Source organism: Hyperolius riggenbachi, chromosome 8, assembly GCF_040937935.1.
Source record: "Hyperolius riggenbachi isolate aHypRig1 chromosome 8, aHypRig1.pri, whole genome shotgun sequence".
NCBI classification, from domain to species: domain Eukaryota; kingdom Metazoa; phylum Chordata; class Amphibia; order Anura; family Hyperoliidae; genus Hyperolius; species Hyperolius riggenbachi.
In genome coordinates this window covers 157,862,616-158,150,973 of record NC_090653.1, presented here as the reverse complement: position 1 = coordinate 158,150,973, position 288,358 = coordinate 157,862,616, and the positions used below count along the sequence as shown (strand labels likewise).

The 288,358-nt window shown below is 43.7% G+C and overlaps 4 protein-coding genes across 7 annotated transcripts in view; 2 read left to right on the top strand and 2 right to left on the bottom strand.

Moving 5' to 3' along the window:
* The first annotated feature begins 80,149 nt into the window (after window positions 1-80,149).
* LOC137528360 (cis-aconitate decarboxylase-like) lies at window positions 80,150-90,917 on the top strand. Its single transcript, XM_068249651.1, has 6 exons — window positions 80,150-80,213; window positions 81,406-81,460; window positions 83,530-83,717; window positions 86,343-86,447; window positions 86,529-86,734; window positions 89,579-90,917. Exons 1-6 carry the CDS (start codon window positions 80,193-80,195, stop codon window positions 90,498-90,500), a joined length of 1,497 nt encoding a protein of 498 aa, XP_068105752.1. The 5' UTR covers window positions 80,150-80,192; the 3' UTR covers window positions 90,501-90,917.
* A 27,336-nt stretch (window positions 90,918-118,253) lies between these two features.
* Window positions 118,254-235,641, bottom strand: ATP7A (ATPase copper transporting alpha). 4 transcript variants are annotated; one of them, XM_068247597.1, is made up of 24 exons: window positions 235,518-235,641; window positions 235,136-235,241; window positions 200,690-200,816; window positions 188,800-189,283; window positions 180,247-180,987; window positions 178,762-178,965; window positions 177,406-177,569; window positions 168,983-169,144; window positions 168,266-168,342; window positions 167,084-167,303; window positions 164,231-164,464; window positions 163,861-163,952; window positions 160,690-160,817; window positions 155,766-155,920; window positions 154,239-154,373; window positions 147,157-147,351; window positions 145,193-145,375; window positions 142,673-142,880; window positions 137,736-137,885; window positions 132,717-132,859; window positions 128,764-128,967; window positions 125,645-125,762; window positions 124,733-124,835; window positions 118,254-121,306 (listed from the first exon to the last, which is right to left on the bottom strand). In XM_068247597.1, the coding sequence occupies exons 3-24, from the start codon at window positions 200,801-200,803 to the stop codon at window positions 121,030-121,032; spliced, it is 4,491 nt and encodes a 1,496-aa protein (XP_068103698.1). In that variant the 5' UTR covers window positions 200,804-200,816; window positions 235,136-235,241; window positions 235,518-235,641; the 3' UTR covers window positions 118,254-121,029. The 4 variants fall into 4 exon arrangements, with proteins under 4 accessions (XP_068103698.1, XP_068103697.1, XP_068103699.1 ...); XM_068247596.1 differs by lacking the exon at window positions 235,136-235,241; XM_068247598.1 differs by lacking the exon at window positions 235,136-235,241 and having other exon boundaries at window positions 137,736-137,882.
* Window positions 213,170-218,818, top strand: LOC137527414 (uncharacterized abhydrolase domain-containing protein DDB_G0269086-like). Its single transcript, XM_068247926.1, has 4 exons — window positions 213,170-213,173; window positions 215,511-215,867; window positions 215,952-216,151; window positions 218,303-218,818. Exons 1-4 carry the CDS (start codon window positions 213,170-213,172, stop codon window positions 218,816-218,818), a joined length of 1,077 nt encoding a protein of 358 aa, XP_068104027.1.
* Window positions 235,642-287,811: 52,170 nt separating the features above from the next.
* COX7B (cytochrome c oxidase subunit 7B) overlaps window positions 287,812-288,358 on the bottom strand; it is a 10,758-nt gene continuing 10,211 nt past the window's right edge. The window contains exon 3 of the mRNA XM_068249649.1: window positions 287,812-288,036. Coding sequence (XP_068105750.1) covers window positions 287,959-288,036 — 78 coding nt within the window. The 3' untranslated portion in view covers window positions 287,812-287,958. The remainder of the gene's footprint in view (window positions 288,037-288,358) is intronic.

The following is a 288,358-nucleotide window of genomic DNA, read 5'->3' as shown; positions in this document are numbered from 1 at the left end:
CTCAATGACCAATTTTGTGAGCTTTTGGGTTCCTGGCATCAAAATTGTGTGAATGGAAGCAGTTTATCCAAAAAAAGCAAATCTGATTGGCTGTTTGTGGCTCAACCCCTTTAGTGAATTTGAACCCCAGTCACTTGATGACCGACTGTAGCAGGTTTGAGGCCTCTGTCATTAACAGTGTAAGAATGACAGCAGTTTCAATATTCCCCTTGAAAATCAATAGGTGAATTTTGATTGGCTCTTGTAGGCTCCACCTACTTTTCCGAATATTAATCCTAGTCCTCCAGTGACCAACTGTGTCAAGTTTGAGAACCCTGCCATTAATAGTGTAAGAATAGCTGCAATTTATATTTTCCCATGTAAAAAGTTAGTTGTTTTTGGCTCTGCCCACTATTTCTAATCTTGACATACAGTCACTCAATGACCAAGTTTATGAGCTGTGGGGTCTTTGGCATCAATAAGTTGCATTTTACCATTGAAATTAAACAAATCTGATTGGCTGTTTTGGCCCACTCCCTTTTCAGAATTTAAACCCCAGTCTCCCAGTGACTGACTGTACCAGATTTGATGCCTCTGCCATTAAGAATGTATGAATAGGAGCAATGTAAATATTCCCCTTGAAAATCAAAAGGTTAATTTTGATTGGCTGCTGTAGGCTCCACCCACTTTCCTGAATATTAGTCCCAGTCACCCAGTGGCCAACTGTGTCAAGTTTGAGAACCCTGTCAATAGCAGAATGGCTAAAATCAATCTAAAAAATCAAATTGGCTGTTTGTGGCTCCACCCACTTTAGTGAATTTGGACCCCAGTCACCCAATAACTGACTGTATCAGGTTTGAGAACTCTGCCATTAACAGTGTAAGAATGGTAGCAATGTAAATGTTCCCCCTTGAAAATCAATAGGTAAATTTTGATTGGCTGTTTTTAGGCTCCACCCACAGTTCTGAATATTAATCCCAGTCACCCAGTGGCCAATTGGGTCAAGTTTGGGAACCCTGCCATGTAAAAAATTAAGATGTTGGCGCCGCACACTATTTCTAACCTTGACATACAGTCACTCAATTATCAAGTGTATCAGCTTTGGGGTCCTTGGTATCAATACTTTGTATATTTCCATTGAAAAATAAACAAATCTGATTGGCTGTTTGTGGCTCCGCCCCCTTTCTGAATTTGAACCCTAATCACCCAGTGACCAACTGTACCAGGTTTGAGGCATCTGCTATTAACAGTATAAGAATGGTAGCAGCTTAAATATTCCCTTTGAAAACCGAAAAGTGAATTCTGATTGGCTGTTGTAGGCTCCATCTACCTTCCAAATTCTTAATCTCATTCACCCAGTGACCAACTGTGCAAAGTTTGAGAACACTGCCATTAACGGTGTAAGAATGGCTACAGTTTATATTTTCCTAGTGAAATTTGTTTTTGGCTCCGCCCACTTTTTGTAACCTGGACACACAGTCACTCAATGACCAAGTTTGTGAGCTTTCAGGTTCCTGGCATCAAAAATGTGTGAATGGAAGCAGTTTATCCACCAAGGAAATCTGATTGGCTCTTTGTGGCCCCGCCCCTTTTGTGAAATTTGACCCCAGTCACCCAAAGACCGACTATAGCAAGTTTGAAGCCTCTGCCATTAACAGTTGTAAGAATGGCAGCAGTTTAAATATTCCCCTTGAAAATCAATAGGTGAATTTTGATTGGCTGTTGTAGGCTCCACCCACTTTCTTGAATCTTAATCGCATTCACCCAGTGACCAACTGTGGCAAGTTTGAGAACCCTACGATTAACAGTCTAAGAATAGTCGCAGTTTACATTTTCCCATTTAAAATGAATGGCTGAAATTTGATTGGCTGTTTTATGCTCCGCCCACTTTTCATGGATTTGTAACCTCGGTCACCAAGTGACCAACTGTGCTAAGTGTGGGGACTCTGGCTTGTTTACTGCGAGAATGGCAGCCTTTTACATTTTTTCCATTGACTTGAATGGGTGAAATCTGATTGGCTGTTTGTAGCTCCGCCCACGCGTGCAGGGGGGCCGCGAGACCCCCAGAACACATCATCCCAGGTAGTAAGGGATCTGCATACCAAGTTTCGTTCAAATCGGTCAAGCCGTTTTTGCGTGATCGCGGCACATACATACACACACACATACATACACACATCCGATTTTATATATATAGATAGTTAAAAGGTAGTGCACTTACAAGTTGACAAATTCTATGCGCATATATAAAAGATCTTTCCCGGGCTCGTTCTAGCGTCTCCTCGCTCTGCTTGCGAGCCCAGGAAAGATCTTTTATATATGCACATAGAATTTGTCATAGAATAGACTTGCCATAGAAATCCCTCAGTTTGCACTTATCCCAAGTGCAGAGTTCCAGAAAGGAGATCCTATATTAGGGCAGCCATGCTTTTTTCTCAGCCATATAAAAGACACCTCACAATAAAACTGAAGTATTGTGTGCAACACCAGACTACACTACACTAATTTGTGCAGGGGACATCCAGGTTGCCACAATCAATTTTTTTACTAACATCTTACCTACTTCCTTTAGTACTCTACTTTAATTGTTCTCAATAACGCAAATTTGATAGCATGCAGAGGCACACACACACGACATGTTTCAGGTGGAGCCACATGAGGAAGGGCTCCGCCCGAAACATGTCATGTGTGTGCCTCTGCATGCTATCAAGTACAGTTTTCAACTGAAGCCATTTGTGTGCCGTTTTCATTTGCGTTATTGTACCAAGTTGTGCAGGAGTGATGTACCTGCAGAAGGTGGGCACGGCACGGGGGTCTATTTTTACACCTGAAAGGTGGGTGACGTGTGAACTTTTGAGCTGTAATTGTTCTCCCCTGCTTCTAGAGTATAAATAGTGTTGAGTTTTTAGAAGTTCTTATCGGCGCAGGGGCGTTGCTAGCCCCAAAGATCAGTGGCATGTGCTGGGGTGCCCTGGATATCCCTAGGCAGCTTGGCATGCTGGGAGCTGTGGTGCATCAACTGATGTTATGCTGGGCACTGTGATGCCTTTATGGGGGTATGCAGGGAGCTGTGGTTCTATGAGGGCATGCTAAGAGTTGTAGTGCCTCAATGGGAGGCCCATTGGAGCATGAGAGAGGGTCCACTAGAAGGTCAGGAAATGCTATGGGGGGGCTGCCAGACAACCTGGCAGCAGGCCAGCACGCCCATCAGAAAGCCAGACCAGCCAACACAGAAGCCAGGTTACTCTGCCTAGTTATGTTTAAGTGACACTGCCTATCTATGTAATTTGCAGCATTTTTTTTTTTGTATTAATGGATTGGGGGCTTCATCTAAGATTTTGCTGAGCAGGCCTACTTAGACCACTGTTAATTTCATGTAAATTTGGCTCCACCCATGGCCACACCCATTTTCCATCTGGAGTGCCAAAAAGTGCACCGGATCTCTAAGGATCCTAGTAACGCCCCTGTAATCTGCATATTCCATTCCAAAATTATCCAGCCCCCTCCATAGTTTTTTAATTACTGGGCAACTCCACCACATATGCAGTGTATCACTCATCTCTTTACTACATCTCTAACATAGCCCTGAATCACCCATTTTACACAAAAATCTCCCCTCAGGTCCCCATTATCGCAGGCATCAATGAGATGCCTGCATCACTTCCGATGTAACACATTACTTCCTATTTCTGTACTTATAGTACGCTAATAGAAAATAATGAGCAAGGACATCTTGTGGCCAAATAGTAAAATTACACCTACATACATTAGGGAATGTATTTTTTTAATATGTATGTCAAAAGGGTATACAACTGTAAAATTATGGACTTGTAAATAGCGATGGACATAAAACTGAAAAAATGCACCTTTATTTCCAAATAAAATATTGTCCCCGTGCATTGTACTAGGGATATAATTTAAACGTTGCAATAACCGGGACAAATGGACAAATGAAATGTGTGGCTTTTATCCACAGTAGAACGTTTTATTTTAAAACTATAGTGGGCGAAACTTCAGAAATAATGAAATTTTTCCATTTTTTCTTATTATTCCCATTAGAATGCATTTAGGATAAAATAATACCTAGCATAATTTACCATCCAAAGAAAGCCTAATTGGTGGCGAAAAAAACAAGGTATAGATAATTTTGTTGTGATAAGTAGCGATAAAGTTATTGGGGAATGAATGGGAGAAGCGCTGAAATGTGAAAATTGCTCTTTTCCATAAGGTGAAAACAAACCGAGGGCTGAAATGGTTAATGACAATCAAGCTAATAAGGGAATATAAGCAGTCTACTGAAGCAAAGCAATGAATAGAATACGGCAATACGCTTTCATTAACGGGACTCTGAGCACCTCTCATGGGCATGCCTTTAAGCCAGACGACTTCCAACAAAGTTGTGCTATGACCCCTCTGGAGGAGCCTCTTGCAATGGCCATGCGTGTCACTTCCTCTTCCTGCTTCATTCAGTGATGCACTTCTCTAACAGAGAAGGCAGGGTGACCCGGAAGTTATAACATAGCCAAGATGGCAGCCGCGATTTTTAAATTGAAATCGAATGAAAACTATTTGGTGTAGAACAGCGATTCAGGCATCAAATGAAAGAGGAGAGCACAAGCTACAGAAAGGTATGCATTTAAAAATGTGGACAAACATGTCATTTGTGGGGTGTGTTTACTGTCCTCGCATTTTGGGGGGTGCTAAATTGTAAGCACCCCTGTAAAGCCTAAAGGTGCTCATTGGACTTCGGACCCCTTAGCGCAGTTAGGCTGCAAAAAAGTGCCACACTTGTGGTATTGCCGTACTCAGGAGAAGTAGTATAATGTGTTTTGGGGTGTATTTTTACACATACCGATGCTGGGTGGGAGAAATATCTCTGTAAATGACAATTTTTTAATTTTTTTACACACAATTGTCCATTTACAGAGAGATTTCTTCCACTCAGCATGGGTATATGTAAAAATACACCCCAAAACACATTATACTACTTCTCCTGAGTACGGCGATACCACATGTGTGGCACTTTTTGGCACCCTAACTGCGCTAAGGGGCCCAAAGTCCAATGAGTACCTTTAGGATTTCACAGGTCATTTTGCGACATTTGGTTTCAAGGAGTATGGTGAGTTCATAGAAGATTTTATTTTTTGTCACAAGTTAGCGGAAAATGACACTTTGTGAAAAAAAACAATAAAAATCATTTTCCGCTAACTTGTGACAAAAAATAAAATCTTCTATGAACTCGCCATACTACTAACGGAATACCGGGATCGGTTGAAAAGGGCGCCCGAGCTGCCTGTATGAAAAGGGCGCCGCCATAGACATCAATGTTATTTCTGGAAATATGGGCTACAAGGTGTAGAAAAGGGCGCCCGAGTTTTGATATAGGCTACAAGTGGGCTCCCCTTTGTAGCCCATATTTTTTCGGCTACAAGGTTTTCGGCTACAAGCGGCCTCCCCTTTGTAGCCCATATTTTTTTCGGCTACAGTAAGGTGCCCCTCTGTAGCCCATATTATTGACTTTTTATTGTAGCCAAAGTTTTTATATGGGCTACAAGCACTGTAAGCCGAATTATTTCATTCCCCCACTATCCATGGCGGCCTGGTGGGGGAATAGTAATTAACACATCCCGGAGTTTTTTTCTAGCCGAAGTTTGTATATGGGCTACAAGCGCTGGAAGCCGAATTATTTCATTCCCCCACTATCCATGGCGGCCTGGAGGGGGAATAGTAATTAACACATCCCGGAGTTTTTTTGTAGCCGAAGTTTTTATATGGGCTACACCTGGCGCCTTTTTTTTGTAGCCGAAGTTTTTATATGGGCTACACCAAGCGTCATTTTTTGTAGCCGAAGTTTATATGGGCTACACCAGGCGCCTTTTTTGTAGCCGAAGTTGGTATATATATGGGCTCCACCAGGCGCCCTTTTTTACCGGCGCCCTTTTCATGTAGACCCCGGAATACCTTGGGGTGTCTTCTTTCTAAAATGGAGTAATTTATGGGGTTCCTATACTGTCCTGGCATTTTAGGGGCCCTAAACCGTGAGGAGTAGTCTTGAAACAAAATTTCTCAAAATGACCTGTGAAATCCTAAAGGTACTCATTGGACTTTGGGCCCTTTAGCGCAGTTAGGGTGCAAAAAAGTGCCACACATGTGGTATCGCCGTACTCGGGAGAAGTAGTACAATGTGTTTTGGGGTGTATTTTTACACATACCCATGCTGGGTGGGAGAAATAACTCTGTAAATGGACAATTGTGTGTAAAAAAATCAAAAGATTGTCATTTACAGAGGTATTTCTCCCATCCACCATGGGTATGTGTAAAAATACACCCCAAAACACATTATACTACTTCTCCCGAGTACGGCAATACCACATGTGTGGCACTTTTTTGCACCCTAACTGCGCTAAAGGGGCCCAAAGTCCGATGAGTACCTTTAGGATTTCACAGGTCATTTTGAGAAATTTCGTTTCAAGACTACTCCTCACGGTTTAGGGTCCCTAAAATGCCAGGGCAGTATAGGAACCCCACAAATGACCCCATTTTAGAAAGAAGACAGCCCAAGGTATTCCGTTAGGAGTATGGTGAGTTCATAGAAGATTTTATTTTTTGTCACAAGTTAGCGGAAAATGACACTTTGTGAAAAAAAACAATAAAAATCAATTTCCGCTAACTTGTGACAAAAAACAAAATCTTCTATGAACTCGCCATACTACTAGCAGAATACCTTGGGGTGTCTTCTTTCTAAAATGGAGTCATTTGTGGGGTTCCTATACTGCCCTGGCATTTTAGGGGCCCTAAACCGTGAGGAGTAGTCTTGAAACGAAATTTCTCAAAATGACCTGTGAAATCCTAAAGGTACTCATTGGACTTTGGGCCCCTTAGCGCAGTTAGGGTGCAAAAAAGTGCCACACATGTGGTATTGCCGTACTCGGGAGAAGCAGTATAATGTGTTTTGGGGTGTATTTTTACACATACCCATGCTGGGTGGGAGAGCCACCAACTTATGTGACTGGGCCTCAGAACTTTAGTATACAGCATTATGCCTGTAGGATACAGCAATATGCCTGCCAATAGAGATGACTCTGTGTGGCATTAAAGCATCATCATAGGCCCAAATCACATATAAACCAGGGGTGTCCACACTCAGGGGAAATTCAAACATGCCGTCTTATATCGCCAACCCAGGACAGATCAGCAATATCAAGCATGGAAACCGATCCTTCTTCCGACTTTTATGCTTACCCGTTTTTTTGGTTTTCAAGCTCAATTCTCCTCCACCTGGGACAATGTGCGAAAGACCACTGAGTGTGTGCCTACTCCTATGTCTGGAGTTCCCTAGGTTCTAATAGTGTACCTGCTCGTGGTACCTCTCAAAGCACTCCCCTACGCATAGGCCAGGCTGGTCAGGACAGCGGGGACAATAAAAACTGGTGTCATTCCTTCTTCCAGTCCTGCTGCAGACACGACAACGTTTTCTTCAAATGCGTTGACCTGGGGCACACGGAATCTGATTGGCGTAATGCCTACCATGCAGTCGGCTAGTTGCATCTGGGGGGGGGGGGGGCCCTGGCACCTCCTGGATACAGGATGTCCAGAATGATCTGTTCCTGAAATTGAAGGACAGATTCAGTTCTCCCAGCCTTACTGTAGAGAACAAAGCTGTTATAAACTGTCAATTGAATCAGATAAAAAGACACTTTCTTATACCAGCGTCTTGTTTTCCGGGTAATTAAATAGGGCGCTAACCTCTGGTCATTGAAGTCCACCCCTCCCATGTTGACATTATATTCGTGGACGACAAGGGGCTTTTCAATGACCTTAGTTGCCCGTTGAATTTGGACTGTCGTGTCTGTGTGAATGGTGGACAGAAAGTAAACGTCCCTCTTGTCCCTCCATTTCACTGCGAGCAGGTCTTCAGTACGCAAGGCGGCCCTCTGCCCCCGTTCAAGTCTGGTGGTAACGAGCCGTTGGGGGAAGCCCGGCGACTAGGCCGCGCAGTGCCACAGCATCGGATTCCTTCTAACTTTAAGTGCTGAAAGAGGGCCACACTTGTGTAATAATTGTCCACAAAAAGATGGTACCCCTTCTGGAACAAGGGTGACACCAAGTCCCACACAACCTTTCCACTGCTCCCCAGGTAGTCAGGGCATCCGACCGGCTCAAATTTTGAGTCTTTTCCCTCATAGACCCTAAAACGACATGTATAGCCTGTGGCCCTTTCACAGAGCTTATACAGTTTCACCCCATACCGGGCGCGCTTGCTTGGGATGTACTGTTTGATGCCAAGGCGCCCGGTAAAGCGTAAGAGGGACTCGTCTACGCAGATGTGCTGTTCAGGGATATAAGCATCTGCAAATGTTGATGACAGGTGGTCTATGAGGGGCCGAATTTTGTGGAGCCGGTCATAAGCAGGGTGGCCCCTTTCATGACAGGTTTTGTCGTCGTTGAAGTGCAGGAAGCGCAGGATGGACTCAAATCGTGTTCTGGACATGGCAGCAGGGTACAAGGGAACATGATGTACTGGGTTCGTAGACCAATACGACCGCAATACATTCTGTTTCATTAGTCCCAAGTGAAGGATAAGGGCCAAAAAGATTTTAATGTCGGAAACTTGGACTGGTTTCCACCCGAAAGGCTGGGCATACATGCTCTCCGGGTGCTCGGTGATGAATTGTGTGGCTTTACGGTTGGTCTCAACCACAATTAAGTCCAAGAGAACCTGGGTGATGAACAGCTGCAAAAAGTCTAGGGCCGTTCCTAGATGAGCTGTCGCCACCTGGACTCCAGACTGGGCGGTGAAAGGGGGCACTACGGGTGCGGCGGAATCAGGGGATTGCCAATCTGGTTGTGCCAGCACCTCTGGGAGTCTATGGGTACTACGGGCCCGTCTTCTTCTTGGTGGCTGCGACGGGGGTACTACTGCACTTGCCACCGTACCAGTTTCAACTTCCATGCTGACGCTCACCACTTCGCCAGGGTCTACAGAAGTACTGGTACCAAGTCCAGGAGATGCTGCGCTGCTGGTGCCTGCCTCACCAAGAAAAGTATCATCAGCGCTAGCACCACCCTGCTGCCCTTGAGGCGGATCCTGCGCCACCTGCGGTCTAACGACATGGGGTCTGGTACGCCTGGCTCTAGCCGGGACCAAAGCCTCGTCATCACTTTCGGTCAGGGAACCACTGCTTTCTACAGGTTCAAATTCGGACCCGGAAGATTCGACGGATGATTCTTCCCAAAAGAACTCATCCGACTGGTCCATGTACCTGTATACCTCGTCATCGGAAAGCCCCCTTCTTGCCATTGTGGATTGCTAAATTTATGGGGTTTTCCTCCGAGACTACCCAGAAAAAAAGAGCACCTACCTAGCAAAAAGGGAGTATTTGAGAGGTATTGGGGTTGGTGGGAAGTGGGGTCTCAGGGGCAATCAAACAATCACGGGACAATGAAATACAATTACAGCACAATCGACTCCAATCACAGCACAAGCAAATCTGATGCACTCGGAAGGTGGTGGTTGGAGGTGGTGGGGGGGAGGGTGGGGTTGGGTGTGGTGGGGGGGGAGGGTGGGGTTGGGTGTGGTGGGGGGGGAGGGTGGGGTTGGGTGTGGTGGGGGGAGGGTGGGGTTGGGTGTGGTGGGGGGGAGGGTGGGGTTGGGTGTGGCGGGAAGTGGGGTCTCAGAGGCAATCAAACAATCACGGGACAATTGAAGCCGATCACGGGACAATCAAATACAATCGCAGCACAATCGAATACAAGCGCAGCACAATCAAATCTGATGCACTCGGAAGGTGATGGGGGGTGGTGGTGGGGTGGGGGTCGGTGGGAAGTGGGGTCTCAGAGGCAATCAAACAATCACGGGACAATCGAAGCCGATCACGGGACAATCAAATACAATCGCAGCACAATCGAATACAAGCGCAACACAATCAAATCTGATGCACTCGGAAGGTGATAGGGGGTGGGGGTTGGTGGGAAGTGGGGTCTCAGAGGCAATCAAACAATCACGGGACAATCGAAGCAGATCACGGGACAATCAAATACAATCGCAGCACAATCGAATACAAGCGCAGCACAATCGATACAATCACAGCACAGTCAAATACAATGCACTTGGACGGTGATTGGGGGGGGGGGGTCTGAGAGCGATTTGAGGGGGTGGGGGGTTGATCAGGAGCCTGCACGGGGCAGACTGAGTCCTGATCTGATGAGAGGCAGACACAGAGGGTTTACTGATCACAGATCAGTTAGTGATTGCTGGGGAGGACAGATGTAAACAAAGAGCAGGGGATGTAATCAGGAGGGGGGTATGAGGGCAATCGAGGGCCTGGGCAGGTGATCGGTTACCCCCGCGGGGCAGTTAGGGTCTGCTGTGATGGGTGGGGGTGCTAAGGGGTGATGGACAGGTGATAGACAGGTGATCAGAGGGGGATCAGAGGGGGATCAGGGGGTAAGGTAGCTGTATACAGTTGTATACAGTATACAGGGGGGCAGTCTGGGATGGGGTCTGGGGGTGATCTAAAGGTAGGGGGGGGAATCAGGGGTGACTAGGAGGCAGTTAGGGACCTAAACTAAGGGGCAGAGTCGCTAGTTAGTGGCAGGTGGGGGGGGGGGTTACAGGGGTGCCAGGGTGCTGGGCAGGGGTCTGCTGGGGTGATCAGGGGGGGTAGGAAGGCTGGGGTGGGTGATCAGGGAGGCTGAGGGCAAAAAATACAGTGTATATGTTATACTCACAAGTGCTTCCTCCTCGCTGGTGGTCTCTGCAACAATGAGACCACGAGGCGAGGAGGAAGCACGTATAAGGCACTTTGTTTACCTAACAAAGTGCCTTATACTTTCTGATTGGCTCCAATCGCGGATTCCTCCGCTCGCCGGCGCTGCTAAGTGGCCGGCGAGCAGAGGAAAAATGCCGGGCTTCCAACTCCCGGTGGAGGATCGCATCACGGATGACGCGATCGCTCCGCCCATGCCCATACAAGGACCGCCGCATTTTGTCAATACGGCGGTCCTTGCGGCGCCCACTTCCCGGCCGCCATTTGTCAATACGGCGGTCGGGAAGTGGTTAAAGGCATACCCATGAGAGGTGCTTAGAAGTCCCTTTAATCAAATGTGCTTGCCAGTGTAATGTTGGTTTCCAACCCTATGTAGCTTTTGTAGCTGGTTAGGTCACTCTGGAGTGACCATGTTACCCCCAAAGCAGGGAGAGCAATACACACAAGACCACATTTCCCAGCATTACAGTTGAAAACACATGTTTGAAGGTTGTGGCAAATGGTGGTGACGGAGGCAGTGACAAGTGGAGCATAGGAACAGTTTCTTTAGCAGTAAAGTTCACGGTCAATCTCACATATATTCAGTTTGATGTAGAAGGGATGGCAGTTACTAGGAAGAATCTAATGTCAGACACTGTGCTGTCTCAATGCAGAAGGGATGGTAGGACTAGGAAGGATCTAATGCAGGGGTGAGCCTGGGGTGCCTGGCACCTGGGTGCAAGATTTTCTCTGGCGCCTATGGGAGTGGTTAAATTAACCGCGCCCAACCACATAACCACACCCATGTCCTGCCTAATCACACCCATGTCCCCCGTTTAGGTAGTGAGTGACAGGGACCCCCGTTTAGGCAGTGAGACACAGGGACCCCAGTTTAGGTAGTGAGTGACAGGAACCCCAGTTTAGGTAGTGAGTGACAGGGACCCCCTTTAGGTAGCGAGTGACAGGGACCCCCTTTAGGTAGTGAGTGACAGGGACCCCTTTAGGTAGTGAGTGACAGGGACCCCCCTTAGGTAGTGAGTGACAGGGACCCCGACGCACCCGCTCTATATGCGGAAGTGATGTCACTTCCGCATATCAGTGCGGTGTGCTAGGTCCTAGCGCCCGCACTATTGGTCGCCGCCTGATCAAGGTCTGACGTGCTAGAGGGAGAGGGAGAGGGGAGCGGCGGCTAGAGTGGGGGAGCGGCGGCCAGAGGGGGTGAGTGGTGGCCGGGCGGCGCCTCTCAGGGAGAGGTGCCTGGGTGAACTGCACCCGCAGCACCCGCCCAGGCGTGGCCCTGATCTAATGTCATTCACTGTGCTGGCACAACCTGTTGTAGACTAATAGGTCACAAAATGGGGTATTTCAAAATACAACTTTCTAAATGCGAGCCAATGCAGCTGTTTTGCTGTTTTACTACTATTAAACAAGTTTCGAAATGCAATTTTAATTAGTTAGTTGTGATTTCACATTAACTCCACAGGTGCTTTCAGAATTAAACAACTTATGTTCTAGCTGCATATATATATATAGTTTTAGATATCTTGTATTATGTTAACAAAACAAATAATGTCAATGAATAGATAAATGCAAAAATCCCCAGTGGTAAAAAATAAATCTCTTATAATCTCTACTGCAAAGGTGTCAAGCACAGGATTTAGCCCATCTCACCATTTTATGTGGCTCTCAAAAGCTTTAAGTATGTATGATTACAAGCTGTAAAAGAACAGCACACAGCATTTTTTATGATGCCAGCATGAGCCCCACTGCTCCACATATACTGGGAACTTTCCTGATACACACACACACACACACACACACACACACACACACACACACACACACACACACACACACACACACACACACACACACACACACACACACACACACACACACACACACACACACACACACACACACACACACACACACACACACACACACACACACACACAGAGCAGGATCATCCACCAGGTAACCTAGGCGGGTGCCTGGGGCCAAGTGGGTATCAAGGGGCCCACCTGCCACCTTCTTTGACCGCTTTTTACATCAGCCTACCAAAAGCACCACAATGGGGCCCCAAATCTACTATAGTGCCTAGGGCCCCATTACATCTTAATCCATCTCGTTCTGAATAAACCCTAATGAGTAATGTTCTGGGTACATCCTCCGGTGAAGGGCTTTCCATAAAGGAATGTGTTAGTACTGGGGGACATGATGCTGTGAATTAATGAGAGATATCTCATTGTAGGCTTATCTCTGCCCAGAAATACAATACTTTCCCCAGCCCAGCACACAGGATGTTTTTGCATCCACTCCAGCTTCCTTGAACACTTCTGAGATTACAAACGAAGGAATATCCTGCTGCACCAGATGATTGGGTAAAGCAGAAAAATCTTTATTCTTTAATCCAACATCATAGCATACAGATAAAGGCTCACGCGTATCGGAGCAAGAATGGCTCCTTAAAGAGGAACTTCAGCCTAAACAAACATACTGTCATTAAGTTACATTAGTTATGTTAATTAAAATAGATAGGTAATATAATCTCTTACCCATACCCACACTGTTTTAAAAGATCGGGTAAATGTTTGATTTCATGAGAGCAGCCATATTTTTGGTTGAAAGGAGGTGACAGGGAGCATGAGACACAGACAGTTCCAACTGTCCTGTCTCCTGAGAACCTCCCAGTTGCTAGGCAACGTGAATAACAACACAGGAAATCCCATCATGCTTTGCTCAGCATCAGGGGAAAAAAAGCCCGGGCAGTTTTCTTTGATGGGTGGAGCTTAGCTAAAAATTCAGCTAAAAATGATGCTTTGGTAAGAAAAACAAAGTTCTGATGCTGTGAAACTGTTAAAGAAACACCAAGCCTTTTCAGTTCTGCTGAGTAGATTTTTAGTCCGGATGTTCACTTTAACGATAATCTTAATCTATGATTAAGGAGCTATTCTTGCTCCGATATGCGTGAGCTTTTATCTGTATGCTATGATGTTGGATTATCATCTGATGCAGCAGGGTATCATCTGGTGCAGCAGGGTATTCCTTCGTTTGCAATTGGACTTTGGCATTGATTTCCCTGCTCCCATTTGCCTGGTGAGTGTGAGTGTAGCAGCCTTTTTCTTGTTTTCTTCCACTTCTGAGATAAGTCATTAACTGGACACTGAAAAGGAAGCATAAAGTGGCTTTTCAAGTTTTGCTGATGACTTACGTCATTGATGCCTTTATTCTTGTGAAAAGGATGTGAAGTCCAAGAACTATAAGTAGTATATGACTGATGTGTCACTGTCTGTTTATACGTCAGAGATTGTAGCATTTTTAACAATATCAGGTTGCATCAGTTGGAGGAAGTTTACTTACCCCCTTTGGTTAATTCACCTGTACGCAGGAGTGATGCCACTACAACCAGATTTTCAAGATAGGAATTGCTTGGGAACATTACCTTTTTTCATAGACCGTAGTACAACTACTCATTAGAGTGTACTCTGATGAAAGACAATGGCCCAACCTGAGTGATGCCACTAAAACCAGATTTTCAAGAAAATGATTCCTGGAAACATCAATTTCTTCCATAAACTGAGTAAAAGCTAATGAGAGGCTATACTACAAATTAAAGACCAATGTCCCACCTATCTTCTCTAGCAATCAGTGGCTGAAGCTGTAGAAGTGATAAAATACTGTCAGGCTTTACGCAGTAACTAAGGACATAAACTTGCATATTAGGGCTAGCTAGGTACACATTTATATGTAGAAATCTTTGTAAATTAAAATGGAAAAGAAAAACTTCTTTTCTAAACTTGATAATTTTGTTGAAGTTCAATTGCTGTTTTCTAGAAGTACCAGAAGATTGCTATCCTGAACAAATATACAACTGATGGACAAAGCCCAATGGAGAGTGTTTTGATGTAGAAGAAGCTTAAGTTTAAGCCACGACATATGTTTATTGAATAGTGTTGCTCGGATACCCCCGATCACAGATTCAAATAAATCCGGCCACGGCAGTCCTAAAATCCGGATAAGCTGTGATTGAAACCTGACTAATTCGATTCACATTTTAGCCGTGATTACCATTGGAATCCATGATCATGTTAATAGCAAAGCCCCCGTACATGCTACAATCCCCAAAATTGCATGGATTATAAAAGTGATCGGTGTCTACAACTTAAATTTTTTTTTTCAAAAAGACCTTATAGTTTGAGAAAATCTAATGCTCTATCTTGTGATCTAGAAATTGATTGAAGATCTCCGCCGGCCGTGCCACACACGCCGCCCCCGTCGAACAAGAGGACATTTGTGGATTTGTGGATTTGCAAAGCTCTGATTTTCTGTGATCACATCCTACATTAGCAAATCAGAGACCTACATATCTATCACCTGACCAACCTGATCACATGCCTCTCCATGAGTTCTTCTAGACATGGCCATCACTAATTATTAGCCCTGTTTAAGTCCCCATCAGGCGCGAAGCTAGGGGGGGGCGGGGTAGGACACGTGCCCCCGGGCGCTAGGGGGGGAGGGGAGCAGCGCAGAGAAGAGGGAGAGCTATGGGCACAGTGGGGAAGGGCGGACGTCTCCCCCCCTTCCCTCACCTTAGGGGGCTGTCCCTCGCTCGCTCTCCCCTCCAGAAGTAATGTCCGGGTGGCTGGCAGCGGCGGGCGGGACTTACCTCCATCTTGCTCCAGCGCCGGAAGTTCGGGTGCCGCAGCCGCTGCTCTGGTCTGGACCAGACCAGAGTAGCGGCAAATCCTTTCCGCGCTGCGACGAGACGCAGGCAAGTTCCGCCCGCCGCTGCCAGCCACCCGGACATTACTTCTGGAGGGGACAGCGAAGGAGGGAGAGCCCCCTAAGGTGAGGGAAGGGGGGGGGGGGAGATGGCCCCCCTTCCTCACCGCTGCTCACAGCTCTCCCTCCACTGCGCTGCTCCCCTGCTGGGGAACACACCTGACTACCTATTCTGGGCACATATACCCCCTGACTACATATACTGGGCACATATACCCCCTGACTACATATACTGGGCACATATACCCCCTGACTACATATACTGGGCACATATACCCCTGGCTACATATACTGGCCACATGTACCCCTGGCTACATATATACTGGGCACATATACCCCCTGACTACATATACTGGGCACATATACTCCCTGACTACATATACTGGGCAAATATACCCCCTGACTACATATACTGGGCACATATACCCCTGACTACATATACTAGGCACATGTACCCCTGGCTACATATACTGGGCACATGTACCCCTGGCTACATATGCTGGGCACATGTACCCCTGGCTACATATATACTGGGCACATATACCCCCTGACTACATATACTGGGCACATATACCCCCTGACTACATATGCTGGGCACATATACCCCTGACTACATATACTAGGCACATGTACCCCTGGCTACATATACTGGGCACATGTACCCCTGGCTACATATACTGGGCACATATACCCCCTGACTACATATACTGGGCACATATACCCCCTGACTACATATACTGGGCACATATACCCCTGGCTACATATACTGGGCACATGTACCCCTGGCTACATATACTGGGCACATATACCCCCTGACTACATATATTGGGCACATATACCCCCTGGCTACATATACTGGGCACATATTACCCCAGACTACATATAATGGACACATATACCCCTGACTACATATACTGGGCACATATACCCCTGGCTACATATACTGGGCACATATACCCCTGGCTACATATACTAGGCACATATACCCCTGGCTACATATATACTGGGCACATATACCCCCTGACTACATATACTGGGCACATATACCCCCTGACTACATATACTGGGCACATATACCCCTGGCTACATATACTGGGCACATGTACCCTTGGCTACATATACTGGGCACATATACCCCTGGCTACATATACTGGGCACATATACCCCTGGCTACATATATACTGGGCACATATACCCCCTGACTACATATACTGGGCACATATACCCCCTGACTACATATACTGGGCACATATACCCCTGGCTACATATACTGGGCACATGTACCCCTGGCTACATATATACTGGGCACATATACCCCCTGACTACATATACTGGGCACATATACCCCCTAACTACATATACTGGGCACATATATCCCTGACTACATATACTGGGCACATATACCCCTGGTTACATATACTGGGCACATATACCCCTGGCTACATATAAACTGGGCACATATACCCCCTGACTACATATACTGGGCACATATACCCCCTGACTACATATACTGGGCACATATACCCCTGGCTACATATACTGGGCACATATACCCCTGGCTACATATATACTGGGCACATATACCCCCTGACTACATATACTGGGCACATATACCCCCTGACTACATATACTGGGCACATATACCCCTGGCTACATATACTGGACACATATACCCCTGGCTACATATACTGGGCACATATACCCCTGGCTACATATATACTGGGCACATATACCCCCTGACTACATATACTGGGCACATATACCCCCTGACTACATATACTGGGCACATATACCCCTGGCTACATATACTGGGCACATGTACCCCTGACTACATATATACTGGGCACATATACCCCCTGACTACATATACTGGGCACATATACCCCCTAACTACATATACTGGGCACATATACCCCTGACTACATATGTTGGGCACATATACCCCTGGCTACATATACTGGGCACATGTACCCCTGACTACATATATACTGGGCACATATACCCCCTGACTACATATACTGGGCACATATACCCCCTAACTACATATACTGGGCACATATACCCCTGACTACATATGTTGGGCACATATACCCCTGGTTACATATACTGGGCACATATACCCCTGGCTACATATAAACTGGGCACATATACCCCCTGACTACATATACTGGGCACATATACCCCCTAACTACATATACTGGGCGCATATACCCCTGGCTACATATACTGGGCACATATACCCCTGGCTACATATATACTGGGCACATATACCCCTGACTACATATACTGGGCACATATACCCCCTGACTACATATACTGGGCACATATACCCCCTGACTACATATACTGGGCACATATACCCCCTGACTGCATATACTGGGCACATATACCCCCTGACTACATATACTGGGCACATATACCCCTGGCTATATATACTGGGGCACATATACCCCTGCTTACATATATACTGGGCACATATACCCCCTGACTACACATATACTGGGCACATATACCCCCTGACTACATATAATGGGCACATATACCCCTTGACTACATATACTGGGCACATATACCCCTGGCTACATATACTGGGCACATATACCCCTAGCTACATATACTGGGCACATATGCCCCTGGCTACATATACTGGGACATATACCTCTGCCTACATATACTGGGACATATACCCCTGTCTACATATACTGGGACATATACCCCTGCCTACATATACTGGGACATATACCCTTGCCTACATATACTGGGACATATACCCCTGCCTTCATATACTGGGGACATATAACCCTGCCTACATTTACTGGGCACATATACCCTTGGCTACATATACTGGGCACATATAACCCTAACTACATATACTGGGCACATATACCCTTGGCTACATATACTGGGCACATATAACCCTAACTACATATACTGGGCACATATACCCCTGGTTACATATACTGGGCACATATACCCCTGGCTACATATACTGGGCACATATACCCCTGACTACATATACTGGGCACATATACCTCTGGCTACATATACTGGGGACATATACCCCTGCCTACATATAATGGGCACATATACCCCTGGCTACATATACTGGGCATATATACCCCTGGCTACATATACTGCGCACATATACCCCTGACTACATATACTGGGCACATATACCTCTGGCTACATATACTGGGGACATATACCCCTGCCTACATATACTGGGCACATATACCCCTGGCTACCTGTTCTGTGGACATCTCTACCCCTGGCTACCTGTTCTGGGGACATCTATACCGCTGGCCACCTATTCTGGGGACATCTATACTGCTGGCCACCTATTCTGGGGACACCTATAGACCTGGGGCTACCTATTTTTGGGGAACCACTGCTGTCAGATTGAGTGTATTTTGGGGAACTGCTGCCAGGTGAGAGGTGTCTACCATATTAAGGGGGCATCTGCCTATTTATGTGAAATGCTGTCTATTTATGTGCCTCATGACTGCTGAATTTGTCTTGTTGGGGGCCTCATGGTTACTGCATTTGTCTTGTAGGGGGCCTCATGATTTGTTGGGGGCCTCAAGATCACTGAATTTGTCTTGTTGGGGGCCTCATGATTGCTCAATTTGTCTTGTTGGGGGCCTCATGATTGCTAAATTTGTCTTGTTGGGGGCCTCATGATTGCTGAGTTGGTCATGTTGGGGTCCTCATGATTGCTCAATTTGTCTTGATGGGGGGGGGGCTCATGATTGCTGAATTTATCTTGGAACATGCTGGAAGGTACATACTGAGGGAGGGTGGGTGAGCGTGAGCCTGCTAACTTCTATAATACACGGGGCAGCTGCTGCGAACAGCACCGCCGCCGCAGCTGCTTCCATGCGGCCATGCATCCGTCCGGCATCTAGGACGCCGAGGACGGAACGTCCATTCGTGCAGGGGGTCGCCGTCTCACGCGGGCGCGCACACAGACGAGACCTTTATGCGGGAAGGAAGCCCGTCAGCTGACCTGCTGGTCGGCTGACGTCAGAGGAGTCCCACGGCGCCCAGGATTGGCTGATGGAAGGGGGTGTGCCAGTGGGGTCTCATCTGCTTCTTAAGCCTCCGGGCTTCATTCACACGCTGTCTGCTGTCGTGAATACTTGCGTGTTAGCGCTTAGACCTTTAGACTAGATCCCAGGTGTTGATGCTAAGGATTTCACACCTAGTCTAGGATATTGCTAATTTGTTACTGTTTATTTGTTAGGCTAGTTCCGAGGTGTTGATGCCGAGGACTTCACACCTAGACTAGGAAATTGCTTATTGTATTGATCTCCTGTATATGACTCTTAGTTATTACTCTGACCCTGATCCTGTTTTCTGATCCTGTACTTTTGCCTATCTGTCTCCTAGTTGCCGAACCTCTGCCTGATTACCGATTACTCTCTTGTCTCACGATTCTGTATCGATATGTACCTTACTGTTGCTGAACCTCTGCCTGATTACCGTTTACTCTCCTGCCTCACGATTCTGTACCGATACTTACCTCTCTGTTACCGTACCTTGCCTGCCTGACCATTCTACTCACCGGTGGGCCCTCGCCACTGGTGAGGTGTGAGCTCCACCAGCTCCTCTGGTGAAGCGGATCTGCTAGGCTGCAGTACAGCCTTAATCACCCGCTCCTCGGGTGTTCACTTGGCTGCAGTACATTCTGAATCACCCGCTCCTCGGGAGATTCAGCCTTTTCAGTATTGTTTCTCCAGCTTGCTGGAGCTTGTACCTTAGTGCACGGTCAGTGTACTGATATACCTCACCAGCCCCTCTGGTGAGGTCTCATTAAACTATTAAAATTACGGTTGCACCAAATCACTACACACTCAGCTCCTTGTCTGCTATACTGGTATTATTGGTGATTCTGCAGATCACACATAATCAGGTATAGCGTCTGCATTATTGGTGATTCTGCAGATCACCACATAATCAGACACCTGAGCTACGACACAAGACCTGTTATGCTTGGAGGTGTATTCTCCACGGTCAGCACGCGATGCATAAGCTGACGTGAAGGGGGTACACACACCAGCACCAGGAATCAGGATATCCCCAGTTTAGTGGAGGAGAGGACTGACTCCAATAGGAGATTGTGGCGCACAGAGCCGGTGCAGATCCGAACAGCCACAAACAATACTTTCGTGATAACGTCTCAGCGCAAAGTAGCGCTGAGCGCATAAACCAGAACTGAGGAGATCAGGACAGGTAGACAGAATGAACGCTTGCTAAACTAGCCACTACTTAGTGACAGCAAGCGTCCACAACAAGACAGACTGGAATGAGGCAGCCAATGCGTTTGCAGCGATGGCGTGCCTCACAAAGACAGGACAGGATAGTCAGGAAATAGCAGGATCAAGATAGATGAACGTAACACAGACAAATATACAATAAGTATGTTTTCCTAGCGTATTACAATTACAGCTATCAAAGAAACTATTTGTAACGTCTGACTAACATATGTATATATCGGCAATGAACCGATATATGACATAAGCAGGAACACTGACTAGCACTGGAGCAATACAGGGAACAGGACTCAGAAGGATTCGCTATCTCTTTGCAGAGTTGAACGCAATCCACAAACGGTAACAGGACAGGATTTAGAAGGATTCGTTATCTCCTCGCAGAGATGAACGCAATCCACAAACAGGACCAGGAGCAGGATACTAGCTCAGCACGGGTGATCACGATACGCGCAAACTACCAAAACGTGCTGGAAGGCTGACTAACTGAACACAGGAAATAAACAGTTCGTGTACGTATATATCAGCGACACTGATGTATCAACGTAACACGAATACAAGGAAAATAACAAAATGCGCAAGTATGCGTATATATTGGCGATGAACCAATATATGACACAAGACAAGTAGAGTAACAACTTCTAGAACAAGAGCAGAACTAGGAGGACTCGCTGACCCCTTCGCAGGAGTCAGCGCAGTCCACACGGACTAGAAACGAGGTGGGGCACGAGCAGAGTAACAGACAGAATCTGAGACTATGGTAGCCCATCAAGCATTGCAGGAAGCAGTTCTTTATACTGAGGTCATCCAATGGGAGCAGACCTGCAGATTCCCACACAAGTGAATGGTAATTAATCACAGGCTGACAGCAGGAAAAGGCAGACAATGATATGCAGCCTGCAGGAAAGGGATTGCCCCTCCATTGCAGCAGACAATGTTTGTTTACACAAAAGCATATTAAACTGTCATTAACTTCAGAGTGACTGCAGATGGAATCAGCAACTAGTTTAAGTGCAAACCAAACTATGCAAGAAAATGCATGTAATGACATCAGAACGGCTTGGGTTGCAATACCACTGCAGCCAGCAGTAAACGCTGCAGACATGATCATAACATTACCCCCCCCCCCCCCCTTAAAAGCGGATACCAGACGCTTTTCAAAACTGAAATTCCCAACAAAACAATCTGACTGATAATTCATGATGACCGGGACAGCCCGGCAAGACCAAATTCCAGAATCAGTCCCCACAAGACTGGACCCATCAGAACCAGAACCTACAGAACCATGCCCATCAGCACTACAAGCCTCAGCGTGACACCCATCAGAACCATGACTTCCAGAAAAAAAAAACCAGAAACTCTCTGAGCGATACCCACCGCCTTCCAGGGACCGTCCAAAAACGCCAAAGCCTTTGCAATGCCCACCGGAACTGTCCCTACCAACACAAAACCCACCGTTGAACCAGTCCAAGGCACCAGGACAAGTTTCCTCAGAGATCTCCCAGAACACCTGGAAGCTCCAAAGAGATCCCCACAGGTCAGAACGCCCCTTAGGCTCACATGGAGAACTATCAAGAACCCCTATGGAACCCAGGGGAACTCTAGAGTCAGGGTCACAAGGACAAACATCAAGATCAGGGCTTTCAGGGACCAGAACCATCTCCGGGCATGCAGGCCAACCGGCAACATCAGAACATGTCTCCACTAGGGAAGCATGTGAGCACGCTAACACAGACACACTTGGGCCCTCTGGCATACGAAGCACATCTGGGCACACCGGCACAAGAGAGACCTCTGGGCATGTCAAGGAACTGCGAACCTCAAAGTCAGTCAAGATAGGACCGAGACCAGGACTGGGCAAAAAAAAATCATCATGACTAGACTTCACAGTTACTGGATTCTCACTAAAAAATGTAGGATCAGACTTAGATGTCTCTGATTCCAGCAAGGTTATTAACAAATCATGTTCAGGGGCATTTACAAGACAGGACAAATCTTCTGATGTATGCACCGAACTAGACAGGGTTCCCATAACTTCTTCCGGACTAGACAGAGACTCATCAAATACACTGGATTGGAGCTCATGAAGGGCTGCAAAACAAGTCAGCATTGCAGCAATCCCCACTGAACTAGGCAAAACTGAGGAACTCACTGGACAGGAAGGGGACTCTGGAACTTCTGCCACACCTGCCAGAGAACCAGAATTTTCCAGGATACAGGGCTGGGTTTCAGAAACACTCATTAACCCGGACTGAAATTCTGAGATTTCTATTATTTTTTCCAGCGAGTCAGAATTATCCATGTTACAAGGCAATACTTCTGAAACATTCAGAGGACAGGGCTGAAGTTCCCTGACTACTGTGATATCAGAGAGGGACACAACATCTTTAGCTAAATCAGACTGTGTACAGGGCAAGGTATCAAAAACGCTTGCTGACAAAGACAATGTTTCAATAGCTTCTGCTTCACTGGGCAGAGATTCATCAAGTTTTATTAGAGCAGACTGTAATTCCAAAACAGCTGCTAAACAAGTGAATACTACTGCAACACCACTGAAGTAAGCAGTGTCTCAGACTCCTCTACTAGAGGATCTGAAGTATCCAAAGTACTGGGTGAAGCATAAGACTCTGCGACCACAGCTTCACTGGACAGGATCACTGAACAGGCCATATCGCAGGGCAAAACCTTGGAAGCACCTGCTGGACAGCATAATGATTCTGTGACCTGAGCTTCATTGGGAAGATCTACTGCACAATTCATGGTACAGGGCAAATTTACTGGAACATTTTCTGAACAAGGTAATAATTCTACGATTTCAGGTTCACATAGCAGATGCTCTGAGCTATTCACGAAACTAGAGTGAGGTGTAGAGACAGGAAGATCAAGACACAATGTTTGTGCATCTGAATCACTATTCAATTGTAAAATTGGGAAATTCAGATGCTGGGGTTCTGGGGTTTCTAGACAGGATTGCTGGGACTCAGAAACTAATGTAGTGCATCTATTGGCATCTGCTGGATCAGACAGGAGTTGAACTTTATTAACACAGGTAAATTCTACAGAAGTGTTTGCAGAGGCAGGCAAAGATTTTCTAATGTCTGTTTCACTGAACAAAGACTCATGAGTACTGGCTAGGCTGGACTCAGAAGTCAGCAGGACCTCTGGGTCCTCTGCTGAGAAATTTGTGCAGGGCAAGGTTAAGGAAGTATTAGTAATTTCTGTCTTACTGGGAAGTAACACTGAGTTATCCATGGTACAGGGTGGAATTACAGGAACTTCAATTTCACACAACAGGGGCTCTGAATCACTTGCTGAAACAGCCAAAGGTGCTGAAGCAGGCGAGTCCTCAGGAACTAAGGAAGTGGAACAATCTCCAATTGACAGTGTGTCTTCCCTGGTATCAACTGATTGAATCGCATAAAAATCGTCCAAAATCATTCTCCACACATCGATCAATGGAGCCACAAAGTCATACCCACACACACCAGTCTTTATTAGGTTATAAGCCGACTTAATGCATGCATTCAATACTAATTCACTTTTTGCACTGTAAAACTGACAAAATGAACTTGCATCTTTCTTCCATTCATAGACCAGGGCTTCCATCTCTCCTTTCTCAAATGGAGGATCCCATGCATATTTAACAGCTGAGCATTCAGGTTGATCACAGTTTGCAAATGTGTTTGTGGCAGAAACATACATTGGGTTATTTAGCAGGCGATTGGCTGATTTCTTATTCCTAAGGATCTCCAATACCTGTAGCAAGTGTTGAACTGTAGTGTATGCAAATTTCCCTTGCTGCACGAATAAATTGATCTGTTCAATACTCTGTAATATATCTTCATAATCATATTCAGATAATTCATTTAAACAAGAACTTTTATTTTCCCTGGCAAGCAATGAAAGTTCATTAGTAGTTTCATAGGTCCATTTGACTCCCCTGAATGGTGACTGAATTTCATTATCTGCTAATGGCGGAGTCTCATTACAGATCTTATGCGCAGTCGCTAAGGGCAACGACTCCACTGATTGTAACGCTTTTCTTTTGGAGCGCTTACGTTTGGCTTTAGACCCTGCTGCCTTAGGTGATTTATTCAAAGCAGAAGAAAAGTTATCAGAACAATTATCTGCTTGCTGATTATTTTTGTAAGCAGTAGAAGGAGCAGCTGATTGACAAGCTGCCAGGAGCTTATCAAAAGGGCTAGGCGAATCAGTTTTGCACAGCCAGTTATGGATCACAAACGCTAGAAATTCCAGTGGTCTCTCTTTTAAATTGGTATGGTCCAAGACATCGTAGGCCCACTGGAACAATCTTCCCTTAAACAAAACATAAACTAGCTGGGGGGCCCACGTTGAAACAGGAGTAGCCTGGAGCTCGGGATTGGCCAGGAACCTGGTACATTCAGAGAAAAACTCATTTTCTGTTTCAGAATTAAGTTTCTCAAATTTCTTAAAGGAACAGGAACCATAACAAACAGTGTCATTTTTGCTGGACACCCCCCCACACACACACACAATGGGGATCGGTTCGGGGGCTACCATAATGTTACGCTTGGAGGTGTATTCTCCACGGTCAGCACGCGATGCATAAGCTGACGTGAAGGGGGTACACACACCAGCACCAGGAATCAGGATATCCCCAGTTTAGTGGAGGAGAGGACTGACTCCAATAGGAGATTGTAGCGCACAGAGCCGGTGCAGATCCGAACAGCCACAAACAATACTTTCGTGATAATGTCTCAGCACAAAGTAGCGCTGAGCGCATAAACCAGAGCTGAGGAGATCAGGACAGGTAGACAGAATGAACGCTTGCTAAACTAGCCACTACTTAGTGACAGCAAGCGTCCACAACAAGACAGACTGGAATGAGGCAGCCAATGCGTTTGCAGCGATGGCGTGCCTCACAAAGACAGGACAGGATAGTCAGGAAATAGCAGGATCAAGATAGATGAACGTAACACAGACAAATATACAATAAGTATGTTTTCCTAGCGTATTACAATTACAGCTATCAAAGAAACTATTTGTAACGTCTGACTAACATATGTATATATCGGCAATGAACCGATATATGACATAAGCAGGAACACTGACTAGCACTGGAGCAATACAGGGAACAGGACTCAGAAGGATTTGCTATCTCTTCGCAGAGATGAACGCAATCCACAAACGGTAACAGGACAGGATTCAGAAGGATTTGTTATCTCCTCGCAGAGATGAACGCAATCCACAAACAGGACCAGGAGCAGGATACTAGCTCAGCACGGGTGATCACGATACGCGCAAACTACCAAAACGTGCTGGAAGGCTGACTAACTGAACACAGGAAATAAACAGTTCGTGTACGTATTTATCAGCGACACTGATGTATCAACGTAACACGAATACAAGGAAAATAACAAAATGCGCAAGTATGCGTATATATTGGCGATGAACCAATATATGACACAGGACAAGCAGAGTAACAACTTCTAGAACAAGAGCAGAACTAGGAGGACTCGCTGACCCCTTCGCAGGAGTCAGCGCAGTCCACACGGACTAGGAACGAGGTGGGGCACGAGCAGAGTAACAGACAGAATCTGAGACTATGGTAGCCCATCAAGCATTGCAGGAAGCAGTTCTTTATACTGAGGTCATCCAATGGGAGCAGACCTGCAGATTCCCACACAAGTGAATGGTAATTAATCACAGGCTGACAGCAGGAAAAGGCAGACAATGATATGCAGCCTGCAGGAAAGGGATTGCCCCTCCATTGCAGCAGACAATGTTTGTTTACACAAAAGCATATTAAACTGTCATTAACTTCAGAGCGACTGCAGATGGAATCAGCAACTAGTTTAAGTGCAAACCAAACTATGCAAGAAAATGCATGTAATGACATCAGAACGGCTTGGGTTGCAATACCACTGCAGCCAGCAGTAAACGCTGCAGACATGATCATAACAAGACCGTTACAGAACAGCAGACCAGTAAAAGTATGGAGGCACTCTGCCAACGAGTCGACGTGTTAACCACCACCGTTAATGAACTCATTAACACGGTGAACGCTCAACAGACTCAGATTGGACAACTAACTGAGTCAGTTAACCGTTTATTGGACCCTAATACTCGAGTGTCTCCCCCTTCTGTGATCAAGCCGAGGGTGCCTCCACCTGAGAAATTCTCGGGGCATCGCTCAGATTTTAGTAATTTTAAGCATAGATGCTTATCTTATTTTGAATTGCGACCCGTTTCTTCAGGTACAGAAAGTCAGAGGGTCACTTTCATTAAAACTTTATTGTCTGGAGATTCCCAGTCCTGGGCATACAGTCTCCCTACGGGGCATGGGGCCTTGGCCTCAGTGGAGGAGTTCTTTAAGGCCATGGCCATAATTTACGACGATCCTGATTTGGCAGTGACTTCTGAAAGGAAGTTAAATTTCCCCAGGCAGGGTCAAGGTTCCGTTGATGTTTATGCTGCTGTGTTCAGGAGATAGGCAGTATCGGCCAGGTGGGGGAAGTACGCGCTCTTGGACTGTTTTTTGTCAGGATTGTCCGATGCAGTGTCTGATCTTATGCTGGGTCATCCAGAACCCAAGACTTTGGATGAGGCCATTTCATTGGCCATCAAGATTGATAGACGGGTCCGTTATCAAAAGCAAACTCGGGCTAAGCCCTCGAAAAGCTTTTCTTCTTGTACTTTCTCAGCTCCTATGCCTTCCTCTCCACCAGCTGATGAGCCAATGCAAATTGGACAGAACAAGCTCTCAGAGGTAGAGAAGAGCAGAAGGCGAGCAGAGAAGTTATGCTTTTATTGCGCCGATAAAGGGCATATGGTTGCTGCTTGCCCTAACAAGGCAGAAAACTCTATCGCCTAGGAGTAGCTGGAGGTACTACCCTAGGCAATCTTGATATACCTCTAAGTAATAAACGTGTGTTGCTTCCTTGCACTATCACTTGGGAGGGTCAGGTTCACACTACTCAGGCATTTTTAGATTCTGGGTCGGCTGGAAGTGTCATGTCTGCAAGGTTCACTAATCAATTTAGATTTCCTTTGATTCCTGTGGGGGAGCAGATTAGGATTACTGCTGTGGATGACTCTCCATTGCCACTCAACATCATTTAGACTCCTATTGTCTCCTGCCAGATTGGGGCCCTGCACAGGGAGCAAATGCAGTTTCTGGTCTTAGAAATGTCCACATCCACGGTCATTCTGGGCATGCCGTGGTTAAAAAAGCACTCCCCGGACATCGATTGGAGTACCAGGCAGTTAATAAACTGGTCTCCATACTGTCACGACCACTGTCTTAAGCAGATCCCTCTTGCAGCTAATGAAGCCCAAGGAGTTGGAACTATTGAGCAGGATATCGAACCCTCTGGGGAACAGGTTGAGTTGGATTGGGCATCAGAGCTAGGCCCTTTTCAACAGGAAATTCCTGAAGGCAAACCAGAGGGGGTTCTTTTTGTTCCTCTCCAGTTAAGATTTAAGGTCTTGGAGGCATTTCATGCCCATAAGAATGCTGGTCACCCGGGAGTGGCTCGCACCCAAGAATTATTAGGTCGGAGTGTTTGGTGGCCCTCAATCACTTCGGATTTGTAACGATCGGTGTCAGCACACAGAGAGAATCTGATTATTGGTGATCTGCAGTATCACCAAGAATACAGATATATACCTGCTAATTGATGATCTGCAGAATCACCGATAATCCAAGTATAACTAACCTCTGGACACCTATATAGTGTGAGTCTTTGGTTCAACAGTAGTGACTTTGAGTTGGACCACCCGAGGAGCAGGTGGTCTTTGGCAGTATGGGTGATACTGCCTTCTGGGAAGTGCAAAAACCTTCCAGCAGCCTGGGACCTCCAAAGGGTTGGAGCCCAGGCTGAAAGTAGGAAGGACCTGACTGAGTGACACCTGGAAGGTGGATGTCACTAGTAGGTCTGGAGACTATCTCTTAAAGGAGAGAGATAGCTCTCAAGGTCGGGCAAGCCAGGTCGGCAACAGATAATCAGACAATGCCTTGTCACGGGTGTGAGGTCCGTGGTCTCAACACCCTGGAACTAGTCTGGAGTATAATATGATGGTACACAGTATCCCTAGTCTTGGGTGTGAGGTCCGTGGTCTCGACACCCTGGAACTAGTCTGAAGTATAACACAATGATAACACAGAATCCCTAGTCTTGGGTGTGAGGTCCATGGTCTCTGAGTAAGTGAAGTGAGGAGCACCTTAGCGAAAGCGGGTGTGCCTCGACCCCGTCCCAGTGCCTCTTGGGACAAGTACAATAGAAGGAATGGATGGGTCGGCACCACCAAATAGTATAAATAGCTCTTTATTTGGTCACATAACAGCAGTGACAGACGCTGTTTCGGGCTAACCAGCCCTTTATCAAACTGCTCACCCAGCAGTTTGATAAAGGGCTGGTTAGCCCGAAACAGCGTCTGTCACTGCTGTTATGTGACCAAATAAAGAGCTATTTATACTATTTGGTGGTGCAGGTCCATGGTCTCAACACCCTGGAACTAGTCTGAAGTATAACACAATGATAACACAGAATCCCTAGTCTTGGGTGTGAGGTCCGTGGTCTCAACACCCTGGAACTAGTCTGAAGTATAACACAATGATAACACAGAATGCCTAGTCTTGGGTGTGAGGTACGTGGTCTCAACACCCTGGAACTAGTCTGAAGTATAACACAGAAGTAATCTGGCTCAGTGTGAATTCCCAGGTCCTCCTGGTTCTAACACACTGTAGGATCTGACTATGGTCTGAGTGCTTTCACGTAAGTGTTCGCAACGGCAGACAACCTGGGACTGACCAGCAGTAACTATATATAGAGCGGCGCTCTCCGGCGCCACCCATCAGTGATCAACCAATAGTCACTTGCTCTGAGGTCAGCTGACCAACCTGGTCAGCTGATCCCTCCTCGATTGTCATAAAGGTTCTGCCTCTCCGCGCGTGTATTCCTCAACCTGTGTGAACTAACAGACCCAGCCACACCAGACGCACGCTGCTGCGTGCAAACCGCCGCACTGGATGCAGAATCAGCCGCCTTGCTGCCAGTACACGCGGCGGCTTTTCCGCGTTCCATTACAGTACCCTCCCCTGAGGAATGGACTCCGGACACTTCCCACCAGGCTTTCCAGGGTGCAAGTTATGGAATTCTTTCTTCAATTCCTCTGCGTGCATACGACAATCTGGCACCCAAGTTCTCTCCTCTATGCCATATCCCTTCCAGTGAACCAGATACTGCACGGAGTTCTGCACAAGCCGTGAGTCCAGAATCTTTTCAATCTCATACTCAGGTTGGTCATCAATCAACACAGGGGGGGGGGGGGAGCGGAATCCACGTGCACTGCCGGCTTGAGTAAGGACACATGGAATGATCTCACACCTCGCATGCTGGTAGGGAGATCAATAGCATAAGTAACATCATTGATTTTTCTGGTCACTGGAAAAGGACCCACAAATCTAGGGCCCAGTTTGGGTGACAGTTGCTTTAGAGCCAAATGTTGTGTTGACACCCAGACTAAATCTCCTGGAGAAAATTACCATTCTATGGAACGTCTCTTGTCAGCCTGTTTCTTCTGGTTCTGAAAAGCCCTCCCCAAATTTCTTTTAACCATTCCCCAAATTTGCTTTAAGGACCTCGGCCAATTCTCCAGGGTTGGAAACGGAGTAGAAGCCACTGGCAATTGAGCAAACTTGGGTGACCTTCCTGTCACCACCTGAAATGGGGAAAATCCTGAAGAGGAACTTTTCAGATTGTTGTGTGCAAATTCTGCAAAGAGCAAAAATTTTACCCAGTCGGTTTGTGCATCTGCAACATAACATCTCAGAAACTGTTCCAGGGACTGATTGACTCTTTCGGTCTGGCCATTGGTCTGTGGGTGGTAGCCTGATGAAAAAGAAAGATCCATGTCTAACTGATGGCAGAATGCCCTCCAAAACTTAGATACAAATTGGACTCCCCGATCTGACACTACATTTTCCAGAATGCCATGCAGCCGGAAAATGTGCTGGATGAAGAGATCAGCCAATTCCTGGGCCGAGGGGAGTCCTTTCAGGGGGACAAAATGAGCCATCTTACTGAATCGATCGACTACCACCCAAATGACCGTCATGCCCTCAGACCTGGGGAGTTCGCCCACAAAATCCATGGAAAAATGGGTCCAAGGTTCACTCAGAACTGGTAAAGACTGCAATGTTCCAACAGGTGCCTGACGGGAGGGTTTGCTCCTAGAACACACTGCACACTCTCTCACAAACTCCTTACAGTCTGTTGCCAATGACGGCCACCAAGCACATCTAGCAAGTAGATCCTGAGTTCTGGTGGCCCCAGGATGCCCAGCATTCTTGTGGGAATGAAACAGCTGTAACAGTTGTAGGCAAAAAGGCAATGGTACAAACAGGACCCCCTAAGGCTTCCCCTCTGGAACATCCTGTTGAAATGGACTCAGAGTAACCGTCCAGTCTTTCCAGGTCTCAGTGGCTGCCAGGACCACCTTCTGAGGTAGAATGGTCTCAGGGAGGGCTGTGCTGTCTCGGGCTCAAAACACCTGGATAAGGCATCAGCCTTGATGTTCTTACTACCAGGGGTATACGTGATTACAAATCTGAATCTCGAAAAAAATAACGACCATCGGGCTTGTCGGGGGCTAAGTCTCTTAGCGTCCTCAATGTACTCTAAATTTTTGGGGTCAGTGTAAACTGTAATGGTGTGTTCCGCCCCTTCTAGCCAATAACGCCATTCCTCAAAGGCCAACTTGATGGCTAGAAGTTCCCAGTTGCCTATATCGTAGTTTTTCTCTGCGGGTGAAAACCTATGGGAAAAATAGGCACAAGAGTGGAGTTTTCCCTGCAAACCAGAACGCTGAGACAGCACAGCCCCTACCCCTACCTCTGAGGCATCAACCTCCACGATAAAGGGAAAAGTGACGTCTACATGTCTCAATATGGGTGCAGAACAGAGCAATTTCTTCAGAGTGGAGAAAGCAGCATGGGCCTCTGGGGACCAGTGGTGAGTATCTGCCCCTTTCTTGGTGAGACTGGTGAGAGGCGAGATCACCGTAGAGTACCCCTTTATGAACCTCCTGGCGAACCCCAGAAACCCCAGGAATCTCTGAAGTGCCTTCAGTCCAACAGGCTTAGGCCTCTCCAAGACAGTAGAAACCTTTCCAGGGTCCATAGAGAGGCCGGAGGTCGAGATTATGTCCCCCCGAAAGGCGACAGAGGTCACTTCGAAAATGCATTTTTCCAGTTTAGCATACAGCATATTCTGTCTCAACTTCCGTAGCACAAACCCAACATGTTTCCTATGTTCTGAGAGGTTGGATGAAAAAATCAGTATATCGTCTAAGTACACCAAGACGAATCTGCCCAACACCTCTCTGAACACCTCGCTAATCAGCTCTTGGAAGACGGCTGGGGCGTTACACAACCCGAAGGGCATCACCAGGTACTCGTAATGCCCGTCGGCTGTGTTAAAGGCCGTCTTCCATTCATCACCGTCCCTGATACGCACAAGTTTGTATGCACCCCTCAAATCCAGCTTCGAGAAAATCTTAGCATTGGTGACCTGGTTAAACAAATCGTCAATTAAAGGTAAAGGATAACACATTTTTACTGTAATCTTCCATTCATCACCGTCCCTGATACGCACAAGTTTGTATGCTCCCCTCAAATCCAGCTTCGAGAAAATCTTAGCATTGGTGACCTGGTTAAACAAATCGTCAATTAACCACTTCCCAACTGAGGGGTTTTACCCCCTGACCTCCAGAGCAATTTTCACCTTTCAGCGCTCCTTCCATTCATTCGTCTATAATTTTATCATTAATTATCGCAATGAAATGAACTATATCTTGTTTTTTCCGCCACCAATTAGGCTTTCTTTAGGTGGGACATTATGCCAAGAATAATTTTATTCTAAATGTGTTTTAATGGGAAAATAGGAAAAAATGTGGGAAAAAATTTATTATTTTTCAGTTTTTGGCCTTTATAGTTTTTAAATAATGCATGCTACTGTAATTAAAACCCATTAAATGTATATGCCTATTTATCCCGTTTATAAAACCGTTTAAATTATGTCCCTATCACAATGTTTGCCACCAATATTTTAGTTGGAAATAAAGGTGCATTTTTTTCAGTTTTGCGTCCATCCCTAATTACAAGCCCATAGTTTATAAAGTAACAGTGTTATACCCACTTGACATAAATATTTAAAAAGTTCAGTCCCTAAGGTAACTATTTATGTATTTTTTTTAAATTGTAAATTTATTTTTTTTTTAATTACAAAAACAAAAATTGGGGAGTGTGGGAGGTAAGGAGTTAATTTTTTGTGTAAAACAAGTTTATTTGTGTGTAAAAAATGGTTAGGGTGTAGTTTTACTATTTGGCCACAAGATGGCAACATTACCAATTTGTTTCATGCGACCTGCAAGCGTCCTTCCGGACGCTTGCAGGAAGTAGAAAGAGGCTGGGACTTTGTTATTTTTTCACAATGATCGCGCTGCTCAGCCGAGCGGCAGCAGATCATTGCGGGGCTTAGATCAACTAATGGGAATGGATTTTCCCGTTCGTTGATCTCTGGGCGAGCGGGCGGCGGCGTGTTTACTAGCGGCGGGCGGCGTGTTTACGAGCGGGAGCGCGGACCGCGGCGGGAGTGCGCAGAGTACGGATTTCTCCGTCCCTGGGGGTGAAAGGATGGAAAAAGGGGCGGAGAAATCCGTACGCGCGGGGGTAAAGTGGTTAAAGGTAAAGGATAACAAATTTTTACTGTAATCTTATTAAAGCCCCGATAATCAATGCATGGACGGAGGCCTTCATCCTTCTTTTTCACGAAAAAGAATCCTGCCCCTGCTGGTGACCGAGAGGGACGAATAAAACCTTTAGCTAAATTTTCTCGGATGTATTCTTGCATAGCCAATTTCTCTGGCCCAGATAAATTAGAGAGATGACCTCTAGGGGGCATACAACCAGACCTGAGATCGATGGGACAATCAAAAGGACGGTGAGGAGGAAGTTTGTCTGCTGATTTGGGACTAAACACGTCCGCGAATTCTGAATACTGGCTTGGCAAACCTTCCACCTGAATCTTGGTGTTACCCAAGGTTACTTTCGCTAAACAATGATGATGACAATGGGTAGACCAGCTTGTTAGCTGGCCTGAAGCCCAATTGATCTGCCTGAAGCCCAATTGATCTGAGGAGAGTGAAGCTGTAACCATGGCATGCCAAGAATGATCGTGGAAGTTGTCATCCACAAAACCAGAAACTGTAGACTCTCTTTGTGTAACACCCCCACCGTGACCCTTAACTCTGGGGTCTGAGACAGAGGGTAGTCACTCTGCAGAGGAGAGTCGTCCACTGCAGTGACAAGAATCTGTTGATTCAAAGGAGAAATAGGAATCCCCAATTTCTTCGCAAATTCGTAATCCATAAAATTGGCTGCTGAGCCAGAGTCTAGGAAGGCCTCAGTGGCAACTGTTTGATCTTCCCAAGAAATAGTACAAGGGAGGAGCAAACGTTTATTGTCTAGAGGTAAAGACTGCACGCCTAGGGTATTACCTCCAACTACACCTAGGCGGCAGCGTTTCCCGACTTCTTGGGACAATTCTGTACTCTGTGACCCTCCTCTGCACAGTATAGACAGAGCTGTGCTGTTTTTCTGCGATTCTGCTCCACCCGGGACAATTTTGACCGACCAATCTGCATTGGTTCTGGTGGAGGTGAAACGGGTGGAGGAGAGGCGTAGGAAACATATCTCACATTGTTCCTACTCCGAGTTTGTTTCTGGTAACGCAGACGACGATCAACCCTGACTGCTAATGAAATGGCCTCATCAATAGACTTTGGCTCAGGATGACCCAGCATTAGATCAGAGACCGCGTCTGACAACCCTGACAGAAAACAGTCCAGAAGTGCGAATGACCCCCATCTAGCTGAAACTGCCCATTTTCTGAACTCAGCTGCGTAAACTTCAACCGGATCCCTGCCCTGCCACAAAGTCTTGAGCTTCCGCTCAGCGGTAGAGGCAATGTCCGGATCATCATAATTTATAGCCATAGCTTTAAAAAATTCCTCAACCAAGGCTAGGGCCTCATGCCCTGTCGGGAGACTATATGCCCAGGTCTGGGAATCCCCTGACAGCAGAGTCTTAATGAACGTAATTCTCTGTGCCACGGTTCCCGACGAATTAGGCCTCAACACAAAGTACGATAACACTCGATTTCTAAAATTCTGTAAGTCAGATCTGTGACCAGAAAACCTTTCGGGTACAGGCATACGTAAGTCTGTACTTGGAGGAGATCGCACTGTATTCACAGCCGTCTGAAAGACTTGTACAGACCCAGACAAAGCGATGATCTGGGTCTGATGACTGTCCAGCACTCGGGTGTAATGCTCCACCGAGGTGGTGAGTGCATCAAGACAGCTGTTAAGTGCGTCCATTTGGTTTTGGTCTGCCGTTCTGTAACCATCTGTGTCAGCACACAGAGAAAATCTGATTATTGGTGATCTGCAGTATCACCAAGAATACAGATATATACCTGATTATTGATGATCTGCAGAATCACCGATAATCCAAGTATAACTAACCTCTGGACACCTATATAGTGTGAGTCTTTGGTGCAACAGTAGTGACTTTGAGTTGGACCACCCGAGAAGCAGGTGGTCTTTGGCAGTATGGGTGATACTGCCTTCTGGGAAGTGCAAAAACCTTCTAGCAGCCTAGGACCTCCAAAGGGGTGGAGCCCCAGGCTGAAAGTAGGAAGGACCTGACTGAGTGACACATGGAAGGTGGATGTCACTAGTAGGTCTGGAGACTATCTCTTAAAGGAGAGAGATAGCTCTCAAGGTCGGGCAAGCCAGGTCGGCAACAGATAATCAGACAATGCCTAGTCTTGGGTGTGAGGTCCGTGGTCTCAACACCCTGGAACTAGTCTGGAGTATAATATGATGGTACACAGTATCCCTAGTCTTGGGTGTGAGGTCCGTGGTCTCGACACCCTGGAACTAGTCTGAAGTATAACACAATGATAACACAGAATCCCTAGTCTTGGGTGTGAGGTCCGTAGTCTCAACAACCTGGAACTAGTCTGAAGTATAACACAATAACACAGAATCCCTAGTCTTGGGTGTGAGGTCCGTGGTCTCAACACCCTGGAACTAGTCTGAAGTATAACACAATGATAACACAGAATCCCTAGTCTTGGGTGTGAGGTACGTGGTCTCAACACCCTGGAACTAGTCTGAAGTATAACACAGAAGTAATCTGGCTCAGTGTGAATTCCCAGGTCCTCCTGGTTCTAACACACTGTAGGATCTGACTATGGTCTGAGTGCTTTCACGTAAGTGTTCGAACGGCAGACAACCTGAGACTGACCAGCAGTAACTATATATAGAGCGGCGCTCTCCGACGCCACCCATCAGTGATCAACCAATAGTCACTTGCTCTGAGGTCAGCTGACCAACCTGGTCAGCTGATCCCTCCTCGATTGTCATAAAGGTTCTGCCTCTCCACGGGTGCGCGTGCGTATTCCGCAACCTGTGTGAACTAACAGACCCAGCCACACCAGACGCACGCTGCTGCGTGCAAACCGCCGCACTGGACGCGGAATTAGCCGCCTTGCTGCCAGTACACGTGGCGGCTTTTCCGCGTTCCATTACAGGATTGTAAAGAATTCGTGGGAAGCTGTGCCGTTTGTGCCAGGAGCAAGGCTTCTAGACGAGCACCTGCTGGCACCTTGCAGCCTCTGCCAGTGCCCGAGGAACCTTGGACCCACGTGTCCATGGATTTTGTGGGCGAGCTGCCTCCCTCTGACGGTAAAACGGTCATTTGGGTGGTAGTCGACAGGTTTAGTAAAATGGCACACTTCATCCCCTTGAACGGACTCCCCTCTGCACAGGAATTGGCAGAGCTGTTCATTCTCCACATCTTCAGGCTGCATGGGATTCCCCAGGATGTGGTGTCAGATAGGGAAGCCCAGTTCACTTCTCGTTTCTGGAAAGCATTTTGTCATCAAATGAGGATGAAGTTATCGTTTTCCTCTGGCTACCACCCTCAGACCAATGGCCAGACCGAGAGGGTAAACCAGGCTCTTGAGCAGTTCCTCAGGTGTTATGTGGCGGATGCCCAGACCGATTGGGTCAGATTCTTGCCTTATGCCGAGTTCGCCCACAATAACTTGAGGTCTGCTTCATCAGGGTTCTCCCCATTCCAGGTTGTTACGGGGAGATCACCCAAATTTTCAGCCCTACCAGTGGTGGCGTCACCTTTTCCAGCATTAGAACACTGGTCAGAGACCTTGAGGGACATCTGGAATAAGGTGAAGCAAAATTTGAGGAAAGCCTTTTCAGTTCAAAAAAGGCAAGCCAACAAGAGACGTTCGGTGGAATGGAAGTTCGCACCGGGAGATTTAGTGTGGATTTCCACTCGACACTTGTCCCTAAGGCAACCCTCTGTCAAATTGGGTCCCAAATTCATAGGGCCCTACCCTATTTCAAAAAAGGTGAATAATGTTGTGTGTGAATAATGTGAATAATGTGTGTCGCTTCCCCCCAGTTTCAGGGGTGGTAGAATGTTCCACGTTTCGCTTTTGAAACCTGCCGTGTATGTGGATGCCACTCCCCCCCCCCCCCCCCCTTGTGGTGGTTATTGGAGAACCAGAATACGAAGTAGAAAAGATTTTGGATTCTCGGCGAGTACGTAAATCTCTACAGTATCTGGTTCACTGGCGTGGGTATGGTCCTGAAGAGAGATCCTGGGTACCACTCTCTCGCATGCATGCCGAAGAACTCAGGATGGAGTTCCATAGGTTGCATCCAGATAGGCCGGGTGGTGCGTGTTCAGAGTCCACGCCTAGAGGGGGGTACTGTAATACACGGGGCAGCTGCGGCGAACAGCACCGATTCTGTATCGATACGTACCTTCCTGTTGCTGACCATTCTACTCACCGGTGGGCCCTCGCCACTGGTGAGGTGTGAGCTCCACCAGCTCCTCTGGTGAAGCGGATCTGCTAGGCTGCAGTACAGCCTTAATCACCCGCTCCTCGGGTGTTCACTTGGCTGCAGTACATTCTGAATCACCTGCTCCTCGGGAGATTCAGCCTTTTCAGTATTGTTTCTCCAGCTTGCTGGAGCTTGTACCTTAGTGCACGGTCAGTGTACTGATATACCTCACCAGCCCCTCTGGTGAGGTCTCATTAACCAGCTGAGCGGTCTGGACGAGCTCAGCTCGTCCAACACCGCCAGCGGCTGCCGCTCAGGCCCTGCTGGGCCGATTTTGATGAAATAAAAAGCAGCACACGCAGCCGGCACTTTGCCAGCCGCGTGTGCTGCCTGATCGCCGCCGCTCTGCGGCGATTCGCCGCGAGCAGCGGCGAAAGAGGGTCCCCCCAGCCGCCTGAGCCCAGCGTAGCCGGAACAAAAAGTTCCGGCCAGCGCTAAGGGCTGGATCGGAGGCGGCTGACGTCACGACGTCGGCTGACGTCGATGACGTCACTCCGCTCGTCGCTATGGCGACGATATAAGCAAAACAAGGAAGGCCGCTCATTGCGGCCTTCCTTGTTTATTCTGGGCGCCGGAGGCGATCGGAAGATCGCCTCCGGAGCGCCCTCTAGTGGGCTTTCATGCAGCCAACTTTCAGTTGGCTGCATGAAATAGTTTTTTTTTTATTTAAAAAAAACCCTCCCGCAGCCACCCTGGCGATTTAATCAGAACGCCAGGGTGGTTAAACTATTAAAATTACGGTTGCACCAAATCACTACACACTCAGCTCCTTGTCTGCTATACTGGTATTATTGGTGATTCTGCAGATCACACATAATCAGGTATAGCGTCTGCATTATTGGTGATTCTGCAGATCACCACATAATCAGACATCTGAGCTACGACACAAGACCGTTACAACTTCCTGTTCATTTGGCTCCACCCATAACCACGCCCACATGTAACATGTGGCCATGCCCCTTTTTGGTGCGGCGCGTGCCTTCACCTTAGGGGGCGCATTAATAGTCTTTGTCCCCGGGCGCTGAAAGCCCTAGCTACGCCTCTGGTCCCCATAAGCTGTAAACTGACAAATTTGCATATTTCCCATAAAGCAAAACAAAATATATGGAAAGGAAAAGAACACAAAGAGTATATTCCAATCAAATGATAGCTGAAAATTACACCTTTATCCAAATATATACAGTAGTTTTAGATATCTTGTATTATGTTAACAAAACAAATAATGTCAATGAATAGATACATGCAAAAATCCCCAGTGGTAGAAAATGAATCCTTTATAAATCTCTAATGCAAAGGTGTCAAGCACAAAATTGTGCCCATCTCACCATTTTATGTGGCCCTCAAGAGCTTTAAGAATGTATGATTACAAGCCGTAAAAGGACAACACACAGCCTTTTTTATGATGCCAACAGGAGCCCCACTGATCCACATATGCTGGGAACTTTCCTGACACACACACACACACACACACACACACACACACACACACACACACACACACACACACACACACACACACACACACACACACACTATACACACACACTATACACACACACACACACACACACAGAGCAGGATCATCCACCAGGTAGCCTAGGTTGGTGCCTGGGGCCTAGTGGGTGTCAAGGGGCCCACCTGCCACCTTCTTTGACCTCTCTTTACGTCAGCCTACCAAAAGTACCACAATGGAGCCCCAAATCTACTATCTTGCCTAGGGCCCCATTACATCTTAATCCATCTCGTTCTGAATAAACCCTAATGAGTAATGTTCTGGGTACATCCTCCGGTGAAGGCCTTTCCATAGAGGAATGTGTTAGTACTGGGGGACATGATGCTGTGAATTAATGAGAGATAACTCATTGGGCTTGATTCACCAAGCGGTGCAAAGTGTTTGCACGCTGGTGAAAAGGCCCTTATCACGCCTAAACTCACTTTAGGCATGATAAGAAGAAACTCGCGCGAAGTTACCGCGCGTACGCGCGTACGCGCGTAAGTGCGCACGCAGCACCCGACGCTTCGCGCGAAGCTCCCATTAAACCCTATGGGACTTTGCGCGCGCGCGTACGCGCGGTAACTTCGCGCGAAGAGCAGGAAAAAGCGGTGATAACTCAGTGGTGAAAAGGTCATCACGCCTAAAGTCTTTTAGGCGTGATAACTGGGTTATCACCGCTTTGTGAATCAAGCCCACTGTAGGCTTATCTCTGCCCAGAAATACAATACTTTCCCCAGCCCAGCACACAGGATGTTTTTGCATCCACTCCAGCTTCCTTGAACACTTCTGAGATTACAAACGAAGGAATATCCTGCTGCACCAGATGATTGGGTAAAGTAGAAAAAGCTTTATTCTTTAATCCAACATCATAGCATACAGGTAATCTATGATTAAGGAGCTATTCTTGCTCCGATACACGTGAGCTTTTATCTGTATGCTATGATGTTGGATTATCATCTGGTGCAGCAGGGTATCATCTGGTGCAGCAGGGTATTCCTTCGTTTGCAATTGGACTTTGGCATTGATTTCCCTGCTCCCATTTGCCTGGTGAGTGTGAGTGTAGCAGCCTTTTTCTTGTTTTCTTCCACTTCTGAGATAAGTCATTAACTGGACACTGAAAAGGAAGCATAAAGTGGCTTTTCAAGTTTTGCAAATGACTTACGTCATTGATACCCTTATTCTTGTGAAAATAATGTTAAGTCCAAGAACTATAAGTAGTATATGACTGATGTGTCACTGTCTGTTTATACGTCAGAGATTGTAGCATTTTTAACAATGTCAGGTTGCATCAGTTGGAGGAAGTTTACTTATCCCCTTGGTTACTTCACATGTACGCAGGAGTGATGCCACTACAACCAGATTTTCAAGATAGGAATTGCTTGGAAACATTACCTTTTTCCATAAACCGTAGTACAACCACTCATTAGAGCAGGGGTGTCAAACCGGTCCTACGAGGGCCGAGGTCCTCACACATTTTTGACACAGCTCAAATTAACTGATGGGACTGAATCAGGAAAGGTGTGGTCCATCAGGTAGAACACATTCCTCTCTTTCTCTGTCCATCCTAAACACTGGCATGGATCTGGCCCTCCAGGCCTGGAGTTCGACACCTGTGCATTAGAGTGTACTCTGATGAAAGACAATGGCCCAACCTGAGTGATGCCACTAAAACCAGATTTTCAAGAAAATGATTCCTGGAAACATCAGTTTCTTCCATAAACTGAGTAAAAGCTAATGAGAGGCTATACTACAAATTAAAGACCAATGTCCCACCTATCTTCTCTAGCAATCAGTGGCTGAAGCTGTAGAAGCGATAAAATACTGTCAGGCTTTACGCAGTAACTAAGGACATAAACTTGCATATTAGGGCTAGCTAGGTACACATTTATATGTAGAAATCTTTGTAAATTAAAATGGAAAATATTAAAATGGAACTTCTTTTGTAAACTTGATAATTTTGTTGAAGTTCAATTGCTGTTTTCTAGAAGTACCAGAAGATTGCTATCCTGAACAAATATACAACTGATGGACAAAGCCCGATGGAGAGTGTTTTGATGTAGAAGAAGCTTAAGTTTAAGCCACGACATATGTTTATTGAATAGTGTTGCTCGGATACCCCCGATCACAGATTCAAATAAATCCGGCCACGGCAGTCCTAAAATCCGGATAAGCCGTGATTGGGACCCGGATTTGAAACCTGACTAATTCGACTCAGATTTTAGCCGTGATTTCCATTGGAATCCGTGATCACGTTAATAGCAAAGCCCCCGTACATGCTACAATCCCCAAAATTGCATGGATTATAAAGGTGATCGCTGTCTGCAACTTAAAATATTTTTTTCAAAAAGACCTTATAGTTTGAGAAAATTTCGAATTTAAAGTTTCAAATGAAAAAAGTATCTGTGATTAAAATCCACCAAAACCCGCCAATTTTAGCAGTTAATAGCAAAGCCCCCTTACATGGTATAAACACCACATTTGCCAGATATGTTAACAAGAATAGTGGGAACAAGAGGGGAAAAAAATTCAAAAAGACCTGATAGTTTTTGAGAAAATCGATTTTAAAGTTTCAAAGGAAAAAAGTATACATTTAAATGCATAAATGACAATTAGTTAATGAAGCAAAACCCGCCGACTTTAGCAGTTAATAGCAAAGCCCCCTTACATGCTAAAAACTTGAAATTTTAAATGTTTAAAAGAAAAGTGGAGAAAAATAATCTTTTCCTATTTTTTTAAACTTTTTTTTTTATGTTCACATGGTGGTAATTTTTTTTTTAAATGACGTGGGGACCCCCCTACTACAGGGGGGAGGGGTGGTCAAGCCTTCCCCTCCCTCCCCCCAGAGCCCTGTCCAATCCATGGAAAAAGGCCTTTTCCCCCACCTCCAGTGCCCCAGGAGGAGGTGGGGGCGACGACTCCCTGGGGGGTTTTCATGGTGACAAAACACAACGATGAGTAAAGTATTCTTAATTAACCAGAAATACTTACCTGTAACTTTAAAAAAAATTCCCACGCCAATATCCTCAGAAATGTCCCACGCCAATATGCTCTATCTTGTGATCTAGAAATTGATTGAAGATCTCCGCCGGCCGTGCTACACACGCCGCACCCAATAAAAAAAGAGGAAAAAATATCCTTTATCTTGCTTCCTTAAAGGACCAATGGAGATCAGGAGGATCCCCGTTGATCAATAAGAAACCAATGGGGAGCCTTGGTGGGAAATTTAAAGATGCTTTGGCTCTCATAGGTGCACTGGATGCCAGCATGGGTGTGGGTGACAGGTGTGGGAGGCAGGGAGGAGAGTGGGAGCTGACGGGATAGTGTCCGTATAGGTCACGCTCTCAGCTATACTTAGTATAGCTGAGAGCTGCGGCGGGGAGCGGCGTGTGTGGCGGCAGCCGGCAGAGATCTTCAATCAACCTCCGAAGATTACAAGATAGAGGATATTTTTTCCTCTTGTTCCCACTATTCTTCTTAACATATCAAATTTGGTGTTTCTACCATGTAAGGGGGTTTTGCTATTAACCGTTTAAGTCGGCGGGTTTTCAGGTGATAATCACGGATATTTTTCCTGTGATCGCAGCCGTGATCACGGGCCGAATACTTGAATACAAAAATGTTTTAATGGTATATAGCATACAGTATATGAGTCTAAAGGGAACTAATTGCCCAAATATGTTTGCACCCATTCTCTATTGATATTGTACTATGAACAATCTCAAAATCAAATGATACTGTTCATTGATCATTGATCTCTCCTCTTATTTACTTTCTATACTCTAAGGCGACACTAACCCTTCCCCCCTTTTAACACCTAACACTCCATTCATAACCTTCCCCTTCTGACTCTTAACATTGTCCTATCCTAACACTAACCACCCCCCTCACAATTATAGATAATTCGATACATAAATTGAGTAGCCATGATCACCTAGACATTAGAATTAGGTAGCCATGTGCCTCAAAATTAAAAATACAGTCACATGCTTTCAGATAAAAGAATCAAATAGTTTCATGCCTCCAGATAAATGAATCAAGAAGTCACATGTGGCCCAATAAAAATATTAAAGCGGAATGAAACCCAGCTTTTCTTTTTTGCTCTAAAAGATTAGTTACAGCATATTATATACTAACACCATTTTTTTTTACTAGAAGACCATTCAAAGGGTTAAACACAGGACTTTACAATGTTCCTTGCCAGGAAAGCTGGACACATCGGAACTGTAAATAATGTTATCTTGTGTTTATTGAATTGCATCAAGTGAGGAATGTGACACTTTCTCTGACTGTGCAGAGTCTCCTGAAAACATAAAGACAATCAGAAAGTATTTCTGCTTAAATTAAAAGATAAATAAACCTGTTATGAATAAAATGCAAAGTCAGCTCACAGAGCAATAAAAGTGTACTTTGGGAACTTGTAATTTCTAAATGAATAATAATACTTATGCACAAAATCAAATATGATAACCGTATGGCATATAAAAAGTAGGAAAACATGTTTTTTTTATATATTCTTTATTTATAAAGAAGGTATGAACAAAATACAGTACAATATTGCACATGTAGAATGATACTCTCCAAATTCATAGTATATAGGCAAATCTACAACATATAACCAAGTTGAAAATCTGGACAATGATTTAGCAAAATGAATAGTAGCTGTTCCTCCTATGGGAAATCACCAAAGGTCTTATCACATACCTGAGCTGTCATTAACTAAACCAGGATAAGCCCTTCACGTTCAGCATACGGTCCACACCAAAATTTACTTTTGAATTTCCCCTCCCCAACCCCCCCCCCCCCTTTTCCTCTGGACGTCGCTCTGGGTGCCATACACATCTGAATAGTGCTAGGACTGATGAGTGCTATAAACACGAATTTTATAAATCAAAGGGCTTATGTCCATGTTAATTCCATGATCCCATTCACCTCATGTCATGTAGATACCTCTTTAGCCTTGGAGGACCTTAATAAAGTGTTCAGAGTGTCTGAAGTATCTCCAAAATGACCAGGTTTTTTTATATCACTCATGTTTATCAAACGCGATGTAAGAGAGCTCCTCCATGCATTGTGTCTCATCAATTTCTTTTACTAATTCCTCTTTTCCTGGTACTACTTTTTGTTTCCACTTTCGTATGATGAGGCGTTTTGCAGCATTTAAAATATGGCGTACCACAGATTTCTTATATTGTTTCATGGTCCAACCATTGAGATGCAGGAGATAGAACTCAGGGATAAACGGAGTATTTCTGTCTGTGACAGCTTTTATTAGTCTTTCTACAGTTTTCCAATAACCTGCAAGCAGGGGGCAGGCCCACAAAATGTGTAGTAGCGTGCCTGTGGAATGGCCACATCTCCAGCAGGTATCAGGGGTATCCGGGTAGATTTTATTTAATTTGAGTGGGGTAAAGTACCACTGCGTTAATATTTTGTAATTCATCTCCTGCAAACCAACGGTTCTTGAAGATTTGTGCGCAAAAATGCACATTCTGGTCCTTTGATGTGGAGCGAAAGAGGTACCTAAGTCAGTCTCCCAAATATGGAGAAAAGGCAGATCTGGTATGTTCAGAGAGGCTATTATCTCGTATATTCTGGAGAGCGTTTTGCTGCTAGGGCCCTCCGCTGTGCATAGTTCCTCGAAGTCAGTTTGCTGTCTTAGCTTTGTGGGGTCTATACTATGTCTCATTAAGTAATGCCTATATTGGAAGTACTCCCACCACCTTGTGTCTGCGGCCTGCGGTTTCTGTCTACTCTCGGCTAAGGTTGCCCATTGTCCCGAGGAACACATTTCCAAAAATCTCAGTTTCCTAGAGCTTTCCCTAAACTGTCTATTGTGTCCCAGGCCGTCCTTTCCTATATTAGGATTATCAGTGAGCGGGAGTAGAGGTGAGGGGTAAGGTGCAAGGAGGCAAGAACTGTTTGCTTTATGGAAAGTGTTTAAAGTAGCATATGGCAGGGGGGGAAGTTGCCATTCTGTAGATGGTTTTTGGTATAACCAGACTAAATCTGTGAGTGAGTGGGGAGCAAGACTCTTTTCAAAATTCACCCATTGTTTAACTGCACTGTGTCTGTTCCAATCTATGATCCTAGTTAGTATGGAGGCATAGTAGTATCTTTGTACACTCGGGAGGGCCAGGCCGCCTTCACTTTTGGGGCAATATAAGACTTCTTTTCGTAAGCGAGGGGGTTTCCCCTTCCAGACATATCTATTGAAAGACTGTTGGGCTTTTTGCAAGAACGAGAGAGGAATCCTAACAGGGAGGGTCTGAAAGAGGTACAATAACCTCGGCATGATGTTCATCTTTAGCACTGCTATTCTCCCCATCCAAGAGATTTGAGGTAGGTCCCAGCGTTGTAAATCAGCTGACAATGTTGTGAGGATCTGTGGGAAATTTAGGTGGAAAACAGCCCTGAGGGAGCTTGTGATGTTTGTCCCCAGATATCTCAGTGAGGCAGGGTTCCATTTAAATGGGAAGTTTTGTTTAATTACGGTAACCTGCTCCTCTGGCAGCCAACATTAAGTGCCTCCGACTTGTCGAAGTTTATTTTGAAGAAAGACAGCTTCCCAAAGCGCCCAAACTCATTCATTAAATTTGGTAGAGAGGTGACAGGTTTTGTGAGGAAAAAGAGGAGATCGTCCGCGTAAGCGGCAATTTTGTGTTCAGCGTCTCCTACAGCAAGGCCTGAGATTGAGGGGTTATTTCTAATGTGACATAGGAAAGGCTCCAAGGCCAGTGCAAAAATGAGAGGGGACAGGGGACAGCCCTGCCTAGTGCCATTGTTAATTTGCAACGGCTCTGACAGGATGCCACTGACTTTAATTCTTGCTAAGGGTGTGGCGTATAAGGAGTCTATGCAGCGTAGCATTCTGTCGCCAAGGTTTATGTGTCTCAGAACAGCCCTTAACCAACCCCAGCCCACGCGGTCGAAGGCCTTTTCAGCGTCCGTGGACAGTAACATGCAAGGTTTCCCCTCCGACCGCAAGAGCTGGAGCAGGTCCAGGGCCCTAATGGTGTTGTCCCTGGCCTCTCTATTTGGGATAAAACCCACCTGATCCCAATTTACTAACTGGCCCATATGTTCAGCCAGTCTATTCGCTAGCACTTTTGCGAAGATTTTTAAATCTAAATTTAGTAAAGAAATCGGTCTATAGCTACCGCAGGCTGTTGGATCCTTATTTGGTTTAGCAACGACTGTTATATGGGATTCTAAGGTTTGCTGGGGGAACTTAATTGCTTCCTCTTCTGCGGCTAGGGCATTAAAAGTCTTACAGAGGTGGGAGATCAGAAACCCTTTACATTTTTTATAATATTCTGCCGTAAGGCCATCCGGCCCTGGGGCCTTCCCAGTTTTCATCTCAGCAATCACCCCCAAGATTTCTTCTTCGGAGAAAGGTTCATCTAGAGCCTGTTTCACCTCAGAGTTTAATTTAGCCATGTCAACCTGATTCAAGTATGTGTTAATCTCCTCTAGGGAGGGAGTTTTAAGATTTTCGCTGTGGGGCATTGTTAGGTTGTAGAGGTTAAGGTAGAAATCTTTGAAAGTGTGCGCTATGTCCTCACTTTTGTGATGCTTAGTGCCCTTTCTATCGATAATCTGAGCTACATATGTGCGTTGTTGCTGCCTTTTGAGCGCTCTGGCAAGTAGCCTTCCCGATTTGTTGCCATGCATATAAAAGAGATGTTGACATCTCCTAGCTGCCTGCTTGGCATTCTCTTTTAGCATAATATTGAGTTTATTTCTTGCCGTCTGGAGTTGTATCAAGATATCTCCCCCAGAGCTGTTCTTATGTTTACATTCAAGGTTGCGTATCTCCTCCAGTAGTTTCCGAATCAGCTCCTCTCGCTCTCTCTTACACTTCGCCCCCATTCCTATCAAAAAGCCCCACAACACACATTTATGCGCTTCCCAGACGATGGAGGGGGACACACCCTGGCCGTCATTGAGGTGGAAATAGTTTCGAATCTGTTCTTTCACCGCCTCTCTTACACAGTCATCCTGCAGCATGGTGACGTTTAGTCTCCAAGTAAAGGGCTTCTCCCTTTTGGATTTGCAATTAAGAACTGCGCTTACTGGTGCATGGTCCGAGTATGAAATGATGCCGATGTCTGCGGCCACATGCTCAGACAGAAGATTATGCGAAAGAAGGATGTAATCAATCCTTGTGTACACATTATGTACATTTGAATAATATGTGTAATCTCTTGCGTCCGGGTGTGTCACCCTCCATACGTCCACCAGTTGTCTCTCATGCAGTGCTTTTTTAATTCTATTTAGTTTTGCATGTGCAATTGCGGATTTGCCGTGCGAGGTATCTGCCTGTGGGTTCAGTGCCACATTCAGATCTCCTCCAATAATAACACTTCCCTCCATGAAATTCTCCAGCTCTGAGAGGAATTTCATCATAAATTTATCTTGATCCTCATTAGGGGCATAGACTGAGCCTAGAGTGTATTTTTGGTCTTTTATGAGGCCTTTCACCAGCACAAATCTACCCTGGTTATCACGTCTGACATCAATTTCAGTGAAGGGAAGTGTGCCAGCAATGAGTACTGCTGTGCCTTTAGTTTTGGAGGTTGATGAGGAGCTGAAGTACGAGATAGGGAAGTGGTTGTCCTTTAATCTGAGGTGATTACCTTCCTTGAAATGTGTCTCTAGGATCATAACTATATGTGCTTTTTGTTTCCACATATCTGTTAGTAATATTCTTCTTTTTTCAGGGATATTAAGGCCCTTTGAATTAATGGAAATAACTTTCATATGAGCCATTTTAATGTGTTTCTGTTCTGCCTTACACCCAGAGCCACGTCCAGAGGAAACCCCAACATATTAACCCCATGTAAACAAACATACAAAAAAGTAGGATCTTGTAAACAGATCCTTGTCTTCAACATGAAGAAAACTACAACATAAGCTTTCGCTACGAGTATACCACTGTCTTGCAGGGTGTACCTATGTGGGATGTGAGATACCGTGCCTCAAACGTGAGACCGGGATCTCCCTCCCCACTCGCCATTTTAACTTTATAACAGAATATACAGTTGACTCCTTTGAGAATGTGTCCTTCTGGACCTCTCCTGGACACCACCCAAGGTCCCCCGTATGAAAGAGTAGTCTGGCCTCCCTGTATCCCAAGGGACCTGTGCTCCCGGGGTTCACATTGACCACGATGGGGGTAGGCTGCCTTCTGCTGGCGCAAAGTAAGATGGGGCGGGGCATATGACTTAGAGTTCTCCCATGATGGTCTCCCCCCTCGGGTGCCCCAGATGACTATAGTGCTCAGTGTATTCACAGAGATAACAGACCATTACTGTAGACTCCATCACATGCTATAATCACAACATCTATGAGTCCACAAGCAAGAGAGTGTCCTCCCCGTGAGACGCCGACACATGAAGATATGATATTGTCTCAATAATGCCCGCTGCGCAGTGATCTAGTGTGAGGGGAAACCCATCTTAAAACATTTCAGCCTGCCCATCATCAGCGTTCGTTGTGTGTAAAGAAACCACATATATAGTCACAGTTTTGTAGGCAGATGTTCATGTAAAAACATACGAGTTAGAAAAATTTGCATTATAGAAGATCATAATATTAGCTAGAAAACAGCATATTGTAACAAAGTCAGCAGGAGGAGATTGCTTAAAATCAGGTAGGTCTTAGCAGACTGCGCTTCCTCTGACCATCAGCTCGAAAAGGTCAGGAGCCATGTGTAGATTATTTCTTGCCATATTGGCCTTGTCTGCTTCCAAGTGGCAGTCAGTTCTGAGTCTCACAGGCCTCCTGTACAAGTCCCCCCCATCCCCCCCCAAACGGAGAAGAGCCCGTTCACCCCCTTTATGACATGCACCTTTCCCGCTCTTCTTGTCCTTCAGATGCAAGTTAATGAGGTCAAGCTAGTGTATATTGAAGGGCATGAAGTAGATAGTATATCTATGTCTCCTCAGTACACACACCCAGGGGGGGGCCTAGCAAATTTTTAATAAACAAAATTCTATTTTGGGGCGAATCGCCCGGGTACTTATCTGTGGGTCCAAGAGAGTACTTCAGGATTATATCTCTTCAACTATTACACCTCCGGTTGTGGGTTACGAGATCCATTTTTCTGGCGTTTCACTCTTTGCGGTAGGCCCAGCAGCATCTTCTCGGGCTGCCACTCTGGTAGTTTCACGGTGGGAATGCTCAGCTTTTGGAAAAGCTCCAGAAGCTCCGACGGAGTTTTAAGCGAGAAGTTTTGGTCGTCCTTCTTGATGTGCAGCTGGAAGGGGAAACCCCAGTGATATATTGCTCCCTCATCTCTCAGGACCTTTAGTAGAGGTTGGAGAGCTTTTCTCTGCGCCAGTGTGCTTGGTGCCAGGTCCTGATATAGAGATACTTGACTGCCGTTGTAGTCGATGCCATTTGCCTGTCGTGCTGCTGCCATGATTGCCTCCTTAGTGCTGTAGTGATGCAGCCTGCAAATTACATCTCTAGGCGTCTCGTCTTCCGTTGGTTTGGGTCGTAGGGCCCTGTGCGCCCTATCAAATTTAATCTCCGGGGCATCTGGTTGCTCTAGCAGATTATTAAAAATGGCCGAGAGAGCTGCCCCGAGTTGCTGGGGAAGGACTTCCTCCGTGAGGCCTCGGATGCGTATATTATTTCTGCGGCTCCTGTTTTGTAGGTCTTCGAGCCCCGACCTTAGGAGCGAGTTGGTGACTGCCTGTTGTTTTTTCTCTGCCGCCGCTTCCTTAAGCTCCGTTTTCATCGCTGTTATCTCCGCTCGCATGGCGGCGGATTCCGTCTCCAGCGCCTGTATTCTCCCGCCATGCTCTTCCAATGTCTCTTGGATCCCCTACAATTCTGCGCGGGTGGCCGAGTTGATGCGGTCGGCGAGGTCGGAGAGATCCTCTTTTGTGGCGAGACTATGCAGGTAGTCTTTTATCTCGTTTAGAGATTTGGTAGTGGCAGAGTCAGTATCTGCTGGCTGCTGCGGTTGGGCCGAGGAGGAGGCAGCGGCGGCCATCTTAGCTGGTGTCTGCGTGGCCGAGTTTCTTGTCAGGAGCTGTAATACCGAAGGTTGCTTGGCTTTTGAACTTTTGTGCAGCGGTGATGTGTCCTGGGTCTTCTTAGATCTCCTGGACATCGTTTAAGTCCGCAAAATTAGGAGTGTATGTGCTGTTTTATCTCAGTTTAGGCGAGTGGAAACGGGAGCCCTCTTGAAAGACGTCTTCACGCGGGCATAGCAGGCTCCGCTCCCCGGAAAACATGTTTTTATTGAATAATATGTCAGGGTTTTATACCACTTTAAGTTGTCACAATCAACCAGATAACATAATGAAGTAGTCAGGTGCCTCAAATAAAAAAATTAAAAAGCCATGTGCGTCAAGATAAAACAATTAAGTAGCCAAGTCCGCTCTGCATACATAAATTAAGTAGCCATGTTCCCCAGATAAAAGAATTAAGTAGCCATGTGCCCATATTATATTATTATTATTATATATTATACTATCAGTATTATGTAACAAGATGTGGCCCTAGATATTAGGTAGCCATAGCTGCCCTCCAATTAGCAGTCAGTAGTCCTATGAGTCCCCCAATTAGCGGTTTTAGGTAACCCCCTAGTTTTAAGTAGGTTCTAAGTAGGGAGAGGAGAGGATGGGCTCTGTATTGCATCACAGGGAGTGGAGAGACAGTGAGAAGTGGCCCCAGTTTAGATTGTGATAGATGGGAAGGGGGTCAAAGTAGGTCACAGCTTCAGGGCTGCAGGGCTGCAGGGAGAGAGAGAAGTGGTCCTCACTTGCTTTCTGGCTATAAGTGGAGAGATTTAGGACTAACTTGCAGATAAGGTGACCCCTACACTTTTACACTGTGAGTCAGTACAATTTCTCAGGATACTTAGCCAAGTATATAGTCTGTAATTACACATGCAAAGCAACAAAGCTATAGTGGATTAGCACACACAACATGTTCATCACATCATTTCATATAAGGAAACTCTCGGTCTTTCTACATAGTGGAAATACAATGTTAATATTAATGCTACAGCAAGGCAACAATCTCTCTTAATAATTACCAGCTGTTATTAGTTTCTGCTAATCAGTGTATGACTAATAACAGAAAAGGATAAAGACATAAACTACCTACACTTCCTGACTAGCTTTAGAGGATATAACAATACAAGGGTATTCAATGCAGTGTTGGGTCAGGTAACCGTATATTAAACACTTTGGCGTCAGATATTAAGAGTTCTTCTAGTTTGTGACACAGTAACCAAGCACCTCGGGGTGACCGAAAACCACAAGGAAAGTATAGGGAACTAAAAGACACCGAAAAGTCCTCCTACTAAAAAGCAATGCTTGGTGGGGTTTGCCTGTTTCAGACTTTTGGTCCTCCTTAGCGCATGGCAGGGATTGATATGGCTCTATGGGATACTATCCCAGGGATAGGGTGTGGACCTGTAAGGCACTTACCTCTGGGATCCAGCGACGTGGCCATCTCTGCCAAGAGCGGGTCGCATCCTGACACTTTCGCATGTCGGTAGCCGTCCTCCGCTGGTGACGTGCACACTGGGGATCGCTCTGGGCATACTGGTGGGCGGATGTCTCGCTCCTCTCGGCCGCAGTATGGTCTGAGGCAGCGACAGAGGTAGTGTCAGCTGACAGGATAGTCCACTGACACTTAGGCAGGGGTTTATTTAATAAATATAAATATAATGGATGCTGACCCTGGCTGGGATTGAACCCTGGTCTCTCACATCAGAGGCGATGCCCTTAACCAGTATGCTATAGCTGACGCACAGTCAGGATGTTTTGCTGGTCAGTACTGGTTAGTCAGCTGACATGTATTGCCACCTGTGTCAGCTGATCTCTCTGTCAGCTGACATTTAAACAGGATTAAGCCCTGCGTGTGATTGGTTGTTGTGTGCATGAGGCCGGCCACTGATTGGATGCTGTCAGTATTTAAACCTTGCTGTGACAGTTGCATGTTGCCCGTGATAGCTCTAGCTTGCTGGTTGTTCTGTATACCAGCTCTTCTTATATTGGATTATCTGGATTTCGAACTCCACTTGTTTACTGGACCTCCCTTGTCTGCTGCCTGAACTGACCTGTTGTCTGGATTATCGTTATGACTGTTTGCTGCCTGGTTTGACCTCAGATACGTTCTTTGACCTCTCTTCTGCCTAGCCCTCCTGTACTGCGATATCTCTGCTTACCCGTGTATGACCCTGGACTGTTGCTGGACTTTGCTACTCTGTGTTAAGGCCTGCAAATTTATTTGCTCCCCCTGCATTCAGCTCCAATACCTTGCACACTAAAGGCCTGGGTGTAACCGAAGTCGGGTAGGTGTTGTCTTCTCACATCTCTTTCAAGCGGGGATGCGTCACGTAGGGTGAAGTGTGTGAAGGTAGATTGGGGCATTGGAGCTGATTCGTGAGTGGATATTCCTACAGGCCTGACATGACCTGTACAACACAGTAACCAAGCAGCTCGAGATGACTCAAAACCACAAGGAAAGTATAGGGAACTAAAAGAGACCAAAAAGCCCCTCTACTAAAAAGCAATGCTTAGTTTGGTTTCCTTCTTAAAACAGAAGAAATTTGCAATAATTCAGCTTTAAATGAACATCTGTGGTTACCCAAAATGCACCGCTACTGAATATGCAAATGATCTCTGTGCCCCTGAAGCCAGACTTGCATTCAAAACTGCTGGTGTATAGCAAGCCTATAGCTTTAAATTTTACAGATTGATATGACTTGATAGGGCATGGATCAGTAGAGATGGCCTGAATAGTTCGCCGGGTGGGTAGTTCACGAGAATTTCAGCTGTTCGCGTCCATGGTGGGACGCGAACACATAGCGCGTTCAACCCGCCCCCTATACTTCATCATTGGGCTAAACTTTGTGTAACGATTGTGGAATATCTCCGTGGTCAGCACACAATATGTGCGCCGACACTGCGAAAATCCTCCACAAACGTCTGAATAACAGAACCCAGCTTTGGTGCAAGGCACCTGTAGAGGGGAATTCCCACCGGCAGATGGAGCTGTGGAGTGCAGAGGAATAAACCCTCTGCACTACCACATGTCAGATAGGAATTGTACGAGGGGAAGCAATACAGGGCAAGATAGCCCCTAGTGAGAGAGAGTGAGCGCAGGGACAGAATGTATGTATGTCCACCAATCTAGTCGCCGCCTAGCGACAGTGAACACACAACAGCGAAGACCAAGTAGGAAAGCAATCGCAAGAATGGCGATTGCTAATAGCGACACAAGACTGAGTAAAGACAGAGCATAGGTGTTGAAGAAAGACACAGCAAACAATAATGAACAGAACGCCAAGGAAAATAACAAACGCACTCGCTAAACGCGGTCGCCACACGAGAAGCACAATAGCGATAAAACACGTTAATGGCGCGGTCTTCGCATGAGAAGCACAACAGAGACAAAAACGCGCCAGCCCTGACTAACAAAAGAACACAGAAAACACAAACAAACAAAAAACAGAAAACGCTTGCTAATCGGTTGCCTACCTCAGGCAACAGCAAGCGTTTGCTCCAGACCGACAGACAAACATACAACAGGAACAGGTCAGATAGGATCCACCACTCTTCTGCAAGAGCAAGTGCAATCCGTACATGGGAACAGGATTGAAAGGATCCACTGCTCTTCCGCAAGAGCGAGTGCGATCCGCACAACAAGACAGACAGAAGGAATAGCCAGCAGCAACCGCAGCCGATGCTAAACTTCAAGACAGCATACAGAGAGATCCACCGCCTCTAACTCTAGGGCAAATGCGATCCAGACAGACAGAGCGACTTTCTGTCGACCGCCGCTGGCGACAGACAATCGCAACAGAAAGACAGGTACAAGGCAATACAGATAATACGACCTCACTATGCTAGAAGGAATGCAAGTGCACTCCAAAGGAACTACTCTAAGATAGCAATCTTAACAAACCATTAGCAGCGGGCTGAGACTGCAGGTAAGTTAGCAGGAACAAACCATCATGACCAGCAGGGAATTCTGGGAGGAAATGGCATTTATATTGCAAGCCATCAAAGGAAGCAGCTAAGCAATTTGCATGACAAGTGGATGCAAATTCTTCACCAGCAGAGCAACTCTGCAACTCTCAGAGTGAAGACAGGTCTCTTTTCCAGAGACCTGCAACACTCAGACCTAAAGAATGGTCAAAAAGCTGTCTGCCTGTGCAGACAGCTAAGCAGATCATTACGGTATCCCCCCCCCCCCCCCCCTAGGGACGTATTCCAGACATCCCTCAAAACTGATATTTCCAACAAAACAGTCTGATTGAACACTCATGAAGGCCGGGGCAGCCCGACAAGGCCCAATTCCAGAGTCAATCCTCCCGAAACTGAATTCATCGGAAGCGGGACCTACTGAAACATGCCTATCAGTACTACAAGTCTCAGTGTAACACCCATCAGAACCGCGAGTGCCAGAGAAGAACCCATCGAAACTCCCCGAGCAATACCCACCACCTTCCAGGGACCGTCCAAAAATACCAAACATGCCACAATACCTATTCGAAGTGTCCCTTTCAACAGAGAAGCCACTGTTGATCCCATCCAGGGTACCAAGAAATATTTCTCTCAGAATCTCCCAGAACACTTTGAAGCTCCGCAGAGATCCCAAGAGGCCAGAACGCTCAGCAGTCTCACATGGAGAACTATCAAGAACCCCTATGGAACCCATGACAATTCCGGATTCAGGATTACCAGGACAATCATCAAGATCAGGGCTTTCAGGGACCACTTCTGGGCATGCAGGCAGGCAGGCAGGCAGGCAATATCATACCATGTCTCCACCAAGGAAGCATCTGAGCATGCTGGTAACCGAGACACACTTGGGCATTCTGGCTCACAGAGCACATTGGGGTACACTAGCACAAGAGAAACCTCAGGACATGTCGAGGAACTGCCAACCTCAGAGTCCGTCACGACAAGACCAAAACCAGGACCGGGCAGAGAATCATCACGATTAGTGGTCACAAGTACTGGTCTTTCAAAAGAAGACTTGGACTCAGACTTAGAAGTCTCTGTGACTGTAATAGTATCTAACCAGAACTCATCATTGACTACGCATGACTGGAGTTCTACAAGAGCTGCAAAAGTAGTCAGTATAACAGCAATGCCCACTGAAGCGGGCAATACCTCAGACGGCCCTGCGGGGCAGGAGGCATCTCCCAAAAGTTGTACACAAGGATTCAAGGATAACAAGGATTCTGAACTATCCATGTTACAGGGCCGAACATCAAATATATTCCGCGGACAGGGCAGATGTCCCAGAGATGGTTTTACCATACGCTGGGACTGAATTTCATCTTCATGACCAGGAGGCACAGGAATATCTAGTGGAACCAACACTGACTCCCTGAGTCTAGTTCCACTGCAGGCAGAATCCTTCATAGCAGTCAAACCAGAATGCAATTCTGAAATGGCAGAAAAACAGATGAGACTAGTTGTAATACCTAGACGAGCCTCTGGGGTCCCTGCAGGAGATTTCCTGCAAGGTAACATTGACTCATCCAGAGCAGGGCCGGAGCTACCATAGGAAAAAATGGGCAAATGCCCCAGGGCCCCAGAGCCTGTAGGGGCCCCAAAGGTGTCCCTCCCCATCTGAACTGTTGCCCCCCAGGGACTCTGCAGAGTCTGTTAAGTTGGGAGGTGATTGGGGGAGGGTCAGCAGCCAGCTCAGGGGCCCAGGAGGGAAATTTGGCTGCAACAAAGGACCTCTAATGGCGCTTTTTGGTCGGAGGGTGTCTGTTGGGGGGGCCCGCAGGCTAATTTTGCCCTAGGGCCCAATTGTTAATTGAACCGGCCCTGATCAAGAGTACAGGGTGGGAAGTCAGTACTTTCTTCAGAGCAAGAAAGGGACTCACAAATGTCAATGCGAGTGGACAACATAGATTCATTCATGGTACAGGGTAGGCTCACAGAAATATTCTCTGGACCAAGCAAAGATCCCTCAGTATCAAATTCGCACAACCAAAGCGCTGTCTCACCCTTAGACTCGGCTAACAATGTCGAATCCAAGAAGTCAGAACGCAAAATTTGCGCATCTAAGATCGTTTTTGGTTGTGAAACTGAAGCTTCTAAAGCGCAAGCTTCCGCAATCTGAGGCCCAACCTGCAAGGTGTTCAAGACAGAAACATTGGAACAATTCTCATCTGGCAACGACCTTTCAACGGTGTGAACAGAGTGAGACATAGGTTTATTTGCAGAAAAAGTAGCGACAACAACATGAGGAATTTTATCAGTCATGTTAACATTACTCTTGTAAAGCTGTGTTGGAGGGCTTGCTATCTGCACATACTGTGTTGGGGGGGATACTATGGTGTTCTACATCATTTCATGTATACTCTGGCCCCCCAGCATTCTGAAGTATGTTGACCCAGCCCTTGATTGATGACTTTGCGCTGGTACTGGGGAGGCATTTCCATAGCCATCCTGAGGGCATGAGGGAGCAACACATTTCATTGTCTATTCCTAATATATTGTTATGCAGTATATAGTTCTACCTATCTTGGATTGAGTTAACAAAACAACTAATGTCACTGAAGAGAAAAATGCAAAACTCCACAATGGTAGCAAATTATTACAATTTTTCTAATCTCTGAAGAAAAGCAGATTACTTGGCCAGCAATAAACCATAATAAAACCAGTCCAGTGGTCATATAGTCATATATTGTAGTGAAACAGTCAGCCTGTGGTGAAGCCATTTTCATGATGCTAACGGGAGCCCCACTGATATTATATACATATAAACAGTACCGTATATACTTGCATATAAGCCGACCCGCATATAAGCCAACCCCCCAACTTTTCCCTGAAAAACCAGGGAAAAATGATTGACCCCCATATAAGCCGGGGGTAGGAAATGCTGGCCGCCTTATTCCCCGAGTGTGTACCAGTATAGCTAGTAAAGTGTCCAGTATGGGTAGGTAGTGCCCCAGTATAGCTAGTATAGTGCCCAGTATAGCTAGTATAGTGCTCAGTATAGCTAGTAAAGTGCCCCAGTTTAGCTAGTATAGTGCCCAGTACAGCTAGTATAGTGCTCAGTATAGCTAGTAAAGTGCCCCAGTTTAGCTAGTATAGTGCTCAGTATAGCTAGTAAAGTGCCCCAGTTTAGCTAGTATAGTGCTCAGTATAGCTAGTATAGTGCTCAGTATAGCTAGTATAGTGCCCCAGTTTAGCTAGTATAGTGCTCAGTATAGCTAGTATAGTGCTCAGTATAGCTAGTAAAGTGCCCCGGTATAGCTAGTATAGTGCTCAGTATAGCTAGTATAGTGCCCCAGTTTAGCTAGTATAGTGCTCAGTATAGCTAGTATAGTGCTCAGTATAGCTAGTATAGTGCCCCAGTTTAGCTAGTATAGTGCTCAGTATAGCTAGTATAGTGCCCCAGTTTAGCTAGTATAGTGCTCAGTATAGCGCTCAGTATAGCTAGTATAGCGCCCCAGTTTAGCTAGTATAGCGCTCAGTATAGCTAGTAAAGTGCCCCAGTTTAGCCAGTACAGTCCCCGCTCCCCCCATGGCCGCCGCCGCTGCTATTACCTGGCTGCATCTTCTATTTCAGTCTCCGTGTCCGTGCTTGTAAACCTTCAGAGCAGCGCGCCCGGCGCTGCTACTGTGACGAGCGGCGAGCCAGGAAAGAGCGGTTCCCATAGTAACAGGAAGCCGCACTCTTTCCTGCCTCGCCACAGTAGCAGCGCCGGGCACGCTGTTCTGAATGTTTACAAGCACGGAGACTGAAATAGAAGATGCGGACAGGTAATAGCAGCGGCGGCGGCCATGGGGGGAGCGGGGGACCCGCGGACCAGCGGAGGGGGGGACCCATGGACCACCATGACTCGCATACAAGCCGAACCCCCAACTTTTGGCCCCCTTTTTGGGGGTCAAAAATTCGGCTTGTATGCGAGTATATACGGTATATTATGAACAAAACATAATAATAAGTGTTCTGGGGTGCATCCTCCTGTGAAGAGTTGTCCATAAAAGAATATGTAAGTACTCGGGGACATGATGCTGTGAGTGAATGATAGAGATCTCATTATTATTATTGTTTAGTATTTATAAAGCACTGGTATCTTCCACATCACTTTATAGTATATACAGTCTTGTCATTAACTGTCCCTTAGAGGAGCTCACAATCTAATCCCTACCAAAGTCCTATGTCCATTGTAGTCTAGGGCCAATCATTAGGGTAAAGAAAATTAACTCATCTGTTGGGATGTGGGAGGAGCTGGAGTGCCCAAAGGAAACCCACACAGACAGAACATAAAAACTACATGCAGAAAGTGACCTGAATAGTATTTAAACTGGGGACCCAGCACTATGTCACCGTGTTGCCCAGAAATACAATACCTTTCCCCAGACCAGATCACAGGATTTATCTGTAGCCATGCCTGCTTCCTGGAACACTTCTGAGATTACTCATTAACTGGACACTGAAAAGGAAGCATAAGTTGGTTTTTCAAGTTTTGCTAATTGCTTACGTCATTGATGCCTTTGTTCTTGTTAAAAAGATGTACAGTAAGTCCAACACCTACAGGCATATGAAACTCAGAAATAAGTAGTAGTACGGATGTGTCACTGTCTGCCTATACGTCACAGATTGTAGCACTTTTAACAATGTTAGGTTGCATCAGTTGGAGGAAATTTATCTACCCCTTGGTTACTTCACCTGTATGCAGAAGTGATGCCACTACAACCAGATTTTCAAGATATGATTTTCTTGGAAACATTATATTCTTCCATAAAATGTAGTATAACCACTCATTAGATTTACACCAATTAAAGACAACGGCCCCACCTGTCTCTTCTAGCAATCTTTTTTTGTTACTGTGGAAGGCTAAAGGCTGTAGATAGGGGAAGTCTGTCTTTCAGTAATTGGGCATACATGCATACTGGGGCTATCTAGGTATAAATGTAAATGTGTAAATATTTATTAATTCAAATAGAAAAGAAACTCTTCTGAACTCTGTACTAGAGAGGCATCTGTCCTGAGCAATATGTCATTCATAGACAAAGCCCAACGGAGAAGTAATTTAACGTAGCAGATGCTCACGCTGCAACTTATGTTTATATGGCCCCAAGTAAAAAAGATGGCCGGAACCTCCGATTTTTGGTTCGCGAACGCGTTCGCGAAACACCGTAAACGTTCGCGAACATGCGTACTTTCACGAACCGCAATAGACTTCAATGGGGAGGCGAACTTTGAAAACTAGAAACATTCATGCTGGCCACAAAAGTGATGGAAAAGATGTTTCAAGGGGTCTAACATCTGAGTTTTTGCATGGAGGAGTCCAAGGGAAATATCTGGATTTGAGGCAAAGCAGCGTTTTAAGGGCAGAAATCACAATGCATGCTAAATTGGAGGCCTAAAGTGCTTTAAAACATCTTGCATGTGTATACATCAATCAGGGAGTGTAATTAGAGTACTGCTTCACACTGACAGACCAAACTCACTGTGTAACGCACCACAAAAAGCTGTTTGTGTTGTGACGGCCGTGCTGGACTGGTGCGCACCATGGCGAGAGTGCAGGCCATGGAGGTTTTCAAGCCCATATGGTCGGGCTGAGGTAGCTGAATGACATAACAACAGTGAATGAGTGTCCAGCTGATCGAATTTGGTCTGTCCACAATGAAGCAATTACCTTATTAGCTATTTTCTTGGGTCAGGTGTGCCCCCAACCCCAACACACTCATATAGCCGGCGGTCATTGCTTCATTGTGATACGTAAGCCCCTTCACCGTGACAAGGTAACGATCACGAAGGAGAATTGACATACAGTATGTACATGCCTTTTGTTTGTTTTTGCAGCTGCAGTGCAGCCAGAAAAATTAGGCAGGCATGTACACACACCAGAAATATTATCATAGCGGCCGCTGCTAGCAGCGGGCTTAAAAATTCAGGAATCCGCCTGGAGTCCTGGACCCTGTTGGTGGTGGCGGAGAAGGCAGTCAAGCGGCCTGCAAGCAGAGATGCTGTGTGGGGACCGACTTAGTCTTGGGGAAGGCAGTCACACGGCATGCAGGCAGAGATGCTGTGTGTGGGGACTGACTTAGTCTTTGCAGACCAGGCATCCGTGGTCAGTTGGACCCTTGACCCAAGTCACCCAACACTGTGTGGCAGAGATGTCACCACTTGCCTTTCAACATCACGGTACAGTTTAGGTATCGCCTTTTTTGAGAAATAATTGTGGCCTGGTATCTTCCACTGCGGTGTGTGGCTTTGCTTTTGTGTGCTGCTTTTCCTCAGGTGGTCATCCCATTGCAGTTTGTGCTTTGTAATCATGTGCCTTCATAAGGTAGTTGTCCCTACGCGGGACTTGGTCTTTCTATGGCTCAATTTACGGTGGCAGAGAGTTCAGATGGCATTGCTCTCATCTGAGGCAGACACACAAAAAAATGTCCACACCGCTGAGGGCATACTATCTGCACATACTGTGTTGGAGGGATACTATGGTTTTCTACATCATTTCATCTATACTCCGGCTCCCCAGCAGTCTAGTATGTTGACCCAGCCCTTGATTGATGACTTTGCGTTGGTACTTGGGAGGCATTTCCATAGCCATCCTGAGGGCATGAGGGAGCAACACATTTTCTTGTCTATTCCTAAAATATTGTTGTACAGTATATAGTTCTACGTATCTTGGATTGAGTTAACAAAACAACTAATGTCACTGAAGAGAAAAATGCAAAACTCCACAATGGTAGCAAATTATTACAAGTTTTCTAATCTCTGAAGAAAAGCAGATTACTTGGCCAGCAATAAACCATAATAAAACCAGTCCAGTGGTCATATATTGTAGTGAAACAGTCAGCCTGTGGTGAAGCCATTTTCATGATGCTAACGGGAGCCAACCTGATATTATATACATATAAACAGTATATTATGAACAAAACATAATAATAAGTGTTCTGGGGTGCATCCTCCTGTGAAGAGTTGTCCATAAAAGAATATGTAAGTACCCGGGGACATGATGCTGTGAGTGAATGATAGAGATCTCATTATTATTGTTCACAATCTAATCCCTACCAAAGTCATATGTCCATTGTAGTCTAGGGCCAATCATTAGGGTGAAGAAAATTAATCTGTTGGGATGTGGGAGGAGCTGGAGTGTCCAAAGGAAACCCACACAGACAGAACATAAAAACTACATGCAGAAAGTGACCTGAATAGTATTTAAACTGGGGACCCAGCAGTATGTCACTGTGTTGCCCAGAAATACAATACTTTTCCCCAGACCAGCTCACAGGACTTATCTGTAGCCATGCCAGCTTCCTGGAACACTTCTGAGATTACTCATTAACTGGACACTGAATAGGAAGCATAAGGTGGCTTTTCAAGTTTTGCTAATTGCTTACGTCATTGATGCCTTTGTTCTTGTGAAAAAGATGTACAGTAAGTCCAACACCTACAGGCATATGAAACTCAGAAATAAGTAGTAGTACGGATGTGTCACTGTCTGCCTATACGTCACAGATTGTAGCAGTTTTAACAATGTCAGGTTGCATCAGTTGGAGGAAATTTATTTACCCCTTGGCTACTTCACCTGTATGCAGAAGTGATGCCACTACAACCAGATTTTCAAGATACGATTTTCTTGGAAACATTACATTCTTCCATAAAATGTAGTATAACCACTCATTAGATTTACACCAATTAAAGACAACGGCCCCACCTGTCTCTTCTAGCAATCTGTTTTGTTACTGTGGAAGGCTGTAGCTGTAGATGGAAAAGTCTGTCTTTTAGTAATTGGGCATACATGCATAATGGGGCTATCTAGGTATAAATGTAAATGTGTAAATATTTATAAATTCAAATAAAAAAGAAACTCTTCTGAACTCTGTACTAGAGGCATCAGTCCTGAGCAATATGTCATTCATAGACAAAGCCAACGGAGAAGTAATTCAATGTAGCAGATGCTCACGTTGCAACTTATGTTTATATGGCCCCAAGTAAAAATAATTTTAAATTATAATATATATGAGTCTTAAGGGGATCCTGAAGAGAACGGTAAAATGCCGTAATGAACTTACCTGGGGCTTCCTCCAGCTCCCTGTAGCCTCTCTGCCCAAATATGTTTGCAGCCATTTTTTATAGAAACTGTACAACAAACAACCTCAAAATCAAATGATGCTGTTCACTGAACAATATTATTAACTATCTAGGAGATACTGCGCTCCACTGGAACAATACCGATCACACTTATTTTCAGGGGATCACAGCAATGAATAGGGTCACTCCACCCTTATATAGAACTTTATCCACTTTATCTTATATAGAACTTTATCCACAAATATTCAACCTCTCTCTGTCCTTGGGTGTAGTTCCATCATGCCTTAAATCTACAACCATTGTGCCAGTCCCAAAAAATCCTAGGATAACCTGTCTTAATGATTATCGACCAGTTGCTCTAACTCCTGTCATCGCCAAGTGCTTTGAACGACTGGTAGCCACACACATCAAGGCCTCCATCCTAGCAAATCTAGATCAACACCAGTTTGCTTACCGAACAAATAGATCGACTGAGGATGCCATCTGTGTAGCTCTCCATGCTGCCCTCTCACACCTGGAAAAGCCCAACTCCTATGTTAGGATGCTCTTTGTTGACTACAGCTCAGCATTTAACACCATTGTACCTAGCCAGCTGACCAACAAACTCCATGCACTAGGTCTTGCTCCCTCCATGTGTACTTGGTTATTGGACTTCCTTACTAATCGCCCTCAAACTGTCAGACTAGGAAAACAGACATCCTCCACCCTTACCCTGAGCACTGGCGGGCCACAGGGCTGTGTATTAAGCCCTCTCCTCTATGCACTTTTCACCCATGACTGCCAGCTTATCCATACCTCAAACGTAATTGTTAAGTTTGCAGATGATACGACTGTCATTGTACTTATATCAGATAATGAGGAAGCTGCATACAGAGAAGAAGTTAGGAACCTGACTGCATGGTGCGACATTAACAACCTGTTATTAAATACAAAGAAGACCAAAGAAATTATTCTGGACTTTAGGACCACCAAAAAGACTACTCATCTACCGCTAATGATCAATGCAGAGGCTGTGGAGAGAGTTTCCAGCTTCAAATTTTTGGGAGTCACCATCGCAGAGAACCTGTCTTGGGCTGACAATGCTTTAGCTCTAACTGGCAAAGCACAACAACGCCTCTACTTTCTGAGAAAACTAAGGAGCGCTAACCTCCCACAGAAGCTGCTGGTTAATTTCTACAGATGCACTATAGAAAGCGTTCTGACCAATTGCATGACGGCCTGGTACAACAGCTGCACGAAGGCTACTAGAGAAGCCCTGCAGCGAGTTGTTAAAACAGCAGAAGCCATTATTGGCACTGAACTACCATCACTGGAACTTTTGTATAATACTCGCAGCTTGAGAAGGGCCAAAAACATTATCAAGGACAACACTCACCCTGGAAATGCCATGTTTGAGCTCCTTCCATCAGGTAAACGTTTTAGATCAATCCGCACACACACAAACAGACTGAAAGACAGCTTTTTCCCATCCGCCATAAACTTGATAAACTCTGAATCCTCTCTGAAATAATTAACACTGTGTACAAATTGTTTAAACATCTGTAATACCTGGCATACTTGTATAATTTCTTCTCTTCCTTGTTACTATCACTATGTCCCCTATATGCACCGTGGGATTGTCATGAAAAGTAATTTCGTTGTGTTACACAATGACAATAAAGTGAATTGAATTGAAATTGAATTGAATTGAACCACTGCACTTACTTGTACCCTGCAACAAAATCAAAGATTATACATAGTGCTCAGTACTGTTTGCAACTGGCTACAATGGACACCCCGTGCCGCACTCCAGGGGGTAGTGCCACCACCAGGATAAAGGTAAAACTCTCAGCTCCCCTTTGTGGGTGCACTCACCAAAAGTGCGTCTTGTTATATTGCATGTCACATCCAACTCTGTTATCCAGCCAGCCAAGGAGTAGGGACATCAGATAGCAATACAATCCATTTATTTAAAACCTTTAAAGTTTAAAATGCAGGCTTACAGGCTTTTCCGTCACCGCTCCTACCGCGGATATTATAGAGCAGCACGTACACATCTGCCCACAACTTCCTTCTCTGACGTCAGCGCGCCTCCGACTCCGCCCTACGCGTTACGTCACGCTCCGTGACTCATTCAGGGGCTGGAGGTCGCCGCCAACGTCAGACTAATATACGCACACTGCGCATCCTCCGCTCCGAGTCCTGCTCGCCGCACCGCCCTCTATCTGTTGCTAGGCAGCCTCAAAAGCGTGCTGGCTAGAATACCCCGCGGTGTACATCAGTAAACATTCTGCGCACATATCAAGGCTCCTTTCATGGAAGAATTAACATAGTTTCCTACCCTCCCCTCCTAATACATAAATTGCTGCATATAGCCACAGATTAATATTAATTCATATCTCAATATCCCATTAATTATTACACCTATAGTGAATTCATTTTACAACCATTATTATATCTATAACCTCAATCACTATAAGCAATTACTACCTTCATTTAAAGTGACCTTACAAACTTACAAGTGCCACACTAATCATGTATATATATATACATGAAGCAGACACTACACTGCTTTCCGCATAAATCTAAACTAACAATACCTCAATGCCCCTTCACTTTTACATCAATAATCACCCACTTCATCTGTGCTATACCCTTCACATTTAAAGTCACCCTTCACATTTAAAGTTACAGTGGACTAATTAGAATGCCCACTGCATAATTCCTCAGTGTATACCCACAATATACCCCAAAACACCCCATTAAATATTCATAGAACAATGGACTAGCTACTGTCCACTGCATAATTTCTCAGTGCAACATCTCACTGTACTCTATAACATTACAAAGTGTACCATAGTGTCTAATTCCAATATTCCCTTAAACATCCCATAACTCCAATCTATAACCCTTCATAACCATACTTACTAATAACATTTGTGTATACCACCTGATTAAGATGGTTGTAAACCTAATCTCAGTGCCATAAATTCCACTATATCTATCACATCACCACACAATCAATAATGAACAATGTTATACCCCCTACACCTTAGATACACATCTTAATGCAACTAACAAATAATATACCACAGTTTCTTATTTATTGGAAATGTAACAATTGATGTCCAACTCAATGTTGAGTAGGGATGGTCGGAATGCCAATTTCCGATTCCGCGGTAATTCCGCATTCCGTCATGTACCAACTACCGATTCCGCTTTCCGCTACCAATTTCCGCATTACGATGCGGAATTACTGCCGGAAATCGCGGAAATTCCGGACTTTAACATTGATTTTCTCAAAAACTGTAAGGTCTTTTTGAAAACTTTTTTGCATCTTGTTCAGAAGATTCTGTTTAATAAACCCTGAAAATTTGGGGTTTCTAGGAATTACGGGGGCTTTGCTATTAACCGCTAAAGTCGGCGGATTTTTACTGTAATGTAAAATGCAGAAAATAGGCAGATGCAGATTTTCTGCATTTGACATTACAGTAAAAATCCACCGAATTTAGCGGTTAATAGCAAAGCCCCCTTAAGTTCAGGGTTTATTAACCACTTGAGGACCTAGCCTTTACCCCCCCTTAAGGACCAGCGCTGTATTTTCAGATCTGTGCTGGGTGGGCTCTACAGCCCCCAGCACAGATCAGCTGGCATGCAGAGCGATCAGATCGCCCCCCTTTTTTCCCCCCTAGGGGGATGATGTGCTGGGGGGGTCTGATCACTTCTTCATGCTGTGGGTGTTGCGGGGGGGGCACCTCAAAGCCCCCCTCCGCGGCGAAATTCCCCCCTCCCTCTCCTACCTGCTACCCCTCCGGTGATCGGGGCTGCACAGGACGCTATCCGTCCTGTGCAGCCCGTGACAAGCTGTCCCATGTCACATGGCGGCGATCCCCGGCCGCTGATTGGCCGGGGATCGACGATCTGCCTTACGGCGCTGCTGCACAGCAGCGCCATACAATGTAAACAAAGCGGATTATTTCCGCTTGTGTTTACATTTAGCCTGCGAGCCGCGATCAGCGGCCCGCAGGCTATTCACGGAGCCCCCCGCCATGAATTGACAGGAAGCAGCCGCTCGCGCGAGCGGCTGCTTCCTGATTAATTAGCCTGCAGCCGGCGACGCAATACTGCGTCGCTGGTCCTGCAGCTGCCACTTTGCCGATGCGCGTTATGAGTGCGCGGTCGGCAAGTGGTTAAACTGAATCTTGTGAACAATATGCAAAAAAAAAGTTTTCAAAAAGACCTTATAGTTTTTGAGAAAATCGATGTTAAAGTCGGGTGGAATTTCCGCGATTTCCGGCGGAGATTTCCGCGATTTCCGGCGAAAATCCGCCTACGGCACTTGCATTACTGATTTCCGCATTCCGATGCGGAAATGCAATTTCCGATCGGAATTTCGGAAATTGCATTTCCGCGGAATCCGAATGAGCATCCCTAATGCTGAGTCCTCTGGGAGCAAGAGTCCCCAACCTATATATCCACTCCGTCTCTTTTTTGCATAACTGCTGCAGTCGGTTTGACCCGCGCCAATGCGATCGTACGTGCTCGACCGCGGCAGCTTTGAGACATCCTGGATCCTTTGCATGCACTTTCAAGTAGTGGGCGGATACACTATGCCATTTATATCCTTTTCTTATATTATACATATGTTGTTTTCTTTAATGGCTGCTTAGTCCTGCCCACATACTGTTTGCCACACCCACATGTTAACACATACACCACATAGGTGGTTGCACATGTCATGAATTGCCTAATTTTAAAATCTTTCTGAAAAAAATTAGACTTAATGTCTGTAGACACACTAGATGTGTCACTACAGATACAACACCCCCTACACACGAAGTCTTTGCCCTGGAGCATTAGTTCTGAGAGGCGGTTCGACGCAGCTGGGTACCAATATGTCCCTCAAATTCGGCGCTCGCTTGTAAATGAATTTAGGCTTAGAGGGGGCAATAAGATTCAATTGAGCATCCTGCTGCAACACCGGCCAATATTTACAAAAGATCTTCTCCACATCCTTGTATTGTGCACTAAAGGTAGAGATGAACGGGATATCTGGGAATTTCTTTTGCTCGTGAATTTTTCCCTCTATTAATCTACTCCTGTCCATCAATGCCACCTCTTTCTCCACCTCCCCCATCCTACATGGATCATAGCCCTTTTCCACAAACCGTTTAGTCAGAATGGATGCTTGACTATGATAATCAGTCACCTTCGAGCAATTTCTTCTCACTCTTTGGTACTGACCTCTAGGGACCACCTTAATCTAAGAGTGGTGGTGGCAGCTAATGGTCGGTATAAATCCATTGCAATCCGTTTTCTTACAAAAACACTGGGTGGATAAACACCCATCTTCCTTGAAGATGGTGAGATCCAAAAAATCTATACTGGATAAGCTCAGTGCCTCCAACTTGATATTAGGGTGTAAACCATTAATGGCTTCCAAAAAATTACACCATTCCTGAACAGAACCCCCCCACACACTATAAACAGATCATCAATGAATCTCCGCCACCCCTCCTTGACATAGCTGTATTGCCTCCTCCTCCCATTTGGACATAAAAATATTTGCCAGGGCCGGAGCAAAAGGTGCCCACATGGCACATCCCTTAAGCTGTGCATAAAACTCACCACTGTACCAGAAATAATTCCGGGGCAGGGCAAACTCCAGCAATTTAAAAAAAAACTTAATTTGCATCACGTGCAAGGTCCCTTGCTTACTAATATTATTGTACTTTTTGTTCCTGGGACATTATAGTGGTCCTCTCTGCTCAGCTGCTTACAAAATTGCTATTTCATGCTCTGATATGGGTGGGGATTTTTGTGGTTTTATACCATACAAAGTAGCTGCATCTTCTGTTCAGTAGAGATGGCCCGAACCTCTGATTTTTGGTTCAAACTCCGCAAACGTTCAATGGGAAGGCAAACTTTGAAAACTAGAAACATTCATGCTGGCCACAAAAGTGATGGCCAAAAAAGATGTTTCAATGGATCTAACATCTGAGTTTTTGCATGGATGAGTGGGATACACGCCAAAAGTCCTGGGGAAATATCTGGATTTGACGCAAAGCAGCGTTTTAAGGGCAGAAATCACACTGCATGCTAAATTGGAGGCCTAAAATGCTTTAAAACATCTTGCATGTGTATACATCAATCAGGGAGTGTAATTAGAGTACTGCTTCACACTGACAAACCAAACTCACTGTGTAACGCACCGCAAACAGCTGTTTGTGTTGTGACGGCCATGCTGGACTGGTGCGCACCATGGCCAGAGTGCAGGCCATGGCGGTTTTCAAGCCCATATGGTCGGGCTGAGGTAGCTGAATGACAGAACAACAGTGACTGAGTGTCCAGCTGATCGAATTTGGTCTGTCCACAATGAAGCAATGACCTTATTATCTATCTTCTTGGGTCAGATGTGCCCCCCAACCCCAACACACTCATATAGCCGGCGGACATTGCTTTATTGTGATACGTAAGCCCCTTCACCGCGGCAAGGTAACGATCACGAAGGAGAATTGACATATGTACATGCCTTTTGTTTTGTTGTTGTAGCTGCAGTGATTGGAATTACAGATGTGCACCTGTCTCACACACACAGACAGCTACCGTGAACAGGTACAATGACTGGTGGTATATTACACTGGTTGCGCTCACGTAGGTAGGTAGGTGCACTGAACAGTGAACGGGTGCAGTGATTGGGATTACAAATGTGCAGCTGCCTGTCGCACACACAGGTAGTCTCTGAATGTGCTGGGCCTGACAGTGGCACAGTAGTAATTACCACCAAGGGGCCAAAGGCCAGCTGCGACTGACTGACAGGGCTGTATATAATGCAAGTGGGCCACTCAAAAAAAATAGATCACAAGAATAAGATTAACTCTCAAAAGAGCTGTTGAGGGGTGCTTTTTTAGCAATAAGAATCAGCAAGGAGCAAGCTAACAAGCCCACAAGAGCCTAACTAAGCTTTCCCTATAGCTCTCTCTCTGCAGCAGCTCTCCCTTCTCTAATTACTGCAGGCACACGAGTGAGCCCAATGCCTGACGCTGCCTGCCTTTTATAAGGGGGGGGGGGCTCCAGGAGGGACTTTAGCCTGATTGGCTACAATATGCCTGCTGACTGTGATGTAGAGGGTCAAACTTGACCCTAATAATGCACTATGGCGGCGAATCGAACTTCCGGAAAAGTTTGCAAACGCGAACCCCGGAACTTCTCTGGTTCCTGTTCGTCTGCGAAATGTTCGGGCCATCTCTACTGTTCAGCTGCTTTGCACTGTGTTTGGAAATAACAGCTTATGCCACTACAGTGTTGCTTGATAAGTAATCCACCAAGATAGATCGCACCCGGCCAACAGCTATTGTAATTCCTGCAACAAGCAATAGTGGAAAATCTCCTGCTTTGCAAACAAACAACAAAGGGGTTGATGGAGTGAGTGGATGCCTGGACGGGGGAACAGTGGCTCCGTGGTACTCGGCGGCTGTGGCATGGTGGTCACTACTCCAGTCTCTTCCTTACTAGACGCTGGCCACGTGTGTGGGCACTGACTGACGGAACTGGGCAGCAATGGAATCTGTGTGCTGCCTGCGTGATGCTGCCACCAAATACCACACTGCCAATTCCAGGCTACCTATACGGGAGGCATCTATACTATAGCTACCTATAGTGGGGGGCAACTATTCAAGGCTACCTATACTGGGAGCAACTATTCCAGGCTACCTATACTAGGAAGCAACTACACTTGCCTACCCATACTGTGGGCAACTATTCCAGGCTACCTATACTGAGGGCAATTATTCCAGGCTACCTATACTGGGGGCAACTACGCCTGGCTACCTATCTGGCTGCAACTATTCCAGGCTACCTATACTGGGGCAACTATACTAGACTACCTATACTGGGGGCTCCTATACCTGGCTAACCTACCATATACTAAGGGCAACTAATCCAGGCTACCTATATTTGGGGCACCTATACTTGGCATTAGCGGCTGTGTCTCACTTAGTACGCCCCACTCACTCCTTTTCTTTTTTGTAATTTAATACCCAGCACCAGTTGTCAAATTCCATAGGTATGCCACTGAAGATACTGAACCCCTTCAGAGACAGGGAAAGATACAAATGGCTCTATATACTATGCAAAGCACTATGTAAGTTATGTGCACCATATAAACAAGGAAAACAATATGTTATTGACACCAGAAAAGATCAGTCTGGAATTACACATTCATAAAGCTATGGTGGATGAGCACAAACAAAATGCTCATCGCCAAAAATTTCCTGGGAGGAAACTCTCTGTTGTTAAGTCTTTCCAAATGCTGGAAATGCAATGCCATTAATACTTTAGCAATGTAACTCTCTCTTAATAATTACAACAAGCTATTATTAGTTTCTGCTTATCAGCGAGTGACTAATTATGACAGTTAAGGATGAAGAAATACGAAACACGTTGGGCGGAGCCTCAGGACGTAGACTACAGCTCGTTTTATGGATGTTATAATTTTTAATGGGAGAATGTGAGTGTATTTCTTTTAAACCTTTACATTAAAGCAACAGTATTACTCTATGGAGACTCCCTTCTAGTTAATAGTAGAATAAAAACGTTTAAAACCCGTCTAAAAGAGGGGGATGTTCCGGTGGACTTACCTCCCTCAAAAATATAACACTCAATTGAGTCACAATATATCAATACAAAAATTTTATTTAACTCCACTTAGTGCAACATGTTTCGCAGGTGTGGTCCCGCTTCATCAGGCAAACAGGAGTATAACTCAATGGGTCTAAATGCAGAAGTGAGCGCCTCTGGCAGTATTAATCTTAATCCAGTATTAATCACCTCTAGCCACAAACTCCTAAGAAAATAAACAAATGGCGCCATCCTATTTTTTTACTGGTTTTCCTTGTGTAATAATTGTTCATGATTGCTACATTGTAGATTGAGTTTTTTATGTATCCAAGAATAGAAGTGATAAGTGACTCCAGGATGTCAGTGAGATAAAATGCAGTTCTGGATTTCCCAAGGTATTTTTAACCCAAATGATGTAGCTGAAGAGTCAATGAACAGATAAGAAAAATCATTATTAGCATCACATAACACATATTCTGTTATCAGATTCCATGTAAATCAATAATAGTGTAACTTTTATTTACTAACTCGTTGAACAATGATTACTGATAAGGGTGAGCCTCGTTTCCCACTTACACAGGATCATATGCGGCCAGCTGCAGTGGACAGTGTAGTGTCTACTCTGATGGTCCGCTGTGGTCTGGCTATAGCCCAGGGCAGTTACGTTACCCCCATAGGCTATGTGGTGGTATCCTGGACTGCACAGAAATGTGGTCACTTACTGCAATGGATCCAACGGATGCAGTAAGCGGGCAACACTTCTGTGCAGCCCACAATAATCCCAGAAGAGCAGGTACATTCCCCATATATCCTATGGAGGTAATGTAGCTGGATCTGTTGCAGGTTGACAAGTGTTAACGGCTCCTATATATAAAATTAGAAGCCGTTCACTGTCAGTTTTGTAATGAGTGGAGAACGGACGAAAAATGTCCATTCTCTACTCAAGTAGGAACACAGCCTTATCCTTGCAGACACAAATACATTGCATAGATCACCTTAATATAAATAAATTTATTCCTGGAACAGATAAATAAAATCTAAATATAGATAGACATATACTGGTAGCGGCTTATCAGGGATTAAAACATTATTTTATTCATTAAGCACATAAAAAATACACACTAACATTAGTGAAAGCTCGCCAAACCAACACGAGTGCAAGCAAAATACCCCATGAAAAGCACCCAATATGCCCTGTTGGACTGTCCTGGTGTCTACCTGGGGCGCCCCCACATGACCACCATACACCATTTCATGCAATCCTAAAAATACTTAAATTGGTCTGTGGACACACTAAACAAGCAGACATTGTACATGTCGGGCCCAACTTTTGCCTGGCATATTGTGAAATTGCCTGAATTGTGTAGTCTGCTGTTTGTGTTGCCAACCAAGCTTGGTCGATATGATGACAAAGGAGGGGAAAAAGAAAGATGGAAAGATCTCGCCCTCCGTGGCTTTGCTCTCACAGCTGCATTCTGTATGCTCCAAAGACTTGGTGAATAAACATGCAAGACCCCTCTGGTGTGGTGGATAGCAGTTTGTCTCTTACAGCAAGCACGGGGGATGGACATCACATATCTGCTTGTGGATGTCGGGAGACATCAATGCTTCACATGCAACTGCTGAGGGTTCTCATGATGAAAGAAGTGTCAGCAAGTGGAGGAGAGCTGACTCCAGGACTCCAGATTCAGTCACCGGCACGTGCGCAGCCAGACACATCTACGTATCCCACCCAGCCAATCCTGGGCTTTCTCAAAGCGAAAGTGTCTGACATTAACGGACTATAGAGTCCTGAAGTGAGCACTCCTTCACTTGCCAACCACGCTGCCACTGTAGTCCCCCCTCCTACAGTGGTCTGCCTGGTTTGTCTAAGCCTAAAAACTGCCCTGAAATATAAAAAATTACATCCCTAAAACAGATTCTATCTGCACAGAGTTTGTATGTTCTCCCTGAGTCTGCATGGGTTTTCTCCAGGCACTCCAATTTCCTCTCACATTCCAAAAACATACAGATAGGATTTCTGGCATCCCAATAAATTGGCCCTAGACTATGGTACAAATGTCCTCCATTTTTATTAGTCGCCTAGAGAGGCCTGATTAAAGCGGAATATAACCCTGCATTTCAACTTTGCTCTAAAACATTATTTACAGTATATTATATGCAACCAGAATTTTTTTTTTACTAGACCAGCATTGGAAGGGTTACAGAGGGCTTTAAAGTTCCTGGAGATTTCTGCAGATGCATCCGAAGCTGACATAGATACATTTTGTTTACATAAATGTATCTAAGTGTGGCATGTGACTCACTCTCTCTGACTGAGAAGAGCTGGAGGACAGCCAAAGAGTGTGTAACATTTATCAATAGATACATTCAACTAAATAGAATGTAACAATCTGAACTTCCGCATATCTCTCCACGGAACTTTAAACCTCTGTGTTTAACCCTTCCAATGCTGGTCTAGTTAAAAAAAAATGCTTTTTGCATATAATATGCTGTAAATAATATTTTAGAGCAAAGTTGAAATGCAGGGTTATATTCTGCTTTAAAGTACTATAGTAATGGAATGGGCACGCAGAGACCCATATGCAATTAATGTTTTCTCCTGAGTTTTCTCCTAGGTGATATTTTCAGCCGTGTCAGTAAAATGCCTTTTAAACCAACAGCAAGCAAAAAAAAATACTTAAATCAAAGATAAAAAAAATCTTCTAGGAGAAAACTCAGGAGAAATACCGGTAGTTAATTGCATATGGCCCAGAGCCTTGAGAGCAGGAAGAGAGATAACCCCAGAAACATTATATGCTGCCTTGTAGATTTTACCCTGAAGGAAGAAATTATTGAGAAAGCGAGAGATCAAGACTCTATGGGCCATATGCAATTGCCTTTTTCTCATGAGTTTTCTCCTAGGTGATATTTTAACAACTTGTCATAAGATGCCTTTTAAGGGACCAGCAAGCAAGAAAATACTCAAAATACATTTGATAGTACTTTTTCACCAACATTTGGGTACATTTGCAATATTAAAATGCTGAAAAGTAGGTTTAAAGAGAAGCTGAAAATTATCTTCTAGGAGATAACTCAGGTATAAAAGACAATTGCATATGGCCCTATGGCCCTTATGCAATTCACTTTTTCACCGGAGTTTTCTCCTAGGTGATAATTTTAAACTTGTCAATAAAATGCATGTTAAGCCACCAGAAAGCAAGAACATACTGAAAATAAATTTGATATCACTTTTTTACCTACTTTTTGGTACTTTTTAAATTGAAAAGTGCTGGAAAGTTATTTTAAATCGAAGATGAAAAATTATCTCCTAGGAGAAAACTCAGGTGAAAAAGTGAATTGCATATGGGCCTATGAGTTTTCTCCCAGGTGATATTTTCACAACTTGTAAATAAAATGCCCTTTACACCACCAGTAGACAAACAAATACTCAAAATAATTTTGACAGTACTTTTTCAGCTACCTTTTGGCACTTTTTCCATTGCAGTGTGCTAACAAGTTAATTTAAATTGAAAATGTAAAATTATCTCCTAGGAGAAAACTCAAGAGAAAAAGTATGGCCGATTTGCTATTAGCTTTTTCGCCTGAGTTTTCTCCTAGGAGATACTTTTTTCATCTTCTCTTTAAAATAACTTTTTAGCACTTTGCAAAAAAGTACCAAAAATAGTGAAAAACTGCTATCAAAATTATTTTGAGTATTTTCTTGCTTGCTGGTGGTTTAAAAAGCATTTTATTGAAAAGTTATCACCTAGGAAAAATATCACCTAGGAGAAAACTCTGGAGAAACAGTTAATTGCATATGGCCCTATATAACTTAATTTCATGGAGATCAAACTGTTTCAAGACCTTTCACCAATTACTCTTAAAAACAGACAGGGGAAACAAAGGAGCCAGCGCTTAACGGAGGGGGCCGGGAGAGGAGCGGGGAGGCTCTATAGGACCCAGAGCCTCCGCACTCCTTAGGTAAGTATCTGGCTGATTTTTATTTTTTTATTGATTCCCATTGACTTTAAGTTTGAGTTCACCTAGCTGTTAATTTCTTTTCTCCTTTTTGTCTATTTTAGTAAACAAGAGAAGTCCAAGATCAGTCTCTCAACTTCATAGACACAAGACAGAGTTAGATCTACAGTATATTCCTGTGGCTAATGAGACAATTGCAAATCAGATATTGGGATTATCCAAGAATCTCATTTCAGAAGGAATAAGATCCCAGCATTAAGAGACAAATTATATACTCAAATATTTAATGCTATGACTTAAGGGCTTAAAGGGAACCAGAGAGGATAAAAAAAAGGTTTTATACATACCTGGGGCTTCCTCCAGCCCCATACGCACAGATCGCTCCCACGCTGCCTGGATCCGCTGGTAACGTGTCCCGTCATTGCCACGAGTCGGCCAGTCGGCCGGCGGCCGATTCTCCGCATCACATGGAGCTCCCTCTATACAAGTACGCATGAGGCTGCCTACTGCGCAGCCACATGCGTACGGGTATGGAGGGAGCCCCTGTGATGAGGACAATTGGCCGCGTCCGCCGGAAGTGACAGGCCCGGTACCGGCGGTTCCAGGAAGCAGAGGATGGCGGCGTGGGAGCGATCCGTGCTTATGGGGCTGGAAGAAGCCTCAGGTATGTATAAAAGCTCTTTCTATTTCCAGGCTCCATTCCTCTCTGGTTCTCTTTAAAGTGAAACCGTGACCAAAAATTGAACATCATCCCAATCAGTAGCTGAGACCCTCTTTTACATGAGAAATCTTTTCCTTTTCAGAAACGGGTCATCAGGGGGCTCTGTATGGCTGATATTGTGGTGAAACCCCACCTACAGGAAACTGTGAGGACCATGGTCCTGGCAGTTTCCTGTCTGTGAACCTTGTTGCATTGTGGGAAATAGCTGTTTACAGCTGTTTCCAACTGCCAAAAAAGCAAGCAGCAGCTATTTCCAGTAACATCACCTGCCACCAGTAAAAATGTCACCATGTGATAAATGTCAGAATGTAAATCAGGGAGAGGAAAGCTATTACAATGAGCAAACACTGACTAAATTATATATACATAATTATTGTAAAAATGAAGCACTTTTTTATTATATTATTTTCACCGGAGTTCCTCTTTAAACCAAAGGAGTTTTAATTTTGCAATTATAAGCAATTATCTTTTCAAGTGAGTGATATATAACAGGATAATTAAGACATATTCTTGGTTGTACTGGGTAAGGTTAGTGGGAAGTTCATGACTCTAGCGTCATTGTATTCACCTAATGTCAAGCAGCTTATAAAATAATCAACTCTAGGTAGAAACTCCTAACAAAATAAACAAATGGTGCCAGACTATTTTCTTACTGTATTTCCTTCAGTAATAATTGTTTACTATTGCTATATTGTAGATTGCAGTTTTTATGTATCCAAGAATAGATGTGATGATTTTATTTCAGGATAACAGCGAGATAAAATGCAATCCTGGATTTCCCAAGGTATTTTTAACCCAGATGATGTAGCCAAGGAGTCAATGACCAGACAAGAAAAATCCTTATGAGCATCTCATGACACACATTCTGCTATCAGATTCCATGGAAACCAATAATACTGTAGTGTAACTTATAATTACTGAAAGTGACCCACTCATGTTACACATTTTCTGTTAGATTTTACCTCAATTTGATTAAAATGATTGGCTGTACTAAAACAATCGAAAAGGTTTTTCTTTATTTTCGATCGAGAAATCTGATTAAATTCCAGTTTTTCCTATTTTTTTTTTTTACCAGGAATTGTATGGTGTGTGACGGATTGTCAAATTGTATTCAACCAGAATAAATTGTAGGTAACTATTCAGTACATACCAAACAAAAAGCATGGACTGATGAAAGAGTGCGTGTGTATGAATATAATGAAAAGATGAAAAGAGTATGTTATGTATGTAATAAACACAGTTACATGAACCCCACCAGCCACTAGACAGCACTAAATATAACAGCCACTAAAAATCAGAGAACAATAGCAGTCAAAATGCCACTGATGTACAGTTTGTGGGTTCGCAGGGACAAGAAGATTGCTAAAGAGATAGTGATCTTTGCTGCGCACTACACGGTTATAATTCCTGTAAAGGGCAGAACTCCTAAAGCACTCTATCTATCAAAGGTACCAGTGCGCTTTCCACATCAATCAGTATCTGGAAAGAAAGCACAGAGCTCCCATAGCGTAATACTGTAACTGTAAAAAGTCAGCATCATGAAGCAATCACCTCAACATCAGAATCCTCAATCAATTGCACAGGGGCTCACCAGATTGTTGCCACCTCATACATCAGATGGGTCTAGCGCTTTGGCTGTCATCCAGCCGGTGAAGGTATACACAGGAGGATTCCACAGGTAAGTTTATTCCAAGAGGCATCCACATGGATCCATAAACTGTAAGGTACACAACACACTTGCTCTCCTGGGCACTGCAAGTTTCATACCACCGCGGCGTCCCGCCAGTGAATTTTCCCAGGAACTCCAAAGTTACACGAGCACTCGTTTCCAGGAAGGAATGACATCAGCGCGCACTGGCTCCGCCCATAAAACACTGTTGGCCTTTTATAAATCAATAATAATATAACATAATATAGCATAAAATTTCCACACAAAAGTCCACCACATGATTCTATCAGTCACCAGTAAAAACAATAGCTCAAATGCCGTCAAACAACAATCTCCTGACGTTGCCACCTCAGATACCAGGTGGATCTAGCGTGTAGTAATCTGGTGTCCCTTTTAGGCAATTAACCACTGCACGTCTGTAGGTACAATATCCAAGTTTAGTCCAGATCAAAAACCGATATAAAAGACCAAGTGTAACACTTTAAAAACAAGAGACCTAACCACGCTGTGCATAAATAACACATTGGCGTATGCAGGAGGCATAAAATCATGTAAAGTAGCTTGAAGGCTGTTCACCTTGGCACTCAACAGGTAAATATTGTGGTTTCCACTGCTAATACCTCTCCCGGGACTGGCTGCATGCTCGTACAGTTTCTCCCTTGGCTGCCTCACTTCCTGATTGTGACATTAAAGGGGCACTACAGCGAAAAACTATAAAATTTAAAATATGTGCAAACATATACAAATAAGAAGTACATTTTTTCCAGAGTAAAATGAGCCATAAATTACTTTTCTCCTATGTTGCTTTCACTTACAGTAGGTAGTAGAAATCTGACAGAAGTGACAGGTTTTGGACTAGTCCATCTCTTTATAGGGGATTCTCAGGGAAATATTTATTTTCAAAAGCATTTAGTGAATGGCAGTTGCTCTGTCCAACTGCCAAAAAACTGTGTAGGGAGCAGGGAAGCTGGCCAGCATCATTGTTTAAATCCTTTTAAAGAATATCTTTATAAAGAATAAAAGCCTTGCTAAGAATCACCTATGAAGAGATGGAGTAGTCCAAAACCTGTCACTTCTGTCAGATTTCTACTGCCTACTGTAAGTAGGCAGCGTTATAGGAGAAAAGTAATTTATCGCTTTTAAGATGCACTGGTTCCACCCTACCTGTTTCATCCAATAGGATGATGAGTCAGCATCTATGCGGGGGGCCTCAAGCCAGTTTCGCATACCCCTGCCAATGCTGGTCTCCTTGGGGCCCTATGTGGATTATTAGTGCAGCAAAGCGCTCTCACTCATCTCTCCAGCCGGGCACTCCTTCCTCTGTGCTGCAGTCATCTGCTGGTGTCTGTAGTGACCCTGTGAACTAGCAGTGTGATTGCGTATATACCGAGGGGTCACAGAGGAAGAAGCGCGCAGGCTGTGATCTATTAAGAATTGATGTGCAGTGTGTGACAGTGATAAGTCCCTCTCTGATCAGATGTCTATCAGAAAGGGATCTACCTTTTGGGCACATCGGGAGAAAGTCTGCCAGTGTATGGCCAGCATTAGGTAGTAATTATTGCATTTGGTCATCCCAGTGATCACCTGGTCAGGAGCCAATATGCACTAGACTAGACTGGGAGCACTCAATGACATTAGTTTTAATTCTAAGGCTCTCACAAAAATAAGCTCCTTTACAGACCTTTAAAAGGAGTACTGTGGTAAGGAAAGGGTTAAAAAGTGATTTCCATAGATTGCATGCGTACATGCTTTAAAATTTGTAAAAAAATTAAAAAAAAGGTGGAAAACATACATCATGGCATAAAATTATATGACCATAGACTTATGATGACTGGACCTTCCATTCCCTTACCAGCATTGTATGTATTCAGCTGACACGTGATATGCTTGCTACTGGGGAGTGCACTAGTTGATACTTATTTATTGTTGTAGTAACTTCTAAATGCTACATAATACTACCTTGATATAAAGTTTATTCCATTGGGCTCCTTTACCAACAATTTAAACCCCTACCTGACCAGACTTTTTTTTTCTTCTTCTACTTTTGGTGCTTTAGGTCATCTGGTGTTGCGATAAACGGGTAACGAAACATATTTTATCATTTTTTAAGAGTAGCCAAATAAATGTCTTTTTTTTTTTTTTTTACCACAGACATCTTTTGGGATAGTTTATATAAATTAGACTTTCATACTATGCATTTAGCAAAAGTTTAAAACCTTTTATGCTTATTGCTTTATATTGTCAAAATGTACTCCCAAAAACATAACTGGTAAAGGGTGGACTTCGGATTTCTCAACAGTTTTCTTCTACTGCAATGTGATCTATTTATGTATATATCTGTCACTTTCCTGCAAAACTTGGACATTACATGAACTGCAGGTAGGAGACAAAACTAGCAACGTTAAAAAAAATCATAGCATTCAGCTTATACATTAATTATCTCTAGTTAGAGACGCCTAACAAAATAAACAAAATTATTATTGTCCTGTGTAAACTAAAATGTCAAAGTAGACGTGTCAATCCTTTAGAATGTACTCAGAGTGACTTGTTCAAAACAGATACGGCAATATATGACGTGAAATCATAAGATTGTTATTGCCATTATAGCTCCTTCTTGCTGTTTTCACAATGGAATGTATTTCTGAGAGGCAAAGCTCATTTTTGAGTCAACATTCCAAATGTCATTGCAACATAATGCTGTCATTCACTAAAGAGGAAAATTCCCAGGGAAAAATGTACCTGTTTCCTGGGTGTAACCTAATTATGTAGGACTGCCTACTTTCCTTTTCATTGATGATGTAAAAAATGATGTAAACATGTTTGTGTTCACAGTAAATAAAAACCCCTTCTTACAATGCAAACTTAGACTCACTTGGGAAAGCAAGTCAGATTATCAGCAGACATCCGAAAACACATCCGACTGAAGATGTTCTCTAGAGCTGTTCACGTAAGTAATTATAAACATGGGAATCTGGAGGCTTTAGAAAACTAAAAACAGAAAAAGAAATTGGTTTAAAGATTTTTTAAAAGTTATAGTAGAGCTTGTGGGTGTTTTGTTTTTTTTTCCCAAAAAAATGTAAGCAGAATCAAGTGATAAATATCATAGAAAATATATTTCCGGGAAAAAATAATCCAGTTATATATATTTTTTATTTTAAAAATTATAAAGAGTAAGAATACGATCACCTCCAGAAAAATCATATTATATTTAAACAAATGTTTAGAAATGTTGAAGAAACCATGCAAATGATTTATCTCACACAAAAAAATGGAGCGCAACTTTTATTTAGTTTGATTAGTATTTAAATCAATTTTAGATTTTTATATTAGTAATCCATTATTGCAGTTCCTGTTATAAGCAGCAGAAATTCGTGATCATTGTTATTACCGGTACATTGTGAGCTCCTCTGATAAGACTGTGAGCTCCTCTGATAACACTGTGAGCTCCTCTGAGGGACAGTTAGTGACATAACTATATATAATTTGTATATCTCTGCAGAAGATGTTGGTGTTATATAAATACAAAATAATAATAAATAATAATCCATGATTTGTAATTAATTCATAAACATTACTGTTTATTTTACACAAATAAAAACACCGTACTCGAAAGGTGCCCACTAACGATCCAATTTTACAGAACGGCCGACCTTCCGATCTGATAATTGCAATCAGGAGGAATTGACTAGGCCCATGAATGGAATAAAAATGATAACCAATCTGATTATTGCAGATAGAATTGATCTGAGAAAACAGATCGATAATCCAATCCTTTGTTGTCAGCTGGTACCATCACCATTCACCAGTATCTGGTTTGATCCAATTGGTTCAATCAGATGGTTGCTTGGAAGGTAAAATTGGATTATTTGTGGGAACCTTTACATGTGATGAAGTGTATAAGCAACAAACAATTAAGTTGTAAGAGTGACCTCTTGTGGTTATATTGTGAAACTTACTCAGTGATACATATTCAATAGAGCAGTATTATGTGTCTGTGATAATGGAGGCTACTACATCAAATCAATTTACCAACTGCAGGGGAGCCAAAACTATAACCTCTTTATTGTACAACTACAGTAAAATGACTGTATAAATGCTAAAAATGTGTATGATGAAGAAGATGATTCCTATCATTACAGAGCACCAAGAAGCTTCAGCAGCTGTCAAGGCAGATTCACAAGTCAGCTGTGAAAGGTAATTTGGGGGAACAAATATTATATTTAATATGCATCAGGCCAAGTAATTCGACATTTAATATTAACATGTCAGTTCTATATGAATACATAATAATAATAGCTTGTTTCAGATAATTATGACATAAACTCAGGCTATACAAGTAAACCTGGTAGTTTCACATTCAGTCAGTTTTCCCCTTAGTGATGGTGAGGTGTATTCACAGCGCATTACATGCAATGCATTCTACTCCACTCCACTCCTGCGGTCAGACCTTGCGCACGTAATTTTGCTAACCGCAGTTTAGTGAATACACCCCAGTGACACAGCTATAAGGGTCATATCTGTGTATTGCAATGTGTGTGATAGGCTGGTAGCTAACAAGTAAAAGATTGTTTGCTTATAATGAATAAGGTGGAAGTATTCTCTCCACCCTGTATTACAAAATTGTTAGACTGACATTTTACAAATACTTTTCATCCTGCCACGTTAAAAGTCCAATAGATTTATCACACTCTCATTGCCTTAGAAAATAGTTTTTTGTCTATATTGTAAAAAAGAGCACCTCACTATTTGTGCTGTTTTCAAACATCAGCAACATTGGACCAGAAATAGGGCCGGTCCACACAGGCTTCTCTACGACATTTACTGCCGGACAAGATGTAGCTCGCATGCAAACAAGCAACGCATTGACTCAGCCTCAGCCAGAAACATCAGAAAGTGCATTTGATGTCAATACAGATTTCATCGCACTTGTTGCCAATAATGTGGCTAAAATTGCATACATGGAAACAAACATGGCCTTAAATGAATATTCTCATGGTATGCACTGTGCTGCTGGGACATTGATTCGGTTTCCTCTTGTGTGCCTGCTTGCTTTGTTGCAGACTCAGAACTCTGTGGCCATGCTGCAGCTCCCTGACTCAACACCCAGGGAATGATCACCGACCATTCATTGTTGTCTCCAATCGTGTGATATTACTCCTCACTCCACCACTGGCTAATCGCTGGCAACAAGGGGAAAGACAAGGGGAAATACTGTTCTTGCAAAAGCAAAGCTTGCGGTCTCTTAGGGCCTGAGCCCACTAACGAAGTTGTGCGCAGTTGTGTCTGCTTTTCAGCAACACATCAATGTTACAGATGCTGAAAAGCGGACACAACTGCGTTCAACTGCGCACAACTGCGTTAGTGGGCTCAGGCCCTTACACATTGACCTCCTTAGCGGTATGCCCGACACTGTGCTGTTCCCAGGAGTCCCCCAGGATGATTTTAAGTGATTGCATTGTTGTAATAGCTTCAGCAAGCACTAGGCTAGCTAGCAGTGGTGGCCGGCATCCTCAGATTACTTTTGATTCCCCCCCCCCCGATCGCCGCTAAATACATTACCCCCCCCTGGATCCAGCGACCGCGCAGCCTCCCTGCACATCTCCGGTCCTCTCTATGACGTCATGTTCGATCCTCCCCATAGAGAAGAGCGGAGCTGTCCGGGGTGGCTGCACCGATCGCTGGATCCAGGCTGGGTAATGTATTTAGCAGCGATCGGGGGGAATCAAAAGTAATCGGAGGATGCCGGCCACCACTGCTAGCTAGCCTAGTGCTAGCTAAAGTTGTTACAACAATGCAATCACTTAAAATCACCCTGGGGGACTGCCGGATGCAAACCCTCCGGCGTGCGTAACGCCCAGGAGGTTAAAGGGGCCATTGAACAAAAAAGAATTGAAGAAAGAAAAGGAAAAAAAAATAAACTATTTCTGTTACTAATCATAATATATGTGCATTTATAAAAACAAACAAAAAAAAAACTAAACATTGCTCATGCAGGAAAAGATTTGAGATGCTGCTTTCATTTACTTTGAAAAAAAAAACAAAACCTCAAAGATGATTTAATATACTTTTATAAAAATGACAAAAAATGTTTTATACAAACAGTAGTACATAGGATAGTGAAGAAGAGTTTACCAGGGATGTAAAAATAGCCCCTGTTTAATTATGACATTCTAAAACAAAGTGTATAATTACAGGCAGTTTTGAAACTGGTGACTTTATCTCCATACATAATAAGACATAATAACCTTACATGTTTGTTTCAGTGGTTGTGGGGAACCAGTTAGAAGAAACAGTTACCAACAGCTTTGCTTCCTTCATCCATGGCGTACGCCCGGGACACCTCTCTGATATTGTGCGTCACAGAAGTAAGCGCATGATCCTGGACAACATTGGAGTTGGCCTGATTGGAAGCACAACTCACGTCTTTGATATTGTGCTGAAATATTGTCAGGTATTTACTAATATTTACTCTATTAATAATATTGAACCAGTTATCCATACTTTTCAGACTCAATATTGTATTTCAAGCAGGATGTTTTATTTTACTTGGTTTATATTCACAAAAAACTGTGCAAAGCAATCAGTTTTAATAATGGTTATTACCCAAGTGCGAGACTGTATTGAGCAACTAATTGTAGCAGTTGTATCCAGTTCTAAAACTGCACAGATACTTAAAGCACATCTGAAATGAAAGGGATATATTGGCTGACATATTTATTTCCTTCTAAACAATACAAGTTGCCTGGCAGTTCTGTGGATCTTTTTTTGCTGATGTAGTGTCTGAATCACATGTGGCAATCTTGTAAGACTTAAGTTAGAAACATCTGATCTGCATGCTTGCTAAGGGTCTATGGCTCCAAGGGTCTATGGCTCTGTTTATACAGGAAGTCGCGTCAGAGGCTAGAAAGAGAGGAACGTCCTCGCTGGAGCGCACGGAAGGTATGTATCTGCCGCTGCTCACACAATGATATTGATGCTGGAAGGGAGTGCAGAGGGGAGAGACCGAGGTGGGGAGGGGGGGGACCATCCCTCCTCCCCGCCGAAGTGCAGCATGGCTTTCCCCCTCATGCTGCGACCCCTCCAGCCCCCCAAAATGGCCCCGAGTGGGCCCCGGGGGGGGGGCGCTCAGAATTTCTGCAGGGGGGCCTGGGGGGACCTAGTTACGCCCCTGCCGCATAGTAACACGGTATTCCCTGAAAGTCTGTTCTTGGCGGTGCAGTGTGGTGGATGCACCGCAACGCTGATGCTAAAATGCAGTGTCTAACCGGCCTCAAGGAAATATGACTCAAAACTTGCACGACTAATAATTACATAGCAACCTGTGCTACTCTGGGTATGCTGGGACCTTCTGCCTAAAATCCAGACAATAGTTATCATTCACATTCATTTGGAGGAACATCCATTAAGCTTCGTACATACACCTGATTAAAGTCGGCTGAGGCGCCCGATCATGACCGCCTTAGCCAATAGTCAGGCTTGTGGATAAAGGCCCCCAAACAGAGACGTCCGCTCGGCAAGCGATCTGCCCAGTGGATTTGGCAAAGCGAAGGCCAACTTCTTTGATGACGACGCTCCCCGCATGACGTCACGCACAGGCTGCTCCATTGTCCCCCCACATAGCAACACAGGTCAGCTACACAGCTTAGACGTGTCTGTACAGGCCAGGCCAGCGATCTCGCTCAAGGGGATCGGGTCAGTTATTAGGTGTGTACGCACCATTAGTCATAGTTTTTTATTGAATGCATCCTATCAGTCTTTATACTGTACCTCACAGCGCTGTATTGTTTATAAAGCCCCTTTATTGCCCACTAAACCATCCTCCTCTCACACTCTAGACAGCTGTATAACTGGATCAATGCATTTACTGTAAAACAGCTTTACAAGAACTATAAACATGCTCAGATCCCTTCTGTAAGTTTGGTGTCTTTTGCTAATACTTACATGTGCCATCAGTACTCGGACATACAGACAGCAAGCTGAAAGCAAAACCTTACCTGGGCTATCCAGACTCACAAATGTAGTGCTGGAAGAGATATCCAGATTCCCTGATGGCTGAAGACCTGTTATTCCTTGATGTGCCCTTTCACTTCCTGTACCAGCCCTGGGCTTTAATAAAGCCATAATGTTAGTTTCTGATATACTTCCTGTTACACATTTCCACATCTCACAATGTTACAGTGTAGACTGATGATTGTGAATTTTGACTCAGGCTAGGTGCACACATAGCATAAATGCTAGCGTTACGGAAAATGCTGCATTTTGCCGCTAATGGAAGTCTTTGGGCCGCAGGAATAACCGCATATAAAAACTGCATATGTATTTTATATGCGTGCATTTTCAAAAATGCTGATTTTATTGCTTAATGTGCAAAAACGCACATAATAAGTCAATGGGAAAGCAATGGTATGCGTTTTTGTATTAATTTTTTCTCCCAAAAATTGTTTTGTGATGTATTTCCGCTTTCTGTTGTCTTCCTAGTGATTTGTATACATGGAAATATAAAAATGCATGAAAAACGCATATGCGTTTTGTATATGCGAACCGCAAACGCATTAAAACGCACGCAAAACGCTTGAAAAACGCATCTGCTGTAAAAAACCCGCAAACGCACCAAAAATGCAGAAAAAAAAAGCAGCAAAGGTGAACAAAAAACATACACAACATAAAATGAAAACATGACATAAAACGCAGCCTTTCGTGTTATGTTATGTGTGCACCCAGCCTCATAGTTCTGGTTGATAGTGATGGATGATGATGAATAAAGATGCATAATGACATGCAAGTAATAGTTGATGCAGGACTTTGCAAATGTTGCATGCAAAATTATGCGGCTTGAAAATAGACCAATCGAACTCCACCTTGGCAGGATTACATTCCATTTTCAAGCTACATAAATGTGCATACAAAATTTGCATAATTTTGCATCAACTCAGAATTGTGAAGAATGTACTCTGTGGAGCACTATCGATTTACTTTATACACTGTAGAAATACATGAAACAAGTAATTCATATTTGAGTCCAAGTTCGGTAACATATTTTTTTACGCATTTGGTTTTTAATGCATATATTTTTCAGGATCTGCATTTTTCGGTTGTTGACAATCCTGCCCATTGTTCTGTGTATGGAAGAAAAAGTGTAAAGCTGTCTCCAACCCTGGCTTCCTATGTGAATGGAGTAGCTGTAAGTGTATCTGTCAGTAATGTTACAATGTTAGGTTTAGAAGACAGTGCAGCATATCTAAGCTGGTTGTTGTATTTTCAGGCTCACTCCATGGACTTTGATGACACCTGGCATCCTGCAACCCACCCTTCTGGCGCTGTGCTTCCTGCCCTCTTGGCACTGACACAAATGCTTTCACAAAGCAGGCAAGTGACTGGTGAGGAACTACTGATGGCGTTCAATGTGGGAATAGAAATACAAGGAAGACTGATGGCATTCTCCAGTGAAGCAAAGAAGATTCCTAAAAAGTGAGTGGAAAATGTTTCTTCAGTAATTACTATATTTGATTATTTTATGACTTGGTCATTGGGCATTATTAGTGACTGGTAACACTTTATACTTGGGTTTATCGCATATATCTGTATTATCTACCCACATCTGGTCTCTGGGGGGGGGAGAGCTGTTCTGCTGAGTGACGTCAGTGCTGTTCCTGCCCACCCAGCGATGTTAGCAATCTGCATATGTTCAAATGAGAGGAAGAAAAGCAGAATCATCCATGTAGATAAAAAAAGCATTATAGAGCAGGGTTTCTCAACTCAGTCCTCAAGTTCAAGTACCCCAACAGTTCTTGTTTGGACCAGGGCCAACCCATCCTGCATTGAATAGCCAGGTATAGGTGGCTCCAGTATAGGTAGCCAGGGATAGATGCCTCAGTATAGGTAGCCAGGCATAGGTGCCTCAGTATACAGTGGGTAGCCAGGAATAGGTGCTTTATTATAGATAGCCAGTAGGGATGATCAATGAGATGCAAATTATTCCAAAATTATGCACATTTTTATGCAAATGTATGCTGTTTAAAATGGACCCAGGTTTTAAATTGTCCATTTTTAATCTGCATATATTTGCATAAACATTTGCATCAACTCGGACGAATTTGCATATCTTTGATCATCCCTAATAACCAGGAATAGATGCTTCAGTATAGATAGCCAGGGATAGGTGCCTCAGTATAGACAGACAGGGATAGGTGCCTCAGTATAGACAGCCAAGGATAGGTGCCTCAGTATAGACAGCCAGGGATAGGTGCCTCAGTATAGATACCCAGGGATAGGTGCTTCAGTATAGATAGCCAAGAATAGGTGCCTCAGTATAGACAGCCAGGGATGGGTGCTTCAATATAGATAGGCAGGAATAGATGCCTCAGTATAGACAGACAGGGATAGGTGCCTCAGTATAGACAGCCAAGGATAGGTGCCTCAGTATAGACAGCCAGGGATAGGTGCCTCAGTATAGATACCCAGGGATAGGTGCTTCAGTATAGATAGCCAAGAATAGGTGCCTCAGTATAGACAGCCAGGGATGGGTGCTTCAATATAGATAGGCAGGAATAGATGCCTCAGTATAGACAGCCAGGAATAGGTGCCTCAGTATAGATAGCCAGGGATAGGTGCCTAAGTATAGACAGGCAGGGATAGGTGCTTCAGTAGAGACAGCCAAGGATAGGTGCCTCAGTATAGACAGCCAGGGATAGGTGCCTCAGTATAGACAGCCAGGGATAGGTGCCTCAGTATAGACAGCCAAGGATAGGTGCCTCAGTATAGACAGCCAGGGATAGGTGCTTCAGTATACTGTAGATAGCCAGGGATAAGTGACTCAGTATAGATAGCCAGGGATAGGTGCTTTAGTATAAATAGCCAAGAATAGGTGACTCAGTATAGATAGCCAGGGATAGGTGCTTCAGTATAAATAGCCAAGAATAGGTGCCTCAGTATAGACAGCCAGGGACCAGGGATAGGTGCTTCAGTATAGACAGGCAGGAATAGGTGCCTCAGTATAGACAGCCAGGGATTGGTGCCTCAGTATAGACAGCCAGGGATTGGTGCCTCAGTATAGACAGCCAGGGATAGGTGCCTCAGTATAGACAGCCAGGGATAGGTGCCTCAGTATAGATACCCAGGGATAGGTGCTTCAGTATAGACAGCCAGGGATAGGTGCCTCAGTATAGACAGCCGGGGATTGGTGCCTCAGTATAGACAGCCAGGGATTGGTGCCTCAGTATAGACAGCCAGGGATAGATGCTTCAGTATAGATAGCCAGGGATAGGTGCCTCAGTATAGACAGCCAGGGATAGGTGCCTCAGTATAGATACCCAGGGATAGGTGCCTCAGTATAGATACCCAGGGATAGGTGCCTCAGTATAGACAGCAAGGGATAGGTGCCTCAGTATAGACAGCCAGGGATTGGTGCCTCAGTATAGACAGCCAGGGATTGGTGCCTCAGTATAGACAGCCAGGGATAGGTGCTTCAGTATAGACAGCCAGGGATTGGTGCCTCAGTATAGACAGCCAGGGATTGGTGCCTTAGTATAGACAGCCAGGGATTGGTGCCTCAGTATAGACAGCCAGGGATAGATGCTTCAGTATAGATAGGCATGAATAGATGCCTCAGTATAGGTAGCCAGGCGGAGGGGGGACGCAGCAGCACGTGCACCAGCGGCGCCTGAGGAGTCATCAACTACTACCTTTGCTGGGACCCACGTGCTGCATCTACTTACTTCTTCCAGTTCTTGCGTTCCAGCTCACAGTAACAGCGCCCCCTAGTGAGCTGTAATGCAGGACAGGAAGAAGTTTGTTGTATATGCGTCGCTGGCTCCCGGCAAAGGTAGTATTTGATGACTCTTCAGCCGCTGCTGAAGTGCATTACGCCCTATGAGCACTTTTCTGTAAGATTGCCGTACATAGGCAACGAACACAGGAATTTAACCATTACCACCGCTAACAGCGCAAGTTGCCCAATTAGCACCACCCGCAATACCCAAGTAATACTCACAAATGTAGTTTAATATATAAAAAATGTGTGTAATATAAATTACATTGTTTGCTAGTATAATATAGAATGGCAAGTGTTTTTTCAATTGTATTGTAGAGCTGTCCATACAAAAAAAAGAGGAAGCTCTAAAATACATGAAAATGTATGTAAAATGATAACATATAATGGACACTAGTTCCTTTCTAGCCGCACTCTTAATATACAGAACACGTTTTTCCTATCTGCTGGAATTGTTAGACTCAGTTCATGAATATACATGCTCACTCACTTGATGAACTCTCTCAAGTAACCCAAATCAATAAATTCATCATTTCTTATTACAGATTCCATCCACCTTCTGTTGTGGGAACCATGGGAAGTGCTGCAGCATCAGCCAAGCTTCTTTCTTTAAATAAAGATCAATGTACTCATGCACTGGCAATTGCTGCCTCCCTGGCTGGTGCCCCCATGGCCAATGCTGCCACACTGGCCAAGCCTTTACACATTGGCAATGCTACAAGGTTGGGCCTTGAAGCTGCTATTCTGGCAGCTAGAGGAATGGAGGCCAATTCCCTTATATTAGATGATGTTCCAGGCTGTGCTGGTTTTAGTGCATTTTATGGTGACTACCAGCCTAAACCACTCCTGCTGCAAGGAGATAGCTATGAATTTCTGCTAGAAAAGCAAGACATTGCATTCAAGTCTTTCCCAGCACATCTGGGAATGCACTGGATCGCCGACGCTGCAACTTCAGTCAGAAACAGAGTTATTAATCTTCATGGTTCTTTTGATCCATCTGCCATTCAGTCTATTGTTCTCAGAATCCCAGTCTCAAAATACATTAACAGGCCCTATCCAGACTCAGAACATGAGGCTCGTCACTCTTTCCAGTTCAATGCTTGTACAGCTCTCCTGGATGGTGAGGTTAACATCAGTTCCTTTCATGAAGACAACATATTTCGCAAAGAGCTCAATGTTCTATTGAGCAAAGTGGTGATCGAGCATCCCCAAGACAATGAGGCCAACTTTGATAAGATGTATGGTGAAGTGGCTCTACTGCTGAAGAATGGAGATGTCATGAGTGGTAAATGTGACACTTTCTACGGTCACTGGAGAAAACCCCTAAGCAGGGAATCTCTGCTGAATAAATTCCTGACCAATGCCAGACATGCCATCCAAGAAGACCAAATCCAAGAAGTTATACAGTTGGTGGACAACCTAGAAAGCCTTACAGATGGCTCCCAGTTACCTGTGCTGCTCCAGTAACAAAAGGAGAAAATGTAAACAGTCATGCAGTTTGTAATGGACCCTGAAGTAGGACTTAACATTATTTCATATAACAGCCATATTACCAAATCTTTCTCAAAGAAAGCATAAACTTAAGTGCATTATACAATGAAACACTCCAAAGATATTTTGTAACCCATGTTGAACATGCTCTAGCCCCTTAAGGACCAGCTCATTTTTTTAAATCTTACACTTCCTGATCACTGTGATCAGGATGTCAGCAGCCAATCAAAATGGCTTCTGACTGATGTATGGAACTCTGCTGCCTTTAGACAGAAGAGATCTGTGCTGGTGGGGATGCGGTATTGCGTCCTGTGCACAGGAGCTGAGCCGTTGAAACTGCCCTATCATGCTTAGGCAGCCACAAGTGTGGTATAGTTTTAACTTTTGGTGGTCCCGAGCTGGTTAAGTTTAGAGAGGAAGGGGGGGGGGGGGGTATTTCAAAAAGGAGGTTTGTTGTGTGAGCAGAATTCAGTCCTTGGTGCACAGCTGCATATTGCCATGGTGGCAGCTTGTTATCTCCATTACAGCTGCATTGCTTGAAAGGAAGACTCTACTTTCAAATTAATAGCAATACCCACAGATGGCAGGACTCAAGGCACCTGCTAGGTTTATATAGACTGTTACTGAGAGAGTATGAAAGCTGCCATTGCTGAACGGAAATGATCAGCTAGAAGCTAATAATTCTCATTTGCATGAAAATTTTGTGCAGCTTGGAAGTGGGCCAATAAAATGCCCTTCGTGTCAATTGGCCCAAATCCAAGTTGTGTTTAATTTGCATTGAATTTGCATGTAAGATGGAATTATTAGCATCTCTGCTGCTGACCTGATTCTAAGAAATCAGGTAGATTTCATGGCCTCATTAGTCTTAGGCACAGGCAGCTGACAAGTGGTAAAGTCACCACTTGTCAGATTATTATTATTATTATTTATTTATATAGCGGCAACATATTCCGCAGCGCTTTATAAAGCACAATAAGACGACAAGGGGAACATAGATATACTAACAAAATGTACAACAGAGTTCCAAGCAGCACAAATATTGTGATAAAAACAGTAAACATTAGGAGGATGACCCTGCCCTTGCGAGCTTACAATCGAATGGGTAGTGGGGGACACACTAGGTAAGGGGGTGGAGGATGGATGAGGCAGTGACCCTTTGCCTCTGATTGCATTGTGTCAGATAAGTAAAGCTTGTTTGAAAAGGTGTGTTTTAAGAGTGCGTTTGAAGATGTCCAGGTTTGGAGCATGAAGTACAGGCTGTGGAAGAGAGTTCTAGATAAGGGATGATGCTCGTCTAAAGTCTTGGACGCGAACATGAGAGGAGGTGATCAGCTTAGAGGCCAAGAGAATTTCTTGGGAGGAGCGGAGGTTGCGAGAGGGACAATATCTTGAGATTAGTGATGAGATGTATGGAGGGCACAACTCATGGAGGGCTTTGTATGTTAGAGTCAGGAGTTTGAACTGGATCCTTTGGGTAATGGGTAACCAGTGGAGAGAACGGCACAGTGGGGCTGCATCAAAAGAGTGTGTGGAGAGGTGAATGAGGCGGGCCGCTGAATTTAGAAGGGATTGGAGAGGTGCTAGCCTTTTTTTGGGGGGTAGACCACAGAGCAGGGTGTTGCAGTAGTCTAGGCGGGAGATGATTAAGGCATGTACAAGCATTTTAGTGGTCTCTTGTGTGAGGAAGGGACGGATACGGAATATATTTTTGAGCTGGAAATAGCAGGTGGTGGTTAATGAGGCAATGTGAGGTTTAAATGAGAGCTCTGAGTCAAGTATAACCCCCAAGCAGCGGGCCTTAGTGGTTGAGGTTATTGGGGTGTTGTCTACCGTTATGGTTGCAATTGGTGGGGGTGTAGATAGCGATGGTGGAAAAATCACAATTTCTGTTTTACTCATGTTAAGTTTGAGGAAGCGGGAGGACATAAATGCAGAAACGGCATGTAGACAGTCGGGGACTCTAGATAGTAGTGATGACAGATCAGGAGCTGAGAGATAGATTTGGGTGTCATCTGCATAGAGGTGATACTGGAAGCCAAAAGAGTAAAGTCAGATGCTCACCTGCACCGGCCAGGTGCTTGTTAGTGTACAGGTGGCCCCCCAACGGAGTGAGATCTGAGCACAGCCACACTCAGACTCGACATGTCACGGTTCTCTGCTGCCCAGTAACACCACCACGTGCCAACTGCATTTAAATTGCACCCTAACTGCACTGGCGGGCGGCAGACATGAGGCTAAACTGCTCGGCAAACCCGTAGTTGAGCCATCCGTCTGAAAGGGGCCTTAGTCTTACAATCGGAGCATCTGATCTCCTTGGGCTAGTGATTGAGAAAGTATAAGGCAGGGAGCACCCTCATTAGAATCACATGCAATTTGCCGCATAGCGGAAACCGCATGCAAGATTTCATATAATGTAATTCTATGCGTCACAACAGAATCTTATTTTTGTGCGATGTGTAATGCGATTTTATGTGCGTTTTAATATCACACAATTTCATTTTACAATGCTTTCCTATGGAGCCACAAAGGCATGCATTACCACATGTATTTATGCATTCGTTTTTGCAAAAAATTATGTATTTTTTCTCTCTTCTTGAAAAGGCAGCTTATTAAAAATGCAAACATTTTAAAAAGCATGAAAAACGCAAACGAAGAGCGCAAATGTAAAAGCTGAGAGAAATGCAGAAACGCAAAACTCATGCTTTTCTGCACAGACAAGTGTGCTGCGCGCCGTAACCTCATATTCATGTGACTTCAATGACTTGACTTTTAAAGTCACATAAATCTACTGTAGAAGGACAGCAAAGGGTTAATTAGAACAGCTTCCTAGCTTTGGTTTTATGTACATATATTTACACATTGTAAAATATTTGGTTGTGGTATTTATGTCTATTTATACTTATTTATGGATTCCAGGACAGAATTTGAAACTCAAAAGGTAAAAAAAGGAAAATAGTTATATGTTCCTGTGCCATCACTGCTATGTGAATGTGCTGTACAGCAATGGAGGAGCTAGCAGTTTATAGCAGATAGCTAGCCATTGTCAATTGAAGCAAACCGCACTCCCATCCAGTGCTGGTAACAATTGTTCAAGGCTCATGGAAGAGAATAGGAAGAGCAAACATTTTAAGGTTTACGTAGAATGTCTTAATACTAAAGGTCAGTACACACGCCGGACTGGAGGCAACGACGGGTCCGTCGTCACCTCCCGCTGGGTGGGCGTTCCAGCGACAGTCCGGCGTGTGTACAGTCTGTCTGCAGACTGATTCGGCTGTTTCTGAGCGATCCGCCCAGCTGATCGCTCAGGAGCAGCCGTATCAGTCCGCCGACAGACTGTACACTCGCCGGACTGTCGCATGGAACGCCCACCCAGCGGGAGGCGACGACGGACCCGTCGTTGCCTCCAGTCCGGCGTGTGTACGGACCTTAAAACTGACCACCACACAATGCACATTGCTTTGTAGTAAGTCTGTTGCCCTACTGCGGCACAGGACCCCAATATCTCCTGCAGAGTAGAAGTGGTGTGATGGTCTTAACATTAGCCAGTAGTGCTGAAGAAAACAAAGTCACAGGTGGGGATGAGCTGCAAATGTAACTTTGAGTGGCTTACTTGCTCCAAAGGAAGCTATATTACCATAGACAAAACCAAATCGTTCCAGACGGCTACTCAAGTTTGAGACTAAAGATTCATTAGTCAGTAGCCTCCTGAATCTTATCAGTCCTGAGCAAAAGTTCCAGGTCAGCCCAGAAGAGCTTATGATTATTGTAGAGCAAGAGAAACCGCCATGCACAACTTCACTTCCCATCTGAAGCCACAGCAAAGATGCAATACTGAAGCAGCCACAGGACCACAAGGGCACTTGTGTATTACTTGAATACCTCTAAAACATAATCTGATATCCAGACAAATAAAGTAAAAATTAATTAAATGTTTTGGGCAGATTTTGTTATTTTTTAATACTAATAATAATAATAATGTGTGTTTGATTAGATTTGTGTATACAAATTGTAATGGCCATGATTTTTTGGTGTTTTTTCTTTTTTTTGCATTAATCAGTACATATTTGTGTAATATTGGTATGCACTGCTAATGGAGACAAGTTCAACATTAACATTTATAATTTTGTAATGATTTTTTAAATAAAAGCAAATAATTTAAAACAGCTCTTTATGCATATTCTTTATTTATGAAACAATATGTTTGTCAAAGGTAATATAGATTTCCATCCTAAAGTTAAGTAAGCGCTCACAACTTATGTTTCCCTAAGGCCTCTTTCCACGTGCCTGGGAGTAGTTACCCACACCTATAGACAATTAATGAATCGCTCTCAGATTTAAGAACCTAGGCAGGCAGATATAGGCAGTCGGGACTGCAACGGTTAATCCTCAAATGTCCAATTCACTCCTCAAGGATGGTACATCCATGTTCCACTTAAACTTCTGCTGTCAGCCTTGTACTCGTGACCATCACATCACATGAAACAAATAAAAAAGCAGTCAATAGTGTAAAACCACAAATAAGGCCCTCCACCTCTGCCCGTGACTCAGACAAAAAAAACCTCCACCACACAAATGACAGCCACTGGTGACGAGTCATTTCCCCAATGTGCCAGCATTCACCCCCTGGCATCCTCCCTTTAGCACTGGAGATAGGATTAATAAGCATTGGGGGATGGCAACAGGAGGACTTCAACTCCCAGGCACTTTCTTCCACTAAAACCTGAGAGCTCCAACAGTGTAAAACCGTAGTTTTAATAAGGATAAGTCAAAAATTGCACTCATAAGGAACTGGAGAAAACAAGCATGTAGCAAATGCATACAGTCCCCGGCCAACCGCTCATACAAGTGCTGCTTCAAGATCCCCCATCCATGCTCTGAAAATTTCCTTCTGGTCACAAGTGATGAAGGTACGTCTTTTGCATTTCATCAATACACTGACTCAACAGGGGAGTGTTTGGGGGAGTGACCCATCAACAGTGGCTGTTGTTTTGTCTTGTGTGGTTCTTTGGTCTGAGCCACGAGCACAGGAGGAGGTCCACATTAGGTTTGTGATAATATTGCTTGCCTTTTTATCTTTGTTTTGTGCACCATGATGGTCATGAGTACAAGGCTGACAGCAGAAGTTTAAAGGGAGCCTGGATGTACAGTCCTTGAGCAGTGAGCTGGACATTTGAGGATTAAGCCTTTCAGTCCTGAATGCCTATCCGTGAGACTTTTAGATCTGAGCGCAATTCATTAATGTCTGTAGTAAACTGATCAAGATATCACAATTGTGCTAAGGATCTGTGCATCACATTCATTTAGTTAAAAGATTAGCCATCTGTCCAAATTGTCCACAACAACACAGAAGAGAGGTATTCTCTTAGCGTTCAGACACTCCGTTAATTTTGTGTGTAAAAAATACATCTTTTCTATCTCATCCTGCTGGGTACTATACAAGACGTTGAGGTCACAGTAGCATCTTATTACTATGCCCCAAACACTAACCAACTCAAACACTTTATGGAACTATTATCCACACATGCTGTTAGAACATTAATTGTAAGTGATTACATCAATCTTTGCCTTAGACCTCATCTGCACATATTCACAACGCTAAGCAGGGGCGTAACTAGAAATCACTGGGCCCCCCTGTGAAAATTTTGATGGGACTCCCCCCTTCTCCGCCAATCCGGGCTCCATTGTTGGCGTATGTGATGTCACACGCTCCAAAGTATATGCCGGCAACCATGTGGAGCGTGTATGAGGACAGAACCAGCGAAGGGCAGGTAAAAATCTAGAGCACTGGACTATTTGGAATGGTATAGAACTTTGGATTTTCCCACAGACTATAACAGTTTGTGAAGGGTATGAATAATTTTGAGAAATGTTTTTTTTTTCACAATTATGCCTTTTGTACATCGTGTTGTTATCTTTTGGGATACACCAATGTAATTTCCCATCAAAAAATTACTTGCTGGTTGAGTAAAAGTAACTTTAAAGCGGACCCAAACCAAACATTTTTTCAATTCAAAATATTTAGTTGCACCACCACACATACAAAGATAAATAAACACTCCTTCAAGCTTATGAGCATTTCAGTGCATGCTTTACACCCTCTCTTTTTATAACTAGGGTTATACAGGTGGCAGCCATTAGCAATTCCTCCTTTGCCGAACACCTCCTACTCCACCAGTTTGCCGGATTCTGTCCCGGCAATATGAAAGGAAGGGAGGGGTTTCTCCAATAAATGTAAAATATGTTATATTTGTCATGCAGCTGAAAGAAGGCTGCTATTTATTAATGTAATTTAGAAAATAGATTTTATTTCTGAAATCTTGTATTTTTAATTTGGGTCCACTCACTTAACGACCGCCTAACACCGTTAGGCGGCGGCTGGTCGTTAGTGGTTTTACATGGAACCGGCCGCGTTCCATGTCAGTTCACGGAGGGTGTCTCTGTGAACAGTCGGCTCACAGGCTAAATGTAAACACGCGGGGAAGAACTCCCCACTGTTCACATCATACGGCGCTGCTGCTGATTGGCCGGGGATCGCCGGCATTTGATAGGCTGAAGCCTATCCTAGATTGCGCAGGACGGATATCCGTCCTGCGCAGCCCACAACCAGAGGGAGAGGAAGGTAAGGGCAGAGAGGGCGGAAATCGCTGCGGAGGGGGGCTTTGAGGAGCCCCCCCCCCTGCAAATCACAGGCAGCAGGCGGCGATTAGACTCCCCCCCAGCAGGACATCCCCCTAGTGGGGAAAAAAGGGGGGGGGGAAGTCTGATCGCCATGCTGCAAACCTGATCTGTGCTGTGGGCTGGAGAGCCCACGCTGCACAGATCAGGCAAAAAGCGCCTGGTCATTAAGTGGTTAAGTCAAAATTTGCCAGGTGTATGAATAATTATGGGCAGCGCCGTAAATTCCCCTGCACTTGAGTGGATGTTTTAAAATATGAAAAAATATATTTTTAACCACTTCCCCACCCCGGGGACAAGTAACTACATCCCTGCAAAATCCCATATTTCCTTGTATAGACATAGCTACAATGTCACTTCCCGCTCACCCCCCACACACTCCCGCGATAGTTACCACTGCCAATCGTTAGCCGGGAGATACACAGTTCCTATTGATTGATCTAAATCCCCGTGTGAATGACCACCGCCGTCTATTAGACGGGGTCGCCATTCACAAAAAAAACGATACTTATACATCCACGCATTACTTCCTCTTTGTGTAGCAACACTATGCATAGGGGAGTTAGGCGCAAGGACGTCTTGTGGCCAAATAGTAAAATTAAATCTACACACTTTTTTTTCATTAAAATACATTTTATAACATTTAAAATTAACCCCTTACCTCCCACACTCCCTAATAGTTACCTCCCAAACATTTTTTGGGGAAAAAATAAATAAATAACAAAAAATATACAATTAAAAGAAAATACATAAATAGTTACCTTAGGGACTTAACTTTTTTAATATGTATGTTAAGAAGGTATAAATTATGGGCTTGTAATTAGGGATGGACATAAAACTGAAAAAATGCACCTTTATTTCCAACTAAAATATTGGCTCCATACCATTTTACTAGGGAAAATTTTAAACGTTGCAATAACCAGGACAAATGTGTGGGTTTTAATTATGGTAGCATGTATTATTTTAAAACTATAATGGCTGAAAACAGAAAAATAAAAATGTTTTCCCCATTTAGAATAAAATAATTCTTAGCAAAAAGTACCCCCCTCCCCCCAAAGAAAGCCTAATTGGTGGCAGAAAAAAAACAAGATATAGATTGTTTCATTGTGATAAGTAGTAATAAAGTTATAGGCATATGAATGGAATGAGTGCTACAGGTGAAAATTGCTCTAGTTTTTTAAGGGGAAAAACCCATGGAGATGAAGTGGTTAATAAACCATTGTCCCTCAGAGTACATAATTATGCCTAGGGTAATTTTACAAGTCAACCTGTTTCAGATTATATTTAATATTAAATTAATAATATTATTATATTTGACAATGTTTAAAAAGGAACATACAAGACAAACACATAAAGATCAGAAATTTTTTTTTCCCATTTAGTAATCATCAAGAACGAATAAAATATTGTCCAATCGGTCCCACCCCACTTTACATTTAAATATATACAAAGAACGATCCACAAGGGGTTTTAAAGGAACAACATCAGTCTTTAATTCTTCATAAATATTATATCATTTGATTGCAGTCGTGTAGACAGCATATCCAATCCTAACCCTAACAATGCCCATTTAGGAATTCCACTCACTACTGAATGCAAAGAATCTGACAGGAAGCAAACACTGGGATTAGGCACTTATAGAAGCAGCTATTCCACAGTTCTTGTCTATATTAACCTGCTTGGCGTTCTATTAAGATCGCCAGGCTGGCGACCGGACGTTTTTTTTTTAATAAAAAAAAACTATTTCATGCAGCCAACTGAAAGTTGGCTGCATGAAAGCCCACTAGAGGGCGCTCCTAATGCGATGAGCGGCCCTTCTTGTTTTGCTTTCCTCGTCACCATGGCGACGAGCGGAGTGACGTCATGGACGTCAGCCGACGTCCTGACGTCAGCCGCCTCCGATCCAGCCCTTAGCGCTGGCCGGAACTGTTTGGTCTGGCTGCGCTGGGCTCGGGCGGCTGGGGGGACTCTCTTTCGCCGCTGCACGCGGTGCATGGCCGCGCTGCGGCGGCGATCAGGTAGCACACGCGGCTGGCAAAGTGCCGGATGCGTGTGCTCCTTTTTATTTTGTGAAAATCGGCCCAGCAGGGCCTGAGCGGCACCCTCCGGCGTCTCTGGACGAGCTCTGCTCGTCCAGAACGCTAAGGAGGGTAAAGATGATCTGATCTGCCAATTTTCCCTATGAGCACCCAAATTGCTGCATCTGACTGGTCCAATTCCAAGCGTGCAACACATTGATGCATATTTTCACAAGAATAGATTCCCTACCTTTAATAATAGTAAATTGAGTTGTGCTGGGCCATACATCAGACTTGGCGGTCGATCGACCATCCGAGTCGCTTATTATAATTGAATTGGATGAAAATCGGTGCCGCCAAGTGCATGCCTGACTGACAATGCGACCAATTTCGGGACCGAAAATCGGTCACAGGTCGAAGTGAGTTCGTCGGATGTGTGGCGGTATGGTGGCTGATTTTGAAACGAGCGACGAAACCCCCGCTGCCGAAATGTATAAATCCCCCCCGTGTACATTTATACATTACCTGTCCTGTAGCAGCCTCCACGCGGTGTCCGACCCTCTCTCTGGGTTCTAACAGCCGCATACACAATGGCGGTGCATAGCTTCTAGCGGACTCCATTGAAGGCCGACACAGGACAGGTAATGTATTTAACCCACACACAGGAAGGGGGGAGGGGCTCATTTATACATTGGGGGGCTGAAGGTTTCGTGCTGAAATCAGATGGGAATCGGCCTGCAGTATATGGGCAGCTCCAACAAAAGAGATACATTTATCTCTAATTAGATTCGATTAGAGATAAATGTGTCTCTTTGTCGAACCTGCCCATAATCTTCATGGCTACCTTAAAGCAGAATAAAACCCATCATTTCTTCTTTGCTCTAAAAATTATAGCATATTATATACAACCAGCATTTTTTTTTTACTAGAACAGCATTCAAAGGGTTACATACAGGATTTGAAAGTTCAGTGCAGAGAAATCTGGACCCATCCAAACTTTAGATAATGTTATCTTGTGTTTACTTAATTGTATCAAGTGAAGAATGTGACATATTCTCTGACTGTGCAGAAGCTGCTGGACACAGACAAACTCAAAGCATTTCTGCCTTCAATACATAATGAATAAAACCAGTTATGAATAAAATGCAAAGTCAGCTCTCAAAGCAAAAAAACTGTACTTTTGGAAACTTGTAATTTCTAAATGAATAATAATACTTATGCACAAATGCAAATATGATAACCGTATGGCATATAATAAAGCAGGAAAACATGTTTTTATTGAATATTATGTCAGGGTTTTATACCGCTTTAAGGAGCTGGCTTCCAGTCAATCTTCCCTCAACCAATCACAGACCAACTTCTTAGTCAGCCAGTATCATAAGATGACCATGTGACATAGCGGTCCTAGCAGCTGGAGAGAACCTCCCTGCCCATTGCAGCAATGTTTTTTTTCACAAGATGCATTAACATTTTTTTATATAGAGAGAAAAGAATCAATGCAAAGTACAGAGAATATATGAATCAATGTTTTATCACTGAACAGCTCAGTCAAGGCAGCTCTATGAAGAACTTATCATACAGATATTTTGTTTTCTCACTGGAGTTCCTTTAGATTTATTAGCTGGCAGTGCTGTACCTATCTTAATTAGTAAAGAGAAGGGTTTACAGAATACACCATGGCTTCACACTGCAGAAGCTCAAGGCAATTAAAATCTCAAATTCTGAGATGTCAGTAATTGACGCCATAGTGCTGCTGACATCTACATGTTTTCTTTATGTGTATTTCTATCTGCTTTAGCAGATTTCAATGTACCTTGAATTGCATTCGCATTAAGATGCTATTTGTACAATATGCCTTGTTATTGCACTGTTCTTCTGTTACTTTATACTGAAAATTAATAAAAATCTTTTGTGAAAAAAAAAAATCAAAATATTAAATAATATTATTTATTTTAATAAATCATGTAGGGTACCAATATATGTTAGCCCTTAAAGTCTAATCAAAGCGACATGTGACATGAGAAAGACATATGTATGTACTGTGCCAAGCATAGAAACGACTAGGCTGTGTTCCTTTTCTTCTTTTTCTGCCTGAATGAGTTAACTATTTAGGCCTGCAAGTGACAGTCAATGATAAAGAATTAGGCCTTGTTCACATTATAAATCACCAGTGCTATCGCAAGCGCTGAACGATTTATTGAGCTGTTTAAAAACTCTTCTCCCTACACTTTGAGCTTAGAAAAGTGTTTTTGTAGGCGCTTTTGATGAGTGAATGTGATTTTCACTTCCTGACATCAGTCAGGAAGTGAACCCTTTGACCAGGAAAAGAATAAATACAATGTAATTATTCTTAAAAGCGCTGGGGAAATCGCTATACAAAGTGCTTTTTTAAGTGCTTAGCGATTTCCCTATACCATCCATTGAGCAGAAACGCTCAGAAAATGGTATATGTAGCGCGTTTGCAATTTCAATGAAATCGAAACGCTTACATGTGAACACTCATAGGGAATCATTGCACAAGAGCTTTTGGGGCAATTTCCAAAATCGCCAGCGCTTAAAGAAAATCTGCAAACGCTTATAGTGTGAACAAGCCCTTACAGCCATAAAACTCTTGCCTGGGTGAGAACAGCTTCAGAGTGCAGGGTGGAGATGAAAAAAAAAGGTCATTTTTAGAATCAGGTGGATAGATACAATTGCTTATCTCAGTGTACTTTCATCTCAGCACAGCAAAGATGAAGAGGTGCCCAGTAGGGATAAATAAAATAAAAAAAAGAATAAGAGGTGGCTTACTTCTCAGATGACACAATCAGTTTTACAGAAAAAAGAATCAGTTTATTGGTCCCACTCGCAGTTTATACATTTTCTTTCAAGTCTGGGAAAGGATATTGCTCTGACTGGAAGTTAGCAATTGTGTTTGTTGCAGTTGGCATTCAGTTTAGAGGTGGTGGGGTGAGTTCCCTGGAGGTGAGAGGTCCAGGGCTTGCCCGCACTTCCCTCTAGGTGTCGCATGGTGGTTTGGGGGCCCCAGTGAGTGAGAGAGACCTGGGGCCCCTGGGCTGTCATGTGGACCAGTGTTTGTGATTTTAAATTTATTTTTTGCAGCTTCTAGGATGCGGTTGACAGGTGAGTGGTTAGGGAGGGGACCGTGTGGGAGATGTGCCTACACGGGGCGTCCCTGTAAACGACGCAATTCACGATTGCGTCCAACCGAAGCCTCCCACCTGAATGCTAATCTATGTAATTCCTGCTAGGTATGGTACAGCAGGCAAAGGGTGTATGACAGTGCACCTGATTGGCTGACTAGCGTCTGCTGGGCAGATAGAGGCAGGATATTGCTCTGACTGGAAGTTAGCAATTGTGTTTGTTGCAAATGTTATGAAGTTCTCTAGAGACCTTTCTCCCTTTGAGAGGTTGTGCAGTGGAGATGGATATGTTGCACGAGGAATCTCCCAAATATACTCAATGCTTCTGGTTGATTCGGGTCGGTCATCCTCATTACGCGCCAAATGGGAAACCTCCCTTGGCAAGAACTTCACTGGCCCTCAATTGCAAAAAATCCTTATACTTTCTCAAAAATCTTCTATATCAGCGCGCATACAGGAGTCAGGCTATAAGTTGCTGACTTATTGGTGCCATACTCCGGATAGACTCTACAAGATGTTCCCTAATTCCAGCCCCCTCTGTTGGTGCTGTTCGACACATAAAGGAACCGTTTCATATCTTTTGGAGCTGTCCGGTTATCGTGCCCTTTTGGAACGCGGTTAAGTCTATCATTACTAAAATCACAGAAGTAGAGACCTCGGACGACCCCTCTTATTACCTGCTGCACAACACTCCGAGGAGATTGGGCAAGTATAAAAAATCACTTTCAAAACACCTAATCAATGCTGCCAGACTCGTTATTGCTCGGCACTGGAAGTCAAACCAGGCTCCCCCTATTGCAGAATGGTTAAGAGAGATCCAATCTATTAAGTATACGGAGGACCTAACACATTCTCTCCAAGACCGATTGGAACAATTTAACCGCACCTGGTCTCCCTGGTGGGAGTTCGAAGAGACCGACACCTATAAAAACCTAATGACTCCGGATATGGCTTGATACCCTCTAGACCCCCTGCCGTTGACTCAGCGTCACCTTTATCCGCTGGTTTGCTATGGATATGAGAGGCCTATGTTCTAGGCCTCCCAGATATGCCAGAGATGTCCGACCTGGAGTGTTCTCTTCTCTCTTTCTCTCCTCTTCCTTCTTCTCTTTCTTACCGTTTTCTTACTTTACCATTTTCTTTCTTTCTCTCTCTCTTTTTCTTCCTCTATTTTATATATCTCCACTGCATCTTCATTTTTGAACTTCTGTGGTGGTACTAGTTTATATACGTATGTCTCCGGATATCCCTCTGAGCCTTGTTTGCTAGCTGTTGGGGGCGGGCGGTGTATGTTCCCTCAGAGCCCCGGTGCCCCCGCCCCCACCTTGGCTGTTATCTCTTAAATATAAGATAGACTTGTTCCTGCACATAGAGGCAGCTATGTGCAATTATATAATGTCTGGAATGGATAGACACTGGCTTAACTAAATGGATATTTATTTGCAACTTCTCTATATATATGCCTTACAGGTTATTTTCTATAAATCTCGCTTCAGACCTCATAGATAGCAGGGGCACGTGTGCCCCTGCTAAACCGCCGCTATCCCGCGGCTTAACGGGGGTCCCTGATCCCCCAAATCCTCTCGTTTCAGCGGGGGAGCGCTTCCTGGTTGGGGCAGGGCTAACCGCCACAGCCCTGCCCCACGCGCGTCTGTCAGCGCGTATCTCCGCCTCTCCTCCCACCCCTGTCTTCCTTCACTGAGAGGGGCGGGGGAGAGGCGGCGATGCACCGCTGATAGACGCGACTGGAGGCAGGGCTGCAGCCGTTAGCCCTGCCTCCAGGAGCGACCAAGTCTGCGACCAAGTGTCGCAGTGGGGGGTTTGGGGGTGAAGGGACACCCGTTTAGCGGCGCTATTGCGGCGGTTTAGCAGGGGCACACGTGCCCTTGCTAACTATGAGCTCTGAAGCGAGATTTATTCTCGCTTCAGAGTCTCTTTAAATGATAGTACTAAAGTTGATCACCACATTGTCACAGGACTGGGTTATTAGGGGTGCCACAGCTTGGCCCCCACGTTAACATGTTTTTGTTTGTACCTTAATTAATATGTACAATGTGAAATTGAGACTGAAGATGTTTTGCCAATTTTGTTTTCCTTTTCTCATTGTTTGTTCTGTTCTTTATGAAAATTCTTAAATAAAGAATCTTTAAAAAAAAAAAAAAAAAAAAAAGAAGAATCAGTTTATTTTGCATCTATTTTTTCTAAAATCGATTTTATTTTGGTTTTATCCCTACTGGGCACCTCTTCACCTTTGATATGCTAGCTCCACCTTCCCTCTTCTTAGAAAGGGGAGAAAGTCATAGTCCGCAGTGGTTTTTAACATTGTTGGCACTGTTTCTTGTTTTCTAAAGAGTGCGACCACCCTAAATCCAGCTACTCCTGGAGGTACCTGAGTAGAGACGGGCTTGTGTTCTCCACCTGCTTCATGTGGTTGGTTGCCAATTATGCAACTCACCTTTCGGAGTACATATCCTATTTGGAGTTTCTTCCTCTAAAAATGAAGTGACATATTGCGCAATTGGGCTCCCGTTGTGTTGGTTTCTTAGGTGGTCCATCACCCACTTCCTCTTCGGCTATTTTCATCTCAGGTTCACTTTAAAAAGAATGTTGCTATCACACAAGCCTATGAGTTTTTAGGAGGCACTGCATGCCATTACCCTTTCCTATTAATTATTATAGAAGACTAAATAGTTCATGTCGGAGCGCATGCGCGCGCAGATTGGAGATGGCTGCCTAGTCTAGCCTCTGCGCCGTACCCGGAGCCTGTTTTCCAAATAACGCTTGCCTCACCACCGCTACACTCTTCCTACAATAAGGAGAGGACGTCGGAATACCTGGAGGACACCTGTTACCCGATGGCGAACAGCAACAGAACCCGGTCCTCTCAGAAATCGGGGAAAAACCAAGCGGGCACAGACAAACCACGTGCTGCACATCAATCTGCACTAGCCAACTTAATGGCTGACCCCAGCGCTGATGGTTCTGCATCTGACGACAGCCATGACCCATCGGACAGAGAACATCTATCTCCGAGACCCAAACAAGATATGATAGCCAAACTGAGTGCGGTGATTCGGAAAGAAGTAGTGGCGGCCAACAGTTAGGCTGTGAACTGCTTAAGGAGATTCAACTGCTGTCCCAACGAACGTCCTCCCTAGAAGATAGAATGGATAATGCCACCACAGTTCTGATGGGCCATGAGGAAGAGGTGACCAAACTACAAGAGGAGGTAAATACCCTAAAGCGACAAGCCGAAGACTCTGAAAATAGATCCAGAAGGGGGAATCTCCGCTTTAGGGGGATACCTGAGTCAATCGAGGACGTCCAAGGCACAGTAACCGCCCTTCTCCAAGAGCTGGTCGCCGATATTCCGCTTGAACGCCTCAAGCTAGACAGAGTCCACCGGGCCCTAACTAAAAAGAAACCAGATGGCCCTCCACGGGACATAATTATGAAATTCCTTTATTATCAAACCAAGGAAAAAGTTCTAGCCGCTGCAAGGGCCGCCCCATCTCTCGCCTTTCAGGGTCACGCTTATCAATTTTATGGAGACCTCTCACAGGCCACACTGTTATGCAGAAAACAAATGCGTCCTTACCTGAAAATTCTACAAGGGAAGCAAATTAAATACAAATGGGGCTTTCCCTTTGCCATCTTCTTCTCTGTCAGCGGGCGCCAGTTCACAGCAACCTCACTCCAGGAGCTACAAGACCGCTTCCAAGAGTTGGACTGGTCGCTTCCAGTTATCCCACCGTCTTCTCCAACTCCATCGTCTCAACATTCTTCACAGAGAAGTTCCACCAGCGCCCCTCTCTTTCCTTCAGGAAGCCCTAAAGAACAAAGACCGAAGAAAAGAAAATCTATGGCACTTCGCGAGCTTTCTTCACAAGTGTTCCGTGAAGCCACTTGAGTAAGCTAGTGATAGGTTCTCTTCACTTCGCTAAGAGCGCTCTGTTTGCTCTCCGCTCCTCCTCGGTAAGTGATGCCCTGTTACCTGTTGGCATTACTACGTCTGGAGATGACCTATTATTGCCTGGTTCCTGTTATCTGTTAATCTACCGGCCAAGGTAAACTTCCCGGTTATTTGCTCACTGCTCGTTGCCTACGTTGGGCTTAACTTTATGTTTATCTTTTTATTTCTCCCCATCGATATAACTGCAAAAACTTTTGCTAAAAATAAGATACTTTTATTGAACTTCATTTTTCCACCATGTTGAGCTAAAGTTATCTTGAACAATGGAGTCTACATCCCCAACTACAACATCGGAACTCCGCCCTACTTGTTGCTGGACCCTTTCCCGATTCAACTTCATTCCCGCCCTTGCTAGCATCAACCACTGACACCTCTGAAAATACAGAGCTGTTCCGCTATTTTACTCCATTTTTGCCTGTTTCATGAACGAATTGTGGAATCCCTATAACTAATTCTGCTTACTAGACCCTCCTTTAAGTCCCTAGTGTTATAATAATTTTAATACCAACTCTATCTTTAATATTAATCTCTAAACTCTTCCATGGAAATGTATATGAGTTACATCCTATGCACAATTGCTCTGATATCTGTTCTATATATGTATGCAGGTCTCACACTCAGGATTTTGTCTCTCTTAATATCGTTGACTGTATTAGACAGACCGCCCCTATCTGGGCAACATACAGCAAATGATTGTACTGGAGTAATGGTGTTATAAATTGCAACTTTCTGTTGGTCCACCACGCTTCTCTCTGACATTTATTAACATATCTACCATTTCTATAGCTATCATAGAGCGACATAATCATCCCTTTATATTATCCCACACGTCTTATCTATGCGGGATCCTTTAATATTTATATACGCAGCAAATCATTTTTACTATACTGATGTCAGAGAGAAGCGTGATAAGATGAACTATTTTATGATGCGGCTCTGTTTAGTACTCCTCCTCGAAGTCATAATCCTCACTACGGAACCACACACAATATTTACCTAACGCAGCTGCATCCAAATGCCTCACACTACCCCTTATTACTAAGCCTAACCGCACCATAGGTTCTAGATGGCACACATAACCTAGCATGGTTACTCACATACGCTACGGTACACATCTTGACTGAGACTATCTACCAATGAATTATAGCATCCTGCAGTCTGCTTTTAGATTTACACCCCCTTCCCCTGCCATGAAATGTTGCTATAATACCCCCCCCCCCCAGCTAACAGTTTAGAGTATCGTATACAAGAACATACACTTCCTAATTATGCTACACTAATAGCAATATTATCTATTATAATCTTACTTCCCGATATAGGGGAAGACTCTTTTGGAAAGCAACCCCTCTCTTCTATCACCTCTCAACCAAATGCCAAAACCCGGGCTCGTATACCCGAGACCCCTCTCAACAAACCCCTTCTTCCCACACTTAATCATTTCGCTCATCCTTAATTTCAGCTTTCAATAATTATTATGCCCTGGCGAAAAACTACCACTGGAGGGCATTGTCGCCTAACAATATAACTAATAGTCATTGAACTCATAAGCAACACGATTTAAAACAAGACAGCCCTTTTGTATACTAGAGGTACGGTTCAGTGACCTCATCTCATTGGGATCTCGCTGGAGATGATGATATGAAGGAGAATTTACTCCCATACCGCAAGGGAACTGTTTTGTCCCTCTATTCCAGGGGTTGCCTCCTCAACAGTTATTTTCAGATACAACTGTCACGCAACCTGTCTTTTTTCTAGGTAATTGTCCTGAAGATTGGGGGGTCGACTTGAGGACGGAGGAGGCAGCCCCAGGTCTCCTTGAGGTAAATTGTCTCCTGATTTTGATTTGTCTCATCATTATCTCATCATTATGAAGATCACTCTGGAGACATTATTAAAAGCGGGAGTCGAGTCTAATATGTTGAAACCAATATATTCTCCCTCTTTTTGCATCCTTAACATACTTTGGCCTCGGTTCACTAAGATCATGCTGGGGATAATAAGGCGAGAGAGGGCTTACCTCCACACAGTGAGAGAGTAATCTCGTCTCTTCATTCCTTGAGTTGCCTCCTCAGTAGTTGATTTACCTCTTCTGTAGTTGATTTACCTCCTCTGCAGTTTTTTTTCACGCGCAGTTAATTCACAGCCTGTATTTAACTCGGGAGTTCTTTTGAGGATTGGAGGGTTGACTTAAAGACAGAGGAGTTAACTTTAGGTTTGCATGAGGTTAAACGTTTCCTGAATATTACATGCCCTATCGTCATGGTAACAACTCTAGAATTGTCATTAAAGACAGGAGATAAGCTTAGTGAATTGGGGCCATAGAGCTTGATTGTCCGAAAGGGAGCCTCCCATTTGGCCTCCTTCCCATTAATCCCTTACATATTCTAATTTCTCTCCGGCACCCCGGCTAAGTTTAATACAACCTGACCCCCGGGTTTTGTGTACCACATCTGGAGCTCTTAAGAGCTCCAGATGTGGTACACCTTTATATAGCATCTTACATCACCTGGTGCTATGATGTTGCACTTGATTAGATCTCCGACTCCTGAAACCTCCCCATACTTTTGAGAACAACTCATATATTATGGCGAGCTCTATCTATTGCCACTGTTAATGATGGAGCGTGCTCCGTGTACGTTTCATGCCTCCCACCGTCTCTCTTTGGATCCAGCTCTTCAAAACTGAGACACCATTGCCTAGGCACCCCTAGGTCCCTAGGTAAATATTGTTTTTAAATACTGTTTTAGGTAAGATTTTCTCTCTTACCTCTATGCAGCTCCTCAAGGGAAGTCTGTCCTTCCCTCTCTCTTCTAACCCCTTCTCCTTTTCTCTTCTTCACTTACCCTTTCCTAACCCTAGGGGGATGTGGAGTGCCTCTGAATATCTTTTTTGCCACAAACCGCCATGACTCATTCCCTAAAAATAGTTTCAATCAATGCTCAGGGTCTCAACTCTCCCCTAAAGAGAACCAAAGCCTTTCTCCATTTTAAACGACTACAAGCGGATGTGATCTGCATCCAGAAAACGCATTTTGTCTCAGATCGCGAACCCAAATTTTTATATAAAGATTATAAACAAGTTTTTTATGCCAGTGCCCAGGTCAAAAAACGAGGAGTTCTAAGCCTTTAAAAATAGTCTCAACTTCTCGGTAGATAAAATTATTAAAGATACGGAAGGTAGATATATTATTGTGATTGGTACCCTACAGGATGCAACCATAACTGTGACCTCCTATTATGCACCCAACTCCAAGCAAGCCCCTTTTATTTCCCACCTTTTGAAAGTGGTCAATACACATAGCAAAGGCTTGATATTTCTGGGAGGGGATACCAATCATAGCCTAAATCCCTTTTGGGATAAACAATTCTCCCCCCAGCCCCCCCCCCACCCCACTCTCCCTGATACAGTTGATACCAAACAGAACGACTCTATCCGCAACAGCTTCTCATCTTACTATTTAGTAGATATTTGGCGGGAACATAAATCCCTAAAAAGAGGCTTTTCCTTCTACTCTAACCCACACGCCTCATTCTCTAGGATCGACCATTGCTGGACTGTATCTTCCTCATTACCGTTAATTAAATCAGCTATTATACACCCCACACCTTGGTCAGATCACGATATGAATATCGTAACATTATTTTCTCTCATCCAATGCCCCACAGAATTCTATTGGGTCCTCAACAACTATCTGCTCACGGATGATCCAGTAGTTCAACGAATAAAGGAAAGTCTTCATGACCCTTAACACATCGTCCGAAGATCTCTCAGATCTCACCATATGGGAAGCACATAAGGCAGTTATACGGGGTTCCCTAATTCAAATAGCAACAAGACGGAAGAGAGAGAAGCAACAAATATAATAATAATAATATAATAATATATTTAGAGCAAGACTATATAACTAAACACAATGCCTTTATCAACAAACCCAGCCCTGACACTAAACGTGAGCTGCTGATGGCCGAAACCTCCCTTAATCTCTGCATGACTGAACTGGCTGAGAAACAAATCTCCTATTCTAAATTACGATTTTACCTAAAGAACAATACACCAGATACACTTTTGGCTATATGCCTTAGGCATCCTGACCCCTCTTTCAAGCCCATTACACTACAGATAGGACATAATCAACTCTCGGCCAACCCACTCAAAATCGTAGACACTTTCAAGCAAAACTTAGCTAAACTATACAACTCCCCAGATACCGTTTCTGAAGAACAGATCGTGGCCTACCTTTCTGATGTGCCTCTTCCAACACTCCCAGAAGGTCTCAAGGACCTTATGGACGAGGAAATTACACTATTAGAAGTACAACAATCTATCAAATCACTCAAACCAAATAAACAACCCGGGCCAGATGGTTTCCGAGCCATATATTACAAGAAGTTCAACGACATCTTATCTCCCATACTAGTCGCAGCCTTTAATAGTATTCTTAAAGGCGCCCATTTTCATGCTGAATCCATTACTGCCACTATTTCCATGATCCCTAAACCAAACACAGATCACACTGTCTGGTATAATTTTCGCCCAATCTCACTTATAAATACAGACACCGAGATACTTGCTAAGATTCTAGCTACGCGCCTTAACTCGAAAATCACATCCCTTATCAGCAATGATCAAATTGGTTTCATGCCTAAACAACAAGCAGGAGATGGCGTGAGGCGCCTTCTACATTTGATCCATCATGCATGCGAATCTCAGCTTCCGGCAATGCTTCTGTCGTTAGACATAACCAAAGCTTTCGACTCGGTATCGTGGTCTTATCTTTTAGCAGTTCTCAGTAGGTGGGGCTTTGGTCCAGGCCTATTAACTTGGGTCAAGGCCCTTTATTCCTCCCCCTTAGCAGCTATAGCCTACAACGGCTTCAAATCTCCTCTATTCCCCATATCGAGAGGTACCCGACAAAGTTGCCCTCTATCCCCTCTCCTGTTTGCGCTTCTTATAGAACCCCTAGCCATTCTCATTCGTAACAACCCAGAAATACATGGCATTACCCTGGGAAACCATACACATAAGATTGGCCTTTTTGCCGACGACCTAATATTATGCATTTCGCGTCCCACCAGATCTATTCTTACTCTCTTTAAGCTTTTAGACCATTTTGGCATAGTTTCAGGCCTGCGAGCCAACCCTACTAAATCAAAAGCCCTAAATATCTCCTTACCACCTAACTTGATGCAAGCCCTACAAGATACTTTTGAATTTAATTGGGATCCACATAAAATTACCATACCTAGGGATTTACTTAACTAGTTCCTACAACACACTCTATCAATACAACTTTCCCCCTCTCGTAAAGGAACTCACCAGACTGCTGGAGTGTTGGAAGAGGTACTCTATATCATGGCTGGGCAGAATAGCTGCCATAAAAATGTCCTTTCTTCCAAAATTGCTATATGCTTTCCGACTGTTGCCTGTCCTTTTACTTCCTTCATTCTTAAACTCTCTCCAACAGAAAATTAATGACTTTATATGGGGGTGCAAGAAGCCGAGGTTCAACAAAAAGTATCTTTACCTATTGAGGTCTAATGGAGGAATGGGGTCACCTAATATCAAATATTATTATAAAGCCGCACAGTTGGCTTCACTTACTAATTGGTGTTTAGAAAGTGACCGCCCCTCCTGGGTCGAAATTGAGAATTATCTTATTTCCCCCATTGAAATAAACAATCTGCTATGGCTAGCCCCAACCTACCGCAACAACATCTCTAATCCCATCATTAGACATTCACTATACACCTGGGATAGTTGTAAATACTCGGGCCGGCTAATGTCCCCACATAGGCCCCTTACCTTTTTCCTGGGTAACCCTTCCTTCCCGTTGGCCCTACATGCCCCCAGCTCTTATCAATGGTGGAAGCAAACCAATCTACATAAGATACATGACTTGCTCACGGCAACAGGTATCAAGTCATTTGCCTATCTCAAAGAGAAAGTAGCACTTCCTATATCTGAATCATTCAACTACATGCAAATTTCTCATTTTATCAAGCACCATATTGCTGACATTGAGATATCCACATGTAAAACATCCTTTGAGAACATATGCGCCACCGACCCCCAATCCCCAGGAGTTATCTCTTTAATATACAAAGAATTATTGCAAATGCGGTCGCAGAATAAACCCGATTATATAACTAAATGGGAAAAAGAGTTGAACATATCAATTGAATATTCTGACTTATCAGACATTCGGACAAATATCCCTAAAACCTCCATTAATGCAGACCTTATTGAGGTAAATTATAAAGTAATCTTGCGTTGGTACATGGTACCACAAAGACTAGCTAAACTCAATCCGGATCTGTTAGGCGAATGCTTTCGGGGGGGTGCAAAATGGCGGGCACTTTCGCCCACATATGGTGGACCTGCAACAAAGTCCGAAAAATCTGGATAAGGGTTTGCACTTGGGCATCGTCTCTGCTCCGGTCCCCAGGAACCTTCTCTATACCCTACTTGGCTGCCCATACCCCAATCTTACTTCTGCCCAAAAACGAACTTATTAGGTATATATTCGCTGCCACTAAAATTAAAATAGCGGCCGCCTGGAATTCCCAGTCCATATCATTTGATTCTATCAAAGGTAGGCTAGGACATATTCTCTTTTTTGAAAAATGAAGAGCCCGAATGAACAATAATATAAAGAAATTTCATAAAGTATGGGATCCTTTGATCACCTACTTTGTAAATCCAGACCATGATAGAATGGTGCGCACTTGCTGAGACTAATATCATACTCTTCCTTCAGAGTCTGGCGGTCATCTTCAGTTGAAGAGGTTGATTGGAGGCGCCCCCGTCCCCTGTGGTTTCTTTTTCTTCTCCTTTTCTTTCACTTTTTTACTCTACTCTCACCCTACACCTTTTTCTTTCTCTTTTTTCAGCTACTCTGTTCTTTCCCCCCTCTTTTTCCTTTAAATTTTCTCTCATTCAGCTTACTTCTTCAGATGAGCAGATACCAAAGCCCTTTATATAACGGTCCTGCACCTAGTTAATAAATTTATCCCTCAACACCCCCTTTTTATTTTATTAGACCTCTACTCGTGCCACAACAAATACCACCATGATTCATGGTTCCCCTAAGACGCCTATGGCTAATAACATGCCCTCCCTCGCTGGAGGAAGGGTATCACTCATGGCTGACAATCTAATGCTCAAGAGCAGTCTCCATCCAGCCATTCATGGTTCAGTGTTCGGATGGATGATATGCCCTGCACAGCTATCTTTTGTCATGCTTCCCTCCTTCTCTCACCCTTTTCCCAATTGCACTTATAAGTCTATCCCCTCGATTAAGCAAAATTATTTAACAGTGAATATTTACCTTGATTCTGTTAACCAATGTTATCCTTTCATATGTTCTCCTGTTGAATGTTGAAATTGTTATACTACACTGGTATCCCCATGCCTTTGTCAACCTTGTTGCAAGACTGATGTCCTATCAGTACCCTTTAATATTTCGTGTTATATTATAAGCTGTACTTTCACCTTAATGAAAACTCAATAAAAATGATTGAAAATAAATAGTTCATGTCATCTCACCACATCACTCCTACATCACTCCTACATGGAGAAGCACTTTCCTATTGAAAAACATTTTTCCCAACGCATGTTGCCCTTTCTTTGCTTTAGATAAGCAAAAAAAAATTCTAACTTAGCAATGATAAGCTAATGTAAAGGATTACTGTGTTTGCATAGTTTGAGAGGGGCAAAACTGAACTGGTCTTGTTGGAAAACGCATTAGATGTTAGAAAGACCAGAAATACCATCCCCAGAGTGATGGATTATGCATGATTTTCTCTGGCCTTAGAAACTGATCTGGGTTGAGGACAAGAGGTTTGAAGCTAGACAGGTAAATTCTACAGGGAATCTGCTACAAACGGAAAAAAGAAAAATCTTAAAGAAGCAAATCAAACTAGGAAACACTAGTGGAGGTGCCCTTAAAGTATTACTAGAAAAGATTTTTTTTTAGGTAAAAGGTATACTGTCTTACCTTCTTAGAAGAACAAACCACCAAGTTTAAATGGAAAAAGTATTTATTCATGCACATAAGACAAAACGTTTCATGGGTTCTGGCCGCTTCTACAGGTCAATAAAAGTGCCTTAGCAGCTATTGGTTAGAAGCATGAACACCTCTATTCATAGAGACGCTCAGGAACGTGACCAATGGCTTGGCTGAAAAGAGCTGCTTACGGCCGTGACCAATAGCTGTTAAGGCACTTTTATTAACCTGGAGAAGCTGAACACACAGGTAAGGAAATACATGCTTAAAGCAAAATTCCAGTTTTGTTGATAGAAAATAAGTAATAGTCTCCAGGCCAGATCTATATGTTGCAGTCATTTTAGGAAATCTTATTTCGGAGTCTTACTTCTTTATGGTGTACAAGATTTAAGGGATTCCTAACAGAACATGCTAAGTAAAAACATCAGTCTGCTGAAATAACCTGATTAGCCCTGGCGTACAAAAATACAATTTACAAGTCTCCCCTGTTCTGTGTAGCTATATATTTATGCAGGAGGATGAGAATTTCTAGCCAGCTGGTACAACCAAACTATGTATGACTTCCACAGTTTCAAACTAGGGTAATTTGAATTTTCCTCTCCTTGACAACCTTTCATTGAATAGCGTACCCCCAGTGGTGAACACAGAGATAATCTCTTGGAGTGGATGCCAAATTTTAAAAATAGGAGACGAACTCCAATAACAGCTGCAGCCCACACTTTTATATAATATTAATATGTTGGGAGAATGAGTAAAAGGGGCAATACGCTCACCAAGTCCATTGGAGCCATGCATAACAGACCAAGGCTAAACCATCATGGTTGCATAGTGGCTAGCACTTTTGTCTCACAGCACCAGAGTTCCTGTTTCAATCCTCAGCCTGAACGTCTCCATGAATATTTATGGATTATCTCTGTACACTTGTTTCCCCCACATCCCAGAAACACATAAATAAGCTAATATGTTCTCCCCAGGGCAATAGGAGCAAGATTGTGGTCCTGAAACTTTTTAGCTTTTAAAAGACAAAGACAAACACTTATATAGCGCTTTTCTCCTGTCGGACTCAAAGCGCCAGAGCTGCAGCCACAAGGACGCGCTCTATAGGCAGTAGCAGTGTTAGGGAGACTTGCCTAAGGTCTCCTGCTGAATAGGTGCTGGCTTACTGAACAGGCAGAGCCGAGATTCGAACCCTGGAGCCCTTAACCATTACACTATCCAGCCACACCTTTCAAACTGAGAATAAAACTGGGATTCTAAAAAAAAAAAAAAAAAGCCCTTTTAGGAGTAGGAAGATAGATACATTTTTTTTCAAATCTCATGTTTATTTCCAGTTCAGGTTCGCTTTAAATAATCAGTTTTAAATTTACAGGAACCATGTTACACAAGGGCTTGTAACAGTCCAGTAATCCTAACCTAGAAAGGGTATATTTGTCTTGTGTTTGGAAGTGCACTAGACATGTGCTTCTGAGTACAAATGGAAAATTTGGTTAACAAGTTACTAAATACTCTCCGAGAGCATCCAGCCAACATTTACCTTATTTGGCATATTCAGAGTGACATAAACTGGTTTAAAACTCACCTTATACAATGAACTTAAAAAAGAACAAATATTTGTAGAAAATGGAAAAGTGAACATGGACATGAAAACGTGACCACATGATGCAGTCAAGCAAATTTCAAAAGGCACGAAAAAAAAAAAAAAAAGAAACCATCCTCAACTTATTATAGGATGTGAAGAAATACAAAAATAAGTATAACATATCTAAATTCACTACCTGAATTGGCAGCGCTGTGGCTGTGGCTGCTGGCTCTTCCTCTGGGGAAGAAAAATATGCAAGTTACATAACGGATTTGTATTATTAATTCCTAGTTTACCTTACCAGCTTTGAAAAGCAAGTAATAGTAAATGTGCATTATCTGTACAATACATGTATGCTTTATGGAATAAATGTATTTAAAATAAATCAGAGGCCACGCAAAACAATGAATCGATACTTACCCGGGGCTTCCTCCAGCCCCATAAGCACGTGCGAGTCCCTCGCCGTCATCCTGCGGTCTGCCGTTCAGCCCCAGGAACTGGCTCAGTTGCACCAGTCATGGTCTTGTATGCATGCGCGGAGGTCCTGCGCAGGCGCAGAAGACTGACTGGTGCGACTGAGCTAGTTACCAGAGCTGATCGAGGCTGAACGGTAGACCGCGGGAGAATGGCGAGGGACTCACACGTGCTTATGGGGCTGGAGGAAGGCCCAGGTAAGTATTGATTCTTGGTTTTGTGTGAGCTCTGGAATACTTTAACCACTTCACCTCTGAGGGGTTTACCCCTTGAGCACCAGAGCAATTTTCACCTTTCAGCGCTCCTTCCATTCATTGGTCTATAACTTCGTTATTACTTATCGCAATGAAATGAACTATATCTTGTTTTTTTTCGCCACCAACTAGGCTTTCTTCAGGTGGGACATTATGCCAAGAATTATTTTATTCTAAATGTGTTTTAATGGGATAATAGGAAAAAATGTGGGAAAAAAATCATTTTTCAGTTTCGGCCATTATAGTTTTTAAATAATGCATGCTACTGTAATTAAAATCCATGAAATTTATTTGCCCATTTGTCCCGGTTATTACACCGTTTAAATTATGTCCCTATCACAATGTTTGGCGCCAATATTTTATTTGGAAATAAAGGTGCATTCTTTTCAGTTTTGCGTTCATCCCTAATTACAAGCCCATAGTTTATAAAGTAACAGTAAAAATATTTAAAGAGTTCGGTCCCTAAGGTAACTATTTATGTTTTTTTTATTGTAATTTTTTTTTCTTTTTCTTACAAAAAATCAATAAATTGGGAAGTGTGGGGGGTAATGAGTTAATTTATAGTGTAAAAGTATGTATTTGTATATGAAAAATGTTTTGGATGTAGTTTTACTATTTGGCCACAAGATGGCCACATTAATTTTTTGTTCATGCGACCTGTAAGCGTCGGAAGTATGCTTACAGGACGTTCAATGCGGCTGGGAAACTTTTTTTTCACAATGATCACGCTGCTTCTCATAGAAGCAGCCGATCATTGCTGGGGGTTTTTCATTGATCTCCGGGCGAGCGGCCGGCGCCTGCACGAGCGAGCGGGAGCGCGGGCAGAGGCGGGAGGTGCGTATATCTACGCTCCTGGTGGGAAAAGGGTGTAAAAAGGAGCGTAGATATACGCACCGCTGGTGATAAAGTGGTTAAAGTACCTGACTGCCTACTTGTATTATAATAATCTTCAAAAGACCGCTTACACCTAAGGAAATTAATGGACTGTAAGGGGTTTTACCAGTTCACAACCGATATTATTACCACATTTTTCCATCTCTGTTTTGAGGGAACATGTATATAGCCTGGGAATGGCTTGGAAGAGCTTTCACACTTTATGTGCTTCCCCTTCAAATTCAACAGCATTTTAATCTTATAATTTTGCAGTTGGCAGAACATTAAAACAAACAAAAAACCCTTAAGCTATAATATGTCTTAAAAATAAAATAAATAGTCATTATAATCTGACAGTTGTTACTGCTATGATGCCACATTGTGTCACACTGAACCCTGCATGCAACAGCATCTAAAGAAGGAACAACTCTCAGTGTATCCAACTAGATTCTTCCTTGAATACTTCCAATATGATGCTGGGAAATGAAAGCAATGATTTGATTGGTTGACACACATCACAGGAATTATTTCCCCCCATATATATTGTTACTTTATAATTTCTTCGCTGTGGACCCCTGCTACAAATGATCACCATTCTGTAATATAGAGCCCCTCTAGCGATGTTTACTGTTTGCTTGTCAATGTCACAAGTCCATCCCCTGGACTACAATCAGGCATTTTTAACCACAGCATTGTAACAGTGCTAGCAGGAGCATCACACCAACCACGTATGTCTAAGAGGTAAGATAGTCACTCTTTATTTGGTCTAAATTGGATTTTGAGCCTCACAATAAGCAGACATTAGATAGGAAGCATCAGGAGCATAACAATGAGGGTTGCAGAGGTTGCGACCGCATTGGGGCCCTTGGGCCAGAGGCGCCCTGCCTCAACTGCAATATTAGCTGTCTATTGGTCCTGTGCTCATAATAATCACTTCTATAGATACTTTGAATAGTGGTAATGATTAACAAGCTGTTCCCCATCCCCTTCTTGCACCTCTGACACTGTAGTTGCCATTGGCAGGGTTTGGTGCGCCATATCAATTGTTATGTATAGAGTGTTTGGGGGCCCCAAAGAAAAACTTGCATTGGGGCCCACAGCTCCTTAGCTACGCCACTGGGAAGCATGTCTACCAACCTGTGTAGGCTCTCATTCTCTCACATGCATATCAGTGAAGTGACTGACTCAGTTCAGCATTGTTATGTCAATAACAAAACCTGAACGGATGCAATAGAGAAAAAATATTTCGAGGTTCCAGGTTTTCTCTCTGTTTCTATTTCTGTTGAACCAAGAAATAAGATTAAAAACATGTTTTCTTTAGATGCACCTGAATTTACGGATCCATAACTACTGTCCACAATCTTTTCATCGCAGGTAGTAAAAGCCTGCAAGTGACTTCCTCTGCCACCAAACCAAAATTTGGGTAAAATGTTCATTGGAGGTAATGTCAGCAATAGCAAAAATAATCACATCTCATGAAGTTTAAATACCAGTATTTGCATAAACATAAAATCATAAACATAACAGCAATAGAAAAGTAGAAAATCTTACATACATGAAAGTATAAAAGGATTCATTTGCAGAGACAGGTTAAAAAAATGGCGCAGTTGCCCAGAGCAACTAATTAGAATCCTTAAAACCCAATTGGTTGCTCTTGGCAGCCGACACTTTTTCTCTGCTTTTCTATGCACCTGTCCTGGTAAACCGCCCTCCTAATATGTTATTCTTAAGATGCGCCATAAATATTTGCAATAAATAACAGAGAACCTGGATTAAACGTTGATATATATTCATTTAAAGAATCCTGCTGGTTATAACCCTAAAATTCCAGTAAGAGCTTTTTATTATGCTGAATAGTGAGAAATAGTGCTCACATTTTCAGGATTTCAACTGTGCCTGCACTGGGAAGGTTCTCGGAAACCTCTGGCATGAAGCACCAAAATCTGGTAATTTTGCCATGCGCAGGGGTAGCACACAGCAAAAATACTGGTACTAACGTCAGGGAACCAGTGCCTATTATGGCCCATTTCCGCATTTGCGAAAATTTGCGTTAGTACTGAAAGCAATACAATTTCAATGTAATAGTTTTCATTGAATGCATTTTTTTTAATCTGTTGCGGACAGCTCACTACAGATTTTTGCATCAGTTTCCCATGCAAAATTTCACCTTAAAATTGGCATACAGTAATGCGTTATCCAATCATATTAGATCAATGGTGTCGATTGGAAAAACAGATCAATTTCATTAATCTGATCAACTTGGTTAGCAGGAATTCAGCCGTTAATGGGCTAACCAATTATCAAACGGATACGGGATTGTATCGTTAATGGCCACCTTTAGTATCAGTAAAATTGCCATGCACTGCTGGCGCACAGCTAATTTGGCTAACTTCAGTTAAACTTCCTGTTAATAGTCTGCAGGAAGTGACTAGTAGAAACTGATCACATGACCATTATCACGCACTGTCAGGTTGAAGAATACGGAAAGTGGAGGTGTTTTTCGTACCAATCACTCAGCTAAAACATTATAATTGGGCAGCATGGTGAATGAGCAATTAGCACACTTGCTTTTCAGTGCTCAAGTCTCAGGTTCGATTCCTGTTCCCCCAATATCTGCACGGGTTTTCTCTGGGCACTTGATTTCCTTCTTTCTCCTAAAAATATAGAGTAGGTTAACTGCTCCCCTCCCTCCCAAAAAACTATGCTACAGTAGCAAAATTAGATACATTAGATTGTGAGCTCCATTGAGGGTAATTAAAGACATGAATTTGTATGTACGTTTTAAAGTGCTACAGAAAATGTCAGCGCTATATAAATGCATAATAAACATAATAATAAGGTTGGTTTTAAAGTATATCACCAGTATCTTTCCTTTTTTCCTTAATCTCACTTAAAAGACCCTGGCAGGTTGGCCAAACATACTGGCAGGTTGGCTAAGTGGTGGTAGATGAAATAACATCCTATGCGGGAAGAGTACTGCACCAGAAACATCCAGAATACATGACCAAGGTTAGTACAGGTATTACATACATCATCATGGTAAGTAAAGCAGAGAATCCAGTTTATATTTCATGCAAGGCAGTATGTTGTAGACCAATATGAGTAACAGGGTGACGGAAGAACTGTGGTAGACATCTGACCCAAATTAATGTAGGTAATCTTAACTTTGAAATGAGAAAGCAAGTACACAGTCCATAATGTAATAGAAGGCAAAGAGGACATAGTTACTTTCATTCAGAAATTCCATGGACAAGTTATAAATAATTACCTACAGGCAATAAGGCACGTAAAGCTTGCAAGTCAATGGATTTCATGATCTTTGCTCACTTAAAACAGTGCTGTAAAATGTCATTATATTGATAAGCAACTTCTAAGAATGCTTCATGGGTACATCACTACTGTCATGAGTATCATTGGCCTAGGGACACTGGCTCATAGGTAGCTTTCTGCCACAGGCAGGAGTAACAAGTCAATGCCAAGCTGTGTAACAGGAATATCTGGGTGGGAGTCCTCACAGAAAGGAATCTTCCTCGCCTTTCTGATCTTCCAGCAATAAGGTGTGCTTGTCTGGATGATTCAGAGGGATATCGTGTTGGGAATGTTTGTCAGCCAGGAGAGAGTTAAGAGAGGCACGGCTGTAGTTAATGAAACGGTCAAAAAGGCCAAGTTTTGGAGACGCTCTTCGGTTTTCTGAGATTCCAATGTGGACACTAATTTCAGACAGCGATTTCTGCCTCATCTGACCTTGAGCTCGGTGTTCCAGTTTCTCCCGGCTTGGCTTACGATAGCTGTAAGAGCAGAACAGATTTCTATCAGACAGCATTCAGTAATAGCTCCCCAAAGAGGCTGAGCCACCAACCAATAAAACCAGTTTAGCACCAGTTTTTTTTATATAAAGTTAATAAAACATTTTAAATTAACTATGCAGAAAAAAAGTTCAAAGCAGATCTTTATTGACCAATCAAAATTGATGGTAGGCACCAGGCTAAAGTCTTGTACACATTTTTCAATTATGATTGGCCAATCACAGATCAGTTTTACACCTCCAAGTAGTATGAGTTTACGTACATAATCTTTTGTACAGCAGGAGACATTGGCAGTGCTTCCAAACAGAGGCTGCACCCGAATTGACTACCTGCAATAGATGTGCAGAGCTCCACTATGTGGACTAAAATACACAACTTGCATTCAAAACAGGTACAGCAAAGGAGGACGTTAACTTCAGTATAAATAATATGTGCACAAATTATTCCCTACTAGACTTCCCCACGGCGGTGACGGGTCCTCTCGGGGAAGACCTACCGCTAGTCTAATGATAAAAACACGATTTGTTCCTAGTGCTGCTAGTCATAAAATGGTATACACATTTCTCTCAAACAGACATCAAACAAATGACAGCGCTCATAGGCTGCAACTGAATTGTAGACCAACAGAGGCATGCAGAGACATCAAACAAATGACAGCGCTCATAGGCTGCAACTGAATTGTAGACCAACAGAGGCATGCAGAGCCCCACAGGGGCTAAATACATTCCTTGAATGCAAATCAGATGCAAATCATGTACTAGTCCTAATCTAGAATTTGAATGCAAATTGATGCACATGGATGCAGCTAGAATATACTTATGGCTAGCTGCATCCATGTGCTTTAATTTGCATTCAAATTATAGATTAGGACTAGTACATGATTTGCATCTGATTTGCATTCAAGGCATGTATTTAGCCCCTGTGGGGCTCTGCATGCCTCTGTTGGTCTACAATTCAGTTGCAGCCTATGAGCACTGTCATTTGTTTGATGTCTACGTACATAATCTGCTTATAGTATTAAATTTCTGTTGACCCTCATACTACATGGAGATGATAAAATTGGTTACTAATTGACCAATCATACATTAAAGGTGGTACCAGAATTTAAGCGTGGTACAACATCAAATTTTGATTGGCTGATTTTATCACCTTCATGTAGCATGGGGCCAATAGATTTTAAATAATATTAGCAGATTGTGTAAGTATGCTTTGATACTACATGGAGGTGGTAAAATTGCTCAGTGATTGGCCAACCATTGGCAAGTGTAGAGGGGAGAATGCAATTGTTTGACTCTGCACTTGCTCTGTGTTCATTAGGGCCCTTGTCCGCTTGGAAGTGCGATCAAAAGTGCAATTATACCGTGTTTGCACAACCTGCTATTTCCACTCACCGCGAGAAGCGTGATCACATGGACAATCGTGCAGGTTGGCAATTTGGGGAAAAAAGTGATCGCGCTAATGGAAAATGAGCACCACGATTTACATGTAAATCCCGGTACAAAATTGTTCAGCAAATAACATGTTTTGGTTGTCATTAGTCATTCAGTATTTTTAAAAACATACAGTCATCACCCTTATTGATTACGCTATAATGAGAAAAGCACATCCCCATTGTCTTGGCCTCTCGGCTGGGGAAGCTCCACTGATTTAAAAGTAGGTTATTGTGGGTATTGCCTTTCATTGAAGGCCGACCCCCCCCGAGAGGCAATAAGCATTGTTATATACAAACAAACGCAGAACATTTATATCCCGCTTTTCTCCTGGTGGACTCAAAGCGCCAGAGCTGCAGCCACTAGGACGCACTCTATAGGCAGTAGCAGTGTTAGGGAGACTTGCCCAAGGTCTCCCACTGAATAGGAATTCTTTTATTGAAGAAGTTTTCAAGTAAAAGTTAAGCTAGTGCCCTCAGAAAATAGTTATCTAAGAGTGGAGACCAGATCCTTTGAAATCTGGGCAAAGAGTCTGACAATATTGCTTTTAGCTTACCAAAAAACATGTATTGTCCTAACAGGTTCTTTACCTGAGGAAATATTAAAAAAGGGTTGTCTCCAGGATTAACTGCTGTAAAAATAAAAAAAACAAAAGTTTTGACTGTGTTTTGGCCTCAAACAGTTCTCAGCTCGTGGGCCTTTCACTTTAGCTTCAACAGAGGGAAGTACCATCTATATACATAATTAACTTCTACCAAATGAGAGCCACTGAGGCTTTAGGGATGTTTATATGTGCAGTAGATCCTCTCTGTCCAGAACTTCCCCTAGCTTAGAAAGTTCATCTTTTTAGTGTTTTAAAGTGAATCTAATCAAAGCAGGATATAAGCCCGACGAAGGCTGCAAGGCCGAAAGCTTGCTTATATTTATTCATTTTTAGTTAGCCAATAAATGGTATCATTCTGATTTAAAACTTCTTGCTTTTACTGATGGCTAACACGGTACAATACCCTACTGCTACTACTAGTTAAAGAGAATCTGTATTGTTAAAATCGCACAAAAGTAAACATACCAGTGCGTTAGGGGACATCTATTACCCTCTGTCACAATTTTGCCGCTCCCCGCCGCATTAAAAGTGGTTAAAAACAGTTTTAAAAAGTTTGTTTATAAACAAACAAAATGGCCACCAAAACAGGAAGTAGGTTGATGTACAGTATGTCCACACATAGAAAATACATCCATACACAAGCAGGCTGTATACACCCTTCCTTTTGAATCTCAAGAGATCATTTGTGTGTTTCTTTCCCACTGCAGCTATCTTCCACTGAAGTTTCAGGCTGCTCTTTTCTTCCTGCAAACAGCTTTGCCCTTTGTCTGTAACTCCTCAGTATGTGAAAGCCCAGCCAGCTCAGAGGACGATTTATCCAGCTTGTAAAAGATAAGAGAGCAGAGAAAAGCTGCACTAATCTAAATAATACACAGGCAGTGTGCATAGAGGGGCCTGGAAGGGGGAGTTCATAGCAGAACCACAACACTGAAGAACTTGGCAGCCTTCCAGACACAGGCCGACAAGTCTGACAGGGGACTGATACATTGATTTATTACAGAGACTGTGATAGCAGAAAGTGCTGCAGTAAGCCAGAACACATTAGAATAGCTTTTGGAACTTGTAGGATGATAAAAAACAGGATGCAATTTTTGTTACGGAGTCTCTTTAAAGCAGAGTCAGGAATGTGCATCAAATTTTATGGGAGCTTCCTCTATAAAATATAGCCAAAATGTACTGGATTTGTTTAAGCCAAGGACACAACAATTCAGTACTTATTAATGCAAAAAGAAAAGTAAGTAAAAAGTGATTTTCAAAGCTACACATTTTCAGAAAAATGCTATAAATTACCAGTAACAATAGCCAGCAAGTAAATGATTTGCATAGTCCTTTCATAGGACATAGAAAAGCCATACCATAATTATTAATACTTACAGCTTAAGCAGCAAGGAAGAGAACACAACAGAGACAGAGGAAGCTGCCATTGCTGCTGATCCCATCCAGGGTTGTAGAATCAAGCCCACTGGCATAAAGACTCCTGTAACAAATGTAATGCAAGCAAGTTACAAAACTTACATACTGTTTTCTGAATGCATGTTGTGGCGGTCTATGAGAGTGCTTTATGATGCAATAAACAAACTAATTTAAACATTGATTGCAGACAACCTTCTAACTTATCTGTGAACCTGCCTACAATAAACATAGGACTATGGTAAAGATTACATTGTGCGCACCTCTGAGGGACAGTTAGTGATAAGACTGCTGCGGAAGATGTCAGCGCTATATAAATACTAAATAATAAAAATTAATAATTTAAATTTTTCGAGTTTGTTGCACATTTGCTGTGCAGCTTGAAATTTGCTCAATTTCAAGGTGCATACCATTTGCAACAAATCTGAAAAAAAATCTAAAAACAAAAACAAGAAAACTAGCTGCTCGTTGATCATCTATGGAGCAGCTCAAGAAAGTGCCCTTAGGAAAATGTCTGCAATTTAAATAAATACAAGATTTTATAGTTAAAAAAAATTAAATTCACTTAACAGAAACATCTGTATACAGTATACTGTAACCTGGACTGAAACAAACAACTAGAAAACTATAATCTGGCCAACCCCTTGAGAAACACAGGTGTTGAACTCCAGTCTTGGAGAGCCACATCCATGTTAGAGTTTAGGATGGACTAAGAAAAGGAAAAATGTTTTCTACTTGATGAACCACAAATTTCCTGATTCAGCCCAATCAGTTAATTTAAGCTGTGCCAAAAACATGTGAGGACCTCAGTCTCCCCCCCTCCCCCTCGGACTAGAGTTTGTCATCCCTGCCTTAGAATGTCCAAAGGATTCGTACCTGCAGCTATAGGAATGCCAAGCAGATTGTAGATGAGGGCAAATACAAAATTTATCCGAATTCTTCTCACAGTCTTCCGTGATAAATCTATACTGGCTACAACGTCAAGGAGATCATTCTGCAAATAAACAAAACAAATTAAATCAAAGTTGATGGAATTGGAGAAGACTTAAAAAGGCCAGGTTGTCAGGTTCTACCAACACACACAACTGTTATTTTACTCAATTTTCTTCCTCACAACTTTTCTGTAAAACATATCTTTTCTACACAATGTAAAAATAATAAATCAGATGATAATTTTCTGCAAAGTGTATGCAGCTTGGAATCAGGCCAAATATATATACTAGTCTACCTAAGCCCATTTTAAAACGGGCTCTAGGTAGTAGTGATGCCTAAGTAATGATTTACTAAGTCAAAGCCGCCTGTCATCTGTCCAGCTCTGCGCATGATTTTTTTTTTTTTACTAACTCAGAGCCGGCTCTTCTCAATGCACAGGCAACTATAGGGACAGAGGAACAACTGCCGGCTCAACGGCATGGAACAATGAGCGGCTCATGTACCCTGCACACTCGTCCCACAATGAGCCAGCCCATCTCCCCTGCACACTGCGTCCCTCAATGAGCCGGCTCATCTCCCCTGCTCACCGCGCCCCACAATGAGCTGGCTCATCTCCCCTGCACACTGCGTCCCACAATGAGCCGGCTCATCTCCCCTGCTCACCGCGCCCCACAATGAGCCGACTCATCTCCCCTACTCACCGCGTCCCGCTGGCTCATCTCCCCTGCACACTGCGTCCCACAATGAGCCAGATCATCTCCCCTGCTCACCGCATCCCACAATGAGCCGGCTCATCTCCCCTGTACACTGCGTTCCACAATGAGCCGGCTCATCTCCCCTGCACACGGTGTCCCACAATGAGCTGGCTCATCTCCCCTGCACACTGTGTCCCACAATGAGCCGGCTCATCTCCCCTGCAAACTGCGTCCCAAAATGAGCCAGATCATCTCCCCTGCTCACCGCATTCCACAATGAGCCGGCTCATCTCCCCTGCACACTGTGTCCCACAATGAGCCGGTTCATCTCCCCTGCACACTGTGTCCCACAATGAGCCGGCTCATCTCCCCTGCACGCCACGTCCCCAATGAGCCGGCTCATCTCCCCTGCACACCACGTCCCACAATGAGCTGGCTCATCTCCCCTGCACACTGGGTCCCACAATGAGCCGGCTCATCTCCCCTGCACACCACGTCCCACAATGAGCCGGCTCATCTCCCCTGCACACCACGTCCCACAATGAGCCGGCTCATCTCCCCTGCACACCACGTCCCACAATGAGCTGGCTCATCTCCCCTGCACACTGGGTCCCACAATGAGCCGGCTCATCTCCCCTGCACACCACGTCCCACAATGAGCTGGCTCATCTACCCTGCACACTCGTCCCACAATGAGCCAGCTCATCTCCCCTGCACACTGCGTCCCACAATGAGCCGGCTCATCTACCCTGCTCACCGCGCCCCACAACGAGCTGGCTCATCTCCCCTGCACACTGCGTCCCACAATGAGCCGGCTCATCTCCCCTGCTCACCGCGCCCCACAATGAGCCGACTCATCTCCCCTACTCACCGCGTCCCGCTGGCTCATCTCCCCTGCACACTGCGTCCCACAATGAGCCAGATCATCTCCCCTGCTCACCGCATCCCACAATGAGCCGGCTCATCTCCCCTGTACACTGCGTTCCACAATGAGCCGGCTCATCTCCCCTGCACACTGTGTCCCACAATGAGCCGGCTCATCTCCCCTGCACACCACGTCCCACAATGAGCTGGCTCATCTCCCCTGCACGCTGGGTCCCACAATGAGCCGGCTCATCTCCCCTGCACACTGGGTCCCACAATGAGCCGGCTCATCTCCCCTGCACACCACGTCCCACAATGAGCCGGCTCATCTCCCCTGCACACCACGTCCCACAATGAGCTGGCTCATCTCCCCTGCACACTGGGTCCCACAATGAGCCGACTCATCTCCCCTGCACACTGGGTCCCACAATGAGCCGACTCATCTCCCCTGCACACTGGGTCCCACAATGAGCCGACTCATCTCCCCTGCACACTGGGTCCCACAAAGAGCCGGCTCATCTCCCCTGCAAACTGACGCCCTGCTCCCTGGCCCATCCTCCCGTCCCAACAACTGTCTGTACTGCGCACATGCGCAGTACAAAAAAGCTTCAGACGGACAGACAGGGAAAGTGGATGATGCAGGGACAGTTAGGTTTTATTGTATAGGATGTCTGTCGATCTGGCTTGGCCCAATACCAAGCTGCTTACAAACAGCTACAAAATTTGCATAAACTTGGACAATTATCTCACTGATCATATTCAGTATGGTGCAAGAAAGGATGCTGCTAAGGTTTTTGTGGCCCCTTCACCCATAATAGTAGGTATCCCAAGGTATCCCAAGGTGCCCCCCCCCCCCCAAAAAAAAAGTAGCCATGCAGTATACTGGTAGCCAGATAGGTAGCCATAGATGCACCCCCCCCCCTCCACACACACACACAGTGTAGGTAGTAGCCAATGGGTCCTCCCAGTATAGATAGCAACTCCTAGTATAGGGAGCCAAAGGTGTCCACTTCAGTTTAGGGCATTAGTGTCAGTGGGGATATGTAGTTTTCTTCTGCCTCCCCATCGCCAACACTAACACAACAGCAGATCAGCGGTGACCCAAAGAAAGGGGGCAGCACAAGGTAATGGCGTGGCATACATCAAATGTAGGAAATGCGCAATGATGTCATGTATTGCGTGGTCATTGCCCCGCTCTCCGCTCTGTTCAGATTGTCGCTGATTTGAGGTTTGTGTGTGAGTGACGGGGAGGCAGCAGCAGCCATACAATTCACAGACACAGTGACCCTGTGGGAGGAGCCTACTGTATAATCGCTTGGCTTGACTGAGCCAAGCAGCACCACAACTAAAGCCAAATACATAAAAAGTAAGTTTCTCCTGATTAGATTAAATTAGTACTTTTGGGTTCTTGGGTTCTGAAAATATATTACACAGACAAGATAAAAATAAGGCTGCTGTACAGTAAAAACAGCTGTATGTGGTCTTGAGATAATTTGAACTTACCCTAATAAGGACCACATCTGCAGCTTCAATGGCAACATCAGTGCCTGTCCCAATGGCAATTCCTACATTAGCCATTGCAAGAGCAGGAGAGTCATTTATTCCATCTCCCACCATTGCCACCCGTGCTCCTTGGTCTTGCAGTTGCTTCACTTTGGCCACTTTATGAGATGGGAGGACTTCAGCAAACACCTTCGTTATACCAACCTTAGAAAAGCAGAAGAGACATGTTAACTTTTATTAGCCATCTTTACAAATATATGTTCTAATGACTTATACACAGAAAAACCTCAAACATGCTACTGAAAAGTCTGAATTGGCAGATGTCACTTCAATGCGTTTAGAAGTAAATGAATGCTTTTATCAAATTGCTCACCGTTAACAATAATTCAAGAAAGTCAAGCTCAAAGTCTAAAGATGCCTATAGGCAAAGGCATCACTAAGAACAACATGTGGTGTGATCTGGGCCCTGGGAAGGACAGCTTGAGACTAGGGTACTGGCTGAACTAGAATTAGGTGGGTACCACTGGGGGACATTTCCTAACACTAGGTGTGCATTGAGGAAAATTGCCCGATACCTGAAGGGACAGCATGAAAAAAGAGACACTAGGGTGGACTGCCTGACAATAAGCGAGACACGGGCTCGGAGGACTGCCTGACTCAAAGGAGCAATGGAGAAGTATATTTGGTAGTGGCATCAATGGTTTGGATGTGAGCACAAAATACAAGGACTAGCTCTCAACAACTTGCTGCTTCAGCAACTTTGCTTTTGTTGGTAATTCAGTGTCAGTCCCCATTTGCCTAACCCCTAATTAAACACCTTTACTTTAATTGTCTTTCCTGAAACTTAATTCTAACCTTCACCTTCAACATATACCCCTTCCTAACACTCAGACCCAAACTGACCTGCCTACCCTACTGGGATCACTTCACTTCTGGTGGGGAGAAGAGGAACTGTATATCAGTACTGATGTCACTATTGGGTGTATTAAATGCCTGACAGTAGTAGATGGACAATACTGTATTCGACTCTAATTGAAACTATTTCCCTGTAACTGGTGATAAATGCTTGCCATTGGAATTATTTTCCTGTTATAGTCCGCCTTTATTTGGTATTATCTGCACGTTGGTGCCATCTGCCTGTTAGTATTAACCACAGAATACGTTGGAGCTTAATAATAATATTATTATTTGTCTCTTGCTGGTACTACCTACATTTCATTACTGTCTGTCTGTTGGTATTATGTACCAACTAGCATGCTCTTGATATCACAATACAAAAAAAACCAGCACATAGGGGCAGACACTTGTACAACCCTCAGTGAAAATAGTTTTCCTGAGAACTGGATAGTATGTGTCACTTTCTGACATGAAGGGCCTCACACCTGCTTACAAGCGATAAAAGGTTATACCAGAGTGTGGTTTGTAAATTGAAATATGACAGAATGAGGCAATGTTATAAAAAAAAGTTATATATCTGAAAATAAACATATGAGACGCTTTTCTTTGCTACTAATGTTATATTAATTATCCCTACTCTACACACGGTTCATTATATCATACTTTTTTTTGCTTCAGTGTCACTTTAAAGGACAACTGAAGTGAGAAGAACACTGAGGATTCCATATTTATTTCCTTTTAAACATTACCAGTTGCCTGGCAGCCCTGTTGATCTATCTGGCTGCAGTAGTGTCCTAAATCACACCAGAAACAAGCATGCAGCTAATCTTGTCAGATCTGGCAATAATGTCAGAAACAAACACTAAGTCCAAGGAGGACTGGCCCTATAGGTACTAGAAAGCACAGGTAAGTCGCTTTATATCTAAAAGAGCTGTTTGCTCAAATGGAGGGAACAGGCGTATCAGGTTACTCCTCAGTAGGTTAGAATACTTCTCATAAGTGCAGAGACCAATATATAATGTGGAGGTCTTTGCTGATCCCCCACAAAAACGATTGTGGTGTAGCTATTCCACGTAGAGGTCGTATGTAAACCTACTACACTATACAGAATATACAACAGGTAAGCTCAGATGCAGGCTTGATAACCTGCATAGGGAGCCCCTTAGTAGTATAGTATATGCTGCAAAGTGAAAATACTGGAGAGATTTACAAAAATGCTGCAATATGGAACTCTCTCTATAGAGTTCCATATTGCAGCACTTTTGTAAATAACACCTCATATCCACTCTGCAATCTCTCCAGTATTTTCACTTTGCAGCATATACTATACTACTAAGGGGCTCCCTATGCAGGTTATCAAGCCTGCATCTGAGCTTACCTGTTGTATATTCTGTATAGTGTAGTAGGTTTATATGCGACCTCTATGTGGAATAGCTACACCACAATCGTTTTTGTGGGGGATCAGCAAAGACCTCCACATTATATATTGGTCTCTGCACTTATGAGAAGTGTTCTAACCTACTGAGGAGTAACCTGATACGCCTGTTCCCTCCATTTGAGCAAACAGCTCTTTTAGATATAAAGCGACTTACCTGTGCTTTCTAGTACCTATAGGGCCTGTCCTCCTTGGACTTAGTGTTTGTTCTATATTTCCCAGTACAAAACTTTCTCGGTCTGTGTTTGTTAATAATGTCAGAAACACCTGATCTGCTGCATGCTTGTTCAGAGTCTATGGCTAAAAGTATTAGAGGCAGAGGATCAGCAGGAATGCCAGGCAACGGGTTTACAAGATTTTGCACGTGCTTCACCGCTCCTCTGGAATGCCCTACCACAACACATCCGTCACTCGCCAACCTTTGTTACCTTTAAACGCTCTCTAAAAAGTCATTTGTTCAGACAAGAATATGCGCTACCTTAGGCCACTTCCCTTTTACCTAAGACCAAATTGCACTCCTACTAGGTATCCTAAAACACACTGCCTCTATATATTGGTAGTATACTACCCCTCCTCGTGCCCCCCCCCCCCCCCCCCCCCATTCCCTTTAGACTGTAAGCTCGCAAGGGCAGGGCTCTCTCCCCTTTTGTGTCTTGGAAAATATACATTTTATTTATCATGTGACTTTTATCACTGTCATTACCAATTCTATATTTTGTATTCTGTATTTTGTATCATTTTTGTATTTTGTCACTAATTATGTATCTTGTATATTGGTGTACACCATTGTCTGTATTATTACGTACCCCATGTTTGTTTCTTACTTTGTACAGTACCACGGAATATGTTGGCGCTTTATAAATAAATAATAAGAATATGTGCTTAAAGAGGAACTCCAGTGAAAATAATGTAATGTAAAAAAGTGCTTAATTTTTACAATAATTATGTATAAATGATTGTCAGTGTTTGCCCATTGTAAAATCTTTTAAATGCCTGATTTACATTCTGACATTTATCACATGGTGACATTTTTACTGTTGGCAGGTGATGTAGCTGCTGCATGCTTTTTTGGCAGTTGGAAACAGCTGTAAACCGCTATTTCCCACAATGCAACAAGGTTCACAGACAGGAAACTGCCAGGAGTACCACGGTCCTCAGAGTTTCTTGTGGGAGGGGTTTCACCACAATATCAGTCATACAGCGCCCCCTGATGGTCTGTTTGTGAAACGAAATAGATTTCTCATGTAAAAGGGGGTATCAGCTACTGATTGGGATAAAGTTCAATTCTTGGTCAGAGTTTCTCTTTAAAAAGTAAAAAAAAACATGGCAGCTTCCATAACCCTCTCGCTTCAGTTCTGCTTTAAGCTGTTTGCATGATTGGTAGTAGAATGTGTGCTTAGTAATTGGTACATATTGGAAGCTGCCTCTTAGCTTCAGTGCATTTCTGTGTGGCAGGTAATTGTAACTTAGGTGCAAAAATCTAAACAGAAAAGACTTGCAAAATCCTGAGGGTAACAGATGTAATGGGGTGATTTTCCTGTGTTCAATAAACACAAATTTTCTGTGGCTTAATTAGAAAAGCGGGCAGTCATCAATGTTAGGGTTTAGTAAGTACAGTTACCTGAGAGGCAATGGTTTTTGCAGTTTTGCTGTTGTCTCCAGTCATTAAGACAACATCAAGGCCCATTGATCGCAGTGTATAAACAGCCAATGCTGCTTCAGGTTTCACCGTATCTGCAATAGCGATTAACCCACATAAAACACCTGTGGAAAAAAAACACAATTAACACAGGGATTCTCAATGACCATCGGCAACTGCAATAATACATTTGTAAATAAAATATTGAAACATGTTCCTCCAATCAGCAAGGCTACATGTTAATGGCATAAAAACAGCTCTTGCTACTTAACCAAATTCAACCAATAATTATATTGTTTTATGAGGTAAAAGAGGAGTTGTCAATTAGACCATCTTCCATTTAATTTGCAGCCACAATAAGCAGTTTGAATATGCCTAGTTACCACCCTGACAGCTACTATGTACTTAGTATGCATTAAAAAAGCAGGGGTTAAGTCCCCACAAAGTTCCTGTCAGGATGTTTACAACACATCCTGAAGCAGCAACAGCAACTGAGAACAGCTTCTGCCCATTGGGCCCAACATAATATGTTTCAATTCAGCAATAAGTGGTAGTATGGTATTAAAATGGACATTGAGGATAGAGTTACATGTGCCAAATTACAGGTGGGTTTTTAATCTGGATTTTAATAACTCCAGGGATGGAGCTATCCCGATTGGATTGGGTAAGGAGTCTAATAGGGTAGGAGAAGCATGATGTAAGGCTTTGAGGTGGAGTCTGGGGTTGACTAGATGATTTGATTATGTTGCTCTGAGGTTGCCAGAGGTGTAGTGCAACTACCACAATTCTTTCAAATAAACAGGGCCTAAACTGTACACAGTTTTAAACTGGCAGTTGGTTAGATTTGAAAAATATTACATTTTATAGCTAACCAGAAGAGTGAGTGAAGAATTGGCAATCAGTTTATTGTGGCTACAGATTAAAGTGGTATGAAACTCAGCATTTCTTCTTTGCTCTAAAAGGTAGTACCATAAAAAAAAACACTGGTATCAGAACAGCATTCAAATAGTTAGTGGGAGGTTCAGTGCTGTTGCCCAACTTGAGGAAGTGATTACAATAGTAGATGATAAGAAAACAAACAAGATAATATAAACACTGCTAGCAGTATCTCCGCTGAATACAATCCAAAAGTGTACACAGGAGAAGACACATTTACACTGGATATACTGTAATATAAAAAAACATCAGCTATGCAATAAATTACAATGACAGCTTTCAGTGTAGATAAACTGTACTTTGGGATCTTTAAAATTGTAATTTGTAAACAGACAATAATAAGTGTGCAGAAAAGCAACTATAACTATGGGTAATACAAAGTAGGAAAACGTGTTTTTACTGAATATTATTTCAGAGTTTAGTCCCTCTTTAAGATGAAAGAAGAGGTATTTAAAGGGACTCCGAGCTCATCTAAAAAATAAAAGTTGTACTCACCCGGGGCTTTTTCCAGCCCAGTGCTGGTCGGGAGGTCCCACGACGGCGTCCTGGCTCCTCTCCTACTCCCCGCTCCGGAATGGCTGACAGGCCGCAGCCCGGGCGACACTCGGCTGAATGTCGGGCTGCTCCTTCCGCGTATGACGCGGCTGACGTCACACGCCGGCCGGCGTGGCAGTACCGCGCATGCGCTCTTTAATCGCGCATGCGCGGTACTTTCACGCCGGCCGTGATGACGCGAGGCGGCCAGCGTGTGACGTCAGCCGCGTCATACGCAGAAGGAGCAGCCCGACAGATAGCCGAGTGTCGCCTGGGCTGCGGCCTGTCAGCCATTCCGGAGCGGGGAGTAGGAGAGGAGCCAGGACGCCGTCGTGGGACCTCCCGACCAGCACTGGGCTGGAAAAAGCCCCGGGTGAGTACAACTTTTATTTTTTAGATGAGCTCGGAGTCCCTTTAAAGATCCTTCTTTCACTTTACAAAGCACCATACAGTAGCAAGAAAAAGTATGTGAACCCTTTGGAATTATATGGATTTCTGCACAAATTGGTCATAAAATGTGATCTGATCTTCATCCAAGTCACAACAATAGCCAATCACAGTTTGCTTAAACTAATACCACACAAATAATTAAATGTTTCCATGTTTTCATTGAACACACCGTGTAAACATTCACAGTGCAGGTGGAAAAAGTATGTGAACCCCAAGACTAATGACATCTAATTGGAGTGAGGTGTCAGCCAGCTGGAGTCCAATCAATGAGATGAGACTGGAGGTGTTGGTTACAGCTGCCCTGCCTTTAATCACAAAGGGCCACAGGCTTACACCCCTCTAGTGACTGGGCTATTACAATGCAGTACACTACAGCTTTAAAGGTGTGTTGCACGGCTATACAACTTAGTACACAAATCAATCTGCCCCCTTTTCTGCCCACCAACAGAACTTTCTGTTGGTGGGCTCTTATTGCTGCTGCGGGGTTTTGTTTTGTTTTTCATTAATTTATTTGTAATTTTATTTTGAAAAAAAATTGCTATTTTTTATTCTCCCCCTCCCCCCCCCTCTCTTTCTCCCCCTGAGACCCAATCAGGGCGATCCTCTCTCATAGGTATCAGCTTATGAGAGAGGATTGCATAGTGAGCCGCTCCAGGGGACAGGGCTGTCCCCAATACAGCACTGCAGTAGATCGCTACGCTGTACAACACCAAGAAATGCCAGGTTTTATTTTTAAACAGTCTGCCAGCAACGCTGGCAGACTGTTTACAGATTTCTGCTCAGTCACTCAAGCGGGGATGTGTGCGCAATCCCTGCTATTCTCCTCCCCAGAACTTGACGCCTTTTGGCAATAGGCGTTCCTGGGGGAGCCACTTTGTGACCATCGAATTAGCGTTAGGCGGTCGTAGAGTGGTTAAAAAAACACGCACCAGTTTTGGGTTTGCTTTTCCTAAAAAGCATTGCCTGATGTGAATGATGCTCGCACAAAAGAGATCTCAGAAGACCTACGATTAAGAATTGTTGACTAGCATAAAGCTGGAAAGGGTTATAAACGTATCTCCAAAAGCCTTGCAGTTCATCAGTCTATGGTGAGACAAATCGTCTATAAATAGAGAACGTTCAGCACTGCTGCTACTCTCCCGAGGAGTGGCTGTCCTGTAAAGATGACTGCAAGAGCACAGTGCAGAATGCCCAATGAGGTGAAGAAGAATCCTAGAGTGTCAGATAAAGACTTCAAAAGTCTCTGGCATATGCTAACATCCATGTTAACAAATCTACGATACATAAAACACTGAACAAGAATGGAGTTCGTGGGAGGATACCACAGAGGAAGCCACTGCTGTCCAAAAAACATTGCTGCACGTTTAAACTTTGCAAAAGAGCACCTGGATGTTCGACAGCAGTACTGGTAAAATATTCTGTGGACAGATGAAACCAAAGTTGAGTTGTTTGGAAGACACACACAACAATATGTGTGGACAAAAAGAGGCACAGCACACCAACATCAAAACCTCATCCCAACTGTGAAGTATAGTAGTGGGGGCATCATGGTTTGGGGCTGCTTTGCTGCGTCAGGGTCTGAACAAATTGCTATCATTGAAGAAAAAATGAATTCCAAAGTTTATCAAGATATTTTGCAGGAGAACTTAAAATAGTCATCGGGCAAAACCAGGTCCCCCCTGCTCTACTTACCCGGGGCTTCCTCCAGCCCCTTGCAGCTGACACGTCCCACTCCGAGGCTCCGCTCTCAGCCCGAGGTCCCCGCTGGTGAAGAGGGCGGCCTCGATGTCGTCTCTACTGTGCCTGCGCTGCTGTCAATCAAACCCACGTTGTCCATGGTGTACTTCACAAGCACAGAACTACTGTGCCGGCGCAGTACACCGCGGACAATGTGGCTTAAACCAGTGATCCTCAAACTAAGGCTCACGGGCTGAATGCGGCCCCCCAAGGCTTTTTCATTGGCCCCCCAAAACACAAAATGTATAACTTCTAGATATGTCCCACTGCACCTTTAAATATCGGCGTCCCGCATATAGAATAGCAGTGCTGGGCCCACCCATCCACATAATGTAGAAGCCAGCGAGCAGTCATTCACTGGCTTCCAATCCAATTCTGCTTCAGATGACACTGCTGTCCAACTGGAAGACAGGTTGTCACCTAGGTATGCTTCACTGTCTTGTGCACAAAGACATTCTTCAGGTGCCGCATGACTGAATGGCTGCTGCTGGGAGTTCTCCTCCGGGCATGATTGGGGGAAATGAATACCTAGATTCAATGTAATGTTTTTCAGCATCATTTTATGTATGTTCTGGGCCCCCAGCAGTCTGAAATATGTTGACCCGGCCCTTGACCGAGAAAGTCTGGGGACCCCTGGCTTAAACAAAAGAAAATACACCTTCTGGAGTGGCCCAGTGAGGGTCCTGACATCAACCCAATTGAGATGCTGTGGCATGACTTTAACCACTTCATCCTAACTGGACAAAAATTTTCGTGCAGTTAGGCTGCGTGCACTCCCGCGGGCCCCCCCGTGCGCGCTCCCGCCGCCGGCCGTTAGCTCAGCCATCAATGAAAGGGATTATAGATCTCTTTCATTGATCGGACCCCCCCCCCAGAGAGAAGCCGACAGCGTCTCTTCAGACACTGCGGCTTTTCAGAGCTCTGGTCTTCTTTCTTCTTCCTGGGAGCGAGATCGATCGCTCCCAGGACTTTTTGACTTGAAGTGACAGGAATACAGAGGCTGCCATCTTCTCCATGCTACAAGCTTGCAGTCACTAGAATCAGACCTGCAGTCACTAGAATCAGACCAGAAGCAGAGGCAACTAGGACTGTGTCCAAATGAGCTATTTTTGATAGGACAGATGATCAGTCAGGAGCACAGATTTTCGGAGGAGATACAATTGCAATACATATTAGATGGAGTGGAAGGTTGTCAAAGATTTAATACACCTTTTCCATTCTACCTTGTCTACCTGTAGATTGGTTTCTACAAAGTCCTTTTAAAAATAACAAATATACCATTTACTGTTAGATATATTTTACTCATGACATCAGAGAGAGTATATTGTGTATACCAATACATACCATCAATAGCCACCAGAACAGCAGTGCGACCTTTCTTCTCATGTTCGGTCATTAGAAGGTCGGTGTCAGCTTTCACTGTCAGAAAGTTCCTGTCCATCCACTCACGATTCCCAATCAGCACAGAATATGTCTGAGAGGAGGTGGAAGCTGCTTACAGCACAAATGAGGAAGAAGTGTTAACTTCTGGTACATAATGTCCACATTCACAATCAGCAACTGATGACAAGTGAAGTGAATAACACGGTTATCCCCTTACATTTGCACCTGGGATGGTATTTGTATAAGGCAGCAAGTGTACATGGTGATGTGGAGGAAGCAAAATGGGCAAATGTAAGGAATGAAATGACATTGAAAAGAGCAAATGTGTGATGACTCGGAGACTGGAATAAAGCATCTCCAAAACTACATGTCTTGCATGGCACTCCTAGTATACCCACTTCAGCTCACAGGGATATTTTTTTGCATCTGAGCAACTTTCACCTCACATTAATTTGCCAATAACTTTATTACTACTCATCACAATGAATTGATCTATATCTTGTTTTTACCGCCACCAATTAGGCTTTCTTTGGGTGGTACATTTTGCTCAGAATTATTTTATTCTAAATCAATTTTAACAGGAATATTAAGAAAGAAATGGAAAAAATTCATTAGGCCATTATAGTTTGAAATTAATACATGCTACCGTAATTAAAACCCATGTATTTTATTTGCCCATTTGTCCCGCTTATTACACCATTTAAATTATATCCCTATCACAATGTATGGCGCCAATATTTTATTTGGAAATAAAGGTGCATTTTTTCAATTTGCGTCCATCACTATTTACAAGCCCATAATTTAAAAAATGATATTAATATACTCATTTGACATTTGAAATTTAAAAAGTTCAGACCCTTCGGTAACTATTTATGTTAGTTTTTTTAATTGTATTTTTTTTTTTATTAAAAATTTTATTTGGGTAATTTTTGGTGTGGGAGGTAAAGTGGCAGCTAATTTTAAATGTAAAATAATGTATTTATTTAATAAAAAATGGATGTGGGTGTAGTTTTACTATTTGGCCACAAGATGGCCACAGTCAAAAAGTCCTGGGAGCGATCGATCTCGCTCTCAGGAACAAGAATGAAGGCGGGAAACTTTTTTTTACGCGCGCAGCCTATCTGGACGAGAATGTTCGTCCAGATAGGCTGAAGTGGTTAAAGTGGTAAGCTCCTACAAAAAATCCTTCAAGCAATGACAGACAATGAACCAGTGACAGGGATCATTAAAGCAGTGAAGACCTGACTAGTCCAATCTGAAGAGCTACTGCAGCAGTCATTGCTAAAACTTTACATGAGCAGACAGGGCCATGTGGTCTTTCAAACGTCAAAAAATGCCGTCACGGGCGTGCTCAAGTCGTTTTGAGCAAGATTTGTCCAGCAGATGGCCAGAAATCGATAAAAATGAACGATCAGGTGATCATGTTACAGCACTGATTTCTGCCAGATTTGATCATATGATTGAATCTACCTGATAGCGATGCAAATCAAGTAATGTATGGGCACTTTAGGATTCCTTTACTGGGTACAATTGTTTAACTCTACAGTCCTACCACATCCATTTATTTTACTGTAACCTGAGAGTACCTAGGTGCTCCTACGTTTAAAAAAAAAAAAAAAAAAAAATCAAACAAACCTTTCTCAAAGGAGATTCATAAATGTTGTGGGCTTTTGGGGGGCAGCAAGCATTTACTTACCTCCATAGGGCTTCTCCCTAGCCCCCTGTCTATATTGTATGCTGGCCTCCATCTTGTTTGTCTCAATGCTGCAGATAAAGCAGCTGTGGAGACTTCATGTGGCTCCAGCCGCCGCAATGCATGCAGGAAGATGTTATCACATTAATGAACTACATCACCCGGCTTGAATTGTGGCTGCCTAACATCACTGTGGTTACTTCAAACAGAGGCGGGGTCAGCTGAATAGCGGTACTGGTAAGGCGTACCTTTGATGTGGAATTTGAGCCCTTTGACAAGGATTTGAATCCCTGTTCAAGCCAGTATGTAAAACAGTAAGCAATAGTTGGGCAAGGTTCCCTAATAATCCTGGTCACCCATTAAGCGACCGGGCACTTAAGTCGCTGCAGCTCTGGTGCTTTGAGTCTCTCAGGAGAAAAGCATGAAATAAATGTTCTGTGTCTTGTCTTGTTACCGGGTAAAGCAAAATGGAGACCCAAGTATAGATAGGAGGCTAGGGAGATATCCCTGGTAAGTAAATGCTTGATGCCCCTTAAAACCCCACACCACTGTTGAACTTCCTTTATGGGGAGGTTCGTTTGATGTGTTTTTCAATTATGTTGCTCAGATAAGTGACACCATTTCGATACTCTCTCTTAAATACTGTTTAGATTTGGGCAGTTAAAGGGACTCCGAGCAGTGCAGAAACTATGGAAAGATGCATATCATTTTAAAGCTCCCTTTCTCCTCTTTACAATGATATACAAAACGCCGCCCTACGCCTTTTAGTTTTCGCTATTTTCGCGATTGAAATTGCAGCAGCCGCGATTTCGAACGCGAAAATAGAGAAAACTAAAAGGCGTAGGGCGACGATTTAGAGGTCGTCAGAAAGAGGAGAAAGAGAGCTTTAAAATGATATCCATCTTTCCATAGTTACATTGTATTACACAGGGTGACTTTTCCCTAAAGTCAGCAGCTCCATTCTGCTGAATGCAGCTGCTGACTTTGAGAAAAAGTCGCCCTGTGTAATACAATGTAACTATGGAAAGATGGATATCATTTTAAAGCTGTCTTTCTCCTCTTTCTGACGACCCCTAAATCGTCGCCCTACGACTTTTAGTTTTCCCTATTTAAGCGATCGAAATCGCGGCCGCGGCAATTTCAATCGCGAAAATAGCGAAAACTAAAAGGCGTAGGGCGGCAGGTTTATATACCATTGGAAAGAGGAGAAAGAGAGCTTTAAAATAATATGCATCTTTCCATAGTTTCTGCACTGCTCGGAGTCCCTTTAAGAGAGAACCTAAGGTAAGAAGTATATGGAGGCTGCTACATGTATTTCCTTTTAAACCATACCAGTTGCTTGGCAGCCTTGGTGGTTTATTTGGCCTTAGTAGTGTTTGAATCACTCCAGAAACAAGCATGCAGCTAATCTTGCCAGATCTGACAATGTCAGAAACGCCTGATCTGCTGCATGCTTGTTCAGGGTCTATGGCTAAAAGTATTAGCAGCAGAGGATCAGCAGGATAGCCAGGCAAATGGTATTGCTTAAAAATAAATAAAAGCGGCAGCCTCCATATAACGCTCGCTTCAGGTTCCCTTTAAAACTTTCCAGGGATTCCGTATTCTTATTTCGGTTTTAAAAGTTAAAAATCTAGCTTTGAAACATAACTGTCTCACTTTCCTATGTTGTTGCTCTTTATGTTTATTCAGCTTCCATACATAGTCATGTGCTTCTAATTTTTTTCCCTGCTGTCACAAATGTTTGTCACAGCCAATTCACACCCTGCAACCAGTATTGGAGAAAATGACACTGGAACCTGACTGGGTTGTTAACTTTTATAGTGGGAGACAAAAAAGTAAAAGGGAACACAAGCAAGTTCTAAGTAGGTTTGGTATTTTAGGTGGAATTTGCCTTCTTAAAGACAACCCGAGGTGGGGTTCTAAGAATTAAATCTGCGCTCAGAGGCTGGGTCTGCTTATACAGCCCAGCCTCTGTTGCTATTTCAATCCCCCCAAAGTTCCCCCTGCGCTCCGCTCTCCCCATAAATCATCAGCCGCGCTGTTGACACGCAGCGTGTCACAGCGGGCTGTGTGTACTTTTGTCCTGTCACTCTCGCCGCTCCCCCCGCCTCCTGCATAGCGCCGGTCCCCGCCCGCGTCCCTTCCCTCCAATCAGCGGGGAGGGAAGGAACGGAGGCGGGGACCGGAGCTTTGGAGGAGGCGGGGGGAGCGGCATAGAGTGACATGACAAAAGTAAACACAGCCCGCACAGCGCGGCTGTGATTTATGGGGAGAGCGGAGTGCAGGGGGAACTTTGGGGGGATTGAAATAGCAACAGAGGCTGGGCAATATAAGCAGACCCAGCCTCTGAGCGCAGATTTCATTCTTAGAACCCCACCTCGGGTTCTCTTTAAAACAGAAGGAAATTTGCAATAATTCAGCTATAAGTGAACATTTGTGGTTACCCACAATGCACCACTACTGAATATGCAAATTATCCCTTTTCGCCCTTGTAGGCAAGGCAAGCATCCAGAACCGCTGGTGTATAGCAAGTCTATAGCATTAAATATTACACAGCCACACCAACCTCACATGTAGACAGCCTGTTTCGGGCTTTTAGCCCTCATCAGGACATGGTAGGGATTGATGTGGCTGTATGGGTTAGGGCTTTGGTATTTTATAAACTTATAAATAGCTCATCATGATACATGTCACTACAAAAACTACTGCTGAAGGAGGACCTGAGGCAAAGCCTTGAAGAACAAGAGATACATAAGAGGGAAGCCTGTGGATCCTCCAGAAGCTTCATGTGTCTTCCTTGACTCTACCGACACGCTATTTTTTAGATTACGTTCGTGCTCCCTACTGTGCACGAGCGGGCCGATACTGCGACTTAGCGAGTACAGCCATTCCTGGCTGGAAGCTTCGGCTTTATGTGCATGCACAGTATAGCTACGCACGTGCAAGAACGGGAGTGCGGCCATGGAGCATATCTGACAAGCTTTTGTCTGATATGTTACAGGGGTCTGTGCAAAGCAACAGTGTGGGTGAGGAGGACAAAGGAGGCCTCAGAACTATCAAGAGGCTTCCTTCTACCTAGAAATGTATCTGTTTTTACTCGCCTTTGGGTAACTTTAAAAAAAAAGAAAATCACAAAATAATTTTTGCTTTGAACTTCACGTTAACATTTAAATTGCAGAAAACACTGAATCAAACACTTCCTTACAGTCATTCTGAGGCTCTAGGAAGGGGTGCAGGTCAGAGTCCTCGTGTGGACCATCAATTTGGACTAGCAATGCATTTATGCTGTTTCTGGCAGTCATCTGTAAAGTGCTTCTCAAGAGGTGCTCAACATGACTGACTTTGCAGCTGATCCCACATCCGGGCACTGCCTGAAAGTCTGAACAGGTACCTAAAGTCTCTGCTTTCAGTTCCTGTGTAATTAAACAAACAATTCAGAGTATTGAAAATTAACAGTGTTAAGATTTGTACAATATGCCTAAAGATTTTGTTCTTATCTAATCAATGACAAACTCTGTGCTATTCTTACATCTATCACACAGAGCCATGAAACACAACACTTTAATATGACAGTCACTGTAATAATATGTTTAACCTCTTCTCATTTTTGGACGTACCACATATGTCCAGATCTGTGACTCACTGTGTTCCTGGACATACAAGGTACGTCCAGTGCAGAATGCCTCCGTTCCTGCTCCCTGCACATGCGCGTCCGCGTGCACCCTGTGGGCGTGCACTCTTCTGATAGTGAATGATTTGCTGCTACCAGCAATCATTCACATAAAGTTTGGTGGACAAAAAAAAAATTTGTTTTTTTTGTTTTTGCCTTTTGAGGGTCAGTGAGCCCATTAAAAATAAAGGGTTTTTTTTGGTTAAGTTTTAACCCCTACCCGACTAATAAAACCCTTGTGTCACCTATACCTGGCTCTAAGATTCATGAACACCTGTAATGGCTGCCACTCATAGCGATTGGATGCAATCACTAGGGCGACAACTCGGGGGCCCAACACTATATAGGTGCATCTAAATGTTATTGCCTAGCAATGCATCTATACAGTACTGGGGTCCCTAAACTGTGCGCCCTAGCAATTGCATGCAATCACTACAGACGCACAGGCTCGTGATAATGGAACGCTACATGCCCAACTAGTGGTGAAATATGGTAATATGTATGGTATCGTTTTAACTGGGATGAGCCAAATAACGTGTTTTAAGGGGTTTTACAATTGTGGCACTTGGCATGTAAAAATTGGGAAGGGGGAAACATGAAAAAAAAATGCGTAATTTTTGCATTTACACCTAATTTTATTTGATTAAGTGCCTGTTAAAAGAACACTGAAGCTAAAAAAAAAAATTATGATATCATGAATTGGTTGTGTAGTAGGGGTAATTACTAGAACATTGGTCGCAAAAAAAAATATTCTCATAATTTTATTTTCAGTTATACAGCTTTTTTTTTTTTTTATAACATTGCATCATTCTTTAATGCTGGGCATACACGGCGCGATAATGCGCCGGTATCGAGCCAGTGGCTCGATGCCGGCGCGTCCCCGCTCGTCCGCGCATGGATCGATTCCCGCTCGTCCCCGCCGCGTTTCTTATCAGCCGCTCGATTCCCCGCCACTGTCCGCCAGCGGGGATCGAGCGGGTCATCGGACCTGCTGAATATTATCAGCTCCCAGCATCAGCTGCTCGATACACAGTACAGAAACGCACCGTGTATCCCCAGCATAATACTTGCAGTTTACACATTAATCAGCATTCTAAAAGTTTTTGCAGAACAGGCAGTGAACTTTTGACCTGTCCTGAGCTGTTTTTTACAAAAGAAAAACACAATACAGCTGAGATAACCTAATCAGAAGTCAGAGCTCTCTGCCACTTTCAAAGTCACAGAGCTCAATGGCTATTTGCATAGATAACAACTGGAGTTTCTTAACTCTTCCTGTACTGGAAACAAATATTAGACTTATGTCTCTGCTCCTAATGCTTTATTTCTTAGCTGTACTACACAACCAATTCATTATATAATAATTTTTTTTCGCTTCAGTGTCTCTTTAATTTAAATATTACTTGGAAAAAATATTAGCTAAAGAAAGCCTAGGATGTCCTGTAAAAAAAAAACAATGTATGTATCAGTTTGATGGCATAGGTAATAGAAAGTTATTGCTGTATCAATAGTGACACAGCTGATATACCAAAATTGTCAGGACTCTTAAAGAGGAACTCCAGTGAAAATAATGTAATAAAAAAGTGCTTCATTTTTACAATAATTATGTATAAATGATTTAGTCAGTGTTTGCTCATTGTAAAATCTTTCCTCTCCCCGATTTACATTCTGACATTTATTACATGGTGACATTTTTACTGTGGGCAGGCTATGTAGCTGCTCCTAGCTGTTTTGGCAGTTGGAGACAGCTGCAAGCAGCTATTTCCTATCTGTGAACCTTGTTACATTGTAGGAATGTGCCAAAAGTAGGGGAGGGGTTTCACCACAATATCAGCCATACAGCGCCCCCTGATGGTCTGACTGTGAAAAGCAATAGATTTCACATGTAAAAGGAGGTATCAGCTACTGATTGGGATAAAGTTAAATTCTTGGTTGGAGTTTCTCTTTAAGGGACAAAAACCCCGTATAGCGAAGTGGTTAAGGTTAGCATACAGATCACCTAAGCAACATGAGGAGATGGATATACAACCAAATTTGTTCATGAATTACTATTTTTACCTCTTTACAATACTTTGTGACTGCTGATCCCAGAGGATGCTCACTGTTGCTCTCTGCAGTCCCCACAATTGCCAGTAGTTTATCAGTGGGCATCCTGTTGCTTTCCACCAACACCTTCACCTGCATGACAACTGGAGAGCCATGAGTGATAGTCCCAGTCTTATCGAACACAACAGTTCTCACCTGAAGGAATAAAATACATTAACCTTACTTGCACGCATAATATGGTGTACAACTATAAACAGTCAAAGGTGCAATCAGGGCTCAGATCAGCTTTCAGTTTTGTCAAAATCTTAAAACTATTGTTAAAACTATTGTTAATGTTCTAGTATGCCATCTGCTTTATCGCCTAAGATCAGACCATATGAGCTGAACAAGTATTGCCACACATGAAAACTGGAAAGACGATAAAGCAAACTATTATCATGCTTCCCTTTTTACAAATGTAATTAGTATTATTTGTAAACATAATAATTTAAGTGTAACCTGAGGCAGTTGAAACCAGGTTATCAGTGGTCTAAGCATTATAAATAGCATAAAACTAATAGAAAAAAAAAGTATACAAATGGTGTTGAAGCTACTGGAAGGGCTAATATGGATACCTCTACTTCAATCAGAAGCTAATTGATGAGATTGCCACTGCTGTCCAAAACTATCAAATTGTCATGATCTGTACTGAGCCTTGTTGACAATACAGAAAATCTTCTGAAACAAAGATCTTTATCTTCTTTGCATGCACAGCAATTACTTAATTACAAGAAAATCTGATAATTTGCCCTGCAACCAGTGATGTTATCAATTAGCTTCAGTGAAGTGTAAATCTGCCTTCAAAATTACATTATACCATTCTTCTTTGTGGTTTTTTTTTGTGTTTTTTTTTTTTTTTTTGCGTTTTAAAATCTCATACCACATAACAGGATGGATAATGAAACCTAAGTGGCCTTTACTCCTTGACTATTACTTCTACTGGTAGGCTGGTTAAATTAAGTGACCTTGCTGCCAGTATATATCCCACCAGATGCTCAAACATTGGCGTCCCCCTCTGCTGCCAAATGTCCCCATTCCCCTGCAATATATAATGCTGTATCACTGTACCAAGAAGACTTCAAATCTCGTCACTTTCTGTTCAGTAAGCTAGCACCTTTTCAGTAGGAGACCTTGGGGAAGACTCCCTAACACTGCTACTGCCTATAGAGCACGTCCTAGTAGCTGCAGCTCTGATGCTTCGAGTTCATCATGAGAAAAGCGCAATATCAATGTTATTTGCCTTGTCTTGTCACTGTAATTTATTGAAGTCTCCTTTACCTATGTATAGAAAGTACAGAGAAGCACCATGCCCTTTCCATCCTCCCCATCATTGGTCTCTCTAGGCCAGCTGTCTTTTGGTTAGTTCAATAGGCTAAGATTTACTACACAGTTCCTAAAGCGTACCTCTAGCCAAAAATCTAAAAACGAATGTTTAAATTATTGCACAAGTTATAAACATTTGGAGGGTGGTTTTCTCTTTCACACCTGTGCTGTGTTTTAGCCCATTTCCGGCTGTTAGCTCAGCCTCATGAAGAAAGGGCCTTGGCCTTTTCTATCTCCTAGCCGGGCTTTGCATTATGGGCGTCAGTGACATTCTCCCCTCTGCTGTAGGCCACCCCAGTGAATTATCTTGAAGTTTACAAGCTAGATTTCATGTTGGGGATGGCAAAATGATAAGGTGGACTAGAAAAAACATAAGGAGCAAGATGATGGCATCAATAGATTTCTACTACTCACAAAGGCATGACAGATATCACGTTGTTTACTTGGAACTGGCTTTACAGAGGACAGACTAAAGATGAGTGTGGTCATTCAGAATGTTTTGGGCTAGAGGTACACAGGACTTCTATGCCCCCATAGCTCCAAAACAGAGTGCATTGCATATTCAATTTCACTTTAACAGTCATGAACAACATAATTCAAAATGCAAAACTTACTTTGTGTGCCATTTCTAACGGTTCTCCTCCTTTAATTAGGATGCCATTCTGAGCACCGACTCCTGTCCCAACCATGACTGCTGTTGGGGTTGCCAAACCTAGTGAACAGGGGCAAGCTATGCATAATACAGTTATTGAGGCTTGAAAGGCAAAACGAATAATAACTTCCCCTCTTGAAATACTTGGGTTGTAACCCTGTGGAAAAAGAGAAAAAGGGGCTCAGAAAACACATATCCAGCATACTGATTAGTCTACTAAAACATTTCAGATGTGATCTGGCATCTTCTGCGAGTTTCTGATATGAATAGCTCCAACGCATGTCCCTAAATTTGTAAGTGCTTCCATGGCTTAAAGTGAACCTGAGGCAAAAATAAACTGAGGAGATAAACAATTGTATTTATCCTGCTACTCCTTAATCACTTCCTGTCCATGCTCATTAAAAATTATACGCACAGTTTGGCACCTGTTATCTCTGCTAGGACGTAGATTTCAATCATCCCTGCCACACGCTCCTGCCACTACTGCTGATCGCACTGCCTCCTCGCTCTGCCATTGGTATGATGGCAGAGCTCCCTGAGCTGGTCAGAAGCCGATTTCATTGGCTCCTAACCCCATGATCACTTTGAGCCAATCGCAGTTAAAATGAATGAATAAAGTGTTAGATATCCCATGGTTTTATTTTATATTTTAACATTTACGAATTAGATTGAATGTTTTATTCTCTAAGCTCAATGGCAGGCTATTAATGACCACTTACTTTGGAAAAAAGTAGGCAGTTAAAATCTGACAGAACTGACAGGTTTTGAGCCAGTCCATCTCCTCATGAGGGATTCTCATGATTTTCTTTGTTCTCAACAGCATTTCCTGAACAGCAGTTTAACTGCCAAAATAGTAAGATACCAGCCAGCCTCCTGACTCTCTTGCACACTATTTTGTCAGTCTGTCTCGTGCTACCACTAGAGTAAAAGCACAGCCAGCATTCAAAAGTGACCAAAACATTCTGCCAGAACCACTCCTTTATTGGGGATGTCTTGCTAATTGCCAATAATTTCCACCTGTTGTCTATTCCATTTGCACAACAGCATGTGAAATTGATTGTCAGTGTTGCTAAGTGGACAGTTTGATTTCACAGAAGCGTGAATGACTTGGAGTTACATTGTGTTGTTTAACTGTTCCCTTTTTTATTTTGAGCAGTGTATGTAGCCGACAAGGTACCAACAAGACAGAAGCTGTTACTGCATGCCTGAAAATTAACTCTTTCAGGCAACAACATTTAAAAAAAATAAAAGACTGGGTATTAGTATAATTTGCTCTGTACATGCACGTTTATTTCATCATGTCACAAATCCCCTAGGATACACTTTATGTATATTTGTAAATGTATGCACAAATACCTTTGTATTTTAATGATGACCTGTTTATTGTTTCTGTACCATGTTCCATGAATTACAATAACGTTAGGATCACATCAAATCTTTACTATAGCAACCTCTTTATCATGTGCGGAAATAGAAAAATCTGACAAAGGTGAGGAATGCTAAAATGCATAGCAACATCACATGGATGTCTGCTGCTGAAGCCTTGGTTCATTCACATCTGGGGCCATCGGTGCTGCTGGCCACAGTGCCGCAGGAGGCGAAAGACATAGTTGATGGACAATCACCCTTGATAAGCAATTTTTTGCTTACTTCTAGTAAGTGCAACTATTGTTACGTTAATGAAGCTTTATTACACTACTGGAGCGCTCCTCCGTTTTTCTATTTCCTACCAGCAATCTTACAGCCAGGTTGGAGGAGCAGCGCAGAGCGTATATCCACCCACAGTTCCTACGATGTTTCCCCGAAAATAAGACACTGTCTTATATTCATTTTTCCTTAAAAATATGTGCTAGGGCTCATTTTCGGGGAGGTCTTATATTTTGTGGTGCTAGCCGGATCCCCCTTCAGTATTTAGCTAGATCTCCCCTAGTATATAGCCAGAAACCCCTGGTGTATACCCACACACCCTCCTACCCCCCCCCCCCCCCCCCCCCCAGTATATAGTCAAAATCCCCCTATTATGTAGCTAGCGTATATAGGCATATTCCCCCCTCTCCCTGCCCCTGCCACAGACACTAACACCTCTCCATGCGAATGCACGGAATTCAACTGACATCCAGTACAATCGGGACGGTTGCGCTACTGCTGCTGTCAATTTACCTCCTTTGTTGCTGATCTCCCTCCTCCATAAAGTCGGATCCCCCTCCGTTTTCACTGTGCATAATTCATATGATCAGCGGGTAAAGGCAGATAAACTTGTACAGTATCATCGCAGCCGTATACAGGAAGTGATCTCTGTTTACTTCCTGTATACATCAGCGCTGTTACTATACAACTTTAGATGCCTTTCCCTGCTGATCTGAGATCTACATTATGCACAGCGGAGGGAGATCCGATTTGCTGGAGGAGGGGGGCCAGCAGCAGGGAGGTAAATCGGCAGCACAGCGTAGGGGGAAGGGGGGTTGGCTCGGCGGCATGGAGGATCGCGGGGGGGTGTCTTATTTTCGGGGGATGTCTTAATTTAGGGGAAAGACGGTATCTGCATACACACATAAAACTTATTCAAAGTTTTATCAGTCAAGGGTGAAGGCTATCACATCTCCAACTCATAGGAAAGACCTAAACCATACACACAAAAACAGAAAATCACACATTTTGACAAATAAGCAATTATAATGTTTTAGTTGTAAAAAACCAACAGACACAAAAAGTTGTTTTTTTTGTTTTTTGTTTTTTGCCAAAGATCTGCATTAAAGGACAAATGATATGAGAAGAACATGGCTGCCATATTTATTCCCATTTAAACAACACCAGTTGCCTGGCAGCTCTGCAGATCTATTTGGCGGCAGTAGTGTCTTAACACCAGAAACAAGCATACAGCTAATCTTGTCAGATCTGACAACAATGTCTGAAACACCTGATCTGCTGCATGCTTGTTCAGGGTCTATGGTTAAAAGTATTAGAGGCAGAGGATAAGCAGAATAGCCAGGCAACTGGTATTGATTAAATGGAAATAAATATGGCAAACTTCATATGCCCCTCACTTCAGTTGTCCTTTAAATATAAACCATAGATTCCTTCAAACATCCATTCATGTGCAGGGAATGAAAAGAGGATCTTCCCTGTATGTGATTGGATACTGGAGTTAGGCACAGACTGTGCTTGTCCTCAAGTTAGTCTAAGGGCTCATTCACACTATGTGCTGCGCTGTCAGTTTTGACGCAACGCACATAGTGTACGATCCACATGGCAACATGATAGTCCATAGACTTTCATGTTACCATTCACACTACAGGTGTGCGTCCCCATGCGTTACGATGTAACGCTTCTGGGGACATAAAATCGCACGACGCAAACGTTTCCCGACGGGTACGGCTGCCGGCGTCTGCGCTCTAGCGTTCCGACATGCATTCCGTGCGTTGACCGTGCGTTGAAATCGTGTTCGTGCTTGCGTTGTGTAGTGTGAATGAGCCCTTAATCTCAAACACCACAGTTTATACAGTATACTGTATTTATTTATTATGAGAGCTCAGATTATAAAATTATAGCTAATCTATTAAAAAATACACAAAAAACCCATATTTAATAATTATGGGTTATGATTGGGAGTAAGTGCGGATATAGTATGTTATGCTAACTTACAAACAATGGTGCCATGGTTATTAGGAAAAATATACAGCCTTTGGCATTGTATTGAAAGCGATGAAAATGTTGATGAAAATGCAAGTAGTCGCTCAATTTCACAATGGGGTAAAATAGCATAAGTGAAAATCTATTAAGAAGTAAACAACGAGGAGCTAAAAATACAATCAATTTGGCTGCAAAGTAATTTTCCATCTGGTAGCATGTGTGGTTTCATAATTACAGAACAAACAAGCCAATATAGCGAAATCACTCTAGCAAGAAGCAAGTAGAACTGTATGAATAGTTTAGTGCACTGTGTTCCTCTGAAAGATCTACAGGGAAGACAATGCAGACACTACATGACTCAATGTTTCAGCAGAGATGGGGCCATGCGCAAATATTTCACCCAAACTACTGAGTATGTTTGGAAGATCATGGTGACAGTGTAGATAGTTTGAGATTTAGGGGAATTAACTAGTATCCAGTGTACGCAATTTTCAAACCAAATCCCCAACTATTCAATGGCTCCAATAAAAAAACTCCACTTGTATTTCATTGCAGAGTAGGGCAGACAAAATGGCCATTTAGTCTGTCCTGCTTTGCCGTTCAATAAATGAGGAGGGTTTTTTTATGAGCCACTGAATGGCCAGCCTGGAGTATGGTTTGTGCATTGCCAGTAGAATAAAGGTACTCCTGCATGACTTTTTGCCTCTGTGCATGAGCGGTTTTTCCTACTAGGCCTGCACGGACTATACTTGCGCATGCACAGTACAGCTGTGCGCTAAAGAAATCGAGGGGCCCAGCGCAGGAACAATATGGTGTTACAAGAAAGGCAAAGCTTCTGCACCATCCACAAGCTTTCCTCTACTTTCCTTCATCTTTTTTCCCTTTAAATAAACACTTCAAGATTGCTTTAAAGGGGATTTCCCAGACAATCAAAGAATTCTACACAGAAAAAAATAACTTCTGCAGCAGAATGTGTATGCAGATGCAGAAAATATATTTTCCTGTGGTGGGGATTAGTAATCGAATGCAGTTAATAATTAATTATGCATTTTTCTTTGCTAGCAGACTACTGTGATTGCTACAACAGGATTTTCTGCTTCTATAAATGCTGCACATTATGGAGTGACCTTAAATTATTTTTGCAACTTGTATTCACAAAGCCTTCTGCGATAACAATGATCAGTAGCTTCTCCCAGGCAGTGGCCAGCCATCCTGTTATCTTTAAAGGGGTACTATGGCGAAACATTTTATAATGTAAAATATGTGCAAACAGACAAATAAGAAGTACGTTTCTCCAGAGTAAAATGAGCCATAAATTCCTTTTCTCCTATGTTGCTGTCACATACAGTAGGTAGTAGAAATCTGACAGAAGTAACAGGGTTTGGACTAGTCCATCTCTTCATAGGGGATTCTCTGCAAGGCTTTGATTCTTTATAAATATATTCCCTAAGAAGGATTTAAACAATGATGCTGGCCAGCTTCCCTGCTCACTACACAGTTTTTTGGCAGTTGGACAGAGCAACTGCCATTCACTAAGTGCTTTTAAAAATGAATAAATCCCTGAGAATCCCTTATGGAGAGATGGACTAGTCCAAAACCTGTCGCTTCTGTCAGATTTCTACTACCTACTGCAAGTGACAGCAACATGGGAGAAAAGTACTTCATGGCTTATTTTACTCTGGAAAAAAACGTACTTCTTATTTGTTTATGTTTACACATATATTACATTTTACAATTTTTCGCCATAGTGCCTCTTTAACCACTTTACCCCCAGCGGTACGGATTTCTCCGTCCCTTTTTCCACCCTGTTAACACCAAGGGACGGAGAAATCCGCACCCGCCGCCGCTCCCGTCTCTGTCCGCGCTCGTGCACGCCGCCACCCGCTCGCCCGGATATCAATGAAAGGGAACAACCTTTCCCGTTCGTTGATCTCTGCCCCCCGCAATGATCAGCTGCTTGTAAGAGAAGCAGTGATCATTGTGAGAAAAAAACAGTTTCCCCGCCTCCTAACCCTTCCTGCAAGCGTACTTCCTGTACGCTTGCAGGTCGCATAAACAAAAAGTTACTGTGGCCATCTTGTGGCCAAATAGTAAAACTACACCCTAAAGCATTTTTCATATACAAATACATTACTTTTACACTAAAAATTAACTCATTACCTCCTACACTCCCCAATTAATTTTTTTTGTAATAAAAAAAAATGACAATAAAAAAATACATAAATAGTTACCTTAGGGACTGAACTTTTTAAATATTTATGTCAAGAGGGTATAACACTGTTACTTTATAAATTATGGGCTTGTAATTAGGGATGGACGCAAAACTGAAAAAATGCACCTTTATTTCCAAATAAAATATTGGCGCCAAACATTGTGATAGGGACATAATTTAAACGGTTTTATAACCGGGACAAAAGGGCAAATACATTTCATGGGTTTTAACTACAGTAGCATGCATTATTTAAAAACTATAAAGGCCGAAAACTGAAAAAGAATATTTTTTTTCCCACATTTTTTCCTATTTTCCCATTAAAACACATTTAGAATAAAATAATTCTTGGCATAATGTCCAACCTAAAGAAAGCCTAATTGGTGGCGAAAAGAACAAGATATAGTTCATTTCATTGTGATAAGTAATTATAAAGTTATAGACGATTGAATGGAAGGAGCGCTGAAAGGTGAAAATTGCTCTGGTGCTCAAGGGGTAAAACCCCTCAGTTGTGAAGTGGTTAAGATATCCCTTTTATGTCCAGTCTGTTTCTCTAATTATCTGCTAGAAAATTCATGTGATCTGCAGATGGCAACCAAAAGCAAACACTTAAGACTATTATTGCTACTGGAACCAGGACACTGAAAGAAGAAGACCGTGAAGGCACTATGACAACTTGTTTTTTGTTTTTTTTCAGTATGCTTCAGTATTGCTTTAAATTAGGACATCAGGTCTGCTATTGTTAATGAGCGATTCGTACGTCAATGCAAATAAATAGCAATGCAGAAATATCACATTAACAGAAAAATAATCCTATTTTTGCACAAAATATTGTGATCAATTATGAAGTTAGAGATTTTCAAGTAAATTAATTTAATTGGTATTCATGGAAAATGAGAGCAAGGAATCTCAATTAGAAAATGTGCATCTAAAAATCCCAAAAAGACACACAAAAATTCCAACAAAGAGCCCTGAAATATCACAAACACAAATTCATGCATGCAGAAATCACAATAAGAAGTGTGAATGGGCCCTTTGTTCTTTGTCTGCAACGCTCAGTGTGTTAATCTGATATGTCAACATACAATTAAAACCATAACCAGGTCTATCCTGTTTAATAAGGGTCATACAAAGGTTTTTGCAGCACAGAACTGGAATACAGACACCTTTCTTAATGCTTACCATTTACTATGCATTGTACTTACAGGAAAATATTTCTCTACAATCTCAAAGTCGTGGTACCCAATAATTATCCAGACAAACAGGGTGAGGACAGACACGAGGACAATGAAAGGGACAAAATAACCACTCAGTTTATCAGCAAATTGCTGTATTGGAGCCTGCAAGAGACAACACATATTATTCAACATAATTACTATCTTTTCACATAGTTCTTAAAGAGGAACTCCAGTGAAAATAATGTAGTAAAAAAAGTGCTTCATTTTTTACTATAATTATGTATAAATGATTTAGTCAGTGTTTGCCCATTGTAAAATCTTTCCTCTCCCCGATTTACATTCTGACATTTATTACATGGTGACATTTTTACTGTGGGCAGGTTATGTAGCTGCTCCAAGCTGTTTTGGCTGTTAGAGACCGCTGTAAACAGCTATTTCCGTGTCTGTGAACCTTGTTACATTGTAACAAACTGCCAAAAGTACCTCGGTCCCAGAGCTTCTTGTGGGAGGGGTTTCAGCACAAAATCAGTCATACAGCGCCCCCTGATGGTCTGTTTGTGAAAAGCATTATATTTCTCATGTAAAAGGGGGTATCAGCTACTGATTGAGATAAAGTTCAATTTAAGGTTGGAGTTTCTCTTTAATATAAATATCTCATAACAAGACCACGTGTGGCATAAGGAGGCTGCTATTGCTGATCTTCATTTACCTTATGTGAGTTGGGGGCGGGGGTGCAGATGTACAAAGAATACTGGAAATTGCCACCTGGCAGAGATTGGGACTCGATCACCTGGGTGACAGCACAGTGCCGAGGCTGTACAGATGGTGTGAGAGTGATGTCACTCGCTGTGTTTTTTCTTGTTTTTTTGTGTGGGGGGGGCGAAATTAAAAGTATTTTTAAAGGACTACTATGACAAAAATGTATAGAATATTTGTAGATCCATACATATCAGATGTTCATTTCTCTCAGAGTAGAATGCACTATAACTTTTTTTTTTCCTATTTTGCTGTCACTTACAGTAGGTAGTAATCATCTGACAGATCTGGCAGGTCTTGGACTAGTCCATCTCTTTACAAAAGCACTGCCTGGAAAGAATCTATACAAGGATGCTGGCCAGCTGCCCTACTTGTTTACACATTATTTTGGCAATTGGACTTAAGTACTGATGTTCGGTAACGGTTTTTGAAAATAAAAACCCTGAGACATTCCCATGAGGAGATGGAATAGTCCATAGACTTTTAACACTTACTGTAAGTGACAGCAACATAAGAACAAAATAGTTTATAGTGCATTCAAATCTGGGACAAGTGTAAATATATGTATTCTAAATTTTAGTAGTTTTTTATGATAGTGATACTTTCCTTTAAAACATTTTAAACATTTCTATAGCTGACTTTTTTCATTGAACCAGTTTTTAGTATATTTCTAGTCTATGTTATGCACAATTACTGGAGAGGGAAGCTGATATGCTATTTTATATGCTTTCATAAATAGTACACATCTCAGCCGGATAAGCCGGATAAGGACAACCTAAAGGAATTCCAATTTGTTACCTTTGAGGTCTGTGCTTCTTCTACAAGTTTCACTATCTGTGAAAGGGTGGTGTCCGAACCAACATGAGTAGCAGAAATCAGCAAAGAGCCGTTCTGGTTAATGGAGCCAGCAATCACACTGCTCCCTGGCTTCTTAGTTACCGGCATAGCCTCACCTGAGAATGAAAGCAAAGAATAATGAAGATAAAAAGAAATGCTATGTGTATTACCCACTGTCATGTGTATTATTACCCACTGTCACTATAAGGCACCACAACTCATATTCTTGGTACCAAAAATGATGTTATGCACACAGTTTGGCTATGTTTAACAGAATTCACATCATTTCATGTAATATGATATTTAGCTGCATACCGTAACTGCGTCTGCCAGTTTATGGTCACATGTCAAGGGTATCAATCGCTGTTAACTGATAAGCTTTTTCAATAAAGATTTTTTTATGCTATTTAAATTGCAGAGCTATATAAAAGCAGAGTGCAAGTGGGGGTACTTCTGCTGATATAAGTCTCCATGCATACATTTTGGCAGGCAATATCTAGTGCCCTAGGGGTTTTGTTTGTCTTTACCAGAGACGCGGGAGAAAATGACAGAACAGAAGCGTCTCCTTCTTAATATGTGACTTAGTTCAGTTCTACGGCTTAGCTTCACTTGAAGCATACATGCTAAAAAAGGCAACGAGAAATTTGGGTGCAGGGTGAAGACGAAAAACCTCTCACCCTACTGTTGTAAATTTCCCAGCGGCGTTAATAACTATTTCCCCTCCAGGCCGCCATGGACACAAAGTGGTAAGATGTAATTTGGCTGCCAGCTATTGCTGGTGGCTGAATTGCACTGTATTATCTTAATTAAAATTTTTGCCGGTGCCCAAATTACCCTCTAAGTACCGCTATAGCCGTAATTCACATTACAGTCTACGATAGCGCCCAAATGTCCGGTGCCCATTTTGCTCGATTTGCCACTCTAATTCATTTTTTCTTTATAAGACACAAAACTATATACACAGATCCTGCACTCCATTATTCATTATCACTAAACTCTGGTCACATTAATTAATAATGGAAAGAGTAAGGAAAGGTTAGGAATCTTGGAATTTTTATAGCCATTTTTGTCCCTGTTGGTGTAAATTTTCTTCACTTCTTGACCCATAAGAGACACAGACTGCACTGGCAAACACTTCCCGGAAGTGTTCGAAATATTATTATTATAAGCTTTATTGATAAAACTCTATACACTGGCCCGATTTACCGCCGTTTCGACAGCAGATTCGATCACTGGGATCGAATCTGCTGCCAATCGTTCGCGTTACATGCCGAATTTCGATTCATCTCGTCCGATCCCGTCGATCGCACCGTGCGGAAAATTACCGTCGATCGCCCGCGGGTGAAGAGCGCATCGCTAGCGGCGTTCGAGTGCCCGACGACCGACGCAATAGAGCCCGCATACATTACCTGCTCCGCCGGCGCGACTGCCCCCACTCGTCTCCGCTCTGGTCTCCGGCATGCCTTCACTTATTCCTGCCCGGCAGGAAGTTTAAACAGTAGAGGGCGCTCTACTGTTTAAACTTCCTGCCGGGCAGGAAGAAGTGAAGCATGCTGGAGCCGGAGACCAGAGCGGAGACGGCGAAGAGCGGAGAGAGACCCGGGAGTCGCGCCGGCGGAGCAGGTAATGTATGCGGCGGGGGGGGGGGGGGGGGAGCGGCAGCAGCAGCACCACCACAACAGATTGTGAACGGTTTCAGGCTGAAATCGGTTCACAATCTGTTTGCAGTAAAGGTAGCCATACGATCCCTCTCTGATCAGATTCGATCAGATAGGGATCTGTCTGTTGGTCGAATCTGATGGCAAATCGACCAGTGTATGGCCACCTTAACATACAATGGAGCGCTGTACTATAAATAGGAGAGACACTACAGCATTAAACAGTGGAACAGAGATGGGTCACATAGTACAAGACGGGGTTAATATACAAGAAAGGCTTGATTTAATTCACTTTTTCTCCTTAGTTTTTCCCTAGAATAACATTTTCAGCTTCTGTTTAAAATAACTTTTCAGCACTCTGCAATTGAAAAAGTACAAAAAAGTAAAGGTTGGGGGGATCCTGATGGGGTTGGAAGGGAGTTCTGGAGCCTTGCATGTAAGCAGGTAATGCATGGGACATTCATCCGTAAAGTGTTGGAGGAGCAAACAGATCGATCTGGGGAATATTTGTGTTATCTGAAATGTAGGAGGGGGAAGTATGGTGGATGGTTTTATATGCCAGGCAGGAGGAGTTAAAATGCAATTCTGAGATGGACAGGGAGCCAATAAACAGATGGGCAGAGTGGGGCAGCTGATTAGTGTTGGGAGGAATGAATGAACGTGGCAGCAGCATTCACGACAGACTGTAGGGTGTGGAGTCCAGAATGGAAGGCATAGTAGTAATCTAGAAGGACATTCTTTATTGCTGTCGCCTCACTTCCTGTTCCAATGAATACTAAGGCTCACTTTGAAATTTTGCATAGTAAATAAGATAGAATGAAAGAAATTATTAAGGTGGCCACACACCATACAATACAATGATCCAATTTTACAGCAATTCGATAAAAACGATATGTTGTCCCCCCAAAAAAAGGGAATTAAAATAAAGATTTTTAGTAAAAGAAAAATCTGATCGAATTTCCCATTTTTATTCAATAAAAGAAGATCAGGAGCATTGGATTTTGCTGATCAATTTTTATGAAAACTGAATGGTGTAGGGTAGATTGTACATGTAGGGAAAATGTAACGTGTGTGTGGTACATTGGTCAGATATTTGAAATGTTACAATCAGTCAGAAAAATTGATTGCAATTCTTGAATTGAAAATATTTTTAAAAAAATTGTATGGTGTGTGGCCACCTTTAGTCCTTACCATTGTCTATTCCATTAAAAAAACACATTAAATGTTTTGGCTAAAGTTTGACTATATTTCTTTCTTCATCTATACTTCTCCATATACGGTGAATGTACAGTGCTGGCAATGTGTGTGTTACAATACGGTTTTCCTCTCTTACAACTGATTAACTGTGAACCCTCAAGACAGCAACAATTATATTATCCATTTTATCCCAGAGGAGAAGCACAATCCAACATGGAGGACGTGTTATATGTGTTGTAACCATAGCAATTAGCTTAATTAACACACTGCCTGTACAATACAGCCTAACTAGAAGCTGGAAGGAACAAGTGACTTTATACGCAGTAATTATGTTGTGCACTGTAAGGGGAACACAATTAATAAAATAAAGAGCCCGAAAGTTGGAATCTCCAATAAAGGAAGTAGACATTATTTTTAGATTGAAGCTCACAAAACTATAAAACTTATTAGAGCTGCATTACCTTATTTTGAATAAAAGACTGAGTTCTTTGGGACAAGGTACTTGTCTCCTTTGTAAAACAGGAATTTGCCTTCTTTAAACTGAAGGCATTTGCGATTATTCAGGTTGGAGTGAGCATATGATGTCTCCCGCGATGTATCACTGCTGAATATGAAAATAATCCTTTTATGTCCCTGAAAGCTAGCCACACCTCCAGATCCACTGGAATGCAATGATGTGTCAGCTTGTTAATTGTACAGAGCCACACTAATCCAACATACATACAGACGGTTTAGGACTTGTTGGACCTCATCAGTGCATGGCATAGATTAATGTGGCTCTAATTTAAAAAGGCAAGTTTCTGTTTTGCATAGTATTTTAGTAAGAGGGCCTTTTGGTCCTTTTCAGCCCCTTACACACTCCTAGAAGTTCTGGTTCACCATGAGCTTGCTAGGCAATTTGTCTCCTCTGTGTAATGCATTTGTGAATGTTTGTCTCATGAAATCATATTTATTTGAAACAAGCACTGTGCAATCAGATATACTCTGCAACAAGATTAGACTAGTGGGGAATACATTTTGTCTGCCATACGGATATCATAACTTCAGTAATTTTGTAGTCACAAATATGCAGTAAACAAATAGCCGGTGGAGTCAGAGGAAATCAGAACTCCTGATCTGTATACTTCTAATGGATCAGTAACTCAGAGAGCAATACAGGCAGCGGGTCAATATAACAGTCAGACAAGGGGGTCAAGGGGGTCTGCAATCCTTTACTCCACCCTCACTTCAGGTTTCCTTCAAACCACCCCTTTTGTGTCATGCTTTGTGGGGCATAACGGTGGATATTTGCATCTTACCGAACGGCAGCCATTTACTCATTTCAAGCTGTGCTTTATTAGGAGAACTGAACAGCTTGCAAGTTCATCAGTACTCTAAAACCAATTTCTTGTTTAGGGACTAAAAATTCAAGTATTGAAACTGAAAAGAGTGTTGGCCTACAGTAACTCTAAACATTGTGCTGAAAACATACAAAACACTATTTATGCTTATTTCAGAGAGCTACAGAGATATATAAAACTTAACTTTAAATAAATAATTAAAACTTCAGGTACTGAATTAAATTAAAATACATTCATTATGAATACATAGATTTTGAATGTCTTTTAATTTTATGTTTTGCACTTTGATTGTCCTCTGATTAAGCCTCCAGAAGTTATGGGGGTGAAACATGTCAGGCTAGGTGGAGGGTGTTGTTGTGTATGAATATGCATTCATTTTTTGTGTGATTTAACTAGGTAGACATCCTGCTAATACCGATACTACACCAATCCCAATAGGGTGTTCTGACATATTTCTACCACTTATCTCACATGTTAAGTAAACCACATAGGCAATACCTGAAGTTTTAATTATTTATTAAAAGTTAAGTTTTATATAGCGCTATAGCTCTCTACAACAAGCATAAATAGTGTTTTGGCCTACAATACCCCACTTTTAGTAGACCTATTAATAATATATATTAAGTATAACACTTCTGTAATTGGTTGCCAGTGTTCCACTAGAGACTTTATAAATGTCTGCACAAGTACCTGTGATCAGAGATTCATCTACCATAGAGTGACCCTCAATCACTCGCCCATCCACAGGAAACTTTCCCCCTGGTGTAACCTTCACAATATCTCCCCGCTGAACCAGTTCCACGTCCACCTGCAATTCACTAAAAAAGAAAAAATAATAATCAAAACTATAAAGGAAAAAAGATTTTTGGATTTTTTTTTATTGATGTATTTTATGCCTTTCGCTTGGGCTGTGACACCTGTTTGTAGTGTTTTTAACCATATGAACAACCAGTCATTCCTTATGCTACTCCGTGAATGTCTGGGTTTTCCAGAGTCTAGCTGGTGTGATGTAGTCAGCAAAAATCACTGCCAGGGATAAATCTGGGTGGGATACTGTTACCATCATCACCATTGTGCAATATGTTTCTGAGAAATGCTATGCTCCTACTAGGGGACCAGATTAATGATACATTTGAATGAATGATTATTTGAATGAATAATGAATTTCAGGAAAACAGCTATGGGAACAGCTGAAATATGGTTACATAAAACAAATTATATAGCCCACAATTGTCCATTCACACTCAGTATGGTACACAGTGAAACCCACTTATCCAGCGTGTTCTTTAGCGCTGTGAAATAAGAGAAAAAGAGTCCTCAGTAGGGGAACTTCTAACTATGTTGTTATTACATCACCCTTCACCCTCCAAATGGGGCACTCAACGTTTTGATAGAGCTCCATGTTAGATGGGTCTGCAGAATGCCTGGGGTGGTTAAAGAAGAGCTAAACTCAGAATTTTCCCTCTGCTCAAAAAGATTAGCCATAGCATGATTTACTGGTAAAAAATGTCTTCATTACAATTTATGGAAACCCTAAATAATCTGAAGTTTAGTACTTGGTTTCACTTTCTAGGGAGGACTGAAGGGGTTAAACCTCAGTGTTTACTGTATGGTAATAGAGCTGTGGCACTGCTTCTGCAGTTTATTCAGAGCTGCTAAGTATTAATTAGACACCTTGATCTGGGTGATCAAACAAATGAACACTGGGCAGTTGATTTCTTTAGGGCTCTTTCACACTACAGGCAGCGGTAAAAGGCTAAAACGCTGCGTTTTGGCTGCAGGCGTTTTGAAGGTGTTTTAACGCCAACACATTACTATCAATTGTAATGAGAAATGCCGCGGTCAGCCCTAAAAAGCTCCTGGGAGCTTCAAAACGCAATGCTCTAAAACGCAGCGTTAAATGTGAAAGGTAAAATGAAAGTCTATGGACTTTCATTTTACCTTGGAAAACGCAAACTATGGCCGTGGCGTTAAAACACCGAAAAAGCACTCTAGTGTGAAAGGGCCCTTAGCAGCTATATGTGGATTAAAGACTTTTCATTATGTGCTGTGTAAGAGTTCAGTTCCACTTTAAGACATTCCCCATCATGTAACAAGGACTTGCCTTCCATATTCAAAGAGCCATAAGTTGGCATCGGACAAATCATCTCAAAAGTTAATTTAGTATCGGTATAAAACCATTGAAAAAGTTTAATAAACTTCTAGTTTTGCACAGAGTTTTATTGGGCTCTCCCCCGCATGTTGGCTGCCTTTTCGCACTGAACTACTCGCACATACTAGGGGAGTCCCGCGAAAAAGTATCTTTGAATCTGCTGCCGGGATTTCTCATTGGTTATAACACTAATCAGTGGGATCACTTAAAACAAAGGGATCCCAGTAGTTAATGTAGTAACCAATGAGAATCCCTGGAACAAAATTCAAAGATGCTTTTGCCGGGGTTCCCCATAGTAGTTAAGCAGCGATGAACACAGGTGTCGGTGGTGCAGCATCTATGTAGTGCCCTTATACCCATTTCACCTGAAGTGGGGCAGGACAACAGCAGTGGGCCTTATGGGCAGGAAGCTAGGAACGAGCCCCTTGTCCATGGTTTGGACAAGGGCTTTGGAGAGGAAGAGGCTTTGCTGTCCCCCTTTTTATGCAGGCTGGTATAGCTTATTGTGTGGAGCTCCACGCAGTGCGGACTCTAAATTATGGCTATACCATTCTGCATGGGTATTCTGCACATAATGGGTATATTTGCCAGGGATCCTTACGTAGCAGTATGCAGCGATCCATAGCAAAAGTGATGGAGCTTGCCCCAGGGCAAGTGTCAGTGCACTGACCAACAGGAAACCCTGGCTGGAAATTCACTGCTATTTCTGGGGATATATGTACATTTTCAATAACATTGGGTAGATGCATTATCTATCATTTAACAGCATTTAAACAAACATTTTTCCTATTGTAACTTTAATACAGATTTTCGCAAAAAATGACATTTTGAAAAAGAAATCCTCTTGTTTTCACTATTCTCCTCAACATACCTAGCAAATTTGGCGAGTATAGCATGTGTGGGGCTTTGTTCATTAAGGTTAGGTTTCCACTTGTTTAATGCAAATTAATGCATTTAATGCAAATTTTCGTAAGCGTTCATACACAAAAAATAAAAATCAGAGGTCCGGCTTCCTTTTTTTCGGATATTTTACGTGTATTGGCCACGATTCGCGAATAATTCTTTGCAATGGCATCAGATAGCGATGCAAATTTGTGTTATTTGCGTGAAAATTCGCATTAAATGCATGGTTACAGGAAATTGGCAGAACTCATGACTAAGCTGTTACTAGGAAGATTACATTAAATTTGACCACTGCAAATTTTCTCATACAAAAATTAGCATTAAAAATACATACACATTTACATGCAATTTTTGCCAACAAGAAAAGTCGTGTACAAATTTTTGGAAACAAAAATTTCATATTACAGTGGAAACGTAGCTTCGCTGTTAAAGTCAGTCCCATTAGCTTCAATGCAATTTGCAAACTGCTTAGGCAAACATTTTCGAAATTACCTGAAGTTCTAGGAAGCTTCTGAGGAGACTACCAGAGGCATTTTCACTCAATCCTATGCCATCACTAACTGCACAAGCAATTGTGTGTTTTTTCTTTTACAGATAACATTACTTTAGGCCAAAGACAGGCTGGATAACTATATGGGCAATAAGGTGCTTGTAGTTAGGTCTTCATTGTGTTGAGTAACATCACATTAAGTGATACATAGGTGCACTGAATATCTTACTTTTATTTGCATGGAGTTCAGTTATAAACAATTATTTCTATAGCATTCTTGGAAATAATAGGAATGGATAAGAAATAAGGATTTTACCTCAAAACAGAGCGGTCGGGCCCAAGTGTGACTATTGTAGCTTCCGTTGCCTGAAGTGAGATGAGACGTGCAAGTGCTTCTGACGTTTTGCTCTAACATGGAAGAAATATGCACACATAAAATGTTCTTTCATACTGAAAACCATGAGAATGTACACAGAAGAGTTATTCTGCCATTGCGACAGTGAATACTGTTGACAGTGTGTAAGACAAAACAATTGAGAGAGTTAATTAAAGGTATCACCTGTAGTATTTATATTTCTGGCTATGATAACAGAGCGCTAAATATTACAACTAGAAACATTTTCTTAACGAGACTGTAAGAATTTTGCAAACTCTGAACTTCCATTAATAATTTACTCAGTTCATACCTTGGCAACATGCTCCAGCCATCGGCCCAGTGCAATGAACACGAACAGCATTGGTGGTGTGTCAAAGAAGGTAATTGGGTTCACTGTGGCCTTTTCATACATGGCAACCAGGAGAATAACTAAGGAATACAGAAAAGCAATGGAAGTGGCCAAGACTATTAGGACATCCATATTTGCAGTTCTATGCTTCAGCGCCTTGTATGCTTGAATGTAGAAGTACCAGCCACCTAGAAACTAACAAACCAACAACAATTATAAATGGATGCAGCATGAGAAACTTGAAAAATAAGGATACTGTCTCTTGCAAAATAGGAAAAATACATTACACAGCGCTATATGACCTGGGGTGAAGCCAACCTAAGCACAAACAACAGCCAATGTGGTGGCTGCTATAATGTGATAAAACATCATGGTTCCTGTTATCTTTACACTTTCCACCACAGAAGCTTTGAAAGAGTTTTAAATCTATTCTGAAGTGATTCAAATAAAGCATTTTCACTTAAACTGCAAAAATTTTCATCTCATACAGTTAAAGAAAACATGTCAAATAAGCCCTTAATGTGCACATATAGATACAGAGTGAGAGATAATTCCCCTAATCTGTTTTTATGTTTGTACCTGTGTGTTTTATAGTTCATGATGAGCACTGGAAGCCTGGGCGCTAGATTTGTCTTCCTCACGGTATTTAATAATAAATACAGGTTCACTTGGAAGATTTGTGCAGCTGCCAACTTGTGGCTTTACCTCTGACCTGTTTTGCTAAATAAGAGGCGGATAAAATCATTGCTGCAGGCAGCCACACTCTCATCCAAGTATACCTGCATGCCTATCAAACTGTACTTTCCAGCCTGTCTCAGGATGACCAACACACAGGCTCAGCATATGGTTGGATTTCTAGAAAGGCCTCATAGGTCCGTGGCTTGGGCGGCTGCTGCCCAAAGGGGTGGCAAGAAATGGAAGAACGTTAGCTACAAATGGAAGAGGAGGCTGCAGACTTGAGAAGGGGGAGCTGCTGCCTAAGTGACCTATACATGTAAGAGAGGGGCTGCTGTATGTAGATGCTACACATGGAAGAGGTGGCTGCACGCGGAATTGGAGGGCAGCTGCTGCAGATAGAAGGGAAAGTTATCCTTGGATGGACTGTTGAAAAGCATAAATCTGACCTTGGGCAGTGAGTAACGGGGATTGTGATCTGTAATTCTCATCCATTTATCATAGAAACCATGCTCTTCAAAAACAGAAGATGTCTTATTTGAACCTTTCTTGCATGGAGTTACGGTAGTTTTCCCAGTGAGTAGTGCATACAGCTAACATCATTCTACTGAGTATTTGTCTACAATAAAGGTTCTTTCACATGATCAGTGTTCAGTTCAGGGCTGGTTCAGATCTGAATTAGATCAGAACATCTAAACCGGCTGCCAGGCCTCTCCCTGAATGCTTTTCTGCAAGCATTCAACTTGAATGACTGTAAACTTTGTACAACCTAGATGCTGCTGCAATGCACTCACTGTGTGCTAAAGAGGAACTGTCGCGAAAATCTTACAATTTAAAGTACATACAAATAAGAAGTAAATTTCTCCCAGAGTAAAATGAGCCATAAATTACTTTTCTCCCACGTTGCTGTCACTTACAGTAAGTAGTAGAAATCTGACATTACCAACAGGCTTTGGGCTAGTCCATCTCTTAATGGGGGATTCTCAGCATGGCCTTTATTCTTTATAAAGACATTCTCTGAAAATGATGAATACAAAGATGCTGGCCAGCCTCCCTGCTCGCTGCACACTATTTTGGCAGTTGGACGGTGCAACTGCCATTCACTAAGTGCTTTTAAAAATAAAGAAAAGCATGAGAACCCCCCTATAAGAAGATGGGCTAGTCCAAAATCTGTCGGTAATGTCACATTTCTACTACCCACTGTAAGTGACAGCAACATAGGAAAAAAGTAATTTATGGCTCATTTCACTCTGGGAGAAACGTACTTCTTATTAGCATGAGTTTAAAATTTTAAGATTTTCATGACAATTCCTCTTAGGGAGCACTCCGCTTCTTAGAGCCCAGAGGGTGCACTGCAGCAGCTCCTAGGTGCAGTTTTCACCACTTTCTGCTGTCTGTGACTTTTCTTAAAACATGGTTTCCAATCAAAAACTAATTTTAGTGCTGGACAACAGCGTTATCACCATTAGTACAAATACTATTTTTGTCTAATGAAGTAGGCATTTCAGTTAATTTTTATTATCCTTCAAGCTATTCTTTAAAGAACCACTATTGTGAAAAATGTTTACATTTACAATCCACTGGTATGAATATGTGTAAGATTTACATCTGTCCCAGAGTGAATTGCTCTATGGATTACTTTTTTGCATGACGTAGTCACTCATGGTGGGTAGTAACTATCTGACACTTGCTCAGGATTTGGACTAGTCCACTTTCTCATTGGGGATTTCCTTATTTTCCAAAGCAAGTACTGTGCAGCAGTTGTTCAGTGTCAGAAAAGTGTGCAAAGAAACTTTTTGTAAAGATAGTCAACAATTGTATTCTCCACATTCTTCTTCAGTTTTTTTTTAAACGATGCCTGAAATCACAGGGATATGGAGGCTGCATTTATTTTCCCTAAAACAATGCAAATTGCCTGTCAGTCCTGCTGATCCCTGCCTTTAGCCTACACTACTACAGACAAAGATCAGCAGGATCCAGGCAACTCATAATGTTTAAAAAGAAATAAACATGCCAGCCTCCACGGTCCTCTCATTTCAGGTGTCCTTTAACATCAAACAACATACACACAAAACTGAAAAATAGAAAAAAGAAAAGAAATGTCATGTCAACTGATAGGTAGTGCTTGCCATCACTTACCTGCACAGGTATGCAGAGCAGGAAGGACAATAGGTTCATGATGGAGAGGCCTGGCATGACCTGATACTCCAGGACCATGGTAGGAGGGTATGATGTAATATCCATACTGGCATTATGGTGGTGAGTAAGCATCTGAGGATGCTCCATAAACATCATGTATATCATTAGTCCCATCACGGGAATGCAGAAAATTAAACTAATTAGAAATGATCGCTTCCACCTTGACAAGAAAAGAGTGCAAGAAGGTTAATGTACAATTGTGAGCATATTCTTACTTTAAAATCTCAATAAACCGCTTGTTTTTTTTCAAACATACTGTGACTAATACATGAAGAAGTACTGGATGAGCGCCCAGACTCAGGTACTTAATGTATGAAGGTTCCAGGAAGAATAGATGTGTTAGTATAGATGAGGATTTGTGAAAGCTGCTTTTGCTTCCTGGAACCTGGCCAGGGAAAGAGATAGGAAGATTTCCTGGCCACTGGTTCCATTTCCGGGTTGTACACCTGTGCAAGTAGAGCACAGGTGCTGCATGAATTCAATCAGGCTTAGGTTGAGGCTGCTCACCTGGTCCCCTGAGTTCCAAGGGAACAGAACTCTCTGAAATCTTCCAATCCGACAGTAGTCAATCAGGATGTCTGCTGTCTCATGTACATGGCTGACACCCAGTTGCTATAGCGGGCAATCCCACAATACATTGATTAATGATGTCAAAGGTAGCTGTCAGTAACAAACAAGTGGGGGTCCTCTTTCAGATTAGACTACTGCAAATTAAAATCTTGTGTTACTTTACAGTTTAGCTAATAAAACGAATGCTGTATTACCAATCTACGTCTTCCTCTTTTGTTAATGGCAGCTGTTCATTTTGTACTTAGACCTAAATCCGCAGAAAACTTCCTATTTCTGTTCCACTCAGAATACATTGGATTTTAACCTGTACCTGTGTATACATTTAACTTTAAAGGCCTTGTTTCCACTAGATGTGTGTTTTTGTGCCTCTCAGTACACAAAATCACATATGATCTGACCAGCCCATGCTAATCAATAGGCTGGTTCACATCGAAAGCATTTTTTTTGTTTCTGCAAAAGCGCACATTTTTTGCACAGTGCATGGAACAGCATGTAGCTGCGAATGCACTGCAAGTGGAAAAGACATAATATTCACAGCCCTCATAATCATACCTCTGTATTTCTACTCTGTGATCCAGATGACTGGCAGATCGATCCCTTTTTACCAAGGATGTACTGAATCCTAAATCCTGTACGGCAGAAAATAGAAAGAGAGTAACTTGTAACACTACAAAAAAGGATGTTTACATTCTGTGAATACAAGTAAGTGATGACCATAAAAAAGTTACTTTATAACAGGTAATGGCAATGCTTCTATGTCAAACATGTGGTTACTAGGTGACTACTACCGGTATCCCCTGATGATGGTGGAAAGCTGAAACCTGGTCAGGAAAGGAGAACGGGCAAGTCCTTTGAACACCAGAAATGGTTTTATTGATCCTATCTGAAGTGGTTTTATCTGATATAAGATGCACTTTACACTGGGAATTGTGCAATACCTTATGACCAATTTTATGCAACAGGGTCGCAGTTTGCATGGACCCTCAATGTGAGTTTACGTTCTGATTGTTTTTATTGTGTCAAAAGCAATAAATTGTACCCCCCTGTATATATTATACAGTATATTGAGCCTGCGTGTTCTTTTATGCATTTGGTGACGGCCACGTATTTCTACTGTTTACCACTGGGTGGCTGCAGGCTATATAGAGGCTGGGTCATTTTAAAGTGACAGCACCGAGGATTATTGTACTAGGTGACTACTAGCTTGCAATGTGACTGAAAAATTCTTATTGGTTTGTATGTACAAAACACAGGCAATGTAACACTCACATTAATAATCTTCATGAGATCTCTTGGACCTATGTTCTCTGGTTCATACTTAATATGGGCTTTGTTGGTGGCAAGAGCAACGGAGCTGTACAAAACACCATTCGTTTTCATCAAACAGGACTCGATTTTATGTACACAGGATGCACATGTCATGCCTCGGACCTGCCAGGAAAAAAAAAAAAAGAGAGAAATTATTAAGTACACAGTTTGTCCCCCTAGGGCAGTGGTTCCCAACCTTTTTGGAGTCGTGACACATCAAACCAAACGTTCAGATCTCCGTGACACGTAGACTAAATGCATGTAATGAGAGACAGCGTTTCCCCACTAAATGCACATAAGAGACAGCGTTTCACCAGTAAATGCAGGTAATGACAGACAGCCTTTCACCAGTAAATGCACGTAATGAGAGACAGCGTTTCCCCAGTAAATGCACATAATAAAAGACCTCTTTTCACCAGTAAATGCACATAATAAGAGACAGCTTTTCACCAGTAAATGCAAATAATAAGAGACAGCTTTTCACCAGTAAATGCACATAATAAGAGACAGCTTTTCACCAGTAAATGCACATAATAAGAGACAGCTTTTCACCAGTAAATTCACATAATAAGAGACAGCTTTTCACTAGTAAATGCACATAATAAGAGACAGCTTTTCACTAGTAAATTCACATAATAAGAGACAGCTTTTCACCAGTAAATGCACATAATAAGAGACAGCTTTTCACCAGTAAATTCACATAAGAGACAGCTTTTCACCAGTAAATGCACATAAGAGACAGCTTTTCACCAGTAAATGCACATAATGACAAACAGCCAGTTGTCCCCAGTATATGTAGCCAGGGATATATGTGCCCAGTATATGTAGCCAGGGATATATGTGCCCAGTATATGTAGCCAGGGGTATATGTGCCCAGGATATGTAGGCAGGGGTATATGTGCCCAGGATATGTAGCCAGGGGTATATGTGCCCAGGATATGTAGGCAGGGGTATATGTGCCCGGGATATGTAGGCAGGGGTATATGTCCCCAGTATATGTAGGCAGGTGTATATGTCCACAGTATATGTAGGCAGGTGTATATGTCCCCGGTATATGTCCCCAGTATATGTAGCCAGAGGTATATGTCCCCAGTATATGTAGCCAGGGGTATATGTCCCCAGTATATGTAGGCAGGTGTATATGTCCCCAGTATATGTAGGCAGGTGTATATGTCCCCAGTATATGTAGGCAGGTGTATACGTCCCCAGTATATGTAGCCAGAGGTATATGTCCCCAGTATATGTAGCCAGAGGTATATGTCCCCAGTATATGTAGCCAGGGGTATATGTCCCCAGTATATGTAGGCAGGTGTATATGTCCACAGTATATGTAGGCAGGTGTATATGTCCCCGGTATATGTAGTCAGGGGTATATGTAGCCAGGGATATATGTGCCCAGAATATGTAGCCAGGTGCCCCCCCCCCCCCAGGAGGAGAGAGCGAGGGAAGGAGAGCGGCACCTCCGGGTGCTCTCGCTCTCTCCTCCGGAACGAAGTGCGGAGGCTGGCAGAGGGGCGGAACTTACCTTCCGTGTCTCTGTCCCGTCTGGTCTCGTCGCCGGCGCGGGATGATTTGCCGCTACTCTGGCCTGATCCAGACCAGAGCAGCGGCTGCAGAGCCAGAACTTCCGGCCGGCGCATGGAGCGACACGAAAGGTAAGTCCCGCCCACTGCCAAGTGCCGCCAGCCCGCCACAGTTAGTATCGGAGGGGAGAGTGAGGGAGGCAGAGCACCCTAAGGTGAGAGAAGGGGGGGAGATGGCCCCCTTCTCCGCCGCTGCCCACAGTTCTTCTCCCTCCACTGCCCTGCTCCCCTCCGAGAGCCGCGACACATACCCAAAGCTGCCGCGACACATGTATGTGTCGCGGCACATGGGTTGGGAACCACTGCCCTAGGGCTTTTTTATTTCTGGTGTTCCGTCCATCTTATTTCCCTAGCAGGCTGTACTGCAAAACTCTGTACCGGGAACAAATGTGCAAGAGCAAGAAGCCACAGGACTTGTTACAGAAAACAGCTTAGGAGAAAATGTGAATCAGCAACAGAATCCCTGCAGGACGTCACTGCATACATTATCTAGAGGTAATGGGATGTATGCACTAGGCTGCATTAGCAGAATAAGTCTTACCGCACAATGAGTAGAGCAGAATGCTAAGGATCATTGAAGCGGGATGGGTAGTTATCAACTTTATTTAGCAAAAAAGGTATACAGAGTCAAATATACCATAATTAGCAGTGCACACAATAACATTTTGCATTATTAATGTTATATTATCTTGCTTGCCAAATTTGAAATCCCAACTTCCTGTTCCAATGTCAACCACTGATTGGGTGGATCAAACAGCAAGCCTGTGTTCCATCCAGTCCCCTCCCTCTATAGAATCATCACCCACATTAGATAGTCAAGGAAGCTGGGAGAGGCACCAGTTAGTTTTTACCTCTGAGAAATGAACAGACCCTACCCACTTATTTTGTGTTGCTGCTGAGAGATTATCTCTTTGTGGCCAGCACTGTAGCTTCAGCACTAAGTTCAATAAGGATCACATTATTAACTCCTATCTAGTTACTCCCTGCTCAGTATGTAATAAAGTACCTACCCTTCCCACACCCTACTCAGCATCTTTATAAAAAGGTTAAATAAGAGCAGTGCAGGATGGGTCAAATACTTTGTTACGCAGGAAGAAGAGTGAAACTCTGCAGAAATGTAGCTGCAGTGCTGGCCTAAGAGTTCATTTCTCTCAGCAAGAGAGGGAGGAAGTGGTTGGGGTGATTGGCATTGTCTATTTCATCTGGCAACCAAATACTTTTCCGAAGGCATTCTAAAGTTAAATTACACTTTTGAAGTTAAAGAGACTCCGTAACAAAAATTGCATCCTGTTTTTTATCATCCTACAAGTTCCAAAAGCTATTCTAATGTGTTCTGGCTGACTGCAGCACTTTCTGCTATCACAGTCTCTGTAATAAATCAATGTATCTTTCCCTTGTCAGACTTGTCAGCCTGTGTCTGGAAGGCTGCCAAGTTCTTCAGTGTTATGGTTCTGCTATGAACTCCCCTTTTCAGGCCCCTCTCTGCACACTGCCTGTGTGTTATTTAGATTAGGGCAGCTTCTCTCTACTTTCTTATCTTTTACAAGCTGGATAAATCGTCCTCTGAGCTGGCTGGGCTTTCACATACTGAGGAAATTCAGACAAGGGCAAAGCTGTTTGCAGGAAGAAAAGAGCAGCCTGAAACTTCAGTGCATGAGAACTCGAGGGGGAAAGAAACACACAAATGACCTCTTGAGATTAAAAAGGAAGGGTGTATACAGCCTGCTTGTGTATGAATGTATTTTCTATGTGTGGACATACTGTACATCAACCTACTTCCTGTTTTGGTGGCCATTTTGTTTGTTTATAAACAAACTTTTTAAAACTGTTTTTAACCACTTTTAATGCGGCGGAGAGCGGTGAAATTGTGACAGAGGGTAATAGGAGATGTCCCCTAACGCACTGGTATGTTTACTTTTGTGCGATTTTAACAATACAGATTCTCTTTAAATTGATATAAACATAGATGGGTTGTGCACAAGTCTTTGTATTTTAATATAATATAAAAAAACAAATTGTGAAGAGACAAAATTATGTAAAGAAGCTGAAAGAAGGGTTGACTTAAATTCCTGTGATGTAAAGAGGATGGACTTAATTGAATTAATTATTCCTTCTTTTCTATTCTCTCTCATTCAAATTTTAAGTGAAATATTTTACATAAAAAGCAAGAATCAACTTCGCCCAGCATGGATCAATTACACAGAATGACCAATACAGCTATACATTATTTAAAAATACAAAAGTTAAAGCTTTGGAAAACATTTGCCAGGATGATAATACCCTTTCCCAGCCTGTCTTATGGAAAACTCCAATATAAATTGGGGCATGAATATTCGCTTTGCAAGTCCTAGGTCCTAGGAGCTAAGGTTCCCCATGAGCTTGCTGGGCAATCTTAACTCCAAGTTAATTTATTGACAGAGTTAAATTTAACACAAGGCAAACCTCAGGTGAAAAATCAAATACATAGGGAGAAAGAAAGTCTCTGGATCCTGCAGCTGTCCTCTGGCCCTGTCGCTGCCCAGGACCCTCTGGAACATGGGGCTGCACTCCTCTTCTGCCACAGAGCATGAACGGCTTTAGCTTACTTCCCAGGCGCGGCTGAACTCACGCAGTACGGCCGTGCTTGTGTTTGAAAAGGAGTACAGCTCCGGTGCTCATTCAGACACACCCTAGTTAGAATACATGGGTGTAGGGAGGTCCACGCTCATCAAAGGGAGACCAGAGGACAGCGTGAGAAGACTCTACAAGAACCAGAGGTTTCCCTCTTCTTAGGCAAGTATGCGTTTTTGTTCCCGAGGTTCACTTCACGTACACTTTAAACTATTGGTTCTTGCGCAGATAGTTGTAACAATATATCTGAGTAAAGGATCCATTATTCTTAACATAAATGTAATTTTCCCTTTAAATTATGAAATGTACACACCTGAACAACATTACAATAGAGATAACATTACCACAGTGATAAAAGATGAATGTAACAAGCAGGCCAAGATTTGCAGGATCTCCGCACGGAGACTGGCAGCTTGTAGTTCTGAATCAACATTACAGATATCTGGCAGTGAACATATCTAGTCTCAATTTCAGCTAACTCAGACCAAAACAGGGCTATCTAATGAATGTTGTTACAATGACAATACATGAGAACACCACAGCAGACATAATCAGTAAGCAAATACATCAAAGGTCTGCTTTAATAGTAAATTTTTGTCTTTATGTAGAGGATAATTCTTTGCTGATTCATTCTGACTCACTGCTGTCCTTATCTCATAAGTAGTACAAGGGTGCTACAGGTCATGCTGTAAATACCCAATCATCTGTTCTGGCTAAACCTTACTGAGGATGGCACTTGCATATATTTTGTACTGACCCCATTGTGACTATGTATATTTTCAGCCTCACTTTACAACACAGTTTTTTTATGCATTTAAAAAGGACATTACATAAAAGATTAATTAAAAAAAAACCATAAAACACTGCAGTTTTTTGAAAAAAAAGGAGGAAGCTATGTGTTCCATCAGATTAGCGATTTTCATGGACTGACAACTGCCTGATCACACCTAGCCAACCCAAAACAATAACCCTACAGTTTCTTGGGCAAGGCGGGAGAGTGATTGCTCTGAAGTCAGCTGAAGCCACACCTCCTCAGGGACTCATAGCCTATCATGGCATCAAACTGATGGGAGGAAGAGGGAGTGAGCATGCAGCTTGAAATTGCTGAGAAATTATTACGAAAAACTTTATTTATATACAATTAAAACCAATGTTCTGTTTAACCCTTTCTGTACCAGCAGTCTCTGGCCCCTTAAAGAGACACTGAAGCGAAAAAAAAATGATGATATTATGGATTTGTATGTGTAGCACAGCTAAGAAATAAAACATTAAGATCAGATACATCAGTGTAATTGTTTCCAGTACAGGAAGAGTTGAGAAACTCCAGTTGTTATCTCTATGCAAACAAGCCATTAAGCTCTCCGACTAAGTTAGTCGTGGAGAGGGCTGTTATCTGACTTTTATTATCTCAACTGTTCCTGGACTATTTACTTTTCCTCTGCTAGAGGAGAGGTCATTACTTCACAGACTGCTCTGAAAGACTCATTTTGAATGCTGAGTGTTGTGTAATCTGCACATATTATAGAATGATGCAATGTTAGAAAAAACACCATATACCTGAAAATAAAAGTATGAGAATATTTTCTTTGCTGCTAATCTTCTAGTAATTATTCATAGTACACAACCAATTCACTATATCATATTTTTTTTTTCGCTTCAGTGTCTCTTTAAGGTCCAGAGACTGCAGGTACCAAAAAACGGGGCTTTCCGACAAATCGCTGCACAAACCCACCGCTCTTGCATTGCCGCATGCCCCTCGCTCTGTCGGTGAGAGAGGCGTATCCGCGCGGTGCAGTAATAGAAATCTACAACCTATCAGAGATAAGCAGCCACAAACAGGGCGTAGATTTCCATTACTGTGGTCTGGAAGTGGTTAAAGCAAATAAAAACACCTGAACCTGTCCTTTAAGTACAGAGTGCTGCAGATTCCTTTTTTGCAGCCATATTATATCAATCACATGAAACCAGTTTGATTCTGAAGCATCCGACAGATGCAGCTATTATTGTTCAGTAATTTCCAAACACCAGGGCCAGGTCTAACTACAATGAGGTCCCATGGCAAAAATAACCTGGGGGCCCTCCTGACAATGCCTCCTTCCCCCAGCAGCTAATTCACCTCCAGGGCCCCCGAAGCAGCAGCTGCCCCCACCACAATTCCCCCCCCCCCCCCCCCCCCCCGTTTATTGTGCTCCCCGGGGCTCCTGTAAAGTATTTGGCAGCATAGAAACTCACCTGACTGGCTAGCATGATGCTCCATTGGCCCATGTGTGTCAGGTCACTGAGAAGATGCAACCAGGCAAGCATGAAGATGGAATCCTAATAGAACGTGCCACCCAAGTCTGGTGAGTTGCTATGCTGCCAAAAACTATGCAGGGACCCTGGGGTGCACTAGTTGGGGGAAGGGGGACCTGGCAGCGATTGGTGGGCCTGGGGCAAATTGCCAAAGGTTGCCCTTATGGTAGCGCCCACCCTGCATAAAGCATGGTTAACAATAGGTAGATAAATCACCCAAAATAATTAAAAACTTTAAAAAGGAGAGGAATCGTTGGCTTACCTCTCCCATGGTTTCAAAGCAGCAAAAAAAGCCAATAAAACTCAATTCAAGAGTATGGTATCTGGTCAACAGTAGCCACAAAAAAAGTGCCTTTTTGTCAGTGTGAGTCATTGTCTGTATCATTATGGTGTTTTAAATAAATGTATAAGAGCTACTGTTGCTACGAAACTTTTTGTGCTTCTATGTTCAGATCATGAAGCAGGACAGCAGAAAGAATGGAAAGACTACACACCAGAATAATGACCATAAAGGCTGAGGGTGTTCTAAATTGGATGAAGCAGCTGACAATTACATCATGCCATACATCAATTTCTGCGCACCCGCAGTACTAATTTTTGCAAACTGAGCTAGCGCAATCAGGAGGCACGAGGTACATGGGAGCGGGATCAGTACACGGGGCCACGTACAACTGACAGAAAGGCGCTGCAGCTGAGCAGAGGATCGCAGAATGATGGTGAGGGCACAGAAGGACTGCACTGGGCTGGAAGGAGCCCCAGGTAAGTTAAACTGCCCTTTTTATTTTCAGTTTAGGTTTCCTTTAAAGTGCTTTGATGGCGTAAAGTAAGAAGCTAATAAATACCTAACATTGAGTTATAATGTCCAGGCACATTCTGTTATTAAGAAGTTGCACTGAAGCCCCGTATCAGACTGGTTTCAGCACAAATGGAGTTACAAACACAGCCACTCAACTGCATCAAATTGCAGCTGAAAGGTACTCTGCGACCAGAAGACTGGAGGCTGAAGTGCTCAACAAGAATACAGTTCAGCCGTGTGAAAGCACTTAGACATGTTTATGTTATAGTTGATGATAATCACATGCAACTGACTGGCTGTGGCCTACTGTACTAAGTGTTCCTTCTGTTAAGGATTACTCTTAAGGTAGCCACGAATGATCCAATCTCTTTCAGCCAATCTTACCATTTCTATGTAATTTAAGGGAACTGCCTAAAGTATCCATTCAATATATCAATATATTCACTCAGTTTACCCTTAACCTCCCTAGCGGTCTATTAAAACCGCCAGGGGGCAGCGCAGCACTTTACACTTTTATTTTTTTTAAAATCATGTAGCTAGCCTAGCGCTAGCTACATAATAGCCGCTGCACTTCCCCTCACCTTCCGATCGCCTCCGGCGATCAGAGCGAACAGGAAATCCCGTTCAGAACGGGATTTCCTGTTTGGCTTCCCCGTCGCCATGGAGACGATTGGGATGATGTCATCCACGTCAAGGCGTCGGAGGGAGTCCCGATCCATCCCTTAGCGCTGCCTGGCGGTGATTGGCCAGGCTGCGCAAGGGGTCGGGGGGGGGGGGGGGGGGCGGCGCGGTGGGTAGCGGCGAGTCGGCGCGGAGGCGATCGTGTAGTGCACGCAGCTAGCAAAGTGCTAGCTGCGGGTAAAAAAAAAAATAAATGTACAAATCGGCCCACCAGGGCCTGAGAAATCCTCCGTGGCAGCTTAGCCCGTGCTCAGCTCAGGCTTACCGCTGAGCAGGTTAAACTACATAGATTTGGTAAAATTGGATGAAAAAGATTGGATCATTAGTGGCCACCCATATACAACCAATTTTACATCACATTTCTTAATTTCTGTACTGGATGACAATTATAAGCTATTAATACTTCAACAAAATCAACTTACCACCAATTCTAACACTCCATTTCCATCTTCATAGTTTTCTAGCACAGTGGCCTCAAATCCCAGCTCCTGAATAAGAATAGCAATGGCTGCAGGCTGTATGATCACTGGGTTATAGCTCACTTCCGCCTTCCCTGCCATTAAAGCCACTAGAACAAAATGTATACCTAAAACAAAGGTGGCATTGTTACGATAGCCAAATCAGATTTACCTTGTCATCTATATTAATTTGAGACAGCTTGCTACTGCATTGTTTCATTAGGAGCACAATGAATCCGTAACATTTAAGATAATAGATAGACATGTACACTAAATAAATGTAAAACACTATAATAATATTAGGTTTATTAAAAGGTAAATTTAGTATTAACTTTGCTGTACAATATGTGCATTTTGTGTGTGTTTTAACGTATGGGGTTTTTTACATTAGCCAGTAATTTCAATAAGGATTTGCATGCATTGGGTGGAAAGGTAGTGCAGGTTGTATCTTTTTTTGACTGCTATGCAAAATAGCAGATGCCTCCTGAAAACGCAGTGGTCCCATAGAAAATTAATTGCATGCGTTTTGCAATGCTGCACAACACTGCCGAAATAGTGTGATTACTCCCTAAAATGTTTGTGTCGATTAGCAGCAAAATAGTTTTTTTTTTTTTTGTATAGATTAGACAGAGATTTGATTTAAGGGCCCTTTTCCACCTGCAGTCGCTAGCGTTCACGCTGAACGCTAGCGATTGCTGAATCGCAAAACCGGCGATTCCCCGACGTTTTGCGGCCGCGATTTTGATATGCTATGCACTGCATAGCAAAATCGCGGCAAATATCGCTCCGCCGCGCGTTCGCGTAAAAAACGAATCGCGGTAGTGGAAATGACCTACCGCGATTCCTATGTTAAAAAGCAAACTGTAGAGATTGTAAAATCGCTAGCGGTTTGCGACTTTGCGATTCAGCCAGCGCAAACGCGCTGGTGGAAAAGGGCCCTAAGGGAAACCAGATCAGAGTTTAACAAAAAGTTTTATACATACCTGGGGCTTCCTCCAGCCTCATGCACTCGGATCGCTCCCACGCCGCCGTCCTCAGCCTTCTCCCTCTTCGGTACAGAGTCCCATAAATTCAGCCAGTCGTGGCCAGTCTGCGCAAAAGAAGTGCACCCTCTACGTATCTCTCCGGCGACTGCCGGTAGGTTGATATTAATAAACACATTAGCCTTAGTAGCACATATTAGTCTACGCACAAAATCATCCTGATTCAAAACTTCTTGTACAAATGTTACATTACTGTGAGCTTATCCACATAGTGATGTGTAAACTATGCCCAAGTTCAGAAAAAGCACAAAGACAAGTAGGTATTCAGAGAACTAACCATCTTCCCTACGAAGATTTCTTTCTATGTTGGCCACACAGGAAGCACACGTCATGCCAGAGACCTGGATAAAACACTTATTCGTTGTAATGCTTTCCCGCTTGCTGTGCACAGGTGTGTCTCTGTTGAGGACATCATTTTGGTTGAATGAACTACGATGAGGTTTTGGTGAGGCTTCCAATGAAATGTTCGCTAACATTCCTGCTTTGAATACAAAAAGAATTATTTTCATTTTATAAATCATCTTTTGATGCAAAAATGTCTATCAAGTATGACTCATTATATGTTTAGTATGGCCATATGCTCAGTCTTGCCACCTTTTGCCTGCACACGCTTTGTCTGGTGATCAAGCAAGTGACTGAAAAAGCTCAGTCTTTCTACTACCAAGTAAGAGACATAATGCCTTTCCCTCTTCTTTCCTTGGAGTAACACCTTGATGTTCCTTGGATGATTACTACTGCCATGGGAAGTGACATGAGCCTATATACAACCTTATAATGTGGGTTGTTAGTATCTGGTAAGCCTCATTTCCTATATTGTTGATGGTGAACACGTTTGAGACAGCTTTGGACACCGTTTGGTGATTTGACATCATTCTTAACCTCACTGGCGGTCTGTTTCCCGCTGGTTTTTTTTTGCCAAAATATTTTTTCTATCATGTAGCTAGCCTAGCGCTAGCTACATGATGCCCCCTTCCCTGCAGCGTCCCCCCCACCCCTCCGATCGCCGCCAGCGTGCTTGCCCATAAGGTAATCCCGTTCTGAACGGGATTTCCTTCAGGGCTTCCCCGTCGCCATGGCGACGATCCCGATGACGTCACCGACATCAGACGTTGTGACGTCAGCGGGAGTCCCGATCCACCCCTCAGCGCAGCCTGGCACTGATTAGCCAGGCTGCGCACGGGATCTCGGGGGGGGGGGGGCCTTTTTAACGCAGCGGGTAGCTGCGAGCGCGGTATACACGCAGCTAGCAAAGTGCTAGCTGCGTGTAATAAAAAAAAAAATTACGCAAATCGGCCCAGCAGGGCCTGAGAAATACTCCTGCGCGGCATAGCCCCGAGCTCATCTCAGTCTTACCGCCAGGAAGGTTAATCCTTTTTATGATTGTGGAGACCAGTGCTGTTTTACCATTGACATTACGTATTTGAACTTTGGACACTGCACCGGTCATTTCTAATTACCTGTTCGTGCTGACATTTGGTAGGTTAACTCGCTTCCCCCTAAGCTTGCAGTAGTGAAGGTAGGGGCATTATATTGTATCCCCTGATGAACAATTAAGGTGCCCATTGATGATACAATCTTGTTTGTACAATCTTACCACTTTTATGTAATATAAGGAACTACCTAGAATATCCCTTTCAAAGTATATTCAGTCACTTAACCCTTCTACTACATATATTTTGTAAGTGAATTGATGGATATACTTGTAAAAGCAGAGACATTTTTCTGCACACTTTGTTAACGATAACAATGTACTGTTACTTACCGGCTATACTTGCTTCAAATCCCATCCCCTCAATTGCAGCTCGGATAGCTTCTTGACTGGTGAAAGTGGGGTCATACTCTACAGTCACATTGCTGTTCGCCTGTGATACCTGGACAGATCTCACACCTGGTTTCTGTGAGATTGTATCCTCAATAGATTGCACGGATGAAATAGAGGCCATTTTCTTTAGGTTTATTATGGTTGTCTTAGAAACATTGTCTTTATTTGTCTGTGTAGAAGACACTGACTGTAGAGAACTGGCTCCAGATGGCCGGACCCTGGTAAACGGACTGTTTTCATATTCATTACAAACACTAACTTTAAAAGTACCCGGAGACAATGACTCTATAGCTCTGCATAGTGCATCCGAACTAGTGAGATTTGGATTATAATTTATTACTGCTTCTTTTTCCTCTAATAATACTTCAACACTGGACACCCCGGGATGAGAGGCCATGTTGCTTTCAATGTTTACAACACATGACTTGCAGTGCATGTCATCCACCCGGAAGATAGCTCTTATCAAGTCAGTATGTGATTTTGGTCTTGGCTGTGACATGTCCCCGTTAATATTAATCTGTGCATTTGTCAGTCGGCCAACATCAATAGCTCCTAGTTTTCCAGGCGGCTTATTTTTAATCAGTGCAGTAAAGCCAGCTTCCTCTATTTGGTTCCTGATCTCCCCTGCTGTGATGAGGTGGGGCTGGTAAACAATGTGAGCTTCCTGATTATCCAAAGACACTAGAAATAATAATAATTAAAAACTATTAGGAATTAATGACATTGCTGCACAATACAATCAAAACAGCTGCAATCCTATAAAAAAAAATAAAACAGGAAGAAACGCACAAGAAAATATTTACAAGCAGCAATATAACTTATCGCAGTCACTTTACATGACACCACTGCACTTTTCACAGTATATATCCTGGTATAGAAGCTGGCAACCTGTTTGTGTATAACTAATCTAGAATGTAAATTCTGACCATTTGGTTAGTTCTAGCATCTGAACTTAAAGTGCATCTGTAAAGATACATACTCACCTCGCGATGCAGAAAGATGGATCCAGCGACATATCCCTGACGACGAGCGCTCCATGATCCATCTTCCAGCCAGTGGGTATGCGGGACGGCACACGATGGGCGCGAACGAGACTTCAAGCGATTGTGGTACTTTGTGTGGGAGTCATCGGGTATCTTTAAGATCTTATTCGCAGTGACGGTCGTTATCGGCGCGCGACACTAAATGACGTTCGTGTGATCGTGCACCTGAACCCACGTCAAGAGATTGCAGAAACTTGTCACTCATAAAAATCACCAGTCCTCAGGAAAATCGCAACGAGGGCCTTAACTTTAAGTGTAATGAAAATACAAAGACCAGAATTAGACCAGATTTGAACCAGAAGGGAACGGATACAAGACTGCTTACCAGACCCCCAGTTACTTGCAACAAGGTTTTACCTGGTTTTTGCCATCAGCCTTCCTTTCCCGGCTATTCTCAAATATCTAAGCACACTACATCCTCCTGCAGTGAGCAATATGCTGTAGATTTATCCCTCTATTTCATTCTCTCCACAGCTTGCTTGTCACAAAAGCACTGCCTTTGACATGGGAGTCCAGGGTTCGAATCCTGCCTAGGGTCAGTACCTATCAGTAAGGTGTTCAAGGCAAGACTCCCTGCAGGGTGGCATCTTGAGCATGTCCCAGTGGCAGCAGCTCTTGAGAGCTTTGAGTCCAACAGGAGAAAAACGTTACACAAATGTTGGATTATTATTATTCAGATTATATTATTGTTTCACTTCTTCTGTTGTTTCTACACAAATCTAAATCCCACCCTCTGCTTCCCTCTTTTTGCCTCCTCTTCCTTGCTGCAAGGGTTTCACCAACGGAGCAGTGCTTTTCAGCGCTGCTAGATTTGGGCACAGCCAGCGCCTCCATGGACTTCAATAGGAATCATTCCTATTGAAGCGCTCAGTGAGTAAAGTTTCTTAAAAACATAATAATTCGGCCTCCAGCAATTGCTGGAAGCCGAATTATTTCATTCCCCCCACCATCCATGTCGGCCTGGAGGGGGAATAGTAATTACATCAGCCCGGACTTGTGCAGAAGCAGGATCAGCTATATACCGCTGTATCCTGCGCCCAAGTCTACCGGCGCGGATTTCAAATGTACTCTTCACCAAACCCTGGACCCCCTCTGCTTCCTTGGTTTTCCTCACTACCCCCTGCTAATCACACTGCTAGAAACAAACCACATTCACCTCTCAACTGCCATAACCTTATTAATATTCCACTTCTTCCCTTTCTCCCCAACCTATTTCTGCTACCCTCTGGAATTCCCTCTCATTCTGTAACAAACTCCCCTTTACCCACTTCTAATGCCTTCACATAATTTTGGGGTCACTGAAACATGGATGACTCCTTCTGACACAGTCTCACCTGCTGCCCTCTCTTATGGGGGGGTTCCAGTTTAGTCACACTACTAGAAGTGGGAATAAACATAGTAGCGGCATGAGCATTCTTCTCTCTGATAAATGCTCCTTTAAGCCACTCATTCCTATTCCTTTACTCGCAACCATCTTTTGAAATCCATGCAGTTCGGCTATGCTCTCCTTCTAATCTTCAAATGGCAGTTTTATACTGACCTCCGGGCCGAGTGTCCGTTTTCTTAGATCACTTCTCTGCATGGCTCCTTCAGAAAATGTGCTCTGAAATCCCGACCATTATCATGGATGATTTTAACATTCTTGTTGGATACCAATAATTCTGTCACGACCAAACTTCTGTCACCCACCTCATCCTATGGCTTGTCTCAGTGGTCCACTGCTCCATCTTACACTGACGGGCATATGCTTGACCTCGTATTCACTAGTCTCTGTTCTATCACTGATTTTACTAATGCTTTGCTCCCGCCCTCTAACCAAAACACGTACTTAACTTCTGTCTCTCCTCCTGTTTTCCTAAGCTGCTGGCACAAGCACGCTCACATATTCGCAGAAACTACCGCAGCCTAGACATGCCATCCGTCTCTGATGCCCTGGCACCTCTCCCCAAACTCGGCAGCTACACACTACCACAGCTCAATCTAAAAACGTGTTTTTACCTGGGGAAAAAAAAAAGACCAAATGAACTGCTTTGACCCCACCCCCTTTGTTTTCTTCGCAGCTGGTGAAATTTTTACATTCAATTCTTAGGACTTCGAACAAGACAGAAATATTCAAATAGTGAGCAAGCAACATATACTAACACAGTTGTAACTGAATGATTACTTGATTACAATATTTAATGTGGGTTCAAATGTACATTAACTCCTTCCTACTTTAACTTTCTAACTCATAACAAAAGTTAGCCTTCCCTTACCATATCCACAAAATGAACACTCCAAATCTAAGCCTAACCCTAAAGAGAATGAATGCTCACTGATATTTACCTTTTTTCCCCCTCTCTGATTTAACTTCAGTAACTGGGGCACCATCCTTCTTCCTGCAGCCAAAATGTTCATCTTGTTGGTAGCGCCACAAACTTCTAAAATTGTAAACTAAGGCGTGCACCGCACTCTAACAGCATCTTCTAATATTGGAGCACTCAAACTGAGCAAATCCCCTTCCATTTGTCAATGTAAGCTAGGGGTGACAGATCTTTGCACCAACAAAACCTGTTCCACCTGCAGCAATCTACATGAGGAACAAAGTACCAAGGCATCATCACACAGTGGCAAAAATTTCAGGATGACATTCCAGTTTGTAACAATAAATATAGTTTTCAAGTAAATAAGGGTTCCATTACCTCAGAACTGTTGTGCCATATAAAGGCACTAGACTATAGAGGATGATAGATGTATTGGTTCACTGCTAAGTGGATGATCTCTATTGAAGGACTGAAGAACAGTTTTTGTGCGCTTTCCTTGGATTTCTGCAGCATAGCTGGCTTGGCTCCTGCACCCTTTTCTTTGTGAGGATTCTAAGTTCATAGACATTTCAATGATCTACTATTAAGTGTGCAACTTGACAAAATACATTATGTAAAAGCACTGTGGAACATATCAGCCCTATATAAATACAAATAATAACAACTTGAAGTCCAATCATAATCTGCAAACAATTAGGGCCATTTCTCTTTAAAATTCTCATCTTGGTCAGATTGCTTCCTGATAGTCACCCAGAGGTCACATAACTTTGTGATGGAATGATCTAAAAGGGCCTCTGTAACCCCTTCACTACTAGCTCTATGTAAACGATGTCAGGTCAAGAGCTCCATTTTGCTGACAACATGTTAGATTTTGGACTTCATGGTTATGTGTACTACAAAGCCTAGTAACAAGGCAACAGGTCAGGACCGTGGCTACTGCAATCAATGCAATATCTCACGGTCAAAAATAACATGCAACCAAAAATATTTTGTGGCCTCTAAAAGACAAAAAACTTTTAGTTCTCCTGTACAGAATATTTGGATTGCAAACAAATAAAATGTTTTATTTGATATCTCTGTGTGGTGTACAACTAATAGAATTAATTTTTAAAGTATTTGTGTGTTAATTTAATTTATACTTTTCTGGTGAAAAAAATAGGTTTTAAAAGTTTTGCTTGCATGCATTAAAAACTGCTTTTATTTATATTTAATACCAAAAAAAACTGTCCTCAACAAAAATGAAAAATAATAATTTGGCTACTTTAAAAATAAATGAAAGCTCAAGCTAAGCAATGCCAAAAATATATTAAAATTGTCTGTTAGGCATGAGGGTTTAACTTGAACATATGGAAGTGGTTAAAATGTACTCAAATAAATAACATCCACCTTAAGATACAATATGCCCACAACTGGGAGGGAGAAGGTGCCCCAAAAAAATAGGTGGTGGTGGATGAACAGTATATCTATATTGTGACTAAAAATAGCAAAAATATAAATAATAAAAATGCCCTACCTCAAAGGAAGGGGCAAAGCCAATTTCAATCAAAAGGTTTATTATTCATCAGACACTATCAATGATAACGCGTTTCGCAGAACACAGTCCGCTTCCTCAGATCAAATACAAAGCAGCGTCTTTATACTGTAGACCGCAAGTTCGGAGCGCCTTAAGGTTTTTCCACCGCCACCTATTTTTTGGGGGCACCTTTTCCCCCCCAGTTGTTATGTCACAGCCCCCCAGCTTTGAGAGTTAGTCTAGTGTTCAACTTCTGAACTATTGCTTTTTTCTGGAGCGCGACCCACATATTTGATGACCAAAGAAGCCGAGTGAGGACGGGATTTCCTCACCTGCTTTCAGACTGTGGTTGCTAGTCATGCAACCCACACTTGTGAGTATTCTTTTGCTCTTTAAGACTAAGTGATCAGCACTTGACATACTAACTACACCATAAGGGGCTCCTGGTGTCTCTGTGTTTTTTCCCTGTCTCCCTAGGAAGACTGTTGAATCCCTTGGGATAACACACACCCTCTTAATATGCCCACAGGATGCTCTGCTCCAGGCACCTGTTAAATGTAATGGGCTAAAGCACACCTGAACATAGATTAATGGAGGCTGACCTTTTTATTTTCTTGTAACCTTTGCAGATTGCCTGGCATTTCTGCTGGACCTCTACTAAGTGTTACAAAACTACGGGCCAGATTTATCAAAGCATTACCGACAGTTTTTTCTTCTTAAACTGTTCTAACCAGCAGAGGAACTGTTCTGCGTGATAATAAAAAAACTTTTCAAATCCTACATGATGGCGGCAGTTTAGCGTGGATTTCTAGAGCTGCACTACAGTTAAGAAAAGTGCAAATCCGTACTTAAGTCACAGATTAAGAAGTGCTTAGTAGCAGTTCTACAGATAGTGCTGAGTTGCAGGCTAAGCATGATTTGTGAAGTGCTCCTTCCCCTGCTGCCAGGTGTCCTGTGAAGCGGTTCTGTGCTTAACCCTTCCAGTGCTGGGCATTGATGCAATACAACAGATGAATTGATTACCTCAGCAACAGCAATTTCCCCTCACACATTGCACCGTCAGAGACCTTCCTAACTCCTCCTATTCCTAACAATTTAAGAAGGAATCTGCACTATTTAATGATTTTTTAGGATGTCTGAGACAATTCTGCATGGATTTCTAAAAACCTACTAATATTTTGTCTCAGACACTCTTGATAAATGTCCTCCTATTTCTAATACTTTTAGCCATTTACCCTGAACAAGCATGCAGATCAGATTTTCTGTCTGATGTCTGACTGGATTTTCCACATGCTTTGTTTCAGGTGTGAGATTCAGACACTCCAGCAGCCAAAGAGGTGTAGGTATTATTGTGCCAGAGAACTGGGCAGTGTTAAATACTATTCCTCCGAGTTGTAGCAACTCGGAGGGAGATGTAATTTGGGGTCTGGTGATCGCCAGATCCTCGAATTACTCTTGCGCGGGGCGTGCAGCATAACACTAGTGCTATGGTGACACCAGACTCCGGCGCCAAGCACCTGGCGCTGAAATGACCTGCTTCGACTAAGAGATCAGCAGGACTGCAAAGCAACTGGTATTAATTAAAAGGAAACAAATATGGCAGCCTCCATGTGTCTCTTAGTTCAGGTGTATTTGAAAACACAGATGTCAACAATGTCAACAGCCATGTTGGGTTTGGATCTCAAGCAGAGTTTAAAGTAAACCTGAGATGAAACGAGAGAAAAGTTTTATACATACCTGGGGCTTCCTCCAGCCTCCTCCACGCAGATCTCTACATCGCCGCCATCATCTGCCTCCTGGATAGTCCCATAGAAGCCCAGTTATCTTTGGTGAGTCGGGCATACTGTGCATGCACAGACCGGCCGCGCCTGGCGCGTTATGAGTCTGCGCAGTGCTACTGTGCAGGTTGCAGAACGCTCCCAACAGCAGGAGCATATGGGGAGCACGTTCGGGCAGACTGTGCCAACTGGCCAAAGATAACGGGGCTTCTGCAGGACCATCCAGGAGGTGGAAGATGGCGGCTAGGGAGCGATCTGCATGGATGGGGCTGGAGGAAGCCCCAGGTAAGTATAAAACTTTTCTGTCATTTTGTCTCAGATTTACTTTCACCACTTCACCCACAAGAGTTTTTAACCTAACCGGAGCAATTTTCACCTGTCAGCGCTCATCCCTTTCATTCACCAATAACCTTTTCAATATTTATAACAAAATGATCTCTACCTTGTGGGATTTTTTTTCCCACAAATTAGGATTTTGGAGTGTGATATTTGATGAAAAAATGAATAAATAGACAATTTCTTCAATTCCATCCCCTATAAATTTTAAAATAAACAATGCTACCGTATGTAAAACCCACACATTTTATTTGCTTATTTGTCCTGGTTATCACAAATTTAAATTATGTCCCTAGAACAAAGTATGGTGATAATATATTATTTGGAAATAAAGGAGTATTTTTTATATGCTGTGGTTTTCACAGTAACAGTAAAAAAGCCATAAATGTCACCATTCTGAAAACTAGAGTCCCAGGCCTACTCAGATATGCATATTTTGTAAAATTTGTACTGCTGGTTTACTGAAATTGTACCATAGTTTTTTCCCTTTGGCACAAAAAAATAATCAAATTAAATAGGCCTTAGCTCTGAAACACCACAAATTCCATTATTTCGCTTGTCATGTCTAAAATCATAACCTATATACGTAATCAGTTAGCTTTTTGGGCACACGGCAGACTGTTAACTACCAGTAGCACTGAAGGTAATTTTAATCACCAAATGTAATATAATATCAGAGCTGAGGGTCAGTTTTTTCTTTTTGACTCTTCCTGTCCTCCAGTCTGCTTCAGCTGTGATCAGATCGCACACCCTTTCCCTGCTTGCTTTACTGTCCATGTTTTTTTTTTTGGGGGGGGGGGGGGGGTTGGCGGGGGGGTTACAAATTAATTTTTCCCTCTTTTCCCACCTGAATATTGGATAGGTTAATATTACTTACTATTAATAAGGATTGTGATGAGAACTGTATAATAACCACTCATACTATGAGAGTCTGCTCCCTACAATAAATATATACTGTGGCATATTCAACCATATTGGTGTTGTGTGACCACACCTGTGTGGCGCTACCTCTGTGTGTTGGTTTATGTTTTTGGGAAAGGAGATGAACCAGGGGAACACAACATACACGGATAGTGTATACGCATATTATAAACGTGCAGAGAAGATTGTACACGCACCATTGTTAGCGCGCTTGTGTTCAGTTTCAACGCAGAACAGCAAGACATGCAGCTTAGGATTACTTCTTGTATATAATTTAACACCTTCACAGGTTTACAGACACCAGTAGGGATGAATCCAGCCCAAATGAATTAGAACATTATTTTATTCCTTTATCTTTTAGCTTTGCTAGCCAAACACTGAGTTTATCTCACCAAGAGCTTTACCTCTACTCAGCTGCCAATTCTAACTTCAGCTGAGAATGGTGGAGGCAGCTGCAGACCGGAAACTCAACACCGGTAGTGCCGATACCAATCACATCTCCTATTCCATACAAAATTAATTACACTTGTTTACTGTCAAGTCTAATAGAATAAACTGGTCTGGTCAAACACTAGATTTGTGCAATGGGAATAAATTACCTTTGATACGTTGCACTCCTTTTAGCTTCCCAATCTTGCCTTCGATAGTGCTAGTACAGGAATGGCAGGTCATGCCTTCCACCTTCATTTTCACCAGGACATCTCCATTCTGTGCAGCATGATTGTCCTGAGACTGCGGAGATCCTCGTCTAGGAGTCCGGGCTTCTAGACTCAGAGCTGGAAAACTCCGAATCATGTCGTCAGTATTAATAACTGAAGGGATAAACGTCACACAAATTGCTGTTCCTTCTGCTAATATCGTTACATCCAGGACTCCCTTCAGAGCTGTAAGTTCAGTGCATACATGCTCTGCAGACTGATCTTTAGATAGGTGAAGTGTGCCTCTGTCAGTAGGTACAGCTTCTGATTGCACAACAACAGGTGGAGACTCAAACCCCATATCCTCAATGGCTTCCTGGAGTGTGGTTGACGTATGTAAGGTAGGATTGTAAATAACTGTAGCATTTTTACCTTCCAAAGATACCTGCAATGTAAAATAAAGATGGTAAAACGAAGCCAAGTAAAACAGGAACATTAAGTAAGCCAAACATTGAAATATGTCTTTAGATAATTGCTGGCTTGGCTTTAAACCTGTTCAGCAATATTAAATTTGATCCAATTCACGTTTTCTCCTAAGTTTTCTCCTAGGTGGCGATATTTCAAATCTAATCAATAAAATGCCTTTTAAGCTATCAGCAAGCAAGAATACTCAGAATAATCTAGGCAGAACAGTGTCATCTAGTTTTTGTTACTTTTTTCAATAGCAGAGTGCTGAAAAGTTATTTTAAATGGAAGATGAAAACTATCTCTAATTCACTTTTTTTCACTAAGGTGAAAAAGTGAATTAGATGGGCCCAAAGTGTCTTTTTCTGGGACAAAGATTACAGATCGGTAGAGAAGCAGATGTTAATTGAGGAAAGGGGGAACCATCTTCTGACCAGATATACTGGAGACCCTGAGAATTACAACTGTGGCAAGTGGTCAGATTTGGTATATAGAGAGGGGCAAAATAAATGTTTTTGGTTATTTTCCTATTAAAGTATGTCATCATTATTTTCATGGTGTTGAGTATATTTTAACCTTTTAGTACTTGTAGGAATGGGTAAGACGGAGCAATAAATCCCTATACTCATTTCACCTAAGAAGAATTCAAAGCAGTTAAAGACAAAGTGAACCAGAGACGAAGCACCCTCATGTATTTTACCATATATATTAGTGGGAACATTAGAGAAAACACCTACCCTGCTCTCCGTTTCATCCTTCACTGCTCAGCCTGCTTGTTATCAGCCCTGATAAAATCCCCCACTGAGCATTCAGTTTGGCTTTGCTCAGGAATCATTATAGCTGAGTCTGTCTTCTCTGATGTCTTTTCAAGCCCAAGCCTGCCCCCTTCTGGCTCTGCTATAATGATTCCTGAGCAAAGCCAGACTGAATACTCAATCTGGGATTTTATCAGGGCTGATAACAAGCAGGCTAAGCAGTAAAGGATGAAACAGAAAGCAGGGTAGGTGTTTTCTCTACTGTTCCCACTAATATATATGGTAAAATACATGAGGGTGCTTTGTCTCTGGTTCACTTTAAGGTGGCCACTAATGATCCAATATTTTTCATCTAATTTTACCAAATCTATGTAGTATCAGGGTAAATTGAGTGAATATATTTAATGAATAATTTAGGCAGCCCCTTATATTACATAGAAATGTTAAGATTGGATGAAAAAGATTGGATTATTAGTGGCCACCATTACAATTATACAGGATCTTCTCAAAAAATTAGCATATTGTGATAAAGTTCATTATTTTCTGTAATGTACTGATAAACATTAGACTTTCATATATTTTAGATTCATTACACACAACTGAAGTAGTTCAAGCCTTTTATTGTTTTTCTAAACCATGATTTTGGCATACAGCTCATGAAAACCCAAATTTCCTATCTAAAAAAAATATCATATTTCATCCGACCAATAAAAGAAAAGTGTTTTTAAAACAACAAAAGTCAACCTTCAAATAATTATGTTCAGTTATGCACTCAATACTTGGTCGGGAATCCTTTTGCAGAAATGACTGCTTCAATGCGGTGTGGCATGGAGGCAATCAGCCTGTGGAACTGCTCAGGTGTTATGGAGGCCCAGGATGCTTCGATAGCGGCCTTAAGCTCATCCAGAGTGTTGGGTCTTGCGTCTCTCAACTTTCTCTTCACAATATCCCACAGATTCTCTATGGGGTTCAGGTCAGGAGAGTTGGCAGGCCAATTGAGCACAGTAATACCATGGTCAGTAAACCATTTACCAGTGGTTTTGGCACTGTGAGCAGGTGCCAGGTCATGCTGAAAAATGAAATCTTCATCTCCATAAAGCTTTTCAGCAGATGTAAGCATGAAGTGCTCCAAAATCTCCTGATAGCTAGCTGCATTGACCCTGCCCTTGATAAAACACAGTGGACCAACACCAGCAGCTGACATGGCACCCCAGACCATCACTGACTGTGGGTACTTGACACTGGACTTCAGGCATTTTGGCATTTCCCTCTCCCCAGTCTTCCTCCAGACTCTGGCACCTTGATTTCCGAATGACATGTAAAAGTTGCTTTCTTCCGAAAAAAGTACTTTGGACCACTGAGCAACAGTCCAGTGCTGCTTCTCTGTAGCCCAGGTCAGGCGCTTCTGCCGCTGTTTCTGGTTCAAAAGTGGGTTCATGCTTCCATCTGCTGTATTTATGCAAAATCCTGTTAGGGAGCTTATATGGAGCAGATGGGATTGACCGGTTGGACTAGGAGTTAATAAGAATTACAGATCTAGGCGTCTTTAATATCATTGAAGGTTGGAGGATGCAGAGTTGGGTTTAGATATGGCAGACCAGGATTTACAAACAAGGAGGAGACCAAAATAACAATTTATGCCATCTTTACAGGTCAATAAGTATGTATCCATGCCCTGTGAATTATGCTAGGTTCACACCATACAATTTTCTGGCAAATTTACCTGCCAGATCGATTATTTCCAACATGTCCAATCTGAATTTCGATCGATTTATCAATCAATTTTTCAATCAATTTTTTCCAATCAATTTTCATTCCTTTTTATGAAAATTGATCGAAAAAAAAAAGGTTCTAAAAATCGATCGGAAAATCAAAAATCGATCAGAAAGTTGATCAAAATACAGATAGGACATGTTGGAAATAATTGATCTGGCAGGTAAATCTGCCAGAACATTGTATGGTGTGTACCTAGCATAAGAGGTAAATAAAATTTTAAGCAATAGAAGTCATACCCAACTTAATGGATAAGGAAACAAAGGTCCTTAGTGGAATAAAAATTGGGACATACAGTAATTTTGTGATAATATAATCCTTATGTCTAATAAAATGTATTTAAATTAAGTTCATTGTTGGTTCAGTAATGAGGTATGTTATAAAAAGATTACAAATACCTAGAATTGTAAAAGCTACCACAGGTATGAGGATGTCTTGAATGGATATTAATAGAGAGAGAGCTAAAAGCATTGGCAGCAAATAACTGTGTTGTTCCATAATTTTAAACACACAACCAAAAACACATAAAACAATAGCGAATTCCCACAATAGCCAATCTCAGCGACTGGCAGTCCCCTTGAAAAAAAAACAACAACAAAAAACCTAAAATAAAAAAAAAAATAAAAGTCAATTTGTGGATTTAGGGCCCATTTCCACTTGAGCCGCACGCGTCTGCAAGATGTGCTGCGGCACTTCCGAGTCTGCGGCTACACAGACGAATCCCATCCACCGTGCCATGCATGGCTATGGGTTTCGCAGCAACTTGCACTATTTCGGATGGCAATGTCTGCCGAATCACTGGCGCAAGCAATTAGGCCAGCGGCGCCATTGTAACCTACGGCAGTTCCTGAATGTTCCCATCCATACATCGCGGACATCTAGAGGTGTATCTTCAGAAGTACTTTTGGCAAAGATACATCTTTAGATGTCAATGACATATGGAGGCAGACATTCTGAAACCCAGAACAATATGTCTGAAATAGCTGGCACACAGGCATTTAGCTTTTTTCTTTTTATTAGTCTACGGGTTAAGAAGGCATATTATGGAGCATAGAGGGCAATTCATAAGGAAAGATTGTCTAAAAGTAGAAAAAATAAAATGCCCAATGAGAAGTATCTTCGGACTATTACCACTTTTGGGCCTCATTGGAACAGGCAAAGAAATATAATAGAGAAATACTGGTTTATCCTGGAAGAGGGGAAAAAAAAAAAAAAGATTGCAGATCCTGTAGAGCAAACAGTTGTAAGAACGTTTCAGATAAAGTGGTTCACAGTGATAAAGAGTACAAAGAAAGTTTGAATATGGGCACTCTAATATGTGTATAAAGGTTATTGAGGGCAACAAACATCTTCAAGAACAGCACCACCGATTATAACAGAGTTTCCTTTGATTCATCAAATCTATAAAATGAATGTCAATGTAGATATTAGCAAAAAAAGGTATTACTTTTTTCTACCTGCTCAGTAATATGTAGATATTAAAGGGACTCCGTCTCCGAGCTCATCTAAAAAATAAAAGTTGTACTCACCCAGGGCTTTTTCCAGCCCAGTGCTGGTCGGGAGGTCCCACGACGGCGTCCTGGCTCCTCTCCTACTCCCCGCTCCGGAATGGCTGACAGGCCGCAGCCCGGGCGACACTCGCCCGAGTGTCGGGCTGCTCCTTCCGCGTATGACGCGGCTGACGTCACATGCCGGCCGCCTCGCGTCATCACAGGGCCGGCGTGAAAGTACTGCGCATGCGCGATTAAAGCGCGCATGCGCGGTACTGCCACTCCGGCCGCCGTGATGATGCGAGGCGGCCGGCGTGCGACGTCAGCCGCGTCATACGCGCAAGGAGCAGCCCGACACTCGGGCGAGTGTCGCCCGGGCTGCGGCCGGTCAGCCATTCCGGAGCGGGGAGTAGGAGAGGAGCCAGGACGCGGTCGTGGGACCTCCCGACCAGCACTGGGCTGGAAAAAGCCCCGGGTGAGTACAACTTTTATTTTTTAGATGAGCTCGGAGTCCCTTTAAAATTCAATAATAGAAGTGGGAAAGTAGATGCACAAGTACACTGTCTCCAGCTCCTGACCCTTTGCAAGCTGCTCAGCAATAACTCTTAAGCTGGCCACTAACGGTCCAATTTGTAGCGAAAAATCGTTAGAGCGATCAGAAATTCTGATCGGATTGGTTGTAAATAATCTCCATTGGTGGACACAATCGATTATGAACGAGTGAAAAAAATGTCGCCCGAATGAATTTTCGTCGAACGAAAATTGGATTTTCTTGGTGGTCGTGATAGATAGGGAGCAAAGATTGGTTAGTTAATGGTGTAGTGAACGATTTTTCGTCCGATCAGAATTTCTGATCGCTCGAACGATTTTTCACTAGAAATTGGACAGTTAGTGGCCACCTTTAGGCTGCGTTAAGGCCTCTTTCACAGTGCGACGTTAGAAAATGTTTTAACGTAGACTAAGGCACAACAATACAAAGTCTGTGCAACATTCACAGTGCACACGTTGCGTTTGTGTGTAACGTGTAGCAATATTTAGAAGGTGCTGCATGCTGTACACTTAGCTATACATTAGCTGCGTTATGTGTGTTGCACATGCTTAGTAAGGTTTTTGTTTTTTTTTTTAAAGTAACGCATGCGCTGTTTTCATTCCATCAGTATGCAACGAAAATGGCGCACCAAGAGACACATAACGCTGTGCAAAATAACGTCCAGTTTCATAACCTACATGCGCTGCGTTAGGGGCACGTTGTGCGACCTTAACGTCGCATCAAACGTAACGTCTGAGTGTGTAGGAGGTCTAACAGCAGGACCTTGCATCGGACAATATAATCGCATTGTTAATGCGATGCAATTACATTGTAGTGGTATGTTCACTAAGGCACGTTAGCAGTGTGGTGCGGTAGAACACGTTGACATAATAGGTGCAGTAAAGCATACATTGTATGTACTGTATGTCACACTTTTCTCCTCCCTTGCGCTATGATCCTGAATTTTGCAGGATATGCGTGGCAATGACCCAGTGTGAACATAGCCCTAATGTCATAAGTAACACCTACCTGCCAATCAATTGCCATTGCATAATGAACTGACCGGATGGGGAACTTCAATCCCTTTTTGTAGGTAATATAGCCCTGGCCACCTTCAGCTTTCACATTGTAATATGTTGCATATCTAAGCCATCCAACATATCATTTGCAGTTTATCAGAACATGCTAATATTTGTGTATTCTGTTAGAAAGTTCTTGTTGTAGGAAAGGGTTTAGCAGATACTTTCATCAAATCCGAATTGCATGTGTACGTAGAAGAACATTAAAGAGAGGCTGTTGCAATTGGGTATAAAGCCAGCTGCTCTTTTATACAGGTTTATGCCTGTTCTGTCCTTGCATTTATAAATATTTTAATTTCAACAATTAAAAGTAAAGTTTTAGGACCTATAGCCCCCCCTTTAACCTCTTGACGACCAGCTAACGCCAACTGGTCGTCTGCGGGTTACCATGGAAACGAGGGTGTCTCCGTGAACAGCCGGAGAGCCGGCGATCGCGGGTCGCCGGCAAAATGTAAACAGGCGGGGAAGAAATCCCCGCTGTTTACATCACACGGCGGTGCTGCGCAGCAGCGCCGTAAGGCAGATCGGCGATCCCCGGCCTCTGATTGGCTGGGGATCGCCGCATTCTTATTCGCCGGCATCTGTTGTAGGCGGCGCAGGACGGATCTCCGTCCTGCGCTGCCCATAGGAGGAAGGGAAACGCCGGAGGGGGACGGAGGCGGAAAATGGCTGCGGAGGGGGGTTTTGAGGAGGCCCCCCCCGCCGAACGAACAGAGCCGGCGGCGATCAGACCCCCCCAGCAGGACATTCCCCTAGTGGGGAAAAAAAAGGGGTAGTCTGATCGCCCTGGCTCACTCCTGATCGGTGCTGCGGGCTGGAGAGCCCACGCAGCACCGATCAGTGCAGAAAGCCCTGGTCGGCAAGTGGTTAAATCACAAGAGCAATCAATGTTCATATTAGATTTCCCCTGATCCACTAGGACTGTGTTTTGTGATTTTCAGCTTGAGGTCAGGAGCCTGGAACACTTTACATCATTTTCTGTCCTGCTTCAATTATGGAATTTTTATAACTATATTGAAATTGATTGTATGCTTTTGAAGAATCAAAAAAAAAGAAAAAACGTTTTTTAATTGGTATTGCTTATCTTGAAGACGTTTGCTGCACTAACAGGTGAAGTTCAAAGCAGACCCGATTGCTCATTATATGGGTGCTGCTCCAAATGCAAGTTTATTATTGATGGCCACCACATCTGAAGATAACCAAACATAAGGGCAGCACGGTGGTGTAGTGGGTAGTGCTCTCCCCTTGGAACGCTGGGTCCCCGGTTCGATTCCCAGCCAGGTCAACATCTGCAAGGAGTTTGTATGTTCTCCCTGTGTCTGTGTGGGTTTCCCCTGGGTACTCCGGTTTCCTCCCACATCCCAAAAACATACAGAGAAGTTAATTGGCTTCCCCCTAAATTGGCCCTAGACTACGACGCATACACTACACAATACATACATAGACATAGGACTATGGTAGGGATTAGATTGTGAGCTCCTCAGAGGGACAGTTAGGTGACAAGACAATATACTCTGTATAGCGCTGCGGAATATGTTGGCGCTATATAAATACTAAATAATAATAAGGAAAGGTGGGGGGGAAAGGCTGTGCATCCCTAAACACATGTTGCAATTGAATGGTTAATCGCACAGGCATACACCACCTCTGCAAGACTGAAAAATGCATGCCCTGCATCCAAGACAAATGCTAACATTTATTAAGCTAGGAGGAACTTTAGCTTCCAATATGGTTTGCATGCAAAGTATATTATACTAGACACTTGCGCCACGGTGAGGCAAACCTCCGGGCAAGTGACCTAACCTAAATTTAAAACCTTGGGAGCAGCTAAGCAAAAGGAAAATGTGTAACTTACATTTTGTTGATAATAATATAATAAGTAGTAGCAGATTTGCATCTGAATTGAATGTGAAGTGTGCAGAAAATCTATTTAGGTGCTACACACTGAGCTGGTGGTCATTTCAGATGCAGCCTTAGCGGTATGCGCTGGCGTTCTCCTCGCTGTTCAATAATAATAAGGATCTTGATTAAAAATCCTGTTGTCTTATTGAATGTCCTTGTATAAATCGATAAAACCGATCTACAGCTTCCTGTTTTTCTAGATAATTCTCGGTTATTACATTAAAAAATAGGGCTGGTCTTGTGCCTACGTATCCTCTAAAACCTCTTTATCATATCTTTAGCAGTGATTTTCCTTTATTTTTCTCAAGGATCATTTAAAGCATAACTTTTTCCACCAGACTGAGAAGAAATATTATTCTAAACTCTTCATATGTAGGTGCCCCAGATTTTTTATGTAACAAGCGTGAAAATTGAGTTGTATGATTTAAGATCTGTAGTCCCCCCCCCCCCCCCCCCCCCCCCCCCTAGTGACCAGGCTATTTTTCACTAATTAGGCCACTGCAGCTTTAAGGCATTGCTGCAGGGCTGTACAACCTAGCACACAAGTGATCCCCCCCCCTTTTTCTGCCCACCAACAGAGCTCTTTGTTGGTGTGCTCTGATTGCTCCTGGAGTGTTTGTTGTTGTTTTTGGTTTTTTTTTTTTACAAATATCTATTTGTTTTATTTGTAATAAATATTATTCACTTTACCCCCACGTGTACGAATTTCTCCGTCCCTTTTTCCATCCTTTCACCCCCAGGGACGGAGAAATCCGTACTTTCCGCGCTCCCGCCGCTGCCCGCGCTCCCACTCGCTCTAGCGCGCACTCCCGCTCGTAAACACGCCGCCGGCCGCTCGCCCAGAAATCAATGAACGGGAAAATCCATTCCCGTTCATTGATCTAAGCCCCGCAATGATCCGCTGCTTCTCCGCTAAGCAGCGCGATCATTGTGAAAATAAAAAAAACTTTCTTAGCCTCCTAGTACTTCCTGCAAGCGTCCGGAAGGACGCTTGCAGGTTGCATTAAACAAAAAGTTACTGTTGCCATCTTGTGGCCAAATAGTAAAACTACACCCTAAAGCATTTTTTACAAACAAATAAATTAGTTTTACACAAAAAATTAACTCCTTACCTCCCACACTCCCCAATTTTTTTTTTTGGTAATAAAAAAAAAAAAAAATTACAATTAAAAAAAATACATAAATAGTTACCTTAGGGACTGAACTTTTTAAATATTTATGTCAAGAGGGTATAACACTGTTACTTTATAAACTATGGGCTTGTAATTAGGGATGGACGCAAAACTGAAAAAAATGCACCTTTATTTCCAATTAAAATATTGGCGCCAAACATTGTAATAGGGAAATAATTTAAACGGTTTTATAACCGGGACAAATGGGCAAATACATTTCATGGGTTTTAACTACAGTAGCATGCATTATTTGAAAACTATGAAGGCCGAAAACTGAAAAATAATAAATTTTTTCCCACATTTTTTTCCTATTTTCCCATTAAAACACATTTAGAATAAAATAATTCTTGCCATAATGTCCCACCTAAAGAAAGCCTAATTGGTGGCGAAAAAAACAAGATATAGTTCATTTCATTGTGATAAGTAATGATAAAGTTATAGACGAATGAATGGAAGGAGCGCTGAAAGGCGAAAATTGCTCTGGTGGTCAAGGGGTAAAACCCCTCAGTTGGGAAGTAGTTAAACTATTTTTTTTTGTATTTGTGTATCCCTCCCTCCCCCCGCCAGTACATGTCACATGGTGACATTTTTACTGCTGGCAGGTGATGTCACTGGAAGGAGATGCTTCTTGCTTTTTTTTTTTTGCAGTTGTAAACAGCTTTTATTTCCCACAATGCAACAAGGCTCCCACAGTGTGATGTCAGTACCTCAGTGCTGTGAGACGCTGACATCACACTGTGGGAGGGGTTTCACCACAAAATCAGCCATACAGAGGCCCCTGATAATCCGTTTGAGAAAAGGAATAGATTTCTCATGGGAAAGGGGTATCAGCTACTGATCTTGGTCACAGTTTCTCTTTAACATTTCGCATGTTCGAATTGGTGCTGCTTCTAAATCTAGTCATTACTTAAGGCCAACAACAAGGAAATTACATTCTCAGTAAAGATGTTGGCACAGGTAATGTAATACTGAGCTGCACCATAGTGCTCAATGATATTTAGCTCAATCTTGCCCTGGGCAAACATGTTACTGTAATTACCATGCACAGGGTTACACATCTGTCTTACCATGTAAACAAACACAAGCAAGGCACTAAGACTGTGCAAGCAGAAGCCTGAAAAGTGATTAAAGTCTATATACACGGTTTCCCTGAAAATAAGACCTACCCTGAAAATGAGCCCTAGCATATTTTTTCTTTTAAGATTTCTGAGGAAGTTTGAAATATAAGCCCTACTATAAAATAAGCCCCAGTTACAGTTCACAAAAAGTCACTTGAAATAAAGTGTCCAGGCAGTTACATTATACATGTAAAACGTTAAATCAGCTGACAATGGAATACAGCAAGACCCTTCACCAAGGAAAGCAGAAACCCCCAAAAGAATGACACTTAAAAGATCCCCCAAGACCAAAAAATAAGGGTTGACAATTGTCAAACGCTCTGTAAGGCTACTTTCCCACCAAGACGTTGCGTTTTAGGGGGCGTTATGGTCGCATAACGTGCCCCTAACGCAACGCATGGTGGTGTTGAAGTTGGACGTCAGATTGAGCTGCGTTATGCGGCTCTCAAAGCAGCCGCACCAAGTTAGTGATAGAAAGTCCGGATCTTTTTAAGGATTCAGATCATTTGAATCGGGATCATTGAAAAGATCCGGATCTTTGAACCGAATCATTTGAATCATTTTACTAGGGAAGCAGACTGGGTGAAATGACTAGCAGGACAGGACCTTCCCTGCACTGTACATTCTGTATGTTCCTGTTTCTTCCAGACAGACATCCACTGTGAACCGAATCTTTCATTGTGATGATCCAGATGATTCGACTCACAAAAAAGATTCGGATCAAATGAACGATTCCTTCATGATCCGGACAACACTACAGTTCCACCACCAGTCTCCCCACAGTGCAGTGAATATTAATTAGCCATGTGGTTGGCGGAGGAGGAAGAGGGGAGACCTCCTCCTCCAGCATTACTGAGCATGTGCAAACAGTCTAACGTGGCTTAGCCCAGTATAACATACAGCATGCAGCACTTTGATTAAACGTGCTGCGTTACAATGTAACGCAACGTGTGCACTGTGAACAAGCACATTGATTTTACAGTGCTGAGTTAGGCTGCGTTACTGGCTGCTGTAACGTGGGACTTTAACGTACCACTGGGAAACCAGCCTAAATGTAGATTGTATTTACGTGAGAAAAGGAAATTGAATCATTTGTGAGAAATTCATGAGGGAATTCTGGGTTTGTAAAATCATGATGTTGTTCCAGAATGTGATGACATGGCTATATTTGAATAAATATTGATTTTTTTTTTGTTCAAGAATAAATGTAGATTGTTCATGGAAAATAAGACATACTCTGAAAATGTAGGATGTAATCCTCAGTCCTAGAAAATGTAGAGTAGTAATCTCAATTTATCTTGATTGGACTAGTATACAAACCTGATTGAATTCAATTTGTTTTTTGAGGTATGAATAGAATTGTGAACAATCATTCAATTATTTCTAATGATTGATCATGCAAAGACAGAAAAGTGCACTGCCAGCTTTGCTTCTATAACATATGGCTGTACATTGCTACCAGTTACAGAAAACAGTATAAAATAACCATCTACAAGGAATGTAAAAAGGTACAAGAGACAAATGTAAAATAGAAGGAAACGATAGACAAAGCTGAAGGGATTACTTACTTTAATACTGTGAACTCCATTGAGTCTACCAATGTGTTGCTCTATGTTTTGGACACAAGAATTGCATGTCATTCCCTCCACAGGGATGACAGCTAGCAGCGCCCTTACATCCATCTCTGTCCAGTTACTAAAGAGAGAGAAAGAAAGACTTTAGGGTTAGCACTGGAGAAGAAACAGGAAAATGTAATAGAAGGCAAAATACAATAAACAAGAATAAAATTATAAATCTGCCCAAATATTAGTAATATTTACCAATATACCAAATTCTTGCAGAAGGTGCAACTTGTGTTATCTAGTGGTGCAGCTGATGTGCCTCTCCCTTCCTGATCAGACCAAGTATTAAATTAGCCGAGTCAGCCAGTGATGTCACCAGTTGCCTAAAGCCATAACAAAACTGCTGGATAATTTAATTTTATACAAAATGCTGCGTGTAATTCTGATCTATTATTTCCTGTCCTACAACCTCATTTTAATCTGTGCATTCAGGCTTTCTTTCTTGTGCGTTTACAATACATTCATTGGCAATATTCAACCAAAAGATAAAGAACGTCAGCTGGACGACGGAACTGTGTCGTAAAGGAAAATTGAAATGATGAACATGGAAGAAGCTACTTCTAGTTGAAGAACATTCGCCTGGCCGTGGTGCTCAACCTGTCTCAAAATCCCTCTTAAATCAGTATGCCAATGTATTAGCTGCGCTCCATTCCAGAGATAAAAATCACTACAAGTCCACTATACATAATATATAAGGGTTCGCTTGTTTAGACCGCATTCAATTTCCAATCATTAAAAACCAGAAATAAGCAGCGCTCTAATCCGTTTAATTATGTCTAGCAGTAGCTGGGTAGTGTAGTGGCTAAGGGCCCTGACACAGGCAATAAGGGTTCAAATTTCAGCTCTTTCTGTTCAGTAAGTCAGCACCTACTCAGTAAGGAGACCTCGGGCAAGACTCCCTAACACTGCTATTGTCTACTGAGCGTTCCCTAGTGGCTGCAGCTCCTCCACTGAGTCTGCCAGAAGAAAAGTGCAATAAATATGTTCTGGGTCTTGTCTGTGTAGATTCGCCTGTGTTTTATACAGCCTAGAAACTTAAAATATACACACCGAGCCCTTAGCTCTTGCAAAATAAGTACTTTGTGCACATTTTCCTGCAATGTTATCGACGCAGAACTCAATGGGAAAGTCAAATACAGTTTCATAGCAAAGTTTGTTCTGCATCATATGTATATCGCGGTACTAATGTGCCACAAAGAGCTTTTTAGGGGCAGCAAACACCCAAATCAACGTTGCGTTTTCCTGGAGTTTTCAAGCATTTGCTATATTGGTTGTTCCTGCACCCATACCACGTTTCCTATCATATACAATACAATACAATACTATTTCTATAGCGCTTTTCTCCAATAGGACTCAAAGCGCTTAGGCTTTCTCAGATTCAGTAATTCGTAGTAGGATGAAGTATTCACACAACAAAAGTTATATTTCTGCAAATGCCAAACTGAACAGGTGGGTTTTCAGTCTAGTTTTAAATAGAGTCTGAAGCGAGAATAAAACTCGCTTCAGCACTTATATTCAGCAGGGGCATGTGTGCCCCTGCTAAAACTCCGCTATCACACGGCTAATTGGGGGTCCCTTACCTCCCAAATCCCCTCGTGGAGTCCTGGGGATCTCTTCCTGGTGAGGCAGGGCTAATGGCCGCAGCCCTGCCTTCACGCGCGTTTATCAGTGCGTATCTCCGCCTCTCCCCCGCCCCTCTCAATCAGGGATTTGGGAGGTAAGGGATAGCGGCGTTTTAGCAGGGGAACACATGCCCCTGCTGAATATAAGCTCTGAAGTGAGATTTTTTCTCGCTTCAGTGTCTCTTAGATTTAAACACCTCTAGAGATGGAGCTGTCCTGATCTGTTGAGGTAAGGAGTTCCAAAACATAGGGGCAGCATGACAGAAGGCTCTGGGACCAACAATTTCCAAGTGGACTCTGGGTAAGACTAGATTATTAGACCCTGTGGATCTGAGAATGCGGGGATTGCTACGCAGCTGCAACATTTCTTTCATGTATCCAGGGCCCAGATTATTCAGTGATTTAAATGTCAGTAGGCCAATCTTGAATAGAACCCTCCATTCTATAGGTAGCCAGTGAAGGGAGTGCAGGACTGGCGTTATGTGGCAGTGACGGGGTTGGTTGGTTAGCAGTCTGGCAGCAGTGTTCTGTATCGGTTGTAGGCGGTACAAGTCCTTTTTTGGAAGGCCAGTGTAGAGAGCATTGCAGTAGTCCAGTCGGGAGGTAATGAAGGCATGAACTAAAGTTGGTAGATCTTCTGGGGGGATGAGGTGCTTGATTTTTGCGATGTTCTTAAGGTGAAAATAGGATGATTTCACCACAGCAGAGATGTGAGTTCTGAAGTTTAAATCCCCATCAATTAGAACTCCCAGGCTACGCACATGATTAGAGCTGCGTAGATCCGTGCCTCCTATTCCCAGTGGTGAAGACTGCAAGTTAAGTTGTTTTGTTGTCATGCGCTTCCCTCCGATCAGAAGGACTTCAGTTTTGTCTGCATTTAGTTTCAGCCAGTTGTCATCCATTGCTGTAGTTCACATAAGCAGGCGTTTATAGTTGGAGTTGGGTCTGTCACACCAGGCTTGAAGGAAAGATATAGTTAGGTGTCGTCCGCATAGCAGTGGTATGTCAGGCCATGTTTTTGGATTCTTTTTCCGAGCGGTAACATGTAAATCGTGAAAATGTGGGGTAAATGAGGTGCAACCACAAGGCACCAAATGCAAACATTGGTCACGATGCAGTATGTGAGGGCAGCAGGCTATTGATGCAAACCTGTCTTTTTCATCCTTGTGAATGAACCCATACAGCAATATTAAATCCCCTCACCCAGCCTGCTGCCTGGACAGTGTAGGTAAGCAGCTCATTCACAACATTTTAATTCTGCTGTCCTGTAGTCAAGCTCCCAGTTCTAACCATAGACAGGCAGCTTTTGATTTCTCTCTCTGGGATCAGCGAAGTTTTTCTACAATTATGTGGTGCTAGAACCAAGCCAGCAGTATAGCACAACGCTGGGGCAAACAGCAGCCCGCAGGTTGTATACGGCCCAAGTGCGCTATTACTCCGGCCCACCGACAGGCGGCTACATTCCTCTCCTCCCTCCCTCCCATGTCACAACGTCGGAACATGCCAGCATATTACAGGCTGGCAGCCAGAGTGCAATACGCTGGCACATCCTGACGTTGTGTCATGTAACGCCCTGTTGCCATGGAGACACAATGCTGGATTCGGCAATGCGGTGAGCTTTAAATCCCCCTGTGTCTGCCCACTTGCAACTCTGCAGGGAGGGGGGAGGAACTTACAGGAATGCAGCCCGCGTTTCGCAGCAGGGCTGTGGAGTCGGTACAAAAATTATCTGACTCCAACTCAGACTCCTCAGTTTATGACTCCTTAGTCTAATACTTACCAGGGATATGGATTTGGTACAAAAATCATCCGACTCCAACTCCCGACTCCTCAGTTTATGAAACCACCAACTCAGACTCCAACTCCAGGTACCCAAAATTACTCTGACTCCTCGACTCCCGAGTCCAACTTCACAGCCCTGGTTCGCAGCATGTGGCCTGGGCCGTGCAACGTTTGCCTAGCCCTGGTACAGCAGCATGCCATATAGAAGACTGGAAATAGTGCAGACCTTGCTCTAATAGCCAGAGGGCTGGTTCACACTTGGTGCATTTGCAGGGCTTTGGAGTCGGTACTCCAAATCCTCAGTCTATGAAATCACTGACTCCGACTCCAGGCACCCAAAATTGCTCCAACTCTGACTCCTCGACTCCGGCTCCACAGCCCTGAATGCAGGATTTGATTGAGCCATTTTCTAGCTGTATGAATTTGCATAGTTCTCCAGGAACTTGAACTAATTTGCATCTTATTGCCCATCCCTACATCGGAGTTGAAGGATTTATCTACCGCTGCCACAGTCCTGATCATAATGATCAATTCTGCCGGGGAATATTGACAACCCCATGGGCACCGTAATCCGAACGAGAGTTATATGTCCATCACACTCCAAATCCAATTTTTGGCAGAAAGGGCGCATAGACACATCCAATTTTTGATTGGCCATTGACTTTTGCAACTTACATGTATTATGAGGGCCTGCAGATTTTGAATACTATGAACAAATGTTGTTGGTAAGCTCTCATATTACATAGGAGTAGTACAATTGGGCAATCAAAATTGCATGTGGTTATAACCCTAATTAACATATCTCTTCAATTTTGGAGACTGAAGTGCCCAGAGGAAACACACGCAAACATAGGAGAACATACAATCTCCATGCAGATAGTCTCCTGGCCCGGAATCCAACTGGGGACCCACATTTTCAATGTGAGAGTGCTATCCACTACGTCAAGGCTTTTCAACCTGTGGTATGTGTACCACCGGTGGTACTTTGTTGTTGGCCAGGTGGTACACACCAGGCTTGCCTGCCACTTTATTGCCCGCATGCCACTTGTCCTGGTCCTGTCCTGCCTCCACAAAATTTTACTCCCCCTCCCTCGCTCCTTGCTGTGCTGCTCTGCAGCATACTTCACACCTCAGATCAGTTGGGAAGAGACAGCCAGGCCAACGGTGCACAGTAATGGCGCAGATACAGAAAGTGACATCACTGCTCACTTCTTGTATTTGAAGTTTACACGCAGTCACCGCGCATGGTTTGCCTGGCTGTCTCTTAACTGCGGCTGGCTTACCGATGATCTTAGGCGTGATCTGCTTTTTTGCACACGCTCATTCACACATACACAAATAAGGGGTCGGCCAATCCAGTTGTTAGTGTGGATGCTGTATAAGTGTGAGTTTGAGTTGGCTCATGAAGTATACTCATAGTATGTTTTTAGTGGAATGTTGGTCACGGATATTTTTCTACTAATAAAGAATTTTTGCACTGTTGGAGTGGTGGTTATTTTGATTTTTGCAATATGTCGCAGGGCAGCATAGCAAAGAGTGAGCAAGGGGGAGCCGAACTCTGTGGTGAGCCACTGCCTAGCTCTCTGGTGGTGGGGTCAGGCTACCTATAATTAAGTGGGGGGGGGGGGGTGTAGAGGAACTTGCAAGGCTACCTATATTGGCAATACTGACAATTTGTAGGGTAGCAATCTAATTGTAGTCTTTTTCCCCAACACTGCCACCTACTTTTCCCCTCCCATATGCCCTCTTTTCTTAAAGAGAACCCGAGGTGGCATTTCATTAGGTTAGTGGGGCACAGAGGCTGGTTGTGCACACTAACACCAGCCTCTGTTGCCCCATCGTGTGCCTCAAACACCCCCCTGCTCGCCGCTATACCCCCGCAGTGCTGGCAACACGCAGCGTGTCGCCAGCACAATGTTTACCTAAGCGCTGTCTGTCAGCGCCGCTCCCCCGCCTCCTCCGTATCGCCGCTACCCGCCCGCGTCCCTTCCCTCCCGCTGATTGGAGGGAAGGGACGCGGGCGGGTAGCGGCGATGCGGAGGAGGTGGGGGAGCGCTAGGGTAAACATTGTGCTGGCGACGCGCTGGGTGTCGCCAGCACTGCGGGGGTATAGCGGCGAGCAGGGGGGGTCTTTGAGGCACACGATGGGGCAACAGAGGCTGGTGTTAGTGTGCACAACCAGCCTCTGTGCCCCACTAACGTAATGAAATGCCACCTCGGGTTCTCTTTAAAGTGTACCTGTAAGAAAAAAGTGCCCCTGGGGGGTACTTACCTCAGTGAGGGGGAGGCCTTTGTATCCTAAAGAGGTTTCTCCCTTTCTACTCAGTAGAGGGGATCCAGTGCTGGGAGCCCCAAAGCTCTCCTTGTAGGTGTGTGCGCATGCGCAGTAGCTCCTCTCCATTCAGGCTCCAGCAAAAACAGCCAAGCCCGATCGCGTCTAATCTACTGTGCAGGCACACTGGTGGTACTTTTTAGGTTATAAAAGTGGTACAATTAGTACAAAGGTTGAAAAGCCCTGCTCTAGACACACACACACACACACACACACACACACACACACACACACACACACACACACACACACACACACACACACACACACACACACACACACACACACACACACACACACACACACACACACACACACACACACACACACACACACACACACACGTTCTCGGGAACTATATTTGTTTTCCTTGACTGCAATGCTTGAGTTTAGGTCTTCTTTAAAGAGAGTCTGAAGTGAGAATAAATCTCGCTTCAGACCTCATAGATAGCAGGGGCATGTGTGCCCCTGCTAAACCGCCGCTATCGCGCCGCTAAACGGGGGTCCCTTCACCCCCAAATCCCCTTGGTGCAGCGGGGGAACGCTTCCTGGTTGGGGCAGGGCTAACCGCCGCAGCCCTGCCCCACGCGCGTCTGTCAGCGCGTATCTCCGCCTCTCCCCCGCCCCTCTCAGTCTTCCTTCACTGAGAGGGGCGGGGGAGAGGCGGCGATGCGCCGCTGATAGACGCGACTGGAGGATGGGCTGCAGCCGTTAGCCCTGCCTCCAGGAACGACCAAGTCTGCGATCAAGTGTTGCAGTGGGGGGTTTGGGGGTGAAGGGACTCCCGTTTAGCGGCGCGATAGCGGCGGTTTAGCAGGGGCACACATGCCCCTGCTAACTATGAGCTCTGAAGCGAGATTTATTCTCGCTTCAGAGTCTCTTTAAAGGGGAACTGAAGTAAGAAGTATACGGAGGCTGCCATATTTATTTCCTTTTAATCAATACCAGTTGCCTGGCAGCCCTGCTGGTCTATTTCTCTGCAGTAGTATCTGAATAACACCAGAAACAAGCATGCAGCTAATCTTGTCAGATCTGACTTTAAAGTCTGAAACACCTGGTCTGCTGCATGCTTGTTCAGGGGCTATGGCTAATGGTATTAGAGGCAGAGGATAACAAGGACTGCCAGGCAACTGGTATTGTTTAAAAGGAAATAAACATGGCAGCCGCCATATACCTCTATCTTCAGTTCCCCTTTAAAGGGCAACTTAAGTGAGAAGAATACGGTGGCTGCCATATTTATTTCCTTTTAAAATATATGAGTTGACTGGCAGCGCTGCTGATCTACGTCTCTGCAGAAGTGTCTGAATCACACCAGAAACAAGCATGCAGCTAATCTTGTCAGATCTGACAATAATGTCAGAAACACCTGATCTGCATATGCTTGTTCAGGGGCTGTGGCTAAAAGTATTAGAGGCAGAGGATCAGCACGTTAGCCAGGTAACTGGCATTGTTTAAAAGGAAATAAATATGGCAGCCTCCATATCCCTCTCACTTCAATTATCCTTTAACTGCTATTTTGGCTCACTGTAGTGGTCCTTTAAACAAACAGTTGAAATTTGACAGTTGGAAAATGACAGGTTAAAAAAGACATTTAGAAAATGTCAGTTGAAAACTGTATAAAAATGGCAGTTGAAATTTGGCAGTAGAAAAACAGTTGAACTGTCATTTTTAATCTGCCATTTTCCAACTGTCATTTTCCAACTGCCATTTTTTAACTGCCATTTTCCAACTGTCAAATTTCAACTGTTGTTTTCCAACTGCCATTTCCCAACTGCCAATTTCCAACTGCCATTTTCCAACTGCCAAATTTCCAACTGCCATTTTCCAACTGCCATTTTCCAACTGCCATTTTCCAACTGTCACATTTCAACTGTCACATTTCAACTGTCACATTTCAACTGTCACATTTCAACTGTCACATTTCAACTGTCACATTTCAACTGTCACATTTCAACTGTCACATTTCAACTGTTTTTTCCCAACTGCCATTTCCAACTGCCATTTCCAACTGCCATTTTCCAACTGCCATTTTCCAACTGCCATTTTCCAACTGTCAAATTTCAACTGCCATTTTTAACTGCCATTTTCAAACTGTCAAATTTCAACTGCCATTTTCCAACTGTCACATTTCAACTGTTTTTTTCCCAACTGCCATTTTCCAACTGCCATTCTCCAACTGCCATTTTTTAACTGCCATTTTCCAACTGTCACATTTCAACTGTTGTTTTCCAACTGCCATTTTCCAACTGCCAAATTTCAACTGCCATTTTCCAACTGTCACATTTCAACTGTTTTTTTCCAACTGTTTTTTTCCAACTGCCATTTTCCAACTGTCATTTTCCAACTGCCAAATTTCAACTGTCAAATTTCAACTGTCACATTTCAACTGTCACATTTCAACTGTCACATTTCAACTGTCACATTTCAACTGTCACATTTCAACTGTCACATTTCAACTGTCACATTTCAACTGTCACATTTCAACTGTTTTCTTCCAACTGTCATTTCCCAACGGCCAATTTTCCAACTGCCATTTGTCAACTGCCATTTTCCAACTGCCATTTTCCAACTGTCAAATTTCAACTGTTTTTCAACTGCCATTTCCCAACTGCCAAATTTCAACTGCCAATTTCCAACTGCCATTTCCCAACTGCCAAATTTCAACTGTTGTTTTTCAAATGCTATTTTCCAACTGTAATTTTTCAACTATCCTTTTTCAACTGTTTCCTTCTTCCTTTCCTATTTTATTTCATTTGCAAATACAAGCCTTGAGGTCCTCAATATTAAATTTTGATTTGCCACCACATTTTATGTTTTGGGGGCTAGATTTGCACCACGATTTGCACATTTAAAACTGTCAATCTCTAAAATGTCCATAACCAGATGAAACAGTCACAGGTGTCAGATATGCAACTGTGAAGAGGGAGTGGAAGAAAAGGCCTATGTTGGCTTTTTATCTTCCCAGTCTAATGACCTATTTATTGGCTTCAACTTTCAGGGCTGGGGCACACCGAGCGGGCTTTTCTGCGTTTTTGCAGCCGCTTGCGGCTGCGGATACGCTTGGTCAATGTATCTCAATGGGGTGGTTCACACCAGAGCGGGAAGCGTTTTGCAGAAACGCATACTCCCGGGGTGAGGCATTTTTTGGATTGCGGAGGCGTTTCTGCCTCCAATGTAAAGTATAGGAAAAACGCAAACTGCTCTGAAAAACGGCAGTTGAGAGCGGTTTTGCCGGCGTTTTTGTTACAGAAGCTGTTCAGTAACAGCTTTACTGTAACAATATATGAAATCTACTAAACCAAGACCGCTTCCCAAAACCGCAAAATGCTAGGTGAAACGCTACAGAAAAATAAGAAAAAGAGTTTCAAAATCTGCTAGCATTTTGCGGATCTGCTAGCGGGTTTTGGTGTGCACCAGGCCTTATAGTGGTTCTCTTTCCAGGCTAGCACTTGTAGCCACCTTTGAAACCTGTCCACACATTCTCTACCTTAATGTTTGGTTGGTCGCAATAGCAGCATAGTGGACGATACACAGGCTGGGAACGCGAACAATCACTCGCGTTCCCATGCCTGTCGGCCGGTGACGGCCAAACCGGAAGTGTTCGCCGGTGGGTCCTGGGCCATCAGAGCGGGGCTGCGAGGGCACCGATTGTCTGCAGGGGGCTGAGGGAAGCCCCAGGTGAGTTAATCTCATTTTTTTGGGTTGCCTTTAGGTTAACTTTGAGTCTAACATAAAAAATGAGATTTACTCACCTGGGGCTTCCCTCAGCCCCGTGCAGCCGATCGGTGCTCTCGCAGCCCCGCTCCGATGCTCCAGGACACGCCGGCGAACACTTCCGGTTTGGCCGTCACCGGCCGACAGGCATGGGAACGCGAGTGATTCTTCGCGTTCCCAGCCATAATATCGCCCCCTATGCTGCTATTGCGTTTATTTTCTGGTGTCTGGGGTAACTGTTGCTGCATTTATTATTTAATGGTCATAGTTGGCTATATTTGCTGCTTTGGGGTTACGGTTACGCTCCGCCCATACAATGTCATGCCCACGCCCATTTTCCGGCGCGGCACGCTACGTGCGCCGGCAACACCAATCCACCCCCCACGGCCATTTTTCGGTTACTGCCTAGCTCTAGTCACTGACTAGCTCTCAGCTCTGTGGTGGTGGAGCCAAACTACCTATAATTAAGCGGGGGTGGGGGAGGGAGAGGAATATGCAAGGCTACCTATATTGGCAATCTACCTCCAGATTGTCAATACTGACAATCTGTAGGTTAGTGTGAGAAAACGCAGAAAAGCCGCCGCCAATACTCAAGGTGAGGCGGCTGATTCCGCGTTCAACATGGCAGCTGGCGCGCAGTCGGAGCGCGGAGAAACCGCCGCATGCTCTGACAACAGGGCGGCGGATTACGCGTCCAATGCGGAAAGTTACACGCATAGGCCTGCGCCTCTCAGTAATGCGGAATGTGGAGAAAACGCCGCAAACACGGACAGCGGTGCGGCGGATTCCGCATCCAACACAGCAGAAACATTACATCGCATGACTGGTGTGGCTGGGACTGATAGTCCACACTGGTTTAGGAGGACGCGCGCACAGAGAGGCAGGGCCTTTATGGCAGTCAGAAGGGGGTCAGCTGACAATTTCAGCAACTATCATTGGTCCAGAACTTAGGGGAGGCGCTGGAGAGCGCTGGTGTATATATACTGGGTGCTGGTCATTCATCTGGGGTCTGGCGTTGCGATCACTACGTGGTAGCACTCAGACCTTGTCAGTATCTGTGTTTATTAGACAGTTTCCTAGGTGTTGATGATCACGGAGCTCATACCTTAGTCTAGGAATTCAGTACCATCTGTATTATTGTTATATTCTAGTCTAGTTCCTGGAGTGTGAGAATCTTGGAGCTCACACTCAAGCTTAGGCATTGTTGATTATTTGTTATGACCTTCTGCTTTCCTGACCATTCTTCTGATCTCTGATTTTGTACCTTGTCATTCTGATACTCTGTTGCTGAACTCGGCTAGTCTCTGGAATCTGCATCTGTCTCCTGTCTCTGTATCTGATCTGTCTATCTGTTGCCGACCTGGCCTGTCCGACCTAGAGAACTATCTCCCTAGTTTGGAGATAGTTCACTAACCTGTCAGTGACACTGCACCATTGGTGTCACTCACCTTCTGTCCTTCCCTCTCTCAGCCTTGCTCCGCCCCTTGGGGAGCTTCAGACCTGTGGGAGGAATCTGATCCATTGCTGTGTCTCTTACTGTCCAGCACCTATCTTACGGGTGCGTTCCTCAAAGTATTTCTGTTGTACCAACACTCATCTCTCAGGTGTCCAGAGGTTAGTAGATATATCTGATTATCGGTGATACTGCAGATCATCAATAATCGGGTATATTCTGTATTTTCGGTGATACTGCAGTTCACCGGTAATCAAACCCTCTCTGTGTTGCACCGATTGTTACAGCTAGCAATCTAATTGTAGTCTTTTTCCTCACCAATGCCTCCTACCTTCCCCATCCCATATGCTCTTTTTTCTTAAAGTGTACCTGTAAGAAAAAAGTGCTCCTGGGGTTACTTACCTCAGGGAGGGGAAGGCCTTTGTATCTTAAAAAGGTTTCCCCTTTCCTCTTCAGTAGATGGGATCCAGCGCTGGGAGCCCAAAGTTCTCTTCGTCAGCGTGTGCGCATGTGCAGTAGCTGCTCTCCGTTCAGTCTCCAGCAGAAACAGTCAAGCCCGATCGTGTCTAATCTACTACGCAGGACACTTGTGGTTCTTGGAAATTTCCATGCGATAAAAGTGGTACAATTAGTGAAAAGGTTGAAAAACCCTGCACTACGTCATTGTGCTGTAATGTGAAGTTGCACAAGGCAGTTTCTGTTGTTCTAAAACAAGGGTGTCAAACTCAAATACAGGGTGAGCCAAAATTGAACACTGGGACCAAGTCGCAGGCCAACCTCAATGTCTAGTGGCTACCTCCCTCCGTTATAAAGTTATTTTGTGTCTAATGGCCCCCCTCCCTCCCCTATACAGTTTCCTGCTGTCTAACGTCTCCTCCCTCACCAATAAAGTGCCCTGGTGTCTAGTGGTCCTCCCTCACTCCCCTACACAGTTTCCTGGTGTTTAGTGATCCTCCCTCCCATAGAGAGTTTCCTGGTATCTAGAAGCCCCCTCCCTTCCCTATACAGTTCCCTGGTGTCTAGTGTTCCCACCTCCCCCCCCCCCCCTTTCCCACCTCCCCCCCCCCCCCCCCTTTCCCACATATGCCTTCCCTGGTGATCTAGGGCTTCACCTCTAATCATCTTCCCTGTTGGTCTCAAATTGGCTAAACATAATGCAAAGTGGGGAAACCACTTGAAGGCCAAATGTTATGGCTCTGCAGGCCAGAGTGTGATATGCATGCTATACAATGAGAAGAACCGCCCCTTTGCACAAGGCTAACAGGAGGAGATCCAGTTCTGCCCATGGCAATTATGCTTCCTGCAAATCAAGAAAATCACCTGAAGTCGAATTTGAACTTCATCTCTATAAATAGTATGGGATGCTGGAAAGGTCAGAATTTTTTCACCAGGTGAGAAGCTGTTTGTTGCAGGACTGTTAAATCCCTCAGGTGAGATCTCAGTCAGGTTTGTGCAGCTGAGCAGAGTGTGAAGAGGTCACAGCATCACCTTCCTTCCCACACCTGCTACACACACAGTGCATCATGGGTAACTTATAGCTCTCAGTAAAACAAGGACCTACTTGCCCTGCTGAAATGCTCATTAGCAGCCGGCTTTGTGTAAATGTCATATACTCCCCTCATCCATCACTACATGATAATTATGCATGCGGCAGCCAAACGCTAATCTGAAAATGAAGAGGCGTGTCGCTTATTACGAGCATATGCTGTAAAGCTGCTTAGGTCTTATCTAAAATAAACACTTATTTATGAGTAAATGACATGTAATTTGTAAAATCATACAGCAAGCAGAGCTCCAAGCAGAAAGAACTTCTCTATTTAGGGAAAACTCACACACTCCTAGGTCAGCAGCTCATGATGTGAGAGGGAAGTGATCCTATTAATCAGCATTTCTCAGCAGACTGACAATACAAACTGGTCTCTTCAGGAGAAGATCAGGTAACACACAATGAAAGCAGAGGTGTACACGCTAATAAAAGAAAAGCCACCGTGACTCACTTTAGTCACAGTCTCAATAAAAACTTTTTAAATTAGCGTAGATCTTTCCTGAGAGAATAAAGAAGCTATGCTGCTCACTTCATGCAAAATGGCAACAGCCTGGTGGTAATTACAGTCCTCTAGCTATAATGCTTTCTGAATCACTTATCTGGAACATCTGTGCAGAAAAGGGCTGCCAGATCACCTGACCTGCGCACTCGTCCCAAACGATGGACAACTTGTGACTCACTGAGAACAAGACTATCGCTAGCGTTAAAGATGTGCTTCACTTTTACTGTTAACACACAGGTTTAGCGGTATTGCACTGTATGCAGCGAGTTACCATTGCATGTCTGGTTGTACTGCAATGCAACTATCGCACTGTGAATGTCGCATGGGAGCCGCATTACAAGGTGGCTGTTACACCGCAACACACCACTGAACGGAGCCCGAAAGATCTGACAGGTTTTGGACTAGGCCAGCTCCTCACTGGGGATTGCTCAGTATCTCGATATATATAACTATATCGTTGTGTTTACAAAAGTACTCTCTGAAATGATCCATGAAAACATGCAAGCTGGCCTGCCTACTTAGTTGCACACTATTCTAGCAGTTGCACTAAGCAACTGCTTTTCAGCACGTGGTTTTAAAAATAAAGAAAACCTAAAGGTGCCTATTAACGGTACAATTTTTTCACAAAATGTGATCTTTCGATGCGATTTTATTGATTGAATTCGCCGTTTATGAAGGTAATCGATAAGGAACTATTCTTTGGTCGATTGCTAAATAAGATAACATCAATCTGAAAGTTGGATTTTATGATCAAATTTGATGAAAGAATCGTTCAGTAATGTAAACAATTGATAATTACCTTCCGATTATTTTAGATCGTAAAAATCGCATCAAAATATCGCATTTAGTAAAAAATTGTACCGTTAATGGGCACCTTAAGAATCCCCCATGATAAGATGAACTTGTACTGCCTATTGTAAGCGACAGGAACATAGGAAAAATAGTAACGTATAGCGCATTTTAATTTGGCAAAAATGTGCTTCTTCTAAGGATGTGCACAAATATAGTTTAAATTTTACAATTTTTTGCGATAGGAGTTGTTTAAGAGGACTACTGATGGCTTACAGCAGGTAAAAAGTACTTTCCCTAATGCAGCAAGAACAGAAGTGCCACGCATATTTATTTCCACACAGCCGAGTGGAAAATAAACATGACAGTTTTAAAGACCTAATATTGAATTAGTGCTGCCAGATATGGAAGGCATTGTAAAGCGTAAAAAAATGAGAACAAAGGTTCTTTTTAATGGTGCTTGGCCGTGTGTGTCAGCCTTCACCCAGATTTGCAACATACAGTAAAATTGCTCTATCCTGTATTCCCCAGAACTATTTATGGATTTGGGGGTTTTTGTATTGGGTACTGACCCACATTCTGAAGTGAGCCGATACCCATGCTACTTCTGATACTAATCCAGTCTGGTTATACTATTCAACTTAGTTTATAAGCGTGGCAATTTTACTGCTGTATAGTGAATACAATCCATAGTAACACACTGTGCAGCACTTATAAACTAACTTGAACAGTATAACCAGACTGGATTACTATCACAGCAATTTTATTGGTACTTGTTATATACCGGCAATGCACCCGAAGTAACGCAAGTTGCACTAATTGTGCAAGGCCCTTCACGCACTTGTCAGAAAATGTGAAGAAAACGAGAAATGTGCATGGGCAGGAGAAGGAGGAGGAATGTGTGGCAGCTGCAGGGACAGAGAAGAAGGAGGAATGTGATGCAGCTGCATGGACAGAGGAGGAGAAGGGGGAATGTGATGCAGCTACAGGGTCAGAGGAGGAGAAGGAGGAATGTGATGCGCTGCAGGGACAGAGGAGAAGGAGGAATGTGATGCAGCTGCAGGGACAGAGGAGGAGAAGGAGGAAGGTGTGGCAGCTGCAGGGACAGTGGAGGAAGAGTGTGTGGCAGCTGCATGGACAGAGGAGAAGGAGGAATGTGATGCAGCTGCAGGGACAGAGGAGGAGAAGGAGGAATGTGAGGCAGCTGCAGGGACAGAGGAGGAGAAGGAGGAATGTGATGCAGCTGCAGGGACAGAGGAGAAGGAGGAATGTGATGCAGCTGCAGGGACAGAGGAGAAGGAGGAATGTGTGGCAACTGCAGGGATAGAGGAGGAAAAGGGGGAATGTGATGCAGCTGCAGGGACAGAGGAGAAGAAGGAGGAATGTGATGCAGCTGCATGAAAAAGGCAGGAGAGGGAGGAGGAATGTGTGACAGCTGCAGGAACAGAGGAGGAGGAATGTGTTGCAGCCACATGGACAGAGAAGGATAAGGAGGAATGTGATGCAGCTGCAGGGACAGAGGAGAAGGAGGAATGTGTTGCAGCCACATGGACAGAGAAGGATAAGGAGGAATGTGATGCAGCTGCAGGGACAGAGGAGGAGGAGGGGGAGGAGAAGAAGGAGAAATGTGATGCAGCAGCAGGAACAGAGGAGGAGGAATGTGATGCAGTAGCCATCATCTAATTTCTCAAAAGAAAGCAGTACCAAGAGGTCAGTTCTATCGACACAGAAGGAATTGCACATTGGATAGCGATTTTGAAAGAGGGTCGAGATTTGGGAGAGCGATTGAAACAAAGGGGGTACCCAGAGGAATTAGTTGAACAAGAATTCCAAAAGATACGAGAAAAAGGGAGAGATCAGGTTCGTGGTAGACGCTCACCCAAGAAAAAGATCAGGAATGTTGTTGAGAAAAAGGACCTGATTAGATTTGTAACTATGTATGGATCTCACTGGTATAGTTTACAGAATGTGTTACAGAAACCAAGGAATATACTTCTGTTAGATCAGAGAATTGCCAGAATTGTTGGGGACAGACCATATATGACAGCCAAAAGGGCACAAACTCTAAAAAAACATGTTAGTGAGATCAGAATTCAATAGTACTCCGAAAGAAACATGGTTGGGACAATTTCCTCAGAAATTGGGAATGTTTAGTTGTGGCAATTGCTGTGTGTGCAATTTGGTTGAAAGAACAAAAACCTTTATGAATGCAAAGGGTACCAGAACTTATGAAATCAGAGATAACATTAATTGTAATTCTGAGAGAGTGGTGTATTGTATTACCTGTCCCTGTAACCTACTCTATATTGAAAAAACAAAAAGAAGATTGGGAGCAAGGATTGGGGAGCATGTGAAAAATATTGAAAAAGAAGAGAAAGATAGTCCCTTGGGCGCACATTTTGAGAGGTACCACAACAAGGACCCTTCTGGACTGCGTTTTAAGGGGATTATAAAACAAAAAGTCCCAAGGAGAGGGGAAGATATTGAGAGGGAACTTTATAAAATTGAAACTAGGTGGATATACCGTTTGGGTACAAAAATCCCCCAAGGACTAAATTCTGATATTAATATGGTATATTTCCTTGATTAGAGAATTGTGACAATATTCATATTCTGTATACCTTAAAAGTTGATGATATTGTGCATACCTTAAAAGTTGATTATGGGCTGTGTGTATGTAGAGTGAGTAGAATATTCAATAAAAATCATATAAAGTATGCTCTGCAACGAACCATCGGCCTTGGTGGTAGATTATGAGTTCAAAGTATAGAATATACTCTTGAATAAACTGAACAAGCCCCAGGAATGAATACGTTTTGTGAACGCTGAGGATTAACTATAGCCATAAGCCAGGAGTACTGCCAGTCAGCCCGTGGAGGGTTAAATAGAAGGAGGAGATTGTGACCAAATAAAAGGGAAGTGTGTATCAGATAGCCCTAACCCATTACGCTATGAAAAAGCGCCGTGGGCGGGGCGAAACGCGTCAGCGGGAGGGCCCTGGTCAAGTCACGTGAGCGCTCACGAAGTGGAACCTACAGCGTACACGTGCGGACCTCTGGGGGAAGAGTTGTGTGACAGACCGGCTTCAAGTAGCGGGGTGACGAATAGGTCGGGCGAGCCTCTGGAGATGCGCCCTGAGTGGAGCTCCCCGTGAAGAGTAGCGGTGGATGCCGGTAGCGTAAGTGCCAACTGAAGCTTCCCACATACACTTGCTAAAGGCTGCTTGTCTGCCAGAGTTGCTATGTTGTCTAGAGGACTTTGCTTCATCAGAAGGGCATATTTATATCCATGGATGAGCCGTGCTTTATGCAGGGGGTTGCTCCATAGTAGACTGTGGCTAGAATCAGCAGAAACTCTTCATAAGCATATATGCTAGCAACATACTACTGCGCAGCAGAGATACCACGCTTGGACATTAAGGAGAGCTATATGTTTTTTGGAGAAGAGGCCTCTTGCTGAACAGCCAAGAATTAGCAACGTTGTGCATAGTACAGATGGCCATCTAGGAGTGTGTGAGTAGAGGCCTCGCGGTGTGCGCTGGTGGTGGGCCCACAGATGTCAGACAGTGATTGGTGGACCAATGTGATCTGCATAGGCTGCGGCTGGGCGATCATTGTTGAGAGTAACCATCACTGAGACAGTGGGGAGAAGTAAGAAGAGATGTTTAGAACGGCTCCTTGTACTTACCAGTATTGGTTTTAATGGTTTTAAGAGGAGGGTTCCGTTTGATAATTGCTGGGAATTTTTTGCATGACATCAATAAAGTATATTTGTTATAGCACGTAAAGAGAGGATGGTTCATTTTTGTTGTGGTTACAGGAATGTGATGCAGCTGCATGGACAGAGGAGGAGAAGGAGGAATGTGATGCAGCAGCAGGAACAGAGAAGGAATGTGATGCAGCTGCATGGACAGAGGAGGAGAAGGAGGAATGTTATGCAGCAGCAGGAACAGAGGAGGAGGAGGAATGTGATATAGCTGCAGGAACAGAGGAGGAGGAGGAGGAATGTGTGGCAGCTGCATGGACAGAGGAGGAGAAGGAGGAATGTGATGCAGGTGCGGGGACAGAGGAGGAGGAATGTGTAGCAGCTTCATTGACAGAAGAGGGAAAGGAGGAATGTGATGCAGCTGCAGGGACAGAGGAGAAGAAGGAGGAATGTGATGCAGCTGCAGGGACAGAGGAGAAGAAGGAGGAATGTGATGCAGCTGCAGGGACAGAGGAGAAGAAGGAGGAATGTGATGTAGCTGCAGGGACAGAGGAGAAGAAGGAGGAATGTGATGTAGCTGCAGGGACAGAGGAGAAGAAGGAGGAATGTGTTGCAGCTGCAGGGACATAGGAGGAATGTGTTGCAGCTGCAGGGACATAGGAGGAATGTGTTGCAGCTGCAGGGACATAGGAGGAATGTGTTGCAGCTGCAGGGACATAGGAGGAATGTGTTGCAGCTGCAGGGACATAGGAGGAATGTGTTGCAGCTGCAGGGACATAGGAGAAATGTGTTGCAGCTGCAGGGACATAGGAGGAATGTGTTGCAGCTGCAGGGACATAGGAGGAATGTGTTGCAGCTGCAGGGACATAGGAGGAATGTGTTGCAGCTGCAGGGACATAGGAGGAATGTGTTGCAGCTGCAGGGACATAGGAGGAATGTGTTGCAGCTGCAGGGACATAGGAGGAATGTGTTGCAGCTGCAGGGACATAGGAGGAATGTGTTGCAGCTGCAGGGACATAGGAGGAATGTGTTGCAGCTGCAGGGACATAGGAGGAATGTGTTGCAGCTGCAGGGACATAGGAGGAATGTGTTGCAGCTGCAGGGACATAGGAGAAATGTGTTGCAGCTGCAGGGACATAGGAGGAATGTGTTGCAGCTGCAGGGACATAGGAGGAATGTGTTGCAGCTGCAGGGACATAGGAGGAATGTGTTGCAGCTGCAGGGACATAGGAGGAATGTGTTGCAGCTGCAGGGACATAGGAGGAATGTGTTGCAGCTGCAGGGACATAGGAGGAATGTGTTGCAGCTGCAGGGACATAGGAGGAATGTGTTGCAGCTGCAGGGACATAGGAGGAATGTACTGCAGCAATGGAACTGGAAGAACACTGTGCTGAAGCTAGTTGGTAAACAAACAGAAAATGAGCAGGGCGAGAGTAGTGCAATTGCTACAAACATAGGCTTCTGTGTAGTGATAATAGGGTGGCGGAAACAGGAGTTCTATCAACAAGAAGTAAAAGGGTTCTGCATATGGAGGAGAAATCACAGCAGAAAAAGATGCATCAGACAGAGAAATGTGATGTCAGCAGAGTGCTATATTCTGCAGAGGAAATGTAGAAATCTTGTCTGCCTCTGTATCAAACAAGTGAAACTCCAGATATTTTTTTTCTTTTGCATAATGAAAGGAATAAAACATCTGTCAGATTATTACTGCTATCTGGGTCCCTGTACAGGGAATCTGCCCTCACTCCTTGTCACAGAGACACATCAGGGCCCATATGCTTTTTCTCCTGAGTTTTCTCCTAGGAGATATTTTTACTCCTTGTAATAAAATGCCGGTAATTCCTGCCCAGCAGGGAGTACATCACTAGCCAGGGGACAGGCATATGCATAGGACCCCGTAGCTGCACTGTTGCACAGGGTCCCATGAAGCTCATATCTGTGGTGTGATGCCATGCTCACACTGCATCGCATTAATCCAGAGTAAGACCGGCATTAAAACTATAATGGGTAAAAACTGAAAAATAATTTTCAGTTTTTTTTCTTTTTTACTTTAAAAAGCATAAAATTGTTCTTGGGAGAAAATACCTCTGTCAGAAAGAATTGTTTGTCACCCCCTCCCCCCCCCAAAAAAAGAAATCCATCAATAAATCGCTTAATAGTGTTAAGTAGTGATAAAGTTATTGCTGATTTAATAGGCACATAGCTAAAGTGTCAAAACTGTTCTCGTCCTTAAAGTGTACCTGAGATGGAAAAAAAAAGCTGGCTATCCAGGTATATCTTCCAATTACTGCCTGCCAGCCAGCCATGTATTGCGCATTGGTGGCCTGGCCGTGCACACACCCCTCCCCCATTGCGCTTCTGGGGATGGAAGCGCAATGGGGCCATGTACTCACGGCAGGCATGGGCAGTACTTGGCGACAGGTGGTGATTGGAAGAGCTACCTGGACGTCCAGCAGAAGATCAAGGTGGCCCGGGAGGACAGCGAGGCAGCCAACGGCCTTGAAAGGGGCTGAAGGAAGCCCCAGGTATGTATAAATGCTTTTTTTTTTTTCGTCTCAGGTGTCCTTTAAGGAGGTTTTATATATCAGTAAGGGGTTAAACAGAAGATGATAAATTATCTTCTAGGAGAAAAAGTTAATTGCATATGGGTCCAGGACTCTGAAGGGGAAACCCCACCTCTAACAACTTACAGATTTACCCCCAGCCACTAACATTTAGGTTATCATTCGTTTTTTGTCGAAGTGCCACATGTTACAAAGACAGGAAGTAAGAGGAAATCGCCCCAGAGGGAGGCAGAAATAACAAAATCCTGTCAGCGGTTTTGGTTCTTCCTTGCGCTATCCAAAGCAAACTAAAAAATGTTTTGTCTGAAGTAGCTTTCTAGCATCTTCCGGTATGTGACATGGCAAAGAGGCAGAAAGAACCAAGTTTCGCAACAGTTTATATAAATCTATTATTTTCAACATTCTTTCCAAGTAGGAGTCAGAGGAACAGCTTTGACACAAGACGGCTTCATACTAAGAAACACCACTACACACTGGGTAGATTTATATAAACCAGCAAAAGGAAAACTGGAGAGAAGCTGAAGAAAAGCAGAGCAGATGTTCAGAATGAGAAATCTGATTGGGCACTCTAAGTAGCTGCTCCGCGTTTTGCTATAAAGATTCCTTGCACTGGTTTTACTAAATCTGCCCCACGGCTCTTTCATTTACCAATGTGGAGAGTGATCCCTTTAATCATTATACTACAGTGAGGCAGCTCTCTGACTGGCAGTTAATTCAGCCTAGTGAAGTGGTTTTCATTAAAAAGTGTGACATTTAAGAAACTACTAATAGAACAAAGACACGAGGTTGATCTATGGCACATACAGCATATGATACAGCTAATTGCACAGAGAACAAAGAACTAACATTACTAACGTAAGCAAATAAAAAAACAAAAAAAAACTGCTTACCAATATAACTTAAAGGAACACTGTAGTGAAAGGGATGCGCTTTTTTCCCTTTTAAAACTATGACAATTGCCAGGCTGTCCTTCACATCTTATGTCGCTAAGGTGGTGTTCACACATATTTGAAAATAAAAAGCATTTTGCGATTTTCCTAAAATATGATCTTTGCACATGTAATGTATTTCAATGGCATTGCATTTTTTGTACATTGATAAGGGATTTTTCTGCATTCTAAATTCAGACAATAGGTCTCCTTTTTTTATGTGCTATTTGTGTTTTGATGTCAATAAGAATGCAGAAAAAAAATATCAATGAATAATCCCATTTTGCATAAAAAATAAAACACAATTTTGAAGTGAACGTGATACATTTCCACATGAATTAAATTTATATTGACAAAAAAGACTTACAAAACATAAACCGCATACCTGTTTTTACACAAATGCAATTGCCTAGCTATTTAGATTTTGCATTGCTATTTTTTGCAATTGCATTTGGTGATTCTCATTCCAGTAAACACAATCGCCGGGAAAATCGTGTGGAAATCACAATCGCGCTGCAATGTGAGTAATCACATACGATTACTTGTGCTGCAGCTCTTTGCTGATCGCCAGCAGTCAGCAAAACGCCGGCTGACAGCGCCCGAGTGAGAAAGGAGCCTGAAACTTTCTTGTAAGAGCTGGGCTTAGCCTCAGTCCTGTCACCTCATAACTCTCCCTATCGGTACATAAAGAGAGAGAGAGAGTGTGAGTGAGTGAGTGAGTGAGTGAGTGAGTGTGTGTGTGAGTGTGTGTGTCTCTTTAGGAAAGCAGGTTCCATTAACCACTTAACGACCGCCCCCAGCCGATGGGCGGCGGCAAAGACCGGGCCCAAACGACCGCAATACGCCCATCGGCGGGGGCGGCTGCGTGGGTGGCTATGCGGCGATCGCGTCATTCGTGACGCGATCAGCCGCCGGGGACTGGCTCCGCCCACCGCTCGTAGTAACCCGCCGGCCGTTCGGAAGCTCCGGCGGGTTATTAGCACCCGGATCGCCGCATGGAAATAGTATAATAGGCTTTGTAATGTATACAAAGCCTATTATACTGGCTGCCTCCTGCCCTGGTGGTCCCAGTGTCCGAGGGACCACCAGGGCAGGCTGCAGCCACCCTAGTCTGCACCCAAGCACACTGATTTCCCCCCCCCCTGCCCCCTGATCGCCCACAGCACCCCTCAGACCCCCCCCTGCCCACCCCCCAGACCACTGTTTGCACCCAGTCACCCCCCTAATCACCCATCAATCACTCCCTGTCACTATCTGTCAACGCTATTTTTTTTTTATCCCCCCCCTGCCCACTGCCCCCTCCTGATCACCCCCCCCCCACCCCTCAGATTCTCCCCAGACCCCCCCCCCCAGACCCCTCCCCCCGTGTACTGTATGCATCTATCCCCCCTGATCACCTGTCAATCACCCGTCAATCACCCGTCAATCACCCGTCAATCACCCGTCAATCACCAGTCAATCACCAGTCAATCACCCCCTGTCTCTGCTACCCATCAATCAGCCCCTAACCTGCCCCTTGCGGGCAATCTGATCACCCACCCACACCAATAGATCGCCCGCAGATCCGACATCAGATCACCTCCCAAATCCATTGTTTACATCTATTCTCTCCTCTAAACACCCACTAATTACCCATCAATCACCTATCAATCACCCCCTATCACCACCTGTCACTGTTACCCATCAGATTAGACCCTAATCTACCCCTTGCGGGCACCCAATCACCCGCCCACACGCTCAGATTGCCCTCAGACCCCCCTTTATCAATTCGCCAGTGCAATATTTACATCTGTTATTCCCTGTAATAACCCACTGATCACCTGTCAATCACCTATCAATCACCCCCTGTCACTGCCACCCATCAATCACCCCCTGTCACTGCCACCCATCAATCAGCCCCTAACCTGCCCCTTGCGGGCAATCTGATCACCCACCCACACCAATAGATCGCCCGCAGATCCGACATCAGATCACCTCCCAAATCCATTGTTTACATCTATTCTCTCCTCTAAACACCCACTAATTACCCATCAATCACCTATCAATCACCCCCTATCACCACCTGTCACTGTTACCCATCAGATTAGACCCTAATCTACCCCTTGCGGGCACCCAATCACCCGCCCACACGCTCAGATTGCCCTCAGACCCCCCTTTATCAATTCGCCAGTGCAATATTTACATCTGTTATTCCCTGTAATAACCCACTGATCACCTGTCAATCACCTATCAATCACCCCCTGTCACTGCCACCCATCAATCACCCCCTGTCACTGCCACCCATCAATCAGCCCCTAACCTGCCCCTTGCGGGCAATCTGATCACCCACCCACACCAATAGATCGCCCGCAGATCCGACATCAGATCACCTCCCAAGTGCAGTGTTTACATCTCTTCTCTCCTCTAAACACCCACTAATTACCCATCAATCACCCCCTATCACCACCTGTCACGGTTACCCATCAGATTAGACCCTAATCTGCCCCTTGCGGGCACCCAATCACCCGCCCACACCTCAGAACGTCCTCAGGCCCCAGCCCTGATCACCTCGCTAGTGCATTGCTTGCATCTATTTCCCCCCTCTAATCACACCTTGAGACACCCATCAATCACCTCCTGTCACCCCCTAGCACACCTACCCATCAGATCAGGCCCTAATTTGCCCCGTGTGGGCTCCTGATCACTCGGCCAAACCCTCAGGTCCCCCTCAGACCCCCTTCCGATCACCTCCCCAGTGCATTGATTGCATCTATTTTCCCCTCTAACCGCCCCCTGAGACACCCATCAATCACCTCCTGTCACCCCCTAGCACTCCTATCCATCAGATCAGGCCCAAAACATCCTGTCATCTAAGAGGCCACCCTGCTTATGACCGGTTCCACAAAATTTGCCCCCTCATAGACCACCTGTCATCAAAATTTGCAGATGCTTATACCCCTGATCAGTCATTTTGAGAAATTTGGTTTCCAGACTACTCACAGTTTTGGGCCCGTAAAATGCCAGGGCAGTATAGGAACCCCACAAGTGACCCCATTTTATAAAGAAGACACCCCAAGGTATTCTGTTAGGTGTATGATGAGTTCATAGAAGATTTTATTTTTTGTCACAAGTTAGCGGAAATTGATATGTATTGTTTTTTTTTTTCACAAAGTGTCATTTTCCGCTAACTTGTGACAAAAAAAAAAAATCTTCTATGAACTCACCATACTCCTAACAGAATACCTTGGGGTGTCTTCTTTCTAAAATGGGGTCACTTGTGGGGTTCCTATACTGCCCTGGCATTTAAGGGGCCCTAAACCGTGAGCAGTAGTCTAGAATCCAAAGGCCTCAAAATGACCTGTGAATAGGACGTTAGGCCCCTTAGCGCACCTAGGTTGCAAAAAAGTGTCACACATGTGGTATCGCCGTACTCAGAAGAAGTAGTATATTGTGTTTTGGGGTGTATTTTTACACATACCCATGCTGGGTGGGAGAAATCTCTCTGTAAAAGGACAATTGTGTGTAAAAAAAAATCAAACAATTGTCATTTACAGAGATATTTCTCCCACCCAGCATGGGTATGTGTAAAAATACACCCCAAAACACATTATACTACTTCTCCTGAGTACGGCGGTACCACATGTGTGGCACTTTTTTGCACCCTAAGTGCGCTAAGAGGCCCAAAGTCCAATGAGTACCTTTAGGATTTCACAGGTCATTTTGCGACATTTGGTTTCAAGACTACTCCTCACGGTTTAGGGCCCCTAAAATGCCAGGGCAGTATAGGAACCCCACAAATGACCCCATTTTAGAAAGAAGACACCCCAAGGTATTCCGTTAGGAGTATGGTGAGTTCATAGAAGATTTTATTTTTTGTCATAAGTTAGCGGAAAATGACACTTTGTAAAAAAAAAACAATCAAAATCAATTTCCGCTAACTTGTGACAAAAAAAAAAAATCTTCTATGAACTCACCATCCTCCTAACGGAATACCTTGGGGTGTCTTCTTTCTAAAATGGGGTAATTTGTGGGGTTCCTATACTGTCCTGGCATTTTAGGGGCCCTAAACCGCGAGGAGTAGTCTTGAAACGAAATTTCTCAAAATGACCTGTGAAATCCTAAAGGTACTCATTGAACTTTGGGCCCCTTAGCGCAGTTAGGGTGCAAAAAAGTGCCACACATGTGGTATCGCCGTACTCAGGAGAAGTAGTATAATGTGTTTTGGGGTGTATTTTTCCACATACCCATGCTGAGTGGCAGAAATATCTCTATAAATAGACAATTGTGTGTAAAAAAAAATAAAACAATTGTCATTTATGGAGATATTTCTCCCACCCAGCATGGGTATGTGTAAAAATACACCCCAAAACACATTATACTACTTCTCCTGAGTACGGCAATACCACATGTGTGGCACTTTTTTGCAGCCTAACTGCACTAAGGGGCCAAAAGTCCAATGAGCATCTTTAGGCTTTACAGGGGTGCTTACAATTAGGCACCCCCCAAAATGCCAGGACAGTGAACACACCCCACAAATGACCCCATTTTGGAAAGTAGACACTTCAAGGTATTCAGAGAGGAGCATAGTGAGTCCGTGGCAGATTTAATTTTTTTTTGTTGCAAGTTAGAAGAAATGGAAACTTTTTTTTTTTCTTTTTTTTGTCAGAAAGTGTCATTTTCCGCTAACTTGTGACAAAAAATAAAATCTTCTATGAACTCACCATGCCTCTCACTGAATACTTTGGGATGTCTTCTTTCCAAAATGGGGTCATTTGGGGGGTATTTGTACTATCCTGGAATTTTAGCCCCTCATGAAACCTGACAGGTGCGCAGAAAAGTCAGAGATGCTTGAAAATGGGAAAATTCACTTTTGGCACCATAGTTTGTAAACGCTATAACTTTTACCCAAACCAATAAATATACACTGAATGGGTTTTTTTTTATCAAAAACATGTTTGTCCACATTTTTCGCGCTGCATGTATACAGAAATTTTACTTTATTTGAAAAATGTCAGCACAGAAAGTTAAAAAAATCATTTTTTTGCCAAAATTCATGTCTTTTTTGATGAATATAATAAAAAGTAAAACTCGCAGGAGCAATCAAATAGCATCAAAAGAAAGCTGTATTAGTGACAAGAAAAGGAGGTAAAATTCATTTAGGTGGTAGGTTGTATGACCGAGCATTAAACCGTGAAAGCTGCAGTGGTCTGAATGGATAAAAAGGCTCTGGTCCTTAAGGGGCGAAAAGACTGTGGTCCTGAAGTGGTTAAAGGTAATCTCTATTTTTCAGGAATATTTAGGTAGTTGCACTAATCACTGACACAAAGTAGTAAAAAGATGCAAAGACGCTAAAGTATATGTTGCATGCAGGGCTGTGGAGTCGGTACAAAAAAATCATCCGACTCAAACTCCTTTCAGTTTATGAAACCACCTACTCCAGGTACCCAAAATTGCTCCTACTCCAAATCCTTTGCCCGATTCCACAGACCTTGCAGGGCTTTTTAGTGGCCACAAAAATGATCCCACTCCTAAGTTTATGAAACCACTAATTCCAGGTACCAAAAATTGCTCCTACTCTGACTCCAACTCCGACCCTGACTCCTCAGTTTATAAAATCACCAACTCCAGGTACCCAGAAATTGCTCCGACTCCTCGACGCCGACCCCACAGCCATGGATGCATGTGTGGTCTAACAGTAAGAATCACTTAAAGGGATCTTTTGTACCAGCTGCGATTGAAGCGGTTTTGCTGTGACAGTGCACCACAACGCACCACTGTGAACGTAGCTTCAGCACTTAAAACCTTACAGCCAGTGTGACTTTTCTATTTCACTGCTGTCAGCAGAAATAATGAATCAGCCTCCTATTAATCTGCTAACTCCTTGACAATTGACTAGCTTCTGAAGTCTGAATGTAGCCTGTGATCCAGTCTTTCGTCTGGTGTTCATTACAGGGCACCTCATTCCAGTCTGCCACCAACACAGATCTTCTATTCTCAAAATGTATTCTTTTTAATTAAAGGCGCTAGGGGCTAATGCTATCAACAGGTGTGGAATTTGGCCATTTTATGAAAGCTATGCTCTGTATAGCAATGTATTGGGTATCAGAGTCTTCTAATCTCACGACAAAATAAGTCACACAACACTGGAAATACAGCGGGATACAGGTTACTTACAAAATCAAAGAACAAGTAAGCCAAACATAAATAAAACCATCACCTCCTAAACCTTTTTGACATGAGTCAATATAAAAGGGTGTAGAAAAGCTTTTCATAATGAAACCAGGAAAACATCAATGATCTTCCAAGGGTGTGGAAATCAGTTAAGTAGGATAAGGCATAATTACAATGCAACTCTTCTATACGATGCAAGGTCATTAGCAGGAAACACAGAAAACCAACACAAAGCTCAGGAGTCAGGTGAGTCAGGGCTGGTTCACACTGGGACGTTCTTCAAGAGCATTTCAGTGCTTTACTGATTGCTGGCGATCAGCAAAGCACTTTCACCACATATCTCTATGGTACTATTCTCACTGCAGCATTTGTTATTCGTATAAATTGCAAATATGCTGCATGTAGCAATTCGGCCACAATGGCAATGCGATTCTTCAAGAGCATTTCAGTGCTTTACTGATTGCTGGCGATCAGCAAAGCACTTTCACCACATATCTCTATGGTACTATTCTCACTGCAGCATTTGTTATTCGTATAAATTGCAAATATGCTGCATGTAGCAATTCGGCCACAATGGCAATGCGATTCTCTTTCTAACAAACAAGAGGAATCGCAAAACGCAAATCGTTGGGAAATCTCCAAACATTTATATTGATCTTAGTGTGAACCAGATTCCGTCAGAAACCACTAGGGGAGCGGGCGGGCCATGGCCAGCAGCAGCATACAGTCAAGGAGCGTCATACCTGCATTGGGCAGAGCTCAATATAAAAGGTTGCCATACATTGTATAATTGTCTCTTCCCCAATCAGAAATTTGATCAGATTCGGAATTTGATCAGATTTGGAAATTGAAGTGAATTTTTAAATATTCGCAATTGATAAATCAAAACTTTCAATATTAAGTGCTAAAATCGATTGAAAGATTGATCAGTAATGTTGGTTCTTCTTTGTCTATGTAATATGATTGATATACATAGATAAAAGAGGTGTGTGCTCAGACCAGGTATCACCTGACTTATATACTGGCTGCCTATTGTCTAATTAAAATGGCACAACAAATGCATATTGCGAGCAGAGAACTACAGATAGCCCACCCCCAGACTCCATCACCACTCCGGGGGAGGGGCATTTTTGCTGATTGATTGATAAGGCAGTTCATACATTTCTCATATAAAATATATGACTGATCATTTACATAAGATCAGTGTCCTCCTGGTATATTTAGTCAACAAGAAAACACGACAGACCAATATTTTCTTTACAGAAGGCCAAAAATGTACTTTGAGGGCCCTTTTCCACTAGCGGCGTTTGTGATGCTGAATCGCAAAATCGCAAACCGCTAGTGATTTTGCAATCGCTACGGTTTGCTTTTTAACATAGGAATCGCGGTAGGTAATTTCCACTACCGCGATTAGTTTTTGACTCAAACGCGATCGCACCGCGGAGCGATCTTTGCCGCGATTTTGCTATGCAGTGCATTGCATAGCAAAATCGTGAACGCAATCGCCGGGAAGTTTCCTGCACTTGCGATTCAGCAATCGCTAGCGTTTAGCGCGAACGCTAGCGATTGCTAGTGGAAAAGGGCCCTGAAGAACACAAAAACAGGACACTATTTACTGTAGGAGAGGAGACTTCCACAAAGTGTCATTGAACTGGGATATAATAGAAAAGAATTTGTAATGTATAACTAATGATTTTTTTTGTGTGCGTTTGTGTTGTACTTCCAAAGCCTTCAGCAGTCAAACTTCTAAATAAGGGCCGGTTCGCGAGGTAGGCCACTCCACTGCAACCCCCTGAACTTACTGGTGGTGTCAGGCAAACTCTCCACAAGGCAGGACACACAAAATCACCAAAGAAGCCCACAGCACACCATGGCATAATAAGTCCAGAAACTTTATTTAGCACAACAGACAGAATAGGCAGCTGATGCGTTTCAGACTCTCAGGTCCTTAGTCATGGCTATCCACTCCTATAATATAACTACATCACTGAGAGATCACACTTTGATTCAAAAATGCTGTATTATTATTCAAAAACAATCAAATACACATCATACAAATAATCCCTCAGTATTGCACAACCCTATAAACCGGAACACTGGAGCCGGCGATAAAGACTAGCAGCACTGCGGACTACACAATCCGTGCCAGAAGCAAGGATCTTCAATGCGGGGACGCCCGCAGTAGGCATGGGATACGTGAGTGCTTAAGGTGGCTGCAATTGGGCCACAGTCCGTGAATGGCTTTGGCAATCTGCATAGAAGGGACCCCCCCCCCCAAGTGCACTTGGGAGGAGTCTAACGGTGTAGCTGGGTTACATATGTGGTTTTATTTCTTGGAGGACTGGTTATACTAGCCCCAGTATCATACCTATGATGCGTGATGCTTAAAGAGGAGCTGTTAGGTATAAGGTCTCAGAGAAAATAAACACATATATCAGTAGCTAAAGATTGGCTGTACTTACATTACATATGCATTTCACTGTCCACGTTTGGATTTCACAGAATTTGTATATAGTATATGCAGAGATAGATGCTCCTGACAGCTCATGGCAGGCTCCATGTTTTTCTGTCAAATGTGTCGTCATGTCCTGCCTGCTTCCTGATCACAGATAAGTTTGTACTAAATAACACAGTGTGCAGTGAATATTAATGAGCCATGTGGCTAGGAACAATAGCTGACTCCTGCAGTGTAGTCTGCCCGAGATTTATCAGTGCTACGCGATTACAAGCTGCTGTAAGGTCTCATTAGCAGCCGAGGGGAGAGCCCCAGAATGCTTTGCAGTAATATGTGGCTTGCGTCTTCTTAAGAATAACAGACTTGCTGATAAGCACACATCAAAGGTAACTGAGATTTTTATCTTCACTAATTGCTTTTGGGCTTCCTTCTAAACTGTTTAACACAGGAGAATAGAGGTTTAAATTAGCTTCTGCAGCCTGACAGTTACTCTTTAAGGTACCTGTAGTGAACTGAGTGACAACTAACATGCAACTAACATGCGAATGACCTCCCTGCTGGCTTGTTAACGGACGGGCATCTTGGTGCTACTTAGGGGATGGACTGGACTTTGTGCATGGGAAGAATGCAGTTCATTATGATTAAAAGGTGTAAGGTATAGCAGCATATGCTGGTGGGAAGTGAACAGGGGATAGCCAGTGTTCCGGTTTATAGGGTTGTGCAATACTGAGGGATTGTTTGTATGATGTGTATTTGATTGTTTTTGAATAATAATACAGCATTTTTGAATCAAAGTGTGATCTCTCAGTGATGTAGTTATATTATATGGTTATGTGTCAGGCACAGATAGTAGGTTATTATAGTGGCTATCCACTCCTGTCCCACCCCATTGCACAAAGATTTTCCAACATCTCCGATCAGACTTTAATCAATAAACAGTACAAAATCTAGAAAATCGATCAAAACCACTGATGCATGTATAGCAAGCGTTAGCTATTTCCTGCCTACAGGCATTACATTTTTATTGGCTGATCACTGGCCAGTTTTAACACTTCCATGTAGTACGAGAGCTTACCTACACTGTTTATTGGGGTTGATTCATAAAGTTACTTATTTTTCACCTTTAACTGTAAAAGTGCGTACACACACCGTACTTAAGCAAACGACGGGTCCGTCAGACCCTCCCGCTGGGCGGGCGTTCTGCCGACAGTAGCATATGTGTACAAGCTTTCGGCAGACTGATAAGACTGTTTTTGACAGATCCGCTGAGCAGATCCGTCGTTTGCTAAATTACGGCGTGTGTACGCACTTTTAGAAGTGCTAATGCAGGAGATAAACAAATAAGGAGAGATAATTCATGAGATAAATAGTTAAAGAGAGTCTGAAGCGAGAATAAATCTCGCTTCAGACCTCATAGATAGCAGGGGCATGTGTGCCCCTGCTAAAACGCCGCTATCCCACGGCTTAACGGGGGTCCCTTCACCCCCAAATCCCCTCCGAACAGCGGGGGAGCGCTTCCGCATTGGGGCAGGGCTAACTGCCGCAGCCCCGCCCCACGCGCGTCTGTCAGCGCGTATCTCCGCCTCTCCCCCGCCCCTCTCAGTCTTCCTTCACTGAGAGGGGCGGGGGAGAGGCGGCGATGCGCTGCTTATAGACGCGACTGGAGGCAGGGCTGCAGCCGTTAGCCCTGCCTCCAGGAACAGAAGATTTACGACCAAGCCACGACCAAGTTTTGCAGGGGTGAGTTTGGGGGTGAAGGGACCCCTGTTTAGCCGCGGGATAGCGGCGTTTTAGCAGGGGTACACATGCCCCTGCTAACTATGAGCTCTGAAGCGAGATTTATTCATTGTTTTAGCCTGGGAAATTTTGGCCAATCAGAGAGGAACAGAGGTGTGGGAAGGGAAAACAGGCTTCAGCCAATCAGGCTGCATTAGTTAAGTCTGAGGGGAAGTAGTGAAGCAAAAAAAAAGACAACCCAGCATGCCCTGCAACTTCTCTTTTGTGTACCATTTTTTCTGTGTACCAAATAAGAGTCATGTAAACTGGGGAATGATAATTTATCAACAAGAAAAGTAATAGTGATTTTAACTTTTGGATAGCCTGATTAGCATCCAGGATTACTTGTTTACCAGATAAAAATAAAGAATTGATTTTTGATTTTATGCCCAGCGGTTACTCTTTAAGCTGAGCTAAAGGTACATACCCACGGGGAAATGTTTTGCAGATCTCTGTCTCCCAAGAGAATTTGGGTAGTGATCCTTGCCAGGTGAAAGAGCACGAACGACACTGTACAGATGCATCAGCCTCTGGCTGACGACACCCCTGTTGCCATGCTGGGGGTGGAGGGACGACGAGTGCAACAGAGTGGCTCCCGGCAGGTGGGAAAGCAGCAAGAACAATTAGATCATGCAATCCTTGTGCATCTCTAAAGATCCAAGGTGCCGAATTTTTAGCAATCGTCATCGATTCTCAGCCACAATGGTCTTTCTCGTCCACCACACCCGACTTCAGACCAGTGTGGGTATGGGGCTTAAGACGAAGGGAGGAGGGGAGGTTAGGGGGGGGAGAGAGAGAGAGAGAGAGAGAGAGAGAGAGAGAAACACTGTGTGTGTGTACTTATATCTGTAGTAGGGCATTGCTACAGGGAGCCTGTTTTCTTGGGACACTGAGTTAAATACAAACTACATGGACAGAAAAATTACAGACTGTAAACTTATTCCGGCATCAAACCAACAAATGTTGATTCAGGTCATACCTTGAATGACTTAAAGAAAACCTGAGATGACAAAAAAAAAATATACATACCTGGGGCTTCCTCCAGCCCCCTTCAGGCTTATCAGTCCCTCCCTGTCCTTCTCCGCCACTTGGATCCTCCGCAATTCGGCCCAGTAACTCAACTAGTCAGCACATACTGCGTATGCATGGCCCGGTCACGCGCAAGCACTCTGTTGCCTGGAGGGCTCTGCAGTACTACCGCACTGCATCTGTGACAACTGACAGGATTACTGGGCCACCAAACGGAGGATCCAGGCGACCGAAGAGGACTGGTCAGTCTGCTCCTGTTCACTGGCCGGATGCCCCCCCCCCATTGAGTTGCATCTGAGCATGGCGTCGCTGTGCCCAGACATGACATGAGACCTTTTTTTGCCGCTGGGTAACACCGCCACATGTTACTAAACTATAACATTCGGCTGCATGTAATTTGTGGCCGGCAGCCAAGACGCTGAACTGCCCGACGCTGAACTGCCCGACAAACGAGTTCAACCACCTGCGGAAAAGAGACCTCATACCATGGTCACACAGTCTTTTTGTCTATGAAATGTAAAAGACCTGAATCAGTGATCAAGTCATTTGGCGCACTGAAACAGAGACACACAGCTCAGACACTGTCTCCTATTGACCTGAGGAAGCGGACTGGTCCCGTGAAATGTGTTGTCTTTTTATTGGTGTCTAACAATAAAAATCTTGACTTCTTAACAGGAGGTAAGAGTGCTCCTATTACTTACCTCCACTCACTACATGTTGTATCACAATTGGGGCACCTCCTCCCATCTTGCATTGTCTCCTCCCTTGTCCCAGTCTGCGACTACATCCAGTGGTCCTTTGTTTTTTCTGGAGCACGACCCACGTTGATCAACCGAATCATCATAACAGAATGGAGATGGTACTCCACATGCATAAATTGTGGTTGCCAATAGCAACCCACGTTTGTGAGTAGTTGTTATTTCTTTACATTTCCCAGATATACTACACTATTGGTGCTTCTGGTGCTCTTTTTGTCTTTTCTTACCGGCACCCGGGTTTTCAAACCTGAAATTTATCTACTGAAACGCCCAGAATCAGCGTAAGATAGTTCATGCATATTGGAGCAGGGTTAGCTCCTTAGTCATAGCTATATTTCAAATAGTCGTAAACAAAATAATCAAATTAGCTATTAGCCAGAGAACAGTAAAGGTAGCCATACAGTGTACAATTTTTGTTGCCCAATTAGACATTAGATTAGACAAAAACATCTAATCACTCATAAACTGAAGTGGATTTTGGTATTCACGAACAAAAACACTGATCCGCAATGTTGGCTTTTGGTGGGTCGATTGTAATTTTGATCATAATACGGATCATAAAAAAAAAAATCTATAGCAAAATTGTATAGTGTATGGCTAGTGTTCCAGCATTTCAGCATACCTATCCAAGTGGACATAGAGCTTGCATAAAAAAAAAGTCCAAGCGAAGCAAGGACTGAGCCTGCAGCCCAGCGAGCAAGGAGAATATCACTTTAACAGAGAAACTGTAATCACTCCCCACCCTCCCAGGATAATTGCCTCAGGAGGGGGAACCCTCTGATCCTAATGAGGCTTCCCCCATCCTCATCTGCCCTCAGTTCCAGCGCTGGCTCCCCCAAAACCACAGCCGATGCACCTGCTATATTTACCTTCCCCAGCTCCAGCGTAGTAGCAGCTTTCTGATCAGGCTCAGGTGGAAATAGCAGAGCAGTAGAGCAGACCCGATGAGGCTCGGTTATTTCCACCTGAAACCAATTGGAAAGCCGCTGCTATGTCTGCGCTGGATTGTAGTAGGTAAATATTTACGTGTCTGCTGTTCAGGGGCTGCCAGAGGTGGAACCGAGGGACAGAGGAGGACGGGGGAAGCCTCATTAAGATCCAGAGGCTTCCCCCTCCTGAGGTAAGTAACCCCAGGGGATGTTCTTCATTTTACATATTCTCTTTAAATGTAAGCTATTTTGACCAGCTTAACAGGTAAGAAAAGACTGGAATGTCTGAAAGAAGTCAAAATAATATTTAAAAAAAAAGTCAGCATGAAGAAGATATATAAAAAAAATAGTTACCACCTGAATCAACATTTCTTGGTTTGATGTTGGCATATCTGCTGCTCCACGACATACCTTACTTGCTCCATAAATTTACAGATTTGGCAACAGCATGATGATCAGTCTGCTAAGAATGGATAGTAATAAACATCAGCAGTGATCATATAGATCCACTTCGGCACAGGAAAGTCCATGTACAGAATAGATAGATTCCTATAACTTCAGTCTAAGGACAAATGAATGATGGTGTGACGTTTAAACAGTGAATGAAATTACACAGTGAACTTACATAAGAAAGGGGTTGAATTTTATGCACAGAAACGATCCAGGAGTCAACATGAACTCAATGTATAATATATGGAGAGAAAGAACAGTACACTGGAGGCCACACTCAGTGACTTACCTGGCACGATCACACCATAGTAGACTGGAGGCTTCAGTCCCCTCTGTCCCATGGATCCAGCCTCAGCTTCGCTCACATCCTCCTCTACAGGGTAGACGTGCTGTCACTCTGCTCCACAGTCAGAGATCCGGGACAACTACAACTCTCGCGAGAAGAGGGCAGTCACATGACAAAGACTCTTGGTCACCATAGAGACCGAAGCCAAAAAATGTACAAGGAGGGACAAGCAAAGTACTCACACGTGACACTGGAATGTCCCTGACACGTGGTGTCCTGTGATAGTCATATGAGGCACTGCAGCCCCTATAGCTGTGGGGTTGTAGTGGTAGATATGTAGATATGACGTGTCTGCTGTATATCCTAATACAATCACACAGATGTCTGGTTTATTTCCCTTGTCCACGTGATCTGTAATTCATCGGGTATACAAGCTCCCTGCAGCAATGCTCTTCTGCAGAGACGCGCACTCACTTGTGTTGCTCTCCCAATGTGCTATCACCTCCTCAGCTCAACTTGCACAGTGATCACAAGCCTCCCTCCCCCTCCCTTGTTCTCCAACAGACTCAGGGCTAGTGCACACCTAAAAGCATTAGCTTAATCACAAAAGCTAAAGCATTTTAAGGCCCCATTCACTTACAAAACGCTGCCGTTTTTTGTCGATTAACGCCATCCACACTTGGGGCGATTTCCCAGCGACCACAATCGCGATTAGCGCTTCTATAGCACTAAACGCGGTCGCGTGGAAATCGCCTGAAAATGGTGCAGGATACACATTTTTTGGGGAGCGATTTGCGTTAATTGCTGGCGATTAACGCAAATCGCCCAAGTGAGAACAGGCCCATAGGTTATTACTGCACTAGCGCTTTAAAAAGCGCTATCGCTTGAGCGTTTTGCCTAAACGCTCTAGTGTGAATGGGGCCTTAGGGCTGGTGCACAACGGAGCGGTTCTGGAGCGTTTTTTAAAAACGCAGGCTGAAAAACCGCTTGGGTAATGTATTTCAATGTGCTGGTGCACACCAGAGGGTTCGTTTTTTCCACAAACTCAAACTCGGGGGCTGCAGCATTTTTTAGATTTCTGAGGCATTTATAAGTGGAAAACCTCTCTGAAAAACTTTAGATCAGAGAGGTTTTCTAGGTGTTTTTGTTACTGAAGCTGTTCAGTAACAGCTTTAGCCCCATTCACACCTAAAAGCGTGAAACGCTAGTTTTGTGGGAATTATTTTTCCGCGATTAACGTTCAAAAATCACAGGACACTGCAGCGATTTTCCCACGAACGAGATTGGCGCTTCTGTACCACTAAACGCGATTGCCGGGAAATCGTCTGAAAATGGTTAAGGCTACACATTTGCGTTTGGCGATTTGCATAAATAATTAACGCAAATCGCCAAGTGAGAACAGGCCCTATAGAGTATTACTGCGCTAGCGCTTGAGCGTTTTGCCAAAATCGCCGGCAAACCGCTCTAGTGTGAATGGGCCCTTACTGTATCAATATATGAAATCTGCTACACAAAAGCGCTCCAAAAAACGCTAGGCATCTCTAAACATGCCTAAAATTGCTCTGAAAATCTGCTTCAAAAATCTCTAGCGTTTTGCAGATCTGCTAGAGGTTTTTGGTGTGCACTGGCCCTGAGAAGTGATTTTTCTGAGTGATCCTAGGCATGTGCCTAGCGATTTTCTAGTTATGCCTAGCGATTTTTGAGTGTTCTGGTGTAGCAATTTTTTTTTTATTTTTGTACAGTAGAGTTGAAAGTGTACAGCTTTTGTAAAAAAAAAAAAAAAAAAAAAAAAGCACTTGGAAAATCGCTCTGTTCTTGCTTTTTTTCCACTTTTCTATACTTAAAGGATACCACAACTGAAATGTGACATAATGAGATAGACATGTGTATGTACAGTGCCTAGCACACGGATAACTATGCTGTGTTCCTTTTTTTCTTTCTCTGCCTGAAAGAGTTAAATATCAGGTATGTAAGTGGCTGACTCAGTCCTGACTCAGACAGGAAGTGACTACAGTGTGACCCTCACTGATAAGAAATTCCCCTTTTTTACCTCTTTCTTGCTCTCAGAAGCCATTTTCTGCTAGGAAAGTGTTTTATAGTTGGAATTTCTTATCAGTGAGGGTCACACTGTAGTCACTTCCTGTCTGAGTCAGGACTGAGTCAGCCACTTACATACCTGATATTTAACTCTTTCAGGCAGAGAAAGAAAAAAAGGAACACAGCATAGTTATCTGTGTGCTAGGCACTGTACATACACATGTCTATCTCATTATGTCACATTTCAGTTGTGGTATCCTTTAACATTGAGGCTGAATCACCTCAGAAATGCTGCAGGACCCACATTTGCGTTTCTCTAAATATCACATCCCTCTGGTGTGATCCATCCCATAGAAAAACATTAGCCAAGCGCTTTTGAAAGAGCAAGTGTTTTTAAAAGTGCTCAGAAGCGCTCTATGGCCCAGTGCACACCAAAACCGCTAGCAGATCCACAATACGCTAGCGGTTTTGGGAGCTGATTTCAGAGCGATTCTAGGTATGTTTAGAGAGGTTTTGTAAACATACCTAGCGGTTTTGGGTGCGTTTTTGTGTAGCAGATTACACATATTGTTACAGTAAAAGCTGTTACTGAACAGCTACTGTAACAAAAATGCCTGGCAAACCGCTCTGAAGTAGCGTTTTTCAGAGCGGTTTGCGTTTTTCCTATACTTTACATTGAGGACGAAACGCTTCCGAAATCCGCAAACGTGCAGCAGGAGGCGCGTTTGCGGCTTGGCAAAAACCGCAAACCGCCGGTGTGCAACATCCCATTGCAATACATTAGACAAGCGTTTTTATAGGCGGATGCGGCCGGCGGATCGCTCCAAAAACCGCTCGGTGTGCACTGGGCCTAAGTGTGCACCAGCCCATAGATGGGGCTGGGATGACCAGTCAGTGTTCTGTCCACATAGGAGTAGCCTGCTACCAAGGAAGGATTGAAGCCAAATACTGTACATCTGTAGTTAAAAAAAGTACCCCAAATAAATAGCTCCCAACTGTCCCTCTTTTGGAGGGACAGTTCCTCTTTGGGAACCCTGTCCCTCTGTCCCAATTTCCTCCTCATTTATCCCTCTTTCAGGACTTTGTCCCTCTTTCTATGTAAATATATGTATTTCTCTACTGAAAAATGTGTTCAATTGGCTCTAAACGTTATTCCCATCTTTTAAATGGATATATTTCTTATTTTAAAATGTTAATATAAAGGAAAATGAACCAGAATAGAAAGGACCAGTGTGGTATGAATTATAAAACAACATATTTTTATTATGAAATCTTTATGGTATGCGTGACTAGAGGTGTGACGGGGGCGTGATCAGTGGTGTGGCAGGGGCGTGGTTTAAGTGTCCCTTTTTCTCATCTCAAAAAGTAAGGAGGTATGCAAATAGATACCTGGACAGTAGGGTGAAGCCTCAGGATAATCCAGAGGTCTTCACCTTCACCTCGCAGTTCCAGCACTGGAAAACTGCCCCCCCCCCAACTTCTTTGGCAATGACTTGTCAACAGAGCACGGCCACATTGCGCAGGTGGTTTGTGTGTGCATTAGCAAAAAGCCATTAGGCTTGGCTTTTTACGCTGATCCCGTGTGGCGGCATGCTACTACACAGCCACAAGCCATTTTGTGCCTACGCAGTATGGCCAGACTTGTACACGTACAGCAGCATGGCTGCAAGCAGAGGGTCCTGGCAAGAAGCAGTGGTCTGGAGGTGGACGAGGTAAGCCTATGGATGATCGAGAGGTTTCCCTCTAGAGGTAAGTATCAAACTTTTCTCTCCATTAAAGTCACAGGGTTTTTTATTTATGCAATACTGAAGTTATACTGAAGTTAGATATTCACCCAGGGCTGCCTTTAGGGAAGTACAGGAAGCACTGCTGTATGGGGCCCCAAAATAGTCTGGGGTCCAAACAATGGCAGTTCCACATAGACCCCAGCTGTCTAGAGGACATGCGGCAATGCAGGGGGAAGGACTACAATGCATTGTGGTTCAGCCCCATCATGCTGTGGCCCCGCCCCTGGGTTTGGCCCTGTCCCCTTGTGAGCCTGTTATGGCAAGTGGAGGAGGCTTGCTACACCAAGAGTCTATCAAATCGTGATTCGACATGTGGCATTAGGCTGGTTTCACACTGGAAACCAACAGTATCGGTGCGTACCGTAACATTAAAAATAGCCTTTAGAGATTTCCACAGCAATGAGCAGTAATCTCTAATGTTGCTGCAAGCCAAGCCATAAGTTAGACTCTCAAGCGCTTACTTCCTGTGACGGAAATACCAAGTGCATTATATTGACAAAATACGCTTCCACACAGGCGTGACGTAAATGCCACACAGTTTAAAATATCTGCAGTGCCAAAGACTTACATGACTTCCGGTCGCCGCATTCATTCTACGAACCAGTATAGTGTCTGTTCCTTTCAGTCTTTGTTCAGTCCACTGAGGCTTAAAGTGTGCCTGTCATGAGGGGAAGGAGAGGAATTATACTTACCTGGGAATTCTTCCAGCCCCCTGTAGTCCGTCAGCTCCCTCAGTGTCCATCTGGTCCCCTCCGTTCTGCTATTGTAGTCCCAGTAAAGTATGTGACTAGGTTTAGTTGGGACTACTGCTGGCCATGCATTTCTTCAATTGCGCTTCTGTAGCAGTTACAAGCCTTAGTTAACTGTGAAGGTGCAGAACGCTCACGGCGACGCAAGCACAATCGATTCGGCACATGGCTGGGGCCACGCACGCACAGTATTCTGCAACTACCGGGGCTGACAGTGGCAGATTGGAGAAGACCAGACGGACATAGAGGAAGCTACAGGGGGCTACAAGAAGCCCCAGGTAAGTATAAATCCTCTTATCCCCCTCTCAGATTTATTTAAGAATAATTTACACTTGTCCATTACAAGCAAAGTGCATAATCTCAAAAATGTAAATGGATGAAAAATTAGGAGATTAATTCTTTATGTGGCATTGTAGTTATTAATGCAGTTTAATGTAAGCACCAGGGGCAAACGCAGGATTTTTAAGGGGGGGTTCCTGAAAGGTCCAGAAGCACGTATGTCCCCGAGTGCTTCCGAATACAGGTGGCTCCATACTGCCCATGCACAAAAGTGCGCTGGCGTATTACGGAGCTGCCTATCTTTGGAAGTATTTAAGGATACAAGTGTTTCTGAGGGCTTCTGGTAGCAGCAAATTTGAACGGGAGACAGCGCTGGCACAACTCCCCGAGAGAGGAACAGGAGATAGACTTAGTTTGGACAATTCAGTGGAATATGCTACATAGTGTCACATAGCGCAAGCGATACCCATATGATGCAGGGATATATGCATCTGCGGAAGATGGCGGCGCTATATAAATACTAAATAATAATATTTTGCCTCACCAGGATTGCACTTTTATTTAGCTTTCCTGTATGACAAGAAGACACAAACACCCAGCACTAGGGAAAGAGGGAAACAAAGGTGAATGAGGGAGGGCTGGTGCACACCAAGAGTGCTTCTGAGCGTTTTTCAAATCAACAGTGATTTGAAAAGCGCTTGGCTAATGTTACCCTATGAGGGTGTTCCCACAGCAGCGTTGTGATTTTTTCAAAATCGCAGGTATACTGCATGTAGCATGTTTTTGAGCAATTCATTCAAAAATCGCTCTGAAAATCACTTCACAAAATCACACTCACAAATTGCTAGCGATTGCTATTGTCATTTTGGCGTTGCACTAGCCCAGAGAGAGGAGTGGAGAAATTGAGAATAGCCTGAGATGGAGCAGAGAACTTATCTGTATTGCCGTCCCACATCACACAGGCTACTTGCCTGTAATCGGACTCCTGTCCCTGTCAGTCTCTCACACAAGTCAGAAAGAAGCCCTCCTGGAGTCTAGGGACTGTCAAAAACTTTTCAGCTTGTTAAACACCTTACCCACACATGCAGTCATTATAACAATGGGGAGAGACCAGACAGATGTTTGCCCACAGACCCTGAGTCCAGGCAAGCTCTGCATCATGCGTGCATATTTACCAGCTTGCCTGCACTCTAATTTCATCATGTCTGACACTTCTGTGCTGTGGAGAGTCCAGGACTCCATAATCAACATTCTCTCACTGCAGGCTGCATCTTCTTGTGAGGGAAGCTGGGCTGCCTCTCTCATTCTATTAGCTGGAGGGAGGCACCAGAAGTAAGAAGGGAGGGAGAATGAGGCTGTTTATATTATGCGGGCTTCCCTGGCTGAATACACAGCTCAGTGCAGGGGGGAGGTTCCAGACACCCGGAATAGCCCCCTCAGTTCGCCAGTGGAGATCAATAAAGTACAACAGCCATGCTCAACCCATAACACAGGGATGAATATGCACATGTTGTAGGTCCTTGTTCATAGATGATATTGTTTCAATCATGAATGTTCTTGAAAAAGTCCAGAACCTAGAGGAAAAGTAAACACGTGCAAGTGATGCCCAATTCTTGGCCATTTTCTGCATCACATACCTTGTTTTACATGTATCCCTGCTACTGGCCTCTTTCATTACTGAAACAATATCGTCTACTTACAAGCCACAATAGGTTCATATTTGGCTGCGTATTTTGGGTTGAGCATGAGTGTGGAACTTTATTGATCTTCACATCAATATTAACTTGTATTTATAATTACAAACATATCTATCACGCTGATACGTGATGAGGTAACGTACAAGTGTATACACAAACAGTAGTACGTAAAGCGTAGTCAGGATCAGGCCGTAGTCGTACACAAAGTCAGAGATATCGAGGTACAGAGTAGCAAGGCAATATCGTAGTCAATAAACATGCAGGGTCATACACATAAGTCAGATGTCAGTCATATTGTAAGGATCAGGCAATAACGACGTCAGGGACAGGCCGAGTCAAACACGTGTATCAGATGGTAGTGGTACAGAAGGACAAGACAAGAGCGAGGTCAAGAGGCAGGCAAGAGGTTGGTACACAGATAAATAAACAATAAGATGTTACTTCAAAATATTAGGATAATATATGATATAATTACAAAAAACAAGACTGACTAACTTGAGTAAATATATATTGTGCGTCTACACAATATATTAATGTAGCTCTCAAAACTCACTGACTAGGCCAAGTACTAGCGAACTGATTAGTATCAAGGCCAACGAGCAAGTGCATACTCTGGCCTTAAATACCCAGGAGGCAGAGTACAAGCTCAGCCCCCAGAAATGACAGCACCTCCTGCAAAAAGGTGTCAGCTGATAACATCACCGCTGACACCTCATCAGACATGCCTATAAAGACAGCTTTGAGCTGCACACATCCTGCCAGAACCAACACGCCGACCAACTTCTATAGGGGAGCCGGGGATGCCATCATTCTGATTCACGTCTACAGGGAAGCCAGGGATGCCTTTGATCAAAGAGGAAGAGGAAGCTTCCTCCAGCAGCTCCAAACTATCAGAGCAGCTTGCAGAGACTACACCAGATAAGTTTGTTACAATATCTAAAGTACTGACCATGCATTACCTCATAATCAGAGATCGATATGTTAATTCTGGCTGGCATGCAGATTTTATGCTGCTGGGAACTGGGCCATTCAAATGTACTTCCTGCTGATTTTGATTGGCCTCATTCCGAGCTGCATAGGAATTACATTGATGCTAGGTTGCAGAGACGTTGCGGAGCTGCTTTATAAAATTTTATAACGCAGCTTACTGCACTGCAATAAAAAGTCTGTGTTAGCGTTGCATGGTAATGTGTTGTGTTGTGGTAACGCCCCGCTGCAGTGCATTACCTCTAAACGCACACGTTCCCGAGTACAGGAAAGCATACTCTTCATTGCCTGTACCTACCACTTTTTTTGTTGTTGTTTTTTTACATCACAACGTCCTACTTTAAACCTAGCCTAAATCTACATGCAAGCTGGAATTATTAGCATCTCATTGACCACGTCTAATCAAAGCATCTCATTGAGCATCTCTAATCATAGTACATTTTGATGCAGCAAAACTGCATGGATACAGGAAAGCATGAACAAACCCTTACAGGATAAAAAAAGTTAGTTACTTACGCCAGTAGGGGGAAGCCTCTGGAGGTTTCCCCGATCATCCTTAGCCCCTCCTTCATTGCGCTGGGACCCACTAGACAATCTTCAACATTAATGTCAAAGATTGCTTGTGGCTACTCCCCCCCTCTCCCCCCCCCATGTACGAGTGCAGCCACACTGTGCAGGTGTGAAGTACAGCCTGCACCTAGGTATAGCATGGTGCTACTTATGCATGGCTTTTTTCTCCGTGCATGAGTGGCTTCTGGCTTATGCGGGGTCGTGAACCCATTGGCACCTGCGCAGCGTGGCTGCATTCTTATACGAGGGAGCGTAGCCGCCAGCAATCTTCAACCTTAATGCAAAAGGGTTGTGGTGAATTGGCGAAGCCTCTGGCAAATCCAGAGGCTTCCCTCTCCTGTGGTAACTAACTTTTTTCCACAGAAACAGATGTACTTTGAGGTGCAAGCTGTTATACTTACAGTGATCCTGTGCTGTCCTCTTCCCATGTCGGTCCTCAAGGATGGCATGGACTCAATACTGAGGGTCCTCTAACTGCCTAATGCTAAGGGACACCTGTAGCTAGCAATAACAGGCAGGGTAAGTAAGGGAGAAGTGGTAAGGGAGGTTTCTAGGTTCATGGAAGGTGAAGTCTAGGGAGCCAGGACATCTGTGCCTATAGGCTCCTTTTATGTAAATCCGGGCCTGTATCAAAGGGAGGGAAGGTTAGTAGTTAAGTAGCACCACACCAGGCTACTGAAAGATTGCAGGCCATTCTCCCCTATTAGTACACCCCTGTATCCAGGCCAAATTGGGTTTTCCACTGTTCTCCAATTCTGAGGAACCCCAAAAATCATGTCCAGTGTGTCATGATGAAGGAAGGGGATTTAAAAATAAAAATGAGATACCTCAATAGTGAGAAGCCTCTGAATAGTCCAGAGGCTTCCCATACCTTCATACACCCCGCCGTTCCAGCGAAGGGTCCTCTTAAACTCATTCGATTGGAGCCCACCAATTAAGCTTCCTCTGGCCATGCATGAGTGAATCCCGACTGGACCTGCATGAGTTAGGACCTAACTTAAATAAGATGTACCTGGAACAATAAAACGTTAAATAATTTTTGAAGCATGGAAAAAAATGTATGTTCTTATTCAACTCCCAGTCCATAGGAACTTCATGGAATTGTTCTGTAATGCAAAGTTCTGTAATCTGGTATGGGCAGGGCTCCCTCTCCTTCCATATCTTAGTACTTCAGTGTTTTATCTCTGTACATTGTACAAGGTGTGCTGTACAACTGTGTATTATCGGTGTTCCCTTAAGCTAGGTAAACACTTTAGGCATTTGTCACCTGAAACAACTGTTCTTGATTATTTTGGCCAGGATCTGGTGAGGGTGATCCATCCTGGTGGATTGTTGAAGATGAGGTCAGCAGCAAGTGACACTGAAACAAAAAAAAAAAAACTTATGATATAATGACCTTACGATGTAATGAATCGTATGTGTAGTGGGGATAATTAATAGAACATTAGCAGCGAAGAAAAGAGTCTCATATTTTTTATTTTCAGATATATAGCTTTTTTTTTATAACATTGCATTATTCTGTCATATTTGCAGTTTACAAACAACACTCTGTATTTGAAACTATAAAACAAAGCAGAGGTAATGAGCCTTTGAATTTCCCTGCAGTAAAAACCTTATCTAAATCTGTCTCTGACTGTTTCTTTGATATTTAAAGGGAACCTTAACTGAAAACAAGAACAAAAGTTTCACTTACCTGGAGCTTCGACCAGCCCCCTGCAGCTGTTCTGTGCCCGTAGTGTGCCGAACCAATCCTCCGTTCCCCCGCCGCAGCTTAGTTTTGTTTCTGCTAACTAATCGGTCAGCGATCCACTGCGCCTGTGCGGCCCTGGCCACGAGCATCCTCATAGGCATTCACGTCAGCGAGTGCATCTTGCGCAGGACACACTCGCCAAAGTTAAATGCGTAGGAGGATGCGCGCAGCCAGGGCAAGCGGAGTGGACCGCCAACTGATTAGTCGGCTGAAACAAAACTAAGCTGTGGCGGGGGAACGGAGGATCGGTTCAGCACGCCGTAGGCACAGGATGGCTGCAGGGGGCTGGTCGAAGCTCCAGGTAAGTGAAAATCTTATTCTTGTTTTCAGTTAGGGTTCCCTTTAATTGCTTCAGAAAACAACACTGTAGCCGACCCAAGTTGTATCGGAGAGCTCAGAGAATCTCTTTTGCATAGATAACTGAAGTTTCTTAACTCTTCCTGTACTGGAAAACAATATGAGACACTTTTCTTTGCTACTAATGTTCTATTTCTTAGCTGTACTACACATACAATTCATTATATCATAAGTGTATTTTCACTTCAGGTTTGCTTTAAGATTTCTGATGGAAACCATCAGAAACAATCTTTTTGGCCAGGAAAATGCTGAAGTTTATATGCAGCTTTAATGTGTCCGTGTAAATTGTTTGTATTTCATATTTATTATTTACCTGTACATTGCCATGGAGCATGGTGAAACTACAGAAATGATTACTGCTGTAATTGTATTTTAATTGATCTATATTGTTTTAATACATGATTAGATTTATCTAAGATGCATAACAATTACTTTCAAATGATACATATGGCAAAGTCCCTGTTATGAAACTCAGGCAACCGGAAGTCTCAACTTACCAGCATGCCCAAGGGCTCTTTCACATCAGACAACGCAAGCAGGAGCCGATCTCCTGCAAGCTTTGTCTGCCTGCGGCGTGTCGTCGGGTATCTGCGGTGCGACGCAATCAGCGGCGGTAGCTGGTAATTAAACCCGACGGAAAACGCCGGCTCGCGGGTGCGTTGGAGGAAAAACTGCGCCCGGGTGCGTCGGAACCGCAACGCATCGAAACGCAGCGTCGAGTGTGAAAGGTAAAATTAAAGTCTATGGACTTTCATTTTACCTTGGTTAACGCAAATGTTAGCCGTTTGCGTTAACGCACAAAGTCTGCCCTAATGTGAAAGAGCCCTAAGAAAGATAACAGGGACAGTTAACAGGGACAGAACATTTGGTGGTTTGCAGGGCATAAACTACTTACCGATCCTCTGGGCACCAAAGCGGGTCAGATGACACGTCGAGAGCCATATATGGAGGATGCAGCCAAAGAGATCAGCAGGACTGTCAGACAACTGGTATTGTTTAAAGGAATACTATCGATTCACATATTTTTTTCAATTGACACAGGAATTGTTTGGGAAGTGCTGCTAACTACTGGTGTATACATTTTAGTAGCAACTTCTTTGTTTACTGTTAGCAAAATACATTCAAAGTTTACTGACGCCAAAACTGAAGGCTGACTGAGCCATGAGGAGAGGAGAAATTCCCCTCACACTTGATCAGTTAACTCTATGTGTAGCTCTGTGTGTGACAGAGAGAGACAGGACACACAGGGCCGGATTTCTGGCAAGGCCACATAGGCCATGGCCTAGGGCACCAGAAGTTTAGGGGCGGCTCAGTGAGGGGCAGGAAAGCTGTTCTATGCAGTCATCCATATCTACAAGAACAGCTTTAACCTTTGAAATCTCTGTCCTGTACTTGTGCCGTCTCTGCAAGACCTGTAAGCTCTATCCTGCAGGTATACATCAGTCTAACTCTCATGGTGACGCAATAGGTCCATCATTAATGAGATGGCGAACATAACATAAAATTTCAAAACATAACTTCTAATCTATACACGTATTACTAAAATAGCTATTGTCTGTGACACCAATGATGGAAAGTAAGGCGAATTCTCATTGGGGCACACAGAGATAACAACCATACAGATGGTATAGTTGGCCTTGGGCGGTAAAAAGTACAAATCCGGCCCTGCCTGCAGCTACACATGTAACCTCATTGTTTGGCTTCAGACCAGAGAAATCACAAAAACTCTGCTATATTCTTAGAGGTGATACTTTTCCAAGCCTTTCTCAGTTACACTGAGATGGTGAACCCCGCCCCAAACACATACTGGCTTAATTACAGGAAACTGCAGGACTTTATTAGCTCCCTACCAGACAAGTTACAACCGCACAAACTTCTTGCACCGTTGGAGGGTCTGTCTTGGCTCCCAGAGGCCAGAGCATGTTGTTTCTTTGCCAGATTCTCCTCAGCTCTTCCTCCAATCCATTCGGTAGCTTAAAGGATAAATGATCTGATCTGGAATGGGAAAAGGATCTTATCCTCACCCACAAATCCTCTCTATCGAATAGAAATTATAAGATCATAACTAGGTGGGGCTCTGGTTCCCTACTCAGGATCTATAGGTGGTCCTCTGGGGCCTCAAATTTGAGCTGTAGGTGTGGACAAGCAGTTGGATTGTTATCTCATTACTAAACAGTGGAAAGGAAAATGCTGCAATGTAAGGAGATCAGACGGGCGCCTGTCCGTGGTACTCTGCTGCTAGCCGCCTGTGCAGCGGCTACCTTGCTCTCTGTGAATGTTTGCATGTTGGCCAGCATTGGAGACAGAGGTGAAGAGGAGTAATCTGGCTACCTATACTGGGGGCGGGGGTCATCAGGCTACCTATACTAGAGGGAAGAGGGAGGGGTCATCTCGCTACCTATTGAAGGGGGGCGGCTGGTGACAGTGGCCTAGGGTGGTAAAAAGTACAAATCCGGCCCTGAGGACACAGGAGCTGCAGCTGTTGGGAGCTCTGTTTCTGACTGAAGTGTCTGAAGAGAGCAGAGGAAATGTAACTATCAGTGTGGGGAAACAGAATGAGGAGACGTCCTCTTTAATCATACAAAGTGCTATTTTCTGAGTTTTGTGAGTGGCATTGTAACATATTTTTATTTTAAACACTATAGAGGTCTGGTTTAATTTGTAGAAAGCTCTTTGGGTGGATATTGGTACTATTGAAGTGCAAGAGAGGGGAAACCAGGAAGTGACAGGCTGATGTCCCCATAAAATGGCCACTAAGGAGTTAGCTATCTGGTGGCAGTGGTGGAATCAGTGGCATACTAAGTGGGGTGCGTGGGGGGGGCATGCCACTGTAACCATGGAAGGGGGTAACACCACCAGACCTTCGGGGATGTCACACTAGGGATACCATTAGCACGACACCCCCTCAAGACCCCTCCTTAAAAAAAGATTTGTTACATGGGGGGGGGGGGGGCTGTAAATAATCAGCACCAGATGTCAAATACTGTAGGTGTGAACATTGGAGGAGCTCTACCAAAGCTTTGCAGGGGGGCCTCATGAATTGTAGTTACGCCACTGCTAGGTACGCCACTGGGTTGGAACCCATATGATACAATTCTAAAGTTGTCACTGTTTTTGAGGATATCTGAATTCAGTAGGATGGAATAAGGGGACCAATTTTCACACAAGACGACGTTTCCTATGTGTAGTGTCCTTTCTGGAAATGATTCTCTATAAGTACTTTGTTTATGATCTACTTTTGTGTTTTTATGTGACACTGGGAAGAGGTTTAGCCAGCAGTAAGTCCCTCAGTAGTGAAGTAGCAGAGCAGTGTAAGGCTCCCTGCAAATCCGTTTTGCGATTCCGACTCCATTTCCGATTCTGATTTGCAGGGAGCCTAAATCTGCTCTGCTGTAATCAGGGATCTGTTGCTCAGCTATAAAAAGGTATCAATTAGCTGATAAGAAAAGTTTAACTTATTACTCTCCATGTGTACACAGTAGGTTTTTTTTTTCAGCAAGCAACTTATTTTCTGTTTTCTAAATAAACAGTCAATCTGTCTTCTATTTACATATTAACATTCTGTCCATTACAATCTGACAGCCAAATCCACTGCTGCTGACCTGATAAACACTGGAATTTAGCAAGTTCGGAAAAAAAGATGCACCCATGCATATTGAAATGCAGCTTTTATTGCTATGCCTTCTTCAGACTCACTTCTTTTACTGATGACTTACATGATATAATACTCTACTGCTGCCTTTAAAATGAGCCAGCAAAGGGTTAAGCTTGTGCATAGAGGCTGCGGCCATACATTTCTCTAGGGGGAAAAAGTTACTTTCTGTTTAAGATTTATGAGTCCAAGGGAGAGAAAAAATGCTCAGATCATAAATAGAGGCTGACCAACTATACTGTCTGACAGCTGGAGTGATAAAGTGTAGCTGATATTCCCATGAATGTGTGCTGTGCAGGAAAACTTCTTACCAGATCAAGAGTTCTGCTTTCTACATCCCTTGCACTAATCACTGAAGCTTGTATGTCCCGGGATCATCGGGACACAGCAGATGAAGCAGAGCAAGGTGTGACTGTCCCATCGCACACCAGGAAGTAAGGATTATGTATGGAACTCTGGAATTCAGGCTATGTGTGCAGCAAAGCAGGGCGGCTTCAGACCAGGAGAGATGGTTGACTTTGACATGTGGCCTCTTATCTCTCCCAAGTCCTACCGCCCTTGCTTTTTCAGCACCCAAGGCCATGGCCTTTGTAGCCTTTCCAGAAATATGGCCCTGACCCTATGTAGTGGTGTATGTTTGTGGGGGGATGAGGACACTGTCATATAGTTGGAGCAAGGGGGCTATTGCCATATTGAGAGGCAGTACTGGGAGTACATTGGAATACAGGGGTGGCATGGTCATACAAGGGTATGGCGATATTGGGGGTATGGCCATAGCACTCTGTAGGAGGCATTGCCACAAAAGGAAGTCCAGAGGGTTTGTATCCAAAATGGGGAGGACAATTCTGGGATCACATGGCCTTTGGGATTGGGGGGGGGGGGGGAGGGGAGCAGTAGCAGTCATACATTAGTGATTTCTTTACCTCTTTAGGGCTGTTTGGGAAAGTATGGGAGGGGGTTGAAACCTGGTTCCAGTCAGTAAAGCATTCTCAATATAATTCTCAACTTCTGAAAGTAAAGCCCCATACACATGGGTTCCCAAACCTGCTGGGCAACAGGTTGGGGTCAAGACTGTAAAAATACTTTGCTAGCACACAGGCTAGTGATGCATCTGTTACTATGGAGGCACTGGGGTGCTGGCGAGGTTCATTTTGCAGAGGGGACATCGGCAAGTAGGCTGAGTGATGCAGTGAGCGGCACAAGTGTATTGGAAGCAGGGCAGGCAATGATAAGTGTTTAGCTACCAGTGCAAGTGCTCAGCAAGCAGTGGCGAGCGATTGGTTAAGCATATCAATAGAAAGGTTAGTGTTAGGAGTATCATTAGAGAGGTTAAGGTTAGGCATGTTGGTAAACAGGTTATTGCTAGGCATATCAGGAGGAAAGTTAGTGTTAAGATAATTGGCAGAAGGGTTTTTGAGAGGCATATCAGCAGGAGGGATAGTGTTAGAGGATAGATTAGTGGGAGGTTAGAAGGGTACTGGAATGTTAAAAGGGTTAGATTGGAACAAGAAATAACTGATGCTACCCATAGTAGAATATTGGTAACATTTAGTTACCAATACTCTAATTATCAGCACTTCTTGTGCCCAAAAAAACCTTATTACAAATGTATTAATTCGTGGGGGTTTCCTCTGGGCACTCCAGTTTTCTCCCACTGCTGTATGGAGGTTTTATGTTAAATCTGTGTTTGCAGATAAGTTCATTGCCCCCCCCCCCCCCCCCCCCCCCCCAAATAAATAAAAAAAAAATGGTCTTTGACTATGATAAATTATTTATTTATTGTATTTATAAAGAGCCCACTTATTACGCAGCACTGTCATGACATTAGACCATGGTAGGGATTGGATTGTGAACTCCTGTGAGGGGGCAATTAATAACATGATTGTAGACTCTCTATAAAGAGCTGCAATGTCATCACTCTATAAATACACAGCAATAATAATAATTAAAATGGGAGGTGCTCTAATGACGTTTCAAATAATTAGCAGTATAATGAAGATTAGCGACACCTGCATTGGATCAGGCAATTGCATGTTTCTGTGGGTTACTTTTATACACTGCATTGAGTTTGAATGAGTTGCTGGTCAGGTAATGGTATGAGCTTCTGAAATCAGGTCGGGCGTGAGAGGTAATTATCAGAGTTGTTTTCTGTGCTGGATGCTTTGAATATTTCTCTTTGCTGATTTTAATTCTGCTATTGTTGGTGGCTGGATTTTTTTTCTGCTTTAAAAGCTCCAACTATGTAATTAGGCACATGCCAGCAGACGATTCACCAGGAACTGGACCTTTTTTGCTCTTGTGCAAACTTATTGTAGATGTTGCAATTGTTGTGACCAGTTTGTCCCAGGCAAAATGGTACGATTAGGCGGTGAAATGGTGACGGTTAAGGATTTTATACATTCTTTCTAAATGTATCATTTATGCAAAAGGTTTTACATTAGGAAAACCACAAGACAGCTGAGGAACAGGTTCCTTGAGCACATGAACTCCATAGCTGAACTCGAGAAAGGTGCTAGGAGATGAATTGAACATGAAAGTTTGGAACATCACAGCAACCCTAGCTGTTTAAAATTCACAGGTCTCAAGGCAATTCCAATTCCACATAGGGGAGAGACTAACCAGCAAGCTCATGGTGAACCAGAACTCATTGGAGTGTGTAAGGGGCTACAATGGTTCTAAAAGCCCCCTTACTAAAATGCTATGGAAAACAAAAGTTTGCTTTCTTAAAACAGAAAGAATTTGCGATAATTCAGGTTGGAGTGAGCTCAGAGATGTCTCCCATTGCATCACTGCTGAATATATGCAAATTAACATTCTAGGAGATCTGGAGGTGTGTTTAGCTTTTAAGTGCAACAATGGTTAATTTGCATATATTCAGCAGTGATGCAATGGGAGACATCTCTGAGCTCACTCCAACCTGAATTATCGCAAATTCTTTCTATTTTAAGAAAGCAAACTTTTGTTTCACATAGGGAAGGTAATAGATTCTGAAACAGGAGGAAGCAAGGTTGATGTCCCACACAGAAGCATTTGGACCGTGTGGCTTTAATGTAAGGCATGACCTACACTGTTTCCAGGATCAATAATGAAATGCTTGATTAGAATGCTCTATCTACTTATCTTACAATAAATGATTGTTTTTATTTGAACTGTTTTTCTTTCTTGTTCATGTTTTCACTTCCTTTGTTGATGTTGTTGCAGATGGTGATAGACATGACAAGCTAGATCCACCAACCGCCTCTGCCAAGAATCAAGTGTGTGTACAATGGCCCCAGATGCTTCAGCCAGCAATCAGCCTTGCCGGTCGATTCAGCTGATCGTCAGCCAAGAGCTTTGTTCTTCCCACTCACCCTGCCCGTGGCATGACATCACTCCCACTCTACTCTGTCGGCCCTCCATTCCCCTGTATAGACGCAAAATACATTGCAGGTGCATCTGTACAGCCTTGGCCCTGCAATGTCAGCCAAGGAATCGTGTCCCAATGGCCAATGTACCTCATACATGTGTATTAGGCTTTAAAGAGAAACCGTGACCAAGAATTGAACTTCATCCCAATCAGTAGCCGATACCCCCATTCCTCTGTGAATAGTGACAGAGAAGTGGAACCTATCTACATAGTACAACTCTAGCCTCAATGCCAACACAAGCTGTTACACAAGGGTTGTTTTTCACACAGGCTGTGATCAGAGACTTCTGAAAAGCTTTCTATTTCTGCTGGCTAAAAGCTCTATAGGTATGTCTAGTTTACAGAAGGACATTTACTTTGATAGTTCCTCTTAAAGCACACTCGTAGGTAAAATTGCTCCACAAAGCGATCGCAATAGTGGAAAATACTTTGCACAATTCTTAGGTTAAAGGGAACCTAAACTGAGAAGGACATGTATTTTTCCTTTTAAAATAATACCAGTTGCCTGACTCTCCTGCTGATCCTTTGTCTCTAATACTTTCAGCCACAGCCCCTGAACAAGCATGCAGATCATGTGCTCTGACTGAAGTCTGACTGGATTATCTCCATGCTTGTTTCAGGTGTGTGATTCAGCCACTACTGCAGCAAATAGATCAGCAGGACTTCCAGGCAACTGGTATAGTTTAAAAGGAAACATCCATATCCCTCTCAGTTTAGGTTCCCTTTAAAGTAGCAAACCTAGTGATTTAAAAATTGCTAGCGTTTTGCGATTTGAAGCAAATCGCTCTCAGTGGAAAAGGGCCCTGACACACCAAAGAGTGTTTTGCGGGTCGTTTTAAAAAAAATGCCTGCATTGACTTTATTAAAATCTTGATAAAATTGCCACAATCACGATTTTTTGAAAAATCGTGATTGCAACAATTTTGCCACGATTTTAATGTAAGTCAAAGGAGGCGTTTCATAAAAACAAAAAACGACCTGCAAAACACTCTTTGGTGTATCAGTGCCCTAATGGTGGCCACTAATGATCAGTCTTTTTCATCCAATCTTACCAAATTCATGTAGTAAATTGAGTGAATATATTTAATGGATAATTTAGGAAGTCCCTTATATTACATAGAAGTAGTAAGATTGGATGAAAAAGATTGGATCATTAGTGGCCACCATAATACAGATCTCACCACTAGGTACAAACCACTCATGAGCCTCAACAATTAAAAGGCTAAATTGGACTAAGCCAGCACAGTTCTGTAACATCATTCTTCTTTGGACAGATTCATTTGTAAAACACGGTGGAGGCAGTGTGATGGCTCGGGCTGTGAGTAGTACCAGTTCACTTATTGATGATGTTACAGGGGACTGAAGAAGCCAGATGAATTCTGAGGTGTGCAGAGACATACAGTACTGTCTGCTTAACCCAGCCCCCTGCAGCTGTCCTGTCCTGCGCCGGTCCTCAATGATCCTCTGTTCCCCCGCCATGGCTTAGTTTCGTTTTTGCCAACCTGAAATTGAATGGCCACTGCGCCTGCGCAGCCCTGGCCACGCATATACTTCTTTGCGTTCCCCTTCTATTGCGAAAGGGAACATGAAGAAGGATACGTGTGGCCAAGGATGTGCAGGCGCAGTGGCCCGCTGACTCAGAGTCAGTGAAAACGAAACTTAGCCGGGAATGGAGGATCGTTGTGGACTGGCGCCGGACAGGACAGCTGCAGGGGGCTGGGAGAAGCCCAAGGTAAGTGAATCTCATTCGGCTCAGGTACCCTTTAAATCCAGCCACGTTGATTGGATGGTGCTTCATAATACAGATGGAGGATGATCCAAAACATACATCAAAAGTAACACAATTCTCCAATGGCCTAGTCAGTCAGCTGATGTCAACCACATCAAGCATGCATTTCACTTCCTGAAGACTAAACTCAGGACCGACACTGCCAAAGAGGCAAAGGGGGCAATTGACCCAAGGCCCCCGACCTCTGCAGGGGCCCTGCGCCGTAGACCCTGCCAAATGTTTCTCACACTGCTCCTCAGGGCCCTTGCGTTTGAAGCAGCAATAATTACTTGCCTCTCCCGGTGGGCACAGTCCGGGCACTCTAGCTACAATGTCCTCCTCCTTCTCTATGACCCGGTGCGTGTTATGTGTACAGAAGGAGGAGGGCAGTGTGGCTAGAGTGCCCTGACTGTGTGGCCTCCGCCCACTGGGAGAGGAGAGTAATTACTGCTGCTTCACACGCAAGGGCCCCGAGGAGCATTTAGGTAATGGCTGGTGGCGGGAAGGGGTGTTAGACCGTGGTGAAGGGGGTGTTCGATCAGGGGGCTCCCGCTTTAATTTGCCCCAGAGCTCGAAGCCCCTTAAACCAGCCCTGACTGAACTGCAGATGGAAAGACCCTCAGACAAACAACTGAAAGGACTGGCAAAGAATTACAAAGAAGGAAACTCAGTGTCTGGTGGTGTTTAAGACTTCAGACAGTCATTGCCTGCAAAGTATATTCAACAAAATATTAAAAATGAATGTTATATGCAAATGCAGTATATTGTTCAATTACATTTGAGCCAGTGAAATAAAGGGATTATGTATAAAAATGAATACATTTTCTAAAATATTTTAAACAATATTTTTGTTTAACACAATAAATTAAAGCCAAACAGAATGCCAACTGCATTTCAGTTGTTTAATTTCAATTCCATTGTGGTGATGTACAGAAACAAAATTATGTCCTTATCCAAATCCTAATGTAACGTTTGCGGAATCGTTTTCGTGGTCAGCGCACAAAATGCGCGCTGACACAGCGGAAACCCTCCACAAGCGTATAATTAAGTGAACCCAGGCTCGGTGCAATGCACCAGCAGAGGGCAATTCCCACTGGCAGATGTCGCTGTGGAGTGCAGACGAGCACAGCCTCTGCACGGCCACAGATGCCAGAAGGGAATTGTACAGATCTAAGACAATGCAGGGCTGAACAGCCCTTAAAGAGAAAGAGCACAGAAACAGGATGAATGTGTGTCCACCAATCTAGTCGCCACCCAGCGACGGTAAACACACATCAGCAGAAACAAAAGCAAGAACGCAATCGCGAGAGATGCAATTGCCAAAAGTGACAGAAAGGCAGAACAGAACAGAGCACGAGAATAGCAAAGGCACAGCAAAACAATAAGAAGATAATGAAAACAACAAACGCTAGCTAAACGCGAACACCGCACTCATTCGCAACAGCGTCTCCGCACGAAAAGCGCAACTGAGACAAGCACGCCACCCTGACTATACAATGACAGACAAACACGAAAAGACAGAACGTGAACGCTTGCTAAACGGTTACCTCACCGAGCCTACAGCAAGCGTTCGTATCAGACAAGACAGACAAACGGAAAACAGGAACAGGATAGGAAAGATCCACTGCTCTTTCCGCCAGAGCGAGTGCGATCCGGGTTCAGGGACAGAATAGGAAAGATCCACTGCTCTTTCCGCCAGAGCGAGTGCGATCCGGGTTCAGGAACAGGAAGACAGATCAGAAGGATCCACAGCCGCTACCGCTAGGATCTAGTGCGATCCAAACAAACAGACAGATGAGGTAGCCAGTAGCAACCGCTGCACCAGCTTACACTCCAGGAACATAGATCAGAAGGATCCACAGCCGCTACCGCTAGAGGCTAGCAAGACAGACAGATGAACAGAAGGGGCTACTAGTAGCAACCGCTGCTCTGGTTAGCACCCCCAGACAGATAGAACGATTTTCTGACGACCACCGCTGGTGACAGGACAATCGCAGCAGAGAGGCAACACTGACAAAACAGATAAGCAACCTAACTGCACTAGAGAAGCTGCCTAGTGCAGTCCCAAGAATTACTCTAAGATAACAAACCAACAGGTAGGGCTGACACTCAAGGAGTGTTTCTCAGTAACAAACCATGAAAGGATGACCAGCAGAGGATTCTGGTAGAACCTGGCTTTTATACTGCCAGTCTTCAAAGAAGGCAGCTAGGCGATTTGCATAACAAATGTATGCAAATCCCTCAGCAGCAGAGCAGCTCTGGAACTTGCAAAGAAAAGACAGGTCTCTCTTCCAGAGACCTGCACCCCACAGACTAGAGGAATGGTCAAACAGCTGTCTGCCTGTGCAGCCAGCTGAGTGGATCATTACACCTAACTACAGTATATACTTATGGACATAGTGTGCATAGTATTTGTGTTTTAAGTGTAACTGTAATAAAGAAATGTTTTATATATTTATATTTACCTGGGGCTGCCTCTAGCCCTGTGTAGATCGTCTGCTTGATTGCTGTTCTCTCGGGTTGCTCCGCTCTCTCACAATATGGCCAGATATATTCCATAGTCGTGCTTTATTGCACTCTACTGCGCATGCGTGATTCTGGCCCTGCGTGTGTCTCTCCCATTGCACCTCCATAAGCAGGAGCATTCTACAAATGTACAATTCACGAAGACTGTAATTGAGCATGTGCAGAATTATCTTGCCAACGGGAGTTCAATTGGAGGATGCACGCAGCTGGGACGGTACAAGAGCAGTGGAGCACAACTGAGGAATATTTTCCTGGGTCACATTACGGGAGAATTGAGAGGCCCGGGAGGATGGCGATCAAGCAGACAGTCTACATGGGGCTGGAGGAAGCCCCAGGTTAGTATAGATCTCTACCATTTCTTTATCTCAGGTTTCCTTTACTGAAATGTATCATTTTCGCATTCACATATACAAGATTTCTCATGTGCTACACCCTTCCCCTGAATCTGTCACTCCCCAACCTTTGAAATATTTAAACATTCTTTCAAAACTCACTTTTTTTGTTATAAGCATATGCTCTAACATAGGCCATTTTACCTTTGGCCAAGTTGTACTCTTTACTAGATAACCTCAAGACACACTGCCTCTAGGTATGAATATTGTATATTACCCCACCTCTTTTACAACCCCCAATCCCCACCTTCCTTTAGATAGTAACCTTGCAAGGGCAGCAGGGCTCTCTAACCCCGTGTCTTATGATGTATTATACATTTAATTTATTGTGTTACATTTGTCTATATAATTACCAATTCTGTCATTTGTACTAAATCTGTATTTTGTATATTGGTGTGCACCATTGTCTGTATTATTATGTACACACATATTTGTTTCTTACATTGTACAGTGCCACAGAATACGTTGGCCATTTATAAATCAATAATAATAATTGTGAGTAGGGCTTCTCCTTTTACTGTACAGCTACAGTAGTTGGAATTGCATTATCATATTTCCTGTGCAATAACGCCATCTTGTGTCTTTTTTGTTTAATTACGGTACTTTCCAACTATTTTAGAATAGCAGCTTCAGCCTATAGAGTGGATTTGTGGAAGTTCAGAGATAATTGAAAAAACATGAATTTTTCAATTCGGAAACAGATGCTGAGGATAAACACCTGATAGCTATGGTTTGTAAAGCAGTAGCACAGAGGCGTCAAGTAGAGTAAAATCGATTAAAACTGTTTAAAACGGGAAGTTGGTGGACTCACCTCCCTCGTAGAAAGAAAGACCGGACAATGGGATGTTGCTCACAGTATAAAGTAACTTTTTATTAAAAGCTCCAAGGTTGCAACGTGTTTCACGGGTCACAGTCCCGCTTCATCAGGCAAAAATTTTCGCAGGGTTCAAAATCGGGTCAATGGCCTGGCTGAGCGTCTCTGTCACAGAGGCACTTAACCAGGCCATTGACCCGATTTTGTACCCTCTGAAAATTTTTGCCTGATGAAGCGGGACTGTGACCAGTGAAACGCGTTGCAACTTTGGAGCTTTTAATAAAAAGTTACTTTATGCTGTGAGTAACGTCCCATTGTCCGGTCTTTCTTTCTACGAGGGAGGTGAGTCCACCAACGTCCCCCTTTTAAACAGTTTTTAATCGATTTTACTCTACTTGGCGCCTCTGTGTTACTGCTTTACAAATTGTCTAGTCCACCCTTGGTGGAGGGGTGTATCCCCATTCCTTCCTGTCTACAGAGAGCGACTTCTTAAACCTGAGAGGGGTCAGGTTATAATTCTCCCCGCCCGCTTATCCAGTGGTTGCCTTTGTGGCGACCCACGTTTGTGAGTATAACCATTACTTTGTTGTACACCTGACTAATTGTCACTGAGATACTACACTATATTGGGCTCTCGGTTTCCTTTTGTCTCCTTCAAGCTGGAAGCTATGGTGCTTCTCTTGAGAACATTTGAAAACTAAAAACTTATTGGAAGTAGCCAGCGTCGGACGGCGTGCTGCTCACCACAGGTCCTCTTGCCTGGTAAGCCCAGCTCCATGCTCAGCCTCCACATGGCCTCCTTTGGCACAATTCTCCTCTGGAGACTTCATTTTCTTTCCACTTTGGCTTTTTTTCCATTCATGAGTCCTCATATGGCTTGACTCTCTCCTAGTTTTTTTTACACCTTACTTGTTTGGCACCATTCCATACTGTTTTTTCACCCACGGGTTGCTTCTCAGATTATGTTCTCCTACCTGCACAACTGTTCTGTGGTATTCCACCTTTTTTATACACTAAGGGCTCTATTATCTCTCCTTGGGTCACTGTTCTTGTTGGCCATTTTTCGACCACTCATTGTGAGTTTCTTAAATACACATGCAATTTTTGTATTTTGGAGCGCTCAGTATTCATCATACAGATTGTGGAGTCTATATAGACACTATATGTATTGTGTCAGTTTTAATAATATATTCTAGTGGTCACTGGACATTTGGATACCCATTACATTACTTTTTTGTACTATTGTAATGATCCGCTCAGCTGGCTGCACAGGCAGACAGCTGTTTGACCATTCCTCTAGTCTGTGGGCTGCAGGTCTCTGGAAGAGAAACCTGTCTTTCCTTTGCAAGTTTCTGACCTGCTCTGCTGCTGAGGAATTTGCATACATTTGTTATGCAAATCACCTAGCCTCCTTTGAAGGCTGGCAGTATAAAAGCCATGTTTTCCCAGAATCCTTTGCTGGTCATCCTTTCATGGTTTGTTACTGAGAAACACTCCTTGAGTGTCAGCCTTCCCTGTTGGATTGTTAAAGTTATCTTAGAGTAATTCTGGGGACTGCACTAGGCAGCTCCTCTAGTGCAGTTAGCTTGCTTATCTGTTTTGTCTGTGTTGCCTCTCTGCTGTGATTGTCCTGTCGCCAGTGGTGGTCGACAGGAAATCGTTCTGTCTGTCTGGGGGTGCTAACCAGAGCAGCGGTTGCTACTGGTAGCCCCTTCTGTTCATCTGCCTTGCTTGGATCGCACTAGCCTCTAGCGGTAGCGGCTGTGGATCCTTCTGATCTGCTTTCTTGGAGTATAGCTGGAGCAGCGGTTGCTACCGGCTACCTCATCTGTCTGTGTTGCTTGGATCGCACTAGCCCCTAGCGGTAGCGGCTGTGGATCCTTCTGATCTGTGATCCTGTCCCTGAACCCGGATTGCACTCGCTCTGGCGGAAAGAGCAGTGGATCTTTCCTATCCTGTTCCTGAACCCGGATCGCACTCGTTCTGGCGGAAAGAGCAGTGGATCTTTCTTATCCTGTTCCTGAACCTGGATCGCACTTGCTCTGACGGAAAGAGCAGTGGATCTTTCCTCTCATATTCCTGTTTTCCGTTTGTCTGTCTTGTCTGATACGAACTCTTGCTGTAGGCTCGGTGAGGTAACCGTTTAGCAAGCATTCACGTTCTTTCTTTTCGTGTTTGTCTGTCATTGGTTAGTCAGGGTGGCGTGCTTGTCTCTGTTGCGCTTTTCGTGCGGAGACCGCGCTGTAAACGTGTTCGCTCTTGCGAATGAGTGCGGTGTTCGTGTTTAGCTAGCGTTTGTTGTTTTCATTATTTTCTCATTGTTGTTTGCTGTGCCTTTGCTTCTCTTGTGCTCTGTCCTTTTCTGTCTGGTAACTGTTGGCAATCGCCATTCTTTGCGATTGCGTTCTTGCTTTTGTTTCTGCTGATGTGTGTTCACCGTCGCTGGGTGGCGACTAGATTGGTGGGCACACATTCATCCTATATCTGTGCTCTTGCTCTTTAAGGGCTGTTCAGCCCTGCATTGCCTTTTAGATCTGTACAATTCCCATCTGGCATCTGTGGCCGTGCAGAGGCTGTGCTCGTCTGCACTCCACAGCGCCATCTGCCGGTGGGAATTGCCCTCTGCTGGTGCATTGCACCTAGCCTGGGTTCACTTAATTATACGCTTGTGGAGGGTTTCCGCTGTGTCAGTGCGCATTTTGTGCACTGACCACGAAAACGATTCCGCAAGCGTTACAACTATGTGTATAATTGATTATTTCAGCGTCATCCTTATATATGGCTTTTAATATTTTTTTTTTAGATTTTTTACTGATATTTGGTACATAATAAAGAATTTTGGATGATCTATATACCCACTTTTTCTTGGTTTCCCCCGCATTGAACTCAGTTGTCATAAGACAGCTTAGTTAGCAGCAACGGATCGCGGTGGGAGCATGCAAAGCATGTGTATTGAAATCTACATCCTGGCAGAGATAAGGGGCTGAATACAGGACATCCATGAGTCCTAATGAGAAGAACAGAAAAAGGGATCAGCAACAAAATAAGAGAGGGAGGAAGATAGGAGTAATCCCAACTTCTGTGGCATACCCACACGAATATAGGCACATGGCTCTTAAGGAAAAAAGTGTAAATAGGACACCTGCAAGGACTTTTTGTCCTAATAATACCGTTCCACTTAAAAGAAGGACTGGTGCTAATAAAAAATTACCTAAGGGCTCATTCACACTGAGTGAGTTGCAGTGAGTTTTAACTCACTGCACAGCGTGCATTTTACTAGGGAACATGAAAGTTCATAGACTTTCATTTTATCATTCACACTAGAAATGGGCTAAATATCAAATTCTGGTTTCGCTTATTTCGAATCCGAATCTCCGCAAACATTTTTGAATCATAGACTTCAATGGGCAGGCGAATTTTAAAACCTACAGGGACTGTTTCTGGAAGGAAGACTCTTTTCAAGGGACCCAAAACCTGGACTGTGGCATGCTGGAGGGGGGTCCATGCCAAAAGTCCCACCCAAAATTATGTAGTTGATGCAGAGTCGTGTTTTAATCGCTAAAGGGCAGAAATCATAGTATATTCTTACATTTAAGGAATAAAGTGCTAATTTAAAATGTCCGGAGAGGTAATGTAAGGATTATGCCCGCTTCACACTGACAGACCAAATGCTGCGTTTACCGAGATTGAGCGCTTACAGGTCTGTAAGACCCTTAGGTGTGTGGTGCCGCATGTGCGCTCAACTGAACGTGGGCATGTAGCACAGGCCATGATGGGAAGTTATTAATAAAACTGTACAATGGAACCAGTGTACAACCTATTTTTTTTTTTTTTGCCTTCTTTGTGAACTCCTCCATGCTAACTAGTTACGCGACCATTCAGCTACGCGAGACTGAGTGTAACAGGTCTGTAAGGCCCTTAGATATGTGGTGCTGCATGTGCGCTCAACTGAACGGACCAGCATGGGTGTGTAGCAGAGGCCATGTTTTGGGATGGGAAGTTGCTAGTGGAACTTTCTAATGGTACTAAGCAGACAATTTTTTATTATTATTATTTTTTGCCTATTTGTGAACTCCACCATAGTAACTAGTAACTAGACCATGCAACCACGCAAGATTGTACGCTAACAGGTCTGGAATGTGACACTGGTCAGTGGCACTGACAAGAGATGCCGTGACTTAGCTCTGCACATGTAGGTTTAGTAATTTGACAAAAAATATGAAAAATGTTTTGCAAATGCTTTAGCAGAGGCCAGACAGCGTCATGTCCTACACATGTTACCCCAAAAATTGAAAGTTTTTTAAAAAGAAAATCAATGTATGTTGCATACCTGGTGAGTGTCACTGACAAGAGAGGCGGTGAATTGACATTTACACATACAAATTTCATTTGAGAAAATTTTTTTAGTTATTTATAAAAAAAATAAATATGTTATTTAGAAAAAAAATGTCAATATTGTTTAGAAAAAAATGTTATTGTTGCAGCATTGTAGTTCCACTGGGTTGTAGAATAGTCCCTGGGGAGTTGGGGGTGTGAGGACGCAGCAGCAGCAGCAGCAGCAGAGGAGGACTCAGCCGAGGACAATAGCAGTGAGGATTATGGAGGAGGAGAAGAGGAGGTGGCAGCAGGCCTGCCTGCCATTCGTGGCGGTGTCACCATCTCCAATGCAGAGCCACGCAGTGGAGGCTTGCCAGCGGTCAGCAGGTGGCAGGCTGGCAGCAGGCCTGCCTGCCATTTGTGGCAGTGTCACCAACTCCACTGCAGAGCCACACATTCCATGCTTGCCAGCGGTCAGCAGGTTTACCCAATGTGCCGTATAGGTGATATACCTGCCCTGACCGTGCTTTGCAGACCAGGTATCAGTGGTTAGATGGACCCTTTCTGCAAAAGAGATGCCTTGACTTGGCTTTCCACACTACGGCACAGGTTGGGGATTGCCTTTCTGGAAAAATGACGATAACAGCAAGCAATACTAATCCTAAGAAGGACTGTTTTGGCTTCAGCGGGACGCTGTAACAGTTAGCAGGCAGTGGTGACAAAGAACAGAGGCCTGGCCAGGGGCGGACTGACCATTCGGGCACTCGGGCACAGACCTAGGGCCTGTGGTCAGGGGGGGCCCGCCAGAGCACCCTGAGCAGGAGGGGAGGCAGCCAGTGAAAGGGAGTGATGGGCACAGTGGCGGAGAAGGAGGGACGTCTCCACCCCCCTTCCCTCACCTTGGCCCCCCTCCTGGCTCTCCCCTCCAGATTAATGTTTAAAGAGACACTTAAGCCAGAAAAAAAATGAGTTTTACTCACCTGGGGCTTCTACCAGCCCCCTGCAGCAGTCCTGTGCCCTCGCAGCCACTCACTAATCCTCTGGTCCCCCACTGCCAGCTAGTTTCGTTTTTGCCGACAGGCCTGTCAGGACTGGCCGCGCGTAGCTGTTTCCGCATTCCTGACTATAATTAGTGCTATTGCGGGCCGCAACTCGTACAAAAATACACGTTGCCGCATTACGCACGCATAGATATGCGGCAACGCGTATTTTTGTACGCCTTGCGGCCCACAATAGCGCTAATAGTAGTCTGTCAGCTAGGGAATGGTAGTCAAGACAGTCTGCTTGTGACTGATTACCATTCACCTGTGTGGAGATTTGCATCTCTGCTCTCATTGGATGACTTCAGTATAAAGATTTGCTTCCTGCAAGCATGCTCCGCCCATCATAGTTTTCAGCTTTAGCTCGGTCTAAGCTGTGACTGGGTCTTTTGATACTATATTCCTTGTCTTGTTACGTTCTAGTTCAGTTATCCTGTGGAGCTATGTTATATATTTCCCACAGGGACATATATACATACTCCTTCTAGTATAGAGAATTTGTATTACCTAGCTTTGTTCGCTGTATTGTTCCTGATTCTAGTCAGTATTCCTTGCTTATGTTATATATCGGTTCCTTGCCAATATATACATATTCTAGTCAGCATTTGTTATTTTCCTTGTATTCGTGCTACGGTTATATATCAGTGCCGCTGATATATACGTACTCGAACTGTTGATATTCTGTGTTCAGCTAGTCAGTTTTTAGCACGTTTTGGTAGATGGCGCTTAGCGTGATCACCCGTGCTTAGCTAGCGTAGTCCTGTCCTTGCGAGGTAGCCATTGCTGCGGTTGCTATTGGCTACCTCGCTCCAGTCAGTCCTGTATCTGTCTTTATGTTTGTTATTGCAGGAGCAGCGCAACATCGCACTGCACTGCCATTGCGTATTATCGGAAGCCCAGAGCTGCTGTTGCTCTGGGCAGCCTGCGTAGCCTCTTCCATTATCCTGCTCTTAGCCTAGTTGCGCTGGGTGGTCAGAAAGTATGCCCCCCCAGCATTACACCTATACACCTGGCTACATATACTGGGGACACCTATAGACCTGGCTACATTTACTGGGGACAACTATAGACCTGGCTATCACTTTCAATATTGCTGCGCTGCCCAGTTACTAGTCAACCACCTATTAGTACAAATTAATAAGCAAATCAGGCAAGACGATATGAGTATCACCATAAATATCACATAAAGTCCAATGAGTGCGCTGTGGTTCCTCCTGTAGAAAAATCAATGTCTTTCTGGTGCTATGCACTCCACTGCGCGCTCCTCCAGAGACCTATATAAAACATCTCCACATTGTGTGATACTGTATAACCATTCAATAGTCAAATGCTCCACAGTGCGGGTGCGAGTGATAACCGTGTCCACACGTGATCCCCACTACCCTAGAGGTCAAAAAGGCTCACCAGATGTAGACCACCATGATTCAGGTGGCAATCTCACATTCATCAATATGTATCACTCAGAGCATCAGTGATCATATCCAGTTCCAATAAAAAATTCCAGTGATAGGCAGATACCAATGACATGCAGACATTACCAATTACCAATGGCAATGTCTGCATGTCATTGGTATCTGCCTATCATTGTTGGTCACACTATGTGGAGATGTTTTATATAGGTCTCTGGAGGAGCGCGCAGTGGAGTGCATAGCACCAGAAGGATATAGACCTGGCTAGACTGGGAACACCTATACAACTGCAGGGGCGTACCTAGGAGCCACCGGGCCCCCCTGCAGAGATTCTGATGCCCCCCCTGGGGCCCGCTCAGGGCCATTTGGGGGGCTGGAGGGAACGCAGCATGAGGGGAAAGCCATGGCCACACTCAGCGGGGAGGGGGGACGCCCCCCCCCCTCACCTCAGGCTCTCCCCTCTGCGCTCCCCTCCAGTTTAAATTATTGTCTGGGCAGTGGCGGGCAGATAAATACCTTCCTTGCGTTCCACCGCGGATACTCCTCACTCTAGTGTCTGACGCTACTTCCTGTTTATACAGGAAGTGACGTCAGACGCTAGAAAGAGGAACATTCCCGTTGGAACGCAAGAAAGGTATGTATCTGCCCATTGCCTGCCGCTGCCCAGACACTGATTTAACCACTTGCCGACCGCCCACAGCCGATGGGCGGCGGCAAAGTGGACGCCGAAAGGACCGCAATACGCACAAGGGCATTGCCTCCTTTCGGCATGCCGGGGGAGCGATCGCGTCATTGATGACGCGCGCTTCCCCCGGCAACTGGCTCTGCCCACCTGCAACGACAACCCGCCGGCCGTTCGGAAGTGCCAGCGGGTTGTTAACCCCGCGATCGCCGCATACAAAGTGTATAATACACTTTGTAATGTATACAAAGTGTATTATACAGGCTGCCTCCTGCCCTGGTGGTCCCAGTGTCCGAGGGACCACCAGGGCAGTCTGCAGCCACCCTAGTCTGCACCCAAACACACTGATCTGCCCCCCCCTGCCCCCTGATCGCCCACAGCACCCCTCAGACCCCCCCTGCCCACCCCCCAGACCACTGTTTGCACCCAATCACCCCCCCCCCCAAATCACCCATCAATCACTCCCTGTCACTATCTGTCAACGCTATTTTTTTATTCCCTAAACTGCCCCCTGGGGACTCCTGATCACCCCCCCACCCCTCAGATTCTCCCCAGACCCCCCCCCCCGTGTACTGTATGCATCTATCCCCCCTGATCACCTGTCAATCACCTTTCAATCACCTGTCAATCACCTTTCAATCACCCATTAATCACCCCCTATCACCACCTGTCACTGTTACCTATCAGATCAGACCCTAATCTGCCCCTTGCGGGCACCCAATCACCTGCCCACACGCTCAGATTGCCCTCAGACCCCCCTTATCAATTCGCCAGTGCATTATTTACATCTGTTCTTCCCTGTAATAACCCACTGATCACCTGCCAATCACCTATCACCCATCAATCACCCCCTGTCACTGCCACCCATCAATCAGCCCCTAACCTGCCCCTTGCGGGCAATCTGATCACCCACCCACACCATCAGATCGCCCTCAGACCCGCCGTCAGATCACCTCCGAAGTGCATTGTTTACATCTGTTCTCTCCTCTAAACACCCACTAATTACCCATCAATCACCCCCTATCACCACCTGTCACTGTTACCCATCAGATTAGACCCTAATCTGCCCCTTGCGAGCACCCAATCAATCGCCTACACGCTCTGATTGCCCTCAGACCCCCCCTTATCAATTCGCCAGTGCATTATTTACATCTGTTCTTCCCTGTAATAACCCACTGATCACCTGTCAGTCACCTATCAATCACGCATCAATCACCCCCTGTCACTGCCACCCATCAATCACTTCCTGTCACTGCCACCCATCAATCAGCCCCTAACCTGCCCCTTGCGGGCAATCTGATCACCCACCCACACCATCAAAACGCCTGCAGACCCGCCGTCAGATCACCTCCCAAGTGCATTGTTTACATCTGTTCTCTCCTCTAAACACCCACTAATTACCCATCAATCACCCCCTGTCACCACCTGTCACTGCTACCCATCAGAGTAGACCACTATCTGCCCCTAGGGCACCCAATCACCCGCCTACACCCTCAGAACGCCCTCAGACCCCTGCCCTGATCACCTCGCCAGTGCATTGCTTGCATCTATTCCCCCCACTAATCACACCTTGAGACACCCATCAATCACCTCCTGTCACCCCCTAGCACACCTACCCATCAGATCAGGCCCTAATTTCCCCCGTGTGGGCTCCTGATCACTCGGCCAAACGCTCAGATCCCCCTCAGACCCCCTTCCGATCACCTCCCCAGTGCATTGATTGCATCTATTTTCCCCTCTAACCACCCCCTGAGACACCCATCAATCACCTTCTGTCACCCCCCTAGCACTCCTATCCATCAGATCAGGCCCAATACAATCTGTCATCTAAAAGGCCACCCTGCTTATGACTGGTTCCACAAAATTCGCCCCCTCATAGACCACCTGTCATCAAAATTTGCAGATGCTTATACCCCTGAACAGTCATTTTGAGACATTTGGTTTCCAGACTACTCACGGTTTTGGGCCCGTAAAATTTCAGGGCAGTATAGGAACCCCACAAGTGACCCCTTTTTAGAAAAAAGACACCACAAGGTATTCTGTTAGGTGTATGACGAGTTCATATGACGTGCATGACGAGTTCATTTTATTTTTTGTCAAAAGTTAGCGGAAATTGATTTTTATTGTTTTTTCACCAAGTGTCATTTTTCACTAACTTGTAACAAAAATTTAAATCTTCTATGAACTCACCATACACCTAACGGAATACCTTGGGGTGACTTCTTTCTAAAATGGGGTCACTTCTGGGGTCCCTATACTGCCCTGGCATTTTAGGGGCCCTAAACCGTGAGGAGCAGTCTAGAAAACAAATGCCTCAAAATGACCTGTGAATAGGACGTTGGGCCCCTTAGCGCACCTAGGCTGCAAAAAAGTGTCACACATGTTGTATCGCTGTACTCAGGAGAAGTAGTATAATGTGTTTTGGGGTGTATTTTAAAAAAAATCAAAAATTTGTCATTTACAGAGATATTTCTCCCACCCAGCATGGGTATATGTAAAAATACACCACAAAACACATTATACTACTTCTTCTGAGCACGGCAGTACCACATGTGTGGCATTTTTTTGCAGCCTAACTGCGCTAAGGGGCCCAAAGTCCAATGAGTACCTTTAGGATTTCACAGGTAATTTTGAGACATTTTGGTTCAAGACTACTCCTCACGGTTTAGGGCCCCTAAAATGCCAGGGCAGTATAGGAACCCCACAAGTGACCCTATTTTAGAAAGATTATCGTAAGGACCTCTGCCATTCGTGCTACTGACGAGCTACTGTTTGTCCCCTATCTTATTGCCTGATGAAGCGGGCTGTGCCTGCGAAACGCGTTGCATCTTTTGGGGTACCAATAATAAATGTATTTGTTTAATTCAGACAGTATTTTGAGTCTGCCTTCCGGAGGTAAGTCCACCACTGCCTCCCAGCAAATTTTAAAATTTTTATTACCTTTTATCCTGCTGGCGCCTCTGTTTCTCTTACGATAATACTGTGTCCACCCCTGGTGGAGGGGTGACCTACCGCTACTTTCCTGATCTACAGAGAGCGACATCTTAATCCTGAGTGAGGACAGGTCTAATCTCCTCACCTGCATCTACAGTGGTTGCCTAAGAGGTAACCCATGTTTGTGAGTATATTCATCTCACACTTACATTTATCCACGGTTTCCAATACATACTACACTTTATTGGGCTCTCGGTGTCTCCTATTTACCATTTTAGAAAGAAGACACCCCAAGGTATTCTGTTAGGTGTATGATGAGTTCATAGAAGATTTTATTTTTTGTCACAAGTTCCTATACTGCCCTGGCATTTTAGGGGCCCTAAACCGTGAGGAGTAGTCTAGAATCCAAATGCCTCAAAATGACCTGTGAATAGGACGTTAGGCCCCTTAGCGCACTTAGGTTGCAAAAAAGTGTCACACATGGTATCGCCGTACTCAGAAGAAGTAGTATAATGTGTTTTGGGGTGTATTTTTACTCATACCCATGCTGGGTGGGAGAAATCTCTCTGTAAATGGACAATTGTGTGTAAAAAAAAAATCAAAAATTTGTCATTTACAGAGATATTTCTCCCACCCAGCATGGGTATGTGTAAAAATTCACCACAAAACACATTATACTACTTCTCCTGAGTACAGCGGTACCACATGTGTGGCACTTTTTTGCAGCCTAACTGCGCTAAGGGGCCCAAAGTCCAATGAGCACCTTTAGGCTTTACAGGGGTGCTTACAATTTAGCACCCCCTAAAATGCCAGGACAGTAAACACACCCCACAAATGACCCCATTTTGGAAAGTAGACACTTCAAGGTATTCAGAGAGGAGCATAGTGAGTCCGTGGCAGATTTCATTTTTTTTTTTTTTGTCGCAAGTTAGAAGAAATGGAAACTTTTTTTTTTTTTCTTCTTTTTTTTTTGTCACAAAGTGTCATTTTCCGCTAACTTGTGACAAAAAATAAAATCTTCTATGAACTCACCATGCCTCTCAGTGAATACTTTGGGATGACTTCTTTCCAAAATGGGGTCATTTGGGGGGTATTTATACTATCCTGGAATTTTAGCACCTAATGAAACATGACAGGTGGTCAGAAAAGTCAGAGATGCTTTAAAATGGGAAAATTCACTTTTGGCACCATAGTTTGTGAACGCTATAACTTTTACCCAAACCAATAAATATACACTGAATGGATTTTTTTTTTAATCAAAGACATGTAGCACAATACATTTGGACAAAAATGTATACAGAAATTTTATTTTATTTGAAAAATGTCAGCACACAAAGTAAAAAAAATCATTTTTTTGACAAAATTCATGTCTTTTTTGATGAATATAATAAAAATTAATATTCGCAGCAGCAATCAAATAGCACCAAAAGAAAGCTGTATTAGTGACAAGAAAAGGAGGTGAAATTCATTTAGGTGGTAGGTTGTATGACCGAGCAATAAACCGTGAAAGCTGCAGTGGTCTGAATGGAGAAAAAGGCTCTGGTCCTTAAGGGGTAGAAAGACTGTGGTCCTCAAGTGGTTAAGCTGGAGGGGAGCAAACAGGGAAGAGCCCGAGGTGAGGGAGGGGAGGACCATCCCCCCTCCTCGGCGAGTGTGGCCATGGCTTTCCCCTCATGCTGCATCCCCTCCAGCCCCCCAAAACGGCCCTGAGCAGGCCCTATTGTTACGCCCATGTAAACCTGGCTACATATACTGGGGACACCCATAGACCTGGCTATCTATACTGGAGACACCTATAGACTTGGCTATCTGTACTGGGGACGCCTATAGACCTGGCTACCTATTCTGGAGACACCTGTAGACCTGGCTATCTATACTGGGGACACCCATAGACCTGGCTACCTATTCTGGGGACACTAATAGACCTGGCTACCTATTCTGGGGACACCTATAGCAGGGCCGGGACGACACAGAGGCGCTTTCAAAGGCATTCCAATCCTCAGGCAGTCCAGAGAAAAAAGTTTTTTTTTTCTACAGACACAGCTAAGGGAGCGAAGATAAAAAGCTCTTTGCACAGTTGTTCTGAAAGACTGCAACTAATAAGGAGTCATGCATAGTTTAGATTACTAAGATTGGTAGACAGTTCCTTGTTTGTTTTTTTAACTCTTATTGACTGACTTCTGTCAGTGAGGTCATCCAGCTGCTCCCCCAGGAAGCCGCCCAGTCAAGCATGGCTGGCTGATGGAGAATGGAATTCTAACGGGAAGGAGAAAGGTATGTGTGGTGTTTGTGTATGTGACAGAGAGCAGTCCTGCACCCCTTGCCCCCTTCCTCCATCCTGAACCTGTGCTCTGGAAGTCAGGGAGAAAGGCTGTAAAGGCTTCTGTGCTCTCCCTACCCCCCTACACTCCTAGTACTGAAAAGGACCTGAACTTACAGAAATGACACTGCAGTGTCCTAATGCTGCCATGCTAGAGTAAAGGCAGCCATACATCTAGCGATGATGGGCAGATTTCACCAAGAGACAAATCTCTCTCTTATCCAATCTGATTAGAGAGAGATCTGTCAGGTGCCCATACACCCCAGACCGATTCCCCATCGATTTTAGCATGGCATCTCTTGGGAATCAGAGGAGTTCCCTTCTTCTGCTGCATTAGCTGCCACCCCCTAGTGTATAAATGTGCCCCCCAGTGTGTATTTATACATAACCTGTCCTGTGTTTTCCACCAGGCTGTGCCCATACGTCTTCCGCTCCTCCATTTGCGCTTCACATTCCGCTGGCATTTAGCACACGTGACGTCACACACTATATGCTAGTGGCATGTGAGCCACAAATGACACAGGAAGAAGCTGAAGACGGATGGGCACCGTGTGGTAAACGACACAGGACAGGTAATGTATAAATGCACACATGGGGGCACATTTATACACTTGGGGGAACAGCACCAGGGGTTTTGTCGCATCCATCACTCGCACCACTTTACAAAGTACATAGTCATGTCACTAACTGTCCTCTGATGACCTCACTTTCTATTCTCTGCCATAGTCATAATCTAAAAAGAGAAAGGAACAATCGAGAGCCCCCAATAGTGTATTATTGTAGATCAAATGGTCTAGGGAAAATAATAGTAGATTATACTCACAAGTGTAGGTTGCCGGGATCAGGCAACCACTCGAATTGCAGGCGGGGAGAACAACCCTGTCCCCGCTCAGGTTAAGAAGTCGCTCTCTGTAGAAAAAGAAGGGGTGTCCTCACCCATCCACCAGGTGGATAATAGCGTAAATGAAGAAACAGAGGCGCCAAATAGAGTAAAAATAGTGCCAATTAAAAACAATTAAAATTGCGGGTGGCAATGGTGGACTTGCCCACCCTACAAGCAAACAACGGACCACTTTCTATGGTAAAAAAGCAAATTTAATCAATTTAGTAAACCAAGATAAAAAATACAGTTTGCAACGCGTTTCGCGGGTCTCAAGCCCGCTTCCTCAGGCAGAAATAATCATAAGCAGGAGCAACCAAGCAGTGATCAGAACTGGCGTGGCACCTCTGTACATAATCTAATCGTCTACCATATTATTATTGTGTATTTATAAAGCACTGACATCTTCTGCAGCACTTTACAGAGTACATAACCATGTCACTAATTGTCCTCAGAGGAGCTCACAATCCAATCCCTACCATAGTCATTGTCTAATGTTCTACCATATTATTATTATGTATTTATATAGCACTGACATCTTCTGCAGCACTTTACAGGGTACATAGTCTTGTCACTGACTGTCCTCAGAAGCACTCACAATCTAATCCTACCATAGTCATAGTCTAATACCCTACAATATCATTATTATGTATTTATATAGCACTGAAATCTTCTGCAGCACTGTAGAGAGTACATAGTCATGTCACTGACTGTCCTCAGAGGAGCTCACAATCTAATCCCTGCCATAGTCATAGTCTAATGTCCTACCATATTATTATTATAATATGTATTTATATAGCACTGCCACTGACATCTTCTACAGCACTGTACAGAGTACATAGTCGTGTCACTAACCGTCCTCAGAGGAGCTCACAATCTAATTCCTGCCATAGTCATAGACAAATATTTTCACTATAGGATTGTTTGGGGGGAAAACAGTTGACTTATTAGTATGTTTTGAAGATGTAGTAGAATATGAAGTATCTGAATGAAATCTGGGGGAACCTATACCTGACTTCCTATATTGGTGGAACCTATACCTGGAGTGATACTGGGGGCCACTATACCTGTACCTAACCAGGGGACACCTATACCTGGCTACCTAAAACTCATAGCAGCAAAAAGACTTGATGTGATCTCCACTACTGATGATTACTGTATGCGTACCAAATGCAGTCCTGTGGAGCAGCTCACTATATACACCACCCTGTAAAGAGGCACAATAACTGAGATGTGGCCGATGGGGGGGCGCACTTGGGCAGCTCAGCCTCTGTTGGTGGTAGAACTTGTCCCGGCCCTGACCTATAGACCTGGCTATCTAAACTGGGGACACCTATAGACCTGGATACCTGCACAGGCAACACCTATAGACTTGGTTAATTCCACTGGGGATACCTTTTGACCTGGTTACCTATACTGGGGGAACCTATTTTGGGCGAACTGCTGCCAGATTAACTATTTTTGGGGAACCACAGATGCCATATTAAGTGTATTTTGGGAAACAGCTGTCAGGGTAAATGTATTTTGGGGGAACCGCTTTCAGATTGTGTATGTTGGGGGAACCGCTGCTTCCAGATTATGTGTATTTTGGGGTAACCACTGCTGCCAGATTACACGTAGTTTGGGTGATCCGCTGCCAGATTACACATATTTTGGGGAACCGCTGCCAAATTATGTGCATTTGGGGGAAACGCTGCTGCCAGATTACGTCTATTTTGGGGGAACGACTGCCATATTATCTGTATTTTGGAGGAACCTCTGCTATATTGCATGGATTTTTGGTGAAATGCTGTCAGATTACATGTATTTTGGGGGAAACACTATGGCAGAGTTCAAACTTCCCCGGCAGACCTTTTACACTACTGCTAAGGTCATGTATATTTTGCCCCACCCATGACCACGCCCACATTCTGTTGCATGAACACACCCATTTTTCGGCGCGGCGCAGGGTTGTTTATCAGTGTAAAATATCTGTTGGCAGTAAATTATTATATCTTAGTCTGTAAAAAATAACGTGGAATATGGGCCATCAATGGTACGGGGTCCCATAATCTATTGCCCGGGGGGCCCTGGAGTTATCAGTCCGCCCCTGGGCCTAGCTACCGCTTTCCCTATCTCAGCAATGCTCTCTGTCCCTTCTCTGTCTAAAAGCAGACGAGCAATGTATCCAATATGGCCGTCGCAACTGCGTTTTTATGGGGGGGGGGGGGGGGGAATCCGTGAGGGAGTGCAGGCTGATTGGCTGCCATGTATCCACTGTGATGTAAGGGGTCAAAGTTTAGCCCAATGATAAAGTATTAGGGGCAGATCGAACTTGCTATGTATTCGCCCAAGGCAGCGAGCTCGAATACCCTTCGGCCCATCTCTAATTCACACTACAACAGTGAGTAATTCATGCATTTTAACTCACTGACTAGTGTGAATGAGCCTTAAGGAAAACACAAATATTTTTTAGAAAGGAGAATGAAAAGTGGAAACTAAGGTGAGAGACGAGGTGTGGATATTAAAAATAATTTAGGCAGAAACTAAGTCTCATGGTGCCCATGCATGGTACATTTTTTTGATTATTCCATTAGATTGAGTATAAAGATTCTTCCAACATGTCCAATCGGATTTTTATAGAAAAAAAACGGGATAATCGATCGTTTTTCTTGATCGGAAAAAAAAAAGGTTATTTTTGACTTTCATTCGATTCGATCGTTTTAGTCGAATAAACGGGAAAATGGAACGTTTTTATTGTACCGTGTATGGGCACCTTTAGGCAGTGTTATTTTAAAAATCCAGTTACATGGTATAGAGGAGATCAAATACATGCATACTGATTTGAAGAATTGTATTATCTTTTTGATGAACAAGTTTATCTACAGGTTAGCAGCACGATGAAGACAGATTTTGCAACAGGGAATGCATATTTGGACACAGCTTCGGAGGAAGCGCTGCTTGGCGTGAAATAACCGCCACGTTCCCACCAGTGCCCTATCTACTGTTTTGACTCTCTTCTCAGCGATATGTGGATGTTTTAACAACTTTGCAAACTAATGCCTGTTTACTGTAAAATAAAAGGACTTATATGCTGGAAATACACCAGTTTTTTTCAGCAGATAGATGGCTCGATAGATCATTTTCGACAGATCCAATCTGATTTTGATAGTTTTTCTGATTGATTTTCTCATAGAAGTGAATGGAAACCGATCAAAAAAATGATTGGAAAATTGATAGGCCAGTACATCTCCCAAAAAAAACTCATTGTGTATTCCCAGCATTTAACTGCAGCAAGGCCAAGTGCTATTTTTCTACCGCTTTTGTATGCAAAATTGTTCATGTCCCATTGGAAATGCAAGTATGTGTTTGGGCCTGTGGGCCCTGTTGCAGACCTGGTCCTCTGCAATCACTTATATACAACATATTTATTACTTGGAAAGGGGGAATTAGTATCAGTCCAGGACATTTCAGGCAGTGTTTAAACCAAAATGTTTAAAAACCCAGCAGATGTTAAGAGTTATATTTTATCTACCAGTTGTCATCTACCTAGCTAGGTTTAAAACCATCCTAAATGGTCGGTTTTCAAAGTTTATGCTACATAAACATGCTGGGTTAAACATAGCCAAGGTGGGAGATAATAACTGCCTCTAGCAAGAATCTAGAGTGTGTACAGCAGATCCCAATCCCCCTTGGCACATCAGCAAGCGATCCAACTGACACACTAAGGGCATTGTTCTCTCCCCTCACTCTGCTCGGTTTGCAACCCCCTCTCGTGCATTCCTCCATTAGCCTTCATCCTCCCACATAGCATCAGAACCCATAGCTAGCCTAGAGGCTAGCAATGGGTCTGTACAGCCTGGACCCCACACTGTCACCTGAGGGATTGAGCCCCTCTCCCTCCCAGGCTAGAATCCTCGTACATGCGTATGATAAAGCAGAGTGACACCAAAAGCCCCAATAGCGTAATTCGTTTTGGGGACAACAAAATAAATGAGAAGTTAAAATGATACTTACAAACCAGGGTTACCAATAGGCAACCACTGTATAGGCAGGTGGGAAGAACAATTCTGACCCCACTCAGGAATAAAAAGTCGCTCTCTGTAGACAGGAAAATAGGGTAACAACCCTCCACCCAGGGTGGACTCAATGTAGTGTACAAGATACAGAGGCGCCAGAAGAATAAAAAGTGATTAAATGAACTAAAAAAAAACAACTGGTTAAACAGAGGAGGCAGCGGTGGTCTTACCCTCTCCAAACAGACACAGGCAAGGACTGCGATTCAGACAGTCAACAATTTATTCGGAACTTCAAAAAACAATGCAACGCGTTTCACGGGCCATACATCCCGCTTCCTCAGGCAAAATACAGTAGGAGTCACAGCATCTGTATTATAGCCCCCCCCCCCCCCCCCCTCCTGAATTTATGGAATCTGTAATTATCCCTAAGCCAGGCCGTGATCATACTGATGTTAAGAATTTTCGCCCCATCTCACTTTTAAACTTTGATTATAAACTCCTGACAGCAGTCCTAGTGGCTAGATTAAATAAGTTCTTACCGGCACTAGCATCTTCTGATCAGGTGGAATTTATTCCCTTCTGCAAGGCTTCGTGCAACATCAGAAGAAATGCACTGATTATTCAGCAAAGCTAACAGTACTAAAACACCTCTTACTTTATTAACTGTTGATATAGAAAAAGTGTTTGATACGCTTGAATGGCCATATATGTTCGATGTTCCCTTACAGGCCCCTATCTTAACATTATTAAAAACGTATACTCCCAACTACTTGCCTCATTAAAAAATAGCTGGTGCCCAGCCATCACACTTTCCCATCAGACGAGGAACAAAGCAGGGGTGTCCCCTCTCCCCTGCCCTCTTTGCCCTAGCGATAGAGCCACTGGCTGAATGTATTTGTCAACATCCCATGATCCATGGCTTTCCCCTCGGTCAAACAAATCCCAAATTAACCTTATTTGCTGACGATGTCTTGTTTACAATTACCGACCCATTAACTTCTATCCCCTCTTTACTTCAAGTTCTAGCAGACTTTGGAGACCTTTCCGGTTTGAGAGTTAATACTCATAAAACTAAAATTATGTTTTGTAACATGCCTAATCCCCAAGGCCAATCCATAGCTCACACTTTTAATTTCTTATATAAGTAGCACTATATCCCATATTTGGGTATTAAACTGCCTAACAACTACCATACATTATACAAATGGAACTACCCTTCGCTAATCTCTAAACTTAAGCAAGATCTTCTTGACTGAGATATCCCACAAATATCCTGGTCCGGACGAATCACCTCAGTTAAAATGACACTTCTCCCACGTATTACTTATTATTTTAGAGTTTTACCTATTGCAGTCAAAACCTCAGACATTATATCACTTCAACAAGCAATTTTCCGCTTTATTTGGAGTAATAAACGCCCTCGCAGAAACAAAAAAATAATGATGTGGCATAAATCAAATTGTGGTCTGTCGGTTCCCAACCTTATTAAGTATTACAAAGCATCCCAGATGTCACAAATCCCATTAATCAATGCAGGATTCCATACCCCCTCCTGGGTTACCATTGAAAACAATATTTTAGCTCCATTCTCCCTTGGTGCTTTGATTTGGTCACGCAAGCCCCTCCCTGCAAATATAATACATGGTTCCCCATTGTCCACCCATACAGTCAGGATCTGGCGCAAATCCCGTTTCAAATCTGGTCTACAATCCTATGCCTCTCCTCTTACAGAGTTCTTAGGTAGCCCTGATTTTCCAGCAGGTACAGAATGGGGAGCATTCTCATGGTGGCAAGCCCATAATATAACGCAGTTACATCATGTCTTTCGGGCAGTCCCCTTCCGCACACGTTACATCCATAGTGTCGCGTAACTCAGACATATGAGGTGGTGTAACTTGCTTAGCGCCTTCATCTGCTTGTAACAATAATGGCTGTGCATCAGTGATTTCCCCACAAAATAGCTCCTGCGATCTGTCAAATGTAGGGGATGTGGTACTTGGAGTAGTGCTGGTGGCTGCGGAAGATGAGGTGTTCTGTGTTAAATAGTCAACCACAGCCTGACAATCTTGGGAGTTGATGGGACGTGACTTTTTCTGAGCACTGTACTTTGGTCCAGGGCTGCACAAAATCACATCAGCACGACCTTGCACAGACCTGCTGGGTGGCCTTCCTCTGGGTCTGCCTCTACCTGTTTTGTCCATATCGGGGGGGATGAAGTGAAAGGTATGCACTGACTTGAGTAATACAATGTACAGTCACACAGGTTTAACAGGTATGCACGGAGTGGTATATCACACTGCGCGCACTCACGTAGGTGGGTGGGTGCGCAGTGAACAACAGGTAGGTATATGCAGTAGGTATAGCAATGTGCACCTGTCACACACAGACAGGTATTGGACAGGCACAGTGACACTGCGTGCGCTCACGTAGGTGCGTGGGTGCACAGTGAACAACAGATAAGTATATGCAGTGGGTATTACAATGTGCACCTGTCACACACACAGGTAGTAGTCACTGAATGTGCTGGGCCTGGCAATGGCACACACAGTAGGAATTACTAAGGTTGTCTATGCAACACAAGTGTCAGTGGGACACACACACACACACAGAAAAAAAATATAGATCACAAGAACAAGATTAGATCTCAAGAGAGCTGTTGTGGGGTGCTTTTTTAGCAATAAGAATCAGCAAGGAGCCAGCTAACAAGCCTACAAGAGCCTAACTAAGCTTTCCCTATGAGAGTCTGTAGCAGCTGTCCCTTCACTAATTACTGCAGGCACACGAGTGAGTGAAAAGCCTGACGCTGCCTGCCTTTTATAAGGGAGGGTGGGGCTCCAGGAGGGAGTTTAGCCTAATTGGCTACAATGTGCCTGCTGACTGTGATGTAGAGGGTCAAAGTTGACCCTCACGATGCACTATGGGGGCGAACCGAACTTCTGGAAAAGTTTGCGGTTCTCTGCGATTGCGAACCTCAGAAGTTCGCCAGGAACTGTTCGGGCCATCTCTAGTGTCAAGCAGATGACGCTGGGTCACTTTCTGAGTGGTACTGTCATGAAGCCAATTACTGTATTCAGGGCTGACTATGGCTCCTTTCCATTTTACTTGTGGCAATTGCAACAAATTAAGAATTGGGCCTCAAACTTGGACCAACTTTGAGCTATTACTCACATGACGACGTGGGAAATACAGGAAACTAAAACCTCCTCACATGATCTATGCACTGTATGCTCGAAATCACAATGCCCATTCAAATAAAACAACCTAGTTGGTCTATGTAGTTCTAGTATAGCACAAATAGATGTCCCCACATCCCAATAAAAAATGATAATCTTGTAACAGGGCTTAAAGGGAACCAAGCACCACTTTTTCTGGTTTCTAAAAGCTATAGGAGCTGCTATGTTCCCCCCTACCCTTCTAGCTGCCCATTTTTTATGCAGGAGGTGTGAAGATAGCATCTGTGACTTCTGTAAACTCTTTCAAAGCAGTGTCCAATCTACTCGTCTCCCCTGCTGAAAGCTTTGTTTGCTCTCTGCTAATGTAGGCAATAAAATAATTATCCTCATCTGCCTGAAACTTCTGCGGTCATGCAGGTCACGGAAGTAGGAGGAAATAGGATAATAAAGGTTTCTGTTAAAGTTTTAAATGTAAAAAAAAGAAGAGGTAAAATTGGAGTTTTTTTTTTAATTAATGATCCACATTGTTGGCAAGCATATTAACCTCTAGGTGATCGCGTCATGCTGATGGGCGTGGATGCGGCACCAGACCTCCTAACGCTGATTGGCATAAAGTTCTGGGGGCGTGTTTTGCAGGAGATCGCGAACACATCTCCGCTTGGATGACGGAGCTCCACTCCGCCATCAGTCTCCCAGCGGCGATCGCTGCTAGGAGACTGTTAGACGGCGAAACTTACTATGTACATCGCTGCGTTCTACGGCAGCGCTGTACTGGGGACAGCCGTGTGACATGGCTGTCCCCCTGGGAGACACTGGGGTGCTTGGATGTCATAGGCTGATGCCTATGACAGCTGATCACGGTGATTGGCTGGCGGGGGGAGGGAGAACCTCCTGGGGAAAAATATATTTTAAAAATGGTGATATTTATTAACAAAATTTTCAAATAAATATTTATTAAAAAAAACAAACATTGGGGGAAGTGATCATTGCCCACCAACAGAGAGCTCTGTTGGTGGGCCGAAAAGGGGGGGGGGAGTAACTTGTGTGCTGAGTTGTACAGCCCTGCAGCGAGGCCTTAAAGCTCCAGTGGCCTATTTTGTTCAAAATGGCCTGGTCTTTAGGGGGGTTTAAAGGATACCCGAAGTGACATATGACATGATGAGATAGACAATGCCTATCACACAAATAACTATGCTGTGTTCCTTTTTTTTTCTTACTCTGCCTGAAAGAGTTAAATATCAGGTATGTAAGTGGCTGACTCAGTCCTGACTCAGACAGGAAGTGACTACAGTGTGACCCTCACTGATAAGAAATTCCATTTTGTATCTCTTTCTTGCTCTCAGAGCATCGGTGAGTGGCTGCGCGGGCACAAGATGTCTGTGGGGGACCATTAGAAGCCCTGGTTAAGTTTGACTCTTTTTCCCCCCTACAGTACTCCTTTAAATATGCTATTGAGACGCCCTGGGTGCTAAAAATGGTGCTTGGTTCCCTTTAATGGAATTATTTATCAGGGAATTATACAATAGATGAGAGAATTGGTAATTTGTGAGTCAGGTCATTTAACCACTTCACCTCCAAGGGTTTTTCCCCTTAAAAACCAGAGCAATTTTCACCTTTCAGCACTGTGCCCATTCATCTGCCAATAACTTTATAAGTACTTATCACACTGAAATGATCTATACATTGGGTTTTTGCTACTAATTAGGCTTTCTTTGGGTGGTACTTTTTGCTAAGAATTCTTTTATTTTTAATGCGTGTTAGTGGGAATAATAAGAAGAAAAAAAAAAAGGAAAAAAAATCATTATTTCTCAGTTAATCAGCCATTATAGTTTTAAAATTATACATGCTACCATAATTAAAACCCATACATTTTATTTGTCCTGGTTATTGCAACGTTTAAAATTTTTCCCTGGTACAATGTATGGTGCATTTTTTCAGTTTTGCGTCCATCACTAATACAAGCCCATCATTTAAAAAGTAACAGTTACATACATATTAAAAAAGCTTAGTCCCTAAGGTAACTATTTGTTTTGTTTTTTTTAATTGTATATTTATTAACAAAAAAAGTGTTGGGGTCAACTATTGTGAAGTGCGGGAGATAAGGGGTTAATTTTAAATGTAAAAAAATGTCTGTTAATGACAAAAAGTTTGTAGATGTAATTTTACTATTTGGCCACAAGATGTCCTTGAGCACAACTTTCCTGTGCGCAGGTTTACTACGCAAACAGGAAGTAATGTGTGGACGTGTAAGTATCAGTTCTTGTGAATGACTGCACCATCTCATTGATGACGGCGGTCACACATGGACTTAGATCAATGAATAGGAACTGTGTTCCTATCCAGTGATTCCCCATCTAACAGCGGCAAGAATGAGCGCAGGAGCAAGCGGGTGTTCACGGCGGCAAGGGACATAGTAGCTACATCCCTGCGTGGTGTTGTGGGATTTTGCAGAGATGTAGTTACTCGTTCTGGGGGAGGGGAAGTGGTTAATAAGCATTAAAACAACTTTTATTAACATAGAACAATTCATAACTTTGGATATATATATGAGCAAAATAACAGCACAGAGTAATGTTCAGTGATGCAGAACTTCCGGGGTGTTAACTATTAATAAAAAGGTCACAGATATTAAAGCAGTAGGATCAGCCATACTATTCCAGGGAAAAAAACACATATATAAGTAAATAAATACTTGATCTACTTACATAACACATGTATTATACTGTCCACATTTCGATTTCAGTGAATGTTATATAGTAAATGACGAGAATTCTGTTAGTGGTGGGGGCCATGTCTTTTGCCCACAGTAAAGGCTAACTCGTGATGTCATTTCTGCCCTTTACTTTTTTTCTTGTCTCCTCCAATCGCTGAGTCACCTCAGCATTGCTTGTAAACACAAGTGAGTAGGGTATTAGGTTTCAGATAAGCAGCAGGCAGGGAAGTAAAGGGAAGAAGAGGAATATATTATAGATAAAAAGAACCCCCAGCATGCAATTCTTTGGCACCGACTACTAAAGAGCCAGCGCTCCTAAGGTATATGATAACTCCAAATCATAACAGCAGAAAATGTTTTGAAAGTTTTGAATGCAGGATTAGCGTCTATCACTTAATACACTCAGACCAGTTGCTGTTGAAATTTGATTTTTATGGTGACGATACCGCTTGAAGTTAGCAAGTGATACATGGGTAACTCTTTTCCATATTGTGCCATTCTCAACTAAAATAAATATAGCAATTCAATGATCCCATTTATGCTTAATGCAGCCAAAAGCTTTATTGCATACTACTGGAAAAGAACAGATCCCCACTTCCATCAGGGAATGGTTCCAATGTTTAGAAAAAAATGCATCAAGCGGAGAAAACTATCCTGTTAGCCAGAGATAAATATGAGAAGTATAGGGCAGTATGTTAACCCTGGATAGATTACCAGTCTACAGAGGAGTTTAACTACCTGCGGACCGCCGCAGTATAAATCTACGGCGGGCAGGGGGCGCTGTGGTTCTGACCGGACGTAAACTCTACGTCCCATTCACCGCGCGCCCCCGCCGCAATGTACTGCCCTGCCGCCTCTATGACGGCAGAGCACTGTGAGCCGGGCAGGAGCCGTTTTCATTGGCTCCTGGCCCTGTAATTCATGTAAGCCGTTCCCATTGGCTTACATTGAGTGACAGGGTCAGGAGCCAATGAAAGCGGCTCCTGACCGGCGCACAGCGCTCTGCCGTCATAGCGATGGCAGAGAGAGCAGCCTGCGGCGGGGACAGAGCGACGTGACCGGTGGATTTTATCGGCGATTCGTCGGGAAGCGGCGGTTTACTGGACCAGCACCCTCTGGTCCTTAAAGGGGAACTGAAGTAAGAGGTATACGGAGGCTGCCATATTTATTTCCTTTTATCAATACCAGTTGCCTGGCAGCCCTGCTGATCCTCAGCCTCTAATACTATTAGCCATAGCCCCTGAACAAGCATGCAGCAGATCAGGTGTTTCAGACTTCAAAGTCAGATCTGACAAGACTAGCTGCATGCTTGTTTCTGGTTTTATTCAGATACTACTGCAGAGAAATAGACCAGCAGGGCTGCCAGGCAACTGGTATTGATTAAAAAGCAATAAATATAGCAGCCTCCGTATACCTCTTACTTCAGTTCCCCTTTAAAGGGAACCAGAGATGAACGATTCACACAAAATAAACACATCAGTTGATAGCTTGTAAAGAATAAATGCTCTACCTGATAATTTTGCCACTCTGGTGTGCCTTTTTAAGTGTTTTTTTATCCATTATTGCTCCAGGAAATATCCAATATGGCCACCAGCTCATATCCCTTCTGCTTCCAGGTTATAAGCTGTTCTGGATGTGCTGTCTAGCCTCTATGAGACTATAGACAGCAGCCTTTCATCTGTCTGCTTTCAACTTTATTATTCTGGTATGCTGTGTGGCTGCCTGTAGGAAGTGTCTCTCATAGAAATGAAACTGCATACAGTAGATAATGACTGGCTGCACACTGCACACAGATACACTTGTCTGTTTCAGAGCTTCTTTCTCAGCAGCAGCAGGCCCTCCCATGTCAACAGCACTGAGTAGGAAATCTGAGCCAGGAGGGGGCAGGCTTGGGCTTGAAAAGACTCCACGGAAGAGTGACTCAGCTATAATGATTCCAGGTCAAACCTAGACTGAATCAATCGGTGGATTCTTATCACAGTTGATAACAGATAGATTAGACTGAGAAGAATAAAACTAAAAGCATGATAGGTGTTTACTGTCATGTTCACACTGATAAATGTAATAAAATACATGAGGGTGCTTCATCTCTGGTTCTCTTTAAGGGGGCAGAGGGTGCTGGTCCCAAAGTGGATAAGAATTGTATGTTTGAAAGTCCCCCGATGTCTGAAAAGCAATTTTCATAACAGTAAGTAGTGAATATTTTTTTCTTCACACCAAGCAATACCCACCATATTGTTTTTTTATTCATTTTGTTTGTGTTATTAGAAGTTTAATTTCTATAGATTATTTACCTAGTCTATTTCTCTGACTCTGGGCTAACAAACCTCTTATGTTCAGCTAGTGAAGCATAAACCTTACTAAGGCCTGGAACCCACTACAACTCGCTATTGCTAATCACAGTAGCTAGCGATTTGTATGAGCATTTTGTAAGCGATTTCATGAGCATTTTTGGGAGCGATTTTAAAAAGTGTAATGTTTTTGCCAGCGATTGTGTAGCGATTAGCGTTTTTAATTCAGATAGGTCCTTTCAATTAATTGTAATTTTTTTTACAGCGTGCAGTAACTTCAAAAAGCTAACAAAATCACTGTGTAGGTTTTGATGAGCGATTAGGCAAGCGTTTATATACTTTACATCGCAGTAACACTAAACATGCTGCATGTCCTGCGTTTTGGTAATCGCAATCGCTCCAGGGGAATTTGGCCCATCCATTAACATTAGCTGAGCGTTTAGTGACATCACTAGCAGTTTGAATCGCTCCCTAAACGCTCAGAAAATCGCTCTAGTGGGTTCCAGCCCTTAATCTGTTGCTTCATATGGAAAGATATTAGAACTAGTCTTAGAAGCAGTCTTTCTCAACCAGGGTTCCCTGGAACCCCAGAGTTCCTTGAGGACTCAGCAGGGGTTCCTTGTCATTTTCCCCCATCGTGGGGGAAGTATAACAGAGCACATTATAATAGGGGGTACTGTAAAAAGAAGCACTAAATTGGGGGTCAGAATAATAATGAGCACACTGTAATGAGTGGCAGTGTAATAGGAGTTAGTGAAATGAACAGCCCCACCTATTTTTAAAGACCATGGGCTCGATTCACAAAGCGGTGATAACCCAGTTATCACGCCTAAAAGACTTTAGGCGTGATAACCTTTGCACTAGCAAAGTTATCACCGCTTTGTGCTGTAACTCGCGCGAAGCTACCGCGCGTACTTGCGCGCGCAAAGTCCCATAGGGCTTAATGGGCACTTCGCGCGAAGCACGGTGCACACCGCGCGCAAAACTTTGCGCGCGGGAGTTCGCGCGAATTTCTTCAGATCACGCCTAAACTAAGTTTAGGCGTGATAAAGGGCTTTTCACAGGCGTGCAAAGTGTTTGCACCGCTTTGTGAATCAGGCCCCATGTCTCCAGAAAAATAAACGCAGGGGTTCCTTGAGATCCAAAAGTTATTTGCAGGGTTCCTCCAGGGTAAAAAGGTTGAGAAAGGCTGCAGTAGAGTGTTGTACCCTGCTAGCAATCAGTAAAAGCAAAAAGTTTTGAATCAGGATGATACCATAAAAAGTAAGCTTTTGGCTAATAAAACTAGGCTGAACCTAGTCTTAATTAGAACATCAGGAGGGTCTCACAGGGATGCTAGCTAATTAATGACACATAGTTAGACCACTTGTTGGCTTAAAGGAAACCAGAGCTGAGCTAAAGTTTTATACATATCAGGGGCTTTCTCCAGGCCAATGCGCACAGATCGCTCTATTCGGTACCGGATCCCGTAACTTTAGCCAGTTATGGCCTGTCTGTGCAAAAGAAGTGCGCCCTCTAGGTATCTCTCCGGCAGCTGCGCAGAACACTCCAGCCCACATGCAAGTGATAGTGGCGCTCACGCAGTAGAGTATGACATTGTGAGGGGGACATATCAGCTGTAAGCGGCTAGAGGAAGCCCCAGGTAAGCAGAGCTTGCCTAGCTTAAATTGCCTGACATTTCCTTTAAACCTTCATCTACAATTTTGAACCAATGTACAAGTTTTGTATCGTTAGTCTTTCTTAGACTGGGTGCACACATGGCTGTGCGTGAAAGGTCTAGTGTTCTGTCATGTGCGGTTTTTTGTTTGTGCATTTGCATTTCCCCCGCGTTTTGGGTGCATTTACACGTTTGTAGTTCGCATATGCGTTTTGTATGCATTTTCCAATTGCGTTTTATGCAAATCACTACAAAGACTAACAGGAAATGCAAATACATCTGAAAACATTTTTTTTTTCTTAAAGAGAATCTGTACTCTAATATTCTTACAATAAAAAGCATACCATTCCATTCATTATGTTCTACTGGGCCCCTCTGTGCTGTTTCTGTCACTCCCTGCTGCAATCCTGGCTTGTAATTGCCAGTTTTAGGCAGTGTTTACAAACAAAAGACATGGCATGTGATAGGCTGAGAGGAGCTCAGTCTGTGACTCATACAGAGCCTGCAGGGGCGTGGAGAGGGTGTGTATAGCTTCTGCCTATAACAAGCAGAGCAGCACATTCTTGCCTGAGTGCCGGAGCCTGACAAAGCCATTAAAGGAAAGAAGATTAGATTATATAACAGAGATAATACAGCCACTGTGCAACTAGGAAAGGCTGCAGTAAGACAGACCACATTAGAACAGGTATAGGAACTTATAGGATAGAAGAAATAACACGCTTGAAAAACGCATACAAAACGCATTACATTTCATTACCATGGACTTTGATCATGTGTCTTTTTGAAAATGATGCAACAAAACCATAGTTTTTAAAGACGCATAAAAGACGCACGTGCATTTTTTGATGCGGCCCATTGACTACCACTAGCTGCAAAAACGTTACGTTTTCCGCAATGCTAGTGTTTCTGCGAAGTGTGTTCCTAGCCTCAATGTGATTTGAAGCCACCCATTAATACAATGACAAGATTGCTCAAACTGTGTCCCTAGAAGCAGAAATGTGTGTGCAATGGGATATCTATCTATCTTTTTTTTTTGTTTGTTTGTTTTTTGCTGTTAATAGTGAATCTTTGTTAGTTCATATGCTCTCGTAGAGTTTGCCCGGTTTCTCCCACAATAATTCCTTAGGGCATGTTGCACACATGATCAGATATAAATTAATAATAATATACCACGATTAGATTAATCACAGGCAAAGATACCTTGTACTTTGTAATCCTGTTGTGTACCTGTTATGTTTAAAAACAAGATGCTACACAATTTTAAAATGCTGCATACATTTTAGATTTGCATCTTTTTACACTGAATTAGAGGTGTCCTCACGGTTGTATGAAAAGAGAATTGTCGAAGATGTGTTATTGAATTGAGATTGTATGCTTAAAGTACTGTATGTTCATATTTGTTAAAGGGAACCGGAGGTGGGGGATCTACATTAAAACAATGCTACCTGATCTGGGGTGGATCATATAGCCGCGATCCCCGCCGCTCCTGTAGCCTGCAGTCTTCCGCTGGAAAAAGAGCTGCTCTAATGAGCAGCGTGCAGGGAGTCAGGGAAGCGGCCAGGAAGAGACAGCTGCCCAATGGCAGCTGGGGAAAGCCTGCAAGAATGTCCCCAGTGGGCGTTTGAGCAGGCAGTACCTTTCCACCCTTACCTTCTGGAATAGCGTCAATTGCTTGTCGCCAATTTTGGGGGGAAATAGCGTGGGGGGGGGGGGGGGGGTAGAGGCGTACGAGAGGAATCGGCGCAGCAGACTTGGCCACAAGATAGTGATACAGCCGGTATATTGCTGATCCCGCTGCTGCACAAGGCCCGGCTGTATTAAATACTATTCCGCCTCCAGGCCGCCATGGATGGTGGGGAATGAAATTATTTGGCTTCCAGCAATTGCTGGAGGCCAAATTATAGTGTTTAATAAGTAACCTCAGCTCCGTCTTCTGACGGCGCTGAAGTTACTCACTGCTGCGCCCCAGTCTCCTGGGCTGGAATGAAAGTGTTCGTGGAAGAGAGCAGTGGGGGCGTGACTCAGAGGCATGTCCTGCAGCAGGTAACAGGTCGCTGTTTTGAAAGCATTCAAACATTTCCAGCATTTACACATTAAAGTACCAAACAGGCATGTTTTTCATATTTTATTTTCATATTTATTACAAGAACCTCACTGCCATAAGTCCAGACACTGAGTGTAAGCCAAGTGAGACAATGCTCAATTATGTACAGCACGATCTTGCTAAAAGCACTGGGTCAAATCAGAACAGCATCTGCTCTACTCCTTCCTCCATTCTTTAGGAGTGATTCTGCCAACTGGAGACAAGTTCCAACAAATTCCAGCTGAAGTTATCACCTAAAACAGATTGAAACGGAAATTAACCCAGCATCCATGCTACAGATCTTAACATTACTTAAAGTAAATCTGTCACAAGAAAGAAAAAAGTCAAATACTTACCTCCTCAATAGGGGGAAAGTCTCTGGATGATCCAAAAGCTTCCCTGGCCTTCCAAAGCCCCCTTGTCCCTGCACTGGGTCCCTCTTCAACATCATGGAGCATCTCGCGCAAGGCTTTTTTTCCTCCATGCACGAGCTACCACGGGCATGCACAGTGGAGCACAACTGTACAATTTAACAGAGCTCACCACAGGACAATGAAGTGGCCGGGGAGGATGGTG

Excerpts from the sequence above, each read along its gene's own strand:
- LOC137527414 (XM_068247926.1), top strand. Across the intron at positions 215,868-215,951 it reads AGAGGAGAAGAAGGAGGAAT|CCACATGGACAGAGAAGGAT; the intron begins GTGATGCAGCTG and ends AATGTGTTGCAG. Across the intron at positions 216,152-218,302 it reads AGGAGGAGGAATGTGATGCA|GAATGTGATGCAGCTGCATG; the intron begins GTAGCCATCATC and ends TTGTGGTTACAG.
- LOC137528360 (XM_068249651.1), top strand. The coding sequence starts at position 80,193 with ATGTTCTCTAGAGCTGTTCAC. Across the intron at positions 80,214-81,405 it reads TGTTCTCTAGAGCTGTTCAC|AGCACCAAGAAGCTTCAGCA; the intron begins GTAAGTAATTAT and ends CTATCATTACAG. Across the intron at positions 86,735-89,578 it reads GCAAAGAAGATTCCTAAAAA|ATTCCATCCACCTTCTGTTG; the intron begins GTGAGTGGAAAA and ends TTCTTATTACAG.
- ATP7A (XM_068247597.1), bottom strand. The coding sequence starts at position 200,803 with ATGGATGTAAGGGCGCTGCTAGCTGTCATCCCTGTGGAGGGAATGACA. Across the intron at positions 154,374-155,765 it reads AAGAAGCACAGACCTCAAAG|GCTCCAATACAGCAATTTGC; the intron begins GTAACAAATTGG and ends TGTCTCTTGCAG. Across the intron at positions 142,881-145,192 it reads TCACAAAGTATTGTAAAGAG|GAACTGAAAGCAGAGACTTT; the intron begins GTAAAAATAGTA and ends TTAATTACACAG.